The 243,793-nt window shown below is 38.5% G+C and overlaps 4 protein-coding genes across 9 annotated transcripts; 2 read left to right on the forward strand and 2 right to left on the reverse strand.

Moving 5' to 3' along the window:
• Positions 1–3,165: 3,165 nt before the first annotated feature.
• LOC104559641 (dynein axonemal heavy chain 5) lies at positions 3,166–166,570 on the reverse strand. The gene is made up of 76 exons (XM_061994521.1): positions 166,408–166,570; positions 162,209–162,309; positions 160,563–160,751; positions 160,392–160,466; positions 158,049–158,132; positions 156,795–156,866; positions 153,893–153,994; positions 152,708–152,894; positions 151,393–151,558; positions 151,192–151,285; positions 149,917–150,015; positions 148,394–148,575; positions 145,870–145,989; positions 144,996–145,197; positions 142,277–142,372; positions 141,756–141,929; positions 141,572–141,661; positions 140,702–140,857; positions 139,472–139,611; positions 137,704–137,855; positions 136,999–137,206; positions 135,898–135,985; positions 135,654–135,777; positions 135,369–135,532; positions 134,155–134,247; positions 132,894–133,097; positions 131,438–131,518; positions 130,953–131,357; positions 130,691–130,809; positions 127,896–128,032; positions 126,697–126,859; positions 123,227–123,338; positions 122,779–122,907; positions 122,167–122,366; positions 121,913–122,066; positions 119,377–119,643; positions 119,051–119,179; positions 118,423–118,638; positions 116,893–117,039; positions 115,166–115,338; positions 113,424–113,602; positions 105,966–106,153; positions 104,595–104,789; positions 97,757–97,891; positions 96,567–96,756; positions 93,820–94,037; positions 92,598–92,909; positions 86,878–86,967; positions 86,543–86,779; positions 85,847–86,014; positions 81,666–81,872; positions 80,001–80,330; positions 78,001–78,207; positions 77,671–77,913; positions 76,701–76,855; positions 73,923–74,587; positions 72,505–72,785; positions 71,938–72,153; positions 68,982–69,149; positions 61,524–61,742; positions 59,473–59,649; positions 55,204–55,398; positions 53,435–53,590; positions 52,983–53,165; positions 49,647–49,817; positions 48,854–49,232; positions 47,341–47,612; positions 45,517–45,681; positions 38,787–39,054; positions 36,321–36,442; positions 34,794–35,141; positions 29,359–29,547; positions 21,369–21,501; positions 9,756–9,964; positions 4,708–4,929; positions 3,166–3,384 (listed from the first exon to the last, which is right to left on the reverse strand). Exons 1-76 carry the CDS (start codon positions 166,568–166,570, stop codon positions 3,166–3,168), a joined length of 13,968 nt encoding a protein of 4,655 aa, XP_061850505.1.
• A 1,436-nt stretch (positions 166,571–168,006) lies between these two features.
• EXOC3 (exocyst complex component 3) lies at positions 168,007–194,916 on the forward strand. Its single transcript, XM_061995136.1, has 13 exons — positions 168,007–168,075; positions 171,035–171,219; positions 175,162–175,381; positions 177,369–178,050; positions 181,851–181,968; positions 184,963–185,088; positions 186,608–186,708; positions 187,189–187,299; positions 188,049–188,199; positions 190,147–190,269; positions 192,062–192,223; positions 193,366–193,493; positions 193,981–194,916. The coding sequence occupies exons 2-13, from the start codon at positions 171,076–171,078 to the stop codon at positions 194,150–194,152; spliced, it is 2,238 nt and encodes a 745-aa protein (XP_061851120.1). The 5' UTR covers positions 168,007–168,075; positions 171,035–171,075; the 3' UTR covers positions 194,153–194,916.
• A 1,048-nt stretch (positions 194,917–195,964) lies between these two features.
• PDCD6 (programmed cell death 6) lies at positions 195,965–205,500 on the forward strand. Of its 3 annotated transcripts, none has more exons than XM_061995484.1 (6): positions 195,965–196,220; positions 198,934–198,995; positions 201,470–201,514; positions 202,652–202,810; positions 203,425–203,534; positions 204,956–205,500. In XM_061995484.1, exons 1-6 carry the CDS (start codon positions 196,135–196,137, stop codon positions 205,052–205,054), a joined length of 561 nt encoding a protein of 186 aa, XP_061851468.1. In that variant the 5' UTR covers positions 195,965–196,134; the 3' UTR covers positions 205,055–205,500. The 3 variants fall into 3 exon arrangements, with proteins under 3 accessions (XP_061851468.1, XP_061851466.1, XP_061851467.1); XM_061995482.1 differs by having other exon boundaries at positions 202,652–202,804; XM_061995483.1 differs by lacking the exons at positions 195,965–196,220; positions 198,934–198,995; positions 201,470–201,514 and adding an exon at positions 201,531–201,738.
• Positions 205,501–208,429: 2,929 nt separating this feature from the next.
• LOC133625314 (uncharacterized) lies at positions 208,430–243,511 on the reverse strand. Of its 4 annotated transcripts, none has more exons than XM_061995198.1 (16): positions 243,382–243,511; positions 242,971–243,062; positions 241,956–242,024; positions 236,238–236,271; positions 230,445–230,495; positions 228,514–228,591; positions 225,040–225,176; positions 224,364–224,483; positions 223,792–223,822; positions 216,319–216,340; positions 215,756–215,780; positions 215,549–215,587; positions 213,908–214,009; positions 212,711–212,816; positions 211,344–212,282; positions 208,430–210,598 (listed from the first exon to the last, which is right to left on the reverse strand). In XM_061995198.1, exons 2-16 carry the CDS (start codon positions 243,043–243,045, stop codon positions 210,543–210,545), a joined length of 1,884 nt encoding a protein of 627 aa, XP_061851182.1. In that variant the 5' UTR covers positions 243,046–243,062; positions 243,382–243,511; the 3' UTR covers positions 208,430–210,542. The 4 variants fall into 4 exon arrangements, with proteins under 4 accessions (XP_061851182.1, XP_061851183.1, XP_061851184.1 ...); XM_061995199.1 differs by having other exon boundaries at positions 211,339–212,282; XM_061995200.1 differs by lacking the exon at positions 230,445–230,495.
• Between the last annotated feature and the right edge of the window lie 282 nt (positions 243,512–243,793).

Here is a 243,793-nt window from a genome sequence, read left to right on the forward strand (position 1 = left end):
TTCTCAAACTCTTTTAAAGAATTGTTACTCTGCCCAGAGGATCACACAACTCATGAACATAACTGACCAGACAAGGGAATAATTTTGTTTTCCATTCCCTGTGCTTTTTCTGAGCTCCGCTGCAATTAAAATCTATTCTACAAAGCCACTGATGTACAAGGCCAATCCATAACCCCATTCTTTGTTTCCTACCATCATCATTATCGACCAGCCGCAGCCTCGGGGACTATGAGACAGACACCCTCTGAAGAACGGAATGCTGTTCCAAGAGCCAGTGCCCTGACATCAGATATGTTTGTAAACAAGCCCACTATGCTGACATGGGGTGCAGGACTACTGCTCTCCTCATTCTTAAACAGAGTTGCCTTCAAAGCACTTATCTAAAGCAATGTTAGCCATTACTATCTGTGTGAAACTTGTACAATACTGCCAAAAGCTTTGTATTTGATATCTCAGTTTCATTTTAACAGCAGAGCATAACCTGGTTATCTATATACATTGTTTGAGGACTCCCAGATAATTGTTAATCTATATTTTAAATATAATTAGTTTGATTTCAAATGTTCTGCCTGCCAGCTCTTTCATTTAGTCTGCCGTACATGACATTTGAAGCGAAACAGCTTTAGCAATAGCAGCTAGGAAACAGTGGCTGGGAAAGGTCGATGTTAGACTATGTCAATGACATTTCAAATCAAATTAACGTTGTTAGATTGGAAGCAGCAACTCCACTGAATGGAAGGGCAGGGTGGGGCAAGAGAGGGAGATGAGGAGAGGAAGGTATTTCTTTCAACGGTAAGCTGTACATCACCACTGTACTGTAATTAGAAGCAAAAAGAAGAAAAGGTTTTGCTTGTAGGATGGGTTGGATGTTTTGTATGGTTGATTTTTTTACTAGTTAGAGGAAGTATTTTCTGGAACCAGGTAACTGTATGTTCTCCTTCCAGTTCCGTATAAAACTGTAGCTATCTTCAGTGAAATACTGTGTGATCTGCCCGGTTCTTCTTTAATCCTGCATTCTGCTCTGCAAGATCTGATGCTTTCCTAAACTAACACAGAGGGTGTAGTTACTGAAATGAAAATGTCAAAGTTCAAAGAAGCCATTTCTTTTGCATTTTTACACAGCAGAACACTAAGTAGTAGAACATAATTGCCTATAGATTTTCTTTATATAGCATTTACTTTTCTCATTTTACTTGACAAGGAAAGGAAGCGATGCAGTTTCCATGGAGCTTATCACAGAGCACCACATATAACATCAAAGATGTATTTTTTAAAGTTCACTTCTAGCATTAATTGTTCAGAGGATGCAAGTAGTGAGTTCCTCCGGTGTGCAAAAGGTGTGCACGTTCTTCATTTTAAGTTATTATCAATGTTACTGACTTGAATTTTACTTGTACCAAGAGATCGAAGTTATCATACTGCATATTCCCTCATACGGGTAGGGGATGGGGACAACACTGTAGTTTTCAGTTTCAATACAACAGCCCAGCCTTTTACTGCTTGAAGTCCTGCTTATCTTTTTCTTATTTTCCAAGAGCATTGATCTTGAAGCCCTGTCCTTCACCTTTCTCAGAAACAAACTTCTCAATGAAATCAGTTCATGTACAGCTGTACTGCAGGGAAGCCTGCTGTGTTTCACTTGCTAAGGTAATTGTCAGCACCGTGTGTGAAACAAGTGCTGCTCCCAGCTCAGTTGAGAGAAAGGGACTGTGTCCCCGTCCCCTCTGTTTTCCAAGAACAAATCTGGCACTTTCTTTTCAGTTGCAGGTGGGAGTGTGAACAGCAAACTTCCTCACGGAAAGAGCCCTGCAATTGCTAACTTCAGAGTAAGACTGGTTAGAGGAAAGAATGAACTACTTTCTCATACACCTGCTGAAAAGAATTGAAAGCGTTTATACAAAACCTGAAAGTGTTTACACGGAGAAAAAAGTGATTAGCAAAGCATTCCCTGCAAGTCCTTAGTTCATAACATCCAACACCAATTTCTGCTGCTTTGAATTCCTTGACAGTGAAAAAGCCAAGCAAGTCTTCTGCCAATAGCTGTCTGTCTATTAAAAGAGAAGTAGCAATCACCCTTCAGTTACAGGATAGACAGCAAACAAAAATTACTTCAACCATTTCAGGTGAATCTACTCCCAGAAATAACTCATGTATTTTATACTTTTTTTTAAACCTAAACTGATGCAAAATACAGAAAAAGAAACAGTTGCAAGGTCTGAGTTTGCAGGCTTCAGGCACTTATCCAAACGGAGTGAATTTTGTCAGGCATTGGAACGGGCTGCCCAGGGAAATGGGGGAGTCATTGTCCCTGAAGGGGTTTAAGAGATGGCGGATGTTGCACTTAAGGAAATAATCTAGTGGTTGATAGAGCTGGGACAAAGGCTAGACTCAATGATCTTAAAGGTCTTTTCCAGCTGAAACAATTCTGTGATTCTATGGATACTAACAGAACCAAACTGGTGTTCAGATGCATTTACTCTGAGAAGAGTTTCAAAACTTTTCTCATTAAAAAGGGTGTGTGTGTGTGGCCACAAGAGAAATACACCTCTTTGTACACTTTTGATGATCATTAGCATAAACAAGTAACTAATCAAGGAAATGTAGCATCCATTTGTAAAACCACCCAGTAAGTTTACAAATGCAAAATCAAGGGAACTGGGTATTGCAATACATGCAAATGAACATAAAGGCTTACCACACGTTTTATTCACTTGTCATCACAGCTTTAACAATGTTATGGATGATAAGTTTTTAGCTACAAAGATGAATTTAAAAATAATTATGTCATCTTTTCAGATCTTTTATTAAGAAGTTAACCTTTACAAAGAACCATCATAAATGTTAGAGCACTTCTCTAGCGTAAGCACTTTTTTTCCTAGTGTTTCCATTACTAGCAAGCTAGTTGATTATATTCTCATTTGTATTATAACAGTTGCCAAGTTTGACGCCTGCTACTGTTTTCGCTCTGATATTCCTAGGTTAAATCTGTTTAGGATTTTTGCTGTGAATTAAATTGATCTATGGGTAATAAACACAATCTGTATATGTCACTTGCTAATTCCCATACCCCTGTGGGAAGGTAGCCACCGCTTTGAGAATAACAGCAGAAGTCCTACTGGCTGAAAATTAATTTTCCTCAGTGGTTCTTTCTTTCTCCATTGGTCCTTATTTTGAATTGCAGAGCAGTGCAACCCCCCGTAAAGTCCAATGATCAGGATTCTGCACTGTTTTCAGATACAAAGAGAAAATATATGTCAGATCTGTTCTCCGAGGCTTTTTGTAGACAGGGCAGCAGTACACGCTTCCTTGTTGCTTCTTTGGGTCATGTAGTGCTGTTGTGCTAACAGCATACACATGGACTACAGGAAGATTTGTGAACAGCACCTGAGAATGTTAAGAGACATGAGGATCAGCATTAGAGAAGCAAGACGGGGTGTGTGAACTCCAGATGCTGGAACTAGATTCAGTGGCCTTCAGCAAAAGCAGAGGTACATATAAGAACACAATTCCTATGTGCACTACTACAATGACCCCAAATTTAAGCCACTGGCATTTCGGGGACAAACAGACTTAAGAAGCCTGGAAGGAAAAGAAAGCAGCAGAAACCCAGAAAACTGCACACTGTGATAGTACTATGGAAAAATGATAGGGTGGTTCTAGGAGGGAGAGAGACCATTGTCTTCTCTCCCATGATTTGCCCCTTTGGCTAATGTTCCATGTTCTGTCCTCGCCTCTTGTTCCCTGAATGGCCAGGACTGGAACTACAAAGGCCAAGTTGCATTCAGCAAGCCTCCTTGTTAGCCTCTCTGCACTGCTAGCAGTGGAGCTTCAAAGATCCAAGGTGTCTCGGGTGTTTATCCAGACTAGATCCCCTCAGGTCTTCCAGCAATATAAAGTACTCTTTGGCAGGGGAAAAAAGACCCACAAGCAACATGGAGGCTTTCTGAACACTCCAGAGCGCTAAACTACACGTTTGAAGGTGTTTTTTGACAAATCAAGTAACAGCTGTCACCAGAAGCTACAGCTAGCACAGTTTGGTTTGGAAAAGTTCTCTCTCAGCCAGACACAGAAGTGTTTCACCTATGCAGGGAATTACCTCAGCTCCAATTCCCAGGCAGTTATCACTGGTTTGGAAAAAGCTTCCTAGTGCACACAATGGCAGTTTTCCCTGGGCAGTGACTACAGCATCTAATCACTACTCCATAGCTAGGTTTTAAATCTGCTTAGTCACATCAGTAAAACATAACTCCATGCATGGATAACTGAGCATAACCCCAGAATTAATACTTTTCCTCCTATTCAAAAACAAATGCCAGGGATTTTTAGTCATCCAAACACTGCAGCTATCATTAAACCCATTCCCGGGCTTTGGAAGTTGTGACAGAGTCCCATTCGGTCAGTAAAAGGAAGGATGGCTATGGGTTTGCACAATTTTATTTAAACATAGCTGTGCTTCTAGAGCTCCTGAAGCCAAGGAGAGCAGCATCTGATCTGCTCTATTACAGACCATTCTAAATTCATTTTCTGACAGAAGTCTTTTGTTTGGTTCTGGTGGGTAAAGACTCTGTCCTCTTCCCAACTCCTGCTAGTGTTTTAGCATCTTAAAGCCTGTTGTGAAGCCACTGTTGCAGGCACTCAAAATACTTCCTAGTGTTCTCTAAGTACACCATGTCGTGCCACAGTCAGTCATGCTCACTTGACCCTTACCTTTGGTGCTGACTCGACTAGCTTACTGTTTCTCCGGTCCCAACCTGCCCCTTCGAGGAAAAGGCCATATATGTAAACTCCACCAATGTCAGCAGGAGGAGGGCCAGTAACATCTTCTTTCATCATCTTGGTCACTTCATTGTGCAAAACAACAGTGTCGAGCGCCCACCCTTTTGCTAAATTCATGCGGGTTGTCTCTTGCCTCATAGCAGTTAGGAATCCCTAAGAAGATAGAATATGACAGAGTATTTTAAAATACTTGACTGCACCCATTTCAAACTCTTTTCTTTTTGCAGAAAACCCCCATGGTAAGTTGTGTAAATCCAATTTTTCCTACATTTTTCCCTATAGCGTGCGTTCTTATACACTTGGTGTGCATGTGTTGGTACTAGGAACACAGCAAAATGGCTTATTTAATGTTTTGAAAGCTGCACGTATAACTCACCTCACCTCACATGCCTACTTTACAACTAGCCAGATGGAGACAGGTTTGCAAGGCTGCCAGATTAATGTGTTTTGTGAGGTTCCAAATACGGGTAATTGCTAAGCAACAAATAACACTGGTATTTCGTGTGCTGTATTACTCACCTTTTCTTGTACCACCATTGCAAAATTGCTTTTCAGTCAACAGATCATGAAGTATTTTTCAGAATACAAAGGAAGTAGGAACTGGAATCATGCAATTAAATAATGAAATGCCTCTGTCATTTTGCTCAGTGCAAAGTCTTAATATAACACAACAATGTACTGTGTAGATACGAGCAAGATAAACTCACAGCACTTGGCAGCACTAAATGCAACTCACTCTCTGTCCTAAAGAATTACGATCTCATGACGTGGTTACAAGCTATCACAAGACAACAAAGGATGAAGATGCGGGTTAGCTTTTCTCATATAGCTGTCCATGTGCGTGAACACTGCAGTAATGTGGGAAGAAACTTAGTCCTAAGAGACAGGAGAGTATAGATTGCTTTACACTTCCAGTGGACATGCTGTGGATGTACCTTACCCCATAGAAACCCATTCGCATGGCCATGAGATAAATGAATAAAACACAGAAATTGAAGGTGCAAGAGCAAAAAGGACTTACTGAGAAGGACAACGAGGAAGGGAGAAGTTTCAGGACAGATTTCGGAGTAGAGAAAGGAGATATCTGGAGATGGAGATGGAAGAATACAGACCCATGTGCGAAACATACAAAGGTGGGTATTAGAGAGCCAATAGCACTTGTAGGAGGAAATGAGGAGCAAGGAGGGAACTGAACACACTTTTTATTTTTCTCCAGTGTTCACCATGTAGGATACTCTGTTGAGCTACTGTTAGGGCCAAATGAATGAGAAGTCAGATGCAGAAACACAAGCACGTTGGTCTACTGAATGCAGGAGCCAATCCGTCTGCTGGGACTGGAGAACTTGTTGCATGTGCTAAGCACCCTGTATCCATGCAACGTCCTTCAAGTCATGAGGATGTGAGGTGACATTCATGAACCCAGATGTGTCAGTTAACTGACATTGGTTACTTCTCATTAATATAATTCCAGAGACCTCAGGACAAGTGTTGCAAAGAGGTTTTGTGATAGCACAGATAACTGTAATTGCATTTGAAGTAGTTGAGAACTCTAGCATATATAGCTAAGGGAGATAGGATTAGAGGCCAAGTTCTTCTGTCAGAAATGCCATTAAGTGAAAGCTGAATCCTTGTAGTTAATTTGTGTAATTTTAATTTGTAGAAACATGCTAGTACCAATAGTTTAAAATACATGAAGTGTTCACTTTCAGAAGGCCCCAGAGGGCTACTGAATCCCAGATAAACTGAAATATTAAAGAAAGAAGAGCCTGAAGAGGACAGGACAGAGCAATGACTGTATTAAGGGAATCAGTTCAAAGGCACTAGTATAAAAGTAAGCTTGGAGCTGTGAGTTGTCCTCAGGGATAAGATATAGACTCCAGACTCTTCTTACAGAGATGGCAGGACCTATGTGATGTCTGCAGTGGGACTTGTAACGCTTACCTGCTCATTTGAATGAGTCCTAGACAGTGCTTAAAGACTCCAGTTGTGAGCTGGAGGCCTGAATATGTATCCCAGAGAGGGTGAATGGCACAATAAACAGCAAGAAAGAATCAAGTGATTTGACATGCCACTGCATGGCTGAGAGCTTGGCTCCCCTCACAACCTTCTCTCAGGGACATAATGGACCACTTGCCATTACATTTGTTTTGGTGCCTGATAACCTTTGCCCCCCCTCTTTTATTTTTGTTGTTGTTGTTGTTTGTGTGTTTGTTTTGTGAGAGGAGAGGAAGCATGTTGAAATTTCATAAACGGAGAAAGATATTTTTAATTTCCTCACCTGCCTTTCACTGAACTTCTCCCTGGCCTGCTCAACGAAGGCTGCTAAAGCTTTGTCCCTTTGCCTTTTAACAACTTATACAAACTAGCTCTGAATCTTCTAGTGAGGGAGGAGCAGGCATCCACAGAAACTATGACAAAATGTATGGAAATCAGCTAAGTCTATTGCTTCCACAATCATATGCTCTCCTTTACTTTGCTTAGCAGGTTCCTTGTTTGTCACTTACTTTGCAATTTCTATAGCGAGCAAATTAGGGCAGGTTTACTAAAACTAAGTGGGCACTGAGGAATGGAGGTATCATATTTCATATTCTTATTGGTATTAACATTGCTTTGGCATCTACAGGTCTTAGAAATAGGCTGAAGGTTCATTATACTAAGTACTCTGCAACCAGAAAGACAGTTCTGCCTCATAGGGCTTAAAATCCATATATAGGACAAGCAACATGATATAGAGATACAAGCAAGAAGACAATAAAGCAGTATCAGCCACAATATGGAAATTGGGAGGCAGAAACGAGAAATGCACAGTGGCACATTTCTTGAGGAAAAAAAATCTCATAACAGTAGATTAACTTCCAGGAGGGAAGAAAATTGACCATACTTCCTATTTTGCTCACCCCACTTATCTTGGCCCAATGCAGACATCCACAGAGAAACTGGTTTCTTTTACATAGGAGACTGAGCCCGCTCTCATTTGTATCACTATAAATAAAGATTAACTTCTGTGAAATTACTGAATTTATCCCAGTGTATAAACAGTCTAAGCGAAGGCAGTCAGGTCCTATATTATTTTTTATTGCCAGAATGCCTCATTCTCCCAGTGCTATAAATCTACTTTATTGTCTTGTATTATCCATGGCATTTATCCATCGACTATAAAGCAAACAGTAAGATCTATGCAAATTGCAAATTACTTTGGCACTGCATTTCATCTCACAAATGAAGGGATTTTTCTGACAATTTCTCAGGTATTACAAACAAGCATTAGAACTGCAGCACTTCATCACCTCAACTTGAGAAGATGAAAATCGATTTTCTTAACATACGAGATGCTGATTTTAAACACAGCAATATGACTATTAACAAAATAATAGTTAATTGAATAGAAAAGGAGGCTTTGCTCAGGTGATTTTCTTGCAGAATGAGCCATTCCCACAGCCTGGCTTACAGAAAATGCAAACCTTAACAATAACCATCTGATTCTTAAGCTTGTGATTGCCAGTGCAACTAAATTTTTAAGTGATATTGGTACATCTCATTCTTGACATTTTTTCTCTGCACACTATGTATTTAAAGACTTTTAGAACTACATGTCATGAAGTGTTTAATTTTTGTACTTCTGGAGGCTTTCTCACTTACTGTGGTGTATCAAATCACAAGTTGTTTGGGGACATTTTACTCCCATTGTTTGACAGCTTTTTTGAGAAATCCAGACGTAGTGATCCATAAAAACATAGGATGCCCAATTTAGGCTGGCAAAATTTCAGCACTGACACAACCTCAAAGCACAAAAAAAGCCAACTAAAATAGCCAGTACAAAATCCAAATCAGATCTTGCTCATCTGTAGTGCAAAAGCAAACCCCAACAAGCCCAGAAGCCTATTAGCGTTGCATCCAGCCCAATAATTGCAAAAGTTACTTAAGAATATTTTAGAGTGTCACTATCAATGTGTTGCTAACAGACCAAGTGTAGAAGCATAATCATATTATTAAAAATCCTACTCCTCTCCCTCATACTTTTGCTTGGGAAGCCTTTGCTCAGGGATTCTGTGAGCACGCTTCCATGCTGTAAAGTGGTATCAGCAGACAGCTGACACAGACAGAATAGATGATAGATGGATATTTCCCAGCAGTAGTCCTAGAGAATATTTGCCACTGTTGCTTTCTCTATTCTAGGCAGCTGTTTCAGCTAGCTTTTGCATTGCTAACAAGTACTGAGATTAAAATAGATCTTTAAAATAGCTTTTTGCTAAGGCTTCACAGAAACCTGTTGGCTGGATACTCTCATAATGACTCACTTCCACAGCTCCTAGTACCACAAACATCTGTGACTCATAAAAAGCTTTAATGAATGTGGATAGCTGTGCAAAGAAACTACACATCACCTAGGTATGTATACTTCTTTTAACTATGTTCTCAGCTGTTCCCTTTTTTGTCTTTCATTTCATGCCAGGTTTTCCTTTTAGATGGTGCAGGCGAGAGGCTGTATTTTTTACGTGTCTCTGCAGACCAAGTCTGGCACAATTCTGGGGTGGTATAAATAACAAACTTTCCATTTCAAGGAAAGGATTTGCACGAATTGAGAGCCAAGTCCAAATCTCTTCTTCCTGTGTCAAAGTTTTGAACCTTACCTTGTTTTGTGCTCAAAGGCTTTTTCATGCAATGAATGAAAAACATTAATGCAACAGAGGAGGAGAAAAAAGGAGGATACCGCTGAAACACAAAAAAGATGCATTCACGCAATTTCCACACTATGATAAAGGCACTCAGGAGATGCATTCCATTATTTCAGTAATGTTATTTTGATAGAGAAAAAAAAAAGTCTTTAATAGATATTGAAGTTAATTTATCCCACATTTTTTCTGAAAATTGAATTTAGATTACACTGTATGTGGCCACCATTGAGTCAGCTTGAAGTTCTCCCAAGGTCTAATTTAACTGTTACCTACGAGTCAGAAGGATCAATCTGGCAGTCTTACCTGTGGATTAAAGAATCCTGTCATCCAGAACTGATTTGGTCGCCCATCTTGCAGCCAACTGCTGAATTGCTGGTTTCTTTCAAGAAGCTCAGTAAACCAAAATCCTAAAGTAGCTGACTCCCAGGAAATCCTAAACCAGAGTTTTGGAATTCTCGCGTCATACATATTATCTAAAGCATCTTGTAGTTCTTCTGACATAATTATAGTTCCTGAAAGATAAATAAAACATTCTGAATTAACTTTCCTCTAGCTTGCAAAGGCAATTAAAACTTCCAAATGACATTCTGAGTTTAAGAAACTCCTTTTTGTTGTGCCACTTTTGTTGCACACTTATTGCACTAAAGCCTTATAAGTTTGTAGTTATTTACTCAAACCTGTAAGACTTGATTCAAAGGTAAAGGTGACAAGATAAATGACATTTCCTGTTATTTTTACCAGAAATAAAGATTTTTTTTAAACAAGTCCTTCTCCCCCTACATAATATCTATACTCATTATATTCACACTGTTTGAAATGTGATTAATCATTTACATTTTTTAATATATTTTAATGTTTCCCACATACATGATCAATGACAAAGAATTACTAGAGATGAGATGTAACTCATCTATATCCTAAACATGTACTGACAGTGATTATATTCATGAAATTCACTGTTATTAATGATAACTTTGTACATTTCCCTTATCAAGATTCCCGGTGGGAAAGCAGCATGTAGAATAAACCTCTAGGCAAGATTTTAATTTTTTTTATAGCAGCAGTGTGAACTCACATATTCCATGCATAGTATTATTGCCACCATTAAAATATGGGCATTTACTAAGACACTGATTTTTTAGTGACACTCACCATTCCACATTCCAGGAGTTCCTACATTGTACCAGTCTGTATTCTCAATAGTACTGAGAGCTAGCCCATGGCCATTCCTCAGGACATCTTCTGTATTCCAGATAAAGTATTTTAAATTATAGAAACTGGCCTGGTAGCCCCCATTCCAGTTACGTGTTCATGTGACACCAATGTTCAATCTGTTGTTGTACACAGAACTGCTGTAATTGCCACATGGTTTACGTGAGGATATGAAACAGAAGTAGGTGGCTTCCAGTACAGAATATGTAAAGGAAAGAGAACTGGTCTGGGTAACTGCAAACAAGAGTTGCAGTGGCCAGTCCAAACATATCTGCATGGAAATATGGCCTGTAATAAGCAAGTATTTCAAATCCCTTCCTTTCAATGAAGTCGACAGGTACCGAGTTCTGGGGAAGGAGAAGTGTCCAGAAACTAAACACGAGCTTTTAATTTAAAAGAATGCAGTGATTACCCTAAACACTTGTATAACAGTGTGTGCAAATACGATACTTTCTATCATATGTCAATGGCAAATAGGCTTAATTTTCTTCTAGCAGGTAATGACTTGCTCTCATTTATACTCATCTCTTTTTGTGTAACAAATGCTATGAGAAAACCATCAACTTTTACAAACCTGCAACTATTAAAAACTACTGCCTATCCACTGGGGTAGGTAGACCCTGCCTGGACACCAGGTGCCCACCACCAAAACTTCTTTATCACTCTCCCTCCTCAGCTGGATGGGGGAGAGGAAATATAACAAAAGTCTCACTCATAGAGATGAGGACAGGGAGATCACTCAGCAGTTACTGTCACGAGCAAAACAGACTTGACTTGGGGAAATTCATTTAATTTCTTATCAATCAAATCAGAGTAGGATAATGAGAAATAAAAACTAAATCTTGAAACACCTTTCCTAGACCACTCCCTTCTATCTGGGCTTTATTCCTGATTTTACTACCTCCTCCCCCACAGTGGCACAGGGTGAGAGGGAATGGGGATTATGGTTAGTTCATGACACATTGTTTCTGCTGCTCCTTCCTCCTCAGGGGCAGGACTCCTCATCCTTCCTGTGCTCCAGCATGGAGTCCATCCTATGGCACATAGCTCTTCATTAATTTCTCCAATGTGAGTCCTTCTCACAGGCTACAGTTCTTCATGAACTGCTCCAGTGTGGGTCCCCCATGGGGGATCACAAGTCCTGACAGCAAACCTGATCTGGTATACTCTCTTATCTTTCTCCACAGGGCCACAGGTCCTGCCAGGAGCGTGCTCCAGCATGGGCTTCCCACGGGTTTCACAGCTTCCCACGGTCATCCACCTGTTCCAAAACTTTGGGTCCTCCCCAGGCTGCAGGTGGGTCTCTGCTGCCCCGTGGCCTCCATGGCTGCAGGGGCAGGGTCTCACCATGGGCTGCACCACGCGCTGAAGGGGAATCTCTGCTCTGGTGCCTTCAGCACCTCCTCCCCTCCTTCTCCACTGACCTTGGTATCTGCAGAGTCGTCGCCCTCCTCCCTCTGGCTGCTGTTGCTCCTGCACAGTAACATTTTTCCCTTCTTAACTATGTTATCCCAGAGGTGCTATCACTGTCACTGCTCAGCCTTGGCCAGCAGTGGGTCCTCTTGGAGCCACCTGGCATTGGCTCTATCAGACATAGGAGAAGCTTCCTCCCAGAAGCCACTCCTGCTACCAAACCCTTGCCACACAAAACCAAGACACTCATATTCTCTGTAATGGCTTCCTACTGAGGTTCAGAATCATGATTTGGGATAGCTAAGTCTTTTGTAACACAATTAATAAACCTTCTCTTTGAATCATAGAATCATACAATTGTAAATCTTCTCTAACATATAACCAAGACCATCAACATTTAAGAAAGAAGCCATTTGCTGTCATCTTCCTTTTGCCCAGCAAAAGTGTAGTATTAGACCATGCATTCTATTCACCTTCTGGAGGCATAAAAATTGGGAAGAAAATCACGTTGGTTTCAACCTTGGAGCAATCATAGTGAAGGCAGAAAACAAGTGAAGAGCATTTTAGCCCTCGGGATCATTATCATCTGAACTAAGAAAGAATGATCTCTTTCATCTCTGGTTCTTCCTTGTTTTCAAGTCGATGCAGCCAACATTCTCCTGCAACAAGTGTTGTGAGACACCTACATTTTCTTCCCTATTGTTATGGGCAGTCTGGAGTTTTTCAAGTAGGGATACACAACTAGTCTGCCCTGAAGCATGGTGAAATCTCTTGGGATGTCTGCCTGTTATGACTCAGAGCAGCTGCTGAGAACGCTAAGCCGGAGTGTTCCTGAGGACGAGGCATGTTCTGGCCCTGCCCATATAGCTGTATAAATATTTCTAGTGAGTGGGTGTCATCTCTAGCAGTAGGCATGCAGTGCTTGAATTTCAGCACCAAGTGACATCTGTGGGTGTTGGGATGCATTCCTGCAGCTAAAATACTCTATAAAAAATGATAATAATTGTAAAAAATAAAATTAGTAACACGAGAGAAAAATAATGGCATCTTTCTGGAGAAAGGTGGGTGTTTGAAAATCTTTATTTGATAAACTGAATGAGTAGCACAACTTTTGAGAAGCTCTGAGCACTAGTTACCATGTGAAGAGACTGAATGTCCTATGAACTTAACATGACAGGCCTGAATGTTCTATGAATCAGACAGGCCAGCTGTTTATAACCTGGTTATTTTGGGGGTTTACTTTACGCTATTCCCTTTCTTAAATTGAATAAAGCCCATCTGAAAATAACTGATGAAAAGTCATGTTAGTTAAAGATATTAGGACATTCCCAGGCTTCAAAATTAATATGTACTATAACCATACTGTTTTCACAGTATAGAGAGTTTGGAAATCAAGATTCACCTTATTCTTTACCCCAAATTTATACCATCTCGTTTATAAGCCATATCTAAATCTACGCAATTGCTGTGTAGTGAACAAATCAAAGAAAGCCACTCAGTCGTGAAGATAACTAGTTTTTATTGTTATTTAAAACAAATAGCCCATTCTTTTAAATTAATCTAGTTTTAGGGTGGTTCATTCAATAGATATAATGCTTTGAATGGACTACACCAGAATCTTGTATTGTTTCATGGAGTTGTCCCTTTTTACTATCATACTTAGGATAAGCTGAATCTCAGACCTCTGGAATCTGTAAAACTTGGATTTACATTTTGAATTTCACATTTAGGAAAGCCTGTATCTGGACCAGAAAATGTGTGTATCATTTAAATGAGTAGATAAAACTAGGAACAAAGGAAGAATCTCAAACTCCAGCATGAACAATAACAAAAAAGCCTCAATCCACTGACTGATTCTCTTCTTATAGGCACAGATGTGAATCAAACATAACCAGAATAATTATGTAGGATATAAATGAGATAAGAAGAAGCTAGTTTCTCCGTCAAGTACAGTTTGCCAATACCTGACATCATTATAATAGGATTGGAGACTATCCCTTGAGGACATACTAGCTAGACAATGTGTCTGTTAAGCTAGGCTTAACGATACACTGAAGAAAAAGCTCAGTGGAAGCATCAGTCCATTCTCTACTGTCATAGTTGCAACTGTAGAAGTTGATCTTTTCAGCTTTTAATCCCCCCTCAAGTTTACCTCCCAAGCAACTAGGTTTGTTATTAGACCAGTCACTCCCTACCCCCACCACAGATCCCTCTTCTTCATTGAACAGGTTGAAGAGAAAATCCCAACTTGTCTGTAACTCCATAAGCTCTCCTCCCTTTCTGCCTTATGGCAACAGGTTACCTTGCTTGTGCTTTCTCCAAAGAAAGCATTATTATTTCACCCAAAGGTACGAGGTATACAGAGTACTAGATAAAAGCAATAGAAGTTACTGTATGTTTCTTCATATCTAAAACTTGATCCTTTTTTTGCAAGCTTTAGTATGTTTATGCTAGCTCACTGACCACCATTGTTGTGCTGAATAAAGTCAATCTCTTTGCTTTAGGGAGTTTATTGGATATTTCCTGCTTTCTTCAATTGGGGCACTGTGTACTTTAGCATTTGGAGATGATTCCCAGGAAGCTCTCAGAAGTTGATTTAACTCCACCTTACTGTTTCAATTCCAAGGCCCTCAACAATTTATCACCTCCTTTTGCTCCTGGTCTCCAGTACAGTATGAATAAATCAGGCAGCCGAGCCCTGCAATACATAACATTCTCTCCATTTTTTGCTTATGGGCTGTGGAGGTCTCTCCAGCTGCATCTAACCTTTGCCCCTCTTTCCTGTTTGTTTCCCACCTTTCCTTTCTGGTGCAGAAACCTCTGATTTAATTCTTCAAGTCAGAAGATATGAAAGGAACTGAGAAACTGGAGTAGCATGCAATTGCTCACATAGAAGAGTACACAAATCCCAGATTCCCTGCAATAGCTAATTCCTTCCGTCAGTAAGAAGGCAGTTTGAAAGCAATCCTGCAAATTGTTCTGAAAACTTACCAGTTGCAATACTAAATACAGTTGGTTGCACTCACCAAGGACTGAAAATTAAAATTTTAAAGCAATAAATTGAAGATGAAAATGCATCTACACCTCCTATAAAGTAACACAAATCACTTCCCTGAACTAGACTAATAGAACAGACAGATAAAGTACTTTTTGCTGTTTGTCTTAAATGTGCAAAGTGTATTTCTAAACAGTTGTTCTGGTCAGTACCATGGCAAGCATACATAATACTTATCGAGAAATCCAGAAATAACATTCCACACTTTGCAAAAGACAACAGGAGGCATTCTGGCATTCTTATCAGGCTGAGAAGTAAATAATGCATGAGAACTGCTGAGCCAAGCATAGCTATGCCACAAGACATACTAGACTCATCCCATCTATTCCTCAAATGAATTCTCCATTGTTACATTCCATTAATGTCCTCACTGAGTGCCCTTAATCATCTTCAAATAAAATTCCCCTCTGAAGATGGAATACACAGATGATCCTTACAAGCCTTACACACACACACTGCAAGAATCCGTAAGGTAAGAGCCTCAAGATCTTTCAGTCCAAAAGTCAATTCCCATTGTCAGCAGGTCAGACTAGAATTGTGTTAGTGTTATCTATCTTAAAGCATTACAAATCAGAACTTAGCCAGCCATGGTGTGAGTCCTTACTCTTTCCCTTTGTGGCAAATTATCTTTCCTGTGCATTCTGACAAGACTAGTTTCCAGGGCTTCAGTTTTCCACCCCATAGATTAGAATAAATTACCAGCTATTTCTTTTGGCGTGTTTGGAACTCATTTATATCCCTCTTGTAAAGTGCTACATATAATGAACATAAATCCCTTGCAACAACATGATGTAAACACTATCGTCAAGATCATGGTATTATGAGTTGGAAAGATATAGTGAATCTGTACCTCATTCTTTCAGAGACTCAACAGACAAGTTTATGTAGATGATGTAGGAATTCTAAGTGTTTCCTATTATGTATGTAGAACTATACACTACCTCACATCTACATGAAGTTCTGAGCGTTTCAACATATTCTTATATGAATGACATAAGAAAACATCTAAGGCCAGCACGCTGTTTAGCAGTGTAGTATAAGGATGGTGAGGACCTAAAAGCAGGTAACAAAGCAGTTTTTAATAAGGCAGCAAATCAATGACTGAGATGTACAGAAACTTGTGAAATGCACCAGTTATTCCTCAAGGCCTTGTTATTAACAGTTATTATTCATCTTTCTCCGAATTATAAAGTTCTAATAATATCAGAAACACATACAAAAATACATAAGGTTTTCTTCTCCAATCCCATCAGTCTTAATAATCTCCCCTGTATTTTCTCATACTTTTCAACCTGGCATAAACATATACCTGACAGGCTAGTGTATAAATTTTGATGAATTTTTATGCACATAACCTATGAGCTATTTAAAGAATATGCACATGGTATGTATCTATGTAGGTAAAAAGAGGGCAAATATCAAAGTCTCATCTCCCCTTAGTAATATTCTTGTTCCTGACACTGCTACTCTAAAAGCTCCAATTGTCCTCTCTTTCATTGTAGGATAAAAGCAATCTGTGGTTTATTTTTCAGCAAGTCCTGGCATGTAGACTATATACAGTGTGCATTAGATGCATGAAAAGATGCTTTGTGACATGCAGGGTGCCATATTGTAGTTGCAGTGGAAAGTTTGCTTAAGCCTGATAGAGCTTTTCCATGACAAATGCCATGATGACTTCTGAAGTAGATATTTCTATTGATTAAACTTTTGCCTTCTAGGTTGGGCTTATAGCTCCCATAAGTACTTGTCTTGCAAGTACTAAGAAAAATGTAAGGAACTAAAACTCTGGGCCTATGGAAACAAATCTTAACACATTATATATAATGTAAAAGCTTTTAGAGGTATTGTTGTATTCTCAGGAAATATATTAACAGGAAAAGGACTTCTCTCTCCTAACTTGGCAAGTACTGAACAAAAAGTAGCATAAGTTCTGTGATCACGTGGCACATATATGGCATGAAAGGATAAAAAATCCACGGTTTCTTGTATGGCCTTCACTTGCTCATGAACTAGCCAGTTCTGAAAGATTAGTTTTAAACCACAAAGCTATAACATACCAGAAACAAATGCCAAGTGCATGCAGCTTTATGACCGAAGTAAAATCTAGATATAGCCATTAATAAATGAGTAAAGCATTTGTTTCTTTCATGACAAGCCCTTAAACAGAATGTTAAGTAGGTTAAAAAAAAAGGCCGGGAAATAAAACCCCATTAAAAGCTGTGCTTATTTCCATTGCCAAACATTCGCTAGCTGTTTTCAGTGCTACTACAAGCATGCTCCACTGCTGAGACTCATGGAAAGCACTCAATGGGGACTAAGGATAATCCCCTCAAAATCTCTCTTTTCACTTTGTTCACCAACAGAAGACATATCAGGGTGCCATCAAAACATTCACCACTGCATGGAGAAAGTAAAGAATCTCTCCCAATCTCACAGATTGGCCACATTCAGCTCCCCTCTACTCAAACTCTAAGAGACTAGGAATAACTGAATGGGACATTAGGTTTTACTGCACTTGAAGCCAGTATCTTCATTAGTGGGAGAGGGGGTTTGAAGTGTCTACTCTCCAACAACCAGCTAAGATGTTTTTATTTTGTGCTACAGGCTTCTGTGCTTCCACAGGAGGAAGATAAAGAATGTACACAGGAACTCTATAGCTCGTATACTACTACCCTACGAAGAATATGGTCACCTGACAGGCGTGCAAGATCTGATGTCCATCATCTATTAGAGTCTGGAGTTTTGGTTCAAGCCCTGTGTCTTACTGTTCCTTGTCTCTAAAAAGATTTATCTATTTGGAACATAGCCTCTATTTAGGTCACTTGAGAGGACAGTCATCACTGCTGCTTTCTGATTTATATGAAGCTCTGTAGTACACCAACTGTGAAATAAATTCTGGGCAATCAATAAGTAATTAAAACAGAACTAATGGCTGGGACATAACTGAGAGTAGAAAGTGCAGCTACAATCTAATTATTACATTTGATCCAAAAAAAAAGTATCCCTCCGGGCAGCAAAGTTTATTGGTGGAGAGGCAGGCATGTGGGGCATGGCTGCCAACAAATATGTTGGACACATGCTGTGCATCCTTATCCCTCCCAAAAGCTGAACGCTGCTCAATTTGCCCTCGGGACAAAGGGACAAAACTGGGTCTGCTAATTCCCTCAACATCCCTCATGTTTGGCTGTATATAGAATGGTTTGGGTTGGAAGAGACCTTAAAGCTCATCTAGTTCCAATCCCCCTACCATGGCAGGAACACCTTCCACTAGACCAGGTTTCTAGAAGCCCCATCCAGCCATGTCTCAAACACTTTTAGGGATGGGGCATCCACAACCTCTCTGGGTAACCTGTATCACTCTCACAGTGAAGAATTTCTTCCTAGTATTTAATCTAAATCTTTCATCTTTCAGTTTGAAGTCATTAATCCTTGCCTTATCACTAATGCCTTTGTAAAAAGTCACTCCCCAGCTTTCTTGTCAGCCCCCTTTAGGTACTGGAAGGCTGCTTTAAGGTCTCCTCCAAACCTTCTCCAGGCTGAACAACCTCAACTCTCTCAGTCTGTCTTCAAAGGAGTTGTACTCCAGCCCTCTCATCATCTTCACAGCCTTCCTCTGGAATCACTCCAACAGATCCATGTCCTTATGTTGGTGGCCCCAGAGCTGGATGCAGCACTCCAGGTGGGGTGTCACCAGAGCAGAGACAGAGAATCACCTCCTTCAGCCTGCTGGCAACACTTCTTGTGATGCAGCTCATGATACGGTTGGCTTTCTGGCCTGCATGCCTATGTTGCTGGCTCATATTCAGTTTTTCATTCCACCAGTACCCCCAAGTCCTTCTCTACAGGGCTCCTCTCAATCCATTCTCCACCCAGCCTATATTTGTGCTTGGGATTGTCCTGACCCATGTGCTGGACTTTGCACTTGGCCTTGTTGAACTTCATGAGGTTTGCGCAGGCCCGACTCTTGAGCATGTCAAGGTCCTTCTGGATGGCATCCCTTCCCTCCAGTGTGTCGACCACACCACACAGCTTGGTGTTGTTGGCAAACTTGCTGAGGGTGCGCTCAGACCCACTGTTCATCTTGCTGACAAAGATGTCAAACATGGTCTGTGGCTGAGGAGGACTTTATATTACCTGAAATGTAACTGAGTGAGCAACAGGAAAAGGACAAAGTCCATATACTCACAAACAAACTCCAGAATCAAATATTCAGACCTCTTTTCACAAAACTACATACAACATGAACATGGACTATATTCTTTAAAATTTGTTTGAAAATCTAGACCTGCTTTAAACAGGTGCTCAGGACTTAACAGGTTCATGAAGCCAGAGCCAGGTGCATGACCAGGGCAGATGTTAAAATTCACACAATCTGTTTGAGCTGGCAGATCAGTTTACCTCTTGTGAATTAAAAAGAGCACCTCAGATGATTTGAGACTGTGGTTGACTAGTTTTGGGGGAGGATCGAGTATGAGAGTTTGGGGTTTTCCCTTTTGCTCTGGTGAGAGAGAGTGTCTAAATGTTCTTTCCATCCCCTAATTAACAGTCTACTACAAGCACTTGATGTACCATGAATCTGCCAGAGGCCATTAATTGGTATTGTTAACTACGCATCCAATTTTGTTTTCAGAGCAATTTTTCACAGTTTTAACTTGCCTGTCCCTTAGAAAATTATAATGTTTTAGAGAACTGCACAAAAGTTACAGCATTAACTTGATTAAACACCTGGTAGAGGACTGTGCCCACTGTGGAACTGAATACTAAGTGCAAATAAATTACGTTACTCATCTACTCCTCTGCAGAATACTTTACATTTTGAGACTTTAAATATATCTGTCACAATCAAGGAAAGATTAATACTTTCTTGGATGGAAAGCATCATATTAATTTACTTGAAAAGTGACTCTATGTACATATAAAAGGGAACTTTCAGCTCAGTACTGAAAAAGAGGACAATTGTTTCTTCCAGTTTGGATAGGTTATTACAGGATACGGAAGCTAATTACCCTTGGGCACATTTATTAACCTCTTCCCTAAACTCAGATTATAGTCATTTTGTTTCTAAAGCATGCATTGTTGTCTCAGTGTATCATACAAATGATAGGGGAAAACCAAAAATCCCTTTGAATTCTTATATAACAAAACAACAAATTTTAAAAATCTCCCTCCATGAAAGACTCACAATGCAAAGACTGGAAAATGTCAGTAAGACAGATCATGGCACTGCCATCATCTATATCAGAAGGAGCTAGTTTTGAGACACTATGACCTTCTCTCTGTTGGGACAGTTTGCTGTCTCAGATGTTTTCTGCCTGTGCTCTAGAGCAGCAGACTTGCGTGAGATCTCAACCAGTGGAACTGAACCATTCCTGCTTCGTTTTCATTTACTGTTAATTCATGAAGCTTGGCTGAGCAACAGTATACCTTACTTCCTGGATATTTCAGGTCTTGTAGATAAGCAAAATGGGGAGTGAAAACAAAAAGCAGATGGTAACATCATCATCCCTTCTTTTTCCTCACTCCTTTCTGCTCAATTTTCCATCTGCTCTAGTTGCCTGTACTCCTGACTTATTTTAGCTACATTTACCATTGCTCACTTTCAGCCAAATACTCCTGTTTCTCAGACATACTAATTGCTGTTGCCTACCTTCTGTGATGGCTAAAAGAACTCCATCACTCTCTTTTAACTGGCTCACCAATCACTTCAGCTTCCATTTAGAGACATCCTATTTGGTGTAACCAGTATCACGAACATTGCCAAATTAGAGTCTGAAATTAGAGACTTTACCACTTGGCCTCCTGAATGCCCTGTCCCTCAATTACTTAGCAGCGACACTTCTACCTTGTTCTATATCATTAAGTCTCGGCTTCATTTCCTAATTTACTCCAGCACATAACCTGTGGACCTAATCACACAATTCAGTTCCTCTGAGCTCTGTAGAGATCCAAGAGAGAATCACAGAAGTGTAGTAGTGCTGTGGGACATGAACTACAATACTGGAGCACATGCATACAGAACAAATTAATGTGTAGTGTCCTTAGAGATGTAGTCAGGAGTCTTTAAGGGCTGGAATTAGGGGTCATATGATAAAGAGAGAGAAAAAGAGAAAAAACAGAAGCAGAAGAGAACAAAAGAGAAAGAGGTAGGAAAGGAGGGGAAATACATATTTAGTAATACAGTATAAACACTTTTTAGCAATAAATTAATTAGTGTAATTTTTACTATTGCAACTTACCATCAATAGCCAATTTGAGATCAGTCAGTGTAGTTCGAACTCTTGATATAACATGTTGCATGCGGTCAATTTCTTGACGGAGAAATATATTTATAGGTTGAGCAGCTCCCATCTTTTGCAGCTGGGCTTTCACCTAAGCAAGAATTGTGCAGTGATTATAAAATTAAATCTCCTGTTTCCTATGCAATAATTTTTGAAAGTAAAAGAATGTTTTATCAATTGTATCACATAAGTCTTGAGAAAATAAACTTTTATGTAACAGATGGCCATTCAGGTCCTGTGCCAACTGCAAGATTTAGCACACTACAACTCATTAGCTTACCAAAATGAACTCTTCCATCATTCTAAGGAGGGTAAGTTTCCTATTTTTGAAGGGACATAGTAGTTCCTTCTGTCTCTGTTAGGATGCAAGGTCTTCTGTCTAACCCCCTCCCTGCCCCACCGTGCTATACAAAAGCAAGTCTGATGATAATGGCAACTTTTTCACTACTTCTTCACCTGCTGACTTGAAATAATGCTACAACTGGAGTTTGACTTAACAAGTACAATGATATATGAAAGGTGCTACTTCCAGTCGCACATGACTCATAAGACTAGGTGCTCATGGATACAAAACTAGAGAGACAAAATTGCCAAGAATAATACAGATGCCACAGCATTCTATTACAATGTTAGGCATACCATTTTGTAGGTAGGACCTTTTGTTCTTTGTTTTTAAGCATGTTTCATACATATTAAACAGAGAACATTAAAAAATGTAAGTAGTTGTCTATGTTACTTAAGGACGAGTCACAGCAACAGTAGCAAAAGCATTCTTTGTCTCATTTTAGCATGTGATGCCTATACAATCTGTTTCAGACATACACTTTGTATCAAAGATCTCTGTATACAAGAGTACATGAGAAGATTTAGTGTCATTTGCAAAAAATGTGGTGCCTGTACCTCACATAGTACCAGAATTTGTGATTTTTAATATTTCTGAGTGTTTTTCCTCACTATGAGTCAGGCCTCAAAAACCCAATGGCCTTCCTACACTTGCGTCCCCTCAGCCACCTGCATCACTTTCATATTGAAGCAGCCTGAACCCTGATTTTTGCCATAATCACACCTTCCTCTGCAGGTGAGATTCTGCAAGGGGATTCTGGAACCAAAAAGAAATCTCAAACAGAAAAATAAGATCCTAAATCCAGATATCTATATGGCCACTAATTTATTTGAGCTTACTAACAAAAGACGAAGAAAGAGTTAGGAAGTCTGTTCTTTCGAAGAGCAGAATATAATTTGAATTCTACTGCAGCCAAGTAGAAGCCACAAGATTTGGTATGATGCATGCTATGTTATGAAGGCCAGAAGTCCACTGGATTTTACTTTGAGTTTTTCCAGATATACTCGTATATCTCATTGCATACATTATTATGTATATAAAACATTATATATACATAGAAAACATTCCTGAAGATCTTATTATTACACTGAATAGCAAGTTTCTGCAGAATTAATAAAATATAGCAGTTGAGCAGTTACATGAGTAAATGCTTTGACAATTTCCAATTCTCAAGTTTCAACTCCAGCCTGTGTGTGACAGGCTGACATTTATTCTTGCATCTATCATCACTTACATGGACTGACTGGACCTAATCATAAATAAATAAAGTACTCTTTTTCAACTTTATATCCTGTTCTCCTTGGAAGACAGCTATCAGCAAGGTTGGTCATCATATTTGAATCACAATGACCCATGAGTTTGTCAGACAGAATGTCCACGAAATAAGTGCCAGCCAATTATGTTAATGATTTGCAGTGTTACAGTTCATTTTACAGACTGAGTTAATGTGTGTCTTCCTCTAAAAGAGAAAAAAGTGAGACTAGAGATGAGACAATAAAGTCTTTTATAAACTCTTTTTGAATAACTTACAGAATAAAGTCAAGGAAAGCTTCTTCTTTCTGAAGTTTTATAGGAATCAATGCTTTTCCCTCTTGCCAAAATGGCAAAACAAAAGTTCAATTTTTTTTCCAGGACACCTAGAAGTTTAGTGCGTGACACTAATAAGAAAGGAATTACACAGAATATAGTCCATGCATTTTATCCTTTAAATAACAAATGATCTTTTTTTTTCTAGTCTACAAAGCATGGGCTCCTTCTGGGGATCATTTAGAGGAAGAATTCCTAACATTTGAGGAAAAAATGCATAGAAGATATTGTTAAAGGTGTTTTCCAAAATACTGATATTTATGAATCTACAAGATTAAATAAATAAATATTATTGTACTACTACTACTAAAAATTGTTTAACTAGGGAATTCTCAGAATCTAAACATTCTGCAGTTTTTTTAATGTGCCTACAAAAATAGTTGTAGTGTTTTGAATAATGATATGAACCAACAATGCAGAAATTTGTTAACCCCTCTTAGATGTGTTTACTGCACTCACTGGAGAACCAAGCATAATCAGACATAAAGACTGGAAAAAATTGCATACTTCCTACCTTAGTGTATACATATCAATCCTGATCTGTAGTGAGATTGACTGGGTGTAACACAGTGCCTTTCTTGGAAATCCTGCTGTTAATATTCATTTTAAATAGCAGCCCTGAGGTATGATTGACTGTTTTTTATTAGAATTCTTATCAAGCCATCAGATTACTTACTTCCACTGTTGTATTTATTATGACATAAAGAGATGGATACTGACAGAAGAAAAACTCAATAGACAAAACTCACTAATCAAAATAGCTTCTCTGAGATTCAGATACTAATTCCATAAAGCCCACTTAAAACCTCTCCTTTTTGTTATGCAAACAGCTGTCAACTAACATAAAACAAGGTGATTCAAGAAAGGAGCAAGTAAAAATCACAATCTTAAGAGCTTTGCCTACATGATTTTGCAATGCGTATCTCTACGTTGAATTCTTCAATACACATTTCTTAAGCCATTCTCAGGTCACAAACCTTTTGTAGCCATGTATTTTATAGGCCATTCAGCAGAAAAGCAGTTACCAAACAGTAATCAAGTTACTGTAGCAGTAACTTTTCAGTTTAAGCTCTTATTTTCAATAGACATGGTTACTTGCTACATTCTTTGTTTAGCTGAAATGGGAAGTCCATCATTCTGTGAGATGATGTAGATAACAAAAGACTAACTCAAGGTGTGTCTAAACCAAAACTCTTTTCAAGTGGTATCAAGGACCCATTCCTTGTATACAAGGAAGTAGGCAGCAAAATATGTAGAAAATAGCTGAGACCACTGTAGGTCACATTGGATAACCTCTGCATCTGATAGAATTGGTAAGAAAAGTAGAGACATCTTACAAAAACATCTATATTACTGTTTTCATTCAGATCCCAACATTTTATTTGTAGGAAAAAAACCCTTCACTGAAAACTAGATTCCAGGCACACGAAGTGGGTTAGCTTCAAATTAAACAAACTCAAAAGGGAGTGTAACGTACTCCAGCCATTAATGGGTGTTCAGCCTACAAGCCCAGACTAAAGTTAGAATAAAGAAAATTCTCCAATAAAACATTTAATGCAGGCCTGGGGTCCTCAGATGAACTTCCCATGCAATTTTTACTAATGCAGTCATAGTCTTAGTGTAGGGTAAGGTGAAATCAATACTACAAAAAACATTTAAGAATAAAATCCCATTGCTATTTCTGTTAAAAGCTAATCTCCAATAAAATGTAGTATCTTTGGAATGTCTGTGTCTATTCTGTAGCAAGCTTTTTTTCAAGCTGCAAGGATCATTTTTATTATAAACCTCTGTGTGTGACAGGCTGACATTTATTCTTGCATCTATCGTCACTTACATGGACTGACTGGACCTAATCATTTTACCACTAATCTTGCTGTTACCTGTGAAGCAAGACCCAGAAGCAAAAAGGGTCGTGAAAGCAGAATTGTTATTCTGTCTTTGCTTTTGGAGTGAGAAAAATGAAGACAGTTTTAGGTCAGGAGAAAGGTGTATTTTGTTTTTCCATCACCTGTGTCAAACTGCAGTCTGATAAGGCATGCAAAGGAGACTTGTTTTGTTTATAATCTTTTGGGTCAACACTGAGACAGTGATTTCACTGGTCAGAGAAAACATTGCAAGAACACAACAACAGAAGTAGAAGCAGATATCATGAGGTAAAATGGTTGCCCTGTTTTGAAAGCTGTTGGGTTCCAAAGTCATTGCCAACGGCTAATAATTGAGAAATTCAGGTCTCTGTGTGACAGTCTGAATTTTCTCACAGTGTATCAAGAGAAAGTACAAGCCAGAACTTGAATGTCAGCAAATAATTGGTTTCAGTACCATCTGTCCCTAACCTAGTCTGGGGGGTTTTAACTCTGAGAAAATTCACTCTACACTTTCTAAAGGTAGCCTCAAGGACTGATCAAAGATAGCCAAGGCACCTGCCACTTTTTCTGAAGAATATTTACTTTTAATTATCTTAATTTGTTTCCTAAACTTTTTGTTCCTTTTCTCTACTGATAGACTCTCTATAACTGGATTTCCAAAGACCACCACGTCATGGCCCTACTGGAGCACACAATTCTTCTGAAAACAAACCCAAGATTCACTGCTAGGACTAATGAATGTTTTTCATTTTATTGCTCTTATCCAATAAGGCATGCATAGGAACTCTTTTTGACACATTTGTTCAGTCTTACAATTCAGCATATTAGTTTCATTTGCTTCAGGATTGTTAAACTGATCTAGTAGGTAATAATGTCCTGAACAGAGGTAATAATGTCCCGAATGACCAAATGTTGACTTAAATTGACAAACAACAGATCTCATCTCATTCCCTGTTTTTTTAAGACATCACAGGAAGAAATTACATAATCCATTTCACTCCTTGCAAGCTTACTTTCATTTGTTTATTATATTATAGCTTCTGCTAAATTCTGTAGCTGCTTCCCTCAGAGGGTATCTAAACTCTTCCTTCTCTTCTGCTTTGACTAATGAAATTCTTGGTTATATGTTAGTCAACATGATCTTTTTTTTTCTTTTGGTGTTTTAGACATTATTATTTTTGCCAGTTAATGTAAAGTTTCATTAAAAAATGTAGCTCTCTTTACAGTTTACTCCTGCCATCTCCAACCTTCTAAGAAGTTCTAGAATAACAGTTTCCGTTGAGATGAGAAGCACATTTGATACAGATTTTTTGCTTATTGTGTAGAGGTTGACAAACTCCTGTCACATAAAAACATCTGCAAAGAGAGGGAACTGGACACTAATGGCAGAAAAGGGAAGTTTCCCTCCTACAAAGACTGCTTTTGATAAAGACCCAAATGAGTTCTAAGATCTAGAGAATGAGAGAAAGGGTAAATCCATTAGACAAAATGAAAAAAGAAATACTGATGAATCAGGAATTGCAAGAATCTCATAACATTGCAGAAGTAAAATCTGAAAATGGAGTGCAGCTGACGCAGCCAAGAAAACGTAGAGAGGAACATGTAATTACTAATAATTAACTGTTGGAAAATGACCAGAGGATGTTCTGTAGATACTCAGAGCAAATGACTGACTACCATGATAGAAAAACAAAGCATAACATTTGGCTGGTTCTGTGGAAAAGTTCCATGTCATCTGTCAGTAATGTGGACTGAGGAAACATGTAGAGTGGTGTGACTAATCAAAGAGAAGTGCAATTAACAGATCAAAATGTACAGAGCCTGAGAAAATTAGAAATGACCAGAAGAGGTGGTATCTACATGTATTGATATGAGTATGAAACAATCTTACATCCTGGGCTCAGAACACATTTGCAAGAAATACAAAGGGAAAAAGTAGATCTGAGAGGACATTGTGCCTATAAGAATGAAGGGAAGGCTGGGGGAGGGAGGGCAGGGGTGGGAGGCAAGCTGATCTTAAAGTATTCATATCTAATGCTGGTTTGCCCTGTACAAACATCTATCTCCTTACTCCAATCATAAAAAAAGCTGTCAAGCAAACAGAAGCAAAAAAGCCTTCCTTGAACCTCAGAGAAGTGGTACAAAAGCAACAAACTAATTGTGAGCATTGTTATTGCTTATAAGAAAATAAAAATCTGTATGCATGATTGACAGATCATGAGAAAAGATAGGAGCTTGTCATGCTGCTGGATGATTAGAGCACTGAAAACAATTGGTGGCAATTTATTTTTTACAGTCACATGAAGAAGTATATACTGTACCCAAATACAGTAGTAAAATAGGGACAAGTTAAGAGGGTAGGATACAACTTCCAAAATAAAACTCTCCAGACAATTTGTCCTTAACTACAGCTCCTGGCTTCGTAACTCATCTTCAAAGCTAAAACACTCAAGGAAGTAACTGAAAAGCGGAGGCCTATTCTATGTGTGCTTTTTGTGCATAAACTAAATGAATAAACTAAGAAGGAATGAGTGAATGAGATTAAAATTAAACAGAAGAAATGCCAGAGAAAAATAGTATTTGTTCAAATGATTTAAAATTGAAATTTGAATTAAACAAGCATAAGTGCATTTTACAAGACTAAAAGGCCCTGCACAAATTTCCCAGGGGTAAAATGTGAGGGCAAGAATACCCTCTGGTTACAACAAAAAGTCCTGTACTACTGATGTCTTCTAAGTATTATGAATTCCTCAGGAGGAAAAGAGTTGGCAGTTTAACAAGGGAATGAAGAGATACTGCCTTGGAGGATTTTAGTAAATTTATTGAAAACATTAGCTCAATACACTGATTACAAATATGGCAAAATTATAAATGCTACCCATTCAGTATTTTATTGCTATTGCAAATTGGGGGGGGGGGGGAGGGAAGTCTAAATAGATGAATAAAGCAAGAAGAAACTAGTGAAAAAGATTTTTTCTCATAGGAAGGATAAAAGAATAGGAGGTAAAACAATCCATGGTGTATAGGTGTAGATCCAAGATGTAAATTATAAAATTTATTTAAATTAGTATTATTCATTATTATATGTACTACTTCTTATTGTTATTTATAGTATTTATTTATCATTAAATAACATCATGAAAACCAGAAAGATGACTTCATTCCAAATCAAATTCTGCAAATTAATGACTACTATCACTAGGAATCACTCAATAAGCAGGTGATAAAACAAGGCAGACAGAAGCAGCGATGGATGGAAAAATAACTATATGGAGAAAGCTGTTAGGAAACCTCACTATAAAAAGTATCTTGCCAAAAGGAGAATGAATAGAGAAGTTCTACATTGAATTTTGACAGTACAGAAGAGGCTATTTATGCAAGGCACATTCAATCTGAGATGAAGAGCAGAACAAAAGACAAGAAGTATTGCCAGGGCCCCAAGACTATTGGTTGGAACCTAAGTGGATATTCTAAGTTGGATTCTAGGGGAAGAAAATAAAGTATAACATAACAAGTTGCAATACTACATACTGAGCACTCTACAAGCTTGGACTGCAACCAGGGAAAAAAGGCACTATCAGTGCAAACCAGATTTGTAAATAATAAAATAATGGAAACTAGAGGGTTTCAATAGTTAGTGTTCATGAAACACACGGCAAAACACCAAATCCTACTTACAAACTCATGCAAGAGTGCCTTATGCTGGATTTTTTAATTTAATTCAACCATTAATAAAAAATGCAAGAAAAGACGGATAAATGTATCTGTTATGGTTCAAACTCAAAAGAATCTGGGGCATTAAAAAGTCAGTGATAAAATCTATTACTCATACGTTGGTACCATAATAAGAGTAGGTAAATTGAAAGCCGTAAGCAATATAAGATGACTGATCCTTCAGAAAGAGGCACCAGCGTCTTCTAAGCCACCACTCTCTGAAGTCTCTAATGACTAATTAAGTGGGCTACGGAATTTGAAATATATGTTTCTGACATAGGAGTATTTTAGATAATAAACCAAACCAGACTTTTAAAAGACTGTGCATCATTTTAAGAGCTTTTTAAGCCATGTACCCGTTAAATTTAAGAAGGACAATAAAATGTACTCACACATACATACACACATAAAACATCTGTATCTATAAAGCAGCATGTACCTCGTGAGGGTTATAATCTGGAGGTAACTTCTCTAGCATCTCATCAGCAAGACGTCGAACCACTGCTTCTCGGGTTTCTCCTCCTCCAGTGCTGCTGCCTTTGGGCTGGATGCTCACTATTGTACTTAATGTCTCATTAGCCAGATTAGTCTGGTAAGTTATATCTGCATTAGGGTGAAGTCCAAATACCTTAAAGTAAAAGGGTGAAAAAAATAGATACGAAAAAAAAAAGTTATTTTCCTCCTAAAATTATATCAGTGAAAATGGATAAAGGAAAACCTCAACTTGATAAAAAAATAGACATGAATAGGTCAGTGGCAGTACACTCATTTAACCAGTCAAGGACCAAGTGCCCAAATTACACAAAAAACATTAACATAAGATGGATATACAATAGTGTTTTCATTCATATGAGTGGAGTTTTTTTAACATATTCTGATTGTCTTCACATAGCAGGCTTTGGATTGTGCTGTGGAGTGCTATCAGGCATTCAATCTGATTCCACTGTTTCAGACTAGGGCTTGCTGGAAACACATCATATGTGAACACTGTCTCTTCACTATTAGCTCTTACTCTCTCTGGTTATAGGAGCTCAAGTAGATGCCCCTAATAATCAGACCAGGTACCAGTGCTAACACATTTTGGTTTACTCAGTCTCCTAGGCTTATAAGGCACGTGGCATAGTGAATAAAACGGTGGCTATATTCTAAGTAACTAAAGATTTTACGACTGGTGATAAATTTAGGATATTTTATGGTTTATCTATTTTTAGCTTAAGTCTCCCACTGCTTACTTCCCCCTTTTGTGGAACTGAATTATTTTTTTTGAAATACAGCCTAGCACAGAATTACTGCAAAGCTGCCCTTTGTCTGAATGATAATAGCTTTCTCAGAAACTTCCACTGAAATATCAGTAAGTCTATAATTGTCAGGTTGACAAGTGCAACTCTTCTCCAGGAGGAATTGCACTGTGACTTATTTCACAAGCCCTCATTTAATTATAGCTATTAACTATCTCTTACAAACTTTGAACCACTGATCCAACACTAAGGAAGGCTTGCCCTCAAACTGAGTACCAAGGCCAAGCAATCTTCCATTTCTCATTTTTCATTTTTTTTTCAAATTTTACATCAGAATTGGTATATTACAAGAAGACACTTCTAGTAACCAGTATCTACATATCCTGAGGAAAGAGTAAAAAAGGCCATATGTAATATGATGCTTGCAAATCTAGAAACTCAGAGACAAGGGGTATAAGTGGCTGTACCTGTGTTAAAGCCAGCAAAGCTGCACTGCTTTATACCAGATGTGGATCTGATCCTTACAGCAGCACAAAGAACATAGTACAGACATAACACTGCATGTGAGAGAAAGTGTGAATATAACTAACACAGAATCTTTTCTGCTTTTGCTCTCGAACAAGACCCTTTGTTTGTTTATTTTTGCTCTAGCAGATTTTGTGGCAATGCTAAAGCCTAAGTTAGAAACATGAAAATAACTGCCATCGGGAATGTAAATTGCAGTGCTAGTCCAAAGGTTAACTTCCAAATTGGTGTAATATTGTCAGACAGGGTTGTTACATGGAAGATAACTCTGGTACTATGTTTTTTATGCAAGTGATGTATGAGGGAATAAGAACAAAGAAACCAGAGTAGTAAAGCAGTGGGTGGAGCAGTGTCCTAGATGTCCTGTATATTAATCAAGGAGCCCAATCTCTCATTCTTTTTGATCCAAAATCTCTGGGAATTCTGATTAAAAAAAGGATGTTGGCTTTTTTTTTTTTAGCCTGATAAATCCTCAAAACCAATTGCTAAGGCTCTACACCCCTCTGAAATCAAAGTCATTTTCAAAGAGATTGCTGAGTTCAATAGCCCTCTTCAGATGTCAGTGTTTATTCTGATCAGAGGTTGAAATTTTATCAAAAGAGCAAGGATACAGCAATCAGAGTTATTCAGTCTTTCTTTCTTAACCAAAAATGGAAAGGAGAGGAAACAAAGATACACTGTTTTGACTAGCGCAATATCCTTTGTGGAACAAAGAACACTGGGAGATTAAAAGGTCAAAGGTTTCCATGAGCACTTTTGACAGATTTTGGAACAGCAGATAAAAAGTCATAGCTTTCTTCCTAACTTGTGAAAATGCAAAGGAAAAAGAAGTTTGCATTCCTGCACTTGATCCTATTTACATAAAAGTCAAAGGTAAAGTTCTCCTACATCAAACCATATATACAGATTTTTTTTTTACAGCCATCAAAATACTTTAAAAATACTTTAGAGCATTGTGAGATAGGTTCACAAGTGCTTAGCAAAGCAGATACATGAAAGGAGCACCTGAGATCTGATAGAGTCAAGGTTCATACACTGATAGGAACCACTTCACGAGGTCGGCTCGGATGGATCCCACTGGTGCATTATTATGGCTGCATTTACCTTCACTTGGAAAAGGTCCATCACTGCCAGCACAAATACCCTTGCATTCTGCTTTCACTGCCTTCAGAAATTCAAAGCTTTTCAAGTTCATTTTATGACCTTGGTATCTTCTAGCCCTGAGCCAGAACATTATCAGTAACAGAAAAGTAGTTTTTTTATATTCAGTCCTGTCTGTTTCATTTTAATAGAACTTATTTCCAAAGGCATTTATCAACTTAATAGCAATGAGTCAGAAAACCAGAGCATTCACTTCTGTTTCAGTTTTAACCAACTTCATCCTGTATGCCTCTACCAAAGGGAGGTGAAAGTTGCAGACCTCCAACTCATGTGAGGACTGCAGTATACACACACTGGGTCATGTAAAAGTGGTTGCAATCAGGAGGCCCATCAACTCATGGCAACATCCAGGTCTTCCTGTTGTCAAAATGGAACAATCTCCCAATTATAACTTGCAAAATGAGACTTTATGGCTTTTAAATTGTCACTGTTTCTCATGTTGCATGTCTGCTCAATCGCATACAGAACTGCAAAATCTCCAAATAGTTTAGTTTGGAAGAGACCTCTGAGGGTCATCTAATCCAAACCATCTGCTCAAGCAGGGTCAGCTAAAGCAGGCTGTCCAGCACAGTCTCCAGTTGGGATTTTAGTATCTACAAATACTGAGACTCCAGAACCTCTCTGACAACCTTCATTGTAAAAAAGTGTTTCCTTGTCAGATGGAATTTCCTTTTCTTTAATTTACGCTCATTAGAATTTCCCGTTGTTTAATTTATGCTCGCTGCCCTTGCTCTTTCACTAAGTATCATAAAAAAAAAGCTCCAGCTCTATTTTTACACCCTTCCAACAGGTATTTATACACATTGATAAGATCCTACTCAAGCCTCCTCGAGGCTAGAGTACCAGCTCTCTCAGTCTGTCCTCATCTGACAGATACTCCAGCCCCTTATTCACCTTTATAGCCCTGCCCTGGACTCTGTCCAGTAATCTGTCCTTTCCTTGTACTGGGGAGCCCAGAACTGGGCACATTACTTCAGATATGGTCTCAACAGTGGTCAGTAGACGGGAAGGATCTCCCCCCTCAAACTACTGTATCACCTACTTCTTCCTCATACTGTTTGTCTACCATGAGTGCATGTTGCTGGGTCATCATCAGCCAGTTGTCTACCAGGACAATCAATGCAGGATTTTGCTTTTGCCATAGTCAAATTTACGTGATTCTGGGGAACTTCTTCAGCCTGTCTGAGTCTCTCTGGATAGCAGCACAATCATCTGGTCTATCAGCCACTTCTTCCAGTTTTGTATCTCGTGTAAACTTTTTGGAGGTGTATTGTATCCCTCATCCAGGTCACTAACAAAGATGTTAAACTGCATTGGCCCCAGAATCGACTCCTGGCACACAGCACTAGTGATCTGTCTCCAAGTGGACTCTGTGACACTGATCACAATCGTTCGGGACTTGTTATTTATCCAGTTTTCAAACCGCCTCACAGCACACTTATCTAAGCCATACTTTGTCAGCTTGTCTACAAAGATGTTATGGGAGGTAGTGTCAAATGCTTTGCTAAAGTAGAGGTAAAAAACAACCACTGCTCTCCTCTCATCCACCAAGCTGTTCATCTCATTGTAGAAGACTGAAAGGCTGGCCAAGCATACTTTCTCCTTCACAGATCCATGCTGGGCACTCTCAGTCTCCAGCTTGTTGTTCATATGTTTGGAAATGCTTTGCAATAGGATTTTCGCCAGCACCTTCCCAGAGACTAAGGTAAGGTTAACCAGTCTGTAGTTCCTCAGACCTTTCTTCTTCCTTTCTTAAAGACTGGAGTGATATTTGCTGTCTCTCACTTTTCAGGAACTTCCTTCAAACCCCATGACCATTTAAAAGCAATCGTAGCAACCTGATAATAACATCAACCAGCTTTCTCAGCGTTCCCAATTGCCATGAACTTATATATGTTCAATTTGTTTAAATGCTCCCTAAGTGGTTCTCTCCCACTAGGGATAAGTTACTTATTTGTTGGTTTTGGTTTTTTTTTTCTCAGGGGCCTGGGATTCCTGGAGGTCAGTTTTATTGGTAAAGACTAAGGCAAAGAAGGAAGTAAGCCTTTTTCCATGTCATTTCCATGTCATTTCTTGGTAGTTCTCCTGCCCCATTTGGCAATGGACCCACTTTTCCCCTAGTCATCTTTTTGCTGTTTACATACTTGTAAAATACTTTCTTGCTGTCTTTCACAGTCCTTGACAGATCCAACTCCGCTTTGGCTTTCCTAACCCTATACTTGCAAGTCTGGATGGTAACTCTATACTCTTGCTGGGTCACCTGCCCCTGCTTCCACTTCTTATACTCTTCCTTTCTGTGTCTCAAATTCAGCTAGGATTTTCTTATTCATACATTCAGGCCTCCTGCTGCCTTTGATTTCTTACTTGTTAGGATGGATATTTCTTGAGTTTACAGGAAGTGATTTCTGATTATAAACCAATTCTCCTAGAACCCTCTTGTCTCCAGGGCCATATTCCATGGGATTCTTCCAAATCTAGGGCTGTGGTCCTGCTGTTTGTCCTACGCCTTTCCCCCACTTAGGATCCTGAACTCCACCATTGCTTGCTGAAGTCTAGGTTGCCTCTAAATTTCACATCCCTAGCCAATCTTTCCTTCTCATAAGTATCAGGTCCAGGCAAATGCCTCTCTGTTGTCTCCTCAGTTACTTCCTGTGCCAGGAAGTTACCATTAATTCACTCAAGTAATTCACTTGTAGACAGCTTTAACCCTGCTATATCCTCTTTCCAGCAAATAATTAGGGTTGTTAAAGTCTTCCATGAGGATCACAGCCTGTGAACGTGAGACTTCTTCCAGTTTTTGAAGAAGTCCTCACCTACCTCCTCTTGCTCAGCAGTTCTACACTAGATACTCACTGTAATGGTCTGCCTGCTAATCTTGGCCTAGATATGCATGACTCTGGAAAATATACCTAATTAAATTACCTACCCTTAATATATTGAAATCTTTTACCTCAGGTGTATCGATCGCTGGCAATTGCTCTATGTACTGGAGATAGTCTTCAACTGTTTTCCCTTTTGGAATAACATAATCTTTGTAGAAACAAAACTTTTCACTAAACATATGCTCTCCAAACCACACTCTTGCATATGTATTCAGCAGTGCTTTGTCAAGGTCATCAGTTACACGGCCACCATATTGTACTTCTCCAAGCATATAACGAACACAGCTCCAGTTCACTCCACGTTTAATGTCCATGTCATCCAAATGATTCTGAACAAATTGCACGCTGGCTGTGAAGTCTGCCTGATTGAATTCATAAGGAATATTCCAGCCCAATGGACCAAACTTTCGTCTTTCCTGCAAAACAGAGTTAAAGGTAAAAGGCTAATGGATAGTAATTGTGAAGTGCAGAAGAACACACAAAATATTCCAAGAATTCAGCAGTCCAGCTATATGTTGTATTTCAGCAACTTTAAAATATGATAATTTTCTTAACACATACAAGGCCAAATGCTTGATTAATTATACACTCAAATATCTCTTCATTTATCATCATCAGTAGAGACATGAACAATAAACAAGAATATTAACATTTTCACAAAGGATAAATACTCTTTTTGAAGTGCAGAAAATCTGTGAGTCTAAAACTATAGTTTTTGAATTTCAAAAAGAAAGCTACTGTTTTTGGAAAGGATCTTCATACTCAGTTGCCATGATCATCGTCTGTGGTCCTCCTGTGGACCAGGTATATTTGTACCACTGATGTCTCTCTCTTCAAGGTGCAGACGCAAGTCAGAAAAGCTGCTTCTTACTGAACCATTGACACATGGCAGCTGGCAGTGTGTAGCTGTTAGGGCAACATCTGGTATTCAAACATTGTTAGTTTCCACTAACAAGTGATGGGCCACAGACAAGCAGACCACAGGCTTCTATTGAACCACAATGTATCACTACACGGATGACACCACGTTAAACGAACTAGGCACCAAATATAAAGCAAGAATACTGCAAAATCCATCAATAGAATGATGAAAAGTTGTGGCTAATCCATAAAGCACTATCTTTAATGGAACTCCTAAAAGGAAAGATCCAAAATCATCTTCCACCTTCATTTCATCCTACAGATTTCAGTGCAGGAAGGATTTATATTCACCCTCCTAGCCCTTCTCATTGTGAAAGCAGCAGTTTTAAGACTACCATTTTCCAATCCAAGCTGTAAATTTCTCTAATGTGCTTTTATGATTTAAAATATTATTAAAAAACCAGTTAGTTGAAAGACAGATCACACAGTCATGCCCAAAGACTTTAAGAGAAGAGTATGCTAATTGAACACTGGTTGACTGTCCTTTTTCCTCTGAAATATCATCCCTGTTAGAGGTACAAGATCAACATGAGCAGAGTTTTAAGTTCAAAGACAGTTGCAGTAATAGAGGTGTGTTGTTTCCTTTCTTATTTTATTTCTGTTAATTTATTAATATGGTGGATTAATAAATTAAATACAGTTTTATGAAAGAGAAACTAAATGTATTTTTAAACCTGAACAGTTGTGTGAAGAAATGCTACAGCATACAGCAACGGTTTCCACTGTGGCATGTTGCTCACTTCTAGATGATCCTGAGTAACAGCTGAGTATGTTCGTTTTAAGCCAGCTTTTACACCTAGAAATAAATATAAAAATGTAATATATGAGAAAAAAAAGTACGGAACCCATAAGTCTGACTTCTGTTAAGAAGAATTCTCTATTACAATTTATAGTATCTTATTTGTAGCTTCAAATAATCTCTTTGAATCAATTATCTGTTCAGTTGTTCATAGCAGACAAACTTCAATTACATTTTGTTTCAAGTAGATGACACACCAAATTAAGGTCAGGAGTCTGGAAAGAATTACAATTAAGTAATCATAGCTAAATGTTACCAGTAACAGCTGAAATATAAACATAACTATTCAGTAACTATATGGCAATTGAAGAGACACCTAACATCATATGAAATACATTGCTGAAGAGCCAAGAATTTGTGTCCATATTTACACATAAAATGGGACTTTAGTTCTACCTAAAACAATTTTATGTACACTTCATTCCTATAACAATCTCCAAATCCTGTATGTGGCTTCTCAAACTGGCATACAGACACCAAGCTGATGAGATAGGAACCTCAATTCATAGTCGAAATACTAGAGGAAGTTTGTTTGAGCACTGACATTTCACATCCCAGGAACAGCTTTAGGGAGATTATACTGATACAACTTCAACTTCCATGAAGTATGCATGTGAGTGCCATTACTTCTTTCAGATGCTTTCAGGCAGCACTACTGAAGCATTGTCAGCTTTTGGCAGACAACATCAAACACAAGTTAGTGACATCAAGTCCCTCCTAGGATATCTTCTGCCTAATCAGTTTGACACAAGTCTAAAAAGACAGATTTCAAGCACGGTGAATAGATTGTCCAAGTCATTACTTCTTATGACACAATAAAAGTTCTTTTGCCTTTCCTACTTCATGAAGATCCTGTAGAAGAGTATTCAAATAAATTGCTTTCCAAAATATTATAAAAGTATCAAAAGAGAGTTCCAAAATCAAAAGTAATCAAATAAAAGTGCATTATCACATCATCCTACCAATGTAGCAGTACAGTAGTAAAAATCTAAAACTGTTGATAGTTCATTTGGACTTGAATTGTTACACAGGGTGTTGGCTATAACATGACATAAAATAGCCCCTTGGAGCTATAGGGTGTTATCATTTGAATGTTAAGGACAGGGTCATAGTAAAAGAAAAAGATGTTGAGCACTGAATTAAAGAAGCGAGGAGGGAAGAGGACATAAGAAATTTTTAACAACAGTCTGACTATTCTTGAGAGTGGAGTATATACACTGAAACAAGATGTATTTCACAACATTAGGCATTTTGTAGACATCTTACTAATGTTCAAAGGAAGATGAATACAGAAACAAGAGGTTTAAATGACTCTTGCATTATGACCTTGGATGAAAATTCTCAGCTCCTACTGACTTCATTAACTGAAATCAGTGGCAACATATATACATCAATGAAAGGCAAGTTAATGTATTACACAGTTAGTTAAAGATGAGGGAGCTAAATCAAGGGTCAGGCTTGAGGATTTATTTCTGACTTAGTCCAAAATACAAAGTAACCTTCCCTCATCATACATAAATAAGTAGATATAAAGCACAGAATCACAGTCACAGAATGGTAGGGGTTGGGAGGGACCTCTAGAGATCACCTAGTCCAACCCACCTGCTAAAGCAGGTTTACCTATATGAGGTCACTCAGGAACATGTCCAGGCTGAGTTTGTTTAGTCTGTTGAAGAGGAGGCTGTGGTATGCAAAAGCAGCTTAAACTGGGAATACTGAAAGGCAACAGATAATTGCATGCACATATGAAGGATGGTGGCTGTTCAAAACTGAAACTTTGAACTCTCAAGGACAAACCTGCTACTTGCTAGCTGCAAATGGTACAGGCTGCAAAAAGTGAAATATCCTGATTCTTCCCATTAATACAGAAATACGACTCAGAACGCCCAATTAGGACACTGATCTTATATCATGCTTCTGCAGAGACTACTTAGGTTAGGAGAACTGGGGGCTCAGAGGCCCAGAAAGCACAAGATGAACATCTTAGCTTGACAAAGCATCCCAGAAGTAAAGAAAGACAGAACCAAAAGAAAAAGAGTGATAGAGTGTACTAAGCCTAAGAAAGGATCACCAGCCTGGCATTCTTCATCGCTTGTACGCAATAACAAACTGACTATAAATTTCTGTCACAAAACCAAACAATATCCATTTTCTCCTCAAATGAGTAATGCTTTACACACTGCAAGACTGACTTACACAGTGCTGTATTTAGGTAACGAAACAACAAAGAATAAAAACTAAAACACTGCACAAAGTACAGGGATATGGGAGAGGTGGGGGGGGGTGCGGCGGAAGGTGAAGAAGTAAGCCCCAAAACTCAATAAAAAACATGTTTTCTTACCTTGAGGGGGTTCATTAGTAAATTTTATAGAGGATTGTAAAAGATTTATAGGAAAATCTGGGTGAGCTTCTGTAGTGATCCAGGTTCTGAAACCTTCACTCATAGATTCGGCTGTTGTGATGGTGTCCATTAGTTCACTAAGAAACTCCAAACCAAGGTGGCAGTTCTGTAGAAGGAGCCATCCTCCATCTTGCATGCACTGATTTAACAGACGTCTTGCATGGACTTCCTGGCCCTGTCCCATTGAAATGGCACAACAGCGAATATTCTGGAAATAATGACATATGACATATTGTTTCTGTAGGTCCATGTGTAGTGACAATGTGCCACAAAGAAAAGCTCTAATATCAATGGAGATTGACTGTATTAACAAAAAAGCAATCCTCTCCAGGTTTTTCTTATCTTCCATTTGTTGAAAGAAAATGACATCCACTGGACATAATCTTTTTGCAGGTCTGATAAAGTCAATGGGATAAGACAGTTGAAATATTTTTCCTTCCTTTTCCCAACTTTGCTAACTAAAGCAGGACATACACGAAGGAACACAGCTGCCTGAATACTCCTTTTCCTATGATGCAGACATCTAGTGATGGACAGATAATAAGGCTACACATACTAGTTAATGCACAGAGTAAAGTAAACAATTTTGGTGTCTTTTTGCTGTCTGAATATATTTATTTCATCAAGAGAGAACTATCAAGGAAGGAGGCAGGACCGGAAAGACTGGTTCACATTAAGTCATTCCTTAGTAAACATCCTGTATTGTTAATTGGCAGCTGTAGAGCCACTGATTCAGATCATTCTAGTTTGGTGATCTTCTCACTCTACCTACTTTCTGGTAGTTTTCTGTGTTCAGAAGAGACAAAATCTGGAAATTTATGGAGTCTTTCCTTCAGAATCCATAGGAGACAAAAACCAGTGGTTCATAAAAACAGAAGATGATTCAAGATCTCACAAAGGGATCTGAAAAAGACAAGCTGGCTAGGTTTCTATCAGGACAACAGAAGCCTGTAAGTAAAGGGTAGGCAGACCCCCTCTCGCTTATTGTTCTTACTACACTTGTTCTTACTAAATAAGTAGTCCCTTGACTTAGGTTGGCTTTCTGAATGCTACCAAGGTAAAACAGAATTACCATACCCAGTTGAACATATTACTGTATATACAGATTGAGAGCAAAGGAATTTAGGAAACTACTTAGTTTCATGGACAGTTTCATATTCAAGACCCGCACCTGAGTATTCCTCAAACTGTGAGCAATGAGCTGCATAGAGACTATCAGTCTGGGCCTATCTTCAGCTGACTGAGAGCTACAAAGTTAATCTTAAGTTTTCCTACTACTGGGACTTTCTCACTGTGAAACAAAAAAGAAGGAAGTCATCCAGTCCTAAACAGTGTAGGTGAGGCTGATCTACTTTTGCAGGAGAGAAAAATTAAGCATATGAACACAAGCTACGCTGGGTCATTTGGCATTAGGGTCACAGAATAGACCCTGACCTCTTTTTACTGAACAGTATAAATACAGCTGCTGTACATGATCCTCCACATCCTCGCAAAGATAAGAAAGCAGTTAAATCCTTCTCATAAGGTCAGTAAAACCTGAAATTGCAGCTAAAAGAAGCAAATAGCTTGTGAAGTTGGCCATATGCTGGAGAAGCAAAACTTTAGCTTTTATAAGATGTATCTGAGTATAGCTAGCACTCCTGTAAGTCAAACACTTCAACCGCCCTGATATTTGCTGGGAAAGCCACACAGCCAAGCACACACAGTCCAGGAGGTTCCCACAAAATGTTGACAACAACTTCCTGTCATGAGTGATTGAGGAATAAATGAGGAGAGGTGTGCTGCTGGACCTTGTGATGACAAATAGAGTCTGGTTGGTGATGTGAAGGTTGGAGGTAACCTCGGCTGCAGTGACTAAGAGATGGTAGAGTCAAGATCCTGTGTGGAAGAGGCAGGACACAAAGCAGGACCGTGACCCTGGATTTCAGGTGGGTAGACTTTGGCCTCTTCAAAGACCTGCTTGGATGGATCTCATGGGATAAGATCCTAGAAGGCAGAAGTGCCCAAGAGAGCTGGTTGATCTTCAAGCACTACTTCTTCCAAGCCCAGGATCAGTGTGTTCCCACATGTAGGAAAGCAGGTAAAGGAGGCAGGAGACCTCCATGGATGAACTAGGGTCTGCTGGGACAACTCAGGGAGAACGCAGCCATCTCTGAGAGGTGGCAACAGGGCCTGATTTCTTGGCAAGAGTATGGGAATATTGCCAGAGCATGCAGGGCTGCAACTAGGAAGGCTAAAGCCCTTTTAGAATTAAACCTGGCCAGGAAAGGAAATGAAAACAAGATGGGGCTTTTCAGGTACATCAGCAGCAAAAGGAAGATTAGGGGGAATATGGGCCCGCTGCTGAACACAGAGGGTGCCCTGGTGACAGAGGATGCAGAGAAGGCTGAACTACTGAATGCCTTCTTTGCTTCAGTCTTTACAGCCAAGGTTGGCCCTTGGAAAGCCCAGTTCAGCAAGGATAGTAGGATGGTCTGGACAGCAGAGGACTCACCCTGGGTGGAAGAGGAAAAAGTTCAACACTTGTTGGCCAAGCTTAACGCTTGTAAGTCAATGTGTCCTGATGGAATGCATCCTAGAGTGCTGAGGTAGCTGGCTGATGTGACTGCTAAGCCGCTCTCCATCATTTTCGAACAATCATGGAGGACAGGCGAGGTGCCTGAGGACTGGAGAAAGGCCAATGTCACTCCACTCTTCAAAAAGGGCAGGAAGTACGACCCAGGAAACTACAGGCGGGTCAGCCTCACCTCCATCCCTGGAAAAGTAATGGAACAACTCATCCTGAATGTTATCACTGAACATATGAAGGAAAAGACAGTTATCAGGGGGAGTCAACATGAATTCACCAAGGGGAAATCCTGTTTGACCAATCTGATAGCCTTCATGAGGGCATAACTGGCTGGCTAGATGAGGGGAGAGCAGCGGATGTCATCTACCTTGACTTCAGCAAGGATGTCTGCCATGACATCCTTATCAGAAAGCTCAGTGTGGCTTGGATGAGTGGACAACGAAGTGGATCAAGAGCTGGCTGAATGACAGAACTCAGAGGGTGGTGATCAATGGCATAGAATCGATTTGGAGGCCTGTGGCCTGTGGAGTTCCAAAGGGATCAGTCCTGGGACCAGTCTTGTTCAACACCTTCATCAACAACCTGGATGAGGGGACAGAGTGTACCCTCAGCAAGTTCCCTGATGACACCAAACTGGGAGGACTGTCTGACTCCCCAGTAGGCTCTGCTGCCATTCAGCAGGATCTCGACCGGCTTGAGAGGTGGGCAGAGAGGAACCTCATGAGGTTCAACAAGTGCAGAGTCTTGCACCTGGGGAGGAACAATCCCATACACCAGTACAGGTGGGGCATAGACCTCCTGGAGAGCAGCTCTGCAGAGAGAGACCTGGGAGCCCTAGTTGATAATAAACTAACCATGAGCCAGCAATGTGCCCTTGTGGCCAAGAAGGCCAGTGGCATCCTGGGATGCATCAAGAAGAGTGTGGCCAGCAGGTCGAGAGAGGTTCTGCTCCCCCTCTACTTTGCCTTGGTGAGGCCTCATCTGGAGTTTTGTGTCCAGTTCTGGGCTCCTCAGCTCAAGAGGGACAGAGAACTTCTGGAGAGAGGCTGTGGGAACTGGGGCTGTTTAGTCTATAGAAGAGGAGACTGAGGGGGGATCTCATTAATATTTACAAATATCTAAATGGTGGGTGTCAGGAGGTTGGGGCATCCATTTTTTCTATTGTAGCTAGCAACAGGACAAGGGGTAATGGGATGAAGCTGGAACACAAAAAGTTCAATTTAAACATAAGAAAAAAATATTTTACTGTGAGGGTGAGGGAGCCCTGGCACAGGCTGCCCAGGGTGGAAGGTGTGGAGTCTCCTTCTTGGAGGTCTTCAAGACCCGCCTGGACACATTCCTGTGCAACCTGATCTAGATTGACCTGCTTCTGCAGGGGGGTTGGACTAGATGATCTCTAAAGGTCCCTTCCAACCCCTACCATTCTATGATTCTATGAAAGGCTATGACTACCCCTGCAAAGTGCATAAATATTGAGATAGTCCATTATTCTCTGACAAAGCACTTGATCACAATTTGCTCTTCTCAGTAATTTTACCTCTCAATTGTACAATAATTTAAAGATTACAGAAACATCAAGACAAGTAAAAAATATTTTTCACTATGGATTGTCCTTATTGTACTCCTTCTCAAAGAACTCTATAAAAATATCTATGTACAGAATATATCTCTCAATATTGAGTCATACTAATATATCTATTTCATTTTAATCCATTGCCATCAAGATGAAAATACTATCATTTTAGACACTATAGTGGCCCAGATAGTTCTGTTGGAGGTTTTGTGCACCATCCTCTGAAAGAAGAAATTGTCTCTACAATAATAAAAATATCTGGTTTTAATGAAGACAAAGCGCTAGGGACAATGAACTTAATTTTAATTCAGAAAGTTAAACTTTCACTCTATTTTCAGGTGAAAATAAATGGAGAAAAAATTCAAATACTTTTAAGACAGAGCTTGCTTGGTTTATAGACAAAGTTATGTAGCTCAGCAGTCACAGATACTGTTTCCATTTCTTTAGGAGAAGGCCATCTGAAAACCTCAATTTTAGTGTTGCTAACCAATGTTAAGTCAAAGGTTTATTCTGGAAAAAAAGAGTAAAGAAAGCCAGAAAAAGATAGGAACTAAGTACAATTTTTTGACAAATTAGCAAAATAAACACAAAACCCTTTTGCAAACATTTCTAAAAATCATCAATGATTTCTAGATGAATTTTTCTATAGCTAGAGAACTACTGAAGTGCTCCTTCAGTCCTACCCTGTTAATATACATCTGTACTTAAAAAAAAAAAAGTGTTTGCAGTTTGATTTGCAGAATCTGCATGGCTTTTGTAAATTTGAAAGGTTTCTACAAGCTGTGTGTTATGATCTTTACTTCAAGACATCAGACAAAACTTTATGGTTAAACATTGCAATTAACTTTACATTTACAGTTTCATTATTGTTGAACTTAAAGTTATGACAGCCTAGCTGATGTTGCCTTGTTCATAAACCACATGTGAAAAAACAAGGTGATCCCTTTAGCTCTTTTGCAATCTCACTTTCTATACATGTTTCTTTCTTACTTGTTTCCATAAAGCATGAAAACATATTAAAACTGCCCACTGTAATATTCTTTCAGAATAACAGCAAAAATTGCTGTCTTTTAACAGTCAAAATTACAGAGCACCGTCTACCTACCAGCACTTCCTCAGACAGGCTAAAATCATGCTTAAGATTTGAGAGAATGGCAGAGCATTTTGTTCCACTCCTTGTAAGACTGAGTCTAAGTGACCAGATGAACTTTGAGTGATTATTAGGATGTTAGTGTTCCTTGTTCCCTTTCATGGCGAATGGGATAGAAACACTCATCTCCCAGATACATGTCTAAATTGCTTTATTGACTACAGAAACTAACTCCTATTGGAGACTTCTTTATCCGGGAGTCTATTTCACAGGATACATATGTTGAGAGCTGAACAGGTGAATGAAAACAGCATCAGAAAGCTGGAACTCCATTTGTATTTATATAGTAGGCCATGAAAATAGGAATCCAATCACAATCACCTAATGTGTTTACTTGGACTTGAAAAGATAATAAAAAAATATTCCCATTTCTGGTTTATAAATATTCTTGCAGTTAATTTAAAATCTTCTACAAAGTCAAAATGTCTCTCATATCTCAGGAAAAGGCAATATTTTGTGAAGAGGAATAAAATGCTTCCAATAAACCTAAAAAGCTTTCTCATCCAAGTGCTGTCTTTCTTCCTCCCTATGTCTGTATATTGGTTGACTACCTGGCTGCACTGCTTTTGGGGACAAGGATCACATCAATAACTTTAGACTTTAGATTCCTAAGTTTAAACAAGTGGCAGTTAAATCCTAAATTTGAACTCTCTTTATCACAGTCAGACAAATAAAATAAGTCTTGATTTTCAAAGAGAATGAGTGTCTAAACTTTCTCATTAATAAGGTAAAGAGATCAGTGAGTGTTCCCCACTTTTGCAAAGAAACGTTAGTGCACACCAAAATCCTGCACCTTTACATGAATATGCATTCTAAGAGAGAGGAAGATTTATGTAGGTCTGTGAACAACTTCTTGTTGGAAAGATTATACTTGCATCTACATTGTGAACTATGAAACATAAAGCACAGAGTGTGTCTTAAACTGGTGCTGTGCAATGTTGAACAACTCCATCAAATGAACTGATTGAATGGTAGGGTCTCCAAATCAATTTCTCTTTCTACCGTAGCTATGGGTTTTTTTTCCTGTGTCTTCAAGTAATCATCATTACTCTCAGCTCCTGCAGTGAACGCAACACAGTGTAAACCACAAGTATTGCTTTGGTCTTATAGCTAAGTACTTTCACTAAGCAATAGACTATCAGTCTGCTGGATAAAGAGAGAGATCACTGGAACCAAACAACTGAAAAAGCAAGAATGTGACATTTCCATTTCCTCAGTAAATTCATTTTGGCTACTGCTCCAAAATTACCTTCCAGTGAACACTGATATGAATACAAATATCATCATTTGAACTTTTATAAAATGTGGAAATACCAATTCTAGTTCAAAGAATAGTTTTAAATATATCAGCTCTAGTAAACTCTGTTTAGGAGCATACCTTTGATTTTGCAAGACGTTCTATATTTTCAGTGGGGTCAGACCCCATAGATAAAAAGCATGTCAAAGGTGTTCGACAGTCGCTTTCTGTCCACATTGCTTCCATTTCAAGAATAAATCCTTCTGCATATTTCCCTCCAAGAGATTCTGCAATGTAGTGTCTAGCCTGAAAAAAGTAAGTTACCAGAAATATATACTTTTCTTTTTTCTTTAGCACTAATCTCTGATGTGAAATTTACCAATATCTACACTGGAAAGGCAACAACTTTCTAAACTTTCGTTTTCAACTGCAACAGAAAGAGACAACCATTGAAATTTTCTGATAGCAGACTTCAAACAAAGAAAATATAAAATTCTGCTCACACTACAGCCATCCTGTGAATATTGTTGCTTGAGGATGCTAAATATTTTTTTTTTTAAAGCACTAAAGAAATCTGTGAAGAATAGATCCACTGTCAGCTTTGAGGACAGCCCAGATACTGCCCCTAAATTACTCACTGATAAAGCCTGGTGGACAGCCAAACAAAAGAGTTTCTCTATACCAGGCCCATTCTTAGCTTCTCTAAGCATGTATTGTTGACACTGTCTCTAAAGCATAGCAGATTCGACAGGTCTTTCATCTGACCCAGTTACAGTCTCCCATAAATTTTCTGGAACTTCAAACAAATTCTCCTGTCCAGTGGTTATCTAATTCAAGTCTCTTACACTGAATATCTGTTTCCATAAAACATAAACACAGCTCAAACTTTATCCTCAAAGGTCAAACCTTCCCTATGCTTCTATTGTCCTATTTTCACAGACATTTTCTAAAAGGACTTCTAACGCTATCCTGGTGTACAAAATGCTTTTTTGAATGACATGATTTTCCAACTGTGCAAATTACTAGCACAGATTCTAAGGCATGTATTGTGGAGAGAAATAACCAGGAATAAAGTGGACTGAGGAAGACGCCAATTCCAGAAAAAAATAACCCAATCATTCACTATTAAGTGTAACTTCTACCCTAGTGAAGGGAAGCAAAACACTGAAACACTTGGGGAAATAGAGAAAGAAGATGTAAAGAAGATAATAACAACAAAAAAAAATCTTTTTTTTCCTCAAAAATTAGAATGATTACAGTTTTTGAAACCATTGTTTAGAGAAATCCTTTGTCAAAGATGGTTATGCAAGACAATAGGAGTGTTAATAAATGAGCAGTATCAGCTTTACTATTTTGGTCTGTTTAACTTGTGGTAGATGGAGCTCCCACACTTCTATTTACCAGTTGAAGAGAAGAAGAGGTAAAAAGGGTGGAGAGGGTCTCGTTGAAAAAGAAATCCGTGAAAAAAGGTGTACTCGAAACACAACACAGACATTACCATAACATGTAACACAAAGCTGAGACACACAGGGAATCAGAAGTACTACTTTCCAGTGTAGCAACAGACAAAAAAAAAAAAGTGAAAAGAGGATACTCATGGGTTCATACATTTCCTGTACTCCTACATAAAGAACAAAAATCCAAGTATCGCAAACTGTGGAGAAACTTCTAGTCTATTGCAGTTTCTTCTATGATACCTGCTATGAGATAGCCTTAATTATTAACTCCTCAGCATGAAGGGCAAGTAAACGGTTCATCTGCTATTTCTGTGAACCTATCATTAAAGTGAACTGTTCCATTTCCATGTCTTCTGTGAAAAGAGTAGGGATTTCACTATCTGATTTTCGTAATTTCTCACTGTAACAAATATTACAATAAAAACAAATTCCAGGAACAGAAGTTTGGAACTAGCAGTTCTACAGAAGATGTCACATAGCACAATCATTGTACAAAAGTATTTCTTACTGCAGCAACGGTATGATCAGGGCACCAGCTACGGACAAGGAGCAGTTTACGGAACTGATCCAGTGAGCTGTCATAGCCATCAGGAATAACAGCCTTTTCAGGTGCTTCTTCATCAAACCAAGCTTTCCAAGACTTCTCATTCCTAGCAACTTGCACGAGAAGTTGATGAAAAGGGTACAAGCTAGATAACTGCACAAGATTGAGCCATGTAATGTCAAGGATCCACTTTTTGGGTTTTGGTTCCACAGAATTCAGATCCAAACTGGCACCTCCTGCAAAGTGAAAAGCATTATAGAAGAAAACAACTACTGTTAAACAGAATAGTGACAAGTAATAAAAAAAATTTATTTCTATAATTGAGGGAGTAAAAGTCTATGTAAACCAGGACATTGAGAACTAGAATTCACATGTAAGAGCCATTTAACAAAGGTGGATTGGGAAAGTGGTCTCAGTGTCTGCCACTGCTGATATCCTGGTAATTTTTGTGCTGCTTTTTCTCCATCTGTAAAGCTGGAATAAAACTTGCCTAATAAAACCCAAGTATTTGGAGCAGATGCAGAGAGGGCCTATGGTTAGTCCTATCTCCCTTCATCTAGACCACAGAATAAGAAAGCACACGGTTCATTCATTTGCGAGACTGTGCAACTTAAACAGCCTCACTGCTCAGTCATCACTCCAGAGACACAACTCTGCACTTCCAACACAGCTGAGTCACAACTGAACATAGAATCATATAATGGTAGGGGTTGGAAGGGACCTTTAGAGATCACCTAGTCCAACCCCCCTGCAGAAGCAGGTTCACCTAGATCAGGTCTCATAGGAACATGTCCAGGTGGGTCTTGAAGACCTCCAAGCAAGAAGACTCTACAACCTCTCTGGGCAGCCTGTTCCACTGCTCTGTCACCCTCACAATGAAACAGTTTTTGTGTTCCAGCTTCATCCCATTACCCCTTGTTTGAAAGGCAAATTGAGATATCTGGATGGCAAGAACCTGATGGTTTTATCTTGTCTTGGTAATGACTGTACTTATCATGTCTTGGAGACAGTGGGGTCCATCCCCATCAAAACTTTATAAACGTCACTGAAGTTTTTGTTTGTGGTTGTGCCTTAGTAGTGGTGGCATAATGCAATGCATTGTGGTGACATGCAATGGAGGCCACATGTAACAATGTTTTAGAACATGTAACACATTTCCACTTTTTTTTGTATTGACAATTAAATATGGTACGCATTCATACGCCTTCTCACCAGCCATTAAAAGAGATTGCAGTGACTGTCTCCAAGGTCACAGACACGCTCGAAAAAGAGTAATACAGGAGAAAACTACATGGTCTCTTACAGAGTAATGGACTCATTTTAATAATGAAAAAACTATATTGCACTTGTGCTTTTGTTGACCAGTTATAAAACATTAGAGCCACCGGATCCAATATATTGTTAGTGCAAGCACTGCATAATCTGAATCTGGTAGCTCACAGATATATGTAAACAGGAATATTTTTAGAGAAATTACCTTTGATCAGTGTCTCAAACTCAGCGTGTGAAATTTTCTTGGCCTGCAAGTCAATCTTCAGTGCCAGAAGCAATGTAAACAGGAACCTGTGATTTTCGTACAGCCCTCGAACTGTGTACTTGAAGACTTCATAGGTGAGATGTTCGATTACATACATAACCCTTTTCGCCGTGATCTGAGATTTTGAAGATCTTTCCACTGATAGATCAAAAATGCCAAGGAACTGCCGTAGGGATGTTTGGTACATGACATTAACCAAGCTCATTTCCACAATTAGGAAATAAAGGATGCTACCACGAGCAGCAACGGGCCGATACTCTTCACGTGCAGTATTGATCTTCACCTCTGTCTCTGCTGCTATGTATAATTTTTCGCTGACCTTAAAATTAATTGAACAAACCATGTAGACTGTCATGTCACTCATGAATTACATTGCACAAGTAGAAAGAAAAGGTCTTGATTAAGACCACAATGGTATTTTTTAGTCAAGCTTTGCTCCCCTCTGTCAGCGTCTCAACACAGACATTGTGTCTTCGTGTGTTCAAACACCAGGCACAATGGGATTTGATTCAAACTTACACTTACAAAGTATGCTTGGAATATAAAGCAGTATCCAGGTAATAGTTTCATTTTGCAACATTTTATGAAGAAGAACATGACAGTGTTTCTATTATTTCTTTGTTAAGAAATCACATGTCATATAGTGGCTCTGAATAGAAAAAGAAAAATTCTGTCTACAAATAATATTTAAACTTCCATTACAAAATGTATCTGCGATGCATTCAAAATTCACCTCTTCTGCTGTTGTTTTAGTGATTCTTAAGACTTCTATCAGAGACTCATCTTCAACCAAAGAGCCCTCTGTACTGGTTAGACGGAAGAGTAGATTATCTTCAAGCTCCTGCATCTTCCTCTTATTATATGTTACTTCTTCCATAAGTTTGACTCTTTCTGCCTCCAGTTCCTGCATTCAGAAATTTTCCTTAGACTATTTAAGATTAATTCAAAGAAACATTTCTTATAATGACACAGAAAACAAGTGATTTCATGGATGTTAGGTTGAGGTTTTGCTGCTTTTTCTATCAAATACTGCATTTATTTGACCAATGTAGCATACTGAGCAGTGAAAACACATCAGAATTACCTGGATGAGTTTCCTCATAGTAAGATGCAGAAAGCATTAAAATTAGTTTCCAATGAGAAGTGATAAAAGCCACATTACATTAAGTACTTCAAATTAAATCAAAGGACTGAAAGATGCACTGTATGGATGGATTTCACATCGTTAGGCAAGTTGACTGGGTGACCTTTTCAATTTCTAATTTCTATGATTCTGTAACTTTGCCAGATACACTCCTCTACTGCTTATAAAATAGGAAATGTTACAATTTTCTATTTTCTATGCCAGATGGAATTTTTATGCTATTTCTACAAGATAGACAATGGCAAGGGAACAATGACTGATGAGTCAACACAATGTCAAGTGAAATGGAGCACCTATGGTCCAGAACAGCTCAGGGATACCCTTGCTGCCTACTTCTATATAATGAATTAAGTCAATTTTCATGTAAGAAAAGAGTAGTTACCAGTTTACTTACACATACTGTCAACATGCCCAGTTAGAGAAAAAAAAAAGAGATGTATAGAGTTACACAGTACAGGAAAGGCTCTTATTTGGAAGCTGGTTTATAATATATTCCAGGGCTACAGAATGCAGCTCTGTGGAAGCTACAAATGCCTGCATTCTAAAAGAGAACAATGACTTAAGCAGCAGCCATCCATCTACAAATTTTCTTCATTTTCTCTGCTTTCTTTACCATTAATGCAAAAAAAGATATTAGAATGATACAAAAGGAGTAGGATACAAAAGGATAAATGCACTCAAATGTGTATTTATATAAATTTTTAATTTTGCTTAAGGATGTATTTAGTTTAAGAACAGGCACCTCAGTCATTCTATTTGTAAGCTTGTGAAGAGTATCTTTCAAAAAAATAGCAAATATACCAGATGCCAGGCTTTTGTTTGCAAGAGAATTTCGTGACTGCATTTGTAACACAAAAAATAGCTGTTCTGAACACAAACAGTGGCAGCAACTTCATTATCAAAGTACGGATGGATAACGATTACTTTATATATAATTACAGGTGCAACATTTAAAGTTGTGAACAATAAACACTTCTTTAATCATATATTTCATTGATCACTATGGCAAACTTTAAGAATATCTTGGTTCCTTTAATCTATCACATTAGCTCGGTGATCATAAAATTGCCTTATTGTTTGTAATAGAAAACCTGTTCTTCCGTTTATCTGTTCATGATTTGTTTTTCCTTTGAACCAAACTTATCTGAGCTGCACTGGCTGTGGCTACACCAGGACATTCACCATTTATTGAGACAGAAGACACAGAACAATCATGATTTCTTCATATCGAAGGGAAGAAGTTGAAATAAATGTTTATCACCTACACCCATGTCCCTAAGAAGCAAGTAGTGCTGATACTAACCAGTCACCCTTGCAACTGTCTCAATTGATATATGGCACCGGATGAATCTTTTTCAGTTAGTGTATTTTTGCTGCAAAATGCAGTCTAGGTATTGCTATATACATTCAATATTAATTCCCTGACAGTTTTGTCCAGGCAAAAACCCGTAGAGCAAGGGAATCTGCATGGAAGCAGATGAGTATGTATGTCTTTTTATTTCAGAGTTTAAAAGTAGAAACTTATACGTAGGTCATGAGAGGTGAACTTCACTTCTATCTTGATTTAAACCTCTGTATCCCATCTGATGTATCTTTCTCAATTCCAGACACTCTTGCTAATGCTGTTCAATTTTACTCACATAAATGTACACCTACTGGAGAAAAGATGAAAATTTTGCATCCCTAGCATTTGTCCCACCTTGCTAGTGGACAGCTTTTCCTCAGTACCTACTGCTGCAGCTTTTCCATTTTTCATGGAATAATGACTTTAGTCATAATGATGACTTTTCTAGCCTCTGGCTGTGCCTGTCAGATGGAAGGAATGGAACTTAGATTCCAGCCCTTACTTTAGGAAATGCTTCTTTAAGCAAAGTGGAAAGGTGCAGGTCAGAGAATGTGACAGCACCACTGAAACTCACTGATTGGAACATACTTTGGGAAGTCAAAGGAGGAGGAATTCACTCTCTTAGATGGGGAACTGCTCTCACATGAGCAAGCCTACCTGAGTTTCTTATTCAAGGCAGCAGCTCTGCTAATCCAAACCTTAATCTTTGTAACTTTTCTCATGGACACAATTCTTAAATGTTTGATTTGAAATATATAAATCATTCCATTTGATGTGAAATACAGCTTCCAGGCTTTCACTTTTATGAGAAAGGAAGCAAATATTTCATTTCAATGTAATTGGACCATAGCATTCATGCATTTATTGGTATGACTGGCACAGTAAAAACTCCATATTTGTCCTCAGTGCTATGATGAATTGACTCCCATGCTTTTGGATAATCAGGCTGTTAAATTGGATCACCTAAAAAGAAATAAGATCGATCTAGGAATTAAATTATTTTGGGAGATGTCTCAGATTTGGTATTAAGAAATTAAACTCCTGAAAAACACCTGAGAGAGGATTTTCTTCCTTATATCTGCTGCTATATAATCAATGGAAAATCTAGAAAGGGCAGAGTCAAGTCAGAGTTAAGGGCTGCTTAAAAATCTCATACTCTGCACACTAGATCCTGGCTGCAAAAGTAGTTCAAGTTCATAAGCATTTTTTCATCCAATTCAAATTAAGTTTGAAAAAGAATTTAGAAATAAAAGAGGTTTCTGACTGAACAAGGAGCCTTTGCTATGTATGAAGAAATAAAGACACTTTATGTATGTCATGTATATGCCTGTGATGTATTTTTAATGAATAATTTTCTTTCTTCTCTTGCCAAGGCCAAATCTTAAAATAAATGTTTAGGCTCCTCCATTCAATTAAAAACTAGCTCCATGTTGTCTTTAAGCAAATGCACAATCCCCTGAACTTTCATTCACAGTTTTTTACTTGCATTTAATTTCATCCAAGACATAGAATATATCCACTCATGGTGCAGATACTGAACAAGCTTTCCCTCTATACAAATAGTGCAAACTACTAGGTACCTGTTTTTCTGTGAGGATGACACGGCCAAGGAGCTGGTCCTCCAGCCCTTTCATCGTAACAGTAAAGTCAATCACTGTTGTTCTTGCACTAATTTCTGGAGTATAGGCAGGGTTAGCCAATTTTGTTGTCATATAAAGGGTAAATCCCTTCATCAGATCTACCTCCTTGTCACCTACTTTCACCTGAAAATAAAACATATAACTCAATTTTCAAAATCTAAATACGAAAGAACAGTTCTTTCATCCCAGGAAAAACAGATGATCTCTTTCTTTACATTTTCATTTACACTTTTTGAATTTTCTGCTTAAAGGGTAAAAAAATCCCAAACCCAACAGTTCACGGCTCATCTTTCTAAGCATTGCAAAAGTGTGAATCTTGGCAGTATCCACACAATCAGACACCCTGCATCTGTCATCCTGGTTTTTACTTTCTTGTTCACAATTCATCTTACTTTGTGTGCCGAACCAGATTTTATGAAATTTTTTTCCAAGATGTTATCGAGAGCAGGATCAAGTTCCTCTCCAACATCTTCTATTAGCAAAGGTCGGCCAAGGGACAAGCAGTCTTCTATATGACTTCTGAAGAACTTGTGGTTCATAGTTGTAACCTAGGAAGATTGGTTCACAATATAGGATGCATTTGCAAGGACACAGAAAACAGGATACTGCAGCTTTCAAAAATTATACTCATGCTGAGAGCAGATGATTACACTTTATGGACCAACCCACCTCTGCTGAAACGAATCAAAGTTTTGCTATAAGCTTAACAGAAAAGGGAATCATGCATGATTTTTTTTCTTTATTGTTATCTATTTATTTACATGTCTACAAATCTATCTAATCACTGTAGTATCTTAATAACATTTAAATATTAATGGGTTTATGCTCAAACACTAATATAAAGCAGGGAAATATTTAAATGGTTCAGATGGATTCAGTGCTACATCAGAGGCCTGGTCTCACATCAGATGTTGAATTTGCAGTTCAGTTCCAATTTCACAATATAAAGTCTTAAAATTGTTGCATAGACTCCCATCTATTTAAATTTAATAAATGTAATATAAGCCTTTGAGATTATAATGGAATAGCCTTTCCAGACATCTGTTAAGCCATGTTTTTGTAGTGTTTTTTTTTACCAGAAAAAGCCCTAGGATAGACATGTTTTTAAAATAAATCCCTGTATTGCAGGCAATGCTCTTTGAAAAGGGTATAATTAAATTATCTAGAGGTATATTACACTGTCTTAAACCAGTATATTATGTAAAAATTAATACTACACTCCACCACATTGCACTTTTAGTTTTCTTATAATGTAGGCACATGTGTATCCATCACAACAGCACACTGCCTACATTTTTAGTCTAATAAAATGAGTGTGTTAGTGACCAAAAATATAACCCTAACAAGACCACAGCAAATGACAATATCCCAGATGCAAAGGCATGATCTAAACACTAGTTTAAAGACTAGGGTATTTGGAGTTTTGACATAAACATGAGTTTAGATCTTTATCAGAACCGATATTATTCGTACTGGTGTAACAAAGCATGGAGGGTTGGCTGATTAGAAAGGGAGAAAAAACGAGTAAATTTTGAATTAAATAAAAGACACAGATCCCAAATCAGATTCACTGCTAAACAGAAAGTGGTGAGGATAAATAAAGCAATAAATATTTTTATCACATGTATTTAATTATCAAGATGCAGCCTAAATTTGGGCTTTGTGTTTGCTGTGCCTCAGAGATGACTAGATTTCCATTCTCCCTCACACTACCATTAATTTTTTTCATTTAATCTCTTTTCTTTTTCCTTATTTTCCCCTGAATATGCTTTCCCTAAAATGTTATTGCTATTCAGCAACAACTGTCTGATCCTGTCTGGTCTTAATTTGGCAAGTCATTTACCTCCCTCTATGTTTCTCTTCCTCTATGACAAGTAATTAAAAGACTCATCATAAAAATACATATGGCATAAGATATAATTCCAGTTTGGTCTTAAAACTGTCTTTCTGCAAGATGATAAAGCAATACAAGCTATTTCACCCTAAAACAGATAGGTCACAGATTCTGCATCAGTGTTGTTTTAATTTCTGCATAACTATATACCATAAACATCAGATTTAAATTACGCACGGACATGTATGATGACAGAAAAAAAATGGCTTGCATTTCTAACTCTGATGTGAAATGACTTACGTGAAAAGTGTTAAATGAACTATTTACCTGGAGGTCATTATTCTTTTCCTTATTTTTAATCCAGATCTTTCCTTGACCTTGTGGATCAATCAGCAAAGGATATCTCGATGCTTTTGTGACAATGATGCCATTCTGAATGGAAAGATCATCGTTTGGAAGACCCTGGAGGTTCCATTCACCCACCGTAGCGTTGTCAACAAGCATACCAGTAAGATTCAGGTCCTAATTGAAAATATGTAATTACAAAATTAGTACCAATTAGAGGTCTTCTACTAAAATGGAAATCTTTTCTTCTTATTCTGAACATAATGCATGATAGGCAGTTATTGTTTGTTTTCTTTCTTGAACATGCTTCAGTGCCTAAATCATTAAAGTTGAGCAATAATGAAAGTTAATTCTGTTGAGGCTTTGATGCTCATCAAAGAATGTCAGAGAAACTCTGAAGCCAGTTTAATATCTAATGACAAGCTGATTTTGGTATTGGCAAACTCTTGTCTTGCCAGCTTAAGGGGAAGTGTTGTCTCAGTCACAAGAGCTTCCTCCTGCTGTAAAGTGCCCTTCAACTACGTATATGAATACATAATGGCCTACGGAAGACCTGGAAAAGAAAGAGGTGTGCTGTGGATCAATAATCATGAAGTATCACAGAAAGTTACTGTTGCTATGGCTAGAACTTTTCCCAGCTCATATATTCTTCTAAAGTTTGACTTGCACACGTTAACTAATCTGCTTTATTTTATTCTTCATGAACAGTGATTGGCCTCTCAAGAATGCTTACATGAAGAAAACAGTGCTTAAAATCATAGAATCATAGAATAGTAGTGGTTGGAAGGGATCTTTAGAGATCATCTAGTCCAATCCCCCTGTAACCAGTCTCTCCAAATCAGAGAAGTAGCTTACTAATGATCTGAGTTTAAAAATTAAAAATTGAAGGTTTTTTTAAAATTTGCTCCTTATGTTTTTCACTCAAGAACTCCTATTTATAAGCTTTCTCTTAAAAACAAAGTATTTGAAAACAAAGAAAAAGTCTACAACTCCTGCAAAAATCACGTAATTCAGCATCTGGAGTTTAAAGCAATGTTTCAAATACTGTGAGACTTGTGATACAATCATGAGAGTTAATGGTACTAGTGGTTATAAGACTCAAAAGCTTTTTCACTCCTTTGGTTTTCTACTACCCTGATTTATAGAAGAATCTGAATGAAGCAACAGTAACCATTCATAGAAGACAGAGAAACTTTAGGAATCCAATTTCCATTTGTGAAGAGGACAGTGAAGCATTTATTAGCCAAAATTTTCAGCAATTCGAACCTAAATTTGTATTTGCCTCCTTAAGCAAATGAGTAGGGTCTAAACTTTTTTGGTTTTTTTAATTACTGCAGCAGGAAGTGTCATTCACTCTGCAGCTCTGAAACTTAGCTAATTAAAGTGCCTAACTATATAGATAGACAGCTAATTTTGAACAGTTCTCTTTAAATTGTTATGCCTAAATGACTCATACACCCACAGACAGCTAGTCTGTGGCAAAGTAAGGCAGATGACAAGCCTTTTGCTTGAACTGCAAAGCTGCTTTCTTTCCTGTGGTGTGAAGTATCAAGAGAAACCCATATGCTACCTTTTGTGAGTACTTAATTTACTGGTAAAAATTTAAAACTCCCTTCTACACACTGTCATTGAAACTGTAATCCTTTAACAGAGACTATCTAAACAGAATGGTAATTGTGGTTTGAACTTGTTAATTATGGCACTCTGTGTCTAACCTGTCCATATTAAAAAGCACTCCTCAAATTTTGAAGGGTGCAGCTGAGTAACAATATAGTCAGAACATCTTCATAGAGGCAGAATTTTAGTTCTTTATGTCTTGCTTTCTAAGGGCATTATGAATCCATGCTCTTACACTTAAATGGTAAGAATCTTGACAGATATTCCCCAAGGTAAGTAGCTTTTAAGAACATTTTGTACACTAAATTTGAGAAATGGTCTCCTTGGGATGAATGAATGGAGGGTAACTCTCATACTACACTGGTAAAGGATCTTGCCTGAGATTGCACTGCTACCATCTTGGCCTTACTTATCATCAGGAGATTTCAAAGAGCTTTACTGGGCAAGTCATTGATCTTTGTAAGTTATAGCATAAATTGGGCTGGGCTTTGAGGTTCACTCTGCCAGGTCAAGGTTAATCACTCTACGAGAAGTATTATGTATCACCTAATATATATAAAAAAAAAGATTTACAAGTACCTTCCATGAAATGAACAGTATGAGAAACCTCTCATGGCAAAGAGGTCTCCCTAATACAGGTTTTAAGTGCCAAATCCCCCAAAGAACCTGAAAAGAATATGTAGCAGGGATACTAATCCACCTTCACCTGTTTCCCAGTGGTACAGCCACAGCTGTTCACAGGACACTCACTTGCTCATAGCACTTTTGAGCAGCACCTGCTCTGTCAAAAGCTTTGACAACTGAGAATCCTGTACTGAGAATGAGAGACTCCCTGAACTATTTCTTCAGTCTTTACTGCTGGAGAATATAGAGGCAGGTATTCACAAAATTAAGTAGAAGGTAACACAGATTGCTCAGAAAAAGAGTTTTGATTAGTAAGGCCTACATTCTGCCTTCAGCATATGTCTTCCAGATGCACGGAAAAATATTAAACAGGCCTCCTAAAACTCACAGAATATGACCAAGGCTGCTGCTGGCCATGAGAAAAGTCTATGCAGCACTACAGCTGCACCCTTGAGGCAGTTGATGGTCAAAGGAAAGAACACAACTCATGTAAAGGAACCTGCCCTTTATCATAGTGCCAGCATGCAGTTTGCTCACTTTAATAAAGCCAGTATATGATGTGACAGGGAACTGAAGCTATATGATAGGACCTTAGCTCCACTGCATTTTAGGTCACTTTTGCTCACACACACTTAGGCCAATTGAAGAGGAGCTGAAATGTCAGACTCAGTGAGAACAGCCTCACTGGTGACAAATGTGCATTGATTTAAGAGCTTACACTGAACCATGCTGAAGTGGTGTAAAACAAGCTTTACAAAATCCAGTTTTTGTTTAACTTAATCATTTCAACAAGACACTGCGAATTAAACTAAATTAAATTATGTCGGTACACAGCAGAAAGTATGACAGGAGAGTATTGATAAAATACAAAGGTGCAGAAGTGTTATTTCCTGGTTCAATACATATAATGATCTTTTCTATATTCAGATGTAAGGGGATTTTTATGTCAATCAAGAATTAACCAAGCTACACTAAGAATAAAAGTGTGATGCTTTAAAAAGGAAAAACTGTTTTGTTCCATTTTGCAGATATTTTCCAGCATATCTAGATCATTAAAATGTTATACTTAAGTAATTCTAAATTAAAAAAATATAAATTTTTATTCCTAGACTAGGAATAAGGAATCAAGAATACTAGATTATCGAATTTATGATGTAGTATGTCAGAAGTACTTTGATTCAAATTCACCCTTTATACTCTCTACTTACAGTTCAGAGTGACAAGTGGATATCTAGAGAGAGTGAGCAGATTTTTAGTGTCAGCACATAAGACCATAGATGGTAAAAGCTGAAATGGAGTCAATCTAGTTGGGCATAACTCCCAATCAACCCAGACAGTATAGACCAATCTCCCCACTTCTGCACCGCTCTGTGGGCCTAACTTGGGAGCTGGTGCTTCAAAGGCTACCTGGCAAACTATGCGGGTACAGCAATACCAGATGTGGGATGGTATTTTCCAATACATATTCACAAGTTATTCCTTTTAAGGGAATAACTTAAAATGTTGAGGGAGACAGTTACAGCTGTTGGGTTTTATTATATACGTATTTTCCACTTCCAGTAAATGCTAGATGTGGCTGATTTGCCTGACTTTATGACTGAAGTTATGGACACAACATAGTATTTGCAAAAAAACATCAACCAAGAGAGAAAACTGAGACTATCTGATGGAGTCTCTTATGACATGATAAATCTGTTTTAAGATGGTAAATATTACTTCATTTCACGTATTATGCAATTTCCTGTCAGGGCAGTTTCTCTCTCAGATTTGCCAGAGCGATGGCCAACATATCAATTCTGCAATGCATGGCAGCATAAAGAGGATCTTAAAACATACTATTTTAGAAGCTCAGTTGTCAACTGTTCAGATTTTTTATTTATTAAAAATTTGTTGGAATATGACAGCCTGTCTATAACCTTTCAATTATGTACTTTTGTGGAATGGAATGCTCTGCACATTTTTTTCTCTGCAAGGCAAAGAGTAAGGTTAGGACAGAGCATGAACACTTACTTGACTGTATGGAATCTTGCTGTTGTCCATCTCTTTCTTCCACAACTGCAGCAGCAAACTCCTGTACTCTTGATTGAAAGGTCCAGAGTAAGACAGAAATCCAGTGGCCAGAAGAACATTCCCCACTAAATTAATAATCTGATTTTGAAAGCTTTTGCTGCTTGCTGTCCAACGAAGCTGTATGTAAAATGTTATAAAGACGTTAGATTAAGCAGGTACAAAACTAAAATGAAGCTCTAACTTAAGAATTTATCTCTTTCTGATAAATAATTGTTCTTTGAACCAGGAGTATATTTTTGGCTTTAAATCTTTTCAGAAGTAGAAGTTTGCTTGGAAGAGACGGTAACCACCTGACCAAGTGGAGAAAAAGCATCTTTGCCAACAAGCTGGCCAAACTGGTAAGAAGTGCTTTAAAGAAGGAATAGGGAAGGAGATGATGACCAACAATCACATGAGAAAGCAAAAGACCAGGCTGGCAAACAAAAAGTGTGGGATGATATAAACAGTAGGGACCTTATAATCAATAAAACTGGATTAATGGAGGATCAGCCCAAGAATATCGACATAAACAAAGAGATGCCTACCAGGCAGAGTGATAGGGATAGCTCTCATACTGTTTTTAGGAAATTAACATAGGTGGGCACCTCTCAAGTGCTTATATACTGAGGTATACTGATGTTGCTGGGATCATGGGGACATGATGGAAAGGCTTCCCCAGCCGGAGTGCTACAACAGCTGCATACAGGTTTGTTAGGAAGGACAGGCTGGGAAGGTGAAAAAGAGACTTTTCTTTCATATGAGAGAGAAGATGGAATGCATGTAGTTCTTTGTTTGAGATTCTGGGATGGACAATGAGCCAGTTGAGGTTATATTGTTTATGATTAGAGGATAGATCAATATGAGTAATGTCTGTGTCTGTTACAACGTGATTAACAAGTAGATGAGATCTTTCAGACAATGAGAAAAAAACCTCACTTTCACAGGCCCTGGTCTATATATCTGGCCCCGGTCTGATATCTGATGTAAAGCACTCTGATATCTTCTGAAGACACAACAGACTAATTACTTATTCCTATCTCTCCAGATTTCTCTTCCCTTCCAATCACTCTGCAGGCCATCTTGCTCAGGACTTACATATTTTAAATTTTAAAAATACATATTTAACCCAGCGTCAGTTTTGCCCAGGGCCCCAGGTGCCATATATAGTCTTGATTTTCTGTCGGAATTTTCAGAAGTAGAATGGAATAACAGCTCTTACAAGACTTTGTAGCTACAGAAAACCTACAATAAGATACTGTGATTTTCTATTTTGGTATTGCTCTTAAATTTAGAAATTCACTGAAAAATACGATATGGCATCTAACACTTTTGACAGAAATATTTTGAAGTGCAGCTATGCAAACAAATGCTGAAGTCCTGGCCTCAGACGACTCAATGGTTGAAGTCAAAGCTCTCATCAGTTTTGATTCTGTGTGAAATCAATCAAGGAATTATCAAAGCAAATAATCAGATGAGAAAAAATTATCCTGCTTCCTCTGGAAAATCTCAGGCTGAAGCCAGAAAAATCTACATAGGAAAGGTAAATTTCAAGCTCAGTGCAGAGGGCAGCAATTATCCCATAATTCTGTAAAAGGCTCCAGTAGAAATCTGAACTTCAAATATAATTCAGGAAATTAGTCACACTTCAAATTCCTATTCTAGTCTATTTGGTAAGAAAAAGAGAGTAATCCTTCTTATAAATATTTTAGGGCTTAATTCCTCTTCTTACTGCAGCTAAAAGGAATTTGGCTTCTTGGCTTTATCCCAATATGAGCTGTATCACATGACATAAATCTTCATACAAAAGAATTAAGTTAACACAATAAATTGGTCTACTTTGTTAGATAAATGAAGTTCAAGAAAGAAACATACATATAACTAAAATAAAGTGTGGTATGATGTCAAGATGCCACCATGCATTGAATTTCTTGAGCACTACTAATGATCATTACAGAATATTCTCAAATCTGGGCACCTGCTTCATGCTGGAAACCTCTCACATGTACTACTACCTTTTCTCCACCTAATCCTTCAATCAGAGCTGTGGCATTGTTCTTTTTCCTTCTGCATGCCTCAGCATCATCAAGTAACGCCTGCTTCTCTTTCATAGCACTATCATACATGGCTTGGACTTGATCCAGTTCCATTTGCTTCTCATCCAGCTGAATTTGTGCATTATTCAGTTCCATTTGGGCAACTGCAAGTCTTCCCTCTTGCAAGGCTAAATTTGCCTAAAAACAATTAAAAGCAAAGTGTAGTAAATAATTTGGCAAGAGCAGATGACATTAATTTAATGGCACATATTGTACTGTATCGGGTATTTTTTAAAATAATACATGTTTATGATGACAGCAGTCTTTTTCCTTTTTTTTCTTTTCAACCTAAAACTAGAAAACAGGCATAATATTACAATATTAAAGTTATTCAATGAAATTTTACAATGTTTTCATAATGTTTTCTGAACAATCTATTGATTAATGAATGATCAATGATTTGAAAACACAATAGACTCGAAATAGTTGCATAGCAGATACATGAGGCAACACACACAATGTAACATATTCTCAGTGCAAAAGAAAATTGATATTATCCTCAGAAATGATATAATAATAATAACAATAATAATAACAGAAACTACTTTTCTCTTTTTCCATCAACTACTTGTACAATAAAAATGTAACATGCAATTTTTGCTCTTCTGGAAGCTGAAACTCTAGAGGCTTTTCTCACATCTCTATATAATAAATTGGAATTAGAAGTTGCCAGTCATTTAAATGTGGCCTCTTAACTTCTGTATTCCTAACAGGGAAAAGAAAAAGCATTCTTTGAATTCAGAATGTGTTTCTGAATATATGTTTGCAAAGCATTAGAAACTGACAAAGTTCTTACGAAATTAACACTTATAGATAAAGGTTGCTTTCATTTACACTGAATATATAAAACACTTGTTTAAATATCATGTGTCTTATTCTATTTTTCCTACTATAAGAGTTATGAAGATGGAAACCAAGATTCTGAAAAACATTTATTACAAATCTGGAACTTGACACTCACATCACATCAGAAGAGTACAAGGAATCTCTGGGATGAATCTTAGTAAACAGTATAGCCATGGGTGGGGTTTTAACATCAGATCTTGACTAAAAATCTAGATTTTACTCTAATAAAAATATACTAAAATGAGCAAATTCTTCTTGCTTTGTGTAGGAAAAAACAAACAAAAGTAGAGGAGTCAAGGCCATATTTTGAGATCTAGGCATACTAAAAAATGCAGCATGAATTCTGGTGGATTTCAAGAGACAGGTCTGTGAGCAAGGAATTAGAGAAGTACATATGTACTAATCAACAAAGTAGTACTGCTCTATGAGTTCCACATATAGAGAATAGCACTGTAGGCAAAAAAAACCCATGTTCACTGTAGCCAATGTGTCTGTTGACAGACCCTAGAGATAAAACTAATATTTTATAATGGAGATACACCAGCAAAAGGGCTGCTCATAAAATTCCCAACATTGAAGAATGCTGAAATATTTTTATTCCACTGTTTATCAAAGAGCACATTAAACAGCATCTCCTAGAGATAAACATTACTAAATTGGTGAGTCTCGTTAAATAAGACCCAGCTAAACAGATTTCTAACCACTGCTGTTACTTTTTAGTGAATCTTGGACTGTCAGAAAAAGTTTAAACAGTAAAGGAGTTTTGAGTAGATGATGTAGTGTTTAATGTGTCCTGCACCAGGGGAGAAGGGGGGAGGGTGAGGTAGAGACAGAGAGAGAAAGAAAGAGAAAGTAGGGTTCTAACTGCTCTAAAAAGATCCATAATCATAAGAGGCTCATAGACAGTAAGTAAATCTTATGTCTCTTCACATGCTGGGCACTTCACATTCATGCAGCATGGTGGATAGATTTTTGCCATGACATGCTACACAGAGCAGATCCTGTCCATGGAGAGACAATTCTCTCTTTTGGTCATTCAAGCTATTATAAACTCCTCTTATGTGTCTGTCTTATTAAAGCAGCTAAGGTATTAAGCCATCTGTTGTTGTGTCTTTCTTACTGAGATCCAGAAAGAGCCCTGCACCAGCTCTCTCTCCTACCTCACCCCTGCCCCCCATTACCCAGTGTAGAACATCACCTTATTCTTAAACTCTGTGAGGGCTAAAAATGGGAGAAAACAAAGTTATGACATATTGTTTCACTCCCCATATGACAAATATTGAGGTTATACAGGGAACAAGATCCTAGGATAGCTGGAAAGAAACAGTCTAGGCAGAACAGCTGGAACAACAGAGAAGCCACACGTGGCTGTGTGGATTCACGTTTCACCTTGACATTTATAACAACAGGACACGAACCCCAGTGGAAAAGGATGGCCATATGAATTCTCAACACATATGAGCAATGTAAATATGATAAACAGATTTTCGTGCAGCAATAAACTTCCCAGAAAGGTGCATAAGACTGATAAAACATACTTCTCAGTTCTTAAAAGCTCTTAAAAGGCTACCAGCTTTTAAGATGTGGGGGACAATGAAAACAATATTTCAGATAAGTTCAAAGAAAAAATGTATTGTATCCTAACACGAAAAAACTCAAATTAATTACATAATACTTTGCAGAATCTCTAAAAGACAACTTATAATAAGAAATTCTTTTACAGACAATTTAACCAAAATTTTCAGCCAATTTTAGGGTAATCATAAGAAACTAGTAATATATTTTGGTATTAGTTTGATTTGTAGGCTGCTTAATTGTATTTGATGAATAATGGTTGGTTGCACAAGAATGACTGCTACCATACTGGAACGATTAACCACTGTGAATCCCAAAGGCAGGAAGACTACTTGTTTCAGATTATGAAATCACCACTATTTGCTCTCTCTCTGTCTTTCTTTTCAATTCCAGTTTTCAAAATTACAGGGGTACAAACTCAGCTTTTGTATCGACATCACTGGCAGGTTGGCTGGCAGCTTCCTGTGCAGAACTTTGTTGTGAGAGTAGGAGGCAAGTTCTGCTGTCAAGGAGAATCTTCTGCACAAGAAGACCACTACAGCCACAAGCAGCTTCATATAAAGATGTCCAGCCAATTACAGGCAAGAGGAAATGTGTCTCTCAACTACAAAGAACCACTGTGGGCTTTCTCATTTTAGAAGCATTGCCATGTGAATAAGCTTCACACCCCTCGTTTCACCCCTCTGAGTCATGCAGCACAGCAAAGATTCACAATTTGTTCCAGTTGGATGCAGTGTGAAAGCCTGAAGAAATGGATTTTATGTGAATGAATCATGAGGATTTGAGACATGAGATCCACATTATTCTGTGCTTCTGGAGAGGATGGCTAGGCTAGAACATGCTTAGGCTTGCATGAGAGCAGCAGCTTCAGGCTTTTCTTGCCAGTAGTGTTGTGGGGAAACACACAGACGATCCTCTCAACATTTGCTTCAGTCTCTACTTTCTCTCTGCATCTGTCTGCATGAGGCAAGAATGGAGATAGTACCTGTGCCAACAAGGGCCACAGACTAAATTGTTAAGCAGCTATTTTTCTTTTTTCCAAGATGACCACAGAGATGACTTCTCAGCAGGCGGTGAGGTGATCCTGTCTCTTTTAACCTTTTTGCATTCCACATAAACCCAGGGCAAATAAACAAGTTAATTACAGTCTACAGAGAACTGTTAAATTAAGGATGCCCAGGACCTATCCCTGGCATTGAAGTTAACTCACGTAAAAGAGCTTACAGTTAAGATCTCCCAGCCTCTAAAATGGGACAGCTGCATGTAAACAATCAAGAGGAAATCGCCCTTGGACCAAGATAGGTCCTGAAAAGTGCCCAAAGATTACTGAGAAAATGCTGCCTAGCCAAGACTAAATTCACACGAGGGATCATTCTAGCAATTCAACAGACATCACTTTTTAATGTCTAAAAAAATTCCCTAGTACTGCTAAATTTATGATCATTGACATAGCAATAAGTTTCTCACTGATACATTGCAAATTCAGTTTTGCAAAGCACTGAGTATATCTGGCCATAAAGAAGCCTTCTCCAATTAAAAAACCTCACACCATTTAATGCTATCCCCACTCTTGAATGGAATGCCCAGATCAAGCCCAGATCACTCTGAAGATCAGCTGTTGCTCAGTAAATCCAGGAAATGTTACTAGAAGAACCCATAAGAAAAATAGTGCCTGACACTTTACAGTTCACCACAGGTAAGAAAGATTTGGAGCTTTCCTAGCAGCAATCTTGTTTCAGGGAAAAAAGCTTTCAAAGTTCACTGCTCCCGTTACAGATTACTGCAGACTTTTCACATAGACAGATACTCCACCGGTTTTGTATCAACTCTCTCAGAGCCTCACTATCATGATAAGTTGGAGTAATCATTATTTAGGGAAACATTATTAGAGGCAAAGACATACAGAGGCTTTGCAGACATTCCAAAACCAATATTTTCATTTCACCAGTCTAAATAAAATTATACATACACATACATGTATACATACATACATACATACATACACAGGCAAACAGACCCATGCAGAGTGACTTTTAATACAATATTGACCTCAATTTCTTTGTTATCAATTGACTATTCTTCGGGATGCAAACAACTTTTGAAAGGCATAGAGATCATGCCTTTTATCTGCTTTTCACAATGTCTGCTAGCTACTGAAAGATTCTCCCTTGTTTTCCATTCAGTTACACCTTAAATCTGTTTTGTTAGGTAATCTGATCTTCTCCATCCCCTAGAGTATATTCTTTCTTTCTACAGTTGTTGTGGGACTTGAATTCAGACTTGAATGCTCATTTTCCTGCCCAGTGGCTACCACCCTGACAAAGATCCACTTATTTAAATGGATGACCATCACATTTTGACAGTCCTTGACCATTACCTCTTCTTCATGTGCAAGATTTCTTCTTATTTGCTGCTGTGGTTTTTAGTTCAGCATGGAGGCAAGTGAAAATAGAAATGGCAATAAAGTCTCACATTTAAAACCAAGTTTGATAGGGAAAATCCTTAGTATCAAGCAGAATTTATGAACTGTAGACAAACTTCCCTTGATCATCCTAACAGCCTAAGGAGAACTTAATTAAACTCAGTGGAGACATCTCTAAGGGAAATTATACTCCTATACACAGTACTTTAATTGGAGGCTAACAGAACCACAGCAACAGTCATTCTGCTGTTATATTCTTCAACTAATGGATAAATAGCAGATGTGCTGTTTCAGAATTACCAGGCTAATCCAGTGAGCTTGTTTACTACGTAATAAGCCAGAGAGGAACAGCTCAGTGTCGTGCTGAAGGTTTACAGGGGAGTAGCACACACATGGTGACCATTGTATGATAAGCAACTACATGGCACTGTATTTGCAGGTGAGACTTGGTTATAACTTCTGCGTTTGATATTAAGTAATGACCCTTAGGCTGCAGGCCACATATCTAAAGAATGCGGGTATCCTTTTCTAGGAATTAGTTAAATTTTGCCCACTATATTTACTAAAATATAAGTCACTATTAGTTTTCACAAATTGTCATATTTAAGATAAATGAGGCACCGAGTATCAGTTAAGATGCAGTTTAAAAACATATTGATGGATTTTGCAGGTGTTGAAGGGGATTTATCTTCTAGAACAGCAGTTAGGATAAAGTAGCTTGATTAATTTGTTCAGTAAACATGCTTTTAGCATTCGATTATTTAGCCTGTGCTAGTACTTTATGCAGTTTAATCGTACATTTAGTTTCAATTATTATCTTAGCATTGCTCCAGTGCTTTTTGCAATAGCTCCTGCGTGCTTTAAACACTTCCTCCTTCTGTCATCTACAGTTTTAAAATATTTGTGATTGTTGCTATATCTGACAATAGACTTCACTTTGCCAAGAAATGCATGTTCATTTTTTTATCAGCTACCGTGTGACAGGAATGTAACTACTTGAACACAAAGTTAAATTAATATGTAATCTTAAGTTATATTTATTCAAATAAAAACTGCAAGAGCACTTTTGCAGCTTTCAGAGTTACATGTGCATATAAAGCCTGTATTTCCCCTAGGTCTCGCTCTCTTTTATAGCTCTCAATAGCCACATTTCAAATTCTGTTTCCATTAGTGAACATCCCATTATTTGAAAAGGGAATTGCTACTTAGATTTCACAGAAATATAGTCTCCTCTGTCAGTTACTTGAATCAAAAATATCATGCTTTTAATGAATTTCAATCAGATCTGTCTAGATATACTAAAAGAATATGTCAAGAGTTTTGAATATACCATTAATACAGTGTCTTATACAATAGTAGACTGAACATAAGTATAGTGGAAGCATAACCAATTGAATGCATTGCTTCAGAAAAAAGCCATAAAATTCCCTGTAGAAGCAATGATTATAAATCACTATATAAATATTCAAAGTCCCTTTTTTTCAATATGCTCATAAATGAAACATTTCCAAGACAATAAAGCTATCTGAAGGAATGCAGACAATGATAGCTGATCCCTTTCTACTGTAGTTCAACGTTACAATTGAATTCTATGCCAGGTGACTACTTATTTTATTATATATACACTCACACTTAGCAGTTTGACACCCCAAAGTTTTCTTACAGAGCCGAAACCCAGTTAAATTAATCAAAGAATACTTCTGTGCCAAGAACAGTCTCCCCTCTCACAGATTCTACCAAGACCATCTGGCAGATAGCCAGGCTCCATAAAAAATCTGTGTACTAAGGCTCTCCTTGAAAACTGTGTTCACACAGCAACTGTACCACAGGGTAGCTGTTTATGAGGCAAAATTGCGACGCCATACTTAATCTCTATGTGTTTGACTTCACAACTTGATGTGAAGAAGCAAGACTCTCCAGTTCTCTGTCCAGTTCTGGGCTCCCCAGCTCAAGAGGGACAGGGAACTTCTGGAGAGAGTCCAGAGCAGGGCTACCAAGATGATCAGGGGACTAAAATGTCTTTCTTATGAGGAAAGACGGCAGGAATTGGGGCTGTTCAGACTGGAGGAGAAAAGACTGGGGGGAGACTTCATTATACTTACAAGTATTTAAAAGGTGTACGTCAAGAGGATGGGGCAACACTGTTTTTACTATTTTTTTTTTCTGTAGTATCCAGTGATAGGACTAGGGGTAATGGACTTCAGTTCCACTTAAACATAAGGAAAAACTTCTTTACTGTAAGGGTGAGGGAGCACTAGCACAGGCTGCCCAGGGAGGTTATGGAGTCTCTTTCTCTGGAGGTTTCCAAACCCACCTGGACACATTCCTGAGTGACCTGTTCTAGGCAGACCTGCTTTAACAGGGGGGTTGGACTATATGATCTTTACAAGTCTCTTCTAACCCTTATAATTCTGTGTGATTTTGTGAAGACTCTCTTGTAACTAGACATCTTTTTAAGCCAAAATAATGCAACATTTTTTTCCACTCAAATGTAGTCATCCCTCAGAGAAAATAAAATTAGTAATATGAAATACCTTAAGAGGAAGAGCTTCTTTATTAATGCCATAGAAGTAAGCCATTGCTTGTGTCCATGAGCAAAGACCTGCTACATTTCCACACACTTTTTTAGCAGTCTCAAGATTATAATCTTCCATATCCAAATAAGGCTCTAAAAGCTCCACAGTCTCTCCTGTAATTGAGTCCTAGTCAATAGAAAGGAAAAATCTTTTTTAAAAATGGATTTTAGAATAAAGTCTGCTTCATAGAAACATTTATCTTTCAAAAAAATATGGTGCTACCACTTCTTACACAATAAATGAATAAAACAACACTGTTGCCTTTCACTCTTATAAAGGACAGATTAGTTATTTTTTGGTGAAAATAGCTCCTATTTCCATTGCAACAGATTGATTTGAGATTTCATTTAATATCTCTATTTGACCCATAAGATTTACAGACATTGCTTTTACTCATAAATTCACGACAACTTAATCTTATGAAAGTTATTGCTGCTACAGCACTGTACCGTCTTTCCGCTCCTCAGCTGCATGTTCTGGCCTCATTTTTAATACCATCACCAATGCTCAGAGAGCTAGTTTGAAATCTAACATGGTAGAATTCTAAGTCAGCAGATTCGTGGTTAGTTTTCTTTTAGGCTAGTTCCCTGAAGAAACTCACCATGGCATCAGGCCAGCACAACTGTGAACACAGTTAAGGGAGAGAAACCTGCAGCTTTAGGAAGGAAAAGGGCGAAACTGCAAGGCACCAACTTCACAGAAGCTAACCCTTTTCCTTAACCATAAAAGTGATTTCTTTCACCCGTTCACGTCATTATTCTAATTTCAGATTTTTTCCCCTCTTCACAATCTGTTGAGAACATGGAAAGACAGACCTTTGATGATTGTGGTTAATCTATAATTACATAAGTGTCAGAAGAAAATGGAATTTGTCTCCTTAAGCAATGTAGAGAGTAGAAAAGCTTATAAAGGGTAACAATGGACATTTAACAATACAGGTATTAAGAATCTTCCTTTTTTGGCAATGTATTAATGCCTTTCTTTCAATATATCTAAAAGTCATCTTCCATTCATACTGTCACACAATATACCCTTTCTTGCTTTTCTGCATAGCAGAAAGGATTGTCTTGCACTTGTCTGATCCCTAGCTACTGTAATAACAAAGACATTCATTATATTACTCCTAAGTTCTGACATGGTGATGTTTTCACTATAAGAACTTGCTAAAATATAAAATCGTGCTGGACAAACATTTTTACTTTCTTGTTCTCCTACTCAAAACTATTTGCTATCAAGCTGGGAAAGGGGAAGGAATGACCAGTCATCAGTGGCCCAAATCTCTGTTCAAAAGCTTGAAAAATGACATGCTTTTCCTTCTAAGTAATGAATTTTAAACCCAAAGAAATATTTCATCCACTAATTTTCTTTGCCATAAAAAAATAGGAAAGAACCAAAATCTCACAAACAAGTAAGCAGTCTACTCAGAACTCCAGATGAGGAGCTTTCTTATCATGTATTTCTCTGGAGACATTCAAACCCCACAAGGATGAGTTCCTGTGTGACCTACTCTAGGTGGTCCTGCTCTGGCAGGGTCTTGGACTAGATGATCTTTAGAGGTCCCTTCCAGCCCTTGAGATCTGTCACTCTGTGACATACTCAGTCTGAAAAACAAGAAATCAGGCAGGATGACAGCATGTGAAGGACTTCATCTGGGATAGAAATAGTCTAGTGTTCTTCATGACATTCATCAGTATCACTTCCTGCAAAAACTTAGTCCCACAGAGGTTGTTCTGACTCCTCTGAGTAAAGTTAAATGTGTTGCAAATTACCAGCAGGAACATATACAGTATTAATGAATGCCAAAACTGGAAGCCTCATTAGAGAAAAGCTTGAGTAAGGAGTGCATAATTAGTTCCCATTATCTTTAAACTCATTTCCTTTTTCTGTTTAGTGAAGATAGCACTTGGAAAAGTGACCAGATTGACAGCCCCAGGAAGAGACCGTCTACAGAAGCAGTGCAAGTTTCCACATGGAGTCTTGTCAATATGACTCACTGGCAGAAATGGCTCCTGGGGATAGTGAGAATCATGGTTTCAAGCCTCATCTGCACAACAAAAGCACTCCAGCAGCTTAGAAAAGGCATCATCAAAATGCAGAGCTGAAGCAGATCTAAAATACCAGTGTACAAATGAAAGAGTATGTTCTGCAACATTGCAGAAAACCTAGGTTTTGCCAAAACCTGCTTGGTTTTCTGAATTTTAAAGTTAGGTGGTGATTCTGACATTCCATATTCCAGCCTAGCTCCCTTTCTGATCCAGCTACCAGTGACATCCTTCTTGTCTTCCCTGCAGAGAAATTTCCCTTGCTTCACAGTTCAGTGAATCTTGCTGTAAACAGGACAAGTTTCTGTCCCGAAAGAGTTAAAAACCCGTGTTTGTTATATTTTTCTTATGGGTAATACTAAAGTTCTCACTTCATTCTGCATTTCACTATTTTTCTAGTGAAAGAACCCCAAAAGTTCCCAAATATCTCAGTATTTTTCCTGATAGGATGCTCGTTTTCTTCTGTATTCTCTCCTAGCTCCCCATCAAACAATTCTGGAGATGGTGTTCTAGAGTGACTTATACCTAAACAGGCCTGATAGCACTGGAGATGGTGAGCCATTTGAAAAAGCAACAGTGAGTCTTTTTAAGGAAAATTTCCACTGAGAAGCAGGAACTGCCTGAACAAAGATAACACTAAGCTTATTAAGATTTGATCTAGTGTTCAGGACACTTATGTCTGTCATCAAAACTCTGTGGCCCATTACTGAAATAATGAACCATGACAATGGAGGGGAATACAGTCATGAAGGTATCTACAACTAGGTACACAAAGTCTCATGTGTTTCAAACTGCCTTTGAAGGTAGAAGACAAGTTCGTGTGATCTCTAAAGATAGTTCTCGGAGTAATAGTGCCACCATTAACTTCTCACCTTCTGAAAACTAAGCAACATGCTAAGAAATCCTGAATTATTCATTAGCTTCAGAGCCTCAGTCCACGACGGCTTCACACACAAGCGTTCAGGATCTGGTGTTACTGGGTCTATTTTTCTTTGAAATAAAAGCAGCACACAATCCATAATTCGCATTATCAAGTGAGGAGGCTTGCCCAATTTGCGAACAGTTGCAATGTCAGAAGGTTTTATTGTCTGGAAAAAAAAATCCATTTATTGAAGCAGTCACTTGGTGGTAGAGAAAGATTTTTGGGAGGACTGTATATGTCATGCAATAGCTGCAGTTTTGCAGGTTACTCAGAAGCAGTACTGCAGAAAGTCCTTAAACGTAATACTACTCAATGATTGCTTTATTTCCTGATGGCAGAGGAAGTACAGGTCATCTTACTTCTCTACTGCCTCAGTTTTCAGGTTTCTTTTCTATAAGGTTTAACAAGGTCAGTGCTAGTCCTTTCAAGATTCTTTTTTTTTTTCAAATCAGAAGCATCAGCCTTACAAATAAGGATCATTACCTACATGCATATTCAGAATAGCTTTGATTCTGACCTGAAGGGCTGCCTCAGCTTCTTCCAACGCAGGTCTTGCAGCTTCAAGCTTCTCTTCTGCTGCTGCCTTATCAATGGCAATGTCATCCACAATGGCCTGAGCCTTGTCTTTTACCTTTTGCACCTGCATTTTCACCTTTTCAGCAGCTTGGGCTTTCATAGTTACTTCCAATAAAACTTCATCAGCTGTTTTTGAAGCTACAGCCAAATCTTTCTCCTTCATTATCAACTCTTTGGAGAGCTGATTTACTGAAACCTCAGCTTCCATTAGTTTTGCAAGACCTATTTTGAACAAATTTCATTTTAGCGACACTAAGACCTATTGAGAGAGAAACTTCAGTGAAGCAATTTGAATACTTAAAATGTCACTCAGATTCATATTTAGGAACCCCAAGGAGGGATCCCACTTGTTGAACACCAAATATGCAGAGATAATACCATTTGTTATTTAATTTTTGTCTTCTTTTTTTTTTTCAAATTGGTGTTTTCAGAATTTGTCACTTGATCACTTGTTTATATTCTCATGCTTGAGCAAGACACTAAATATTACACATACAGACTGAAAAGCATTAGTATTGTGAATGGCAATCTTAAGAATTATGTGTGCAATTTCAGAAATCCACGAAACCCTAAGAAGTACGAGACTACTCTCTGTATAAAACAAAGCACAAGCAATACAAGTGAAGACACAAGGAGAGGAGGCTGAGCTGCTAAATTCAACATCACGTGAAGGTTCAGATGACATGAGGGTAAAAGAAACTAAAGATTCTTGAGCAATGCAACACTTCAGCATTTTTATTAAATGGTAAGAAAATTTCTTTCTAGTTCTCAAAAAAAAGGTACATCTGTTCCTTCCAGGCACCCAGCCACTCTCTGTCTATGGAGATATATGTACATAGATCAGCTCTGCAATTGGCAACAGTGGGAGAAGAAACAGTTTAAGTTCACACTCACTTCTAAAACCCGTTCTGTTTCAGAAACTGTTTAATTGTTCACTGTGTATGACCTTGTGCATGCACTATTTAGGAATTTTTACATTTTGCATATAACTGTTTCTTTAAAAGACTCTTCAGAGGTACTGAATCTGAACATTTACTTATCTTCCCTCAGATTTATTTGTAGAATGTTTAAATGTGGAAACTAGGACCTTAGTAGCTCCTTGTCATGCACACATGTCAAAGCAAGAGTTTCAGGCATTTTAACTGCTAACTAAAACTGTTTTCAAAACTTATCTGCAATATGCAACATTCATAAATTTCACTGAAACAAAATATCTGCATATTTTGTGCAACACAGCTGAAAATAGGAGTCTGCTTCCAAATGAAAGTGAGGTCACAATTTAAATCCGTGGTTTTACATCCTTTCACTCATATTCTTAAAAAGATAGAAAGAAACAAAAATAAAATGTTTTTACGGTACCTGTTCTCATGCGTTCAGACAAACTTCCAACATTGGCAAACTTCTCTTTGTAAATAGCTTTGTAGCCTCCAATGAAGGACAGGTAAGATTTTGGAGTCACAAATGTTCGTCGCCTATATCGTTCAAAGTATTCAGCACATTTTTCAGCTACAATATCTTGAAATGTTCCCATGGTGTTTACAATACTTTGTTTCACTTCAGCTGTGCACTCAATATGGTAGGAAACTAAAAAATGCTGTGCAACTGCTACAAGAGCATCTTTAGGCCAGCGTTGGAACCAGTCCATGGTACAGCCTGAAATCAGACCTGGAAATTTGAGTGCACGAGTTCTGAATTTTTCCCCAACGGGAGAAAAACAAAGAACCACATGCAGGTTACTACGAACTCGAGCAAGAAAATAACTGTAAAGATTTTCAGCAGTGGGAGTACGCTTTGGATACTCTTTTTTCATGGCTGGTATCAGGTCTTGTGTGATTTCACCTATTTCATCTCGCGTAAAAAGATTTGAGACTTCACCTGAAGCCAAAACACTGTTCATGTACTCAAGAAAAGATTCATCTCTGATTTCGCTGTCTGTGAATATAAAGACAATGCCCTTTCCTTTTTGTCCAGCAGTGCTGTACAAGATTTTCATATCATCCAAGAGGTTGTTGGTGGCATATGTTCTGGGACAGAAAAAGATTTGAGAAAGAGAGAACAAAAATTAGAGATCATTTTAGGAAAAATCCATCATCTAGCTCAGCTTCCTTTAGGCAAGAAAAAAAATTCTTGGTTTCATCTTTTTAGGTTTTTTTTCTTAATCATTTTCTCAAAGTGAATGATCAATACCATAAATCATAGGAAACGAGGTGAAATCAACAGATTAATATGATGGAAGAAACAGATGGCAAGAGTAATACTATGTATAAGGTAATTATGATGCTGCTTTGCATCCTGAAAATTTGCAGACATAAATTCTTTAATAAAACTATAGATTAGTATAGCTGGATTAAGTAGTCAAAGAGGTCTGATACCTGTAATCATTAAATGAATATAGATTATCTTTTCAAGATATCGAGACCTGGTTAAATGAAATCATTAAGAGTGGAGAAAAAAAAACCCTGAAGTTTTTGTTATTTATTTGGTTTAACTAAAATCATGCCCCAGAAATAATGCTTGAATATCTGACTTGCGCTGATCAAGTCTGATACAAATGGACATCATGACTGGTTCTTACATTATTCTTCTCTCAGCTAGTATATACAAGTAAGATTCAGATGAAGTCTACACAAATTCAACTACAGATTTCAGGTTATGAAATATAAAATGAAGTAATGTAAGGTTAATAAAATGTCAGATTTTGTCCAGTATGTTCTTAGCCATTTAAAGCTGAAATTAGGAACTTCTTTTCTTCAAAAATAGTTTCTTATTTCCGAGTCTCTTCAAAGTCATATTATTTGCAATACACACGACTCACTCTTCAGCATTTGAAAACAATACCCTATATATTAAACGTCATGTAGAAAATCTCCCAGTTCTCTTCCAGCTCTATCTTACCAATGCTCGATAAATACCCTTAATGTAACCACTGCAAAACTTTTAAAACAATCTAACTGTTCCATTCGCATTTGTCAGCTACAGTTATTACAGTGTTTTCTGGTATTCCAATAAGAACACAGGAATTTCTCTACTACAGAGTAGCACTCTTAACACCAGTAGAAATGCTACTTAAGAGAGAAAACATGAGCCAGCATCCACTCTTAACTGCACATTTCTTTCTTTCTCCCTCCATATTCATAGCTGTTGTATTAAGAATATTAGAAGGTATGTTCATCTTGTCCTCTTGGTATCAATTTGTGAATCTGCTGATATTGTCTCCCTCCACAGCCTCCAGTGGTAAGCTACAAAAGATTAATATCCACTTTTTAAATACATGCTTTCAGCTACCACCTCTTAGCTCGCTTCCAGTTAACTTCAGCAAATTAACACTTTGCAACGTTTATTTGCCTGATCAATGCATTTCAAAACTGGGAAGTTTAGGGACTGCATTCTTTGGCTCTACATTTTTTGCTTTCCCTCTTGTTTTTTGCTCCAACTGTTTCTTCCTTCTGCTTCTGGGAAACATCAAGAGGCTCTAATTTGTGGTTTTTTCTCTTTTCTTTCCTCAGAAATCTCATAATATTGTTAAAAGACCTAATATATCTCTAATATATCTCTAAGTACCATTTTTCACTGTGTTGTAGTAGTTTGCAGAGTGGCATACATACTTTTGGCCCTCACTGCTTACCCCGTCAAACCTATGTCAAAGGGAAGCAGAAGACAATAACTACTCCTAGTCACTTCAAATTTCTACAAATTACTAAATTACAGCACTGTGAACTATTAAGTCATTGACAGCAGTTGTAATAACACAGTCTGGTTACTTAAGCATCTACAGAAAAAATATTATTCCCCTGGCCATCAGCATTTATCCAGTATGTGGAATACACCAGCAGATCATTTGATGTTATTATCAGTGAAAAATGGTACTTCAGTGCGATTTCACAAGGGTGCGTGGCATACCCATGTGCTGAAGAAAAGATAGACTTCTTGTTCAATAAAGGTAGCAAAGCATAAAGGTAGCAAAAGAAAGACCTCATCTGTAGATTGTTCATTTGCACAGATGCTTTTGACTGAAAACATAGCTTACAACGAGGGACAAAATGTTTTACAGGTTTTCATTTCTTTAAGTTGATTGTGAGACATTCATTACTATGGCAAATTAAGGAGCAAGTGTCTATGTACACTGTATCGTGTTACCTTGTCAAAGTAATTTGAAAGCTCTCATATCCAGCAATATATGATGCTAGTCTCGTCAGACTCTGTTTTCCAGATCCACCCACACCCACCAACAATGCATTTCCTTGTGGAGTACGAATAATCCGTGATATTTTAATCAAATGAATGATTGCATCCTGTGTATTGAGAGAAAAAGAGATGAAATTATATAAAAATAATATAATTTATATTCCACTAGAAGCACATCACCAAGCAACTGCCTCTCAACAGCTAGATGACTTCTCTGGAGCCTATGCCAAAGACTCAATTCTGTACTCATCAAAATCAACAGGAGACTTCCTCCTGACTTCAGTGAGCAGCAGGGCTAGCCCAAGAGAAATGTCCTTGTATCAAGCTCATGTAAAGTGATGTCATATGCAGTGTTTGTACTCAGTAGAGTTGAGGGCATGCTCCTTAGAGGACAGAAGGAAAAGTAGAAAAGATATGGATTAACACCCTCCCCCAATCTTTTAGCTGAGCTATTTATGGGCTCTCTAAATAGGATGCCAAAAGTAAAATGCAAGTACAGTATAGAAAATTCTTATTCAACTGCTGCATTTGTTTTATTACAAGAGTTAATCTGAAATGCTCTAAAAATCTAGCAAATCATCCAGCCTGAAGTTGATGAAAGCATTCTGCATCAAAAGACCTTTGAGAGAGTGGTAACTTTCAGAGATGCAAGATGATTCAATGTGCACTGTATAAATAAATGAGTTGTACTTTGCATTATGCAAGCAGGAGAAAGAAAAAATGGGGAAATGCAAAGAGATGGAGTAATTTTTGCTGGCAGACAGCAGCATGGCTTTATAGAATACATTTGTAAGGTTCACTGGACAGACAGATGGCCATTCTGAGCTTTTGCCATAATATTTTGATAGAAACATTCAAGATCCATGTATAAGTAAGTTCAAAAGATTAGGCACTTTCTATATTAATGTAATTACAGGCTTACCTTGAAAAATACTAAATCCATCTTTGATCCTCTGATGGATTCATTGTACTGTTGCATAAACATCTGTAATCTTTCAGCCAAATAATCCAAAGATGGGATAGGTTCGTAAATTTTAGGAGCCATCAACTCAGCATCATCAAGTTCATCTCCAGTAGCTTCTGGGACATCACGCAAGAAATCTACAAAGTACGATTCTGTGGATTCATCTTCAAATAGATTTTGACCATGTTCTGCAGAAGCAATCTACAACAATACATGAAGGACTGCTATAGTAATGAAACATTTAATTGGCTTCTTTGAGTGGCAAATACGGGAATGCTATTTGCCTACCTTTTTCATCATATCTTCAAACCAGTCTTTATCACTTTGGCTGATGAATCTATCTGCAATAACACGTCTGCATTCATGCTGGAACAAGGCTACCAAAACACTGATGCTCTGGCAGACTTCAGGAGTAACTGTAAGTATTCCTTGCCAAATACGACTGAGGTCTCGTAAATTAAAGATGTAATGAAATTTAGCTGGAGTTGGTAACATCTAAAAAATAATGTCATAAGCTATATTCAAGTATCTATTAAATAAAAATATTTTTATCTAACTTTAATATGGAAATTTTCACAAAGTTCAAAATCAATAGTGCATTAAAACAAAAATACATGCATGGCATTGAAGAGGCAATGGGAAAAAATGAAGACATGACAGCAGCAATGACCAACTCTTTAATTTCACATAGATTTCACTCAAGTGTCTTTGAATCTTTCAAGTCCAAGGAACAAGCACTGAAGGGTAGACAAGATAGGTCAGTTAATCATGAGATTGAAAGCCACACTTAAAACATCAGCATCGCTTAACTTGTGGTATTGCTCCTACCTTTGCTTCCATATAATTTCTGTCACTCTTTTATCCTTTCCAAGAACGTATGAGGGACAATTCATGAAGAAAATGGAAAGCAGATGAGGAAAAGCAGATGAGAAGAAGCAAAGAAAACAGAAGAAAAATGAGAACAGGATTTGAAAAAATGAACAACTTAAAGTTCTGGGCCCCTCAGTTCAAGAAGGACAGGGAGCTGTTGGAGAGAGTTCAGCGCAGGGCCACCAAGATGATGAAAGGAGTGGAGCATCTCCCTTATGATGAAAGGCTGAGGGAGCTGGAGCTCTTTAGCTTAGAGGAGGCTGAGGGGTGACCTCATTAATGTTTACAAATACATAAAGGGCAGTTGTCAGGAGGATGGAGCCAGGCTGTTCTCAGTGTTGTCCAATGATAGGACAAGGGGCAACGGGTACAAGATGGAACGTAAGAGGTTCCAAAGAAACACAATGAAAAAAATCTTCACTGTGAGGGTGAGGGAGCACTGGAACAGGTTGCCTAGATGAGTTGTGGAGTCTCTGTCTCTGGAGACATTCAAAACCCACCTGGGCGAGTTCATGTGGTCCTGATCTGCCAGGGTGGTTGGACCAGATGATCTCTCGAGCTCCCTTCCAACCCTTAAGATTCTGTGATTCTGTGATTAATAAGCTCCATTTCTTTTTAATATATTGGTCCATAGTTGACAAATCGTTTCACTAGAACTTTATTTTGATGTGTAAGCCAAGTTTATGTCTACAGTTGAGTTAAGAAACTCTGAACAACCTTTCCTGAGCTAGAGAACATCATGTATCAAATCCCTGCCTATCTCTCTCTCTCCTCCACTCTCCTCTGCTTTTTTCATTATAATATCACTTTAGCACATATTTCTATGCCATAATTTTACGCTTCACATTTCAAATTCCTTCATGTAAATTTTATTTTCTATTTCAAAGTAACATTTGCTTAGAAATTGCAGTTAAATGCTTTTACAATCTTTTTGAAATGGAAGAAGTGAATATTTGGAATTTACTAAATTCCACATTCCATTTGTTTTGAACTGATTCTCTCTCCATTGAATCTTGCTTCTTTCTCTCTAACGCAGATGTTTATATTTCACACAATCCCAAATATCTTTATAGAAGATTCCCATCTAATTTTTAATTAATGGTTCCTTATGCCCTTGACATTTTCTTAACCAGAAGACCTCTTAATCTTCCTATCAGCTATGCTTACTATATTATACTTATATAACATAATTCTTATATTATCTATAGAAGGCACTGCATATAATTATGTTTTCAGACAGTTAACCAGGTGCTGACAGCAACAAACTCAGAACAGAGGCACCAGCCAGCAGCTCTACATATAGGTCAAAGCTTCAGAAAATGAAGTATGAACAAACTAGACAGTAAAAACAACCCTGGATCTTGTTTCTTTGTCATGGTATAGATATTTCAAAGGCTTCTTAAAAGAAGCAATTTTACCTTTGCTTTTGTTGTTTGCCAAACTTTTCGAGTTGTAGATACTAATGCTGAAGCCAGTTTACATATTTCTGCAGGGAAATGTCTTTGTTCACAGAAATAACCTTCAGCTATAGTTCGAAATATTTTGTCAATAGAGGAACTGGAAGGCAGTGTGCAGTTGTAGATGGTGAACTGACGCTTCAGGCGCTGTGGGATGTCATTCCGACCTCCCCCAGGGTGAATCATAGCAGCTACAAACTGGATGTCAACAACATTCGTAAATTCTCCTGGCTTCTCCAAATTGTAGAAACCTTTCTGTTCCATCAGTTGTCTTACAATCTCATTGGTGATCTATTCATTGCAATAAAAATTAAAAAAAACCAAAAAAAAAAGAAATGGATCAGTTAAGTGGTTTAGGGTTCTCAAAATAAGGAAAGAAGAAATACTCAGTATAATAAATAGTAGACAGAAGAAAGGGAGAGCAGTGAATGGCATCTACTTTGACTTCAGGAAGGCCTTTGACACTGTCTCCCATAAAAACCTCATAAGATAGCTCAGGCAATGTGGGTTGGATGAGTGGACAGTGAGGTGGATTGAGAGCTGGCTGAATGACAGAACTCAGAGAGTGGTGGCCAATGTCAACAAGTCTAGTTGGAGGACTGTGGGTAACATGGCATGTCTTTTTTCTGTAGTTCCCAGTGACAGCACAAGGGGTAACAGACACAAGCTGGAACACAAAAGGTCCACTTAAACTTGAGAATTTTCTTTTGTGTGAGGGTAAGGCAGCCCTGGCACAGGCTGACCAGAGAGGTTCAAAACCTGCCTAGACATGTTCCTGTGTGACCTGATCTAGATGAACCTGCTTTAGCAGAAGGGTTGGACTCTAGAGGTCCTTTCCAAACCATTCTGTGATTACATGAAGTATCCTGATGGACACTTCAGCAATTTATAAAGCCATGTGGCTGTATGTAAGCTTCACATGCTAGGTAGCTGTTGATATGAGAAACATTTATTCATATTTCCATCATATCAGTCTAAGAAAATTCAGCACTTTAAAGTTTCAAGCCAGACTAAATATTCAGGTTGACACAGGAACTTAGACAGTGACAAAGAATGGTTAGTTTAGCACACAGTATAGTCACACATTCACCTTTATAGAGGCAGTGAGAGAACAGGATTACAGAGCTATACTGGGAACAGGAAAATTACTTTTTCTCAGCAGTAATTTCCTTTTAAGTCAGATTTTCAAATTATAAGTCTATAAGTATTCACTTATCAATGCCCCAAGACATCTCTCTAGCCTTGGATGTCAACTGTGATGTTAGATTTCACCTAATAATAACTACTTAAAAGTCCAGAGCAAACTGAAGAATGAAAATGTCACTGAGTGCTTCTTGGATTTGCATGTTTCCTTCAAGCTCTGTATGTAACCAAAATAAAAGGCTTAAAAGCTACAATGGTTGCACCAAGTAGCTTGATTATGACCCTAATTTTTGGCAACTGACAGATTATTATTCTTGGCAAAAACTGGCTTGGGGAAATTGCTTTTAGTAGATGTACTTAGTCTAATCCACATTATCATACCTTTTTCCTAAATTTTCCTATTTTTGCCATTCACAGATCAATATTTCCATCAGCAGCAATGGTAAGACCACCAATTTCCAAATGTTAATATTTTCCTTTTACCTGATCACCCCACTCATTAATCACAGGCATGTTGATGTCATCAATAAAGACAGTCATTTTCTTCCCTGCTGGAGGACCATAGGTGGTGCCCATTCTTTTATCTATGTAACTTTCTATGCTCCTTTGGAACATATTTGGCAGAGTTGCAGAAGAAAAGTTTAGGCATTTGGTCAAGTGAACTTCAGGATCATACTTGCTTGTGTAATCCTGCAAGATAAACCAATTTTAAGTGCACCAGTAACTCCAGATTAATTCAGGCAAAAGGAAATGCAGATGCTCAGCAGCCCTGCAAAAAGTAGATATACACAAAATCACAGTCTTGTTATTAACTGCAGAATGTCAAACAGCAGTTTATTTAAGTAATATTGTCTCTGCCCTGAAATTCAAACATAGTTAATGTTTTGCATAAACTTTATAAATATCAACATGTATAAGCTTTTAACAGACTTTTCTAAGTGTTAGAAAAAGTAGACCTGACAACTAAAGATGCAAATAAACTTTGTATTAGCAATCATCAATGCTTTTCTAAATTCAGGCTATCAGTGATAATCTATTACAGAAGTCTGCAAGGAACAAAGGAAAGAACAAATCCTTTTTCAAGTTTACACTACAGCACCATATCTTACAACAAAAACAGTGTAAAAGAATAGTAGTGTAAAATTAAACCCAGCTACATCTCATTTACTGATAGTTATCCTCTCCTAATGAAGAAAGGAATCCTTGGGTTTTACAAATGCATACAATTCTCACAGCCACTGATGATATTCTAAGGCAACCAAGTTCCACTTTTAGTATTTAGTGAAATTTTATAATAGAACCAGAAAGAAAAATATGTAACCCCGGAGTCACATCAAATCATATATATAAAGCATGGGAAACATTTTGTTCAGCAAGAGTCCTGGGACGCAAAACAGTATTAAGAAGTCCAGATAGTCATTATTTCATTTAAAAAATTCAGTCCTTCTGCAATGATGACAAAGTTAAAAATAACTTAAATTCTAATCTTTATCACAGGGTTGATTAGAAATATTCCCATTTTGGTACCTCAGAAAAATAAATATATATCATTGCTGACGACGTGCTCTAAGAACAATTCCAGTGAGATATACACTCTGTGTGACAACAGAAAGGAAGATGCAGATATGCCTTGCCCCCTCCCCAATATTTTTATTAATAATATTAAACTGTTAATTTTGTTGATACAATATTGATACAATGATCTAAGTTTAAGAAAAAGTGTCCTTCAGAAACAGCTTTTTCTCAGACATCATGTAAGTGAAAGTCTACATACAGAAAGAATATGCAACTGTCCTCTATTTGGTGAGTGCTCTTGACAGCTGATGGGTTGAGCAGGTCACTTGGGGCTCCAAGAGCTTTAACAAAACTAATGTCCCAAGTGCAGATGCCCAGGTATTAGCAGCGGTGGCTGTAGGGTAGCCTTCTGCAAGAAGAGGACAGGGCTTTCCCATGCCAGACAAAAACAGTTCCAGTCAGCTCCAACAGGACCACCTGGAGCCACTCAGCCTGTGTAAGAAAGGGCAAAATGCTGCCTGGCAGTTTAGAGAGAGAAGGGAGAAAAAAGGTGAGAGAAACAGTCCTGCAGACACGAAGGCAAGAGTAAGGAAGACAGGAAATATTCCAGGAAAGATTTCTCTGCAGCCCATGAAGAAGATCACTGTGAAGCAGTATCTCCCCGCAGTCATGTAGGCCACAGTGGAGCAGAGATCCACCTTCAGCCCATGGAGGACCTCATGCCAGAGCGGATGAATATGCTCTGAAGGAAGCTGTAGTACATGGAGAGCCCACATCAGAGCAGGTTCCTGGCAAGAGTTGAGGCCTGTGGAGAGGAGCTAACACAGCAGCAGTTTTTCTGGCAGGAACTTGCGGCTCCATGGGAGACTCACACTACAACAGTCAGTTCCTGAAGGACTGGGTAAGCACTTATACCGGAGCAGTTCATGAAGGACTGTATCCCAAGGAAGAAACTCCACGTGTAAGTAGGGAGCAGCGTGAGAAGGAAGCAGCAGCAGAGAGGAATTGTTATGGACTGACCATAGCCCCCAATCCCCTGTGCTGCTTGGGGAGGAGTATGCAGAGTTGGAGATGAAGGAGTGAAAGTGAGACTAGGAAGAAAGGAGAGGTGACGGGAGAGTGTTTTTAGTGTAGTCTCTTTTTTTCACTGTCCTATTCTGTTTTAAATACCAATAAATTCTATTCATTTTCCCCTAATCAAGATTGTCTTGCCCATGACTAATAGTGAGTGATCTCCCTGTCCTTATCTCAACCTCTGTCCTCCTGAGGAAGAGGAGGCAACCAACAGCTTTGGGCAAAATTCCCCAGTCCAGTCTAGGTGGGGGTCTTGCAGCTGGCCAAGGTCAACCCACCGCAACTGTGAATACACAACCATTCAAAATACACATTTGTATTTTATTCATTAGGTAATCTCAGAATCTATACATGGTAACAGTAATATACGATAGTACATAAATGAGAATTGTCTTTGAAAAAGAAGTTATTTAATGGGATTATTTTTGTTACTTAAATTGACAGAGAATTTTCAACTCTACCATACTAGTTTCACGTTAAATTGTGGGTTTTTTGCAATTAAGGAATATATAGTACAGAGAGTAAAGGCCTCCAATAACACTCCATTATAAACTCTTTATTTTGATATATATTGATGTGTTACTCAATGCTGAAGATTACTTCAGATTACTACCTGAAATATTCTTTATTAAAACTTTTTTTACTTTTTCAGTACACCAGCTACTTGTATTTGGAAACCTCTTTTCCACGAGGTGTAGTAAAGTAAAGTTCTACAGAAGGTGAAAACTGAAGGGGAACAGTTGTGACAGCAGTCAACTTTCACTCCTAATCTTAAGTGAGATCAAATATCTACTGGCATTACGCTCCCTTATGTAAGGAACATACTCTGCTCTATAGGATAGACACGGGGTTAGCAACTCCCAAGAATCACCTCCAATTATTTTTAGGGACAGGAATGGCAGCTGAAGGCCAGTATCTGGCCAAAATCCAGTATGCAGAATATCAAGACCACCACCCAGACTCTGCCTCTTCACTCTGCTAAAATAGTTCTCCAGCTGGTGCCAGGAACAGAGGTTGACATTACACCGGCATGCATGTTGGCATCAACAGCTATGCTGAAAAAGGAGTATTAATGGATGTTGGCATTCATACAACTCGTTCTATGTCAGGGCTCAGAAAGCACATGGCCAGGGGACAAAAAATGGCTCCAGATTTTAAGAAAGCCAAAGGTCATTTTAGGCTGGTGTTTTTTTCAGTTATTTTCAATTTCAAGACCTCTGCATATCCTTCAGTGGAGGTGCAGATGCCTGTATGGCAAATTCAGATGTTGCATCAGTGGATTGGCTTTATTTAACTACCTCTCATGATCAAAGAATCTATAGATTGCCTTGAAAAATACAGACAGTATGCTGAAAACCATTACATTTGCCCATTTTTCAAAGGGGTGCCAAGTTTGGCATGACATATGGGATTGTTCAGCCTTTTGATTATTAGCTCTACTGTGGTAGGTTATTAATTTTTTAAATGTCATATGATTAACTTGCATCATTTTACAATATGGAAAGCATGCGTTTGTTAATTTAATAGCAGAACTGTTATTATTTCCTTCTACAGAAAGAACAACATATCATTTTCAGTAAAAGAATTAAGAGAGCAGATAATAAACACTAAATTTGCTCTGATAAATCACCCTGAGTAAGGAAGGAAGTTCTTTGTGTCTCTTCAGTTTGACTTGTGAAGAAAGTCTGTGCAACAAGGGTGTACAAAAAAACAGTTCACACAAAGCATCACTGACGAAGCACAGGGAAATAAAAGTCATCCAAGGTTCAATATTTTCTTAGCAAAATCTCCAGTTTGACTTCTCAAAAGAAAATATACGAAAGAGCATTTATCACATGACCTTGTGGCCATAGTTAGCAAAGTTTAAAAGAACGCTTTATACTAAAGTATAGATACTTGTGGATTTTTGCTTGTAGGCCACATGAGTACTGGCAAAACTTCACAGTAAGAATGCGAGCATGCAATCTGAAGAAAAATCAAATAAGTCTTACACTTCAATTTAACATTTGTGCCAAAGTCAATTATTGCAGTGTTATCATGCAAAGATATTACTTTTTTTTTTCCATTCCACCTACCTTAATCATAACTGTTTTTGCTGTTCCCTGTTCCCCAATTAGCAGAACAGCTTTTCCTTGCTTCATAATAGTATGCATTAGAAAGTCTGTTCGGACACTGTCTACATTTGGAACTAGAATGGAAGTATATTCTGGCACTGAATCTTTAGGGTAAACATATTCAGGGACCTGCATGAGACAGACACGCAAAAAGTTTGACACTTTCTATCTGCCAACATAATCACTTTGCATTACAACACAAAACTAAATGTACTTTATAAAATGTACATTAACAAAGTGTTTCTTCCTGAAAGCCAAGTATCTGTTTATAATCAATCAGTACCTTGCCAAGCTTTTCTAAAAGATTTCCTAAAAATATCTGGTTAGACTAACCAGATATTTTGACTCCACTATTCTCCATTATATAACAAAAGCTTTTCCTTGCTGAGAGTTCTTAAATAGTAGGGCAATAGACAGTAGACAAAGCTAAGATCACTTCTGTTTCACTTCCAAAGCTATTTCAAATACATGTTCCTAGTCTCTGGCAAAGATATTTACAGAGAAAAGACAATCTTTAAAAATAAAGTCTTGAGTATTTGCAAGGGTCAATCTTTCTAGCCAAATTATGAAAGGTTTTAAATAATAAAATAATATGCCTCTTACTAAAGCTATCTGGTATACTCATTAAGAAATCTTAACATGTCACAGCATACGAACCTTCTTTGACCAGTGCTCCCACTGGCCACAGGCATTGACAACAAATTCAAACATAGTCTCTTCTCCATGCACAGCTGGAAGTTCTTTCACTGCAGAGTGCTTCCGTAGGAACAGCTCCATTTTCAGCCTGTCATCTGGTTCCAGAAGAGCTCCGGCTGACCACATAACAGCAAAAATGAACAAACGAGCAATATGTTCCTCACTGAGCTGCTTCTCATCTCGGCTGGACAACAACCCCTGCAAAGTAGATGCAACATGCAACCACTGTCCTCCGAGAACAATGTCCCAGCACAAGTAACAGGATGACAGAGAGAAAAACTGAATGCCATATCTACCTGTAGGAGGTCAATAGCTTGTTTGATGTACATACATTCTAAAATTGCCATTTTTGGTGTCACGGCAGAGAAAACAAAATCTATCACATCCTGGAAAGGAAAAACATAATTTAAAGAATCTTTAAGCAGTTTCAATGGTATAGTTTATTTCTAGATGAGACCAATTTCTCAGTTTCAAATATATTCTTTATTACAAACACGATTTTTCTTCATTTCTGGAATTACAAATATTCAGACTTAGACTATAAAATTTTTGCAAGATATTAGAAAAATAACTCTGATGTACGACATTCAGAAGAATTATTCATATGAGTTCCATATTGCCATTTCCTGAAAAGCAATTTGACGACTGCTTTGCAGTTACATCTGGGATCTGCCATTTGTGCTTCTCACTGGAGATTTTAATCTACCATTGCCATTTTGTAGTAAGAAGATAAAAGCGCTAGAACTGCTGTAATGATACATATATAATGCACAACCACTACAAATTTCTATCTGTCTGATCTGTTCTGACTGTACCATAATGTAGCTGTCCCTCTTGAAACCAATACCCTCAGTTTTCTGTACAACCCTGTCAGGATCCAAAGGGAATTTTGCAATTTATTTTAATGGAACCTGGACTTTCCTCAAGTTACTCCATAGCGATGGCTACCGTGCCTCTCTTTGCCAGGTGTTCTTCAACATCTTTAACAAAGTTGCAAGTTGATGTGAAGTCCTCCATGAGATTTGCCTTTCAGATTTATTTTTAAATATCGATTGCCATCCATAGTAAATTATAACCTGTTTTCACACTCATTTAACAGTCTTTAATTCCCTCCCTATAGGCTTCATTTGCCTTCCGTAATCTTTGGAAATCAAAGCTACCTACTCATTCTGGGAAGTAAAAGTACAACAGGGATACTACAGGAGCCAGTAATTTTTGAGGATTTCCATTTACAGCTCTCCTGTCTTGTCAGTGAGAGAGACTTTAATCACCCAAACAGGTAAACTATTACCTAAATATTTTTCAAAAATCAGTGAGCTGCTTACCAGCTTTGTTCCAATTTTCAGTTTACTTTTTTTGCTACTAGAGCTAAGTATTTATGCTGAGTATTTATTGTCACAGAGACTGAATCAAGATTTTTACTCATCCTCCTGAGCTTCATCTCACTAGAATAGTGGGTAACAGGGTATCACATACAACAAAGATATATATTACAAGAAAAAACTCACTTATGCCTCTTAACTTAGAATAGGGCTCATGGCTAAGTGGTCTGAGAAAGAAGTGAGTCTGAATGTGGGCACACAGAGGAGGAGGAAGGCTTAGAAAACATCCTTTTTTGTGTCATTTCTTGTTGACTAGCAAAAGTGCTTCTACTACTGTGTGTTGCTTTTTTTTAGCTTTCCCTCTAAAATGCCTGGTTTGCATCCAGCAGTACACAGTGTACACAAGTGACTAACTGAGGGTCTTAGGTCTTGTGGGTGCCACAGGAATGGGTAGAAGTAAGGCACTTCAAGCAGCATGGGAATTCAAATCTAAAGCCTTTTAAAATTTGGATCTAAATCTCTCTGAGATTCAGTTTTGTCATCTGTAAAATAGACTAGACATCTCCCAGGGCACTGCAAATTGTTTAATAATTGATTTGACACACTCAGAATAAAGATATTTCATGAATCAAAGCAGTCTGTACTTTCAAGAGCCCAGTATTCACCAGAATGAGTCTTACTATACTTATGATTCCTGTGAGGTTTGTGTAATTCCTGTTCTTTGAGTTTCTGAAGAAAAATAACAGGTCTGTATAGACTAATATTTTATTACTATAATTTTTAAAGAAAGAAGGATGTAAGATCAAGATAAAAATTAGCATGAATTAACTATTTATTAAGGTATTTTGTTTGGACAGAGGGTCTGGAAAAATGAGTTGGGCCACGACACACATAATTTTTGAAGAATTTGGATTAGGAATTTGCTGTCCCTTACAAGGAGGCTTCAAAATGAAGTCATATAGTAAAAACTCATACAAGAAAATACCCTATTGCACATTCTAAAGCCACTATGGAATTCACATGACTGTAGAATGCTCGTTAGGATGAGAAACTTGTAATATAGACAAAGGGTTTAGCCAAGCATGAGAAAAATTAAATAATGCAGTGATTAATATTTGTGAGATTAATTTTAACCGCAACATTTAAATATTAAAGCTTATATATTCAACTCCATGCTCCAGATGCAACAGCAACCTTTATCCAAGCAAGATTAGAGTAACAATTAATTCAGTGGGAGAATAAGTCATATCTAACTATTCTGCTGTTTATGGGACTTCTCTGAAGTCTCCCCAATAGGTCAGGAAGTGATTCAGAACACTAAATCAATTTATTTATTTATTTAAAAGGTTAAAGAAAAAAGTGAGTATAATTAAAAACACTAGATGTTTTTTATTCAAACAATTGACTATTTATTAAGGTATTTTGTTAACTATTTTATGAAGGTACATAGCCATGCTGAAACACGTTACTCACTAAGACTCATCACTACTTTGAGCTTCACACTTTGCAGACAAACTAAATAACGCTACTCAGGTAATTATTTTAATTATTTCAGTTCTTTGAATCTGTCACACAGAATTATTTCCATCAGCTAAGCAATTCTGTTGCTTAAAGGTAGCAGCATCATTCACAGACAAGAAATTGGCAACATAGCTTTTAAATTTAAGAGAGTAGAGACTGTACATGGGTATGAGAATTTAACTGAAATCTCTCCTAAGCAGGAAACATTGCTAAGAAGAAAGCTCAGAAAGGGAGAGGAATAGTCCAACCCCTCAGTCACTGTTTTTTAAAAAATGTTGAAAGAACTCAAAGCTAATCTTAATTTGAAACAATGTTGTTTTTTGGCATTGTTTGGGTTTTCTGTTGTTATTGTGAGGTTTTTTTTAAGCTTATCCTTGTCTTTTGGACTACCTTCTGTCTTATATAGAAACTCATGACTTATAGTGGAATTTATAATATACATGAAAATAATAAATACATTTTTTCCACCTATTCACAACTATTATTCTCTGGTGCTTCTTCCTGCATTACTGCTACTTGCTGCATCTTCATTAATAATGATTTTACTCAGTATGCAGATGTTTGGTGACTAACACTATTTTTATTACCATAAATTAGGGTTTCTTGTAACTAAATTGAAATTACTATAGCAGTTGTCTTACATCTATTTTGTTTGAATTTGATTTCAAAAGATATTTATAGGTATACATTAAGACTAATTCTCCATAGTTAGTATATTTCTATCTACAGCCTAATCTTCATTTTCTTCTAAAACTCAGATATTTGTAAGCTGCTCATACCTGTGCTGTTATTAAGACTAACATTCAGTTCACCAAGGTGTGTATTTGGGATTTGACTACCACTGTTGATGCATCATCTTTCACAATTTTTCTTTTAGAATTTATGTTTTTGTGTGTGTGTGTAAAATAATAACTAAAAAGAGCTATCTGAATATAAAAGTAGTGTTACCTCATCTGTAAAATCACTGCTATCACTTCTATTATTTAAGAAGTAAAGATAGCTCATTAAAAGTGAAAGAAAACTGACAGTGTGACAGCTTTAATTTACATTTCGATAGTTTCAACTGCAGCCTTCAGCACAAAACGATCTTCATATTTCATTGCATTCTCATCTCTCAGTCTAATAAAATACATATTTTTCTGGACCTCATTGCTATTTCTTCAGGCTTGGGTACTTTAAATGTTGTTACTATGTTTTCAGAGCAAGATGTAGCTTAAAATATAACTAGAACTGTGGCACAGAAGCAGTAAATTGACCCACATACACATTACTTTGGAAGTACATCTTAAAATTCATTAAAATAATTGTTTCACTTGCTGCCACAGTAAATACTGTGGCATATTATAACATTTTGGAGGTAGAAAAGAACAGTTTGTTAAACACTGGTTTTAAATTAAATGGACACTGAAATGAAACACATGTAAGAAGACATTTGTTAACATGCAAGCCATTACAAAAATATATTCATCATTGCTTTTATCATGATTTCATAAAATCATGGAATGGTAGGGGTTGGTAGGGACCTCTAGAGATCATCTAGTCCAATCCCTCTGCTAAAGCAGGTTCACATCGATCAGGTTGCACAAGAACATGTCCAGGTGGGCTTTGAAAACCTCCAGAAAACTTACACACCCTCCCTGGGCAGCCTGTGGCAGGGCTCCCTCACTCTCACAGGAAAGAATTTTTTCCTCACATTGAAGTGGAACTTTCAGTGTTATAGCTCACGCCCATTACCCCTTGTCCTGTCACTGGAGACAAAAGAAAAAAAAGTGTCCCTCCATCCTCTTGACATACACCTTTAAAATACTTTTAAGTCTTGAGGTCCCTTCTTAGTCTTCTCTTTTCTAAGCTAAACAGTCCCAGGTCCTGCAGCCTTTCCTCTTAAGAACTATGTTCCAGTCTCCTAATTATCTTGGTAGCCTCATACTGGACTCTCTCCAGAAGTTCCCTGTGCCTCTTGAGCTGGGGAGTCCAAAACTAGGCACAGTACTCTAGATGAGGCCCCACCAGGGCACAGTAGAGGAGGAGGAGAACCTCTCTTGAACTGCTGCACACCTTAATACAATGCAGAATGCTATTGGCCTTATAAAGAAACTTTCTGAAATGTGGTTCAAAGTTCCTTTTTAAAAAGTATTTGTAAAATCCAACAGCAGTGAAAAAATATTACAGGAGAAACCCTTGTGAATTCCAACACCAATTACACAAGTAAACTGGCACGAGTGAGTCAACGGGAAAGCAAGTTATATGAGGAAGTTGCATCTGTTCCACAGATGTTGAGGAAATCAGAAGATAATACCACTAAAAGTCTGTAAAATGATAACTAATTCTTGAAAAAAAAAAGTCAAAGGAAAAAAAAAGAATTTAAATGTAATTGACAAAAGTTTACTACTGAAATTATGCTTTTAGACTCGGTATTAAGTACAACCACTCATAATAGTAAAGAAACCTTTTTAACAATTCACCATGCTAAGGTCTAACGGATGGGGAAAAGCATTCAGAATTCTCTCTTTAGATGTCTTGATTGAACATGATTCAGTCAGAGAACGTATCAAAGAGATGTCACCTCAAAAATCTCCTTCAGAACAGAATTGTGGATTATAAAATCAGAAGAGACCACTACAGTCATCTATGCTGAGCTTCAGAACACCGCAGAGCATAGAACTACACTGAATTAATCTGAACTATAGCATGCCTTTTAAAAATAACTAAAGGACCAAATTCATTCCCACTGCAGTCAAAACTAAGAAAGCTTCCACCAGAGTGAATCTAGCATAACTTCTTTCCAAACTCACTTCTTTACATATAAAACAAACAAGGAAGTTTACCCCCTCCCTTTATGTATCCTAAAAAGAATTAAAATTCCACTAATGATTACTGCCAAAGAAAATATGTTTTGCCAACATGCATTATAAAATAACCACAGATTTAACAATCCGCTGCCAACTAACCTACGCAAACAAAACAAAACACACAATTTATTCATCTGTTATAGTTTCATTCATTCATTAACGTTAGAGATATTTTTCTCTCTTTTTTAATCTTTCATCCTTATTTTATTACATAAACAAAGTAAAGTAAATAATTAAAAAGGCACTTAGGAGGAAACAATGCTTCATTAAATAAAGAGTAAGAAAAACAAATATTATTTTGTCTGAAACAATTGAATTAAGTACCTGAAATACAGCATTAAAGTAATTCCACAGGATATCGGAGTACATAACAGGTAGTGTTTGCAGCCAAGCCCTTAAAATTGGCTTCCAATCTAACACTGAAGAACTCATGAAGACCATTCCATTACGAGAAACCGTTGCAGGAGAAGCATTGTCAATATTGTGAGGTTCAAAAACAATTTTGCAGCTGGGAGACATAGGAATACGATCTCCATTGGCCAAAGTAAGAGTCTTATTGTCATCCAGAACAGAGTTCAGATTTTCAATCCATATTGCATCCACAGGTCCATCCAAAACTATCCAGATATGCTCACCCTAAAAAAATGAGAGGCACACACATGCAACTTTACATACATTGACCAAAACCACACAATTTCCTTTTCTCAGACAACTTATTCTTGGACATAAATAACGAGTCATAATTTGGTAGTGATTAGCTCAGCATGAACTGAAATTTGTATCAATTTCTTAGTGATTTTATTCCTTCTTTTATTATCCTGTGTCACACAAAAATGGATATTAAAGGAATAGTGACAAAAAGTAATCTGTACTGTTCTAAGCATAAAGCTGTTGCTTTCTTCTACAAAAGCATATCAACCAGCCCAGCATCCATCAAGGTGGATGAAAACATTTCCCATTAAATACAGCTACGGACAAGGGTACATAGTCACCCATTGTGGGATGTTACCTCAGTATTTCCTGCAAGGTTTTTCATTTTCCAAGGAAAAATTGAATGAAACTTAGAAGATTTGGGCATAATTATGATTTCATGAAACATCTCCAGATTTTATCAGAAAATTGGGAAATACCTACATTGATTTCTTACCAAAGCCTCTTACATTCTGATATAACTAGTGAAACAGAGTGGCAATTACATAAAAACAGGCAGAAGAAAATTTACTTTCCTCGCATGAAAACATGAATATCCCTTGTTTTTGTGTTTGAACGGTAAGACTATCTACTTATAGAAGGAGGCAAATCCCTTAAAAACTTTTCCAGTTTAATTCTGGAACCTCAAGTGCCTGGGAAGCCTAGTGCTCTCTGGCATACATATGGAATTCTGACTCTTACATACATTGAGCCAGTCAGACACAATCAAAGCAAAATTAATTCTGTATTTTTCTATTTGCTTTTATAATCGAAGATCTTTCACATGAATGACAGATAACGAGACCTTATAGAAAGTATTAAATGTCATTAACTACTATGGTACAATACCCATTACCTTCTTTGCTTTTAAAGTTTTTCTCCATAAGGTAGAGAAAATACCATCTGTCCAGTCATTTGTAGCAACATCAAGGGTACCAAACATCTGGGAAGCTGTGATTGCCTTTGGGTTCATTCTCATCTCTTTATGAGGAGCACCACAATCTGTCATTGCTTTCATCAAAATATTAATGCATTTTGTCTTTCCTGCACCAGTTGGACCTAGAGTCATCATACCTTAAAATAATATAAAAATGGTTTAAAATTAAATGTCAAAATGTCATGCTACCATTTAATGGTTCTTTGCATCAATGATTCTTGTTTTACTTTATTTTTATCAAAAGCCAATACAAAAACAATGTTTCTCACTCCACTTAATGTTGACTGAAATGGAATTCTAAAACATTATGAAAAGGCCTCTATAAATGTCTGCTCTATTACGATAGGCAAGCCTATGTGGGTCTATATCCTCCCTCAGGCAGTTTCTTTCCCTTTTCTAATTGGAAAACACAACTGCCTTTTGATTTTTGCATGCAATGACATTGACTTTGACGTGACTGGTGGTAAACAAAGCCAGTAATTTCTAAATCTATTTAATGAGAATGAGTAGTTTCCAATGATATGCAAAACTGAGTGCAACTTTCTGAAGAAAAAGTTACAAAAGCATGTATCTGCATCCTTCCCTGCTGACACTTTAATACATCTTTCATACATAAAAGCAGTTAAGAACAGCCTCACTTTTAATTTCATCAGTGTACATACATATTGCCTAAGGAAAAGAACCCATGTCTTCAACTATAAATGGAGCCTACAGTTTTATTTTCTAAAAAATATAACTATTAAATAAAACTATTCAAGAGGCACAGAGACCTTCCAAAAAACAGATGGGACATTCAAACTGAGATTCCATCTGAAGGAGACAAATAATTCCTATTACCCCTAAAGGCAACTGGATGATATAATCCTTAGTTGGCTTTGAAAAATCTTCAACAAAGGTATGGAGCAAACAATCCCAAACCAAGTTACAAACCTAATCCAGTACAATGCTGACTGCTTGATGTTTTCTCCAAAACTTAAAGGGAGCTGAATGTTCTCAAAAATAATTAGAGCATCCAGATATTCACTTGCTCATGCTATATATTACATATGGGGAGATCTAATCCAAGCCTCTCAGTAGTAATGGAATGGCCTTTCTGCTGGCTTCAAATAGTATTTCCATCAAAACTTACACAATTGAGATTTTTTTTTCTCTGTGTGTGTGTGTGTGCACAAGCACTTAATTTGCACCTATTGCCTTTATTTCAATCAAGTCATGCATTTTACAGATTTTTTTCCTCATTACTTGAAATCACATAGTGACCTTTCCATAAATCCAAGGGTCCCCGAGGAGGGCAAATGGAATTTGGGAAAACAGAATCTTTTTTCCTTCATGTAATAATCTATGTCACTGGAAGGCCCTGGGCGCACAAGCGTTAGGGCAACCAGAGCTGCATAGCCCCAGGGAATAGTAGGGATGTGTGGAGAGAAGAGGTATCTAAGCAGAATGCCACCATGGATGCTGAAGTTTTTTTGGGAAGTGTGATCTGTAGTGTCTCACAGACCAAACAGCTTCTTCTTACAAGAGGTGCTTTTAATCATGACTGCAATCACTAAAACTTTTATAGTCTCTACATAGGTATAGGTATCAGGATTTGATACAGAACACTGAATCCAGCACTTTGGATTTAAATTATTAGCACAGCATTAACCAGCTCTTTGGTCTAATCAGTAACCTGAACTAAATGTCTGAGGTATCATAGTTTCAGACTGTGCTAGGCAAATGAGTATTTCTTTTTATTTGTTTCATTAGTTTAAACTTACTATTGTTAAACTATTTTCATATGGCATTCTTTATGACATGAAAAGGGAGAACAAAAAGGATGACATCTTCATAAAGCTTTGCTCCTTTAGTTAGATTTATTTTATACTTCCTCCTTTATATACTAAAAAATCCTCAGTTGATAGAGGCTGGGGGGGACACATTTCAAAATTGGTTGGGTTTTTTTTCTGCTTAGCTATGAACTGTAAACCTGGTTTTACTACTGTCTTTCGTACCCTTCCTAGGACAGGATAAACTTTACTCACTGGCCTTTTGTGCACAGTAAAAATGTATTGTCACAGAATCACAAAATGGTTGCTGTTGGAAGGGACCTCTGGAGGCCATCTTGTCAAATCTCCCTGGTCCAGCAGGACATAGGCTCACTTCTCCTCATTGTAAATGGCCAGAATTGAATACAAAGAACAACACTTAGAATTAGATTGCATGCTTGGTAGAATCTATCAGAGTAAAAGTCTGAGAGATTATTTTTTGTAATCTTCTCAGCATTGCAATCTCTCAGTAATATTAAACATGAACTTCATGACTGAAGTGTGTCTGAGGGCAGCAATTGTTTTCAGAACACTGAACAAAATTGGCTATTTTTTAAATTTTAATGTATACTCTACATTTCAACTTGTTCCATAGCAATTTCAAATACTGAAGGCCACACTCATATTTCCCATAAAAATGTAATGCCAGAAAGCTAAAATCTCACTATATGTGGCTTGCACACCAAAAAAAAAAAAAGTCATAACAGCTTCCTAGCAAAATATCCGTGTAGGCTTTAAAAATGACATCTGTTCCATTTTAAAATACATTTTTCATGAAAATAATCTGCATTCTGTAGCAGATAATATAAAAGAACTATTGCTTTTATGCAGTCTCAAAACCTCATCTAGCATGCTAACCATGTCGGACTCGTTGAGTTTCATACAGCTGAATGAGTTTAAGTATCCATGGTGGATGATGAATAAGCCCTGCTTTCTCCGCCTGTTTTTGGATGGCTGACTGTAATTCAGGATACCCAGCTTTATCCAGAGTAATTCCAGGGAATAGGTCATTAATGAGACTCATAAATAAAGGTTCATCTTCATCTACCTGTCAAGAATGAAATAAGAGGAAATACATTATTTATTCATTGAAATTATTATTACAGCTGTAAACAATCTTCAAGAATAAAACATTTAAAAGATGGCAGCAGAAAACCTTCTCTTTTCCAAAGTAAATATTATAATTATTAATTAGTTTTATTAAGTAAAGTTCATACAATGCAATCACAAGTAGTAATTTCTAAATTAAATACTTAAAGCTTAGAAAAACTTTAACATCTTAATACAGTTTTATTTAATATACACACATGTTTCTTAACTGGTTACATAAGCCAGTGAGATTCATTCAAATCACATTTTGCCTTGTATTTTTTCTTATTTTTTTCCTTCTGTAAATCACTGAAGCATGCCTATAGGTTTGAACACATGTACCAATGTGCTGAATAGATTAACATCAGAAACAGAGTAATTGGTTCCATCACAAAGCTGCCTCCCAAGGTAAATACACAGAGTCTAGATGTGCTATAACCTTTTGATAACAGCCATAAAAAGAAAGATGAATACTTTCAATAGCAATATTGAAAGAGATTAGACTATACAAGTAGGCGTTAGCTGTTTCCAATTACCTCACTCATTGCAATTCTTATGATGTTCTGAAAAGGCAACAGACTCCCAAGAAATGTATAAATTGAGATTCTGCATTAAGAAGGATCTTTAATGACATTATTAAAAGTTAATACAATGTATTCTTCCTTTCTTTCCTTAGGTAGGGCAGAAAGAACAAAAAAGGAGGCCAATTAGAGGATCGAGTTAGGTCCCCTAGGCTCTGATGGTATTTCCACTGTTTTTTTCAGCTAAGGCTTCTGATGTTTTTTTCTTTCTTTAAAAAACAAATAGTGCTCACACCATAACCATACTCTGATTCTCCACTTGCTGACAGACCACATTAAAAACTGCAAAATAATGTATCCTTGTCAAAATGCATAGCAAACACAAGTTAAAATGCAAACAAAGGACTCTTTTTGGGGAAGTTGTCAATGACACAGTACCAATTTGGAGAGGTTCATGTCCCGCAGAACTCTCATCACTACAGTTTTCTCTGGCTCTTTGGGATTAGATCTTTTCACTGCTCCAAGTGTTCTTAAAACAGACAGGATGTTTCTAAGCCCGAAGTCATAGTGAACCTTGAAATAATGCATAAACATAATTGGAACCACAAAGATTAAGCGCTTTAAAATCAAGACAGGCCTGAAAACTAAACAAATTAAATAAATGTGCTATTGAACTTTTAAATACTGTGAATTTCACAGCTCTTCGTCTTTCCAAGTAGTTTTTCAGTTCTGTTGCTATCACATCCTGAAGATATTTTCCAGTGTTGCATGTCCATACCTGCCAAGTATCCCTTTTGGTAATAGACTATCACTTTTACAAGTCATCTGCAACAGAGATGAACCTTCTATAATTTTCCTAAATTCCTACACTGTCAGATGCACAAACAACAAATCACACATCTTCAGACTATCCTTTGTTTTTCTGCTCATGCAAGGGCTGTTGCTATCTTGATAGATGGTGCTGGGATTCATGAGTAAAAGGGCTAATCTCTTGCTGATATAAAGAAACATACTGAAATTATTCAGGTACTTTTATTTTTTCATATATATGTAACCCTATCCTACCCTTTACTTAATGACTTTCTCCTCTGTGGATGGTTTCATAACAACTTTGTTCAGGACAGGAGGATTTACAGCCATAAGCATCCTAGTAGTGTATCTAAACAGGCAAGAGCCTGAATATCTTCCTATTCACTGTGGTCATAGTTGACTATTAGCAGAGCTGTACAGATATAGTCAACTAATTTTAGCACTTGTACATACAATTAGTCAACATAGATTTGAAAATATATGCAAATCTTCTTTAATATGTTTCCTCTCTGACTGTTAAAGCAAATCCTAGAAGGAAAAGGTAAACTCTCCACTACTGACAGCTGCTTGGAAAACTAAGTGGTAAAAACAGACATTGGAAGAGATAACAAAGATATTCTTACATTTGGAGAACATCTGCTCCCTCTCATTGATTGGAAATGGTATTGGGACCAAGCCATAGACTCCTTTTTACACTATCTGTTGTGCATTGACCTTGACCAGCTTCCAGAAGTCAACCCAACCACTTTCTCACTTCCCCCTCTCATTAGGACAGAGGGCGAAAAGGAGATGAAAGAAAACATACGAGTTGCTACAAAGACCGAGAGATCACTTACCAAATACTATTACAGGCAAAACAAACTTGACTTGAGGAAAATTAATTTAATTTATGGCCAGAATTGCACAAACCAAGAAGAGTTAACAACTCTTCTTTACTCAGTTGAGAAACAAGTCAGCTGAAGAAAGCTTTGCAGAAAAATATCTAACATCAGACCAAAGCCACAAATCTCCCAGTGACATAGCTACAATTATAAAAATAGAAGTGTCCTTTTTAGGACACTAAAAGAAAAGATATTCACGTTGCAGTTGGTATATCTCACTAGGCTCAAAAGCTGGATTCTACACTTGAAGTTGAACTCCACTGAAGAGAATTTAAAAAAGAAATTAAAGTTATCAGTTGACTAGAAAACATGCTATATCAGGAAGAATTAAACCAAAATCTACTATAGAAGTAGGAAGAGCAATATGTAGGATGAGTTGTGATAAAAGGTTTTGACATGAAAAAAATACATGCAAAGAGGAAGATAGAAGGAACAGAAAGCAAAGTAAGTAATATGCTTAACTATGGCAAGGGAGGTTCAAATTAACTTTTAGAGAGAACTTTGTGACGATATGGAAAATGAGACTTTGGAACAGATTGCCTGGGAAACTGCATGCTGTCAATAGAAAATGTTAAAGAGAGTCACAAGCATTTATAGCAAATTATTTAGCAAGAAATTATTTTTCCTCCACAAAGGTAAACGCATGATCCGTCAAGGCTCTGTCCAGCCTCACTTGCTATTATTAAAATAGGTGCCAAGTTGTTACTAGTTGAAAAAATTAGTTACGAACATTCAGTCAGGTACTGCCAGGAAATCTCATTTGCAGATGGAAACATTAAGACAGAAAGATTAACAGCTTCATGTGAATTTTGGAAGGCAGATTATATGTTGATGACTAAGTCCAATATCATTTAGTAAATGATAATGCCCTAATGAAAAATCAAAAATCATGACAAGAGCTCATATATTTCTTTTTCACCGTTTTAAATTACCATCATTGACATGCTGGAATGAGTTCTACAAAGTGAGAGGAAAAGAGACAATAGTCAAATTCTGCAACAAGAAACTATAACTGCTTGATAAGGAAAAGATTCTTCATCATGACAGTGGTCAAACACAGAGAAGATGCTCAGAGAGACTGAATGCCTCAAACCTTTGAGATATTCAAAATTCAACAAGTGCCTCAACGAACTGCTCTAAATTGACCTGTGTCAAGCTGAAATTGGGCAGGGTGACCTCTGAAGGTCCCTTCCAACTTACATGAGTCTGGTTCTACAAAAGTGACAACTTTGTTAAATTTGAAGAAATAGTGTCATACATACTAGAAAATTTAAAATAAGAAAAATTACTTTTAAAGATGGGTTTTCTGGTGCGTTCCAACTGACCTACATGACAGGTGGTTCAAAGCAACCATTATTTATTTTCCTTAACTAGTCTGGCTAGTTTTACTACTGTTTTGCCTTTTAGGAGTGACACAGAACAGATAGAATTTACTGGCAAATGCAGATTGTGAGCTATTTCTTTGCTACACATTTAACAACAGGTAAAATATTGCCCTTCAGCAAAAAGGATGGCAGTGGTATAGCTGATGCCCTTGTAAGGAAGAAAATAAAATCTGCAAATAAAAATCTCAATGCTAGAAGCATAGTTTGCTGTTTCAGGGAAAAGTAAAAAAGGAGTATCAGTGGTTTTCTCCATATGAAAGCATTTTCAACAGATGATCCTCAAAAAGGGATTATGGCTTTACCTGCTTTCAAGATTTGTTAGGTTCTTCTTTTCAGTTTCTACGATTCTCCCTAATCTGGGTGAGGCTTTGTGAAAGGAGGCAGGAGAGAACTTTGGCTAGAAGTACTATAATGAAGGTAAATAATTCAGCTTTGGGGGATCTGTCAGAATAACCATTTCACGGGCTTGTGGATACCTTGGAATTCCTACATTTGCTGAGGACTATTCTTTTGTATGTTTTTCTTTACTGAAGGAGAAGCTAAGTATTTGGGGTGCCTTTAGCTACTTGTTTAGTCAGAGTTCCTCCTTCTGTAGAACCTGCATTTGTGAATGTAAAAAGTCTGCAGCACTTCATGTATTGCTTCTGGCAAAATTCTTTTAGATTTTGTGGGAGGTAAGTTCAGCTGGCGAATCACAGAATCATAGAATGGTAGGGTTGAAATGAGTATTGTTATTTTCTTCTGTTGATATATCTTGCATTTGTTGAAAACAGGCAGTATTCTGTTATTTCCCATTGTACTGATTCTTTATGTGATCCTATTCTTTCCAGTCAAATGCCCAGATACTCTGCAGTACTTACTTTGAATTTTAAATCTACTATTAAAAAAACAAATAAATAAGTTTGACTGGGATGGATAGACTAATATGCTTCTAAGAAAGCCTGACTGTACTTTATATTTCTAGTTTTTTCACTAGACAGATACAATTTGTGTCCCACTGTCCTCTTGGATGTATACCCAGTTCATGAGACTCCCATAATTAATCAGATGAACCCAACAGATCTGTCTTTACATATAATCACATATTGCACCAGATGTATTCCCCAACCCACAACAAACTTCATGAGAAATTTGTATCAAGTCTTTGAAAACATCTCATTACTACTACAACTAAATATGAAAGAGAAGAGTGGGAGACAAAGCAACAGATGCAGTCTGAGGTGGACAAGAGAGACCTTAAGAATGACAAAGCAGTGTAGAAAGTGGCTCATTTCAAATGTATGTACGCAGAAATAAAGGCCAAGAGAACAGTGTTGTGGCAGAAACCGGATAACCAGCTCAAGCAGGTGCCAATTGGACGTACCTGTTCACAAGCCACATGCGAACAAAACAGAAAAAAAAGAGTTCTATGTGCAGTTGTGGGGCTACAATCTAACCAGGATGAAAGAAATGTGGTGAGATAGTTTACAAGAATGGAGTGCTGCAATGGATGGATCCAGGTTTTTCAGGAAGGACAAGGGACAAGGACAGGACAAGGAGTTGCCCTTTAAAGCGAAAGACTGTAAGGCAAAGGAACACTTTGCCTTACAACAGTTGATGAGCCAGTTAGTGTTAGACGGCCAATCAACATTGTGGCAGACGTCTGCTGCAAACTTCCAATGAGTAAGAAGGTGATGAAACTTTCTTCTGATAACTAGAATTAATCTCATCTTTGCAAGTCCTAGTCCTCATTAGGGGCTTGACACACTCTGTCTGCTGAAAGGGCAACATAGCAGGGCAGAGACATTCCAGGAGATTTCAATAATATCCTCACAGACAAAATGGTGACTAGACAAGGCTGTCAGACATGTCAACAGCTTGACCAGAGAGGCTGTGGAGTCTCCATCCTTGGAGACATTAAAAGCGCACCTAGACAAGGTGCTGAGCCACCTGCTCTACTTGACTCCACTTTGAGCACAGGTATAGGACTTGTTGACATCCAGAGGTCCTTTCCAAACTCAGTTCCTCCCTGATTTTATAACTGTATATAACAAATTTATGCAATGCTAGGACCGTGCTAAGGGTTGCTGACAGCCACAGGCTGGACAAACTAGCATACTACCATGGGTTTGCAGAAAGACAGGCTTCCTGGCCTGATGTAAACTACCAGGAGCAAAGATCAGCATAGCAGGCATCTCTGACGGATACCGGAGAAACATTGGAGGGTCCAGGAGTAATTATAAATACACATGGAAGATGGTTCCCCACAGACATCATGGCTTATAAGAACTATGGAATTCAGGTTATGTGAGATATAAGCATACAATTCAAATACTTAATTGTGATGTAGCTGAGCGTGAGGCACTGTGCCTGTGTGCCCACCCAGAGGACTTGGTCATTATTTTCCGCTAATTAGTATCAAGGAATTCCCTTGTTAACATCAGCGCAGATGAGAAAGGACTGGCCTGAGACAAGGTGATTGAGCTACATGCCTTCACAACAAATCATTTTACTAATTGGTACCAGTGTACTCCAGACAAGAACTTCAGACAGTTCCATAGAGTCCTCCAGGCAGTTTCTACAATCCCTAGGCCAACTGATAAGCACAATTTACATGCATCAATATGTTGATTAACAAACTGAGTGGAGAATCTTGCTCTCTCAGAGACTTCAGGGCAGTTTCTGCTGCAGAAATAATCAAACTATGCATAGAAACTGTTTGTGCAGGTGCAGCAATGGTTATGTACAAAGCATTGTACACAGTTAAAATAGTTAAAATGCGTTTTGTACACAGTTGACTTTTGTTTGAGGGTGTGTGTTATTTTTAACTAGTCTGTCCAGGAGTTAAGCAGTTCCAGAACCCATGACAACACAAAACAAGCAAAGCATATTTGGAAAGGTGGGTGGCCAAATTTTTGATGCCTGCTTAAATGACTTTTCCACAGTGAAGGAAAGAATCATGTCCAAGACAAAACCAACCACACAAATTGAGGCAATTCAACCTTACTCTGACCAAACCTGAGGGAAAAAAAAAAAAAAAGATTTCTATTCAATACTCTGGAGACAAACTATGTTTCTAACTGCTGAAACTGTGCATATACAAATTTTCCTATAAAATGTCCACAAGTTCCATTTAAGAGAGAGCCTTTTGAAAATGATCCTGTGGCAAATGCAGCCAACGAACCTGGTAACTATAAAACACAGGTAGATGACAGGGCTGAGAGACTAGGTTGGCAACAACAAATGGACTAACACTAGTGATACTAGATCAATATAAGATGATTCAAATTGCATAAAAACTAACTTGAAGGCTAGTGGAGACACCCTGGGCAATATTACAGGGAAGTCAGTAGCAAATGTGACCCTTCAGAAGCCAATCTATGACATAAAGCTGTTGAGTGAAACTCACAGAAAAATAAACCTGAGACGAGTGAACATTGGAATCCATTGGAAATTACAGAGGCGTGGAGAGAAGAAAATTAAAATATGTACTTTTGTGGTTTTAACTCTGAAACAATGAGAGTGATATGACGCACCATTAACTTATTCTGGTGTAGTCCAAGATTTCTACACACAAGTCAACATAGTCACTAATAAATGTGTGGTACAGAACTGAAATAATACAATGAAGAATGTAGTTGTTCATTAGAATCCAACCACAAGAGGCTTTACTTACCACTCTCTTGATTTCTCTTTCAGGCCCTCTATGGACAGCCGGCACGCGGCATTCACGGGGCAACAAATAGTTCTGTTCTTAAAAGCAGCTTTATCCTTTGTTTCTGCTTAGATACCCCACATCAAACAGAGTAGCAGTTTTCTGGTAGCATTCAGCAAGACAGTGCCTTCGAGGCGCTCTTCAGTTGTAAATAACTGTAACAGTGAAAATAACACTGCCTCTCCAATAGATCTAGCCTTCATAAAGTAGAAGACTGAAAAATGTGTCCTATACTAAGTTCAGCAGAGCAATATACACCATTCCTCACAACTTCCCCAAAGACTGCACTCTCTTTAAAAACCACAAATCAAACTTTCTTCTGGCACAAATTAGTGTGAAAAATCAAAACAACGTGATGATTTCAGACTTGCTTTCTAGAACTCAAAACTGCAAACCCAAAAAAATGAATGGGTTCATGAGGCTAAAAATAATTATTTATTCTACAGAAGTACATTCTCCACATACCCTCCAGTGACAGCTTTCAGTTGGACAAATATTTATTTTACCTGTTTAGATAACTGCTCTTCACAGAGTTTGTAGAGTGTATAGAATTTTCGACTAAGGACTTGGTTGTCTCGGAAACCAGCGCTCGCCAGCTTGACTCGCATAATAATGCTACGGTCAGGCACCATCATAGCAACTGTGCGAAACTGTATCTTCAGATTTTCTGGTAGTTCCTGTCGTCCTGCATAGCCAGGGTTCTTAAAAATGCAAAATAGAAAACACAATATTATATAATGGAAATAGGATAGGAAGGCTTATATTTCCTGATAATTATCTGGCAAACACAGGAGCACATGACAGGTTACAAAGGATAACTCAAGCATGTCACAATTGCACATCACTACACAGTTGCCTAAGCAGTACAGTTCATCAAGTACGTGGTATCACACATGTTATCTGGAGATGCCCAAGACACGCAGACAGAAAACCACTTATAGATCTTGTTGCAGCTGTTTCAAACAGTTAGCTCCTTGGGGTCTTGATAGTGTTCCAGTGCTGCAGGTTATTGTCCCTTGTGAGCATTCCCAGACAATTTCAGTGCGGAGTAAGTCAAGCAGTGCAAGCCATTACCAAATACAATTTAAACTAACAGATCTGACCTTTCACTGAAGATGTCCAAGTCATTCATGTGACTACTGTACGGCTCAGTTGTGACAAAAGTAGTCACTGGCTGTGCAATGATAACTCCTTAAACCCTTCCAGCTGTTTCCAAACTGCCTGTCTATTGGCCTTTATATGCCACTAATTTCGCCTCTTTTTCAAATTCAAGTGATAATGTTAACATCTTTTCAAAGGCAGGGAACCTTAAAATAAAGACAAATGCTTCCATTTTGAGTTGTGGGTACGTAGCCTTGAGCTAAGGAGGAGATATAAAGATGCTTGTAAGGTATTCTCAAACTTTCCTGCTTGTTTGCCTCTTGCACCACTAGAAGTGCTCCACAGACACCAAAGGAGGTCCGTAAACCAAAGTGAGTGTGGTTTCCTTCATACTGTCATATAGAAGGATTGCACTCAAAAGCTCTTCACAGGTGGTGAAATACTGACCAGACTAACTCTAGTACTCCTTCCAATGGTCAGTTACATCTGTTCTATTTTGACAGACTTTGACTATAAATATGAAAGGGTTTTGTTTAGTCTCAATCTGTCAGATGTGCAACCAAAAAAAACCCCTTAAAATATGCAGGTAATGATTTAAGTTCCAGTTAAACATATGGACAAGAGAAAAATATCACCATTATTATACGACCAAATTATTGTTTAAATTGTATTTTTGTATATAAATAGACAATTATTTCAACAGGGAAATTTCAATGGGAAATGAAATAGGAAAGATTTTTCACAATGAGAATATTTACACACATTCACACACTTACCATAGTCAGAAATATACCAAATTCTCGGTCCATGTCAACAACATCACCATCAGTGAAAACAAACTGAGGTTTCTTATTTTTCTTACACTGAAGTACAATATATATCTGCTGAGCAGCTACTGATAAAACTGGAAGTTCAATGCGGTTAAATTCATCAAAACAGCCCCATGCACCTGACTGGGCTAAACCTAAAAAAGCAAAAAGAAAAAAAATATTCAGTTAAAATATTAGACATAACAACAATAATTTGTATATAAAATACAGAATGTTCTATATGACTTAATGTAACATGAGAAGCACAGGGAGTATGAACAGAGCAAAATGAGAAGTACAAAATCAGAATAAATGTGTCTGTGCATTAATGACACCCAGAAAAAGAATTACCCCTTGAAAGAAACATACACAAGCTTCTTTGCAAAGAATCCTATATTTTTCTAACAACCATAAGGCAGACAGTGTTCAGTGATATCGTATATAGCACCTAGTTGCAAAATCATGCATATAACATGTAAATTCATCTATGAAGGGGGTGAAACTGTTAAAGGTGAGCTTGAGAAACACTCACGTAAATGAAAAGCACAGAATCAAATGAGAAATCACTACATTGGTGAGAGAAGTGCTGTAGCATTTTATAACCGTAATTATAGGACAAAAATTGTGAGAGAATAGCATCCTACTGTTTAAGAGAGGGGAATCTGATGGTCTTCTTCAAACTGTTATTTGGAACAGGCCACGGAGTTCTAAATAGATATTACTAACCATAAACATTGGGAAACTAATTTCTTTCGGATAGTCAGATACTTGTTCTTCTGAATCATGTTAGAAGAATTTAAATAAGAGAGTCAATGCTGGCAGCTTTCCAGAGCAGTAATGGGAAGGCTACATAATCCCCTCCTATTCTCCATCCATTTCACAAGAGACAAAGGCTAGGAAGTCTACTCTGGAACCTCATGGATGACATCTCCTTCCTTTCCAAAGCCAACATCAGACTATTATTTCCTATTTTATGGGTCTAGCAAGGACTGGATAGGTACTTTAATTGGTGCTACAAACAAATGCTCTGAGGTGTTTCATTCACCTCACTGGACTAGTGGAGCCCCATTTGGCTTAAGCTGTTGGAAGGCGGTGCTAAATGCAGAAATAAAGCATATGCACAAGAAGAGGCATTTGTTTGTTTTCAGTGTTGAACAGCTATGCCCAGGCTATGATAATGCCTATGGTACTGGTAAAGTAAACCAAGGGGTGGGTTATGTGTAATGTTAATTCATTAAGACACGTAAGCTGATCAAAGTACTCAAAACCCAATAACAATGCTATTAGTACATACATTTTCACTTTATTTTCTTTCATGTTTTCTGTTCTCTTGTCTCTGCTCTAGCCTGTTCTGCTCATATCAGCCTTCTTCCCTTCCATCTACTGTTTCTTGCGTGATCTTCTCTTGCTTTTTAAGACATTCCTCTAGGACAACCTTACTCCAGAATCCTCCCTTCCAAGGCCCCTTTCATCATTCTTCTCTGCCCCTCTCTGTCTCAGCTTCTACTGTGATCAGCTGTTAACAGCCAAATAAATACTTGTCAGTTTTGCAGTGTCATGGTTTGACATGATAGCCTTTTCTGGTAAGGGGGAAGGGGCTGTAAAGATGGCTCCTGTAAGAAGTTGCTCGCAACTCTCCCCAGCTCAGAGCCAGACCCACTTCTGGGGCTGAGCCAATTAGATGCCTCCACGATCACTTTTTTGAGAAGAAGTCAGAAGGGGAGGTTTTCTTCCTCCATCTTACTTCCTTCTTCTGCCCCTTCTTCCTTCTTCTGGCTGGTGGTGGTGCACGGAGTAGGAACAATGAGAGAAACAACCATGCGGACTCCAAGGTCAGTGATGAAAGAGAGAAGGAGGTGTGCTGGAGCAGAGACTCCCCTCAGTTGGTGAAGCTGAGATTTATTTTCATTTCTTTAAAGACCCCACATCAGCAGTAGAGACTCATTTTGATAATGAGCCCGTATCAGGGGCAGAGACTTATTTTGCTAAAGCTGACCCCAGACCAGGGGCAGCGATTCACTTCATTAAAGACCCCGAGCCAGGGACAGTGACTATGGCCGGAGGAGGCCGTGTCCCGAAGAAGGGACTCAATATCCACAGCTGCAACTGTGGGGAGGAACCCACGACAAAGCAGCTCGTTAAACTTATGCCCAGAAGAGGCCTTGTCCCGAGAGAGGGACCCTGCAACTGCAGAAACTGCAACTGCGAAGAATCCACGCCAGAGATATTCACCAAGGACTGCGTCCCGTGTGAGGGACCCTGTATTGGCAGAAGCCACAGCTGCTGGGAACAATCCACACCAGAGAAGTTCATTAAGGACTGTGTTGGAGCAGGGGAAGAATGCCAGGAGTCGTCCTCATCTGAGAAGACAGAAGCGGCAGAGCCCATCTGTGAGAGACTGACCACATCCCCTACTCCCTGCCCCTCTGAGCCGTTGGGGCGGGAGGAGGTAGAGATATCAGGAGCAGTGAGCTAGGCCCGGGAAGAAAGGAGGGATGAGGGAGGAAGATCTTAAAGTGCTGGCTGTAATTTTCTCATCATCCTACTCCATTTTTTTGCTTTTATTCCATTCTGTTTCTTGTAGAATAAACTTTCCCACTTTCCTCTCTAAGTCGAGTACTGGAGTCTGTTTTGCCCAGAACCATAATTGGCAGTGAGCCCTCCCTGCCCTTGTCTCAATCCACAACAACCTTGCTTATCTTTTTACTCCCATTTCACTGGGGCCTCCGCCATCCTAATGAGGGTGGGGGTGAATGGGGGCATCGAGCGAGAGACTGTCGTGGTGCTGCTGTGCTAGCTGGGCCAAACCACGACATGCAGATAGAAAAAAACAACCAAAAAACTCTTATTTTTTTAACCTTTTTTCATGTCCAGTAACTACTTCTTTTAATATCATTGCATTGTTTGGTCTTTTTTACCCATGTAATTTTGGAAGAAATCTTCAGTAAAACCAGTGGAGTCACATCAGATCAAAATCAGTGGTAGTACAGCCAAAACTGGCTCCTTAAGACTTGATTCAGCCAGGACAATACTGTATATCTCACATTAAATTCAGTTCAATTCCATATGTAATATTTTTCCTAATGTGATAAGGAAAACATACTCCAAAATAAAAGAATTTGCAGAAAATAAAAAGTCACGTGGACTTATTTACAAAATTTAAAAGCAAATGAAATATCTACAAATATCACAATGCCATATATGAAGCAAAGATTAAAGTAATTCTATAGACAGGTAACAATTTAAAAACATAAAAGATTCAGTCCCGCTGTCTTTAAAAACAAATGAATGACAAATGTTCCTTGACTTCACTGCTGCAGCAGCAAGTCCTTTAACTAATGTGTTCCCTCTTATACAAGGAATATCAAGTCCCTGAATGCACCAACAGGCCTTAATTTCCCTGACCAGCCTTACTTAGGGCTTCTGTCCATGGGCTTCTGTCCATACTCTTTGTCCTCTAGTCCAGGAGCTACATTTCCATTCAGGCAGGTCTGAGCTATATTGTACTTAGGGCTGGACACATAGACTTACCTCCAGTCCTGCCTCCTACTGTTTCTAACTGAACATCCAGCTGGAGTCTGGATCCAGCTTGTTATTTCACATTGTCTTATGTGTATATACATTGGATTATATATATACACTGTATATTAAAAGGTTTTGAAATTTCTTTCTCTATAGGGTGGTAAGATTCAGTTCTAACCAAACTATTTTCTCTAAGGAAAGGAAAACAAAAAAAATCACTTGTTCTGTGATGCCACCTGCTGCATGGAGTTAGGAAATCTGACTCTCAGGAAAGGCCAATATCCCACAGCTTTGAATAAATTTGCTTCTTGCAAAATTATTTAATTCTGGTGGTATTTAAAAGAAAAAGGAAAGCAAATACATAAATATGTATAGACGTAGATACACACACAAATAAAAAAACAGCACATAAATTGTCATCTGCAAAATAATTTAGAGATAATGTAGTTGTGCCAGTGCAGGCACCACAGCCACACACACAAGAAAAGTATGTGGCAGGCTACTGTGACAACCCTTGTCCTGCCAGGTGACTCAACAGGCAGGTGATAACATCTGCTGGTATTTGCTTTACTTTTTAGTAACAGTGCTGAAGTACCCTTGATTTGCTATTCCTTGGAAATTCTAAGACTGAATTTGATATAATAGAAAACTTGAAAATTCACCTCCTGATTTACTGCCCTGGTACTTTCATGTGTTACCTCTGGTCCAGTTCAGATGACCAATTCTATCTGAATCTACTTTTTAGGTCATATTTCAGAAACAAAACTATCAAAAAGGAAAGCCCAGGCCTTAGCATCTTGGCTAGATAGTCTGCTTATGAGTACCTGGAATCCCACAGGAAAAGAAAAGAGAAGACAGAGAAAGAAAGAGATAGAACCTCAACTCTGAGCAAACATAATTATAATTTTATAGTATATGATATAGTATTGTGTATATTACATTAGGCTATTTTATATTTTTCTATTTCTTTATTCTGAAGATCAAAACTTACTGTCCTTCCAGAAAACATCTGAAATGTGTCTGTAGACACAGCAACATCCCCTCTGTACCCTGTTTTAATTCTCACAGATGAATCTGCTAGTATCAGATGAAGTCAAAAGTTTGGAAGAGTAAACACGAGTGATAGAATACAAAGTCTATCACAGATACGTGGAATTATAAAGAATTTGTCAATGTATACACTAAAATATGTAATGTGTGTCATAAGAACTTACTTATCAGCCTGCATGAAAGAGCTTCCAGAGCTGTGAAGACCTATCCTTCTTTTTCATCAAAGATCTCATGTGCATTAAAGAATCTTTCTCTAAACTCACTTTGCCCTTGCTATTAAACCAAAAAGAGCTCATTTCCTTCCCCAACTTCAGCACATTCAATCTTCAAGAAATATCAGACATCTTAAAGATGTTTCAACAACAACAAAAGAAAAAAAAAAAAAAAAGTGATTCTAAGCCAGGTCCTTCCAAACTGTGAAAATAAGTCCAAAGCAACTGAGGCCTTTCCCAAATGGAAGCATCAATGACTTATGTAAGAACAGAATCTTACTTTTCTTCCCAGACACAGAACAATCTGATGAATGCTGAAAAATATCATCCTATTCAGGCTCTATTCAGCTGGATCTATTTTCTAATTCCCAGGTAAATTCTCTGAGAACTAAGCCACCATCGCACTAGCAAACTGACTGAGACAAGCAGTCACAAGCATCATGGTCACCCAAGCAGCAATTTGTTGAGTTCCATAATTTCTATTGAACACCAGAATGCCATTAAATGAGGCAGCCAGATAAGAAAGACAAATTACATGCTATTACTTGGCTTTTGTTGCATATGATGACAATACTTACATGGAAAATATCCAACTTATAGAGAAGCAACAGACAATGAAAGTCCTAAAGCTCAGCATATGTTCTTAGACACGGAAATTGTGCCCAGTTTTACTAAAAGAAGGCAATGACAAGCTGCAGTTATCAGTATTGCCTCAATTTGAAAAGAGAGAGGATAAATTACAAAAATGCTCAGGACAAAAGGGTAGAAACAAAGCAAAGATACAGAGGCTAGATGTCTGAATTGACATAAGTCACAGACAGTTTAATACAAAGAAGTGAAATTGCCAAGGATTCAAGAAAAAAAAATGTGGTAACATAAAGAGATACAAACATTCTAACAGAAAAGACCTAGGTAAAAAACAACAGCTTGGTGAGATCAATTACAAACTCACTCCAAGGAGAAACAGAGACATCTCCCCTCTAGACTGATGACTGCAGGTACAGCAGAGACCCGGACTGTATTTGGTGTTACGAGCATATTCATGCTTATTCAGAAAGCAGGCTGATCCCAGTCCTCTTCTGTTTATTACTAATGAGTAAAATAAACTTGAGACACTAAATGCACAACAGAAAACCTGCAACTAAAAGTTGGCCCAAAGATCTGAGGGCTACAACAGGCGCTTTGAGAAACTTGTGACCTTTTCTGAAGGTGCTTGCATGTGTAGCTAGTTCAGTTTCTAGCTTAGAAATGTTCCTCTGTAAGTTTGGTGTTATATAAATGAACAGCTTTCCATAGCTCCTGGTCACTAGGAACTCTCTTTTCATATGGTCTTGATTATTAATACAGTATTTACCTCAGTTAAGGACAACAATAACAATGTATTCAGTGCTGAAGTCATCAGTTTCTATGAAAGTAATCCACATCCCAGTATAATTTAATGAGATACCATGAAACATATCTTCTGGTATCACTGCTCATGGGACCACTGAGCCAGTTTCAGCCTTCTCCAACAGTAAAAGTCTGGATTTACCTGAAGAGATCAAGCTAAAGCTAAAAATCAAAACTTCTGAGTCATGAAAAAAAAAATTGTCAAACTGCTTAAATAATTTTTCCCTTTCTTTCTTCTTTCTTTCTTTCTTTCTTTCTCTACTTCTTTCTTTCTTTCTTTCTTTCTTTCTTTCTCTACTTCTTTCCATTTTCCTCTTTTTGACACAGTCATTAAAGAAAGTTAACAAGTTAATGAGGCCTAAAATTATCTGTAAAAGAACAAAAAGATTAGGAGGAAGAGCAGTAGCCCAATGAAGTCAGCACAAGTACTGCTTTTAACTCAGTTCTTCCCAAATACATACTATTGGTCTTCTTGATCTAACTCAGTGACAAAGAAATCTGGTAAGATCACAGAAGAGATAAGAGAGGATTATGGAAACTCTTTTCACCATTAAATGGAAAATCGCTTGAATCCATACCCAGCATACCTTTCAGGCTTTCTTTAGAAAAGCTTAACTGGATACTCTTAAACTCTTAAACAAAAGTTACTTCTATTAAAATCTTGTCCAGCTTTGTTGGCTTCTTAGTTAAAACTAGAAATGATCTCCAGGCTATATTTCAGGAGATATCACAACAGTGAAAACTGTGATACCCTGTGTTAGATTTAAGACTGACTTCAAAGCTCTGCTTACAATGAGAAGTTATCAAAGTTCGTCCACTATCTCATATTCCTGGTGTTAAAAAAGTTCTAGAGGTCAAAATAAGACACTGAATCACTTTGCATATTTCTCTGCCTTGCACAACAGAAGCTTCGTATTTGTCTTGCTTGATAAAACCATGGGAAGGGAAGGCTAAATACCCTCCCCCCTTGGGATGAGTGGGACAGAGGCATAAAGAAAAGCAGTAGAAAGAATTAAAAGGTAAAAAGAAAAGAAGACATAGATAGAAAACAGCCTCCAAGAATATAAGAATAGACCAGAAAGCATTCAGAAAAAGAGAAGGGAAAAGCGGAAATAATCAAATATCAGGAAAAGTTGAGTGTCTGGAAATAAGAGAAAACAGAGAAGAAAATACCCTACTAAAAATTGCTAACTCACTAGTGAAGAGGCAAAATCTTTTAACTCTAAAATGAATAAACTGGATTTTTTCTTACCTTTGTAGATACGACCAAGTCCTCTGTAGTCCATTTGGTCTGAACAATTGAAAACAACAACATACTTTCCAAGGCATTTGCCCATGTCCTTTGTTGTCTCTGTTTTCCCTGTCCCTGCAGGTCCTGCTGGTGCACCACCCATACTCATGCCCAGGGCCTGTGCCAGAGTTATATAACACCTAGGGACAATACAAAGAACTCTATTTATCTTTTCTACTATAAATTACTTCAAGTCCATTAATGTAACTGCAGCAGTTGTATTGTATAGAGTTGGGGAATGGGGCAGAAATGAGCAAGCTTCCGTGTGGTAAGTCCTCAGGCACCACCCTGGGACATTGTGAAGCTGGTTAGTATGCATGCAGAAAAGCATGCATGCAGCACAGCAATGACTGCAACAGCCCAGGAAATGCACAGTCCAACTCTAAACACTGAATACCAAGAAATACTGTGATGTTCTCACACTAATCATGTGTCCTTCCTCCGTGACTCAGCCTCACGCTGCAGTACCTAGACCCACGGGTTTTCTGCCTTTATTCCCATCCTCATACTTTTCCCTCAAGAGCACATGGGATAGCCTCTCTGATCTGGCAAGGCACAGAGGCTGGAAGGAGCTTCTGTTTCTTGCTATATCCTGGGTTGGCATACTCAGATTTGTCTCAGCCTTCCCAGATGGTGTGGAGACTACTGAAGGGTGTAGGAAGTCTACTCTAACCTAAAATGCTCCAAAATCCCAGTAAGCCCATTTTAACACTGTGAAATTCAATAATTTTCTGTCTGGGGAGAGAAAGCAGACACTGAAAAACCCCAAACTATACCAGCTAACATACCTTCTATAAAGTAACACAGCACTTCTAATATAATAGCAGTAATAATGCTTTGTCCCCTTATTGCTCCATAATCAGCTAACAGGCATTCAGTTAACACACTCCTAACAATTTGCTACTGCAAATAAGGTAAGGACAAACAGTATATGTAGTACAAGTCCTAAACAGGACTTGCATTTCATTTTCTGGGCCTGTCATGACATGGTCTTTGTCTGATATGATGTTTAGGAGCACTCAATTTCACTGCATACTATTTTGACATTCCTATTTAGACTTAAAAGAACAAGCTCTGGCATTGTAAATACATCTGCCTCTTTCCTAGCTGAAGCACTACCAAGTACTTTAGGAAAAGAAGAATCTAATGCACTCTGCACTGTGCTATTTAACTACCACGCCAGCAGTAAAAAGTTCTCCTTATATTTCGCCCTCAGAGCCTATTCTGTGTTTGTAGTCCTGTGATTCTCCTTCCTTAAAGCCATGTTGGCCCTAGATATTTGACACTATGTCCTGAGTTACTGCTTTTTCCTCAGGGGCGATTTCAACTGAATCACTTGCCGTAATCCCAAATTCCACGACAGGCTTATTGAAAGCAGCAATATATTGTTGTTTTAGAGCCACTCTGTTCAGACTGGTGAAGTCTATGTTGTTCAGGTATATTTATGTTGAGGATAAGTAAGTTTTTAATGCCTTCTAGAGCACATATTTCTCATGCAAACACTCAAAGAGAATACAAGACCCCTCCTAGGGGTGCCTGCTTTCGCTAGCTGAATACATAAGCACTGGCCTCTGCTGTTTACCAGCAATATTGCAGCACTATCGTGCAAATTAAGAATTCTGACACATGAAAGTTAAAGGAAGTATGTCAAAGGAATGGAATATTAGCTCCAGTACTACACACTGCATTCTTTTTGTAACTACCTGTCAGTTAAGGGAGTTATAACAAGCCTGTCTGTACACCCTAAGTATTCATTGCAGTAGGTGAACTCTACATCAGTGATTTGGATAATGCATTTATCCAAGTCCTCAAGAAAATAAAATCGAGACTGTTTTTGCCATTCAAAATCAGATGGAGATTTAATGTTCATACGGACCTACAATGGAAAAGAAAAATTATTAATACAGAAATGAAACAGTATTAAAAATCCATCTTAAATTCCATACAGAAAAAAAGAAGTCTACTACATGTAAACTTAAAAGCTGGAAAAACAAGCACAGAATCTGCCAGAAGACAAGACATCCAGAATTATCTTTTCAGACCTATTATATGCTCTGAACTTTTTGACCATTCTAATTTTCCTCTTAATTGTGTACAGAAAATATGAATTATGTCTTACAGTGATATTGAAGAATAGTGACAAAAAACTTAATTAAAAATTAAGTAAGAACACTGGTCACACTACCTGGTACCTGGTGCCATTAAATCATGGACAACACTTAAATGTGTTGTGTGCATGTCTATGTGTTTGGGATGCACTTTTCAGTATGAACTTGACACACATATTTAGATTTGTGGCAGATTAATAGACTTTAATTAGTTATTTTCTATACTTGATCTTAAAACCACTGGCCTCTTACAGAATACATAGTCCTGGTTATTGGCCTTACAGACATAGTGTAATGTGAAGAGGAGGTTCCACATTATCAATAATTTCCCTCTAATTTCTGTCAATCAAAAAAGGATGTGTTTAGCAGGGAAAAGAAAGTTTTGAGAGAAAAGGATAACATGACATGTACCAATTAAGAATCCTTTCCCCAGTTTTGGACTTGTCCATTATTTTTCACACACAGACCCTTTAAATTGAATCAATTTTCTAATATTTAATTTTATGACATTAAATTAATTTAATTAAATGTCCAATTAAGAAAATAATTATTAAAGTAAATGAAAAATTAGAGGCTGAGTAAAACCCCATGCCTATCTTAGAAGCTGGCAGTTTTCTAACTCAGAATTATTCTTTATGATGTTCTATCTTTCTTTATACACACATTTAATTTTTCTCTTTCTAACATACATGCATAAATTACGCAATGCAGTATTGAATTATTGACCTTTGCCTCACGCAAGCTTTTTGAAAGTTATTTTACTTCCATTTTTATAATTACAGCTTCACATAGTCAATGTACTTATCTAAAGGTAGTCTGATGCAATTGAATTAAAAAGAAAAAAAAGATAAAATTCCTGTTCTGCTTATTGTTGCTACCCTTTTCAAATATATGGAGGCTCATCACTTTAATCTTTGAATAAATATTACCTTAAATCAACACATAGCCTGGGCTGGAAATCACATGATAGATAGCAATACTAAAGGGACTTTTTTCATTTAAATTTCAATTAAATAGTGTATTAAATTTTCAATGTGAGAGAATAGTGTAATTTTAAAAGTTAAGTCCTTTGCTCACTGTGAATTTGTGCATGATGGGTATCAACAATAATTTCAAAAACTGAAGTCTGAACCTATGAACATACCTATATATAATTCACCCTTATCTCCTCATGACATCTATATGAAATCAAACTAAATCTGTAGCACAGTACCAATGTCAGATCTACTCAAATAGAACAGATTCTAAGATTTGTTTACAATTTTTTCATATGCACAAAAACGTCCATACAGAAAGTCCCTTCAAGATTTTCAAAATCTTACCAAATCATCAAAGATATCCTTCTGGTGCACATGAATGGTGATTAAAGTTTCATATTTTGTGCGCTCCATTCTTGTCAGATTGTGTGTTGTCATATCAATCAAATCATTTAAAAGTTCCAAAAACTTCTGATTTGTCGTGTGCATTGCCTTTACCACATAGCCAAAACAGCAATATTAATACAAACATAACGTGTTTTTCTTATGTTTAGAATAAAGAACACCCGCAATCATATGAGCCCATGACATCTATGATCTGGTTTGTATTTATTAGGCTTGGAATCCTAAAATCAGATTTGCAGGTTGCCCTCCATGCAAACATTCTTAGCTCAACAGAGCACCATAACGTTCTATCTAGGTGAACAGGTGATGTTATAAGATTTTATTCCAAGACTATGCTTCTTGTAATATACTTTACATCTCTTCAGCTGATTGCATCCCTGCAAATTTTCAGAAACATCAGTCTCAGATTTTGAATATTGCACATCAGTCCAATCAGTATTTTTTCTTTAGGGGGAACAGAATCATGGAGGTCCATCACACCCTCTAACCAGAGAAGGGGAAAAAAGGTAACTTTAGAAACCAATGTTAAAATAATAGTTTATTTTGTGGCATCAGATTCTGTTAAAAAAATCCTCAAAATACAATACTGACTTAAGTAAACAGCATCAGCCTGTCAGTCATGTTCCCGGTAGACAATAAATTATAAAGAGCTGAGGTTACAGAAGGGGCAGTTCATATATTCCCCTGTTCCAAATGTGCAAGAGAACAACACATTAGCTTTTTGCAAATATGTGCAAGGCCTAAAACTCAGTTGGCTGTGTGTGTTTTGCAAACATACACACAGAGCTCATCCCAAAAACCTGAAAGTTGTTTTCTAGCTAACACAAAAGAACTAAAAGCAGATCAATGCCCTCTTTAAACTTTGTACAATGCAGAACAAGTAGCACTAAGTAGTCTTCTCTGTAGTCTAGAGTCTTTGTTTTCATTCACTATCAAAATACGACATTGTACCATTCTCCTTCATTTATTTTTATGTTAGGATGGTGTCAGAAGTTCTTAGTCCAATCTCTGTGCTCTTTTTTAGAGAAAGGAAAGAACAGAAGCTCTTCAGCTGAAGAATCTAATATCCTCTGTTACAACAGACCAATTCCCATGAAATATGGTTATTTCCCCAAATTCTGGGACCTCTTATTTCTATCCAAATTTGACTTTGGGAAAGTAATAGGATAAGATTCCCTGTATTCCCAGACTGAGAAAGTGTCCATTTCCAAGATGACTGCACTAATGGTACAATACATTGAGAAAATCTCAGGATTAGAAATAATTCTAAAGCACATTTTGTAGTACACTGAGGAAGTGTGATCTGTCAAGACACTTTTTATTATTCTGTTTTCCTATTAGTTTATTTGTTATTCTGGTTACTTATCTAGTATTTTGTGCTTTTTCCTACACATTACTTTTAACTTTTCACATTATGCACTGTTCCAAACAATGTTTCTAATTAATCCCCAAAGATTCATTAAATACTACCTTTTTGTCTGTTTTGGTACTGTTCAGAGCATTCTCTGCATCTCTGGTCCAGATCATTTGAATTCCCAGAAGTCCTATTTGGGCAGGAAACATTGCCTGAAAGTCATACAGTTTAAATCCTGAATCGTTAATGGCCATTGATGCCTGTCTAACGATGGTGTGGATTGTTTTCCTAATCCCATTCAGCAGCTGACCTAACCAGAATTCCACATTGCCCTGAAATAAAGAAGAAAGTACTTTTAAAGAACTAGTTGATGAATAATTCACAAGGAGAAAAGGCCCTACTCAGTCTTTTTTCTTTTTTTTTCCCCCCCAGCCCTTCCTATTCCCCTTTCTCTCTTTGTTATTCTCTAATCTTTAAAAAGATTCCTCTCCTCCTTCTGCTCCTCTGTCCCTCTAGAGATACGTGATGGGTTTGGCACATCACTTCAGTACTGCTGAAGAAAACAGGTAAAATAATAATTACAGAATGACACAAATGTCCTCTCCTTTCTGGCCTTTGCTCTTTCTGTTTACATCGGAATATTTTCACTCAGTCAAATAAGAGAACAATGCAATATTGTTGGTCTCTAAAACATAAATCTACTTTAAATCAATCCATGAAAACTGCAATATACACTTCCATTACCTGAGCTAAAACTGGTTCAATAATATTGACCTGTTCTCCTTCTTGAGATTCAAATAATAAAATCTGGTCGTAGTTTTTTTCACTGAATCCCACTCGGTTCACATTGTCAAACAAACTTAATAAATGTGCCTACAATAAAATCAGGGAAAAAAGTTCCATAAACAGATGTGATATGGCATTCTTACTTTGCCTTTAAATCCCACATTGGAAGAGTCTATAAATCTTTCCATAAGTGAAAGAAATTCTCCCAACCAAATAACAAAATTCTCCATGGTCCTCCCTTAGTAATATTGACCATAAGAACATTATTGCTTTATTACTTGTACCTGAATAGTGTGGGAGTCAGATGCTTGACCAAGGATTTCCAGAAGGGTGGGGTCAGATACAAAAAAAAATCTAGGAAATATTAACCGTTTTTTTTCCAAATACCCAGTCAGTGATTTCTGACAGATTTCCAATTGTTCCAGCAGATGTGGTAATAGCTGTGCCAAAGTCTCATCTCCAACACAGCATTGCACAATGTTTGATGTTTCATGGGCTCTCTGCATAATTCTCTGCCATGATTTATCAATGTTCTGAAATCTTCTAGATTCCTGGAGTACATGAAAAACACATTAGCTCATCCTTATATTTGTCACATTCTAAAAATTAAATAACCCCATGAGTCAAGGTAACAGTTTAATGTTTCCCTTACTGTTCAAGTCTTCTTTGCAGGACTATTGCTGAATATGTATGAATATTATAGGCATGCTTATAATGATCAGTGCTTATAATAACCAGAGTTCAAATTGCAAGAGAAAGAGTCCAATGGGACGCCTCTGGAAATGTCTTTTACTGTATGCTGGGCACCAAAGTAATCGATATAAAAGGATTCCAACACACACCAGAAAACTCAAACAGCAGCCTTCTCAAAAATTACAGTCTCTCTAACAACAATACACAATGTCATGTAATGGCTGCTCGATGCAGGTTATGAGAGTAACTTGTTAGCAGCAGCACTTGACAAACAAAATCAGTATAGAGTGTCTTAAGCTGATGCACTTGCAAGTTACTGTAGGTGAAGGGACATGAATTCTCAAATACTGGGAGCTGGAGAATAAATATTTTTCAGTATACACAGTATACTTTTTATACACCTTCAACAAATGAAATGTTAATGGGATCATAAATTATCTATGAGCTAGAAGAGATCTCAAAAGACCATCCAAAGCCACTTGCCTGACACAAAACAGGATCATACCCATGCCACTCTGTTGCCTCTCCAGGCAATCTTTGCCACTGTTGACTCTGCTTTAATATCTAAGCTTAATCTTTCTTATGTGTACACTGATTACTTCTCATCACATTAATAGATACAGAGAATACATTGTTTTCTTCCTGTTGAGAGTAGTCTTTATTTTTTTAAAACTTACCATGTCTTCACTTCAGTTTTTCTTCTGCTTCAAGCCAAACAAGCCTAGTTTGTTTAATCTTGTCTTGTACATCATTCTTCCTGGATAGTTCCTCATTCATATCACCCTCCTCTATGCTCTCTCAAATTTCAATCTGTGTTTCTTCACCCAAAACCGGGTAAAATATTCTAGTTATTGGTTAATGCTGTTTATACATTCCACTTTTCTGCCTGCATTTTACACGCTAGCAACCTACAATTCATATTCTGATAAACTATGTGAGACAATGTCAAAAGCCTGTCAAGATACATAGCAACTACTGGTTTTCACCTATTGACAAAACTTGTTGCCCACTATAAAAACAGATTGGATTTGTCTGACAGATTTTGCTCCTAATGAACCCACACTGAATTTTACCCATCTCCTTGTTAATTTTCAGGTACTTACAGACAGATGGTTGCACTAGTCATCCAGGAACTGCAATTAATCCACTCATCTATCATTACTCCTTAACCAATCTGTCTCTTCTACTCCTTCTATAAAGATAGTCACTGCTTTTTTTCCAGGACTTTTTTTGGTTACCAAATGCCTCAGTTGTGCTGCAGCATCTGTTCATCTGCAAAACCTGCTTATTGACTCTCTGATAAGCATTAACAATAAACATATCTCATAAACTGAAAAAAAATACTGTTATCTTACATAACAGTTAAGAAAGCTTTACTTACAAAAATTAGCGTTAGTTTGGGAAATTGTAAGCTTTTAATTACAAAAGATAGGTCCTGAAATAAATTCACATTTAATAATTTCCTAATAGTCATGCTTTTGTTAAGTTACAGCACTATTTGATCCAGCATTACTAAACTGTGGTGTGTTAGAACTACATGAAAGCCACTCATTAGGAGACACAACAGAGAGGATGACTTATTCTGGTATTTCTCTTCTCCCGGAAGTCAGATCATTCCTTAACCATTTTGCTGCTGCTACCATGGAAAGTCTTAACTGCCTTTTGAAGAAGCTGAAATAATTCCCACAGCTTAGCACACATGTAGCTGCCCAAGCCTTGCAGCATCTCTTTGTGGAACTTCATTATACTGAGTCCTCACAAGTACCAAGTTCATCATTACATAACTTAGAGTCTATAAACACAGGTACACAAGGATAAAGAGATGTTTGCATATATGGCAAAAGTAGTAAGTAGTCCTGAGCCCTGTACGATCCTATACTTCACTAATATTTCAAGCTGAAAGGAACATTTGATCCTGAATTACAAACAGTCCTGTTCCTGTAGGTTTGACCAAGTTCCGAGTAGTTCAACCAGTCAGACCCCAGTTTGGCAAAGCTTCTTCTGAATCACCTTGCACACCTCACAAAACTTATATGCACTATAGGTTTTGGCAATTAAACTGGGATGTAGCAAATCTCTTAGTACAATATGTTGCCATTAACATATTGTTATCATGAATCACCATACCTGAGGCAGTTGTTTTGCAATATCTCCACCAACAAACACAGCTTCTAGGTAAATCCAGAGATTTTGTACAGTAATCCAGTTTTCAATTATCTCTGCAGTATTGGTCAACTTCTGAACCCACTGTTGTATAGTGGACTTAAACGGTGCGTTATATCTGTATGAAGATGAGTTAAAGGAAAAAACAACCTAAGATGATTGCTTGCTTTTGAGTTTGATTAGATGTACACAATATGTGCATTTACTAAGTTCTGTACCTGTTGCTCATGAGTGACCCCAATATCATGAGGCTGTCTTCCATCAAAGCTATTTTTTCCAAGATATCTGATCCTTTAAGGAGGAGTTCTCCTCGAGTTTTGAATTGGCCAAAAGTGAAAGCATGTGTACTCCATTCAGTGATGACATGCTTTAATTTTGCTTCAATATCCTTTTCTTTAACAGCACCAACGCAGATATCCTGTGTAAAATTAAACTCATATATTATATTCCTCTAAGGAGAACATAATGTACATAAATTGGGGTTTTTTTCTCTCTGGTAAGACATTTAAAAGGAAGGAAAAAAATATAAATAGGAAGCCACAAAATCAAAAGCATGACAGAATCGCATTATTCTTAAATCAAAATAATTCCTTCTATGGAAGGATTAGTGTAATAACATCTATCTATTTAATCCTTCTCCATAATAAAAAGGAAATAAACTAACTATCACTGCTAATAATAGTCATCAAACTCCCTTCTTAAAAATCATCCAACAACTAAAGTTTGGTTATTTTTTTACTGTTACAAAGCTAACCAGAAATAGGATTTTAAAACGACAGAGCCTCAGATCACAAGTTCTTTATTAAAAACAAACAGAAAAGTAATTGTACCTCAATATCTTCTTTATATTTTAACAAAGGTGCATCCATTACATTTTTCAAAGAGAAATGTTCCGAGTCAACATTGAAGTGATGCCCAGTGACTTGGGCAATTCTTTCCCAATGTCGTGACATCATTGCCTATAAAAGTTCATAAAAATTAGGAAAGACGTTTTGAAATCATATTACTTTTAGGACTAGAAAGATCACACTTTTGCACTGCATCTGTTAAACAGAAGAGTCTCGATTTCCATTCCATTGAAAGCGTTAATAGTTCTAATTGCATTATGAAGTCTTTTGTTTCACTTTTCTGTAAGCAATACTAACTGGATTTTTGCCATAAATATAGCTGCTTTTATCTATTAAAAGAATAATGGAAAGCATCTTATAGTCATACAACACAGTCTTCAATAGAGTATTTCAAGTGATTCTTATCTCCAAATTATTATGCTGAACGTACTTTGTGTGCCATCATTTCAAGCAAAGGACAGCTCTCTGTGAAGTCATCAACTTTTTTCTTTAGGTCTTGAAAAGCTTGCCATTCCTTCAGTGCTTTTGGTAACTTACGAATTCTTTTAAAAAGCACAAAAAAAAAAGAAAAACATACTTTATTCTTGACAATCACAATCCGCCATTTAATAGTACAATATATTCTCATTTTTCAACCTGTGGACTAGTAGACTGTAAATAAAAAGCCATTTGCAAGCTAGCAACATAATATATAGCTGATTGTTTCAGACTGCAGGTATGCACCACTTCTAAAGACAGTAAAAATCACACTGCAATGGTTTGGTTTCTATTCCAGTTTGATCTAAAGGAGGTTAATTTCCTGTGTAAACCCCACATCTGAACCTAAGCTTTTCTGGTGTCATTGTTTTATTAAAAATTTGAAAATACACCCAATTTTGTAAAGGAGTAAAAAGGTCAAACACCACATATTTTTTCAAGCAAAATAAAATACATTCTAAACTAAAGCTGACCTGCTTGCAAACAGAAAAATACTTCTGCTTCAAATGAGTTCTATTTTATAACTAGTTTAAATGAAAGTTATTTAAACAAAAATCTTCTTAAATGTACAAGTTCAAGATGAAATTAAAAAAAATTAAATTAAGAAACTCTTGTACTGAGAATTGTCACAGCTCCACTTGCTCCTAACAAGCCATACCAATTTTAATTTGCCAAAGCTATGGACCAAAGACAGGCAGCAGTTCTCTTATAGCTCAATGGCAGAAATGAAAAGCTGCATAAAACCAGCCCATAATGAAAAATTCCTTCAAAGAAATTCTCCATTTTTAACAGCTCAAAATCAGACAGATTTGTTATACAATGCTGAAGCATATGTGTACTCTTCACTGCTTGCTGGTAGACGAACATATGCATACCGTCATGGCACGGCAATAATCTCTGTAGCCTTTTGTCTTGAATCCAACAATAGACAGTATTTAATATGCTAGAGAAAAACACTGCAGAACAGAAAATTATACTCTGTTTCATATGGATAAGGCTTTAAGAGGCAGTTCCTGGCTCCTTCTATGCTGTGGCACAACAAGGAATAGTCTAACGAACTTTGACCTAGGCTGGCAATTGGAAATGGGATTTCTTAGCTTGAAAGCTGCCAGTTTTTTAATATAAATGGATTTTTTCTTTGTCTTGGTCTTAGTTACATCTTTTAATGGCAAGTTCCATGAGTTACATACTGTGTAAAAAAACATTGCTCAGGTTTAAAGATTTGTCTTGAATTTACTGTACATTCTCCTGACACTATATTACAGTAAATCATAAAGGGAAATTTCTCTCTAGCTGTTATTATAAAGTTCGATAATGTTCTCTCTACGTGCATTTTCTCTAAGTATTTCTTATTTTTATGTCTTTTTAATTTAAATGTTTTTACCTACAATTATTTTTGTGATTCTTCTTTTCACATTCTAGGTTTTCTATATTGCTGTTATTAATATTACCATTTTTAAAAGGGGTTTCAAAAAATAATGTTACATTAAGGAACTATTTTCATTTACAATTGTGCTAAAACACTAATTGTGTTTTCACTATTTCTGCTCCTTTCATAACACAGTTTATCGTCTTAGTTATTTCTGTGGATATCATCTGTACGCTATTTTAAATTTCTCCACCTCTAAAGAGAATAGCTTGATGCAATAATGCCAGCAAGCCTGCCAAAGGAAAACTAGTACTGGGTTAGACTTCTATTACAAAAAATATTTACTGCTTATTGGTGGTCACCTTTCTCCAAATACAGCTCAACATTTGGAAGAAAAATAAAAGTCACATATGAAGTAAAAAGAGAAGCATGTAACTTCCAGATCTGTTATCATGCAATGGCTTCCTTCAGAGTTCCAGGAGAACGAGGTACGGAGTGTCCTACCACTTTGTAAAATATAACTAACTATAGAAAAAGATATTATGTATATTCCATGATACTACTGAAACGATATAAAAACTTGTCCAAATGCAGAAGTATCTATTTTACATATATTAAATCTATTGTACATATATTAATTTTTATTATTAGAATTTTTTAAACATTAATTTTCAACTTACTGACCAGAAGACAGTTTGCTCAGTTTTTCCAGAAAAATAAAATCTCTGCCCCATTCCTTCAGTGTGTGCAACCCTGCTAAAATGGTGACAATGTTCAAAATACCATATGACTAAAAAGTCTGAGCCCAAGCAACTTTTCCTATGTTTTTCAAAGATTCAAGATGAGATGAAAAACATGGATTTGATCTCAGTATCTTGCACAATAGCAAAATGTAAGTGAAGTCTCTCTCAGATCACATTGGAGATAAAAAGCTGATCAGAACTAGTGGTGAAGTATAGTCACACACACTGGCTGTTCCAGTGGCTTTGCAGAAGAGTTCAAATAAAATTCTTTTATTTGAGTATGAACTTGTCTTGACAGAACTCAAGAAGTGATCAGAACCATTGACTAAAGAGGTGAATAAAATGGTGAAAGAGGTGAACAAAAATAATAAAATAAGAAAGAAAACAGAGACAACTCGGGACTTTTTTCCAATTGATATGCACAGGATAAAAATATTGCACATTTTTTTCCAACTTTTGCATGCAATTTGGTTCTCATATATGTCCTGTATATCCTGTAATTGCTATTAAGAGTAACACCTAGACTAGCACAGATAACTGCCCTGAAAGAATGGATGCACACAATACTTAAGACCTGCATATAGACTGTCCACTCTTGCATGTAACAAAATTCCCCTTTTCCAGCAATTCTGTCAAAGCTCCAGAGCCAGCAATAAGAATTCAAAGAAAGATGGCAAAAGGGAAACAATCAAAATCCTGTTGGTTCCTGAGCCCCTGACTCTAAGAGAAATTACAATATGGGTCAGGGAAGTCTTGCAGATCCAACTATGGCTGTTGAAAAAATAAAAGTGCATCTTTATCAACAGTAGAAAAATTCCACTGATTTCAGCAAGGCATGGTCTCACCCAGTATTACTTTGCATGTAATGTGGAAAATATTTTTCCTCTCTAACCTGACACAATCCCTCAAAATTTACTATGGCTACCTAACTTTGTCAAATCAGCAATTTCAATCTGTATAAATATACAGAAGCAGACAGTAACATGAAAATTTTTACTAACATGAAGGTCAGCTAGGAAGGCTATTTATACTTAGAACCCCATTGTCATAGGTTTATGCCCTTTATTCATGAAATAAGCTACAAACTACTGAGCTGCTGTACCCCAACATGCCTAAGCTCACAGACAGAGCTAAGTAAGATCATACACTAGCTGCATATTGCACGACAGTGTGCAACTAGTGAGCAATTGAGCAAGGTTGAGCTTGAAGTAAATCAATAGATTTGTGCTCCTCAGGGCACTTTTCTCAAGATAATTAACACAGAGAGGTGAGAAATAAATTTTTTATGCATTTCAACAAATAATGACTTACCTGTTTTGAAAATCCAGTAGTTCACTGTTTATTTTTTCAATATTCAAATCACTCCAAAGTATTTCATTGTATCCATCAATATTAGCATTAACTGAATTATAAAGACTGTAAAGTTTCTGAAGCAATGAAAGTTCGCGTTTAATTTTGTGCAGTTCAGGATATTCTGTTTCAAATTTTAAAAGAAGAAATTTATGAATGTTGATTGTGTACAAAAAACCACAAAAATCTGTGTATTTCTAAAACTGGTATTTAACAAGTGTCTGAAATAAGAATTCTGGCCTTTTAGACGGTGTCTAATAAAATGAACTTTTCCAGTACCATTACATAAGAACATCAGATTTTGATGCATAGCAACTGATTGCTGAGTTTTTTATAAATATTCATCTGTCAGAGTAGATGTTATCTTATCAGGGAGGTGCTGCATCTATCTGTGAGGAATATAATGTTGAAAAATTAGATGAAATGCAAAGGAATGCACTATAGTTTTATACAAGGATTAAAATATCCCCCATCTCTGTTTTCATTGTTTACGTAGGAGGCAAAGTTTGAGGAAGGGGAGTGTGCTTTCAAAATAAAAATATAGAATATGTTGCATAATAAAAGTATTTCAAATGGATCTCCTTAACTGAAATGTTTTGTTTAGTTTCTCTCAGATTTTCAGGAGTTCCTAGTTAAATATATCATGAATATTGCATATGTCTTCAGACAAGAAAATATACTGAATTTAGCATGCACAAATTAAAGGTCTTATCATACATTCTGCTGTAACTTTAATTCACACCATGGTCTTCCAGACTTGAAGTGTGTCTCACTAGGAGACTTAAAGATATTACAGATCAGCTGCACAGCCCAAGGGAATTCATTATATATCTGGAGCAGGGACAATCCGAGTACTTCAGCAATATGTTCCCTAAATTCAGACATGGAGAAATACAGACAGGAGATGTGCTTAGCTCTGAGCAGAAAAAGCAAGAGAGCTAACTCTGAGATACATGGAACAGTGCAGTATTTTTCACCTGATATATATGTGTGTACAGACCGACAGACAGTTTCACACGGCTGATTTTCATAGGAAAGACAACAATAATGTACTGCTGGGAGTTTTTCTACAATGAATCCAGTACTGAACGCATTTAGCGGGACCCAGAGAAAAAAATTACCTGCCTAGGACCAGGTATCTATATCCCCTGAGAAACTACCTGTGATAGGAAGACCAAATAACTCTTCTCCACTGGAGAGAGAGATATACTTCCTCCATAGTTCATCAAATTTGGCTTGGAAGATCTGTAATCTGTCACTTGCTTCATGGGGAGGAACATTCTCCTCACTGGGGCCCCTGTAAAACAAATTCAGAACAAACTGAACAAATTCAGTGAAAGTATCTATCATACAGGTTTCACAAAGAAGCGTAACAGAAATCAGACATGACTTACTGAAGAGTATTTAATATTTTCTAATATTTTTTCTAGAATTTTTGATAAAAGACACTGAAAGAGAAGATGCAAAGTATATGCAGTGTCCTCCAATTTATTTTCTAATAGTAACATTTATCTGAATTCTCATACACATTACAAACAACTAAAAAGATTGACAGATGTTTTCCTTTGTTATTTTCCATTTCTTTGCCTCCATAAAATACATTTTTATGATTATTTTAATTTATATTCTTAAAAAAGGAAAGACAGCAGACATATAACGCAGGGATGAAAACTGTAGTAGCTGGTACTAGAACCATAATTAAGCACTTAGAAAAATAACAGAAAAAACATGATTTTGCCCTAATGAGTACATCTCAGATGGAGAACTGGGTGTAATCCCCAGCTCTCATGCCTGGGCCACTTCCTGGCTGAGATGAGAACTGTATGTCATCTTCTATTGTGCCATGATTTTCTAGAAAAGAATACACACGGGCATGAGAAAGCAGTGCAGCCTGGCTGGTTGGCAAGGAAAATGGAATCAGGAGATGAAAGTAGTAACATGTTCAGCAGAGGCAGCCAAGGCCTGGTCCCATGTTACTTGATAAAGGAGATCTGGGCAGGCCTGTGGATGGTGGTAAGGTTCAAATGAGAGTCCAGGTCTTTAGACAAGTCCACAGGGCTAGGTCAAGCAGAGGAGTCAGCAAGTCAGGGTCAGGAGCAGGTCTAGTGAAGGCAACCAAGGTAAGATACACTCCATTTGTTACGAGGCTGTTCTGAGAGGAGGGTGAGATGTGAATCTGAGCGTTGGGATCCAGGTTCAGCTGAGCAGGGTCCATGACTGGTGACAGGCATGGCTGCGACAGAGCTGGATGTCAGGTCAGGGGCCCAAGCAGCAAAATCTCAGCTTTAAAGCAAACCCAAACATGAAGGGGTGTCAGCCTTGCTGAGGCCTCCCAGCTGAGTTGCCTGGAAGTGCTCTACCCCCAAAGGAAGTCAAAAGCTCTCAGATGCACTAACTCTAAGTTGTCCCCTAGCCCACACAGCTGAACTTCCAGGAGGGGAGATGCTTTCAGGGTCCCCACAACTGGTAGCAGCCACAAAGTCTTTCCATAAATTCCTTTGGACAACTCTGAAAGCAGAATTGCAGATAGACCGTTGCTTGCATCTGCATTGGCAACTTAGTGCTCTAGCAGATTCCTTTTAGGTGCAAATTCACCTCATGTCTATAGGTGGAGTCTTGAGGCATCTACTCAAATGCACTGCTGGTGAGCCTTCAAGAAGTTTCACTCCTGGTAAAGCCAAAGTTGAAGGCAAACACCAGGTGACCATTTGGACTACATTGTTTGTAATAATTAGGGAAAGCACTTGCCCTAGATGCATTTGCTCTCCAAGGCCCTTCAGCAGGTTGTCCTCTACACATGCACTGAATTCTGTTCACAACAGTAAGCCATCCTACAGAGGCTCTACATGAAGCTGGTATATACCATCCATGAGCTATGGATGCACTATAGGTGATGCCCAGGGTCAGCTGTTGATGTGAACTTTGCTGCCAAAAACACACACTGTGCATGTATTGTCCTAGAATTGTAACAGAACACAGCAAGCCAAATTCTGTCTTTCCTTCTTTGTTGCTGTCGTAGAAGTGTCCAAGAATCTAATTTTTAAATTAAAGAATGACAAAGTAAGCTTAGAAGTAAGACTGGGTAAGATTCAGTGAACTTAGAAAAACCCAGAACTGGAATCTTCACTCACATCCAAGGCATTACTTATATACTTAATATTAAAGATTTGCTAATGCTCCCAAAAATCATAGAATCACAGAATCGTTTCATCTGGAAGGGACCTTTACGATCATCGAGTTCAGCCTTTGTCCCAGCCCTATGAACCACCAGATAACTTCCCTAAGTGCAACATCCAACCATCTCTTAAACACCATCTAATCAGTTTTTCACCCAGGAAAGTGCATGCCCATCCAAGCCAAGAACAGCCAATTTCTCTAAAAGAACACTGTAGGAAAGCATCAAATGACTTACTAAAGTCAAGGTAGACAACATCCGTAGCCTTTCTCCTTTGTTAACAAGTTGGCCACTCTGTCATAGAAGGAGATTAGGTTTGTTAAACAGGACCTGCCCTTCATACACCCATGCTGACCAGGCCTGATCACTTAGTTGTCCTGCATGTGCTGCATAATAGAACTTGGGATGATCTGCTCCAACAGCTTCTTGGGCACTGAAGTCAAGTTGGCAGGCCTGTAATTTCCCAGATCATCCTTCCATCCCTTCTTATATATGGATGTTATATTGGCCGACTTCCAAACAGATGAGACCTCCCCAGTCAGCCAGGACTGCTGATAAATGACTTTTCTGGAATTTCACTGACTCCAGCATTGAAATTATGGGAATGAATCTGTGACAGTAAGAGTAGCTTCCCATGTGATATTACTCTGAAAATAAGCTTTTTTTTATCAGCTGTCATACATACTTAGAGGTTGTGCTGTGTTTGTTTTATGAAGCCCTTTAGATACATATTTTTTTAACAACTTTTAATGAAGCATAATTGGATTAGAGGTCACCTACTTTTCATCATAATCTTTGTAAAATTCTGCAGTATCAATCTGGAATTTTTGAACACGACTCAGTAAATCAGTTTTCATATCTGGCTGTACCTTCAGCAGCAAGTCCTCAACCTGCAGTGCCTACAAGCAGACAAAGAGTAAAAATAGGGATAAAAGAGGCAGGAAAAAAGCACCCCATTTTAAGTAAGAAAACATTTTTGTTCTAGCATTTCAACATTAAAAAGGCTGACAATTTGCTTTGAGAAATAATATAGCTATGATACCTGTGTGTTTAGGTTCTTCCAGGCATAAGCCAAGCCATCAACTCTCTCTGTATTTCCATCTTGAAAGATCAGATTGTATTTGTGAAGCACAGCATAAGATTCTTCTATAGGTCCAACTGTCATGTCAATTTTAATCTCATTCTCTCGAATTTCCTTCAGTGCTTCCATTGCTCCTCGTACATCGTCAAGGTCATGGATAGGCCTGCTTAATCTCTTGCTAATATTTTCAATGAATGAATAAATTCCATCCATGTCTGTGGCAGACTTTTTATTCAAAGCTAATCCAAATGTTCTTTGTCTTGAACGGCATTCCTGAGTTAAGGCTATTTTCAATGACTCGGTTGCAATATCCACTGATTCCAGTACATAGTGATTTGGCAGTTCTCTGACTTGCATTTCTAATTGCTAAGACAAATACAAGTGCTCACCTTTTAGTTTCATTACAATTTCTCTGAACAATTCTTTATTAAAGATATATTACTTACAGAAAAGTATGTGATTTGAGTTTGGAATTCAGCCATTGTTGGTTTCGTATCTATGAATTCCCTGACTTTTTCCTCTGGGTCCTATATAAAAGATATTTATTGTCATTATTATTTAGCATTGGTATTACAACAACCTATGGGTTAGATTCTTAATTCCATTACAGGCAAATGATCTTCACCCAGTTCAATGACATTCATCTACTCTGCACTGTGAGGTCTCTGAGAAGCTGTGAGTCCTGCACTTGGGCCACAACCACCCCAGGCAGAATGGCTGGAAAGCTGCCCAGAGGAAAAAGCTATTCATCATCAGCCAGCTGAACATGAGCCAGCGGTGTCACCAGGTGGTCAAGAAGGCCAATGGCAACCTGGCTTGTATCAGAAATAGTGTGACCAGCAGGATCAGGGAACTGACTGTCCCCCTGTACTCAGTGCTGGTAAGGCCTCTCCTTGAGTCCTATGTCCAGTTTTGGACTCCTCAGAAGAGGGACACTGAGGTGCTAGAATGTATTCAAAGAAGGGCAGTGAAGCTGGTGAAGGGTCTAGAGTACAAGTCTTATGAGGAGCAGCTGAGGGAGCTGGGGTTATTTAGCCTGGAAAAGAGGAGGCTGACGTATAATTGTTCTCTATGGGCTTGGCAATGCTAGGTTAGTGGTTGGACTCAATGACCTTAAAGGTTTTTTCCAACCATAATGATTCTGTGATTCTAATATGGTGACCTGTGAGTTGATTTAGGAAGGGGAAGTTAAAAATAGTGAGCAGTTAGAAAGATAAGGTTACTCCTGGTTTGACTGCTTGTTTCTCATCCTGACTAAAGCACTTATGGTAAGTAAGACCAGTCATTTTCCATCCACAAAGAGCTGAATTTCACTAGTCAGAATGTACACAAGGTTTGATTTCATGAAATATCTCCTGATGAAACACTCCTCAGAGCTTTACCGTTTTTATGACTTCCTAGTGAAGACAACTCCATCAGCCCAGATTCTCTTCTGTTTTGGAATCCTTATTACTGGAAAGATTTTCTAGATTTAGTTTATCATTTTTGTAAAGAAATAGAAAAGCTGCTTTCAGCAGTGGTTGCTGACGAAGAACTAGTCAGTTTAATATTCAGTAGTTTTATAGGTCACAATTTCTCATAGACTCTGCTAAGGCAGTCTCTTTTATAACCTATGCAGGCAAGACGCTGTGAGAAAGATGTGCAAACGTACGACAGTATAATCTTGTTTATGCTCCAGTATTCTTTCTTTTGCTCTTCTGCCTTCTTCCTTACATGATTTAACTGGTAAAGAATTACAAGTTCAAGTCACATAAGAGTAAATAGAGGAGGTGTTATGGGTATATGGATTCTCCCATGAAATCAATCATTTCTACTGAGCACACAGTCTCCTAATGTAAACCCAAACAGGTTATTTAGAAGTTTCACAATATAGCAACATATTTTATTAAATATCCATTTAACCTTGTTCCAGATGACTGAAAAATCAGAAAAGCTGTTCAGAAGATCCGATGCTTCATTTTTAAGAGACAAAATGACTGTATTTAGTTGAATCACCACTCTGTTTACATCCTTATGCTCCATGATCTGCTTTTCTAAAGGTTTCAGTGCCATCATCCTGGTGAGTATGCTCTCATCACCAAGTTCTAGAGCAACAGCTTGTTCAATCTGGCATAAATTAAACAAGAAGAAATATATGTCCAGTAGTTTTTTGAGTTTTTGTTGTGGGTTTTTTTTACATTATGGAATACTTGATACACACACAGATAGCTAGTACAGAGAAAGCATCCACAAGGAGATTCCTTGCTCTTAGTTTGGATTTTTAGAACTATGTAAAAAGCTCTGGTGTTAAAAGTTATTTTTATAACCTGGGACCTGGGAGTCCTGACTGATAAAAAGCTAAACATGAGCCAGCCATGTGCCCTCGTGGCCAAGAAGGCCAATGGCATCCTGGGATACATCAAGAAGAGCGTGGTCAGTAGGTCAAGGGAGGTTGTGCTCCCCCTCTACTCTGCCCTGGTGAGGCCTCATCTGGAGTCCTGTGTCCAGTTCTGGGCTCCTCAGCTCAAGAGAGACAGGGAAGTTCTGGAGAGAGTCCAGCGCAGGGCCACCAAGACAATCAGGGGACTAGAACATCTTTCATACGAGGAAAGGCTGCAGGAACTGGGGCTGTTTAGTCTGGAGGAGACTGAGAGGAGACCTTATTAACATTTATAAATATCTAAATGGTAGGTGTCAGGAGGCTGGGACATCCTTTTTTTTCTGTAGTAGCTAGCAACAAGACAAGGAGTAATGGGATAAAGCTGGAATACAAGAAGTTCCACTTAAATATAAAAAAAACCCTATATTACTGTGAGAGTGAGGGAGCAGTGGCACAGGCTGCCCAGAGGGGTTGTGGAGTCTCCTTCCTTGGAGGTCTTTAAGACTCGCCTGGACATGTTCCTATGCGACCTGATCTAGGTGAAGCTGCTTCTACAGGGATGTTGAACTAGATGATCTCTAAAGGTCCCTTCCAATCCTACCATTCTATGATTTTATGATTCTGTAAGGCTTATGAGTTATTGCTTTTATGTTCAATTATTTGGTGTATAGATTAAAAACAAGGCTTTCACTTAACAGGAAGATCTACCAGATTACAAAGTATTGATACAGAACATATTTTATGAGACTAAGAAATGTTAACCAAAATGCTAAAATCTTAAAACAATTAAAATAAAATACTCACCTGCTGCTGTTTATGATGTATGTAAGCAAATTTCCACAGGGGGATATCTTTAGCTATTGATAATATGATATTTACTGCTTTGTTTACAGCACTCTGAAAACAGCAAAGCATTCATCTTGAGTACCCAGAGAGATTATGACAAGTAAGACAGAAAAAAAAGAAAAAAAAAAAAAAAAAGATCTTCCAAACATTACCAAAAATGGAAAAAATATACCTCTATCTTTACAGGAAATATTCCAATCAGAATGAAGTAGGATCACCAAAAACACCTTTTGTAAGGGGAAAAAGTAGTCCATAGAGCTTTATCATGATCCTTTTTGGTTTTGTGGTTTTCAAACAGGAAGATAAGAGAGCTTTATGAACTTAATTATAGTACTGTTTCACTTGAACTAGTTATAAACACAGCTATTTATTATTAACAATACTAGTTTTCAAAGTCACATCAGAATGCTTGAATACATTTGTCTGAATTTGTGATGATGTTTATAATCTATATGGGCAACTATAAAAATTATTATATAACTTGTATCTACATCATTTTTTAATTATGTTTTGCGGTCTTATTTCTTACTGATAACACCATGAAGGCTGCAAATCCAATTTAAGAAAAAATTCCAACTATTGATTTGAACACTGTGAAATGAAAAGTCCACAAATCAACACCATAAACAATCAACACTTCGTGAATAATTTCAGACATCAGAGGAGACCGTAAGGACATGCATAAGAATTTTGCCAAATTCTTATGTGTTCAACTTCTTCCACAGTTTGCAGTTTCAGGCGATTTCAGGTTGGTAATATTTTTATTTACAAATCACTACTGCAGAATGCTGATTTATGAATAATATTTTTAACTGATAACATTGCTTTATATTCTGAATGAGTTTAAGGAGACCAAGAAGTCAAATCAGGCTGTATTAATGGCATTCACATTTATTTCTGAATTCACCTTGAAATGTTTGCCCCTGCATAGAGGATTAGGAATATGAATTACTGACCTTTTAGGAGAACAGTTTCTTCTACTGGTCTGCATAACAAACCTATCAGTGGCTTCATGTCCTCAGCACACAATGATTCTATGAACTCAAGTGACTTTTAATCTCTTTTTTTTCCTTTCCTTTAGCTCTTATACCAGACTAAAGTCATGTATTATGCTTTTAAGCAATGCATTTATAAATGTCTTACCATAAATGACTGGGATGTACTTTTGTTACCTGAATATCTTCAACACTTGGTCTCAAGACAACATTTGGAATAGCCAGTTGAATTTCAGCTTTGAACAAAGGAACCCTCTGTTTCTCTACAAACTTGTTCACTTGATATCTAGAGTCAACAACACGTAATCGATGTCTTAAGGACTCTAAAGAAACCTTCGTACCTAAATAAATAAAATATTTAAATGAGGTTATATTTTTTTACCACAATGAGCTTAGGGAAAAAAAACCCAAATTTAAAATTCTAGATAAAAAAATAAACATATCTGAAAAAAACAGACTCACATCTAACCAAAGAGTCGGTATTCTTCTGACAAAGCTGTCCCATCAGATTATAGTAACTACAGGACACACAATCTTGGCAACGTGTTTTTTGTTTCATGTCCAGATGTGTACAGGCATATGACTCCTAAAGAGTTAAATGGAAATTCTTAGTAAAATAACCATATTATCTAGCATGTAAGTGAAATATCAAATATCTGACTACATTATTAAAAGTTAGTTTTTCACACTGTAGAGGTCTTCTTACCTCCAGTGTTCTCCCAGCATCTGCTTTCAGTCTGTGCTTAAGAACATCTACCAGTTCGTACACAGAGCATTCCACCTGCTGACTCTGTCTACAAAAACAACCTTACAATCATCCACAGGGAATCAAACATAAGGAATACTTTTTACTGGTTTTCAGGCACACATCCCCAGTCCCACTGCACTGTGAAGAACTCTATGTGCAGGAAAATACCTTTATACTTTTCCGTTTGTTCCTATTGCTTGGGCATAGAGAGAATGTAAGACATTAAGATATGCAGACTATCAAGAAACCCATTTTTCAGCCTCTGTTATATCTGTTTCTGCTGCAATTGATGATAATTATAGAAAAACGTTCTTTTCAGTTATAGAATCATAGAATGGTAGGGGTTGGAAGGGACCTTTAGAGATCATCTAGTCCAACCCCCCTGCAGAACCAGGTTCACCTAGATCAGGTCACACAGGAACATGTCCAGGCGGGTCTTGAAGACCTCCAAGGAAGGAGACTCCACAACCCCTCTGGGCAGCCTGTGCCAGGGCTCCCTCACCCTCACAGTGAAATAGTTTTTTCTTCATAAACAGGGCTTATCATGATGACACATATAATCACAGAACGGTGGGGGTTGGAAGAGATGTCTAGAGATCATCTACTCCAAATCCCTTACTAAAGCAGGTCATTTTGCACAGTGAGCATAGACATCTTCTGTTCTGCTATAACCTGGAAAATAAGCATAGGCCAAAAAAAATCGCAGCACTAGGAAAATGGTAAGTCTTCCATTAGTAAGTGAGCATGACAGAATCATTCCATTAATATGGAGATGAGAATTCAAGCCATCCATCTTCATTTTTCTTTATACTGTTTAGAATGCAGTAAGAAGAAAAATTTGAAATGCTAAACACTATGGATGAAATCTTATGTCTGCTGTACTCAAGACATTTGGGAGTTTCTCCCTGCATCCTGAGACTCTCACTTTGCCTTAGACTCAAACTCTGTTAAAATCAAATTTTAAAAAAGCAAACTCTCGGTGCATAATACATTAATACAGTAATACATTAATAATCCCTCCCAAATACAGCCTTCAATCTATGCAATAAATAAACCTACTGAGATAGTTTTTGAGCAGTAGAGATAGCAAGCTTTTCTGTCTGTTCCAGGAAAAATAGCACATCTATAGGTTCATCTTCTGGTAAAGTTATCAAAGCAGTGTTCGACATATCCTCCAGAATTCTTTCAATTCTGCATTCCAGGGTATCCGCTGCTTCTCTGACTACATAGTCCAATTCCCTCAGGGTACTATAAACATTCTGAATAACTAAGCAAGAAAAAGAAAATGAAAACAAATCCTGTAAAATACAAATCCATCAAATCTCTCCCTAGAATCAAAATACGATGGACCTACTTTACTTTACAGTCTTTAAACGAAACCTTTTTATAATAAATAGTCCAATAGCCTTCAAAATAGCTCTTCTCTTTTTTTGTATTAAAGGACATTGCAATGAAAAGGATCAACAAAATACAGTAGAAAACAGGAAACATCATCAGGGCAAAAAAAGGATATGCCCGGTAAATGATATAAGCAGGGCTGTTCAAAAATAGCAGTCAAAAAGCCCTGGTTTGAGCACCCCTGTCTAGTGAGGTGATACAGGACACCATTTTCACCTTACTCATGCCTGACTGACTTACATAATCAGGAGGGAGGGATCTGGCACAGTTTTCCCTTGTATAAATGGAGCACTCTTCCTAAAACTGACAGGAAAATATCTAGCTAGTTCCACCTATAAGCATCAACAGTTCACTTCTACTACATACATTTACTGATGTTCAAAGAAGTCCATGACAGCTGCATCAGGCCCGGAGTAAGGGCATCCTCAACTCGTCCTATGAATGGCTTCATCAGTGGTTTCAGTATCACAGGAATCCCATTTAAATGCTCTTTGTAATCCCTCAATAGATTCTGGAGCCTGCAAAATATTATCATGTGAAGAATATGCTTAATTCAGATATTTGAAACATACAGAAATTTGGATTTTCAGTTAAGAAGATCTGCGAGTTCTGACATGTTTTAAAAATAAGAACTCTTTCCAGCTCTTCCTAGCTCAAACAATGCGTCTTTCTCCCCACTGAGTGCAGAATTAGAGTGGAGAAATGAGTACCTCCAGTAAATTGACCATTATTGATTTAGAGAAACTTTCTTCCAAAGAAAATTAATTACAGTAAAAAAATCCAGGAAATGAAAAACATGAGAGTTTTGTTCCTTTCTTCCTATCTCACAAGACACGGTATGAAATGCCACTGCTTATAAGAAAAGCTAGAACCAAACCACTCATGACACCAAAGCCCAAAGAGGCCAAATTCTGCATCAAGACTTACCAACACATTTCCATGAAAGCAGAGCTACAAAATGAAGCTGCATAAACAAAAACTAGAAGCGACTGCAACTCAGGTGTCAGATATATGAGTTCCTTACAAAAATTGCTTTTAAAAAAGTAATAACTGTGTTCTGTGCCAGATTAAAATCATGACTTTAACATCATTGTTACAAACCATAAGCTAAGATAACCTGTTCACAATACACACAGAAGTGGTTTTCCAGTGTTGCTTAAGCAAAAATTTATAGTCTCTGAATATTCCTTTTTTTGCCTGGGGAGCCAGTCTGAAATCTTTTTTAAACCAGTTCAGATAACTTTTTTATTGCAAACTTTTTCTGTACTTTTTTGTTTCTCTTGCATGGCAGAAGTTGGGGCTGTTGCTCTTGAGAGGACTAGCACCTAGAGTTTGTGTTGCACACTAGAAACTTGAGGTTAGTTTGTTCTAAGCCAATCCACATATAATTAATAAGAAATACTGTATTATAAGAGTGAAAGACTAAAAGATTTAACAGTAGAAAAAGAGAGAAGGAGCTAACTGTGTTTATGAAAGTTTGAAATTTGTCTGGTTTATCCACTTTATTTAAAAACTATTTAAGGAACATTTCTCACAAAGGATGACTTTTTTAAGGCCTATCATCCATACTTAGTGAGTTGGATAATTAATAATTAGAAACCCTGAGAATAAAAAGAACTCTTTCAGCAGAGAATTGGACTGTTACAAGAAACTGAAAGAAATTATTTAAAATCAAGAAAAGTTATTCAACATGACAGTGTAAATTTTAACTTCACTGATGTATTATCTATACAAATGTTTGGCTTGTGCCTAAATCAAATGGCCAATTCCAGATTTTTTTTCCAACAGAAAAATAAAAATAAAAGGCTTTTGATGTCAAGTGTAATATTTTGGAGTGTAAACCCTATTTTATAATGTGTAGATGTTTTAGCAGTATTTAGGAGCCCAACTTACAGATTTGCTGTAGCAGTAATAAAACAAAAGCATGTAGGTGTCTTCTAGTAATGCGATATTCATGGAGACAGGAACAAGAGCATGTTATCAATATTACTGCAGAAATGCAGGGGAAAGCAATTAAATTTCAATTAAATTGCAGCAGAGATTTTAAAAATATATTCAAAAGCATATGTAACAGACTCAACGCTTGAGATTTCCATTTGCAGAAGAGAAACAAATCCAAAAGGTGTTTACTCACTCCATTTTATGTCTTTTAATTTGTTCTTCATCTGCACACAAGCCAAGGACAACATCTGGAACTTCCAAATGCATTTTTTTCAGGTATCTTGTTTCATAAAGTACTTCTAGTACCATTGGATCCAAGTTTACAAGTAATTTCTTCAGGTAGTAACACAGCGGTAAAAAAAAAAAGAGAAATAGAAAATAAGGCATTAGTTTGGTACATATAACAAGCTATAGATGACTAGTGGAGATTTTTTAAATGGATACCTATGTTTCTACATATATCTTCATCCTCCTCTACAAATATCTGGATTTTCCACATTATTAATCAACCAGTATCATAGAATCATAGAACGGTAGGGGTTGGAAGGGACCTTTAGAGATCATCTAGTCCAACCCCCCTGCAGAAGCAGGGTCACCTAGATAAGGTCGCATAGGAACATGTCCAGGCGGGACTTGAAGACCTCCAAGGAAGGAGAGTATCTTACAGTATCTTACAATGATTTCAGTCTCCTATGACTCCTTTACCATGTCCTAACCACATGGCTCCTGTGACTTTCTAAGTTTAAGTTCTGCAGCTAGACTCCATGGAAGCTAATTTACCCTTTTATCTCAGTTTCTCCGTTGGCAGACTAGAGACTAGAGAGAAATGTTGTGAAGGTTAATCTCAGTACACTTTTTGTGGCATTAAATGATATTAAGATGCTAAATAAATTTGAAAATTAGGTTCCATTTGTCCATTATGGAATCGTTACTTAAAAAAATGCCATCTTTCAACCATAATTTCACTGTACTACAGCAGAAAATACTGGTTAAATAAAAATGGTAAGGTTTTCTGTAAGCAGTTTTGAAAGCAAATTAATGAATGATTGTGATATACTCAACACAGTGATGCTGACCACTACAAAAAAAGACCATGACCTAACTAAAAATTCCTTCCTTGACTAAAATTTTGATTAACATAGAGAACAGAACATGAAACAATATCTATGAAGATGTAAATAGGTTAACAAAAGGTATGCATTTGCTGGATACTGCCTCTTATGCTCTGGATGAGGCAGGAGCCTTACAAAGAAGAGACATAATTAAGTCTGTACCATAAAAAAGAAAAAAAATCTACCAATTAGTTCATTTTTTAACTCTATTAAGATTTTTTTGAATGCTACGCTTATCTATCCATGATATGATTAAAGTGATATGTATACTAAACAACACCACAGTAATACAAAGAATAAATAATATTTACCTTGGTTTGTGGGTGTCTGACAAGTAAAGAAGCACACAGAGCATTTCTAGCCTGGTCAGCAAACCTGCACCACGCTCTATGATAAATAAGTTCAAATTCCAAAAGAACTGCAGCCATTTTATTGTAGCTCTTAATAACCTTTTTCATTTCCAGCGTCTGCAATTCAAGGTCAAAAAAAAGGAAAAAAAGACAGCAAACAATGAGTCAATTCACGGAGTCAAACATAGTAAAAATGTCCTCCACTACACTTTTTTTCACCACCATTAAGGCGGAAACCAAACAAACAGAAAGCTTTAAGTTATGCTATTTTAGAGACAAGGTAAGACACAGGAACGTAGAAATATATTTAAGAATTCGATTTTTAAGAAGTATTTAACTGCTCTAAACAATGTAAGTATTTTCCTGATTTTTCTTCCCAATCTTGCCAATAAAATAAAGACTATACTGTGACCTATTCAAGGCACTGAGAAAACAAAAAGATTATATTATTTCATGAAGTGTGGCTAATGATTCAGGTTAAATATCTCAGTCCTCTTCACAGCGGACAGAAAGCTCTAAGCTTAGGTACATGGTCAACAATGCTGCTAACAGGATTAACATAAATCAAGTCCCAGATGATGCAAAAACACCAGCCCAAGTCATCAGTTTAACATCTGAAGAGAAGTAACAGTCCTTAGACATAGAATACTAATGCTACAAAAAGAAATTCAAATCCTAGAGCCAACAGGAAAACCTATCCTGTTGGATGAACTTGAGCCCAAGTTGCTAGGAAAGTGAGCTTAAAAATAAAAGTGAGTATAAAAATAAATCATGTGTCAGTTAATAACATGCTTGAAAGCTTAGCACAATCCTGCTTTGCTAATTTCCAACCTTCAAAAGTGTGGTTTTCTTTTTAAGGAATGTCATCGGATGGTCAATTTTTCTGTATAACTGCTGAGCCCACATAATCTTTCCTGTTACCTAAAACACAGAAGACAGGAGATTATATTTCCACTAACTTAGAAAGAGAAAAGAAGCAAAGTCTTTTTTTTCATCTCATTTGTTTCATTCTTACTGGTGGTACATTACGTGGTATAGGTGGATTTTCTTTTTGGTTCTGGTAGAGTTTCCGAACAAACTCTAAGTCTTGGTTGTACTGCTGAAGGACAATGTTATACTTCTCATTAAGATCAATGTGATTTTCTCCTATTTGTTCAATCTTCATCAGAAGTCCCAGCATCTGTTCAGTCTAAAAAGAAGGAAGGAGCATTTACTGCAGAAGATGTTAACAGTTCAGAAAAATCACTGTTTCTAAACTGTTGGGTTATTTCTTAATTTATAAGTTATGTAAGTTCGTAAGCTGTTTTCTGAGAAACACAGAAAAGTCCATCCAGGAAAGTCAGTGAATTTTACTTCTGTGTTTTGTTCCATATAGAATATATTTGCCATGGTATGAACCAAGACATGGTATGTTCCAAGCAGCCACTAGCACAGTACAGAACAAAGGCAGTAATGAAGGAGTTCAGCAGTAAATGTAGGTACTCAGCCCTTCTAAGCAACCAGAAAAAGGGAGTTTGCATTTGTAAAATTACTTACAGTTACAGTCTTCTGAAACCAGGTATCCACGAATTCTTGTATGGATTCATATAATGCTGCAACTTGGTTCTTAAAGTCAAGGTAATCTTTTTCAAACTAGAAAAGGGTAAAAGAAGAAAAAGTCACCTACATGTTGCTTTCATTTCACACAAAATTCTCTCCTTGAAGTTTTTGGGGAATTTGCTTTATCTGCTCAGTATATGTGTTCAGCACTGAACTAAAGAGAACAGGGACAACACCAGTAACAAAGACATTTATATTTTAAGCAAAGCAAACATAAAAAGGTTATATGAAGTTTCATCTTCGTGAACACAAAGGAACACAGAGGAACAAGGGTAGGCAGAAGAAATCTAATCATCTAATCAGAGATAACAGAGCACACTCTACAAGCTACTCTCAGCACAGACATAGGAGAACACTCAGCTCACTGCTGAGATATGAAACCCATCTACATAAGTAAACTGGCAGGCTCTCTACAGCACTTTAGAGACTGAGGAAGGTTATTGTGTAGGAGATAAGAGACTTACTACAGTTTACTGGGGAAGAGCATTTTGGGACTGCACAAAACATTACAGGAGGAAGAAGCAAAGGGACAGATCAGCATAGTTAGGGGAGAAATAAGAGGGAGGAAAATAGAGGTATGACAGGATAAATGGAGTCAGTCACATGTAAACAGGTCACTGATCAATGCACTTGTCTGGCCGTGCCCTGCACCTGATCAACAGCCTGTCTTGTCTTCTAGATTTAGATTAGACATGGAGGTTAGAACTGGATAATCTTTAAGGCCCTTCCAAACCAAACCATTCTATGGAGATCAAGGGTCATGGGAGCTTGTGCATCTGTAGAGTCAGCAACTGGAGAGACTGGAGTGTAATGAGTTCTAAGCATCAGCAATCAGAGTAGGAATAACAAATCATAGCATCTAGAGACACTGAAGCATGTGCATACTACTGTGTAGGTGTGTATGTCTCATGTAATAGGTAGACAATACTAAACAAGACTAGGCAGTAAATAGGACAGAAGCACAAGAACAAAGTGCTGGACTGGATATTGAAGAGACCTGAGTGGTGTAAGAGCTGGCTATCAGAGGGGCTTGAAGGCCCAAGGCAACTACCAGAGAGGCGGTAGGGTCTGAAGGTCAGCTGCTGATGAGGTTGTAGGTCTCAATCAACTACAGGAAAGAGATGTTTGTATGTGTGTGTCTCCATGTGTCAGCAACCAGGAGAGAAAAGGAATCCAGGGTTCAATTAGAGCGTGAACTGATTGCCTAAGACCAGTTACTGGAGAGACCCATAGCGCATGTGTCTGTGGGTGGGTGCATACAGGTCTCAGTACCAGCAACCAGTGTGGGGTTGTGGGCTTTGGGGGAGTTTTTAAGGTAGAGGAACTGGGGAGACCTGGGTATCCAGGGGTCAGTTGTTGGATAGACAAAGTGTGTAAGACTAGCTACTGGAGGGATCCATGTACATGTATTTTCTGCTAACTAGCATTCCTCCTACTCAGTCAGAAGGGTACAGGATGAGGCCATTACTACTATTTGCAATTGTGTGATTGCTGCGTTTTCAGTTTGTGGTGAGCTGTGTGGACAGATGTGTGTATAAACGTATTGTGTGTATATATGCATGAGCACTCATTGGGAATTACATGCTCAGCCTCACAGCTCAGCCCTAGTGGATCAGGAGACATGAAGCTGTGACAGCCTCACCTCTATTGGGCTGCCAAATTGATCAACTCCTAACTAGAAATAGGGTATTTATCTGTAACATTTTTTCTTAAAAGTCCAACAGACCGAGGACCTACAAAAACAGTTCAATGCAAAATTCCTCTTGAAGAAAGCACTCCAGAAGTTTGGGAAAGTACTTCATAATCTATATTGCTCCAACCATTTAGGTATGGAAAAGCCACACAATTTTTAAACACCTTCAAATTCCAATTACCATTAAAAGTTCTCTTTCAGAAAAGAACCATATAGTAAGTACTATAGAAATGTAAGTCATCAGCCAGTTAGAAGAAAGACAAAGATACTCTAAATTTAAATGTTTAAAGGAAAGTCCCAGACAGTTGCAAGCTACAGTTCAGCAATGCAGGAGCGTAAGCCAAAATTTCTAGCACTTCTATTGTGAGGCTATAAATTCTGCAGGCCTTACAAGCAGGTAGCAAGCAAGCAGGCTACAGCTCAAAAAAGTGAAAAAGCATCTCGACTTTGGTATGTGCAAGATGTATTCAAACATGACTCTGAATCACTTGAAAACCCACTTCAGTTTTCACCATCCTGCACAACACTGAGGGTGGTATCATTCACTTCTTCCTCTAAAATGTTCATATTAATCTAAGTGCCTTTACTATAACGTCTACTATATTCCACTAGGTATTTTCAATAACATTGAGTAACTCTTGCAATTACTTAAACTATAATTGATCTTCCTGAATTAATTCTCAGTCTACAGTTCAAAACATAAGCATCTCAAAATAAGCACGTTTACGAAAAGTTGTTTGCAGCATTACCTGTCACACAAAGCCTAGTGTTTCAAAAATCGACAAAAACGTTTGAAATAAAAGCCAAATTTACCCAAACACTTTCAAATTGTATTAAAAGGTATGAAAGTATTATTACTACAGCAAAATAATACTATATGCATTGCTACAAAATATAATTTTACAGAACTCCAGTGAAAACATAGAACTGAGTGATTGTCAGAAGGTTGCTGAATGCATGTACCTCTTTTTTTCTGTGATCCAGAACATCATAGTCTTTGGACGTGGCATTTGTAGCAATGCTCTGGTAACGAGTGCTGATCTCTTCAATACCTTCTATTTTTATATGCTGGAGCTTTAAAAGGCTTTCCATAATATTGCTCATATCTAAAATCTTCTCCAAACGTTTACAGAATGTATCAAATTTTCCAAATATATAGTTTTCACTAACAATAAAAAGCAACAGAGGGACTGTTAACCTATTTGTAATAGGTTTTTTCTATTTAACCCACATGTATAACTGCTACCAAGTTTCAGATTTACAAATCTATGCTGTAACAGTTACAAATCAAGTAAAAAAATATTAAGTAATGGATTTAAACCAGAAAATGCTTAATCATTATACTTGTAAACTAAAAGCCTTTACCACATTTCACATTTCACGCTCTTTCAAATAAAACATTTGCAGGAGAACAAAATGTAAATGTACAACAGTGAGAAATGCACTAGGCCTTGTCTATACAGGTGAAACTCCCTTTGGCATTGGGATAGACAACCCATCCCAAAGCTGACTGAATTCCTCTGGAGTCTTTTTGTTTATATTCATTACTCAAATTTGTTGATGTTTCAGACCATACATAAACACATGCATTAAATTAACACATGCATAAATCCTCTTGGACATCTGCTAAATCAGTAAGTGACTGTCAAATCCCTGTTCACTGGTTTATTCCTGAATAATTTAAAAAAATAAACAACACTTTGTAAGATCATGTTCTGATTATAACAAATGCTACATTTTAATTGAGTTTTCAGTTTTTCTGCTCGCCAGCAGATATGATTCCTCGTTTATAAATTGTATAAATGAATATGATCCAGTCTTAGAGTGATATATTTACCTGAAATCAAATTGCCTGTCACTTGGATTTTCCTTTAAATCCTCCCTAATTCTCTGAAAGGATATTTTGTACTCTTCTTTGAGAGAAAGGCATTGTTGTATCCTCTCTAGCAATTCTTGCCTAAAGAAGAAAGCACAGAAGACAGAAAGTCATCTTAAGAAAGTCTTTGACAGAGTGTGAATAAAAATAGAACAGAGATATGCAACTTTGCAAAACGAGAACATAAAGTATACATTACCTGAAAAACATTCAAAATAAGATGATTACATTAAAAGAATTTTGTTTAAATTTGTTATCTAGATTAGCTATCTCTAGTTTAGGTTTCATCGTCATCAAATCAAAACTTTCACAGCATAGTCCAAAAAGGACTTATAGCGCGTAAACCCTGGCTACTGAACGTCTGCAGTTTGGCTATTTCTCATCTTCCATAAAGTGGGTATTGCCAATGGGTTTTTCTTTGTTTGTTTACAGGTCTTTTCTAAGCAGACAAGACGAGTGACATATTTTTCCAGACTACAGTAAGCATGAGGAAAATTTGTAAAAGGATACACCAGGAAGATCTTGGTTCCTAAAGCCAAAGATAGGTACACCATATACACAATTGTTCATTAGCCCTGAGGTACTACTATACATGGATACACAGATGAGGCATGGAAATTAGCCATAAGCCATTTACTCAACACTGTTGCTCCACTTTGGCATTGTCTTTCACTTTGGCATTGTCTTTCATGTTCCAAAATATCATTAGGAATTAAAATGATAGTTAAAACATTACAGATTCAAACCACTAGCTGGGATAGAAACTTTAGCAAGGACAACAGCACATAAATAAAAGAGAAGAATGTCTCAGGAATAAATTCAGCTAAGATTAAAAAAAAAAGTATTCTACTTCTATTTGCATGAGTTCTTTACAGTAAATATAGCCAGTACTTAATTTATTACTACTGATTTCTGAAAAATTCTCTTTACCTACACCAAAATTAAGGAGGAATCTAAATTTCCTGTTGGATTTACTTTTATGTCTCCTAGCCTGTTACCTCAGTGTCACCTTTGACTTGGCTGGAATTTAAGCACAGTCTTTCTGACTGTCTTGATGAAGCTTTTAACACCTTTTCCTTCTCACCTTAACAACCATAATCTTGCTCCAATTACACTCTTTAAAGAGGCTATTCCAATCACTATTTTTCTAGTTGATAACTTTAGATGTCATGCGTATCTTCATAGAATCATAGAATGGTAGGGGTTGGAAGGGACCTTTAGAGATCATCTGGTCCAACCCCCCTGCAGAAGCAGGTCCACCTAGATCAGGTCGCAAATCTTAACCCCTCTCTGTGGCTTTTCCCCTTCCGTTTTGCATTAAAATAATTGACTTGTTCTTATAGCATGTGTTCTTCCTAGCCATCTCCACTTCTCATCCTTCAGATACACTGGTTCTGCCAGTGATGTCTGCGTTCTCCACGCATTTGTTAAGTTTCATAAAAACATCTGTGCTTCTATTTATGCTGTATGTAGTGCTTGAGAGCAGCTCCTTGCAAGCAGCCACAGAGCAGCTAACTCATCTCTTCCTTGAAACATTTTGTTTAGTCCTCCTAGCAGTAATGCCTACAAAACATCCAAGGGCATCAGAAGACTTGCTGAAAACGCAATCATTCTAGGTTACTGAACTGCATGACTGCTGGTTCTTTTCCATCCCTCTTTCCTCTCCCCATCTCACTATTCACCTCTTACGTTTCATATTCCAAGCTCTTCTTAGGTTTTAGATTATAAGCTCCTTAGAGCTGTGAGAAAGTGTTGTTCATTTGCTGTATGGTGCTGAAAACCAGGGGCCCTTGCTACACTAAGAGCTGTAACAACAACAATAGAAAAGAACAGAACTAGCCTTAGACACATCTAACTAGCAAACTTAAAATAAACCTATATTTTAAATTTAAGGCTCCTCAGTGGCACCATTTATACACTTCTCATGTGTTTCCTCACAGAGCATTCTCCACAGAATACTTGGAAAATACAAGTCTGACTCCCATCCTATCGATCATTCACACCTCTTGCTCCAAACAGAGTACAACAGAATTGTGATTCTGGTTTTGTTGTACATTGTCCCCTTCCTCAAACTGACTTTCCTGTCAACTAACAGTAAAATATAAACCTTAGGTGGAACTTTGCCAGTCTGTCCTTGGAGTTTCTTGATAAAGAACCCTAGCTCCCAGTTCTAATTGTTCAAGTGTGTTTTGGTCTGAAAAAAAGCCATGGAGATAAAATACCAAGTGTTGTCTACTGATACACGTTACATGCTTTTCAATAACTTTTCTTTTTCACAGCACATAGTAAGGCTATTTTTGCAAAGTACTTAATTCTACACAGAAGGAATAGTCACAAGTTTAAAATGAATTAGGGGATCAGTGCCTGGTCCAATGGCAAGGAGCTGCTTTAATTTACCTTTTAATAATCTGGACAACGAGTCTATAATTTTACTTATTAAAAAAAAGATTAAAAAAAGAAGATTAAATTATTTAAATTCTATCACCTGTCCAGATCCCAGATTTTTGTAACACCTTCACATAGATATGTTTTGCATGTGTTAATCATTTGATTAGTGATTTTAAGAAGAAGAGATGTCATGTGCTCTGACGTGTTGTAGTGTGATGATGTACAGTAGATCATACAGACAGTATTCATTAAACTGGGTACATGTTCCATCATTGTTACCTACAACAGTAAAAATGGGAAAGTCAGCAATTCACATTCCTCAAAAATTAACACAACAGAAAATGCAACAGCTCTGAGAACACGTTCGCCTCTGGATAAACTTTTTTTTATAGTAATACATTGTTCTTGTAGACACCTCATTACAAAGCTGACCATATAATTCATTTGTGGGGACCTAACACACTACCACCAAGAGAAAGAAAATGAGGAATGAGCAATGAATAAATGAATAGGTCTTCTTCCAGAGTTAGATTTTCTGGAGGAAAACCAGAGCCTGTACTCTTGGCATCCATTACATGAAGGTGCAGTAATTTGCTTTGCAATGCAGTATGCTATCTGAGGAAGTCATGCACTGCTACAGAAAGAGTTGTCCTGCTGCAGAAAGGAGAGAAGAAAGATTGCCATTTCTCATTTTGCCTGTACAGAAGAGAAATCCAGAAGGGGGAAGTAAATCAACAAAAATCTCTCGCTTACTGAGGATACTAACTATAGAGTCTTCTGTCTCACAGAAAGATTCCACTGAAATGCATGCAAGCCAGATATACTGAGAACCCAGAACAAGAAACATTGACTAGTCTAGAAAAGAATAAAATAGTATGGTATATAAAAGCCAAGTCCGATGTGACAGAATGGTGAACATTTGCAGAAGAAAACCATCATAAAATGGGTTCAAATAGAGTTCCAACTTTGAAAACAATCTTTTGAAAAATTATAAGCAGCTGGATTATGTGTAAATCTTCTGAATCATATAAGCTTAGAAAGTTTTGCCTTGCAGTTGTATCTTCAAAATTCATGCTCTTACTTAAAAAATAAAATTTGAGACCCATATATGGTTATGAAAATATTGTGTCTTTTTAACCGGGATGACAGTAAATAAGTACTATCTGCAAGAGAAGCATCTTTAACCTGTTAAATAAGTAGAAGCTGTCCAGTTTCAGTTGAAGTGAGGGTTTAAGATAATTTTATGATATTTGCATTAAACAATCATGAATAATTGTTAAAGGAAGTAAGGAGACAGGAAGAGATACCGTATGCAAGGCCCAGGCTCACAAAGACAATTCCATTGGCTATCAACTTTGGAATAATATAATCTTTTGCTTATTTTTCTCATGTTCTTCAGTTATTTCTGGAATGACAACTGTTACCTACACAAAAAGTGGTATCACCTTTGGTTTATTCAAAATCTGTAAACTCAATTCACTAATGCCAAAGTAGTTAAGCTGTACACTAATCACCAAGCATGAGTCATACACTGAAAGAAGAAATATCTTTCTTTCAGTGGCAAAAGTCTTTCCTCTCTTTTCTAAATTTCACATTAAGTGCCTTTAGAGTACTACTTACAGGTGAGGCTTTGGCAAGTAGACCAAAAAATTTATCCAATGTATATAAATATTTCACATTATCTTTAGCTTCATTGGCAGCAATTGTTATTTTACCATCCTGAAGGGAGGAGAAAAAAAAAGAAATAGAATTAACACTGTTAAAATCTATTGAACAAGTTCTTGTTCTTTTATAAGGTATGCTAACAAGACTATGATTTTATTTGGCAAACATTTTGTCACAGAAGTTCTCTCAAATAAGCCATTTCTTTTTTACATAACAATTAACTACTTTTACATGCAAATCTGGTAAGATCCTTGGCAATCAGTAACATTTTGTACGTCATTTAGAGTAACTCATTGCTTAGAGCCCCTAAACGTTTCATTCCTAGTGGAAGTACAATAGTGTGGTTTCGATAAACCAAGTTACATTTTAGAATTGTTTTATCATGGTGCCCATTCTACTGAACTTAGACAAGATCCCTGAAATGTACCAGGCTGCTTCCCATCATTTTTTAATATACACTTTTTAGGGAAAATGTGTTCACAACTAGTGCCTGTATATCCTTCTGTTCATGATAGATGGAACTATCCAGTTCTGTATGAAGAAAGAAATCTAGTTCATCATCCTTGGCTTGCACAGACACTCTCATCCAAATTCCAGTTATCATAAAAGTCTGCAGATATGTTACACACAAAATCAAATTCTCAGTAAGGTGACACTGTTTTCTTGGTCTATTTTCAAAACAGCAGAATACCTTCCTAAGTGCTAGAAGATTTACATTCTGGTGTTTGGGGGCGGGGGGGAGGGCAAGGGCAGGGGTGAGGTGGTCTGATTGGCTGAACATGATCTACAGCTTATTTTCTGTCTTGCCTACAATTCTGACTGATAAGTTTACATTACAGATATCCACTTATCTGAAGTAGCAGTTACTCTACAAAAAAAACCCCATCTGTCAATAATCCTAAAAGCAATATGATGAACTTTCAGACATCTCTACAGTTGACCTGAACAGGGTATAGCTGGAGAGAGACAGAAAAATGTTGTATTGCTGCATTGCTTTACTTTTGAACAACCATTCTGCCCACCATGTTAATGAAAGACACGTTACAGCAGCATTGACTTCGAGTTATCTATTTAACTTCAGAATCATCAGTGTCATATGTTTCAACACACAGAGATAATAAACCACAATACAAAACCAGCATAAAACACTCAAAACTATGTTCAGTTCTGTAAATATTACAAATACAGTGCTGTACCCAATTAAAACTTTTATTTAAACATATCAATTACCAGCTCTTTCCACTGCTTTAATGTCTTTGATCTTGCCACTTGAAGAATACTTATAATTTTCTTTACTCTTGAACTCTTGATCTCGTCTAAAAGACTTTGAAGAAAGAAAAATAGTTAATACTTCCTTTAGAATGAAAGTTTACATTTATTTTTTAAAAGCTTTTTTTTTTTGGACTCTGAGAAATAATGCAGGGATTTAACCTGTTAAACGATGACATTCTTGTCTTCCAGTATTCCAGCTCTGCAGATGGACCAGTGTCATCAACTTCTCTTCTTATTTGTTCACTCTCCACTAAAATTTGTCTGATCTGTTTGATCCAAATCATAACCACTTCTTCAAGTTTCTCAGTGACCTCTGTGTTACTGCCTTCATAATCATAGAATGGGACACTCTCATGAGTACCAAGAAATAAATGCAGATTTTTAACTACAGAAGTGAAATGTCCTTGTCAAATATAAACTGAGACTCTACATAAGTGTATTCACATCACTGACCAACAGGAGATCAGGGCTGTAGCAAGATGCACACATATATAACTTGTCACTTGTCACTATTGCACATCTTTTACAATGGAAACAAACGTACACTGAGTTCATAAGAAAAAAAAATACAGCAATGTGATTTTGCGAGAATCATGTTTCAGAGGCCCAAGGAATCCATTAACCATTACGTGTATATTTTTTTTGCTTGTATTTCATAGGTAAAGGTTTAACTGCACATGTCTCTGCTTCTGCCACTGCAGCCCATTCCATATTAAAAGCCTCACATAACAGACACCATTATTAACATTCAAAAAAGCATATAAGTCAGCATATCATTTAGATCACTCCAGCAGCTGAAAGAGTCCAGTTCACCTGATGCATTATATTGAGGATTTGTGGAGCTTGCACTACTAAATAGATTCAAAGAACTCATTCAGCTATATAACACTATTGCCTCATCTTAAGAGTCTTCTTCTATGGAAGCTGTCCTGATATAGTCTCATGTAGAGTTGAGAGGGATTGCTGAAGCACTGACTGATTTGGCATTATTTCACTCTGAAAACTCATGTGATGATAACAAATGGTGGAAGCTACTGTTCAAAGAGACAAAACTTTTCTTACATACATGTAAATATATACATATTTTTACAAACATATCTTGGATTGACTCACAGCCCTCAGAATCAGACTTAATATTGGATAGGATTTCCCCAGTATTAAGGAAAGTGAATAGTAACCACACTAATAGATGGCTTCACTCTGCATCTATTTTGCCAGCAAACTCGGAGGAACACACGCTTCTGTGTACACAAAGTGTCAAGGAACTAACTACCTAATCCTTTAAGCTCTACTAATTGAAAGATGGGCAAATGATTGATCTTTTTAGGATTAAATAGTCAGAAACCTGGTAAGAGTAAGTAGAAGAAAGTATATAGCTAAGGGAAGAAGAATGAATGCTTCAAATTAAATTTACTAATGACATTTATTTTAAAAACAGCATCATTGTGTTTCCTTTGCCATAGCAATTTCTCACCTGCAGTTATGTAGTCAGATGGGTTCTGTAAGTTGCTGATATAAATATCAATATCCACTTTTGTGAGCTGAATTTTATCTTCTATGTTCTGTCTTGATGATGACAACATACTCACAAATTTATCCACTGAATACAGAAAGTCTTGTACCTGACTATTCCTCAAGCCTTCTTTCACGGCTCCCCAGTTCTGATTATTTTATGATTTATGATTAAAAAAAAAAAAAGTAAAATGAGGGTCACACTTTCTGTTGGTTTTTGAACACAAAAAGTTATCTTAGTTGGCAATATATAAAGATTTATCAGCTGGACTAATATCAGCTTCTCTTCTCATTTGTTCACTCTTCACCAAAAAATGTCTGATCTGTTTGATTCAAATCACAACCACTTCTTCAAGTTTCTCAGTGACCTCTGTGTTAAAAATATACTCATCTGTATGATAACACGAATACTTTTAAAGTGTGCATTGATCTAACTCTTCTGTTGGACAAGAAACAAGCAGAAGGCTCCCAAGAAATAAAAACGTCTCCTTGTTCTCACTGTCTTCACACTGATTGTCTTTTTTTTAATATGTGATTTGTCTCTTTTTGAACAGAGAAAATATATTCTAATCTCCTGTCATGTTCCTGGGCGAGAGAAAATGGTAACATATGGTAACAGCATACAACCATCAGTCTCGACAGACACTGAGCTTCATTTAATTTCCTGCCTCTGAAGATGTACTTCTGGAGGCAACAGAACCAACTGTGATGCTTTATGAGTGCCATGAAACAAGGACAATTCAAAAAAGTTGGATACTCTGACAGTGGTACAATGCTTGCTGTCTACGCTCTAGAATAAAATCATGGACCGATCCCTTGCACTGCCAGAAGGGTTTGACACTTTTTCCAATCCAGGCTTAAACTAGTTTTAATTAGGTCATCACAGTTTTACCTTAGTATGGCTACTATGTTAGGTTTTCCATTGTCATATCATTGTAGATGGTGCTATTGCTTGAAAACAAACAATAACTATATAAATTTCAAACATTTATATACAAATTGAATTACTCCAATAAAGGTTTATATTTGACTTGCATCTTTTTTGAACCCTCTGCTTTATGTTCCACTGATGCACAAACAGGACTGCAGCAGTCACTTGCTTTAACTCCACACATTCTTGAGAAAAAAGACTAGATTTTTTTATTACCTGCTGAGATTTAAGTGCTGGTATCATGACTTGAGACAAGAAAAATTCCAGACCGTGAAGGATATTTCCATTTGTACAATCAAACACACCAAAATTCACCTCCTTTGGGAAGAAACAAAAATTAGCAGAGTGCACATTAATTTCTGCATCATTATAGTACTTGAGGGAAATTCAGACACGTGGCAAACATATATACAGTCCATAACTATGTAGTTTCCATGAATTTGGACTGGACATAGACTAAAATTCAACCAGAAATTCCAAAACATGCCCTTAAGTTAGAGTCATTGGAAAAGTCAGTCCCATATGGTAGTAACAGGCCAGCAAACAATCAAAATTACCCATTTAACATCAATGCATTAATTCATCTTAAAACAACTATATATTTGTATTTTACAGAAAAGCTTCCAGCTATCATAAATGCCTACAATAGGACAACTAATGCATCAAGCAAGAAGTTACTCTTCAGTTGCACAGTTCTCTCCAGTTCATTGTTGGTGAACTTACGCTTAGGAAGCATTTCTATACTGAGAGGGTGGTCAAACACTGGAACAGACTTCCTAGGAAAGTGGCCAATGTCTCGAGTCCATCAGTGTTTAACAGGCGTTTGGACAACGTCCTTAATAACATGCTTTAAGTTTTGGTCAACCCTGAAATGGTCAGGCAGTTGGACTAGGTGGTCACTGTAGGTCCCTTCCAACTGAAATACTCTATTCTAGCTAACGTGAAGCAAGAAGCAGTGAACTGCTGAAGCTGGGGACAGGGAGAGACAGTACTGGTGAGTCACACTTTACTGCAGGTCATAAAGCATAAATTGGAAGAACTGAAGGACTGCATCTATTCACAATGCTATCTGCTTATGGACTGGTAGGCTTTTCTGCTACTGGCATTTTGCCTACAAATATATACATCCTGAACATGGACCATGTGCTTTCTATGACCCATAGTAACAAGCCATAGTAACATACCTGTTCCAGGTATGCCTTTTGTTAGCAGAGAGGGAGTCTCCTCTGAACTCTGAACTGCACAAACATACCCTGATTTTGCCTTCATCATAACTAACGCTTCAATGATATAGGGGAAAGTGTACTGCCCTAAAAGCTTCTACTAGCTTTCACCTGTGTAATGACAGCAATCACAGATTGGTTTAGGAACAGCAATTACAAATGAATTTTTGTAGAGGTGTTGATATTCTTGGCTATCTTGATTATTAATTTAACTAATGTTTTTTTCCTACTAGTTCCCCACTTGCATGCAAAAGAAGAATATTTAAGACATCAGTGGTTACGCATGAGTGGAATACTATATCCTAACAATATTACAGTATTACAATCTATTACAATTACAAGAGGCTAGGAACCCCTTTCTCAAAAACAAAGGAATTGTGGATGAATTAAATCATCATTCTGCTTGAAGAAGTGCTTATGAGGAAGACTAGGTTTCTTTGCACATCTCAACATGTCCCCCAAGTAACAATGCTCACAAGGCTGTTAACAAGGAAATCCTCCCAAACAACTTTCTTCTGTAAAAGGGTGTGCTAACAAATTAGAAGAAAGATAGGACACAAGGGTAATGAAGAAGTGAACTGACCTCTATTTTTCCCCTTCAAATGCTTTTAACAATGCCACTCGCATATGAAGTATGGGAAAGCTGCGGATAGGGAAAATAAAGTCTTTCAAGGCCTCTAAATCTCTAGGACATGGTCTACACACAAGCTGATCCATTTCTTTCCACAGGACACTGAAGATTCAGCTCTTCCTCTTGAGAAATAAGGACAACTACATGTCTTTCTAGGAGGTTCTCAGGCTCTCCTTCCAACTGATCCGACACAGCTCTTCAGGATAAAACAAAATTTGCCAAACTAGTCTAAACCTGAGCTCCATGCCTCGTCAGTGTGAAGACTGGCTGACTGAAAATTAGGGCATGTTTTACCTTTCATATCATCTAAAAATATTGCCTCATATAAGGAATGAACTTTAATGCCAGCTCCATGACAGTCCCTGCCAAAAGAAGGTGATCACAAGAGAAGCACAGAGAGGAGGCGCGAAGCACACCAACTGAAGAGTTTGGACTACCGTTCTGACAGATTTGCACTTAGGCAGTGCAGCAGGACTGACAGGGCACAAGAAGAAGCCTAGAAATTACTTTTGCATCCCTAGTTGGGGTATTTTTAAAAATACTGTGATAAAGCAAGTGGCTGGCAGAAATCGAAATACTAATTTCCGTAAGCGTAGCTCAAGAACTAACTTGCTACTGCTTTGGCCTGCTCAAATGGAACCCATTAACCTATTAGTGATGAAGAAGGAGGAAATGTGTACAGCATAAAAATGAGTGCATTAACACACTATTTCAGGTTTATTACATTTTTTCTTTAATGTCTATTCTTAGATGTTATTATCTGGATGCTCTTCTATTGTAAAAATTTCCCAAGAACATGAGTAGCTCTGAAAGTCAGAAAAGGTTGTTACAGTACTTTTCTTACATAAAACTAAGGCCATTAAGGGCAGGAAAACCTTACTTTAGCTAGTTTAAATATAATCTTTACTTTAAAAGCTGAACAGGTTCAGTCAAGTGCAGCAATATTTACATAATTTAGGCTCATTATTTAAAGAAAATCTCCTGGTTTAGGTTGTTATTCCCTATTGCCATTAACATTTATAATTTAATGATTTATTAATAACTAATTTTTATTAATTAAAATCTTGGTTTTAATAATGCTGCAGCAGCTACTTTCAAAGTCATTAGAATATTACTTTACAATAAAAACTTAATTCAGATTAAAAAACCTTATGTTAAACAAAGGTGGGCACTCCCCACCTTTTCTTTTCTGACTGCAGTTGCACGAATAAAAGTCTAAGAAAATATTAAGTACACTGTGAACACTGTATGATTTTGGTCTGACCTGGGAAACATTTGATGTAGTTATAACTTTATCTGATGTCCTTAGGAAAAATGCACAAGTTCCTGTAAAGCCCTGCAAAAAGGACAAAATTAATATTGTTAAAAAGAATACACGTGTACAGTAAAAGTAATTTCCTTAATGACTTAAAAATGTGCTGAAAACAAAACTGGAAATAATTACTCACAAAGGTAGTGAACTATTTGTAGGATACTTGAAATACCATTTCTTCACACTTTGACATGTCAAAAATATCCTTCTGGACAGACCAGTCCAGTATCATGTCTCCATGATGAAAACACAGCTCAGAGAAAGCTTGCAAGCTAGGCTACAACCTGGATTATATTCCTCTTGTATTCCCTGACCACCTGCAACTGTTGTATGAGAGCTGTTAGAGGACATATTTTTGTCTAGCTGCTTTGGTATCCATTTATGGACCTATCCATGAAAGATATTTCTTTAAAAAATAAAAATGAAGTTAAAGGTTGCTAAAGTTTCTGACCCAAATATTTTTTAACAGGTGTTTTCATCTTTTCAGTGGTTTGAAGTTACTTAAGTTTCCAATCAGTTCTGCAACAATGCTTATTGGTCCAGTTTGCAGAGGAATGAATTTCACTTCTCTGAAAGCAATAAAGAGTTCTTTAGCCTTGTGTTTTCCAACATAGCAATGTTAATATAAGCTCATTGGGGGGTGGGGGGAAAGACATCACTGTGCCTTATTCAAATAAAATTGTATATGGCACACAAGATTCCTCTCAAAAAGAGATGGAAAGAAAGAAAAATAATCAGAAATCTTAATGACTGCTCTGAATACACTACTGAATAATGTTTACACATTACTGTGAGGAGGCTGTTACAAGAATTTGAATGGAATAAAGTAATTATTATAGATATTTTTGGAATAATGTGCACTATTACATAAAAGGAAATACAAAACCTTTGAAGAACTGTATTTTAAAATTGAAGTGCACAAAAACTGGAAAATACTTAAAATACAGTCATTAAAAAAACGTTATGACCTGATTTTTTTAACATGGGTTTATTTGACCTAGTCTCCTCTCAGACAGTCAAATCCTTTCATCATTGCTTCTTTACTGGTGGATTCCATCCGCAGCTCAAGAAAGTTCGGTAAATCCTGCATTATGAGAAAGTGGACTAAATAATTTAACTACAAAAAGCTGCTTAACACTGCACCACTGTTATGTTTTTACAATGGTTTGTTTGTTGAATATTGTCTAACGAATTTTTCAACCATACCTCAGTAGAACCCATGGTAATAAACAACTTCTTCTGAAGCAAACTGTCCATTGATCCATCTGATCTCGATGCATTCAACTTTTGCTATTAATTAAATGATAAATAAGAGGTTATTAAAATAACAACTGTTATCATACAGATACCTCATCCTGTTTTAGTAGGTGAATCGCAACTACTCTAATTCTGAACCAGTTACCAATGCCTGGACAGAAATCGTGAGGTTGGCTTTATCTGGAGTATAAGCTTTGCAGAATCTCACAGTCCCCTGTAAAGTTTCATAGCCCTGTTCTTCCAGGAAAAAAAAAAAAAATTGAAGAAGGAGGAAAAAAATCTTTAGCAAATATAATATAAATCTGAAGTGTTTTCTAGAGCAACTTCCTCCTCATTAAACAAAGTCATCATGTAATTGTGAGTGAGACTCACAAGCAACACTGTCAGATAGATCCTGCCAACAATGCAAAGAAATTTCATTTTCTGCCCATATCTTTAACCATATATCACTCTGAAAAACTTTCTGAAAAGCCTTGCAGCCTCCGGTCCTTCTCCACTGAGCTGCATCTGCAACCTCTTTCAAACAACAAAAGAGTTCTGTCATGCATTGTGGAAAATAATCTGGTGAAACTTGGAAGGATGTAAGAGAAAATAATGTGTAAGAAGCCTGCAGGTATCTTTGAAGTCGAGAGGCCTCTTTCTAAAAAGTCAAATTTCAGAGCCTGCTAGACTAAATGTGTGATGTATGATACACAGTTGTGGTTCCTCACTCATACCTGAAAATCAACATTTTCTAATGCCTATGCAAAATCTCAAGTGAATATCATTCACCCAAACTGGGGAAAAAGAGAGATAAGCAGCACTGAAGAAAGCATCTTTGATAAATCTTAGCAAGAGTATGCCTATTAGGTCAGGTCAGTGGTCTAACCTGGCCAGCATTTTATCTCCAAGAACAGCCAACAATGAATAAGTGCAAGCATGTATGACACTGCCCTGAGTAATCTCAAATTCTCCAGTATGTTTGAAACCGAACAGTTCACAGAATAGTCAATTTCATGAGAACTCTTGACTCATAAAAATGGAGTAAGAAGAAGCCAGAGATGACATTCATACCTTCCATCAGGAACATTTATTTTTATGCTATGCTGTTATTTCAACAAAATTTTCATAAATTCCTTTTTTAATGGCTAAAAATACCAAAATGAAACAAAATTAGATACAGAAATGAAACATTTCACTTAGCCCAAGATACGTATTTACTTCTGGCTTGTCAGTTAAGGAAAACAATTTCAAAACTTGTAGTTTCATCTTGATTAAAGTCAGAGAACAACACATTCACCCCAGAAATGTGCACACAGTCCCAGTGAAGGGAAAAACTGATTAAATTGTTTTGACAGCTGAGCTGATTCTGTGCTTTGCAAAGTCTCTAAGCAATTTCACTAACACTCAGAAGTTCTTTTATCTTATGGAGGTTATAATGAATCTGTAACTCATTCTTGCACTTAACTGGCAATCAAGCATTATCAATCAGATTTTTCTCCCCAGTAAGCCTAAAACACCACAACATGGGAAGTTATCTCATCCTAATGTGGCTCCTCAATGGCATAACCTGAAAAGACAGAAAGGACTTCTTCAGGAAGCCCACAACAGTGATGTTAGACAATTTCAAGGTCATTTGGCTCCTTCTGAAATCACATACTCAGTGGAAGCTGAACAAATGTTTTTGTTTTTTATGAACAGGCCTCTCATTCTCGAAATTGAAAGGGAGATAAATGTATCTTGGTGACCGCAACCACCTTATTTCTAGTTGTAGCTTTCCAAGCCTAAGATTGTTTTCTGTGGAATGGGACAGATCTGTACATGAGGTCACCTTAATTTAGAAAGACGTTACATCATTTTTGACCCTCTTGAATCAGGGCTTTCTCCATAGTGCAGTTGGTGCAGTTCAAACCAAAAAAGAGAAGAAAAAACAGTTCTCATACAGACAGTTTCGCCATTCCTATAATACTTACATTAGCTAATCTAGTATTTTTAAACTCTGAATGCTGTGAACACTTTGCCTATCCTTATAATTTTTTGAAGTCTGGATTTTTATTTCTTCAGCCTTTTTAAAGTTTTCTTTTGTGAAAACAGGAACAGTATCAAACCAGCTCACAGGGTATTCTCCTGCTTTCATGTAAGCTAAGATGGCAGTATGCAAACAGTGAGATCCAAGTTCTTTCTGCACGGGCATGCATAGCAAAAAAAACCCCAAAAATCTGTTCAGATCTTCTGAATTTTGCAACAGTCATGTGATTTTTTTTTTTTTTTAAATGCAACTATGCTTTTGCAGAAGTAATAACAGAAACCTACCTGCAATACATCTTGGTAGAAGAAGAGCATCTTTTTAAGTCCACTAGGGGCAAAGAATTGCTCTATAAATTGAAACTAAAAGCAAAATTACAATTTTAGTTAACCGTGAAGTAGTATCAAAAGACTGGAAATTTTGGAAATACATTTAATAATAATAATAATAATAATTACCTTGTCATCAGAAACAATGGCCTCCTCCACTTGCTGCTCACTTAAGCCTATCCCATCTGCTAATCTTGATATCAAATACTTGTGTCTTTCATCCATCTGAGCTCTTCTCTCCTCTTTGGTCACTTTGGCTTGCTTGGCTAGTTCTTTCCTAGTTTCACTGGAAAGGACTATACTTTTCTTACCAGTTGTCTAGAAAACAAAAGTTTGTCATAAAGAGATTCTTTTTCCTTGCTAAAGGATTATACTTGATATTGTCGATCTTTAAGCTACTTTCATAAACTACTTCAAGCAACAACGTAAATTCCTTCTAAGAAATGCATATCAGTAACAATTAACTTTGTAGGCCAGAATTATTTCTCAGTAGAAAGCTGCTACGTTGTAAACTTCATATCAGAAACTTCAGATCAGGATCTCAGATTCAAATGTGGATGAGAGGCAAAGGTCACAATACAAATTTAGCACTAAAAAGACTCTAATTCAAATCCCAGCACTGTGAATTCATCTCCTAAACTTCTTTAAGTCCATATGCCAGAACCGGGACCAGAATTACCTCTATACTGCCAGCATTTGAATATGTAGTATCAATTTATTTCTCAAAGGAAATAAACCAAATCCATTATAAAATCAGTCACCATTGGAACAAATATACGATTATTTAGTACACAGGTCGTGTAAAGGTAGTAGCAGAATGATAAATCAGGAAATTTACATAGACAAAGGTTTTTAAAAAATCTTTAGAACAGTGTAAACAAGACTGAGAGTAGATATGGTGAATAATAATTTTAAGTCAACAGACAATCTTCAGAAGTTGTATTCAAAACTAAAGATTTGCTTAAAAAAATGCACTGAGCATTCCCTTATACACACAACTCTCACTGTCATGAGTATCTGGAGTCTGAAGTGTCTCTAGGAGTGTCTCTGTAGCTCACAATTTTTATTGGAGAGAAACAAAGATAAATGATAGCACCCTCCCGATAGTCTAAACTGGGAATTGTAATTCATCAATCCTGATTTACTCTTGGAATAGAAAAAACAAAAACTGCACAACATCCACCTTTGCCTACTACTATTTGGTCTTATTCCAGGCTCTGAACAGATGTTTTACATCACTGCTGTCTCTACCTGCATATCTTTGAGACCAGGAGATACTAAGAATGCCTTAATGCCTGCAGTTGTTGGTCAGTATCATTCTTGTGTATCTTTTCTGATTCATTCTTCTCCCATGTCAGTCCCAACTTATCACCTCTGGCTTCCATGCCAAGACTGGATGTCTTGTTTTGCATAGACCTTTGCTGATGCAGCATGAATCTATTCAAGTAGTCTTTACCACTATAAATTTCTGTCTTGGCAAAGAAAGGAAATTAAACAGTGGATGATAAAAAAACCTCACCAAAAACCCACCAAAAAAAACCTAAACCCCAAAATCCCAGCAACACAGATTTGGAGCACAGAAAAGAAATAGCCTAACACTTGAGTGGTTCACTGTTCTTTTTCCTTGTAATTAACAGAGACTGAAGGAGCTCAGCACCTTCCATTATTAGGTCAAACTTTTGTCAATGAAGACCTGAAGAATAATCTGTACGGAAGAAAATTTAACAGAGAAAAGGTAACTGAATCACCACCTATTTTAGCATGAAAACACTTGCCGGAAGAACAGCGAACAAAGGTGATCCTATGGCAGCAGATCCTAGCTCAGCGCTCCTTGTCTTCAGGTCCCCTCCACGTCTACGATGCTTACTTTCTGTGCCTAGTTAAAAAAAGTGACAAGTTCTAATTATTCAGGTGTATGTACAGCGAATGCATTTTCAAGACTTGCAGTGTTGTGTCATAATGTCAGCTGGCTAACTTCTTCTCACGCTGTGGAAAATACGACATGAAAGCAACATTAGATAAACCGGTGCCTCTGCAGAAACTCTTAGAAGCCGTTAGGGGGAAAAGAAGTCCTATCATGGCTTTTATCTCAAGTTCAATTGCAAACAATCCCTACCAACAGCAGTAAAGAAGAAGCCATTTAAGGTAGTAGCTTCAAGAAATCCGCTATGGAAAAACAAGAGACTCTGAAACGTTGCCACGTTTCAGGCTTGCTCCTGTCATCTAGTTATTCCTCTTCTATTACTTCTTTATCTAAATTCTGATGATCAGTCTCATGCATTTGTAACAAACTTACTACTAGCAGTGACTTGCAAAACAACCAGAACACATGGAATATCTGAAGAATGAAGACTGATCATATTTGCAACAAAACCAAGACACATATCTTGTGACTATTTTCCGTTTAAGCCTCTTCAAGAGCTTTTGAAGTCCTTTATTTCATAACAGATTTATTGCACGTCTTTGTTTTTCCAAGAAATTAAGATTTCAAAGTCATTTAAGTAATAAATAAGAGTATTTTTTCTTGATATTAAGTACAATAAAATATCTCCAGCTAGCCACCATTTCTCTTTTAAAAATTGTAATTACAAAGCATTCCTAAATATTGCTTTATCTCTCCTTAACAGAAACAGTGTTTTAGTTACTTTCAAAAAGGTAATTATTTGAGAGTGCTAAACAACATTATTTATAACTGCTACAGATTGCTTCTATTGCAAGAAAAAGCAACCATTTTGTTTCTCAAAAGATGATATTTAAGTCCCATCCTCGTCAGTCTCCAGGGAGCATGCAGTGGTGCTAATGTGTGCCTCACTAAACTTTCAGGAACTATTCTAAGTAAATCATGACATTGTGACTAAAATTAATATTCTAATAGCACTGACTTTGTGATACATTTTCTTACAGAGTGTAAGTTTATAATGTATTCATAGAATCACAGAATGGTTAAGATTGGAAGTGACCTCTGGATGTCATTTGGTCCAACAATCCCTGCTCACTTAGAGTTGGCTGCCCAGGACCATGACCAGATGGCTTCAGAATATCTCCAAAGATGAAGACTCCACAACTTCTCAGGGGAACTTATGTCAGTGACCGGTCACTCTCACAGGGAAAAATCACCTCCTGATAATCAGATAGAACCATCACTGAAAACAGCCTGACTACCTTTTTTACACCCTCCATTCAGGTATTTATACGTGCTGATGGAATCCCTCCTCTTCCCCACTCCTTCTCTTCTCCAGCTGAACAGTCTCAGCTCTCTCAGCCCTTCCTCATAGGAAAGATGCTCCAGAGCATAGAATGGAATCATAGAATGGTAGGTGTTGGAAGGGACCTTTAGAGATCATTTAGTCCAAACCTCCTGCAGAAGCAGGGTCACCTAGATCAGGTCGCATAGGAACATGTCCAGGCAGGTCTTGAAGACCTCCCAGGGAGGAGACTCCACAATCCCTCTGGGCAGCCTGTGCCAGGGCTCCATCACCCTCACAGTAAAACAGTTTTTTCTTATATTTAAATGGAACTTTTTGTGTTCCAGCTTCATCCCATTACTCCTTGTCCTGTTGCTAGATACTATAGGAAAAAAAAGGATGTCCCAGCCTCCTGACACCCACCATTTAGATATTTGTAAATGTTAATAAGGTCTCCCCTCAGTCTCTTTTTTTTCTAGACTAAACAGCCCCAGTTCCTGCAGCCTTTCTTCATATGAAAGATGTTCCAGTCCCCTGATCATCTTGGTGGCCCTGCGCTGGACTCTCTCCAGATGTTCTCTGTCCCTCTTGAGCTGAGGAGCCCAGAACTGGACACACGACTCCAGATGAGGTCTCACTAGGACAGAGTAGAGGGGAAGAAGAACCTCCCTTGACCTGCTGGCCACACTCTTCTTGATGCATCCCAGGATGCCACTGGCCTTCTTGGCCACGAGGGCACATTGCTGGCTCATGGTTACTTTATTATCAATCAGGACTCCCAGGTCTCTCTCTGCAGAGCTGCTCTCCAGCAGTTCGACCCCCAGCCTGTACTGGTCATTCATCACCTTTTTGGCCCTTCACTGGACTCTCTCCAGTATGTCTATGTCCTCTGTACCAGGGAGACAAAAACTGGACACAGTATTCCAGGTGAGACTTCACCAGTGCTGAGGGGAGAAGATGGATCACCCCCCTTCACCTGGTGGCAATAGTCCTCCTCATCCAGCCCTATTATTGGCCTTCTTTATCACAAGGGTCCATTGCACAAGGGCCCATTGCTGGCTCACGTCCAATTTGCTGTGCATCAGGATCCCCACGTGATTTCCCATCAATCTACTCTCCAGCTGATCAGTCCCCAGCATGTACTGGTACCTGGGCTTGTTCCTCCCCAGGCATAGGAATTTGTGCTTCCCCTTGCTGAACTGCCTGAGGTTCCTGTCAGGCCAACTCTCAGGCCTGTAGCAGTCCCTCTGGATGGCAGCACAACTCCCTTGTGTACCGGCCATCCTTCGCAGTTTCATGTCATCAACAAACGTGCTGAGAGTATGCTCTGCCCCATCACCCAGATCATTAGTGAAGATGTTAAACAGGACTAGACCCAGTATTGACACCTAGAACACAGTGCTATTTAGCAGCCTCCAGCTCGCCTTTGTGCCACTGATCACCACCCTCTGGGCTTGTTCAATCAGTTTTCAATCCATCTCACAGTCTGCTTAGCCAGCCCACACTTTATTAACTTCTTCATGAGGATCTTACAGGAGTGAAGAGGAAATTCAAATCCTAACTGCTCAGCAGTTGCAATTCGTGACACAAGAATGATCTGGCAAGGACAGCAAGAAGGCCCAACTACAGAAGGGGTTAAGCTGGCTGGAAGCAGGAATGCCAGAGACAGAACTACTCTCTCTAAGGGAGTGTACTTCCCTTCTTGATGAGATAAGAAACAGTCACAACATTGTCTTATAGCTATCCTGGAATTCAAAGCTCAGAGTCTACCTTTAGGTAGCAGATCAGGGGCTGGGACACGGATCCAAGTGATTGCTCACAGAGCTGGTGCTATTGGAAGCGTATGTAAGGAATTGCCTCATGAAGTACGTTTGCAGACTTACAGAGCTGGTTATGGTGGTAGGACTGTCCAAGTTCATTAATTATTGTCTTTCATATTTCAGGCCAAATATGTGTTTGTCTCAAGGTGTACAATAAAAAAATATCAAAAAGTAAAGTGTCAAAAACCTTACTACTGAAAAAAAAGGTAGACCATATCCACTGAACTACCCACACCTACCAAGTCACCATTTCATTGCAAAAGGTAATAGTCAACAGTTGGTGAAACATTTATTTCCTTGGTGAATTCATGCTGACTACTCCAAATCAACTTCTCCCTGACGTGCCTGGAAACGGTATATAGGATTAGTTGCGTTATCACCTTGCCAGGGACTGAGGTGAGGCTGAATAGCCTCTATTTCCTTGGGCCATCTTCTTTTTTGCACTTCTTGGAGACAAGACTGACGTTAGCTTTCTCCCAGGTCTTGGGTACCTCTCCCAGTTTCTGTGAAAACTCAAATATTATTGAACATGGCCTCAAAATGAGCCATCTCTCTCTTTTCTCGAGGGTGTATCCCATCAGGCCCATGGACCTACACATGCCCGCTTTGCTTAAGTATTCCCTGACCTTGTGGAAGAGGATCAGGTTAGACATACTGAAGCAAAGTGGGCATACATAAATCCATGGGCCCTGATGGAATGCACCCACAGGCACAGAGGGAGATGGGCTGATATCATTGTGAGGCCATATTTCCTTATCTTTGAACTAAATATTCAGCCTGTTATCACTACTTATATAGTCCAGAAAAGAGATGATATACTATATGCCATATTAAAGTATGCCATACTAAAGAGTACTACTAATTTTAATCCGAGAAAAATGGTTCTAACCATGTTACAATAATAATTTTGTTCCTGGTATATTTTTTCATACAAAGTCAATATAAAGTACTTATTGTTTTCTCACTTACCTTTTTTTATACTAATGAGAGGTGGACAGAGATCAGTGTTGGGTTTGGAAGAAAGTTGTGTTGCTCTGAGTTCTTCTGACTCCTGTTGAGCAGAATGACCAGGAGAGGAGCTAGGCTCAACTCTTCCCCCTAGCTCAATCTCAACTCCCACAGTCTCCTCCATCTTGACCACCACACAAAAATCAACCTAAATCAACAACATGGAAAATTACCAGACACTGTAACATTGTAACAACCAATCACACCTCCAGTATTTTCATTCTTGTTACAGCACTAATGCTACAGACTAGCAAGAAAAAAACCCCTCATCTCTACTTTGAGTGACCAATTTAAAATCATAAGATTTAAGCAGTTCACAAAGTGAAAAAAACCCCTCATCTGAGGTTGCCCATTACCAAAAACTTATTTCTAAATGCATAACTGTCCTTTGATCAGATTGCTGCAGGTGGGAACTTACGCATTAAAGGTCAGGTTAAGCTCCTTTTTACAAGAGAGCCGCAGGTCCTGCTGTAAAGCGCTGGGCACAGTGTGCCGGCTGAGGCACTTGTTTATCTTCAAGCAAGTTCTTAAGCCTGCAATCTGCCTCAGCACTTTGAGTTGCTGGCAGCTGCTATGGCAACCCCTACACAAACCCAGCTAGCAACCCTGTCCCCAGGAGGCACCTCGTCTGTCCCTGTTTCCCATTGTATCCACCAAACCACTGCTAATTTCGTAACTGCTTGTATTTTTAACTGTACCAGTCCTCCATTACGTATACCTTAAATCCTAAGCAAGCAGCTCCCCCAAGCCTCAGCATTTCTGAAACCCAGAGGCAGGGCAGACCATCGTGAGCTGCAACCCAGCAGTCACATCATTCTCCCTTTCACAGTCTTTCTCGGGAGGGCAGTAACCCGCGACACGGGCAACGAGTGAAGAAAAGCTGCTGAGATTACGGGCAGGACAAGGCCTTTCTCATTTCCTCTGCCAGGCAAAGGCATTTCTACTTAGATCTGAAAGGTACCACCCTGATTTGCTGCCTATCCATCCTTACTTTCCGTGCTTCCTTTTTGCAGATGATACTCAATGACCGAGCTGTCACTGCAACAGGTTACCTTTCAAACCCAAAGTTTTAATACCTCAAAGGACTTCTACATTTCAACAACCGATGTCAGTGACCTTCAATCAGGCCTCAAAAGTGCTCGACACCGACAGCCTTAAAAAAAAGAGAAGTGTGGAAGATGAGGAGGTGCTGCCGGCAGCCCTGAGACCGCTCTGAGGAGACATGGGGGCTCCAGGCACTCCCCTCGTTCCCATCTCTCCCACGGCACCCAGCAACGTGTACACGCACGCAGTCGCCTCGCCACTGCGATTAGGCTTCCTCGAGGCGCGCAAGCACATCCACCCCGCGGCCGCCGAGGCAACCGCAAGCATTAACCCTGTCCCACAGACTTTTCCAGGTAGTAAGAGCCCCCCTGCCGCGCCCCCGAGTCCGCAGCCGCGCAGGCGCAGCCCGGCCCCGGGAACAGGTGAGGGAGCCCAGCCCGCATGCGCGCCGGCCGATGGCTGGGGAGAACTGGAGGGGGGGCTCCTTCGTTCTGCGCCTGTGCGTCTGGCCGTGCAGCACCGTGTGCGCCGGGCGCATGCGCACCGCCGGACTGTCAGTACCTTCCCGCGGGTGGGCTGCGGCCGGTAAGTGGTCAGCGGCGGCTCTGTCTCCGACTGCCACTGGCCCTGGGCCAGCGCCTCGGCTGGGCACCGACGCCCTGCCGGCTCCTGACGGGCTGTCGCTGGCTGTGCCGAACCGAGTCTGGCACCGGGAAGCGGGGGGGGGGGGGGGGGGGCGGACTGGGCTGGGCTGGGCCGGGCCGATCTGGTCCCATCCGATCCGGGTATCCCCTCGGCATGGCGAGGTCGGAGGGTGTGCAGGGGCTGCTCTGGCGCGGCCGCCGTCCGAGGGCCGAAGGAACTCGGTATAGTGAGGCTGCAGCCTCACTCTGTGCCCGGGAGCACGTCCCCGGCCTTTGCCCAATAGGGACGGGCACCTGCCTTGATGCAAATCGTTCGAGTCGAGCCCCCTCCGCTTGGGGCTGCCGGCCGGGGGCTGCCGCCGCCTCTTCCGAGCTTTGTTTTGAGGGGTTGTGCCCCAAACCCGTGTGCCGTTGTGCGCCTCTAGCCTAGAAACTCGTTTCTGGAGGGGGCTGGGGCCTCCCCCGTGAGCCTGTCATCCCCACCACGTCGCTTCTCGACTCCCGCCCGGAGCTTGAGTGCGGAGGGTGAGGGTATGCTTTCAGCTGAAGCCTCTACAAGACTGCTCGGGACATTATTTCATTCACTTCTTCCAGTACTTTGCTCTGAAGATGTGGCTTTAGTTCGTGGACACTGTGCAAAGTTGGTACAGTTTCTTAAAATCTACACTTCCTTCTGAATGGTTAGCGATTGTGCAACAGCCTGTCTGCCTCGGCAAGTTAGTATATGCTTGGTTAGGTTACAGTGTGTTGATGGCTAATTTGCTCATGAGGTCTACTTAATGTGCCTCTGTCATGGCTTTGTGGGTTAAAGCTACTGTAACTCTGTTGAAGGTATTCAGAGTTGCTAATAAAGGCAGAAATTCAACATAAAACTGTCTACTGCAGATACCATTTCCGTAGTAAACACTTGTTTTAAAAACAACAATTCTTTGTAAAATTATATATTCAATCCTGATAGCTCAGAAATGAATTGGGCTAAACAAAACCAGAGTGTTCATTCAAAAGTGTGAGTGGTAGGAATAGATTCTGCACCTTGGAATGCAGAGTAGGAAATCAAACATGGTTTTAGCTAAACAGGCCATTAGTAGGGATGTAATGGGAGTGGTTGCACGGCTGAGGAGATAAAGCAGGACGTGAGTTTACACTGTGGAAATAATTCTGGAATAAGCATATACTTATGCGTGTAATTGTTGAAGATACTAGGTATTTGATACTAGATACAAGATACTTGATCCTGAGATATCAAATGAAGGACTATAGAGTCCTAGAGACTAGCTCTTGGGCAAACCTTGCTTGGAATGGGTTTTTTTTTTAACCTTGATAGATTGTAAAATGAGTAGTCCTACTAATGCTATACTGAGACTGTCTGAGTTAAGAGTTAACTTTCTTTGTAGCAGCCTGTATGGTGCCGTGGTTTGGATTTGTGGCTAAAATAATGCTGATAACACATCAGTGTTTTGTTTGTTGCTGAATTGTGCTTGCACAGTGTCAAAGCTTTCTTTTTTTCATTATTCTGCCCTCTACTCTCTTTGACTAGGCTGGGGATGGACAAGAGATTGGAGAGAGAGAACAGAGCTGGGAAAGCTGAGCCAAACTGGCCAAAGGGAAATTCCCTACTATATAATGTCATGCTCAGCAACAAAAGATGAGGTAGAGGAAGAAGGGTGGGTTTTGGTGTCTAGAGCTTTAGTTTGCCTGTGGGAGGCAGAGAGAAATTTCCATTGCTTCACTTGTTTGGAGGGGTTTTTATTTTTTAATTGAAAGTGTTTCTACTTTCCTTCACCTATCAAACTGTCTTTCTCTTGATCCATGAGTTTTCTTGCTTTTCCTTTTTCATTTTGTACACCTGGCACCGTGCTTCATCAGATCACTATTCTGTTGAATTAGATGATGTGCTGTGGATATATGAATGCAGACTGCTTTGAGAGTAGGAATCTAATTTCAAGGAATAATAGGGGTATGAAAGAGTATAATTTCTGGTTGTGGCAGCAGAACCTAAAGCATTCTGTCTGATTGCACGAGTGAAGACATAGAATGTTGGAGAGAATTTGGAAGGAATGAAGAACTCTGATATGTTCCTTGTAGTTCTCCGGAGAGCATCTTTGGTGAATGGGATCCCACCAGTTTTCTCTTAGTAGTCAGTGAAGCTTGAGAGAACAGGTCTGGTTTGATGGCCAGCAAATTCTACCTTTTCTGCATAGTAGCTTGCATCGCCTCGACTTGACTAGAAATTCTGCTGCAAAGTTAGGTGAAATACTTGATTATTTTTCCATGCATACCTACAGCTGTGATGGATTGATACCATGAGAAGAACTGAAAACAAGAGAAGGAAATAAATCCTCCATCAGAAGTCTAAATGGAAGTGCTTTATAGTTAAGTCTCTGGGTTTAGAGCTTCCATGGCTATTTTTCTTCTCCACTTTTGGTTGCAAACTTGACCTGTTACTGCAGGGAGACTATGGTTCTCTTGACTCCACCAGAATCTAGTTGATGAAGAGTTTGGATTTTGCTTGGAGCAGCCACAAGTTTCTTTTATGTTTGTCTCGTTCTCCTTTTCATAAGCAAACCTACTCTAGGATTAACTAGAATCTGGGTGTTTCTTTTAAATGAAGATTTGCTGGTCTGTTGTGGGATTTTTTTTTTTAGGTTTTTTGGGGTTCTTTTTGTTATAAACTTATGGAGAGCAAGGTAAATGCAAAAACAATAACCAGAGCACATTTCGGGTAAACTAATGAAACAGAGTAAAGTCACTTTAAATGCAATTCTTGTAGAATTCCGATTACTGCTCTTTGTTACATGGTCTAACGACACTTCTGTCAGTTTGCACTGATTTAATTGCCAAAGTTATGTTTCCAAAGTTAAATGAAAAAAATTTTTCTAAAAATGCCGTATTTCTTTCAGCACTGTTAAATGATGAAGGCATTTTGAGCTCCTAATCAACAATGGAGGAAACGGATAGGGAAGCAGTTGCAACAGCTGTTCAGAGAGTGGCGGGAATGCTTCAACGTCCTGATCAGCTGGATAAAGTGGAGCAGTATCGCAGGAGAGAAGCTCGTAAGAAGGCTTCAGTAGAAGCTCGACTCAAGGTACAAACTTTGGTAAACTTGAGTGTCTGTGGTGCAGTGTGAATGTACCTTCTTTTTTTTTCTTATTCTACATTTTCATCCACGTCATTTTAAACCATGGATTCTGTGTCCAAAATAGAAACTTTATATTCTGAAAGTAAGACAAACTAATATGTTTTACTGAAGTTTTATTCAAGCCTTTCAAGCATTCTTGTGTCCTGTAACTTCTTACAGTTTATCCATGAACAGCTACCCTCACTCTGTGTAGCCTGTCAGCCAACAAACCTTTGTGTTAATGATTGAATACTGAACTTTTAACAAAAAAAAAACCAACAGTAATTACATCTGAAAAAGATCTCTACGTTTTGTCTCTGACTTTTACATGGGTTTATGCAAGATAGCTAAAAGCTGTCACAGTCTTGTCTCTTGCAGAAGTATACCCCATGACTTTTCACACTTCTTCATATACATACATGCACACACCAACTTAGACTGAAATATTGTCATTAAACACAGGAGGACACTTACACATTACTGAGTTGTGTTTTCTTCCTTCACTGGGACTCACTAGCCAACTGTCACTTTAGACCACAGTATTAAGTAGCTGGAGTAGAGCCTTAGAAATGTGTTTTGGGAAATATTTTTGGGTTTACCAGATCAAAATGACTGGTACACCAGTGTACCAGTATCTAATACCACATTTCAAAATAAGTTAATCTTACAGCTGTTTTATGGCTCTGTCTTTGTGGGAGTCTGCATGAAGTAGAAGGGAGCCTGTTTTCTTTCACAGTGAAAAGATCTGTTAACGAAAGACATATTCATTTTTGTCTGTGGCATGGGAACAGAAATTTTCCTAATGGCTTGGGCTGGATTTTTCACATTTAAGACAGGAAGCATATAGAGAAGTCTATTAATAATGGATCATCTGTTTAGTTACTGTGATCTAGTTATAATATATGAGGATGGTCATTTGCCTACTGACTGCTTCTATAGACAGTCATGACTAAACATAATTTTGTAAATCCACTGTATAGCTAGTTTCCTTGCCATTTTCGTTAAGTTACCTTAACTTCAGGAATTTGTAAATGGTCAGAAATATCTGTTCCAAGAAGGACAATACTCATTAATCCATTCAAGATGCATTCCTAAAACAGGTGAGGCAATGGATAGCAAAGCAGATTTTTCTGTAAGAATTACTGTAATGGATGGGAGCACAGAGATCATGTAAGAAATACTCTTGCTCTGTATTTAAACCATGTGTACATATTGTGTGGAAGGTGTAGAGACAAGGTTGTCAGGATCATCAGCTAGAGGAGCAGAGGAGTTGCTGGCTTTCCAAGTTGGATAACCCTGTTGAAAAGCCTCAGCTACTTCGTCTATGTGAATAAATACATGGGGGATCTTTAATGTGAACGTGCTGGTGCTTCTTTCTGACTGGATATGCTTTCATCTGGGTCATAATTTTCTTCAGATAACTCAAGATCAGCAGCTCAGTCAAGGGTGAAGAGTAGAAAACCAGGGTAATGGTTGTGTCACAGGGATGAAGCAGCAGAGATCTGGAATGGTGTTCTGCCCAAAACCAGCATCTCCATCTGCCCACCAGTACATTGTCCTACTCCTCTCCTAGATACTTAATTATGTCCCATTTCTTGCCTTCTTCTTTACAACTCTTCCTGCCTTGTACATATCTGCTTGATATGTGATACTGATGGCAGTTAGTGAAGCAGTGTTTATAAGGATCAGTAGCAGAACTCTGAAATGATGGGAGGATAAGCACCAGCCAACACTACAGGCTGGTACTTCTGGGCCCTGCTGTGCAAAATGTAGGCAAATGCTTGGACTCTACTTCAGAGCCTGAAAAGTTATAAGCAGTGACAGCCATCTTTCTTTGTGCATTGTTTCTGTCAGAGGGAGAGCTTAGGTTTTGTTTTTCTCTCACCCTGAAGAAATACTGTATAGGTAGCCTAGGAGCATTCCTAGGTCATGATTTTTCTTGAGTGTTAATGTGCTGTAGGCCTCTACCTTTTAATTCTTAGCTACTCTGCAATGATGAATTAGAACCGTAGGACTCTAGGGAGACCAGGCAGCCAAGATCCTGGTTCCATGATTTCAGATTGAGGGCTTCACTTAACAAGAGATAAAAATGAAGTTTTATGTCCTGTTCCTGGGATGGCTGAGTTTTGTTTTCATTTTTTTTAATGCAATGATGGTCAGTCCAATCCAAGGTGAATATACATTCTAGGAAGCACAGTTCACACTCCTGGGACATGCCTCACTCCTTGCCCCACCCCCCCAAACCACCCTCCTGCCCTCTCCTGGCCCGAGATGACTATTAGAAGACAAAATGAAGATGAGTAGATGTCTGGTTTCAGAATTTTCTGTGGCCATTTGTGTCAGTGACCCAGATCAGTGGTTGTTTCTGTTTAATAGAATTGAGTTTCTGCAAAAGTTAAATAGGCAAAAATGGATATATGCAACATGTGGTAGATCTGCCTCAGAAGAAATTGAAATATCCCGTCAAAAGTATTGAACGTTTAATGGTCAGGGGATTTTTTTTTTTTTTAATACTTTTTGGTTAGCTTCAGAAAATTGTGTTTGAATGTTTGAGTATCCTAATTAGCTAATTCTCTGTAGGGGGGAAAATCTGTTAGTGCAGCAGTTATATGGATAGATATTGTATAAAAATGCCTTACCACTGCTTAATTGTACAGAGTTAGACAGGAAAATACATATCTTATCAGTAAAATCAGCATGTCATAATTTGAAAGTACACAGAGGTAGTTTAAGAATTGCTGCATTTTTCTAAGACTTTCCCAGTACATTTAAAACACAATAAATGTTGTTCATAGTTACCAGGATTTCCTCTTTGGCTTCTAGTATTAGACAAAAAGTTCCCTGACTGCCCAAGCTTTTTGGCCTTAACAGTATGGCAACAAATGTGTTTTGAGCTTAGCAAAACCATTAGTGCCTTGTTTCATTACTGGTTATTTAAACTTGAGATATGACACAGTTACAACTGACGTCTCTTGTCTTTTGAAGCCTGGTATTTCCAGTTTCATTTTTGTCTTTCTCATATATTTTAAAAAATACATATATAAAAATATGCTGTGGATGTAGTCCAATTTCTTTCACTCAGATATGCACTATTAATACATTTTCTACAAGATGTCTGGACTGTCAAATGATATTCAGGACTAATAGTGTATTTGAAGAGTCATTATTTTAAGTGTCACCTGTCACAAGAGGTATCTGCATCAATGAGCTCTCTTTATGCCAAAATAGTAGTTGGATTGTTGGTCTGGTGGGTGATGTTTCACAGTGTTGAAATTTTATTCAGTTTGGTTTTGTGTTGGTTTTGTTTGACTGAGTTTTTTTAATGTTCTTTTTCATTTGGGTTTTCTGTGTTTTTCTTTCGGGCATGACAGGCTGGAGGGTTGTTTTGTTTTTTAGAACATTTCAAAATTTATTTTATTTCTTTTAACGAACACTTTCAGTTGCCAGTCCGAATTTGTAATTGCTTTAGAAGAATGCTTTGTGAAGCTGTTCATACCGAGTGTTCTGTTGCAACATCAGAATCATCTTTCTTCTAATATGTCCCTTTAAGATGAATTTATGAAGGATATGCAAAGAAGTCTATTCTGCCTTCCCATGACTCTGGTTTAATATAAATTTATAAAGACGACCATCTATCTGCCTAAGCTCTTCTGTTAGTTTTGTGGATGAACCAGTTGTGTCTACGTCCTTTAAAACTAGATAAAACTTAAGAACTTCAGAAAAAGAATATGTATGCACACACAGGGCAGGTCACACATGTTTAGGAAGCTATAATATTACCTTTTAAATTTGGAGGTTTTCCTCTGAAAATGTTAGATACTGAAATGAAAATCAATTATTGAAAAATGTTGAAAATACAGAACTTGAAACAATGAGTATGAGTTCCTTGTCTTTTTATTTGTATTTAAGGCAGCAATCCAGTCACAGTTAGATGGAGTACGAACAGGTTTAAGTCAGCTGCACAATGCACTGAACGATGTGAAGGACATTCAGCAGTCTTTGATAGATGTCAACAAGGACTGGAGACAGAGCATCAACACCATAGAAAACCTCAAGGATGTTAAGGATGCTGTAGTGCAACACAGCCAACTGGCAGCTGCTGTAGAAAATCTCAAGAACATCTTTTCAGGTAATCTGATATTCTTTATGTAATCCAGCACATGCTGAAAGCACTCTAAAATGGTGCTAACGTGTAAAGTTGTCAAGTAATGTCAAGAACTTAAAACCTCATTGGGAATGAAGAATTAAGGAAGAATCACCTACACATCACATTCAGGAAAGTAGCTGGTATGGTTACCATACAGAATACTCAGTATACATTAAATGGCTTACTGTAAAGAGTTCTAGTCAGACCTATCTCACCATGACATCCAAGTCAACAAGCTTCTTGTTAGCAATAAGTTAGCAGGGGTAAAATGTTTAGTGTAAAAGACCATCATGTATAGAAAGAAGCTTTGGAAAGATCTGGAATGAGAGTTGGTACCTACAGTAAGCCTGCTGGGTAAAAATTGTCCCAGATGATTTTAGGAAGTGAATTTTTTTTGGCAAACAAAGGCAAAACATGAAACAATGAGATCTGTAGTCAAAGATTCCCCGGCAGTCTTTCACAAACAACAGTTAGGATCCTTGAGGATATCCATTAATGATACAAGCATAAGTATAAACCACCTGAAATTCAGTTTCAGCTGTGCGCAGTCAGAATCAGGCAGCACAATCACCGAAACCAACTCATTCATAAAAAAATTACATATGGAAGACACTTCTTTCTTGCACCACTGCAAAAGTGCAAAGGTTTTCAAAATTAAATAAGATTAATGTGATATAATAGATACCATAAAGAAAATGGGATTACTTCTGTGATTTTAGTTCACATGTGTTCCATCTTGAATCAGGGTGAATTCCATGCCTCGACTTTTCTGCTTGTAATTTTAGGGGTTTTACCCCTATAATGGGAGCTAAACCTGGCATACCCCTTTGATTTTATTTAAATAGCATTTTCTATCCCCTTTTCTCCTGACAGTAAGTCACAAAATGTACCTATAAATAAAAATGGTTTCCCAGTTATACTAGTTTGAATTGTTTAATCTCTTACTGTAGGAGTGTGTCTAGCTGCTACAGTACCAAACTGCAATAAATGTGCAACTTAAAGAAAAAAGCAGTAGTATTTACCTGCAAGGTCTAGCGATGAAAAACAAGGAGCAACACATTTCTCTGTTCTGGCGCTGAGTTATTTTGTGGGTGGTGTTTTCTTTTACACTGATGAAAGCAATTGAGACAATAAACCTTTTTTTTTTTTTCCTGGCATCCTGAAAGGGTTTTTAGTGTGAATTGTCTCCCCTTGGGATTGTTACACAGTACAGGTGATGAGAACTTCACTCTGAGCGAAGCAAAGGTTTTATAAACCAAGTGGTTTTTGTTATGATTAATAGTTGTGTACAACTGTCTCTTCAAACCTTTTGGGAGGCTGCCAGTTTTGTCACTAGCTGCCTTTTTTGCAGTGTCCATTTTTCTGCTGAGATTTTTTCATTTCTTTCCCTAACAAGATCCTAATCTTCTTCTATATTATTCCTCAAATACTGAAAAATACTAAGGAACAAAAAAAAAATCTTCTAAATAATATCAATAGTTATCTCTATTCTTCCTTTGGGCCGTAGGCAGGCAAAAATTTCCTTTTAAGAAGGAGGTAAAAAGTCTATAATTGTTGGGTATATGCAGACTCAGGTTCAACAGGGTAAGTGACTTGTAGTCAGAAAAGTGAAAGGCCTTTTGTGTAAGATACAAGAAAGCTAGTACAGCAGTTTGTTTCCTAGCAGACTTTCATATTTTTTTTTAAGAAGAGGAGAGAGTGAGAGAAGGGAAATTACATTCTGTTGGCACTGTGATGTTTGTCTGGCCATAGATAACAATGGAGCATTATAGTTAACAATGCATAAAGATATATAGCATTTACTAACAATTTTTTAATACTTCAGAGTAATTTCCTTTAATTCAAAATCATTACTACGGCTGTTCTTCATCTTGTTTTTTGGTGCTTTCATTGGCTTGTATTTATCCTTTGTGTTTTGATCATATAGCTTTACTCTCTTTGTTTTTTTCCTTCTTTTTTTGCCTCTCAGTTCCAGAGATAGTCAGGGAGACCCAAGATCTGATTGAGCGAGGGGAACTTCTGCAAGCTCATCGAAAACTGATGGATTTAGAGTGTTCTCGTGACAACTTGATGTACGAGCAGTATCGCATGGACAGCAAAAACACACATGACATGAACCTCATCCATACATACTTTGGGGATATGCAGAAACTCTCTGAGGAGTTGGCAAAGCAACTTTGGATGGTGGTTCAAAGATCTCTTGTTACAGTCCGTCGAGATCCAACCTTACTTGTTTCAGTAGTTAGGATAATTGAGAGGGAGGAGAAAATTGACAGGCGCATGTTAGACCGGAAAAAACAAACTGGGTTCATACCTCCCGGCAGACCAAAGAAATGGAAGGAAAAAATGTTCAATATTTTGGAGAGAACTGTGAGCACACGAATCGAAGGCACTCAGGCAGATACCAGAGAATCTGACAAAATGTGGCTTGTGCGCCATCTAGAAATTATACGTAAATATGTCCTTGATGACCTGCTGGTGGCTAAAACCCTGCTAGATGAACGTTTTCCTCCACACTATGACATTTTTAACAGACTGCTCAACATGTACCATCAAGCTTTGTCCACTCGTATGCAAGAGCTTGCTGCAGAGGATCTGGAAGCAAATGAGATTGTTAGCCTTCTAACTTGGGTTTTAAACACATACAAAAGGTAAGGTCCCCTTATCTTTTTTGTTAGTCCTGGTTGAAAGGAAGCGTGCAAAACACAGTTAATGTGCTAATATTTGCATGTCTATTAACATGTAAGAGGCTAAAACAAAAGGGGGTTTGTTATGTGTTTTGCCTTCTTGTTTGCATTTTCTAACAGATAATTTTGAGCTTGCTTTGTAAGCTGTAAGTTTTAAATGTGGTTAAAGACCTGCTTGAAGCTGCAGTCACCTTGTATTTGTGTGCTGGTGTGGTAAAGTACTGGGGAGAGCAGAGGAGACAGAGATTGTGTGTGAAACAAAATGTTTGTTTTCGGCCACAGCCCCAGATTTCTATGGCTATTAACCTACTATTGTTACAGTGATTGGGTCTGTTTCAGTTTCATGACTGTTAAATGGAAGGAATTTAGTAACTTCCTTCGGGTTTTCTCTCAGAACTGTGTAGTGATTTGTTTATTTAGAAGAATTTCTGCTTCTAGGTTGTCTCCTGTGGTACTCCTAAACTCCTTTGAGTTGTATAATTTGTTAGAATAACTTAAGCATTTTGTCTTTTCTGTTTGGGTTGTTTTTTTTCACCCTCCATGTAGAAAAAGCTGAAATGGCAACTGTTTAGTTTTTGCTGGCATGCAGTTGCTAGAGCAACTGATTTGTTTGGGAAAAAGTAATGCTAGCCTTTCTGTGGCTCATGATTGTAATCCTTTTCTCAATGGCTGGCATTGGCCCAGCGTCTGTGCTGCTGTGTACACTGCTGCTGTCTTCAGTTGTTTGGTCTCACTGGTTCAACAAATTAGGTGCTTCATAGGTTACAGTATAATACCTTAAAGCAAGTAGATAGGAGGTAATACTGTTCTCTAGAATTTTTATAATCTGCTCTAAGATAAATTTTGTGTTCTGAAATCTGTGCTTTGCCCTGCACTGAAAAGTTCTGCTTTTCTTCTCTGCAGGAAAGATCACAAGCATTCACTATTGCATACTTTCATACCTGTGCAGTACATATGAGAGATATAGCTACTAATAAGGAGCTGAGGTCATTGATCTTTTCCTTTTTGTTTGTGGATGGCCAGAGGAATAACTCCCCAGTGAATGAAAATCAGAAATATGTGAATCCTGCTACCTATAGGGGCAGGGCCTCAGCAGAAACACTGCTACCAGGTTCTTCATTTATGTCTTGGGACTGATGTTCCAGGAAGGCAGTTCTTGGTCTTAAAATTGTCCTTCTACACTTCCCTTGGAAAACAGAGCAGATTGCTGTTGAGTTAGGCAATCTGGAGCTAAAGCACTCTCAATACATGTGTTCTAACACAGGAATGGCAAACGGAGGGAGCGAAGCCAGCATTGCTTCTATTTACAAAGCAAACTAACCACAGAGGGATCATTGCTGCTAAAGCAAGTTGTGTGGCTGGTAGCACCTGGTGGCAGAATGTTGTAAATGAGGTGAAACAGTGAGAGATGTAGATGTGGTACAAGATAACTGAGAATGCACTTCTCCCCTGTATATCCATGTAACCTGTGTGATTAAAATTAGAGGACATATCTCAGGAAAAAAAAAAAAGGCTTTGAGTTTCTCTTTTCTAGAACAAAAAGCCTGAGAGGGCAGTACAATAATTGTGTTCTTATAGATCACAATAAGCTATTATAAAGAGGATGATAATTAGCTGTTGTGTATGTTTGTAGCAGATAGTCGGATGAAGAAATCAGCTCAAGCTTGTGAGTGGGAAAAGTTAAAAGTACTCAAGTGGGAGACATGCAGAGCTTACCAAATCTCAGTCACTGGACTTCTCTTAACAGTACAATAAACAGTTCTCTATAGGAATATGTTTATAATAAACTATAAAGATGGCCTATATGATGTCATGAGAACTGTGTTTCTGTGATATTTTATCCTCTTTCTGTATGAAGCATTGGTTCTAAACTGCTGTTACATTCCTTGGTCATTTCTCTGGAACATTGTGTGGTAGAAGACATTGTCCTTTCTAATCTTTCTCTACTGTTATTAAATGTAATTGAATATTAGAGGACATATGGACATTTTTATTTGCATGTTACAGCTGCACTCCAAAACCAGCGTGAGAAAGTACTGACCAACAAAGAGAAGCTTTGAGGGCTTTTTTGCATGTAATGAATTGCTAAGATAGCCAATGTGTGCAAGATAAGAGTCTTGAAAGAATCGTGTTGTTTTTACTAAAATGTCTTGGAAGCTGGTTTTAGAACTGTACTCAGCTCATAGTTGAGAACTAAAGTGATACTCCACGTGGAATAGTAGCCTTTAATATTTGAGAGGGGTGCAGTTTTACTGTGCTAGATGTATTTCTCTCTCATACTTAAGCCATTGAGAACTTTGGAAGCATACTGCTATTACTAAATCTGTGCAGTCTTGGGACTAGGACTCTAGTCTTTGTTTTGGGGGAAATAGAAGCCTTGTTAGATCCTGATGCCCATATTCATAACATTGTTTTATCAGCTACTGGTACCACTATTACATATATTCTTCATGTAAACAGCAACAGAACTTGGTTTGCTGGATAGCTTGAACCACTTAAAATTCCTTCAGTCTCTTTTCCGATGGAATCAGGAAAATGCTACAAGAGTCAAGTGTTCAGTTTACTGTAGTTTTTATGGTTTCCAAGTCAAGGATTTTGGATTTTGAGTAGTTACCCATAGTATGGCTTTTTTTTTTTTTTTTTTAGTGCTTTGAGATTTTTTTTCTCATTATGTGGAAGTTCCCCCTATGCTAACTCACAACATGTGCCCAGAAAACAATTTCAACTTGCAGAAACATACAAATAAATTTTTTTTTGCTTAGTTTGATATTTGTTTTTTATAGTTGCCACTGCAAATACAGAATTTGGCTTCCACCTGAAAAACACGCCAGAAATGGAATGTGAAGCAATTTATATGATCGTGATTGAATATATTTCCATCAACTGCTAATAAAGCACTCTCTGAAGAGTGTGGTTTTATGTTATTGATTTTTCAAGCATGAAATATTAAGAGTTCTTGCTATGTTGTGCTTTGGCACAGCTTTGTTCTTTTTTAGGTACACAAGCAACTCATTATATAATCTTATGCAGATGCAAAATATCACTGTGAAGTATTGAAATTATATAATCCATGTCAAAATACATTTGAGAGTTGTTCTACTTTCTTTCTAATCCTATAAAAATTTTCATTTGCAAGCAAGTATAGCTAATGGTGCTGTTACAATACAGTATCCATGAAATGCAATTTTGATTTGGCTTGCTGGATGTCCCCTCCACGTATATTAGGTGTGTTCTCTACCAATACAAGAAGCATTGCTGGATTTTGTGGAACATAATTTTAGCATTGATATGGATGTGATACAAGTAACAAAACAGAAGCATTTTCGAGAAACGCTGAGAAGCATATGTCATTGTTTTCACAGATCTTTCCTGTTCTTAAATTCAGAATGTGTAAGTTGTAGTCACCACTGAAATTTAAAAGACAATGTCTGCTGTTAAAAGGCCACGGTCTGAACCAGTTGGCTTTTCTTCAATCTGTAGCCGACACATGAAAGGGTCAAATGTTTGAAATGTCTGTAACACTTTTTTTAGTATGTTTTGGTCTACAACTTTTACATCCTGTTCTTTCTCTTATACAATTTAATTTACGTTCCTTGTGAATGCATTTACTCTTGCAGTTACCAGTAAGAGCTTTCTGAAATGTATAGCTATTTGAGAACAGCCTCTTACTGTGCTCATACAAACAAAGCTGCACAGTTTTATACTTTTAACCTCATTTTTCTTTGCTAATCTTCAATGTCTTTTTTTTTTTTTCCCAAATTCAGTGCAGAGATGATGGGAAATTCAGAACTGTCTCCTGAAGTGGATGTAAATTCTCTGAATGCTTTACTTTCACAAAATGTGGTAGAGCAGCTTCTCAGCAAGTATATGTCAACACTCACTGTGAGTAACAATAATGCAATTATTATAATGTAGTTTATGGTTACATTAGTGCCTCAGTGCTGTCCCTCTGGCAGAGGAAACTCGTGACAAATGTGAACTTCGTATCATTATTTCTGTATTTTTAAAAATATTTTTAATTTTATGTAGTTTTACTTACAAAGTTGTAATAAGATGATTTTATAGACATAATTCATGACATTTCAAGGAATAATTATGCTTTGCAGACTGTATTAATGAAATTTTATAAGAGAGGAAGGAATCCCAGTGTTCATATGTCTGAATTCATAGTGCTGGTACATTAAGTGTTACTGTACATACAAGCCACTAGTGCAGCTTGATCTCTATAGTAACTACATCAACATTTGATACAGTTGTGATATTTTCAAGGTAATCAAGATGTTCATGTTTGCCAGTTTGATTGTTTTAACAGTCTTTTTGCTTTCATGCCTGTCAGCTGCATGAATGTAATTTCCTTTTGTGGATACCATTTCAAGTGCATCTTGAACTGGTTCCAGGTACTGGTCGATTACGTGACAAAGGAGTCAGTATGTGATTGTCAGGATTTTAAATGTATTTTTCTTTAAAGATCCCTTGTTCATTGCCTCTTAGACTGGCTATTGGAATAGTTGGAACTTTGAACTTGCTGTTCCTATATTGTTCAGCTACATTCCTACCCCTCCTAAGTTTAGGAGCTTTGCCCAGCAGAGAAGGGAAATTTTTTGCTTCTTTGGATGTGTCAGCTGCTAAAATGTGTCCAGCAACTGCTTAGACTTTGATACATGTCACCACCTGACTCCTGTCTCAAAGTTGCTGGAAGGGACTCTACTTCACATTAGCTTTACTAAGAATTTTATGCAAGTTTTTGGTTTTTTTTTTTGTCCTGAAGGCAAGAACAACATTGGTTTGTTTTCTTAAGCTACTTGTGTCTTGGCTCAGAAAAAGCCTTTTATTAACTTAGTCCCCTTGTAAGATGAAAAACTACCTATATTGCTTTATTGTAAATGGGAATTTTTTTTCCCTACTTACTGGAAAATATTATATCTATAACATATTCTATAACGAAAATAATACAAAGCTACTAATTGTTTTAAAACAGTAGTTTTGTTAGGTTTGATTTTTTGGCTTAGCTGCTTTTTAAGACAGAAAATACTGAGACTGCCTGTTTGTTTCAGGGCATTCAGCTTGATGCAATTTCCTACACATCTTCACAGATATACTTTATATTTTGTTATAAATATTTTTAAACAGGACATCAAAAGAAATAACTAGATTTGGTTGGATCAATGAAAGTATTTCATAATTTGACTATCAACTTAAATATTGATGTTAAAGTCAATAAAAGTGTCTCATTTTCATGAGAAATAAAACGTTAATAGATTTTAACAGATTTGTAATAGTTTTTTCTTTTCCTCAAGCACCTCAGCTCAGAAAAAAGTTCTGGAAGATTAGGATCTTAAGGTGAAAATGTGATGTCCCCTGGGCTACTGGCTTAAAAAAATAATTCTTGCAAATCATGTGTCACTAGAGCAGTTCCATACTTACAAGGGAAAAGATGGTACATCAGTTCATGTAATTGAAGGTGGTACTGTATGTACTTAGCAAATACAGCGCTTGACTCACTGTAATCAAAAAGATAATAAAACTGTAGTTCATATTTGATCAACAGCTTTTCTGGTACAGGAAGACTGTAGGATTCCGTTTCCTCCTTTATCCTGTCTGCTGATAGATTTGATGAAGAGATACTGATTTAATACGTTAAGCCACATGAGCATAAAAAAAAAGAATATATCTATTTTGGATTTTTTTTCCCTCTCTGTACATGTCTACTGGTCATGTTTAATTTTACATGGTGGGGCACACTACCTGTTTCCTGTGGGAAAGAAGTGTGAACCTGTATATTGCTAGGGGTTTTAACTAAACAGGAACAAAGTAGAAAAGAGGCAGAAACCTTCAGCCCTTTGAAAACAGGGATAATTATTTTAGTTAGAAATCAAAGAATCCATTTACACATTTAGCAAACATGCTGGTCTTTACAACCTACTCTTGTCAATATGTCCATGGTGTCAGTGTCATGCAAGTAATCAGAAAACTGGTTTAATCTGGGAGGTTATTCTTCCTCTCTACTCTGCCCTGGTGAGGCCTCATCTGGAGTCGTGTGTCCAGTTCTGGGCTCCTCAGCTCAAGAGGGACAGAGAACGTCTGGAGAGAGTCCAGCGCAGGGCCACCAAGATGATCAGGGGACTGGAACATCTTTCATATGAGGAAAGGCTGCGGGAACTGGGGCTGTTTAGTCTGGAGAAGAGGAGACTGAGGGGGGATCTTATTAACATTTATAAATTTCTAAAGGGTGAGTGTCAGGAGGTTGGGGAATCCTTTTTTTGTATAATATCTAGCAACAGGACAAGGGCTGACGGGATGAAGCTGGAACACAAAAAGTTCCACTTAAATATAAGAAAAAACTATTTCCCTGTGAGAATGACAGAGCAGTGGCACAGACTGCATAGAGGGGTTGTGGAGTCTCCTTCCTTGGAGCTCTTCAAGACTCACCTGGACATGTTCCTATGCAACCTGATCTAGGTGAACCTGCTTCTGCAGAGAGGTTGGACTAGATGATCTCTAAAGGTCCCTTCCAACCCCTACCATTCTATGAGTCTGTGATTCTATGATCTGCTTCTAAAAACTTGATAAATGCTTCCAAAGTTAGTAAACATGTTGATTCTGACGAATTGGCTTGCTCTTTGTATTTGGAGCACTTAATTTGCAAAATGTGCCTAAGCTTAATTCAAACTGCATCACTAGTTGCCCAGTACTAGCCTTAGTCTCTGCCAATGCAAAATTGTAGGGATGACAAGAGTGGTCAACGTTACCTGTTACTGTGCTACTTTTCATTATGGAAATGGCTGTTATTACAAATATTATTGTGGTGGTTTTTTGTTGTGTTAAATTTAAAAAATAACATTCTTTCTTTGCCTTGATTATGTTTTTTTAATGTAGTCTAACATCATTGGCTGGCTACGAAAAGCACTGGAGACAGATAAAAAAGACTGGATAAAAGAAACTGAACCAGAAGCAGATCAAGATGGCTACTATCAGACTACGCTCCCAGCTATTGTTTTTCAGGTATAAGAGAATTTGATTATTCTAGAAAATCTACAGAAGCAGCACATGTATTTGAGGGAATGGGGGGATGGGAGGGGGAAACCAAATTGTTTGGAATGCCACTGTTTCAATGTCTGCTGAAGTATAGAGTTTGTTTTTTATAGTTAGTTGGAGGGATTATTTAATTTTGAAGTTTTCATTTGCCTTTGTCACTTTAACATCTAGAAACTTAATTATTTTTTGTGTAGATTAGAAATATGTTTTTCCCAGCCTATTTAGTTGAAATTTTTATTTAGAACAGCATTTACTTGGGTCTCTAAGTAAAAATCCCTAACATCCAAATTTTGTAGTATAAGCCTGTCAGATGAGATGTTTGTAAGGTATTAGAATATTCTTTGTTAATGTGGTGATGAGGTAGGCATGTATTTGTACTTATTAATCATACAAACACCTTAATACTGGAAAGAACAGTTCTGTTAAAGTTCAAAAATGTTATTTACTTCAATTAACATGAAAAAAAAGTCTTTCAAAAGTCCCACAAAGAGCCCCAACCTGCAGCACTCTTGTTGGAAGTAGAAATGGAAAGTTTTGTAATTGATCTTTATCAACCAGAGAAATGCCAGCTTATTATGCTCTTTTTCTATTCTTTCTTTACAAATGAAGGTGCTTTCAATGAAAAATAGATGGTCTATTCCTGCATTTGTTTCCCAACATTTTTTTTCTGCCTTGTGCCAGGATTTTTGCTACATTCTTTTACCTTTGTGTTAGTGCCAAGGTTGACTTTATCTAAGCCTTTTTGGAAAGTGTATGATGTCAAAGAAACTGTATGATGTCAAAGAAACTGATGGCTGATTGGCTTTACTGTTGTGCTGTCAAAGACTCGAGTGCTGAGATTCATCAAACAATGAGACTTTTAAAATCATCTCAGCATAAAAGCAGCTCATGTTTCCACCTGGCTTTGTAACTCTTCTTCCCAGTCCCTGTCTTCTCATATGCAGTGCCCTGTAGGTCACTTAGATGTTAGGCATAGTTGTGTTTCTAAAGTTTAGGGGTTCCTTGTGCTTCACTAATGTGAGTTTACTGCTTTTGTATATGGAGGAAGCAAAGGAATTTGAGTTACAAGATGATTCGTTACTAGCTGCAGGAGCTGACTCAAAAACTTTGACCCTTTGTAAAGCCAAATTCCTACTAAATTAGAAATACTAAGTCTTTTTTTGGCTGAAGAAAAAAATGCACCTGTTTTCAATGTCAAGAGAAAACTGCAGCATATAGTAATAATTGTCAATAACTTATGATATGATACTTAAGGAAATAACGATTTTTGGTTTAGTCAGCAGCAGTCATCTGGGCTTATTTAAAAGAAACCCAAAACCAAATAACCAACACCCCCTGCACCCCACCCACTACCCTCCCCCCCAAAAAACCCAAGCCCTTAAAGACATACGTGGAACTGGTACTAGTGAGTGGCTCCAACAAAACAGGTGTTCAGACTTTGATTTAGCACTGATGAAGATCTCTCTTTAAACTATTTTTAACTTAGATGTTTGAGCAGAATCTTCAAGTGGCTGCTCAGATAAATGAAGATTTGAAAACAAAGGTACTCCTTCTATGTCTTCAACAAATGAATTCATTTCTAACCAGGTAATATTTTTAAGATATAAATGTTTTATCCTGCCTCAGTCTCTCTTTGCTTCTACAATTCCAATATGTGTTTCTTTATTGCTTTGTCACATCACATCCATTTTGTCCTCACATCCATGCCAACCAAGCTTTTCTTTCTTTTCCTTTTCTCACTTTCTTCCTCTCTTCCCCAGTTTCACTACAGAAGTTCTGTGCTCATGAGTGGCACTGTTAGTTCCTCTCTGCAAATGGCTGTAATTTTTGGAGTCAGTTCCCCTTTATTTGTATCTCAAATGTACACCCTTTTCTCTTAAGACACCAAACACCTCCCTGGTTGAATTCTGCCCAGAACAGAGAGACTGAACATCATGCGGGCAGCAAGTCCTTCATAAAATACTTATAAATACCTAACAGGCCCTTATGGAGCACTTGCTTTTACAGGTATACTTAAGTTATTACAGATTTTTGTCTGCTTAATGGCATTCCTTGTGTATGATACAGGTACAAAGATGAAGCACAGTTGTATAAAGAAGAACATCTTAAAAATCGCCAGTATCCTCAATGCTATGTTCAATACATGATTGCAGTCATCAACAACTGTCAAACCTTTAAGTAAGTCTGTATGTCCTTGCAGCGTGTGCGAAAAACAAGTATTGGTATTTCATTTGCAGTACTACACATTCCCAGAACCCTTTCTTCTTTTGTATGCAAAGAGGATTTCAGTTAAGATAGTTCAGCTGATTAAACATAGACCATAGCTTCAAATACATGACTGTTTTAAGAGGCAGACACTGTGATTGCTCTTGCCTTTGGCAAGCCATTGCCCCTCACCAGTGAAAATCCATTTGTTATTCCAAGGATTGCATTGCCAAAGAAAAATTTATGTTCAACTTCGAGACTTTGGAAAAAATCATTACAGTTAGTTTGTCTGGGGCCTGCCATCTTCTCTCTCTTAGGTTTGATCTCTCACAGTTCACCTCAAGGAGCATGACCAAACTGATGCGAACTAGGGAAAAAGTAAAAGTAGAGCTTGTGCTGTTAAGAGTATGAGAGCAGGAGAGTGAAATCCTCATTGTTCATATTTCAGTGTAGAGCCACAGGTTTGTCTATGTCTGCTGCCATTCCCAAGTCAACAAATCAGTAGTAGTTTGTTACCAACATACAAGTAGTCTAGGTTGGTCATTCTAAAGTCATGCTGAAGAGTAAATTAAAGCTTCCAAAGCAAGCAGCAGGCATTATTTCCCCTTTCAAAAATAAGACTGACTAGCATGTCTCTTTCTGTGTATTTAATTGTAATGAAAATTTAGTTGTAATGCAGTTGTGCATTAGTGGATGATGAAAAGCATTGTTTTTTATCACAGAGAATCTATAATCAGTCTGAAAAGAAAATACTTGAAATCTGAAATGGAAGACACATTGTCAAGCAGTCATACAAGCATGGATTCAACTTTAGACGTCATTGCCAAAGAAGGATGCTCTAGCCTGCTAGATGAAGTCTTCATGGATTTAGAGGTTAGAACTCTTTTTTTTTTCTTCAGAAAATCAGAAGCATTATTTTATAAGAAAAAGTAATTCAGTAACTAAGTTGTTATGAAGAAGCCTTTTGATTGCTAAACACCTTTTATATGTCCTGTGCTAGGAAACTGCCAGTAAATGTCAATATTGCTATTAAACTGGTATGGTTTTTGTGTAGGAGAATGGAAGTTGCTTAATTGTATTTCACAGGATGACTTCAGGCAGATACTTGGGGTGTGTGTGTATAAATATATATATATATATACACACGTATATATATGTGTGTGTATGTAATGAATATTTGCTAGAAAACTGTATTTAGTTGTACACTTACATAGTTGAGTTTTTAAAAATTATTTGGGAAACTACTTCTCATGTTAATTTATCTTTGGTACAAGTGCAGTACATCTATAATTAAGGTAGTTAATGGACTCTAGAGATGGGCTGTAGCCAGCAGGTCGAGGGAGGTTCTACTCCCCCTCTACTCTGCCCTCGTGAGGCCTCATCTGGAGTACTGTGTCCAGTTCTGGGCTCCTCAGCTCAAGAGAGACAGAGAACTTCTGGAGAGAGTCCAGTGCAGGGCCACCAAGATGACCAGGGGATTGGAGCATCTTTCATATGAGGAAAGGCTGCGGGAACTGAGGCTGTTTAGTCTGGAGGAGACTGAGGGGAGGTCTTATTAACATTTACAAATATCTAAATGGTGAGTGTCAGGAGGTTGGGGCATCCCTTTTTTCTATAGTAGCTAACAACAGGACAAGGAGTAATGGGATGAAGCTGGAACACAAAAAGTTCCATTTAAACATAAGAAAATACTATTTTACTCTTCAGGTAAGGGAGCCCTGGCACAGGCTGCCCAGAGGACTTGTGGAGTCTCCTTTCTTGGAGGTCTTCAAGACCACCTGGAGACGTTCCTATGTGACCTGATCTAGGTGGACCTGCTTCTGCAGGGCGGTTGGACTAGATGATCTGTAAAGGTCCCTTCCAACCTCAACCATTCTATGATTCTCTGTTCCCAAATTTCAGCTTCTTTTATAGAATCCTTCAGGAAAAAAAAAAAGAGTTATTTTTATTACTAAAGATAATCAATGGGCGTGAAGAAAGATGCTCTGGAACTTGGTAGATTAATAATATTTTGAACTAATGTAAACACCTTGAATGACTCACATTAAGAAGATGTTGGAGTCACGTTTGATTTAAAATTGGAGCTCTTAAGGGAAGCCTTTATTTCTCATTAACTATGCCAACTGATTATGAGAAGACATTCCATCTACTCTAATGATCATTCTTTGAAATTCGTTAACTTCAGACTTTTATTAAAAGTATTTATAAAATACTGTGCTCTATAGAACACATAAAGAATTCTTCCTGCATGGACAACAAAGCTGGGTGGGTATGTAGATGTAGAGAATGTTGGAATTGTGTATTTTAGACTTCTGGGAAAGGGGTGAAGTGTACAGGCCACCAAGTTTGGTATAGACACAGGAAGTTTGCGAGGCCATTAAAGAGGAACAACTGAGTAGCCAGCAGCAGTTCAAGAAATCAAGAGTGAAGTTGCGTTATCACAATGATTTAAAAGGTCCTCATATGAAACTGGAATGATCCTCTCTTAGGCCAATTTTATCCTTGAACATTATCTTTTTTTATTTATCATAGACATTTAAATAGAGAAAGTAATAAAGGGTTTTGGAGAACTCACATGAGACAAACAGGTTAGTGTGGTGTGTTTATGTGTGCACTCTGTCTGTCAGGGTAGCACTCTGTGGCAACAGTCACTCTGACAACTGACCACATTGCACTGCTTTAAAAGGAGCAAACAGTTACTGTAGGAAAACAATTTAGAAATGTACAACATGTAAAATTGTCTCCTATTTTATTGTAACTGTACTGATACAATGAAAGTGTCAAAAATACATTCTGATCGATTGCTTGTTACTTTCTCAGCCACATCTCAATGAGCTGATGACAAAGAAGTGGTTGATGGGGTCTAATGCAGTGGGGACTATCTGTGTCACTGTGGAGGATTATTTCAATGATTTTGCAAAAATAAAAAAGCCTTATAAAAAGGTAGGTGCAAAATATTCTGAGCTGCTTTGCTAATGTACTCTGAATATCACATCCGTTTGGAAATTCTGAACACTGAATGGAATTCAGATTTGCAGTATAGAAATTGGAATTGATTCATCCCTGGAAATGGAAAAAATATTCGTGTTATGAAAATGTGAATCTAATATTTCTCATCTTTTTTGTTCGGAGCCATATAATACTGTCAAAGACAGATCATAGTTGCAGGGTTTAGTCCAGGAAATGTATTGGCATGTTACTAGATTGTATTCTTAGCAGCTGGTACTTTTCTACCTCTCCACAGAAGTTTGTAGTCAGATAAAGATTAGCTCTTCTGAAACTTGTTTTACTGGCCTGTAACTACTTTTTTTATTTAATAAATGTGCATTCTGTAATTCTTAGTTTTAGTATGTACCATGGGCATGGTTAAATTGGTGCCATGAGGTTTAACAAAGGCAAAACTCATCCTTCAAGTACTGTTACAGCAGCATAATGTGCTCGGTTAGGTTGTGGCCTATCAAAGGGTATGTTGATTTATCTGTTATCCTCTAATCGTTAGTATTTGTTTTCATCCTTTACTGAAATAAAGTCCATTTTGTGTAGTTAGGGTAGTATATCTTAAGTGATTCCCTAAGGTTTAGGAAATACTTAAAGCTAGCAAGACCAGGATTTAGGTGAGACCTTTGAACGTACCTTAATGAAGCAGAAGTGTTTGAAAGACAGTGTGAAAAATTGTACACTTGCTCTTTCTTGCCTTAATTCTTAAAGAGGATAACGGGGACAACTCAGAGTTCCTTTGATGTCCTCTTAACCTTCAGTATTTGCCAGTCCTAGAGGCCTTATTATGTAAGTGAATAATATGCATTTTTGGTTCAGAAAAAGTACATAAAATAAATTGGTCTCAGTATTAGTCTGCATCCATAGAGCAGCTTTCTTTCCCAGGTTTGTTTTGTTACTGTGAGGTAATAGTTGCTTGGCATAGGTTTCTTTTAAGTGTTAATACCCATCTCTGCAGTCATGTGTTTCATCACTGTGGCATTTATTATCATCTTATAGGGAAATAGATGGCCAACACATATATTTTGACATTTATCATACTTGCTCTGTCTCTCAGCATGAAAATATCTCCCACACAAGACACCGTATGTTCCAGCACTGAAGGGGACATACTTTGGTTTCACTTCTCCATTTTCCTCATGTGCCAAGTGAATGCCTTATCATAGCTCTGTTGGCTTTTCTTAAGTTTTCTTTCTGAGCTGCAGCAGAGCTGTTCATCTTAAACTTAATTTTCAGTGCAAGAGAAACCATCCCTCAACAACCAGTAAGCTCTGTTATTTCTGAAAAAGTCTTGAGAGGACTTGAAATAATATTTTCTACAGCCTGGATGGTGGGCAAAAAAGAAAAAAAGACAAGTGCAGACAACTCATCAGCTGAAAAAGGTCTGAGAAAGTGATTGCTGCTGGCTCCCTGGGGCTCTTGCTAGACCTGACCCAGAGCACAGATAATGCAGGCAAGATGTGCAATGCTTTGTGCGATGTACTGGAGTTCTCCAGCAGAAACCTTGACCATATGCGAAGAGTGAGGCTGAAAGGCCAAGGACAGATCTGTTCTAAAGATTATCTGAATTGCTTCATGTTTGTTCTTCTGCCTTTGGTGCTCCTCAAAAATAATTCAACTATGTGAATAAGTACAAATACATGTTTCCAAGCCTAATAATTGTTCAAAGACTAAAAAGAAGGGCTGTGTTTGCAGGTGTCACTGCCATAATCCCCATCACCTTTTCCTTTTCTTTCAGACAATGACTGTTGAGGCCCATCGGAGAGTGGTTGTAGAGTACATCAGAGCCATCATGTTAAAACGGATATCTTTCAAGAATGCAGAAGAGAGGAAAGAGGGTGCAGAAAGAATGATCAAAGAAGCAGAACAGTTCAGATTTCTGTTCAAGAAGCTTGCAGCTGTAAGTGTTTGCTTTGAGTAATGCCGTTTACCTGGTAATATAGAAGCAAACACACATATCTATTGCTTGGGGGAAATGGCTAAAGTTAGATCTCCATGTCTCCAAACTTTTGGGTGGCTTGTGAGTATCAAGGATGCCAGCTAAAGGCATGGACAGAGTTTCTGAACACACAGACATACCCCCACACACCCACACACACCAGTTTCTGCTGCTTTGTCTTTATAGAGCTCTCTGCAGCTGAGTGTTTGAATGGCCTCACAGAAATAAGTACCCTATATTCAACAGATGCAGTTACTTAGTACCTAAGTAGTCTGCAGTGTAGGGGTCTAGAACCATCAAGACAAGCATGTTGACCCCATTTAAAGTGTAGTAGAAAAAGACGAGCAAAAAAAAAAGGCTTCTGAGAAACAGTATACAAGATACACAGTTAAAAAAATAAGTATTCATTTTAGGCTTAAGAGCAAGAATCTGCTGAAAAGCTCCTGGGGTCAACAGATGACAAAACGCAAAAAGAATGCTGAGAAAGATAAAGCCTGAAAAAACAAGGGTATCAGCAAAGAACTGTGTTCACTTCTGCTCACTGTGGAAGATGTTGGGGCAACCGCTACATCAGAGAGACCTTCATTATGTGGGATCTGTTTCAGATTAAGGCACTGATAGAAAATGTTACGGAATAAATGAAATTAACGGGACCAGATCAGCAGAAGCAGATCAGCTGGAATTAGAGCAGTCAAATTGTCTGGAGATGAAATAGATATGACAAGTTCAGTTGATCAGTTGTTGAAAGCTGCCGTGTTGTGCAGGTGACTAGAAGGAAGCTAATGGAGGGACAGTTTTGGAAGAGATGTGGCTTTCACATCAGTTATTCCTAATTTTTATTCAGGCAAATTAGCAAAAGTTCAAACTGGACTGCATCACGGTGTGGAGAAATACAACATCTTGTGTGTAAGACAGGACTTTCTTGGCTAATATTCTGAGGGTATGTCTCTGAATGAACAACAGAGAAAAGGGGAAGAGACTTATGGTAACAATTCACAAATATTTTGTCAATGTCTGAAAACACAGGCACTAGGGACATTACTTTTTTGGGGGGGATTTTTTTTCTGAGTTCTTTTAATTTTTCTTTTCTTTTAATTTTGCAGGGCTCTGGAGAGGACACTGAAGGACTCTGTGACATCATTGAAGCCATTGCAGAGGTTATCAAGCTAACCGATCCCTCGCTGCTCTATCTGGAAGTTTCAACTTTAGTCAGTAAATACCCAGATATCAGGTAGTTATCTTTGCCCTCAAAATAGATAAATAGGTAACATCACAGTTCTTTGTAGTCTTGAGTGAATTTTAAAACAATGTGTGTGATTATATTTTTCATGTTTCAGAATGTAGGCACTTTCTTATGAAAAATATTGGTAATATAAAATGTATGTGGCCTGAACTAGGAGGTAGACATAAAGTCCTCAGTGGTACAGCAAAGGAATAATGCAAATACTTCCAGTCTGTGTTTTGGGAGGGATAAACTGTGTTTAGAGTCCCAAGAGTGGCCAAAATAGTACTTTGTACTGAGCTGGGAAAGCCAGTTCTGAGTGACAAGAGACCTGATTAAGAACTGAAGTACCTGCTGAAACTGAATGAAAGGATTGCCAACTAAATTTTTTTGTTGTTATTTTTTGGGTTTTGTGGTTTGGTTTTTATCTTTTTTACAGACTCTTACTTGAGTGAAGTTCCCTACTAATGCCAGTTTTGCCATTTTCCTTTGGCAGGGATGACCATATTGCAGCCTTGTTGACAGTGAGAGGCGACGCCAGCAGAGATATGAAGCAGACTATCATTGAGACTCTGGATCAAGGTCCAAGCCAGCCCAATCCAAACTATGTGCCAATTTTTAAAGAAATTACAGTTCCTACTCTAACTGTGCCGAAACTTCTTAAGTAACTGCCAGCTCTGTGTTTGTGTGTCACTACTGGTCTGGGATCAATAGATCTGAAATGTTTGAGGGCAAATTTGGCAAAGCTATTTTGAGTAAAGTTCAATATACATGGATACCTGCTAGGCATGTTTCTTTTCTAAAGACCTGGATGCTGGAAGAAAATGTAATCAGATTTCTGAAAGAAGATGGATGTAAAGGTTGGGTTTGAAGAATGATGCTTGTAGTGGCCAGGGGACTTTTTACTGATGTGTTTGTTACAGCTTTTTTTGCTGTCAGCAAATATGTTTTTCTCGTGGAGTATGTTTGCACAGTGCACTGCAGTGCCACATAAAGGTATTTATACCAAAAACATCAGAGCTGTTCTAATGCTGGATATATACAAACATCATCCATTGCTTACAGTACTGAAGCAGACTCCTTTAGAACTTTCTTTATATGGCACTGCATTAACGTCCCCAGTCCACTTTCACGTTATACTTTGTGTATGTACTTACTTTGATGTAAAATAGTTTATTGCAGAAAACTTAATTATGAAATCAATTTCCTGTCTTGAGGGATTGAATGAAATTGCTACCGTGCAATTTGATTATAGAGTGAATAAATAAAAACAGACACATGAGGTACCATTTGTTTAATCAATTTACTAACCACAGCACGTAAAGCACCACCTGTTCACTAAAGTGTTAAACTAGTTGCTCCCTTCAGCTATGTATTCTTTGCATCCTTACAGATTTATAATAGATTTAACTTTTTGTTTTCAGTGTGAATAAACCGGATTTAATAGTTTTCTGAAAAAACAAGATACTGATTTTTATTTCCACAATCTTTTCAGATTAATGCTTAAAAGTTAATTTTCAGTATTATCTGTCCTAATTATAAAATATTACTGGAAAATTGTGGGTGTAAAGTGATGTGATAGAGAACACAATGCAGACCTTGTCTGGTAGTACCTGAACAGAGTTCAGTACAAGGAAGACAGGACCCTACTTTAATTGTCTTCTGGCCCATGCAGACCCCGATCTTGTGCCATACTGCCCCAGAAGAGAGAGAGATGCAAGGTCAGCAGTTGGGACAAAGATTAAAACAAAGATTGTGGCTTTTTTTTTTTTTCATCGATGAGGGAGCTTGCCTCAAAGGATGAGGATGGTTTAGCTGAGCAGGGATGTACATGAGGAGGTTTAGCGACGGCTGGAGGCGCTCTGTGTCCTATGAGACCTTACAGCGTTCCTATAACTTGCAGCGAGAGGGAGAGGAAGTTGCCTGATTTCTGGAGGGTGGTGTTCAGCTAAGAATTACTGAAGTGATGCTGACTCATGGGGCTTGTACTTCAGTTTCAGTCCCGTGTTTTCTGCCCTGTGTGCTTTCGATATTCAGCTGGGCTGAAGGAATCAGTTTACCGGGCTTCGTCTCTCCCTCTATCCCCTGCAGCAGTAACTCTGTATCTCTTGGCTGTTTACCTTGAGCTGCTTCCCCCTGCCCGAGGTCTCTCTCCGCCAGCCCGGGAAGGATCCCGCGGCGGGCCCTGGCCCCTGCCAGAGCCCTCACAGCGAGTGGTGGCTTGTGGCGGGGAGCGCCATTACCCCCCAGCGCGGATCCCCGCGCCCTGCTCGCTCCGCTGGAGCTGGAGCCGCGGGCAGCGGCCGCAGTGCGCTCTGCGGGCGGCCATTCCCCCGTCAGGCGTCCCGAGGGCCGGCGCCGCGGCCCGCAGGGCTGTCCCTGGCAGACCCTGAACACGCGGTGCTAGCGGAAAACTACCTACCCGCCGTGCCCGGGGAAAGGCTCGCCCCGCCCGGCCCCGGCCCAGCGCCGGCCTCGCAGCCATCGCCGCGGCAACGTGCGGGCGGGGCAGCGGCTCCTCTCGGGATTCCCCGGGGCGGGGCTGGCGTGCCCGCCCGCCCCAGCGACGTCACGGCCCGCGCTGCGGCGTCCGGTGCCGGAAGCGCGGGGAGGAAAGCTCGAGCGGCCCGGCGGCTCCGCGCTGGGGGCCATGGCGGCCGGCTATCAGTACAGGCCCAACGGCGGCGCCGGCGCCGCGCTGCCCGACCCCTCCTTCCTGTGGAACGTTTTCCAGAGGTGAGGCCGCCGCGCCCCGTCCCGTCCCCGCCCCCGCTTCCAGGGATCCTCGCGGTGCCACCGCCCGAAGGGCTACCGGCCGTGGGCGGGGGGCTGAGGAGGGCCGTCTCCCGAGCCCTGCACTGCGACACCGAGCCACCCCCGCCCCCCTTGCCCGCCGCGCCGCGCCGAGGCGGCCGCCGCCGCCCTCGTCGTTGCCGGGCCGGGCTGTGCCGGGGCTGTGCCGGTGCCGGAGGCGGCAGCAGGCAGGAGCGGGCGTCGGGAGGCGGCCGGAAACGGTCAGCTGCCGCGGCAAAGCTGTCAGCGGCCCGGGGCGCCCGGCGCGGGGCTCGGGCTTGGCTGCCCCCAGGCCGTGCGCGCCGCCACACGCCGCAGTTGCCTCCCTCGAAGGAGGAGTCTGAGAGGGAGCTTGAAGAAAGGCTTGAAGAGCAGCAAGTATGGCTGTACAGGGTTTAGAGAAAGGGAAGGATGGTCAACGGAGGTGAGAAGGTAACCTTGAAAAGTCACCTTTGACCCGAGAATCCGTGAAGGATCGATGTAGCAGAACAGGAAGGCCTGTGAAATGGAATCTGGTAAAAGCTCAGTGGAATACTCCAAAGCTACTAACAATTTATTAGCTTTGAATACCTCTGGAGCAGGAGGCCAAGTTAGCAGGCCGGTGTTAAGAAACATGCTGCTGAGACTGTGGCAGTGAAAAAAAAAAAGTAAAGCTGTAGCTTTGGTAAAGGTAGTGAAGAAGCTTCACCTGTGTGTCATGTTGGGGAAGCTGGGGAGCTTCTTACATTGGATCCATTTTTTATGCACGATGTGTCAGGGAATCTGTCTTGACTCAAGTAACAGCAAGAAGATGTTGAAGACTAGACAAACAGCGGTAAAGTTGCTAAAACTGGCTTAGATTTACTTAGTAACTCACAAGTGACTCAGGAATGTGGCAGCTTACCTCCCCAGCCTTACGAAAAAACACTTCATCTGACAATTTGAAGGAGACATGCACAATGTTTCTTTTTTTAAGAAAGATCCAGAAACAAACAGATCAAAAGCCTGACATCTGCACCAGTCAAGCCAGCGGAGACTGTTTTAAATGATGTAGCTAGTCAGGAGAGTTGCGCAGCTATTATTGAAAGTCTTTCTCTCTGGCAGACTCCTGTGTAAGTCTTGGAATACGTTTGACAAGGATTGGGTACAGCTATGATGGCTAGACCTGCCATTGAGTCTCCAAAGAGACTATGAACATAGAGAAGATCAAAGGCCTTTAAAGAATTCCAGTATAAGTAGATTGAAAGGGAAAGTCCTTTGGTGCGTAAATAAGTGACTGTAAGAAGTGTGGTTATCTGCCACCTTGGCAGATGTACTGGGCTCCTTACTCCATATGTTCAGGAGGAACTGTGGGGACAGTGGATGAATGGGCAGAGTTTGCTGGTTGGACTGATTCCCGCAGTTAAGTGAGGCCTGTGAAGACTTGCAGGGGCAACTTGCAGTCCTGAACGACTGGGTGACGTGATGCCGGGTTGTGATCGCTGTGTGATGGTCAGGTGAAATCCAGAATAGACACCTGATGTCCATGAGGAAAACCCACTTTAACTTTACACCGTGTTGTATACAACAAAACACAATTTGTATACAATACGTTGAATACAAATGAACTCTAAGCTGACTGATGGTTCTCTGGAGCAGGAGAAGTAAGTCTTAACATGTGTTTTATGAAAACAGTAGCTTAGCATTTAGTAGCAGCTCACAAAAGGTAAAACACGTTCAGAATACCTAGAAAAGAAATAGGCAATGAAAAGGGGAATGTCTCTTATTATTATTACACATGCGATGTGCAATTCCAGTTTGAGTGTTGTATGTGGTTTACATGGCTTTTGAGATGGAGAAAAATCCTTGTAAAAGGAACAGAAAAGGTTTAGAATAAAGACAATGAGGACTAAAGGAAAATGAACAGCTTCTGCAGAGGGATCAGTTGAGCAGGACTCTGGGATGATAGTAACTGAAGGGAAATTAAATCAACCAGTGTCAAGGGGACAGTCTTTGTATAAGATAGAGGGGAGTCCCCACTGCTTTCAGATATCCTTTTAAAGTAGGCATAGTCCTGCTTTATATGGGCAGAAATTACTTGGTTTTTTAATTTTGGGATACAACTCTATTCTCTAAGACAAGAAACTGTGAAGGCTCAATGGAAACTGCACTTGCCTAGGCTTTCCCACTTTTTGAACCCCTTTGAAAAGGGTCAAGGCCCTGCAATTGATTCTTTCAGTTCTCTGCATTGGTTATATTAGGGGCTCCAATTTGGGAGCCAAACACCTTACTACTGTGACATTAGGCATTTTCTGGATTTAAACAGCCTGGGATGTTCTGCAGTTCTTTTAAAAATAAATGAGTAAAAGTACTTTGTGTGTAGAATACCCAAACTGTTTTCTACTCAGTGCTTGCTTTTGTGTGCCTCTTCACTCCAAATTTAAGTCCTACCTGCTGGGTTGTTGTAGCTTTTACCATGTTCCAGATTGTCTCATCAGTGTGAACAAAGCATTTAATTTGTGGTAACTGTGAATGGTTTACCAAGTAAACTGCAGTTAGTGATTTTTTCAGGAAAAGATTAATCATATCTGAGAGTAAGAACCAGAAGGCTGAAGTCTTCTGTCAGTGGAACCTGTTCATTTCAGCTATTTGAAGCTTACTGCTCTTTTTCAGTCTTTTTTTTTTTTTCTCTTCCCAGGGTTGATAAAGATAGGAGTGGGATAATATCTGATAATGAACTTCAGCAGGCGTTATCCAATGGTAAGTCTGTCAATGAGCAGTGAGGCATTTCATTGTCTTCATTAACTTTAAAATTCAATGTCATGTCAGACTGGTTACTCAATGCTATGCTGCTTTGATGGGGAAGGTGGGGGAGAACGTTCCTACAACTGGTTAATATTGTTTAGTCTACAGCAAAAGGCTGAAGAGGAGGAGAAAAAAAAGTGGATAATCTTCTTGATTTTATTTGATTTTTTTTTTCTTCTTTTTTTTTGGATTTCAAGGGAAGTTTTCTAGGTTTGGTGCATGTTAGTAATAATGCATTATAAACTGAGTGCCTGTAGTAAACATTACTGACTTGTGTTTGGAGGAATGAAGGCATGCACTTATCTTTATTTTTCCAAGCTCTGCTTCCTAGAAAACGGAAATGTTGATTTATATATTCCTCTCTCATCAGTCCTGAACATTTGCTTTTTAACCGGGATCAGTGTATAACCTGGACAAAGATCAGGTGTTTACAACAACCAGCATTTTTACTGCACATAAAATCTTTTCATTCAGTATGGTGTAGGAATGGGGGATGGTGGTCTTTTTGGTTTTTATTACTATGACATGTTGGGCTTTTCACCTAACAAAGTAGAAAGGTGCACTCTACATCCTAGTATTAAGACTTTCTAGTAGTCTGTTGGTTTCCTGCTATAACTCCCTTAAAGAGAAACTAGGGTGGAGTGGAATAACTCATGGAAGCAAAATAAAACCCCACATTTTTTCCAATAGCCTATTTTTACTTTCCTCTGTTGACTTAGGGTGGGTAGGGTTGTACTTTCTGAGGAGTGTTTTCCACATAGAAATCTGAAAAAGTGCAGATTGAAGCTGTTTGTGCATCTTTGAGTCCAGCTCAAAGTTCTCCTTATCTCAAGGTCTAATTCCTTCATCCTGCACCTTATGACTGAGAAGGGCTTAAACAGATGTCTTGGGCTACAGTGCACACAGACTGAAAGGCTCTTTTTTTGTCAGTAATCACAGTAAAATTGTGGTCTTGTAACTGGATTTACTATTTGTTTAATAACATATCTGATGAATTAAAAGCAGCTGCACCTGGTCCATAATTTAAGTAAGATTTTGAGTAACAATTTTGTCAAAAGCCGAGTTAAATTAAATCACTGTTTTCATTGAAGGTTGCAGTGTCCCATTCATAACCATATGGGAATCTGCCTTTAGCTGCCATTTTGAACTTCACATATATAGAATATCTTCTCATCTGATTGAACTTAAGGATGACTATCTGAACTCTTTTCTTTCCTTATTTACAGTGTAGATTAGCAGTTTTGGTGCTTTGCTATGTAGAGTCCCTGCCCAAGTGAATTTGCCATTAGGCAAAACATTTCCAGAACTGTAAGCTTCCTTCATGGTGAGATTCAAGGTCTCATATCACAGAATCACAGAATCTCAAGGGCTGGAAGGGACCTCAAAAGATTATCCAGTCCAATCCCCCTGCCAGAGCAGGACCACCTAGAGTAGGTCACACAGGAACTCATCCAGGCAGGTTATACCAAAGTCAATAACAATTCACTATATAAAACATGTATCTGCTAATGGATGGCTGTGTATAGCTTTCCTGCAATCTAACACAGGCTAAAAGAATGTTAGGTGGTTATTTCTGAAACAGGAAAAAGTCTACAGAGTGCCCATTAAAGTCTGAAGTTCAATGTGGTTTTGACATTCAGCTTTTCAACATGTCAAGTTTATGCAAATAAGTCTCCTTACCTGGGAGGGACTGATGGTTGCTTCATCTAGTTTGCACAGTAAAGTCATTCTTGTTTTTTTTTCCTGTGCTGCTATGTAAAGTTAGTAGTAATAGTCAGGGGTGGGGAACAGTCTTTTACTGTTTGTTGGGCTCCACTCAAGCAGCAATATTTCTGCGTCTGAAAATGCTAGTTTGAACTAATACTTTGTTGATTTAGCAGTGGGGGTGGGATTTACAGTAATTTACACTAATCTACATTGCATTGTGTGGTTATGCCATGTTAGGAACCTTTTCACTGCTGTCAGCAACTAAATGCCCAGGAGTGACCCCCTTGTAAAACCGGAAATAAGCAGATGGGTTTTTACTGAGTAATAGATAGGAGACCTTGTTTGACTTAAAACTCTTTGCTGCCATCAGTAGAAGCAGTGGGATATCAGTTTTGGTCTTATCTTTTATCCAAGACCTTCTGACTACCCAGGATGAAAACAGTCTTCCAAGGGTTGGAGTTTTGGGTTGTTTGGATTTTTTTGACACAGCCTGGAAACTGTTGCTTTCTGTGCAGCATCTGTAAAGCATCGGTCTGAAGTCATCTCTGAATGGTCAAGAACAGAATTTCTTCAAAGCAACCCTGTTTTATAACATGCCAGCTCCAAGTCATCTAGCTCTGAATTCACTGTTTCAGTTCTTAATGGCAGTTTTTAGTTGGTTTGTTGCATCCTTTTAAAAGGTGACTCAGTATTGAGGAACTAAGTCATTCTTTCTGTTTCAGGCACGTGGACTCCATTCAATCCAGCAACAGTCAGGTCGATTCTTGGTGAGTGTAGTTGCGTGATGGGAAAGAAACAGTCAAGGTACCCTTGTGTGACCCCGTCAGAGGACTGAGAACACCATCAACTGCTGCGCTGTTGTAGAGAAATAAGGATGTACAAATAATACATCTACAGTGTGCATTTCTGCTCTAATAACGAATGCCTATGTGAAGGGCTTTTCAACAAATTTGGCTGTTGGATTAACAAGCTGGCCTTTCAGTGTTAGGTGGTATGTTTCAATAGATCTTTACACTTTGGGGTCTTTTTCCCCTCCTGACAGCCCTGCAGTAATAAGTTCAACTCAAACATTTTCCCATTTGAATACTACAGGAATGGCCTTTGTGTGCACACACATGCACTTGTCAAAATAGCCTGGGAAAGTGTTACTGTAGAGCTGCGTAGATAGTAAATGTTAATTTATGTGTGGGCAAATTTTCAGCTTAAATATTCTAAAAAGATGTTATATAGCTTGTCTTCCTATATCATTTTTCCTCTCTTGCTCCAAAAAGACCAAACTGAAGCTTTACTAGGTTTGAATCCCTTAGTCCTAAAATAATAGCCAGCAATGTGGAAGGATAATGGCAGTAAACCAGAAGGATAAAAATTCAAGGACAAAAGTCTTTTCTGTCAGTTCTATACAGTTCATAAATGCAAGCACTAAATTTTTTGCTGTTTGAAGCAGCATTCAGCAGCAGCCTGGGTGCCCTGGCTGTGAGACCTGCTCTTCCCATAGTGACAGCATCAGAAAGCCTAAGGCAGATGGATATCCTGTCACTTCTGGCAGTCAGTGTATGTTGTGTACTTTTGATGAGTCCTGAGACCAGAACATCCGCCATCCTTCTCTTTTTGTCACTGGATGATCAATCAAGCCCTACATACTTTCTGAGTGGAAATGAAAACCCAGGAAAACTAAACATTCTGTGATTGATGCTGGACCTCTTTTACCTTGCCTTATCTTCTCCAGTGCACAGCTGCTTGCTTTTTCAGGCAGTACTTTCTAAAATACCACTTGTACTTCTGCAATTCCTTTGCTGTCTTCAGTACTTTCCACAAAACACTGTCACTTTCTTCTTAAAATATGAGCAGACCTTACTGAAGAGTAGTACGACTCAGGTTTTATATGCTTTTGCTTTTTGTTTCAGGCATGTTTGACCGAGAAAACAAAGGTGGTGTGAACTTCAATGAATTTACAGGAGTCTGGAAATACATCACAGACTGGCAGAATGTCTTTCGAACGTATGACAGAGACAATTCTGGAATGATTGACAAAAATGAACTCAAGCAAGCACTAACAGGTTTTGGTAATTCATTTGTAATTACAGTTTTTATGATTGGGTTAGGTCATCAGATGAGCTTACTGTTAGGGCTGTACTGCTCTGACAAATGTGAATGAGGAGGAGGCAGCTGAAACACAGATATCCTTTGAGGTATGAGGTACCTTTAAAGAAATCCATGCCACAAGCACTTTTTATGTGATTTCCTTTAGTGGAAAAATGAAAAGGAGATGTGGCAGTAGCTGTATGGAACGGTTCCTGCCTCCCCTTACCAATACTGCAGCAGGTAACTGCCCTTCCAAAGGTACCTGATGCAGTTTGCTGCTTTTTCCAAACGAAGCCAGCTGCCCATGCTATGGCAGCATTCTGATGGCAAAAGGAACTTTCAGTTCATTGACTCTGCTTACAACAACTTGAGTTGCAGCCCTAAGCCATTCCTTCAACCAACTAATCACTTCAATCAAGAATTATGTCTACTCTATTAATAAGCATAGGTTTTTCTTTATGCATTTAACAGCTATTTGGCAACAAAAAAATGTAATTGCCTGCTCTTTTCTGGTTTTGTTCTACAAATTTGCTGAGTTCTTTTTATAGATGGACTGCAGTAATTGAACCCTTTTAAAGCATTTCTCTTTTCCAAGGTTACCGACTGTCCGATCAATTCTATGATATCCTTATTCGGAAGTTTGACAGACAAGGAAGAGGACAAGTTGCTTTTGATGACTTTATTCAGTGCTGTGTTGTTTTACAGGTAAGAAAGGAGATGTACTTTATTGTCAATAGAGAAAAACATCACCTTTTCTTAATCATTTATGGCTCTCCATTTAATTATAATATCAGATCTAGAACTTGCCTATAAATAAACCATGTGAATAATGTATATGACAGGTGCTAGAAACACCTTCCATTATTGGTCTTCACTCGTTATCCCTTTGCATCACAAGCAAATTTGATACAGTTTTTTTGACCTGTTAAATATTTTTATGGGGATTAAAAAAAAAGTAAAATAGTGTTTTCAAAGGGAAGCACTGAACAGTGTTTCCATTATTTTAAAACACGTGCTTCCTCTGGATCCTGAGTGCATTAAACCTGGAGTGTGTCATGTCCTGTTGTGCCCATAATTCCCATAATCTGAATTCAGAGGCTTTTTAATCTCTCTCTGTTTAAGGCTCTGACTAAAAGGAGATTGACCTGTAAGTTCAATTAGTCTTTTGTCACTGCAGTTCCTGCAGGGGCAATGGTAGTAAAAGACATTTCAAACAAAAAACCATATCAGTAACACAAATGCATGTGGGAGTAGAGAGGGAAAGAGACAATTGTAGTTTTGCAGCTGCATTGTTTAGAAATCAATCACCTCATTGCTTAAGGTTTCTCTAAGTGTATCTGGCTTTTCTGAAACTTAGGTAAGAGGCTGGAGGAAAGCTGGGAAACTGTAGCAATGGACAAGCTGAGCTTTAGCAGGACAGGAGGAAGGGTGCTGCTCTTACACTGGCCAGCATTGCAACAGTATCTTCAGCTATCTTCTGACAGGCAACACCAAGAGAAAGCGCTGCCCTGTAAACTTGGTATTGCCATTATTTACATGCAGGTGTTTGGTTCTTCCCCTTTTAGCTTTGTGTCTGTAACCACAAGTCTGCTGAAACATCCACTGCATTTATATTCATTTGTAGTACAAGGAATGTGCTTAGTTATAGACTTAAACTCAGGGAAAGAGGGCTCCAAAATGGAGCACTTCCCCTAGTCCCTGGCATCTCCGGGGTCATACAGAGATAGCTCAGATACTGATATGTAAAGTATAGTTGGCTACCACATGAGACATGGATGAGAGACTCTGGCTCCAGCTGCTTCCCAAATTTCTCATGAGAATTGTGCACTGTTTTTTGCCCCCTCTGAAGCCAGTTGCACAAAGCTGTCTGGGCTACAGAGAAGTGCCTGGCTAACCATAGCTATCATATCATATCATATCATATCATATCATATCATATCATGAGGCGGGTTAAGAGTCCACTCAGGTTTGGGAGATGGCAAAGAGCTACTTCTAGGCGCAGAGTGTCTACAGCAGGGTTGAACAGCAGATGCCCACAAAGCTCTAGGGGCCTCGGGGGCAAGGGGAGGAGGGGGCAGTGTGAGCTCTGCAGGGGTACACAAGTGACTGGCTTTTCCCCTTTTCAGAGGCTGACGGACGTGTTCCGCCGCTACGACACTGACCAGGATGGGTGGATTCAGGTGTCCTATGAGCAATATCTTTCCATGGTCTTCAGCATCGTATGACACCAGGAGCTAGGAACTGCACCCTGGCATCACACAGGCTGGAGCTGCCAAATCATCCTGTACCCAACAAGATTATCGATGTATTATAATGGATTCAATGTCACATTCTTAAATTTTGTATGTTGGTTGTTACCTTCAGAACCTGTACTTGAGTTGGTTTTTATTTTGTATTACTGTACCATATGACCATCTCTGCTTACTTGTAGGACAGAAAGCACAGAACCTAGATTTAACTGGTGCAATGTCAAACTTAACCTCCTTCCACATATCCTGCATGGGGGAAAATGACTCTTTAGAAATGCCAAATCAAAATAATGCTTGTTAGTTTGTAAGAGTTGAAAGTCAGAAGTTGCACAACATGTTTTGCATGTGCCTTACTTTTATAAGAGATTAATGTATTAATTTTTAATACAGAATTTAAAATTAAGTAAAACTATTAGACCAACTTCTGTATTCTATTTGATTTTTGTACAGCTTTTCAAGGGTGGGGGGATATTCCTATATTCTAGTTTTCTACTGTTCAGGGGTCCTTCCCACTTAACACCGACAGCTGTTTTTCTTTGCCTTACCCTTTGAGTTTCTAGCTGCCTCGTCAGGGTCATCTTCACATACAACTTCTTCAGCCCTGTGTCCAGTTCTGCATCTTCCTCAATGGGTTCCCTACAAAAATAAACTACACTCAACTACTCTGGATACACAGTTCCCTCTGCTTAGTGGCCTGACTTTGCACCAGTCGTCTTCCCTTCTGTGCTGACGCACTTCTGTCAAGTGGCCAGCTGACTGACAGGCTCCTACCACTTCACCATCTTACCCCTTACAGTTAGTGAGAGGCACTGTGAAAAAGTGAAGCAAAGAAAGTAATGCCCAGTTCCTGTCATACACCATCTCCTGAAGTAACTTGAAAGAAGCAAAGGGAACAAGTTCTCTTAGACTGCTTGAAGAAAATCTTACACCAGCACTATCTGAGGCACTTACACCTGCACAAGCAGCACCGTTATTTACTTACCTGTAACTGCTGCTCTGCAGGACGCGTTTACAGGCACCTTTCCCCCTTGTTTCAAAGGTCATAGTCACATACAGCTCCAGGTGGGTGAGCTGTTGCTGAGGGGAGCATCTGGACATAAACTGATGGTGTCAGTGGTAACAAGAAGCTACTATAAGAGATTACGCAGAGAGGGGTGGGGCCCACAAAGAGAAAGACTACACAATCAGTGTTACACTGTTACTCCTCTTGTCTCAGCCAGAGTGCAATATCTGGGGTCAGGGGGAAGACACTCAAGTGGCAACATGCAGTTATCAGTCATGCAGGGAAACTGCTACTGGTTGTCAAGTAGCAGATAATCAGACAGACCCTTGGCAACAGCTCAGCATTTTCTAAACACTCTTCTGCTGTGAAAGATGAGGGGACAGGCCAAGGGCCTGCACATCCTAAGCACACAGAAACCAAACACTTTGGACATCCTCACTCAAAGGGCAACGGATTGTTTCTGGAGTGAGGAGGGAGCAGGAATAGCGACCAATGTCAGAGAGCACCTGATCCAACAGCCTGGGATGAACTGTGAAAGCTACCTGTGTATAAATAAGACAAAGGAGAAAGGCTTCCAACAGTCACTGCTTGAGCCTTACATCCCCTGGAGGCTCCAGACTCTTGCCTCAGTGCCAAAGCTCGTGGTGTGGCTGTACGAGTGCTGCCAGCCAGCCAGCATTGAAAGGGATGCTGCTGTGCAGGCTGTCGCTGCCCAACTAGTGCAGGTTACTTCTTAAGAGTTTAGAGAAATAGGAAGAGGCAGAGGACTCATTCTGCCCCAGTTCTCTACCCTACACAGGAGCAAGATCTGGCAAACGGGTTCATGGGAGTGAGGAGTAGCCAGAAGTTGACTGAGGGAAATTGGCCAACACAGGAACACAGGGGTCCTGGTTTATGAAGTAACTGGTGGCATAAACTTCCATGGCATATTCTATTTTTTTCCATGCAGTCTTCTTACCTGGTGCCTTTGTGCACACGGCTGGTCAGGTGCCAAAAAAGTCAGAAGCCTGGATTTGTGCTTTGCCTTTCCTAGTGTCATTTGAATCCCCCTTTAAAGGTGGTAGGGTTGAACTGAAAGAGAATAAGTTGGACAGAATCCAATGCCCCATGTCTCACAAGTCATGTTTGTAGGATGAGCTGCTGGCTAGAGAGAATGTGAGACAGGCAGATAGATCCTCAGAGTGGATCTTGTAAAAGAAAACAGTCTGAATTGCGAGTAGCAGGCCCTAGGCAGGAAGGGAAGGTGTGGCAGGCCTGAAGCTTAGTGCTCACAGCTCAGGAACGAGGAAAAACATTCATCACTCCTGTCACGAGGGTAACAGTCCCTTAGCACAGTGGCATCCTGAAGATGCTTCTGTTCATTTCATTTTGCCCTTCGCTTGAATGCTAGAAAATTGGTGTGCATCCTGGGGGTACTGGTGGATGAAAAGCTCAACGTGAGCCAGCAACGTGCACTTACAGCCCAAAAAGCCATCTGTGTCCTGTGCTGCATCAAAAGCAGCGTGGCCAGGGGATTCTATCCCTCTGCTCTGGTGAGAACCTAACTGCCTCCAGCTCTGGGGTCCTCAGCACATATCTGTTGGAGTGAGTCCAGAGGAAGAACATAAAAATGGTTAGAGGGATGGAACTCCTATGAAGAAAGGCTGAGAGAGTTCAGGCTGTTCAGTCTGGAAAACAGAACACTTCAGGGAAAACTTATTGCAACCTTTCATTACTTAAAAGGGATTTATAAGAAAGACAGGGACAAACTTTTTAGCAGGAGTGATGGTTTTTAAACTAAAAAAGGGTAGATTTAGACTAGCTGTAACAATTTTTTTTACGGTGAGGGTGGTGAAACACTGACCAGCTTGCCCACAGAGGTGGTAGATGCCCCATCCCTGGAAACATTCATGGTCAGGTTGATGAGGCTTTGAGCAACTTGTCTGGTTAAAGATGTCCCTGCTCATTGCAGGGAAGGTTGGACTCTATGACCGTTAAAGGTTTCTTCCAACCTGAACCATTCTACGATGCTATGAAATTGAACTCCATGAGTGAATGTGTTCCTGCAGTACCAAGGATGCTACTGGTTTGACACAAGTCAGCTATACCTGTTTGCTGGTATGGGACATGAGGAAGAAAAAGTCTCTGAAATCAGTTGTGGAGATGACAGCTGTAGACCAAAAGTCAGTCAAACCTGGGAGTGCCAAATGGCAGACCCCAGGGCAGTATCAGAACAGAAATTGCACATTGAGGCTCTTAATTTCCAAAGCTAGGAAGACCTCTGGAAAGATAAAAAGAGAACTAAGGAGAAAGCAGGGATGCAACTGAAATCAGCTCAGCCAAGTGATTTAGAGAAACCCCAGGCTCCTGGCAGTGATCCCACATAGGAGATAAGGCAGGCTCCAAGTGCATATTACTAGGTATCAACAGCTTAAAAAAGTTCCCTGTGTGACAGTGCTTGTGTATAAGAAGCAACAGACAATCATTTCAAGCACTCTATTGACTTTGGTAAGAACTGAAAAGCAGAGACACAAAGTGCATTTACAAGATTTCAAATGCTACCTGGAGCTCAGGAAACCTTCAGTAAATCAACACTGAAAACCATTTCCTCTCTTCACTTGGTCACTACTTCAACTCCATTCCAAAATGCAATTTCCCTGCACAACAAGAAGAAGCAGGGACACGAACTGTTCCCCACAACAAGAACTAACACAGGAACATGTAGGCAGAAAGAGCATCTAATCTGGGCAGAGATCCTATGCAACCTGATCTAGGTGGACCTGCTTCTGCAGGGAGGTTGGACTAGATGATCTCTAAAGGTCCCTTCCAACCCCTACCATTCTATGATTCTATGACTCTAATGGCACTAAAATCCCAAAGTGAGTGAGAAATGGGAAAGGCTCACATGAAAAGGTCTTAACTTGACAGAGCTGTAGCAGTGACATCTTCTAGAAACATTTTTCCTACAGTTTCAGAATGTTAGTTGCACTACACTTTAAGTGGAAAAAACCTACAGTGGAACCACTCATGTAAAGAAATCATTTCTGATCTTTTTAAAATGTAGACTATAACTTACCACCCCCATAGGGTTTTACATCAGAACTCTGGCAGACAGCTGTGGTAGAAAATAGTAGTTTTACCCTTTAAGCAAAAAAGGTCTACTATGTAATTCAATGAATACAAGTGTATGGCACAACTACTAAATGGATGCCATTAGAAACTAGTTAAATCCTTCAAGTATGAGAAGGAGAAAAGGAAGCAGTGAACAGGAATGAAAAAGAAAAGGATCTGTTCTGGTGCACAAGCAAAACAATTACAGAAAGACAGTTCTAGGGAAGTAAGTTTCTATACTCTATAAGGAACTGGTTTGTTACCTTTTTGTTGCAATTGACAAGATACAAACAGTTATCTTAGTGAACACAAAAAGACATTTTGTCAACTGACCCTGGTTTAGCACAGGTATTTAACACACTGAGTCAGAGAAATATCTCAGGTATGGGTGAGAAGAAAAATGACGGTCTACAACACAGCAGTGACAAGGAAAATGGACACTGGGGAGTAAACTGTCTCACTTCTTTTCTTTAGCTCCATGCAAGCTGCATTTATTATATAAAGTAGATATCTGAAGTGAGGCATTCATGAGCATTCACGAGGCTCAGAAGTGTGGGGAAAAAAAAAGTAGGTGTGGAGTGTTGATAAACATTATAACCAGGTAAGTACTTCTCAGTAGTCATTCTGATTATTTATTTTTCCTTATTAATTTATTTGATTGCCTACCATTTCTTTGTACGCTGGTGCCAGTAGAAAGAATCAAGACTTCTTGTCTTAGTATGGAACAATCCATCAAATGAGTTTTGAGGTTAATGTGGAACCATTTCATTCTGAATGACTAAAAAAACCCCCTGTGTATTTCACGTCTTTCTCTGCAAAAATGGAAGTCGTATGCCCCATTACAGACCAGTCCCCTAGAACACATTACATTTTCCTCATATAGCATCACCTTAGGACAGAATACCTTTGCTGTGACTTCTCCTTTTGTTGTTTAAACAGAAATGTAGTGTATCCATTTCTAAAATATGCCAATTATAAAGCCTCACATTAACCATTTTCAGGGAATAGTCTTCCTAAGTAGATGACATAAAAGCAAACCTCTCTTTTTTTCTGAGGTGGGAAAGGTGCTAAAAGGGTTATTAGCTTCTTGCTGACATAATAACATTAACATATTTTCAAAAAATAACAAAAGTTTTCTGTAATATGTTGATATAACAAATACATTTTAAAAGCCTAAACAAAATAGTATGTTCACCTCTGTTATGTGCAAGTTTGTGTTCCACCTATATTTGACACGTTACAAAATTAAACCCTACCTCCCTTTCCCCAAATCAGTCAAACACAGAATGAAATGCAGTTTCTGTCCTGAAAGCCAAGAGAGGGAGATTCTTGAATCTGTTCCTCTGTTTCCAGTTCAGCTGTTGTTGCTCCTTAATCTTTTCCTCTAGTTCCTACTAGCACATTGACTAATGTCTGAATATTTAGTTCTAGAAAGGGAGATAAAAACATTTAAGTTACTTCTGTTTCACAATTTTTCACACAATACAGTAGAGAGAATGTTAAAATGAAAGCTTTGCTATTAACTGGCTACCTAGTTAATTAACTAATTCTAGAACTGTAAGTCTAGTTTGCCTTTGTTCAAACTCATGCCCCGTGAGAGCTATATGCCCACCTCCCTTTAAATCCCTCTTTCCAAAGAAGAATCTTTTATTTGGAACACTATATCACTGTTTTGAACATTAAGGGATATTTCTACAAGAATTGGGAAAGGTAATCTGTCATACAACGAATCAGCTCGTTAACACTTCTCTTTTGTCATCCTGATTTGTCTGATCCATGTGAGTCTCTCCATCTGCCACAATGCCACCCAAGTTTGGTTCTGCATGCATTCCAGTGTTTTTTTCTTTACGTCAATATACATTTCCTTCCCATAACTCCCACTCCAGCAGTACAAACTCTGATCAAGATACAATATACCAGTTAGCAAGGTGACCTAGGACAAATGTTTCAACTCATGAGACTTTTTGTGCTATCAAAATTTCCTCCTGCTCACAGCTCTGTTTAGTTGTCAAGAGGCAATTAACACCATTCTTCAACTGACACAGATATTGAGCAGAACGAACTCAACCCATCTGAACAGAATGTACTATCTCTGCAATACAATCTCCTGCTTATGTTAAAGCAACTACATTGATGCAACTCATTTTACGTGAGAACTAATCACAACCTTACTTTGAAGTGCTGGATAATATGGAGCCAGTTGTTTGAGCATCCTGGTCATTGTAGGTATATCCTTTCCTTGTAGTCTGTTCAATACATTGGGATTAAGACCAACAGCATCTTCATCAAACATCTTATCTGAGCTTCTGAATTGCTGGTAATCTCTGTAAGAACCACTGCCAGAAATCTGATGTGAACTCCAGTCACTCTTGTAGCCTGACTTCTGATGCCTGGATCCTTGAGACCTAGATTCACAGTTCCAGCTAGACTCCTTGTTCCAGACAGACTCCTGGTTCCAGCTAGAGCTGTGGTTCCAGCTGGAGTCCTCATGCCACCTGGAGTTCTGGTGCCACCTGGAATCCCGGTGCCACCTGGAACCACCTATTCCTGAAACAGTAGAATTTGCAGAAGACAGACAAGTATTCACAGGCTCATCGTTCCTGTAAGAGGAATAGTTTTGCAAAGGAGAGTTTGTGGAGTACCTTCCAGATGAAGGATATGAGGCAGAAGAATTGGGATAGGGTAATCCTTGATCACTTACACTCCTGGATCTCGCACACATTTGTTGATTCCTCCAATTTGTACCTTCCCTGCCATATGAGACTCTGTGATCAGGGATCTTACTTCCTTGCACATCGTTGGACAAATATTCTGCCGTGTACTTACTCTCTGGACTTGTCTTATAGGAAGAAGTGTGACCAGCTGAATTATTACTGCCAGAAGCAGGTCGTCTCAACTGTCTCAGCCATTCACCGACATCACTGGCAGCACTTCCAGTCTGAAGAGCAAAAGAGTCCCTGAGTGCAGATATCACTGCAAAATGCTTCGATTTTAGTCCATAAGATGACCCATCATCTGTTTGATAACTGTATGAGTTAGTAGGAGCAAAAGAAGCATCTGTAGAACATTCTTCATAGTGAGACAAAAAGCCTTTATTCCAGTCAGAATTTCCTGAATTCAGAAATAAATAAAAACCAGAGAGGCACTAAAAGTCAGCAAAATATTAAAATATCAACTGAAAACACAACTACTTGGAGGTTTTATGAAACTTTCCTCTCCTGTTCTTTTCCCATTCCCTGCCTTTATGTCCTACCTGGGTCTGGCATCTTTTCACCCCAACACCCTCATGTTAAATCAGTTAGAAAAGGGTACTGCCTGGATTTCCAACAATCTTTACTGCTGTAATGCTATCCAATGAGACTTCTTAGACAGCCAAGGTTGAAGTCATTAAGGCTTTAGAAAATGACATCCTGAACTGTCTCAGAGGGCAAAGACACAAAGTACTCTAGCAAAGAAGCATTATGGCTGGCTATAAAAGTAAACTGTCTGTGTGGCATTAGGAGCAGGCTTGGACTAGTAAAACAAAACAGCTAAATTACCTTTGGATTTTCCATATGGCTTATAGTGTTTTGGGATGCTTTTGCTTCCTGGAAATGCATCTTGAGATCTTGACATTAGTGGCCTTAGACTGTTAGCATAATTAACCTAGGTAAAGCAAAAGGTTAGAAGGTCAGGTTTTAAATTCAAATCTTGAGCACTCTAAAAAAGACAGAAGTTCCATATATAAAGTTAGCAGAGTACTATTCTAGGTGACAGCAAACTCTATATGAAGGACATGTTGTTTTGTCAACATTAAACCACAGTTTTCTTTGGCAGAGGTAAGTGTCTGGAGAAGAGAATAAGGTGTGTGGGGAAGAGACAATGTCACTTGTTGCAAATTTCTTTACTTTATTGCTCCATATCCCTCGAAGGCTCAGCTACTGCTCGAGATTAAGTTCCAGCAGTAGCTCAAGAGAACTTTGGTACATTCAAATCTAGGATATTTTTGAAAGTGTAGCTCTCAAAAGCCTGGTGGTGACATTTGCACAGAGACAGTTACCATAGCTGAGCTGAAATGGAATATATTATTAATGCCTAAGAAATCAGTCTGAAATCTTTCAGAAAAAAAATAAATGCTGAATATTGCAAACTAGTAGCTACCAGAGGTGATGAGTCCTTTTTGTACAGATTCAGGTCCTTCATCAGACAGGTATTCAGTTTGTATGCAAAGAAGCTACGAAAGTTTGTAAGGGTCAACAGAAAGACAGAACATCTTGCCTATCTTAGTCTTAACAGATCAAAGCTCTCAACTGAGAGCAGAGCTACAAGTCAACAGAAAGAATGGCTTATCCACATGCCCACAAAGGAAAGAAGTGATACATTTGGGTAGCACTTAAAGCCTGATTAATCTCAGAAGAAAAGCTATCAAGCAAAGGACCAACTGCAAAGGAAGGATGAACTGCCACACATCATGATGCAAAATGGTGCCCAGAACGAGGGAGGAACCCACGCAAAAGAAAACCAAAACTGATGGAAGATGATGAGAACCTAATAGAGATGTGTCATGCAACTCATGTATTTGGTACTTAGATATTGTAAAAAAAATTAAAATCAATGAAATTAAAATAAAAGTATATTTAACTGGGGGGGTTCTGACCTACACCTGAACTGTTACAGTTTGGGAGAGTGCCAACACAGTAAGTTCAACCACTCCTTTCCTCCCAGTGGTAACTGGAGGTCAAGGTTAAGTTACTTACTGCTGCTTTCTTTTCACAGAAGGCCTTCAAAGCTTCTGTGAGTTCCTGTGTAATATGAACAACAAGTGTTGCTTCTGAGTCTGAGGTGATGTGAAAAGTCTCCTGTTGAAAAATATTATTAGAATTCATCATCAGAAAGGGTCACCTGTACAAACAGAGCAAAGTTATACTTTGAATTTGGTATAACCAAATTTATACTATTAGCTGATACATGAGAAATATATAATACATGTTTACATATGTATACAATAAATAAAACTCTGAACATAATTATAGCCTGATGAAAGGTAACACATAGACCAGGATGACTGTCAGTCATAACATTTTGTTGCAAATAGAGAAGGGCACAAGTCCTAAATTGTCTGAGTAGATAACTGAATGAAAACTAAGCTTCAGCACCACCAAATGTCTTTGATTCCCCCATTTTAGTACCAAAAAGATTAAAGTTTCTATTGTGATTTTCTTATTTGGAATTTTGGGAACAAGAGATACCAAAAGATATCGATATAATTCTAGGAAGTGCAGTTCCATTATGGCTATTTATCTTCTTAATGTCCAGAGACACTAATCAGTAAGTATGTAAGTGATTACAGTAAATTAAAAGAATATAAGCAGAGTCTCAAAAGGAATAGCTGTGATTTCTGTAGATAAAAATCAATTGACAGTAGTACTGATGAACTTCTTTACAGAGCAGCTAAATGGGATGACTAAAACAATGGTGGTTTTCGTCTTTCTACATGAACAGAGGTGCCTTTTATACAACTTACTCGGGCAACAGTGTCCCCAAATAAAGCAGCAACAGCTTGCCAGTTCTTTGTGTACGAGTACATCAGACTGCTACTGAACTGCATAACCAGTGCAGGATTTCAAAAGTCTTTGCTACTGTTTCCTCACAGATAGAAAGGAACAATTTACACAAGTAATACCAAGCATTCTTGGTATTATCCCCAGACTTGCTTATTCTCTACTTCTTCCTAAAGTCACAAGCAGGTACAGCTTAAAAGAAAATAACAAACACAAAAACTGAAAGAGAAAAATGTCTGCAATTGGCAGTGAAGCACCAGCTTGACTCTACTTGTGATTTCAGTGTATAAACACAATTCAGACTTAAATGGAATTTTGTAATTCTCTAGGTACAGAACATGGAGTAAAATTGTGAATAGCAATAGTCAGATAAACCCAAAAGACAAATCGAGGCTTACTGCGCCACTGCTAACAGCAGCTCATTCCAACAGCAGCAGCTGTGCTCTAGTCCCACCCAATCTCACTTGGCAGCAGCACTTGCCACAGCAGCAAGACCAGTCTGGCTCTTCTCATTCTGTGGTATCAACGCTCCTATTAGAAATGAGCAGCACTCCAGCAACATCAGTGCTGCTCACACTGCTTGAAGGTGGCTCCTCAAACAGAAGCATGACCCAGAGGACTGGCAGAGAGCTCGCGTTTAACCCTCATGTTGCTCTGAGCTGACACTGCAGTACAGCTGCACTAGCTTTTCAACGAGCAGAGTCCATTAAAGTAAAACTTGGAAATTAATGGTGAAATGAGTGAAATGGGTTTGATCAGTAACCAGCAGCTTCTTCCCAATGTTCATTGCATGGCATCATACTGGTGAAACCGCACACAACTGTTTTATACACATACCAAGAACTCCAGAGCTTTCTGTTTCCGAACAGGATCGTTCTGTGGGATTGTAGAAGAAAAACACAGGTCAATTATTTTGCTTCTGCAATAATATTCACAAAATAAGGAAATGAAGGCAAAGAGGAAAAAGCTTTTAGAAAAACAAACAGCAAGCATAAAGAAACTGCTACAACAGAAGGCACTTAAAGAATTACTACCTCTACATACCTCATGCTTATAACCATCTTCCCACCTTAAAAAAGAAAGAAATTACAATATTAAGATGTATTGTAAAGATTACTAAGAAATTAGGTTTATTCATGGTATCTAGAATTAAATTATGTCTATTTCCAAATGTCCATCACTTACCAATACAGGTTATCTTTTTCTATGGCACATTTAAATTACTATTATTGCTTAAAGGTCCTTATTCTGACTGACTCTCAAGAAGAACAGTAGTACTGATGAACTTCTTTACAGACCAGCTAAAGGGGATGACTAAAATAATGGTATATTTTGTCTTCCTACATGAACAGAGGTGCCTTTTATACAACTTACTCAGGCAACCATGTCCCAGATAAAATGGCAACAGCTTGCCAGTTCCTTGTGTACGAGTACATCAGACCGCTACTGAACTGCATAACCAGTGCAGGATTTCAAATGCCTCAGCTACTGTTTCCTCACAGACAGAACAAGAGGAGCAAGTCCAGGCAAAATAAAACATTTTCCCCATACATGATGTTTGTTACAGAAACTATTTATTAAGTAAAGAGATCTCAAAGTGCTCTCACCTTGCTTTCTTCTTTGATGGGGCTAGAAAATTTAAAAGAATTATTAGCAACATCGTAGGGCTGAAACAGAAACATGACACAAACAGAATGTGTTTTGGCCCTGAAGTGACTGTAGTTTCTTTAAAGGGCAGGGTTCCGCTGCCTAAACCTAGGCACATACCTCAATTTTAGAAACCACCAGGCATCCTTGTGAAACATCTAGGGAAGACGTGTGCCCTGACAGCTTTGCAGGGTACCCTGTACCATCTCTGCTCAGGCAACTGAACCCTACACTAGAAGTCAGTATCGACTGAGCTGAGGTGGACATTCCTCCATGTGAAAAGTGAGAAGGTTTGGACTGGGGTTTTTTTCCTCCTGTGAAAAGCCTACCAAAGCTGCACATATAATAGTTTAATCTCCAACAGAAGTTATGAAGATTAGAATGTCTAATCATTGCTATTGACAGTACAATGCACAAACATGAGGAAGGAGGAGAAGCTCAGTAAAACAAGGCAGTCTAAAACAGCAGCTGTGCTGCAGAGAATCAGCTACTGAATGGTATTTATAACTTCTTCAGTCTTTATCAGCACAGGTGTTCTAGGATAAGCAATAGGGCAAGTAATAATTCTCAGGAGAAATGACATCTTTGCCCCTATCATAGGAGGCTCAAAGAATCATGTAGCTGTTTTAACTACCTGTTGTTGAATACATGCTCATGAGTTGCAACAAGAAGTTGCACTGTAGGTCCCAAAAGTTTTCTGAATGTCAGGGAAGAAAAGGACTGCTATCACTTCACAGAAGACATCAAATGAATTAAGAATCATGGAAAGGTAGCATGGGAGGGACCTCTGCAGGCAGAATCACAGAACCATAGAAAAAGTTTAAGTTGGAAGGGACCTCTGGAGGTCCTCTAACCCAGCCCTGGAGGCAAGAGAAAGTACCACAGAAGTGGTAAGTAACAGAAACCAAAAAATTAACTGTAACAGGATGACATTGACAACCAGAATAATTTTCACAGAATTGTTTACTGACCTTGCTACGACCTACTTTCAGGTAGTTGCAGAGCAATAAGATCTCCCTTCAAGCATCCTTTTCTCTAGGCTAAACAACTCCATTTCCCTCAGTCACTCCTCATAGGTCTTGTTCTTCCTTAAATTACTCAACTGATGCTTTCAATTGAGTCTTTCCAGTAAGCCCCCAAAATCCTCCCTGTTTGAAAAGAGGGGTGGAGACAAGGAGTGCTACTCAGTGGCTGGAAACTTCACCCTACTCAAGCTAACTACTGAAGTTCTGCTCTCTTTAACAAAGACTAGCCTCAAGACTAGTTAGTTCAGGCTGCTTAGGCCCAAGTTCAGTTGAATTTTTGTTTATTTGGTTCAGGCCCATCAGGGGACAAAAGACCACTATTAGCCAGCCTCAGGTACCAAAGACCCGAGAATTGTCAAAGGGCAGGGAGGGCTTATTTGCTGCTTATGGTCCCAGGCAAAACAGACCAGGCTACTCCAGCCTTGGGGAAGGAAATAGAAAGTAATTTAATGCAACACCAACTAAAGCGTAACCATAAAACCCCAAAACATAACAAACATAACACAACACAGAGTGGTACAACGACGAAGAGTACAACCAACCCTTTAAGAACACCTTCTCCCCACTCCTCCCCTCTTCCTGGGCTCAGAGCCCTGATCCATGTGTTTTATCTCCTCCCTGACGAACAGCTGGTGGGGGGGGCGGCAGGGAGTGGGGTTTCAGTCAGTCTATTCCTGATAGCTTCTGCCCTTTGTCTCTCCTCAGGACAGGTGGGCTCCACACCAGTCCTCCCTGCAAGTCCATGGGGTACCTCACACACCTGGCAGCCCTGCACGGGCTGCTCCGACGCGCATTTATCCCAAAGGCTGCAGCTCCTCTCTGCCTCTCGTGTGGGGCTGCTCTGTGGCCCGCAGGCTCTCCAACACGGCCTGGGCCATGGCCGCCTCCTCACACAGTCCCTCGCCCATCCGGGTGCACTCACAGGGAGCTGCTGGTGGCTCTCAGTCCTGTCATGGCCCTGCATGGGTTGCAGGGGCACAGCTGCATTCTCACCTCGGCTTGCAGAGGGGTCTCTGGTCTGGTGCTCTTCCTTCCTTCCTCCTTCTCTGACTGAAGGGTCCATGTGGTCGCCTCCATCTTGTATCACTCTTGCAGCTCCTGCCAGCACTTCAAATTCCTGTCCCTAAATAGTGATGGCAATAGATTGGCCCAGCCGGGCCAGAGGTGGGTCTGAACCCAGGAGCCAGGGTAAAGTCCAAGAACTCTTTATTGGGTCTTCACTGGAACTCCTTCCCCTTGTTACCAAGCTAAAGCAGCTCCTCACTACACCATGACAATTTTTTAAGTCTTCGAGAATGGCAATTTCCCACTTCTCTGGACAGGCAGCTTCAGTGCTTGACCACTCACTGTGCAGAACTTTCTGAACATTCCATCAGCACTTCCTTTATTGCAAGCTGTGATGAATGTTGCCACTTGTTCTTTCCCTGCGTATCTTCTTAAAGTCTGTCTCCCTCTCTGGAGCCATGTTTTAGGTTGTGGAAGACATTTGGATTCCTTACTTAGCTGCTGCCTTCTCCAAGGTAGTCAAACCCAGCTCCCTAAAACTGTCTTCCACATCATATGCTACAATCTCTTGATGATCTTTTGTAGCTGGTGAATCACCTGCTGACTCTTTCCAGTTCATCAAAACTTCTCATGTACAGAGGACACAGAGTTTGTGAAGCAGCTCAATGAGTCCTTAACAGAAGGGGATAAGCACCTCCCTCAATCTGCAAGCTGCACTTTTGCTAATTCAGTCTAGTATGCTGTTGGCCTTCCTTATATCAAGAGTGCATTGCTGATTCATCCAGTCGAGTTGTTGCTCTATTCCAGGTGTAATGATAAAATGATATCCATCCTTCTTCCCCCATCCACAGAGCCGGCCCATGTCATTGCAAAACACAGTCAGGCTAGTCAAATCCAGTCTATCCTTGGTAAATCCACACTGGCTATTCCCAGACACTTTCTTGACCTTCACACACACCAGTAAATGACATCCATGAGGATGTGCACCATAATTTTTTATATGATCCAAGACAGTCTATAGCAACATTTTACTTTTGTAGACAAACAGATTGTTTTTAGGTCCTCAATGAACTCCTCTGATTGTCATGAGTTTTCAAAGACTTTGAGGGAGCAGGCAGCTTCCTCAACACCAGAAACATCCCTTTTTGTCCTGTGGCCTTGTACGTGCTCAATTTGCTCTTCCCTACAGTGGGTAACGTCATTCTCCCCTAAGCTTTACAACTATGCACAAAGATCTGAGAACAGACCTTCCCAACAAAGACCAAGGCAAAGAAGGCTACAAATCACTCAGCCTCTTCCACATCCCTCATCACCAGGCTTCTTGCTCAGCAGAAGGCCTACATCTTCTTTTGCTGCTGTCATATCTGCAGAAGCTCTTCATATTCCTTCAACCTCCAGGCAAGCTCTGTCTTAATTTCACCCCAAATACATCTGCAATTCTTATATGCAGCCTACCTCTGCCTCTGTTCTTGGTACGCTTCTGTTCAGCATTTAAGATCAGCTAGGAGTTCCCTGTTCAAACACATCAGCCACCTGCTATGCCTGTTCATAGCCTTGGACAGCAGAACAGATAATTTCTGCTCATTGAGGAGGTTCTCCATGAAGACTGATTAGCTTTTTCAAGCTTCTTTTCCTTTTAAATCAGCTTCTCAAGAGATTCTGACTACTAGTTTTCTGAAGAAGCTGAAGCCTGTTCTCTTAAAGTTCAAGGTTATTAGTCTAATATGTAACTTTCTCATTACCCAAAGAGTTTTCATTTGTCTCACAGCAATTAAGGTTGCCATTGACTGTCACATTGCTAACAGTTTTTCCATAAAAGACTTCTTGTTGACTCATCCAGCATCTGCACAGAAAACTGGCCCTGACTCACTTTTGGATTGTTTGCAACATTCCATGCTGCTTTTCCAGCAAAAAGTCACTCTCTCCAAGAAAACTGGGAGAACTACGGTTGAGAGGCTTCTTCCCATTATGTAAATAAGACAGCCTTGCTGCAGACTGCCTGTTGGAGAGATCTACCATGATGATGTTCTTTTTCGCCTCTCCCCTAGTGCTGACCCATAAACCCTCAACAACCATCAGCTATGGCTCTATATTGAAAAGGTGCTCTTCCATCCACCACAACTTCTACTGTCGTTTTCTGTGCTAACTTTCATAAGAAGTCCTTATCCTTCCATTGCAGCATTCCAGTCACATAAGCTATTGCCTTACATCCCTGCAATTCTAATGGCATCATAGTTCTGTGACCACACATGAACTTCCAGCTTCACCATCTAGTAGTCCAACTCCCACTTCAAGCAGAACTACTGCCAAGGTATGATTCTAGTTTTGTAGCCAGGTCTTGAAAACCTCCACAGATGAAGATTTCACTAACTATGAGCTCACTAGTTACCTGTTCCAGTGGTGTACTATTATCTAAGACAGAAGATTTTTCTGAGTTCATCCTCTCCTCAAGCTGCAATCTGTGGCTGCCTTCTCTTGTTACATTGCCTGCAATAACCAACAACTTTGGCTTTGTCAACCTTGTAGCAGTCTATAGACACTTGAAGGGCAGTTTTAAGATCACCTCTTACCCTCCCCTTTCCCATTCTAAACAAGCCCTGCTCCATCTAACCCTCATCCTAGGTATATGCTCTTGATGCCTAAGAATCCTCATAATCTGTTGTCGGATTCTCTCGAATTTCTCCACTTTTCCCTTGAGCTAGAATAAACACAACTGGATACAGTACCCAAAGTTTGGTCTTACTAGCACCAAATGGTAGGGGATAAGACTTTTCTTCAATCTGCTGGCTGTGCTTCTCCTGAAGTATCACAGTATATGTACCTTATGTGAAATGAGAGCATTTTCTTGGCCCATACTCAGCTTGGCATCCACTATAACCTTCATGTTCTTTTTTTAGCAAGACTGATCAGTCCGTCACTTCCCATCCTCTACTGACACACAGAGCTATGTACCTGCTGGAGATATAGACAAGCTTCTCCAGCTATCTGCTATAACTTCAAGGAAGCAATAATGTAATCTGAAAAGCCTGTTCCAAAATAGCAAAGTATTTTCATTTTGCTGATGTATTCCATTACAGGATTAAGAGTAGTTTTTAAAAAGGCAAAAAATGATGCAGACAGAATTGAGAGACTAAATTAAACCAGAACCTCCTATGTTGTACTGCCACTCTGAGTAATTGGTTACAGGAATTATCTTAATAAATTACTATTTATAATTTGAAGCCTAAGACAAAGTACAGATAATCTCTCTTCTGTAAGAGAATAAAGAAATATCATAATTTATCCTTTAAGAAAAACCACAAATAATTCACTTCAAGGTCTTTTGTACATACCATACACATATATATGTGTGTGTACATATACAGATATTTTAAAAAGGATACATAACCTTATCTTAGTTCTGCATATGGTCTCTGCAGCAGCCAAAATTTGGTGTACAATTCACAGAAGCCACTGATGATCAATCAAAATAACTGCACTGCTACAGTGTCATGGATTTGTGTGGAGATGCTTTTTGCCTGATAACAGGGAGGGGGCTGCAGTGCTGGTCCCAGTGCTGTAGGCAGTTCCCAAAACATCCCCTTGCTCTGAAGTGGACCAATCTCCAGCCTGCCCAGGCCCACCTGGTGCCTCTGTCACCTCTATTTCAGAAGGAAAATCTGAGCTGCAAGAGGAGGTGAAGGAGTGGTACAAGATGGAGGTGACCATGCAGACCCCCATGGGTCTTCCTCCTCAGAGAAGGAGGAAGGAAGGAGGAGCATCAGACCAGAGATCCCTCTGCAATCTATGGTGAGAATGCAGCTGTGCCCCTGCAACCCACAGAGGGCAATGACAAGACTGAGAACCACCAGCAGCTCCGTGTGAGTGCACCCAGACGGGCAAGGGACTGTGTGAGGAGGCAGCCATGGCACAGGCTGTGCTGGAGAGCCTGCGCACCGCAGAGCAAACCCACACGAGAGGCAGAAAAGAGCTGCAGCCCTCAGGATGAATGCACATTGGAACTGCCGGTGCAGGGCTGCCAGGTGTGTGAGGTACCCTGCAGAGGAGCAGGAAAGACCAGTGAGGAGCCCATCTGCCCTGAGGAGAGACAAAGGGCAGAAACTATCGGGATTGGACTGACCAAAACCTTCAATCCCTGCCCTCCTGCACCACTCAGGTGGGGAGAAGATAAAGACACTAGGATCAGGGCCCTGAGTCTGGGAAGAAGGGAAGGGTGGAAGGAAGGTAGTCTTAATGGGCTGGTTGTGGTCTTCATCATTGCACCCCTCTGTGTTGTTTTCTGTTTGTTATGTTTTTGGGTTTTATGGTTTTATGGCTGTTGGTGGATTAAATTAGTTTATTTTCTTCCCCAAGTTGAATAGTCTTGTCTGTTTTGCCTGGGACCATAAGTGGCAATTAAGCCCTTCCTGTCCTTAGGGTGTTCCAAAGGCCCTTGGTACTTACAGCTAATAGTGGTCCTTTGTTCCTAGATAAGCCTAAACCACAACACATGGCAAGATCCTACAGCTGGATTCACACTGACAAACTCCATTGATCTATGCAACCTTCACTCATTTCAATCCAGCCTACCTTCCCACTGATTTTTGTACTAGGGTCAAAAGGCAGCAAGTAGGTGTTTCTTCAGGTTGGCCTTGTCAAGAATCAATAAAGACCTCAGAATCAAAGAAGCTGGAACACAAAAAGTTTCATTTAAACATAAGGAAAAACTACTTTACTGTGAGGATGAGGGAGCCCTGGCACAGGCTGCCCTGGGAAGGTCTGGAATCTCCTTCTCTGGAGGTTTTCAAAACCTGCCTGGACACATTCCTATGTGATACGATTTAGGTGGATCTGCTTTAGCAGGGGGCTGGACTAGATCACCTCTAAAGGTCCCTTCCAACCCCTACCTTTCTATGATTCTATGAATAGCACACCTACAGTAACAAAGGACATAACTCATACTGTAGGAGTGAGGTTACTATGTTTGAGGGCTTGGTCTCCATTGCATGTTCCAATGGACTTGTTAAAGGACTGTTAATTTCCACTTTTACCAGATATACAACCAGTGTATGTATGTCTTTTGATGACTGAAATGAGGGAGAGAGGCTTTATCAGCTTATTCAGGAAAAAAACCCAAACCACGAAATATCATTTTTCCATTCTTTTTCACTTTCCTTGATTACCAAATTAACGTAGTTATCTTAGATGCCTCCAGAACCAAGCCACTGAAGAACACCTAAGAAACACTGCAAGTCTAGTAATTCTTCCCTCATTTCAAACTCACAAAAACCGGAAAATCTCGAAGAACATTTTGTGCTGTTACAAGTTGAACAGTCAAACCCTTTTGAGTCCAACTACTAATTCAAATTAGGCCAAATATCATTTAAGTCAAAGCTACTATATTCAAGTAATAAACATACTTACGTGAGGTGCTTGGTCTTACGTAACCTTCAACCTAGGAATAGAAATAGTTTCATATTAGATTTGCTGATTAAAATTGTGTAACAACAGTCTCGACTGCTACTGCCTTTGGAAAAAGGAACAAGTACTTTTATTTATCCTGGCATAGTATTGCCCATAATTTTATAGATATAATCCTGTAAATATAAATGAAATATGAGAGAAAGTTTGCTTACATCTGCGAAAACTTAAGTTGCAAAAACGTTAGTTGCAAAACTAAAAATCATTGATGTAAAGCAATAAAATGCCTGAGCCACTGAATTCAGACTGAACATTTTCTATCTTGAAAAAAACTCTAACTTTTAAAAAATGAATAACTCTCTCTTTTAAGATTAATTTCAATGCTGCTGGTTTTTTCCTTTGATTTTTCGGGGCAACTTCAAGTTAAGCCTTAGTTCAATCTAATACTACACTTGCTAGAAATACACAGAAATTTAGTATGCTTTATTAGCAGTACTTTTTAAATGCTGTAGGTCAAACATAAATGCACTGATAAAAGACACAGTAACAAATATTTTACATTTACATTCAATTACCTTATACATTTTTAATCCTTCAGTCTTCTCTAGCTCTCCTGCTATCCGTTTGAGAAATGAGACTTTGCATTCTTTTACATCTGTTGCCTTTCTCTTCATTTTCTCTGGAAATTCTTTAGACTGTTGACAGAAACAGCTTGAAATGGTTAATATCAAAATTCACCTCGATATTTAAAAGCTGGCAAATTTCATCTTTTGGACAAGCTTCCAAATAACTGCTTGGTAAACACTGTTTTGAACATTATGAGCTAGTTTCTCCACTGTAACATAGCTAATTATATTTGCTTACAGTTGCTTAAGTAGTCTTCATAACAAAAAGTGGATACTATGCAAAGCTTGCTACCAAAAGGTAACATGCCCTATACCATATTCAACAATGCCAGGGACATGCTGAGGAATAAGAACGAACTGCAGTGCTCTAGGAACCTGATCTTGGAGGCAACCAAATCACTAGCAACAGACTTGGAGCAGATGCAGACACGCACCTCTGGATGGCAGTTCCTCAATAACTATCCGTATTCATCTGACCCATGAAAAGTCGACCATACAAGTATTCATGATTTATCATATAGTGGGTTAAACTTCAAACTTGCTGTAATTACTTATTGGGAAAAAAAGGAAATAACAGGGGAGTATCATAAAGAAACTGTAACCAAAATGCATCAGAATTACTCACGATGTATGCTCTTCTGTGTTTATATCCACTAAGGTGTTCTATCATAGGTGCCATCTCTGTATTAAACCCACACAATTTGCACTCATAATGTGGCTCTTTCCTTCCTTCAAATCTAATTTCAACCACATGTTCTAAACCTGTAAAAGCAAGAGTTACAAATATCTATATATTAGCATAGACTACTACAAACGTGTTCTCTTCGATATTGCTCATTAAAAGCTGAAATGAGTACATAGAAATATTCCATTTTCAGAATTTCAGCACTCCTTTAGACTTATTAACCGCATAAGTTAAATGTATCTCTATAATCCTTTATTCTGAAAGGAAAAACGCTTTCTATGGAAGATTTGCAAGCCCACCAAAATAAAATATTTTGTGTACTTTTTTTTCTTGCCTGGCCTATTTTCAAGAAACTAAGAAAGAGTCTTACATTCTATACAGCCACGTATGAGAATTCTTGGGGAGTGCATATAAAAGAATCCAACGGGAATAGGAAATGACACATGAATGTCTAGATGAAAAAATGGATTTGAATTACTTAGTCAAACATAATTTGGACAGTGTCCAACTAGTACAAAGATCACGTAGGAGAGAAAATAACCACTTCACAAACCGGAGTCCTTCATAACCTAAAAGTCTTCCATAAACCTTTAAGGATCATAGGAATGACAATGGGATTTTTCTTTCACTTTTCATAGAAATGACTGAAAGACAATGCCTTAGAAGTACTTAGAAATCTCTTAAGTATGGGGCTTCTGTCTAGCATGAAAAGTTTTACTTTGAACAGCTTAAATGTAACAAGTTTATAAGCAGCTTAAAACAAATAGGAAAAACCTGCAGCTGCTCCTTATTATCACAATTTCCAACACTGCATATTTGTGATGTGTTGACCTCAGCCAACAGCCAAGCACCACACAGCTGCTTTCTCACTCACACACCCCTTGTTGGGATGGGGAGAGTATGGAGCAAGCAAAACCAAGGAAATTCATGGTTTGAGATCAAGACAGTGGAAAAAAGGGAAAAAAAAAAAAAAACCACCACATGTGAAAAGCAGTCACTCACCTCTCCACAAGCAGATCAATACCCAGTCTCTGAACAGCAATATTGGAAACTAACACCTCTAACCCCCACTCCCCCCTCCTTTTTTCTAACTTTACCTCAACTGCGATTGCTGAGCATGACATTACACAGTACAGAATACTCTTTTGTCCAGTTTGGGTCAACTGCCCTAGCTGTCCTCTCACAGTCTTTTGCCCACCTCCAGTCCACTCAAAAGGTGAGAGATGGGGACTCAGAGCAAAAAACAGAGAGCGCAGCAACAGCTAAAACACTGGTGTGTTAGCTATTAACACTGTTTGAGTCACAAATCCAAAACATACAGGCTGCTATGAAGGAATTCAACTTCATCTCAGACCCCCTACAGTATTATACTGCTGAATCTTCACTCTGAAAATAAACTATCACCAAATGAGTATACAAGAAAGTAACACTTTGCTATTTACCTTTTTCTATTAAAATTACTTATACTATGCCATGCGTTTTCCTATTAATACTGCGTGAAGAGTAACAGCAAGACAATTCACTAAACAGAAGAATTCTCTGCCAATACTAAGAAATCTGCTTCTTAGCTCTTGGTCAGGGAACATATTTCTCTAGGCCAACAGCACATACTACTGACAGGCAGCATTGCTTAATCTCCTAAGGATTGCCTAATCTAGCAATTAGAAAGAAAGAAAACCTTAAAAGGTACCTCATTACTTTTGGCATTCTCAATGACAGCAAGTTAAAATATCTCACTAGAACAGAAACATATGTATATCCCAACAAGTGAAAGACCAAAAAGAATCACCAAATGACAAGTCACCAGTGGCATGAAGTCTAGTTGGAGGCCAGCAGCTGGCAGTGTATGCCAAGGGGCAATACTGGGGCCAGTCCTGTGTAACACACCCTCAGCAAGTTTGCTGATGACACTCATAACTGTGAGGAATGGGCAGTATACCAGGGAGTTGTGCTGCCATCCAGACGCACCTCAACAGGCTGGAGAGTTGGCCTGACAGGAACCTCAGGCAGCTCAGCAAGGGGAAGCACAAATTCCACAAATTCCTGTGCCTGGGGAGGAACAGGCCCAGGTACCAGTACATGCTGGGGGATGACCAGTTGGAAAGTAGATTAATGGGAAAGCACCTGAGCAGACACCAAGCTGGACAGGAGCCAGCAGTGGGCTCTTGTGGTAAGTAAGGCCAATGACACTACGGGCTGGATGAGAAGTGTTGCCACCAGGCTGAAGGAGGTGATCCACTCACTTCATTCAGCACCAGTAGGGCCATGCCCAGAGTGCTGTGTCCAGTTCTGGGCTTCCCAGTAAAAGTGATGTGGACAAATGAAGGGCGATGAAGATGATGAAAGCACTAGCGCATCTCTCCTATAAAGAAAGCCTGTTTAGCCTAAAGAATCATAGAATCATAGAATGGTAGGGGTTGGAAGGGACCTTTAGAGGTCATCTAGTCCAATCCCCCTGCAGAAGCAGGGTCACATAGATCAGGTCACATAGGAACATGTCCAGGCGGGTCTTGAAGACCTCCAAGGAAGGAGACTCCACAGCCCCTCTGGGCAGCCTGTGCCAGGGCTCCCTCACCCTCACAGTGAAATAGTTTTTTCTTATGTTTCAGTGGAACTTTTTTGTTCATCCCATTACCCCTTGTCCTGTTACTAGCTACTATAGAAAAAAGGGATGTCCCAACCTTCTGACACCCACTCTTTAGATATTTATAAATGTTAATAAGATCTTCCCTCAGTCTCCTCTTCTCCAGACTAAACAGACCCAGTTCCCGCAGCCTTTCCTCCTATGAAAGATGTTCTATACCCCTGATCATCTTGGTGGTCCTGCTGGCCCAGAGAAGGCTCAGAGGAGCCTCAAGAAGGCTCAAAGGAGAATCCTGTCAGCAAGTATAAATAACTGAAGGCAAGGTGTAAAGAAAAGTGAGCTGGGCTCTCTTCACTGGTGCCGAATGACAGGACTAGAGGCAATGGGCACAAACTGAAACACAGGAGATGCTGTCTGAACGTCAGGAAACACCTTTGTCTCTGAGGGTGACTGAGCCCTGGCACAGGTTTCCATGAGAGGACAGGGAGCCTCCCATCTTGTAAATATTTAAAAAGCCATTTGGTCACTCGGCAACCTGCTTAGGATGATGACCTCTGGAGGTCTCTTCCATCCTTAACCATTCTGTGACCTGTAAAAAGCTTCTTTACTAAGATAGCTCCCTCAGGAATGAATTGTCTTAACAATTAAGGTGTATAAAAGTGTACTCAGTGTAATAATCTAAATGTTAGGAGGTACAGGAAATAAGATATATCTCATAAATTATTCAATACATTTACAGAAAATTAAACAATACCTACCTTTTATTTCAAAACAAAAGCCATTTGGTCACAAATTCAACAACATACCATTTAGAAAACAAAAAAACATACCAACTAGAGGTTCTTCTCTTTTGGGATCACTCATAAAATCCTTCAGACAGGTTATATCCTTTGTGAGTCCTCTTTTCACTAAAGTAAAATACAGACACATAAAGACACGTTACATACTTACAGTTTGCACATAATTTCTGTAATCTTAAAGGAGTCTATAATGGAGATTTAAGGTGAATAAAATTTATTTGCACTCTGAAATGTGTAAAGAAAATGGACAAGATCTCAATTACTCACAAAAAGATTCCCACTCTCTGACTTCCATTCAACTTTACACACAAGCATTGAACATCTTCAAGAAGAGAACCAAATAAGAAAAACAGACCTTTCAACACAATCCAATTTACTGAGGAAAGATACCAAGTTCACACTCACATAGTATGACCCACACCACATCAGCTCCCATAAAAAAAAAGAAGCCACCATCCTCCTTATTCCCCTAAAAACCTAATATTCATACAGCATACCAAGACTACTTGTTTGGAGCCTGAAATATATTAAAGAACATATAATCTTCACTAATAGAGCAAACGCTTCTTATACTGTGGGCAGACCAGAAGCTGCACAACCACAGTTAGTATGCTCCTGGGCCTGAACTAGCAGTGTTTCAATCAGAGCTCCATCTTGCTTCTCACCGAGTTTCAATAGCTGGGTTTTTGCAGTGCCTAAAACACTTTAAAAGTACTGAGAGCATCAGCAGAGTTCAGCTAAATGTATCTGCAAAACAATCTCAAAGAGGAATTAAGGGTATCCAAGTGTTGGCCATTAAGACACATATTTTTAATCCTAGGAAAATATGTACGGAAATAAAACATATCTTCCTAAATACATACAGCTGGATTTTAACTGACTGATTAATTCCATAAAAGTCATAAACACTGCTAGTTGCTTCAAATTGGAGCAAACAAGTAGAAATACCACAAGCATTGAACTGTTACTGTATCCTTTCCTTTTAGGATGCCAGATTGTAGTTTTAAAACTAAAAAAAACCCCAGCCAAACACTTCAGAAGGACAGGGAATTCTGTGCTTTTCCTTAATTGTTTATTCTGTAGGAATATGTTTGCGCAAGTCAAACTTCACTGCTGCACATACCAAAAAAGAAACCCCACAAATTTCCAGTGTCAGTTTATATGGAAAGCCTCTTGTAATTTAATGGTGTAAAAGATACTTGATGAGACACCTCCTGCCACAGCAACAGTGTGGCCCAATCCCACCAAAACTACACAGCCTTGTTTTGTTTTCTGTCTGAGGTGACATGCAGCAGTAGCATAGTGTGACATGTAACAAGTTGGTGCCACATAATCAATATCCATAGCCAGATTTTTAGCAACACTTAGATGTATTACACAGTTCTCATGCATTTATGCACCTGTGCTGTAGCTCTCAGTGTGAGCTGGCTGTTCAGACAGTGAAAGCCATGTGATACTATAGGCTTAATATGGAAGGATCCATGCAGAAAAGAGTTAAAGGTCTCTACAAGGCAATGGTTGTTTTCTTCTGGCTTCCTAACATAAAACTATTCTTTGTATTAGTATCATCTTGGTTTATGCATTTTTGTTTGTCAGCCTTTCACTGTATCATGTGTACAGACACATATGTTGCAAAATTTCCTGTTAACAACTTCACCAGATTAAAAAAATATTAGGTGGATTTATTAATATCAGATATTATCAGGCAACCAGGAAGACTGAAACTCTATCTCAAGTTTGTAAGTCTTTCTGTGGAAATACTCAGCTTCATATTGTCCTAAGATCTTTTCTTGGATGAATCAACCAATGCATAAAAGAAAAGCAATAGTTCAAGTGTTTGGTAACTTGCATTGCTTCCTCTTGAACTATAATCAACCACCTGCTTCAGTCATCACTAAAACACAGGCATTGATTTCAAAGTTGCACCCGAAAAGGACAAGAGTTCATTTATTTTCAGCTACCTGGTCTGTGTGTTTCATACTTCATCGGAGTTTGGACTGGAACTGGAGGACCTAGGATAATAGTTTGACAGTCAGCCTACTTCTCACTTGCTTTTATTAATTATCTAGCAGATCATCCAAACAAGTTAGAGATTTGAACAGTGATCTCCATTTTACAGTCTCATATAGGCTCAGTAAAAGCAGTATTCCATCTTGGTACACTTTCATTTTGTACCTTTCCTGCTCTAAGTAAGAAAAACTCGTCATTTCAACTTCCCTTCCCCACCAACAGAATTTACCAAACACATGAATGTCACAGAAGCATATAGTATTCAATTTTGATAATTTTAAGTGCTTTTCACACTGTTTACCTATTTTTATTATTTCAACAATTCAGCATTGTGCTTGACAGTTGATCAGTGTTACAAGTATCCAACTGAAAACTTATGATATAAACATTTTGAGCCCAAATCCAGTCCTAGAGACAATTTATAAAATCATTAAATTGCATCTTCTTCTACCTAGGGTTCTGTACATGTTCTCAATCACATAGAGCTTCAGAGTGGAGTTTCAGACATGAGACAAAAAGGTACTTCCAAGCCCTTCCTTTGGAGCTTCTGGCCCTGGCCCTCCTCTACCTTCAAATTCACAGACACATCACAAGTGCATTTTAATGATATTCTCTGTATCTTGCAAGTCGTAGCATTCAAGATTAAGACCAGATGACACACAAGTACTCATTTACTGGAAAAAGTTTAAGTTAACTTCAAGTTAAGTTAAGCCTACCATTCTATGATTCTAACTACTTATTTGTCCATGTAATTACTATTTTTGAAATGAAGAAGTTTTCCATGGTCATGGCAAATACAAAGAATCATAGAATGGTAGGGTTGGAAGGGACCTTTAGAGATCATCTAGTCCAACCCCCCTGCACAAGCAGGTTCACCTAGATCAGGTCACATAGGAACATGTCCAGGAGGATCTCGAAGTCCTCCAAGGAAGGAGACTCCACAACCCCTCTGGGCAGCCTGTGCCACTGCTCTGTCACCCTCACAGTGAAATAGTTTTTTTCTTATATTTAAATGGAACTTGTTGTGTTCTGGCTTCATCTCATTATCCCTTGTCCTGTTGCAAGCTACTATAGAAAAAAAAGGATGCCCCAACCTCCTGATGTCCATCCTTTAGATATTTGTAAATGTTAATAATATCTTCCCTCAGTCTCCTCCAGACTAAACAGCCCCAGTTCCTGCAGCCTTTCCTCATATGAAAGATGTTCCAGTCCCCTGATCATCTTCTTGGCCCTGCACTGGATTCTCTCCAGAAGTTCTCTGTCCCCCTTGAGCTGTGGAGCCCAGAACTGGACACAGGACTCCAGATGAGGCCTCACCAGGGCAGAGCAGAGGGGGAGCAGAACCTCCCTTGACCTGCTGGCCACACTCTTTGGCACACATGAGCTGTTCGGATAAAATTCCTCTTGAAGATAGAGGAGTAATTATGGCCTGATTAAAACACAAGGAGCAGACTCTCTGCTTTGAGATGTTGAAGTCTTTAGTAAAAAAGTGACGATCCAGCACTGGCAGTAGTTCCGCTTCAACCAGGAAGTTAGCAAATCACCTCATCAGCCTCAGGAAATCCCTTCCATCTAATGATTTTATTTAGTAAGGAATATCTTACAGACACTTGCTATCTACATGAACAAAAAACCTCTTTTCTATGACACGGTGCCAAACATGTTTCTTTGTCCTCCACCTTTTATATTTTTACATGTAACACACACATATTCCTCATGACTGCCAGAAATAAACCAGGTACATATCTACACTTAAGGACAGTCTCAGTCTTTGTCAATCCTGTATTTGGCAGCAACAGAGAGATACTGGGCTCAGTACCACAGATTCACTTTTGAATCTAGGAGTGAAGTGTACAAAGACTACACCATTGTATGGAGGAACTCCCCAAGAGAGGGTGTTACGGGAGTCAGAGAAGTGTTCAATCTTAGTACTTTTATTATTATATTTGGAAACATTTTCTCTCTCTGCCATCCTAACAAGGGTGGGGGTGAATAAGGGCATCAAACAAGAGACTGTCGTGGTGCTTCTTTGCTAGCAGGGCCAAACCACAACAGGTTGTCATTAGTGAACCCAAGGCAGAGTACATGACATTCGTAGTTTCACTGGAAGAAGAACTTTTAGGCAGTGCTGTTAAATGCAGCTTATCTTCAGACCTGATTCCTACCCTTGACTCCATGCTTTGCAGAATGACCACAATGAAGTTTTTTTTAGTCATGGTGCTACTTAAAAGTTTTTAAGTTGAACAATGGAGATACAAGTTGCTTGACCCAGCAAATGAACACCTACAACCTCCCTTTTCACTTGTATCATTGTAAGAGAAGTATTGCAAGGCACCTCTTCATCTTCCCATAATGAAAGAAAAATGTTGTAGGCTCCACAAAAACCCATTAATCCACTCTTTGTGACAAATTAATTACATCAATAAAGCTTTGCAGCCCAGAAATGGCTTTGTAGGGTTATACTCTATATAATGTCTTCTACCTGAGTTGTCTCATTTTAGTAGTAAACCACTGGATTTTGCTATTGCCCAAGGAACATTTGCCTGACATGTACACTGGCATTCCCCCCATCATTTAATTGGCACTCCCAAAGTAAAAAGTTTTCCAAGCTTTTGTCTGCTTTGGTCCTCAAAGGAACATTCAGTCTCCTCCCTCCCTCTACCCCTGAACACCTTCATGCAATTGCCTCAACTATATCTTAAAGAAGTCTTCATTGTACGAAGAAATCACATGACTGCAATTTAGATACTTAACTGAGCTTTCATTTAACACTCAAAGTCCTAGAACTTCTTCATCTTTTCTCCCCACATCTTACATTAAGCTGCTCTCATCTGCGCTGCTGGAAAGCAGGCAAAAAAACCCACTCCAGATATACATTTCTGTCATTACCAATGATAACTTTATAGTCTTGCCATATCAAAACTCACATGGCTTCTAGACACCTTACAGAAAGTGGTACTCCTCTACACGCAGTCATTTGGATACAAATGCATTTCCTGACTTAAACTTCAAAGACAAGGAGTTACACTCTTCACTCTTGGATTCTGAGGAGTTACTTTTGATGAGTTCAGAAAGGGTATTGTACATGGCACATCCCATTTGAAAACAGAGGCCAAATAATTTTTCATCTTTAAATATAATAATTAATTTTTAATTTTAAAAGTGTTTTACAATTTTGTTTACAAATGATAGCAGCATTGGTGGTATTCTCCCTACTGACAAAGGAACTTTTTTTTTTGTTCTGCAGAGAAAGAAATTTCAGATATTGGTGTTAAATATGTCAAACCTTCTCTTGTGAGGTACCTGTTCTTTAGACAGTGTACATTTCAGATACTTGCCAGGTTTTGTCCCAAGTTTCCAAGTAAACTCAGTCTTTGACAACATCCACATATTTTTGCTCCTGGCTCTTTGAATGTGCTGCCACATTTCACTCTCACTATCATGTATGTAACATGAACATTAGAACAAGACTATAGATCCAGCAGCAATAACAGGAGCATCTCACTAATTTATCTCCTGAAATAATACTAGACTCATACTTTACATACCGCATCCAGTTTAAGATTATCTACGCTTTCCATGCTTGTTCACAAGACTTTACTACTTAACTCCACAAATACAGTATCCTTTTTGTTCCTGCTTTCTATATATATCTGCAAACTGCAGAAAAAAAAATCACCAACTATTTAAAATGAAAAAACAAAGCTCAAGCAAAATCAGAATTTATTCCTGTATCTCAGTGACAGTGTACAACCAATTTCTTGGATCTGCTGACTCTTGAGGAAGAATTATTTGTATGATTTGTCTATGTCTGTGGGAGAATTTTAAGAAGTTGTGCATATATATTGGATATATAATTCTACATTGCAGTTTAAAAATTAAATCTGACTTGCCATCTTTAAAAAGCTACACAAGTGAAAAGCTTTTCTATTGGTAAAACAAACCTCAACATATCTAAAGCATAAAAATTAATTTAATCAGGTCAAATTTCAGCCTATTTTGCACAAAGAAACATTAACAGTGGCTTGCAAATTGGCCTCCCAAAACTAGATCTTCAGTGATGCAGAATTTAATATAGATAAGGTGAAATAAAGGAGACATCAATAGAATGCACAATCATTTCATATTAGAAGTAAAATATGTTGATTGCTTTAAAATTATTACCAAGACATAGAACTTTCTGGATTAAAGCACATCTTGCAATGCTTCTGACATGTGGTACTCTGTAATGCTGGGACTCCTCCAGAAGTTAAAGCTAACTTGTTTACGGCTAGATTCTTCAAGTCAAGAATCAGATACACAATGAGAAGAGAGAAGTCCCACATATCCTTTGCGCTTCTTCTCCAAAACGAGATTTTATGGTCTTAAAGCAAGAAGCTCCTTAGTTGAGTATTATTTTTAATGACTGCTTCTGACAAGAAATACAAACAAATCTCAAACTTGTCTTCTACCAAAAGCACTAGTCCACAGACAAACTAAAATCTGTTGTTGCTCAGGGAGAAATGTAATTTTGAACTGTTGAAATCCACTGGATTTTGAGAAGACTTGTATGTTTTCAGAACTTCTGCTGAAGTTCTGTTAACGAGTCTCACTACCAGTATTTCTAAGGAGACCTGCACACAGTACTCATGTCTGCTGAGGCTAAATGTCTCCCTTGTTCACACATATTTGAACGATACGTGTCACATTGATATTCCCTCTGACCAGTGCTTTTCTAAGTCTCTCTTGTGTTGATCCTTCAGGGTCCAGTAAGTGCTGAGCTCAGTCTGCAACACTTCCCTCAGTAAAGGATTGACACCATCACTCTTCTCTGTGCAGATGTGTATTTTCAGGAATCCATGATCAACTTGGTTCAAAAAGACTGAGAGGTTCAAAAGATACTGGGGAATAGATGATAAAGCCAGAATGTAAGCCTTGTTTCTGAAGAGAACAGGCTAAGAAGATACAGTAGAAGTGAAAGGCTTATTTCTAGTGATGACTGACTGTATAACCATTCTGGTTTTTACTCTTCTCATTGGTTTTTATCAGTATGCCTATATCTGTCAGTGTTCTCAGTTTGATGTACTTCAAACATCTTGTACGTAATCATCATCAGTGGCTAAATACACGATTTCCATTTCCAATAAGTTAGTTATATCCCATGTTTTCAACCTTTCACCACAACTCATATTTGCATTGACATAATGACAGCCTGTATCCACGTTCTGAGTTTTTTGGGGAAAAAGATACCCAAATAACTGAGTTTATCTTGAAAAGTCTTTGCTACTCCAAATCCACTACAATACAGAGAGGCAGAATACATCTGTGATGCAGGCAGGCAACTCTAGCACCAGCAGAGCTGCATCTCCAACAGTGCTGTGCTAGTCTGCGGATTTAGCTTCTTAGCATACTGCCTGAAGCTTAGCAGTGAGGGTATAAAGCTGACAGACAAGTAGGAGACTGCCTAGCCTGGGAAGGGAAGGAAATAAAAATATTGACTATTCATCCCTCCCCTAGACAGATATACAAATATTTAGATGTGGAAAAGCATAATTAAGGTTTCATGCTCTAAAACATTTCTTCGCTCGGCAGTTCACTAGATGGAAATCTTGGAAGAATGTTCAGCATATACAAAGAAACACAGTTATAGACACGTAAATCTGGCAAATGAAAATACCTGTACTACAAGAAAAGCAAACAAACATTAAAATCCCCAAGCAATATCTATCCTAGGAGGCTAGAAAGAAAAAAACTTTTATACTTACAACAGACAGTCTTGGCTCTCAAGGCTTTCTCTTTCTTTAATTATGAAGATGCAAGTCATCCCAAAATAAAATAAGAAAAAGTAATTAATGTGCTGAAGGTAAAACTTGAAGGTAAAACCCTGTACATCCCGAGAAGCCTTTGCAGGTGAATTACATTACAGGACAAAGTTTCCATTATCAAATCAGAAAAATTAGAGCCTTTATGATTTTCTGCAAAAACTAGAGGTACTGAAAAGTCTACTTACAGTTAATACAAGGTCAACTTCAAGAAAGCCCTGTTATTAATGAAGTTTCAAGAAATTATTATCGCTTTAAACACAACATCAAGGATGCCAGACAAAACTTTGAGTTCTGCATGATTACAGCCTCAAAAAGTTGTAGTTCCCACAAAGAAAAAGAAAACGCACCTCAAAACGGAAAACAAACTAACAAAAAGAAGTTTCCCTAAATCTTTAAGCTAGTCAAACCTCCTCGAAGATCCTTCATGCCATGAAGTGTCTTTCATCATCTGAATCCCCAACAGATTGCTTTTTGGTAGAATCTAACAAGAACACCTCAGATTGCCATTTCAGAACATGGCTAAAACAATCCTGACTCATTTAGAGAGCTTTTTTGGCAAATAAACTCAAACTTGCCATTTACAAGAATTAAACAGTAAGTGTGATCATTCTACTAGTAAAGCAGCTGTCTATCCAGAGCAGTCCATGGAGCCAAGTGCTACATTTTCAGTATACAGTGCCACGGAAGAGATGCTGCATGTCAATGTGACAAGTCAGTAGGAAGCGAGATAAACACAATAGTTGTATAAGAAGCCAAACAGCTAAGCTTCCGTGGCACTTATAAAATCCTGATGAGCTCATACACCAGCACCCACTATCTGTGGTGATATTGGGACTTGGGTAACTTCTTTTGTAAGTTTAGAATACAGATGCAGTCTCCCTTGTAGTTTTGCTGCCACAAGTGTTTTTATTACTTATCATTCTACAGGATTTTACAACAAACAGCTGCTAATATCTAACTTTTCAGACAAGTGTAGAAAACATTAGCCACTGTGAGCTGTTGCTCAAAGATAATTTCTTCCTGGTCATTTCTGAATAGTCAACTTTGATTTCAATTGCACTTGGAATCACTGCTTGAGTTAATATTAGAAATGGAGCTATACAACTGAAACTAATGAATGTGTTCATTGCACTTGTGACCCCTTTCAGAGGTTTCCTTGAAAAAAAGCAAGCAGTAAAAAAATCAAAATTATATCAAGAATAAAGATTCTAACAAACTTATTCTCTGTCCTGGGTCATGTGTTGCAAGCAAGTTGCAACAGCTGTTCTGGAGCTAAGACTATGAAAAATTAGGGTAACTTCTAAAAAAGTGCTTAACTTTGAGAAGCCAAAACTCAAAAACTGCTGTTCTTCAGGGTTCAAATCTCCCACACATGCTGTAACCTGTAAAAGCTACTGCATAAATTAGTTCACAGGGTCTCTAACAAAAGTTTCACATGCACAGTCAGCTATTATGTAAACATAATTTAGTTGTTTCTAAATACATTCACCCTCTCGAAATCACTTCAGCTAGATAGCTGCCCATACATAGAAATTCTTCAAAATTTAATTCTTCAAGCTCATACTAAGCAATTCAAATTCTTTTTGCAAAAGAAAAGCTCTACAGTTTAAGTCTCTGGATCATGAAGGTAAGTTATAGAATACAACAGCATACTTCTTGAGACCAAACAAACAACAAATACCACAATTTTCCTAAAACTGAAACTTAGCTAGGTTAACATGCCAATTATCAACACAAAAGTATGCAATTAAAATGCCTTTCCAGTAGGACTTTAATGCACTATAAAAGGACAGAAAAATTGCCCATACATCAGGTATTTTCAACCAGAGGCATTCCACTCTAGGATGTCTTCTCTAGTAAACTGAGAAATAAAGCTACTGCATTGCATTCCACTCTAGGATGTCTTCTCTAGCAAACTGAGAAATAAAGCTACTGCATTATTTGCAAAACCAGAATAAAATATATCACATTGTACCATATGAGAGTAACATGCACAGCTTGCACATTTTATCTGGGGACTGTTCCCTCAAAAGGCTTAGTTTTATACAGCTGTAAAACAACACTACACAAGTCCACTTTTCAGGCATAGTTGTTTTCTATCCATTTTACCATAACAGCTGAAAGTAACATTCAACTCTTTTTCAAAGTATATAAAACTGAATTTACTTGTATTATAAAGAGCTAAGAACTATACACAAATGTAAGAAAGCTGTTTTGACCATGTCATTTCCCACACACATCTTGACAAGGATACCTACTCAGCAACAAAACCACAAAACTTGTCTGTATACAGACATAATGCACTCAATGTACAAAATATGTCTTGCACTGTGGTCATACCAACCCCACAATCTTTTGTCCATTAATACCTTTTACTGGAGCTTAGTCCCATAAATTATCAGCACTAGGAAAAAAAGTCAGTTGTGTATTCTGCTCATTACTGAAGCTCCTGTCCAAGGACAAAGAAAGCATCAGTCTCATGAACACTGAAGTCAGTGTGAAACACAAACTCTTGGCACAAAAAAAATCAACTCTCAAGGATAGCAACTAAATCAACTCTAAAGAGGCACACAATATAGAATCCAAATACTACCTAACATTTTGCATATGAAACATTCAAAGACTTCAGAACTTCTGTGTTTAAGTTTCAAATATCATAGAATGCAAGTGGCAACAATTTTATCTAATAACTGATCATCCATTATTTGACTAAAGCAGCTACTCTGAGACTTGTCCAGAAAAAAAAAAAATATTCACACAAATTTCAAAGTACAAATGGAAAGGATTTCAGATAAACAAAACATAATTAGTAACAGTCATTGCACTGACTAATCATTTGCTTGAAATACTGTATCATAAAAGAGAATCTGAAAATGTCATCCAGTCTCTTTCTATCCCTTGAAAACAACCACACATCAATCCAGTAAGTGACAGAGCATTAAGCCTGCAAATGTACAAATAAAAAAATCAAATGAAACAGCTCAGGACTCACTTTCTTGTAAGAATGTAGGCTCTGTTTAATTAACTACCAAACTATTTGCTTCCAAGATCGTCAGAGGAACATCACAAGGCTTTAGGTATAGGTTCTTCCTCTTTTAGTTTGAGAAATAGCAAAATACTCCAAGTAAGAGCAAAACTTCTGTCAGACAGTAGACTGTCTAAGCTGCCATGAAAAGACAGATATTATTTACATTTTACCCCTCAGCAGCAACTGATTTAGACACTGTCAGTTCAAACATCCAGATAGAGAGTCAGTACAGGGAAAACATCCCAAAAAATCTCTGATGTATCAAAAGCAATATTCCTGAAGTCTAAGGAGAGTAGCACATATGAATTAGATTTCCTCAAAAAAAAAATTCATTATATATGTCATTAATAAAAATCTCTCTAGTTTTATGGACACGATGCATTTGATGCAATTTACGTAAGTATGCTTAGATGTTTGGGAAGTGGCTTCTTTTAAAGAAACAATGCCTTCTGATGCTATTGCTTAGGAGTCAATGGTATAGAGATGAACAAGCCAATCAAAATATAGAGATGAAATGAAGGTATGCCGAAGTAACCTAGATAAATATCTTATGTACTTATCCAAAACACAGAACAACCAAACTACCCAGGTGACCAACAAGAAATAGAATAACCACGTAAAGAAAAGCAAACTGAAGTATTCCCACAAATAGTTACACTATCTTAACCACGAAGACAGTAGTTACACTAGTAAAGCCTGACTAAAAGTAATATATTTCACTTTGAATAGCTATGGGAAATGTAGGCCAAGGAAATGAGGATCATTTCATACATGCAGAAACTCTTTACACTTGTTTCTTGGAATTTTCCCAGTGACTGTCTCCCTGATGAACTGCTACATCTGGTAGTTTTGAAACTTTGGTGGAAAATAAGCATAAAATATACCAAAGTCATCTTAAAAACAGAGAGCTGAAAGAAAAAAAAAAAGTAATCTGACTAAAGTTAGATTGGGGAGTTGGTCAGTTAGAATTTAGGTTATCGTGGTTTCATTTTGTTATCTTGTCACAACATCCTTTGGTACGTATCTGGCCTCCTAGCATTGAACAAAAGAGCTATTCACTGGCAACACCTAGGCTGTACCAAAGAGGAACATCAGCTCAGGACTTTTAAGGTTACCTCAAACTTGGTTATACAAAAACTTTGTGACTTGTGCCAAAACATACAATAGATTTCATCATTTAAAATGAAGAATTAGAGGCAACAATGACAATGTGATCTTGGAGATTTCTGCTGCATTCCTACAGAAATGCAGTCATGTGACTTACCAAAACTCCACACACCAGCACTAACATTAAACAAGCACCCAATTTTCAACCTGCCTGATTCTTGTTTCACTGTCAGCTTGCAGTCCTTCATTAACTCAAAGTTTGACAGACGCAGCCTAGCACACACTGATTTCCAGGAGTGAAATCAAAGGAAAATTACCTGTAGATTTTCTAAGGAAAAAAATCACTAGTTTTTCCACTTTAAAAGGGAGAAACAGCAATAATTGGATTGCTATGAAAGTTAGCTTGGAAAGAAAAAGAAATCATCACAAAACCAAAATAACTTCTTGCATTATCAAGAACATTTGGCAGGATAAGAAAAGCACGACAGTTCTGCACACTTCTACTGGATCAACAGAGGACAAGACGACTGCGTCCTGGGGTAGGAGTACCAGGAGCAGAAAAAAAAGTGTTTGGAGAAAGTGGAGCTCCATTAAGAGTCCATTAAGAGTTAATACTGTTAACAGTGATCAGCAAACATTTAAGAAAATACTGATCTGTCTTGAAAACAAAGAGGTGGGGAGATGCCCTCCATCTACAACTGAAAGTATTAAATAGGCACTCCAATACTTGAGAACAACAGTATTGCAGTTAGTCTTTCTTGTTCCAGGAAGAATGAAGTGTCATTAGGAGAATACTAGAGCGGGAACTTTGGTGCCACAACCCAATCTGATGACAGCAATCTTAAATAAGAGAGGAAAGTACAGATAACTGAGTATGTCTCAGCTTTACAGACTAAGAAAGTGGATTTTTTAAACAAAAGATGATCATCAGCCAATCAACAGTCAAAGGTTCAGTCAAACGTTTATGAAAGTCTCATCTCTAAACACATCCTCATAGAACCACTGTCAAATAATTTAGGCACAAAACAAGAAAAGGCACTGAATGAGAAAATTGCTATTGAGATGCTTCAAACAGAAGCATAAGGCTTGGCAGTTGAGAAGACACAACTCCTGCAGGAAATCTGAACTGATGTTACTGTAAAAGTAACAAGGAAGATAGTTCTACACCAAGTAGAGGTGAGCAAGGTTGACTTGGAAAATAGAGCACTTTTACCACCTGTATTTGGTAAAATAAAATACTTTGCGTTCTTTCACCATCTGTGACTTCTGTGTTATTTATTTAAATTTCTCAATCAAGACACATTTATCTTTAGATGTGGCTGATGTTTCAGGTCACCTGCTGTCCAAAACAGAGCAGTGAGATTCCAACAATATCTTTTCCTTGGGGTTTTCTCAAGCAAATTACTCTCACATACCACTCAAAAGTTAGATAAGCACTTAACATTAAATCAATTACTGAACTTCAGAGGGAACCCAGACCTATGATTGAATTTGCATATACACTTAACATGGAAAGAGATTACCTTTCTATGCTTTGCACCACGATAGTGTGACTGAAGACTTATAGAACTCATACATGGCACTTGACAAATCTGAAAAGATAAATTGAAATAACATCTTCAGTTATGGAGATTCATTGCTCTGTTGGTGTGTCTTAAGGACAGAAAAGACACCTGTTTCTACAGCATAATTCTCAAGGTCTTCTTTGGTTTACACAGTACAATTTTTGTGGCATTTAAGAGAGGAGTATACCATAAAGTGACCTGAAATAACGTGCAAATCTGTTCAAATGACACTTCAGTATCATGTAAAAATATATCAGTTGGCAAAGTGTCTCCCTCTTCCTTTCTACCCCAGTTTCTTGGATTCTTCCTTTTCTAAACTTCTCCAGGCTGGAAAGCCAGTAAAATGGGATGATCACAGAGTGGCTAGAAATAACAGAGTCAAAATTATGCCCCAGAATAACTGTGACTCTCTTCACTACTACATCAAAGAGATTAGAAAGAAAACAGAGGAAGACATCAGTCTTTCATTAAGAACCACAGAGACGCACATACCATTACACTAATTAATGGAAATCAATACAATTTAAAGTTATTTCTCATCATCTTTAGCTAAAAATCATCCCAATCACTAATATATGTCAGTACCATCTATTCCCATGACATACTGTCCCATAAGTCTAATGTGCTGGAAGTACTTCTAGAACAATGTATGACTGGCAGTTTAACACATTCCTACCCAGAGTTGTAGCCTTTACAGACAAATGAGCCTTTACACTCGCCTATGAGAAATACTTGGAGAGATTTCAAAGACCACAATTGAGGAACATTATATTGCATCCACGACTGCTCAAGAACAAATGGAGTTCACAGACTCCTAAGGAAAGTAGCTCTTCTAGGGACTGAGCACGTTATTCTCCACATTGACAGCTCTTCTCACAGGTTTGCCATACCACATCTAGGTTAAGCCTGCATTTTGAAGCCTTGGGCCTGCCCGCTAATACAGTCTGAAAAGCCATAAGAGAAACACACTCACTTCACAGTAGAAGATTTTCTTTTCAGATTCCAGTTTGCCATCTTCTGGCTTAACTTCTTCAGTCACAGCGCTCATCCTGCAAAACTGGTTCACTGCACACAATGGAAAGAAAGAAGATAAAAATCCGAGTCTTGCTCATACGGTACTTTGCAGCAAACAATTGGTGGCGGGAGGGAAGCGCTCGGCGGATGAATTAAGTTGGTTATTTCGCTCCAACGCATTTGGAGGTGAAATCGCGTATGCTCGTACCAGGACACACTTCCCGCCTTAAATCCTCCGGTAAAGGTACCTCCCCGTTCGTCCATTCGGAGAGGTTACACAGAGGGGTCGGCCCGCAGGGACCGCCGCTCTCCACCTGCCCGCATCCCCGCCGCTCCCGCCTCCCGCGCCAGCTGCTGAACACGGCAGTACCTTCGCGCCACTCTCTACGGGCTGCCTCCCAGCGCCTTCTTCAGCGGGGGTCCGGGGCCCGAGCGCGCCGCTGCCGCCCTGCCCTGCCCTGCCCGTCGCGTCCCGGCAACGGCAGCAGCAGCCCCGCAGAGCGCGCCCAGCGGCATCCGGCAGCGCCGGCACCCCCCACACCGCCCCCGGCCGCGTCACTTCCGCCGCTTCACGCGAGCACGAAACACCGGGCGGCCGACAGCCCCGACAGCCCCACTGCCACACCCCCGCCCGCTGGCAAGTAGCCAATAGGCAGCAGGCCGCCCATCGAAACCAATAGGGAGCCAGCGCCGCCTCGCCGGGGGTGAGCCTCGGCCCTCCCTTCCCTCCGGAGGTGGCAGCCCCGCCCTCCTCGGCCACTTCCTGGCGACCCCTGGTGGGC

The sequence above is a fragment of the Colius striatus genome, chromosome 4, assembly GCF_028858725.1.
Source record: "Colius striatus isolate bColStr4 chromosome 4, bColStr4.1.hap1, whole genome shotgun sequence".
In the NCBI taxonomy this organism is placed as follows: Eukaryota; Metazoa; Chordata; class Aves; order Coliiformes; family Coliidae; genus Colius; species Colius striatus.

Excerpts from the sequence above, each read along its gene's own strand:
- LOC104559641 (XM_061994521.1), bottom strand. The coding sequence starts at position 166,570 with ATGGAGGAGACTGTGGGAGTTGAGATTGAGCTAGGGGGAAGAGTTGAG. Across the intron at positions 151,286-151,392 it reads AGAATGTCATCGTTTAACAG|TCTTTTAGACGAGATCAAGA; the intron begins GTTAAATCCCTG and ends CTTTCTTCAAAG. Across the intron at positions 122,908-123,226 it reads TTGAAATGATGGCACACAAA|GCAATGATGTCACGACATTG; the intron begins GTACGTTCAGCA and ends GAACTTTTATAG.
- EXOC3 (XM_061995136.1), top strand. The coding sequence starts at position 171,076 with ATGGAGGAAACGGATAGGGAAGCAGTTGCAACAGCTGTTCAGAGAGTG. Across the intron at positions 192,224-193,365 it reads TGTTCAAGAAGCTTGCAGCT|GGCTCTGGAGAGGACACTGA; the intron begins GTAAGTGTTTGC and ends TTAATTTTGCAG. Across the intron at positions 193,494-193,980 it reads AGTAAATACCCAGATATCAG|GGATGACCATATTGCAGCCT; the intron begins GTAGTTATCTTT and ends TTCCTTTGGCAG.
- PDCD6 (XM_061995484.1), top strand. The coding sequence starts at position 196,135 with ATGGCGGCCGGCTATCAGTACAGGCCCAACGGCGGCGCCGGCGCCGCG. Across the intron at positions 198,996-201,469 it reads TCAGCAGGCGTTATCCAATG|GCACGTGGACTCCATTCAAT; the intron begins GTAAGTCTGTCA and ends TTTCTGTTTCAG. Across the intron at positions 203,535-204,955 it reads AGTGCTGTGTTGTTTTACAG|AGGCTGACGGACGTGTTCCG; the intron begins GTAAGAAAGGAG and ends TCCCCTTTTCAG.
- LOC133625314 (XM_061995198.1), bottom strand. The coding sequence starts at position 243,045 with ATGAGCGCTGTGACTGAAGAAGTTAAGCCAGAAGATGGCAAACTGGAA. Across the intron at positions 225,177-228,513 it reads AAGAGAAGAACCTCTAGTTG|GTTTAGAACATGTGGTTGAA; the intron begins GTATGTTTTTTT and ends TTGCTTTTACAG. Across the intron at positions 215,781-216,318 it reads CCATCAAAGAAGAAAGCAAG|GTGGGAAGATGGTTATAAGC; the intron begins GTGAGAGCACTT and ends TTCTTTTTTAAG.